Below are 215,521 nucleotides of genomic sequence, written 5' to 3'. Positions count from 1 at the left end.
ATCTGAACCCGTACTGCCATCTCATCATCTGATCCGATAGCACCATCTGATCGAGTACTGCCATCTGATCCAGTACCGCCCTCTGATCCCATACCACCATCTGATCCAGTACAATCATCTGACCCAGTCCCGCCATCTGATCTTGTACCGCCATCTGATCCAGTAATGCCATCTGATCCTGTACATCATCTGATCCTGTACCATCATCTGATCCCGTATCGCCATCTGATCCAGTACTGCCCTCTGATCCCGTACCATCATCCGATCCCGTATCATCATCTAGTCCCGTACTGACATCTGATCCTGTACTGACATCCCATCCAGTACCATCATCTGATCCCGTACCGTCATCTGATACCGTATCGCCATCTGATCCCATACTGCCCTCTGATCCAGTCACGCCATCTGATCGTGTATTGCCATCTGATTCAGTCCCGCCATGTGACCCAGTCCTGCCATCTGATCCCGTCCCATCATCTGATCCCGTCCCATCATCTAAACCCGTATCATCATCTGATCACGTACTGCCCTCTGATCCAGTAATGCCATCTGATCCCGTACCATCATCCGATCCCATACCATCATCTGATCCCGTACCATCACCCGTATGACCGAGCTTTACAAGAGACAAGATTAAATCGTCCTCTAGCGGTCTGGAGCTCAGTCATCACAAGGTTCCCTTGCTGAACGTTTGGTCAAGTAAAGCCACATGGAGTTATCTGCAGGTCAACCAGGAGACACCACAGCTGTTCCCCTATATGTGGTAGATCGTGGCAGAGGTGAAGCCAGAAATAGTCTAGGTGTCATAGTTGACAGGACGGTGATCAGAACACTATAGTTGTGAAGTGAGGTATTCTAAATGGTACCTACTCCAGAAAACTATTTGACATTGCTTGTAGAAACTTCTTAATGAATGAGACATCCGGGCCCTCAGTCATCCGTAGGCACTCGTGGCTGAGTGCTCATATAAAAAATAAGCGCAAGTGCTTAAAAAATATAACATATATATTTAACTAATTTATAAACTTATCCTATCTCACACTATGCATTTCTCTTTCTTCTTCGATTCTGAGTGGAAACGTATCGGAAATGAAAGTTTCCCTTCTAAAGTTAATGAACCCTGTCATACCTCACATCGCCACGGTCACCGCCCAGATCTGGGTCATGCGCGCTATGCATGCTGGTTGACCTTCTTGCACTGATCACGTGTCTAGTCATTCTCTTTCAAATTGCCACGCAGTGGTGACGTGTTGTTATTACAGGAAGCCATTTTGGGTTTTTCTTTTTTCGCTTGCAAGCGATCTTCATATTTTTGTCGTCTAAATGCCAGCAAATTTACTTATATCTCTGTTTGGGACATTCGACGAGTCCTCTCACACGAGTGTGGATGACCGGCTTACGTCAGCCAACGTATCAAACCCGACCGAGGTTCGTACTTTCGACTCGTCGTGTTCTACGACTAACATGGAGCTCGCTCCTGTTTTACCTTCAGAAGGTACACATAGTACTGGTACCTCGGTCAACCCTATAAGTTTGTCCGTCGTTCTTAATCTCCCATAAGACTATCTTCGCAGGATTGATCCTCTCAAGACCAGGAGTCGTATGACGACTCATCGGATCAAGGCTCGTGAACCTCCCATTCCCAAGAGGATTCACAAGACGATAGACATTCGTCCCAGGATCGACTAGCATCAAGAGTCAGTGCACTTTATTCAGTGCAATCATGGGGGGATCGGCATTCAGACTGGGACCAACGGACTTCTCACTCTCGACACCGAGATGATTCACCTAACATCCCACCATCGAAGAGTCCTCGTACTTCCGAACCTCCAACTTCCGAACACCGAACCTCCGAACTTGGACCCCCGAACCTCCGAACCTCCGAACCTCCGAACCTCGAACCTCAAACCTCCGAAACTCATCGAACCTCCGGACCTCATTGAACCTCCGAACATCACCTACGCTCCAAACCTCGTCAAACATCCGAACCTCGTCGAACATTCGAACATCGTTGAACATTCGAACATCGTCGAACCTGCGAACATCGCTGTACTCCCGACGTGCGACAGTCGCGTTCGAATCGTACAACTTCGGACAAACAAATGAGATTCGAGCCTCGTCGAACCTCTGTGGTTCAACGAACATCATCAAACCAAACTTCGAAGGACAAACGGACTCTTAAGTATCGACACACTTCAAAGGAGGTTCAACGGGACACGAGAGATCATAAAACCTCCACAGAACGGAGACATTCGAGAGATTCCCCTAATTTTCGACGTTCACCTACAGATCGTTACTCGTCTTATGACAGGCGAACGGATTATCATTCATCCCCTTATCAGGTCTCACACAGAGACTATACAAACCCATCACGTCTAGGCTCGGTGGATGAACACTACAGCGAGTCTATTAGCCATTCATCCTACATGTCTCGATCTTCTCCTTCACTCATCCATCCGGAGTTTCGACCAAGAGATTACCCTCACACTTTTGATTTTCATCAACGTGGTGATTACCCTTGGAACACTACTTCATATAGTGCCTACGCAAATGAGTTGGAACAATACCCACACTACAGGGATCCCCAACTTCCATGGCATGGGTACCGTTAGTAGATGTCCTTCACCTTAAGATAGAGAGAGTTATATTTCACCTACTCATCGTACCGTCTCCCCATCGCCACCTCCGGTTCGACGTGAGCCTCGTCGCCGAACATCACACTCCCTCCGAGACCAGTCCTACAGGATATGGCCACCAATATAGACAAAGCATTTGGATCCTTTCGCCGTCTTCGGGATTGGCTTCAATTAAGTCTCCTATAAACAGCCTATCCTCTACCTCTATCCTTGCCACCACACCTCCGACGACGTGTAAACCGCCTCAACATCTTCCAGTTCTCATAGACGCCATAAACACGGTAATTGTAAAGAGCGCAATAGAGTGTATGGGCACTCGGCAAATGACAGCAGGATTCTATTCTCCAATTTTTCTGGTTCCCAAGAAAAATAGTCCTCAACTACGTCTCATCTTCAACATGAAAACCTTCAACAAACTATACCTAGAGACTCCTCCACACTTTTGCATGACATCAATCGCTCTACTACGAACGATTATTCATCCCAGCGTCTTCATGATCAGCCTAGATTTACAGGACACATACTTACACGTCCCTATCCTGTCAGAGCACCGCCATTTTCTTTGGTTTGTGTTCCAAGGCCAACACTACCAATTGCGAGTGCTCCCATTTACTCGCCTCACAAAACCCATTGTTAAGTACCTACACACTGGAGGCATTGTCTTCAAAACGTACATCGACGACTGCCTTCAAGCCAACAAGGATTCGAACACTTCATCATATCGATCACCGAAACTATTCCAACACAACGTCTCCAGTTCATCGGAGCCCTCTTCGACACGAGTCTGGGCAAGATGTTTGTATCCCAAGATTGTTGGGAGAAAATCCAACGCCTCGTTCCATTGGCACTCAAACAGCCACTTTCCTTACGTCACTGGCAACAACTTCTCGGTCTCCTAACATCAGCACAAGCCCTCACCAAGGGAGGTCAACTTCACTTATGGTCAATCCAGTGTTTCCTCAAGCCCTTCCCTCAGGACAACCATTGTCAGGTCCTAATCACTCTTCCGAACCATCTACACCCACACCTCAAATGGTGGTTAACTCCATCAAATGTCTGTGAAGGAGTCGCCTTGCAATCATTCACCCCAACCCTCCACCTGTTCGTCGACGCCTCAACAGTCAGATGGGGAGCTCATTGCCAAGACCTACAAGTGGCAGGGCGGTGGTCATTAGAAGAAAGCCAGCTTCACATCTAGAATTCAAAGCAGTGGTTCTGGCAATGTCTCATTGGTCGACACTCCTTCAGTCCTCCACACTAATGATTCAGTCATACAACCTATCGGTCGTGTGGTACATAAACAAGATGGGATCCACCAAGTCAACGTCACTTCTATCTCTAGCACTCGACTTCTTCAAACTGAACGACTCTCTCAGCATTCAAGTTCGAGCAAGACATATTCCCGGCATTGCCAACGTCATAGCCGACTCCCTGTCCCGACCCGACAACCATCTCCCACGGAATGGCGTCTACATCCCGTGATTTTTCAGCTGATTGGCCAGTTACTTCCGTGCCCAGACGTCGACCTCTTTGCAACCCGCTTCAGTACTCAGCTATCCCGGTTTGTATCTCCTATCCCAGACCCCCTAGCCTGGGACCACGATGCGTTAGCAATCCCATGCTACATGCTTACGCCTTTCCCCCAACCGGCACTCTTCGGGTTCTACAGAAGATATCAACGACCAATCGCCTCACTCTACTTTTGGTCGCGCCCTACTGGCTAACACGAAGTTGGTTCATAATGCTCATTCGTCTCGCAGACAGACAATTTTACCATCTACCGCTAAGGGACGATCTTCTGCATCAACCACACTCTCAGCTCCGTCATCCGTCGCCAACAACCCTCAATCTATGCGTTTGGCGCATTTACAGAAATCATTGATAGCTAAAGATTTTTCTGAATGAGTGGTCATCTACGAAAGCACTATATGACAATAAATGGAAGGCATTTGAATCGTATTGTCATTCACATGACATTTCCACAACTGCCACAGCATCCCCGCAACAAATTGCTGAATACCTTCACTATCTTCGATCATCTCGTAAATTAAAAGGTTTGACTAGCTACCTACTCAGCTGCGATCAATTCGCAACTACTGTCATTGCAACTACAATGGGCACTAAGATTTCTACAATCGCCTAATTAGAATCATTGATCAGATCGTACAATTTGGCGGACCAGGGCATCACGTTTTCGGCCACCAACTTGGGATCTAAACATCATACTTCGCCATCTAACTTCGGCCAAATACGAACCTCTCGCCGAGAAAGATTTCGAACACATTTCTTTGAAGACAGTTTTCCTTCTGGCCCTTGCTACGGCGGTTCGAGTGAGTGAAATGCACGCTTTAGACGTCAACAGAGTGCGTTTCGAACGAACTGCACATGGGAAAGTATTTTGGGGACTACGATGGGATTTCATCGCCAAAAATCCAACTCCTTGGTCAACCCGATCGACTATTCAGTATCCCACCATTGAGTGCCCTCTTAAACCCTTACGAAGACATATCGTTGTGTCCGGTACGTGCACTTCGAATCTATCTGGAAGCGGCGAAACGACTTCGTCGATTACGTAAGAGGTTATTCATCCCGCTTTCCGCGGCCGCTACTACGGAAGTATCCCGGGCCCGTACCACAATCTCGTTTTGGATACGCTCAGTGATCCTTCGAGCCTACACCTTCGCTGGTCTACCTGCTCCAGTCGCACGTAATCCTGACGAAACCCGTGCTGTCTCTTCCACCATGGCACTTCATAGTAATTGCTCCTTGACCACAATTATGGAAGGATGTTTTTTGAAATCCGATACCGTGTTCGCATCACATTACCTCCGAGACATCTCAGTGACGGACGTTCAAGGCCTTCACCAGTTTGGACCCTTGGTACTCGCACAACAGATCTCCAAGACACACCTGCGCAGATAGGGAGATGTATAACCAGATTTTCATTACATTACATCCATATCTATTTATAATAAACATTTGTCATGATTATTGGTGCTTATTGTATTCATTCGGGCTTCCCAGACTGAGTATACGGTTGGAGGATATAATCACTCGTCTGTAGAGACCTTGGTCTTCAACTTGAAGTCATTAGACACGGCCGATTTCGGTGTCCCAATCCCTTATTTAAAACAACTCTACTTTAGGTATGTGGGTTGAGTAACGGATCGATGATCCTTTTATGGATATTGTCGATCGTTTCCTCTTCGCGTTTTTTACCTATCGATTCAATCACTGAGATGAATGAGGGTCTGACGAAGCGATAAAAGAGATGCCGAGACGGTCCAACCTATCGTCCTCTGGAGATAGGAATACCCCGTCTTGTAGATTCGACGACTGAATGTATACTCTCTCGAATATAAGTCGTACTCGTTCGTTTTAGACATGCGATTACGCTTCCTTACGTTTAAACATGTTACACATGTTGTACCCGACTTATTGTGTTTCAATTGTTCACGCATCAGGATCTCAACATTCTTTGGGATGTTCTTCTTATCCTGTCTACGAGTTGTTTTTTTTTGTTGTTGTTTTTTTGTTGTTGTTGTTTTTTGTCTTACGGCACTTAACTGTGTTACTGTATTAAGTATTGTACCACTTTTAAGTTCCAGTTTCCTCGTAAACATCCTACGGTTGTGATCTATAGACAAGGTAGTTGCGCCCCACCATCCAACCGTGGGATAAAATGCATAGTGAAAGGATAAGTTTAAAAATGTGAAAGTTTTATTATAAATTGTTTTTTCAGATACGTTTCCACTCAGAATCGAAGAAGAAAGAGAAATGCATAGTGTGAGATAGGATAAGTATATAAATATACAATTTATAATAAAATTTTCAATTTCTTCTTGAAATTGCTCAATTATTTCACGAAATCACCTGAAAAATAAGTCATTTTATGAGATGGCTAACCCTACTAGTTATTTCGCGATATGGATAAAATGTTTAGTAATTTCACAAAAAAACTGATTTCAGTCTTACTGATAAACTGGGAAACATTTAGCTGAAAACCTGTAAAACCTGGTACGAGATTCTGAACGTCATCTGTCGTAACGCTTGTCAGTAACTCTTCACACCCTTCCACACATTCACACAATAACTCCTAATTTCCAAAATCCTCAGATATATTTTTATCCAGTGAACAGAACGAAGTGGGAACACGTTGTAACAGGTCGTGAAGTATGATAGTAGATGTTATGACCGCCAACTATCTTGAAGGACGACAGGAGTATGACAGGAAATCTCAGTTGACGTTTCGGGAAAAGTAGTGCTTAATAAATACCGTCACGGTTTGTCAAACATTCATTCATTCGACAAGGCAAACTGCGCATGAGTCTCCCAGTGGCGATTTTAAGGAGTCTGTCATACACCTTTTGTAGCACCTGGCCAAGTTCTGCCAACGTGGTCGGCGGCCAATGATGTTGAATGACTTATCAAGTAACGGACGTGTTCAATAGGGGAAGACCTGGGCTCATTCCTGACCATGGCATTCTATGGGTGTTGTGCTGCTGGAGGTGAACATTGATGAGCACACCTGACCTACAATCTTCCCTTCTCCATCACAGGATGCAGTGTCCACCATCAACACTAGTTACAGGACACACCTGACCTACAATCTTCCCTTCACCATCACAGGATGCAGTGTCCACCATCAACACTAGTTACAGGACACACCTGACCTACAATCTTCACTTCCACATCACAGGATGCAGTGTCCACCACCAACACTAGTTACAGGACACACCTGACCTTCAATCTTCACTTCCACATCACAGGATGCACTCTCAACCATCTTTACTCTCCACCGTCATCACTAGTTACAGGACACACCTGACCTTCAATCTTCACTTCCACATTACAGGATGCACTCTCAACCATCTTTACTCTCCACCATCAACACTAGTTACAGGACACACCTGACCTTCAATCTTCACTTCCCCATCACAGGATGCACTCTCCACCGTCAACACTAATTACAGTACACACCTGGCCTTCAATCTTCACTTCCCCATCACAGGATGCACTCTCCACCGTCAACACTAGTTACAGGACACACCTGACCTTCAATCTTCACTTCCACATCACAGGATGCACTCTCAACCATCTTTACTCTCCACCGTCAACACTAGTTACAGGACACACCTGACCTTCAATCTTCACTTCCCCATCACAGGATGCACTCTCAACCATCTTTACTCTCCACCGTCAACACTAGTTACAGGACACACCTGACCTTCAATCTTCACTTCCCCATCACAGGATGCACTCTCAACCATCTTTACTCTCCACCGTCATCACTAGTTACAGGACACACCTGACCTTCAATCTTCACTTCCACATCACAGGATGCACTCTCAACCATCTTTACTCTCCACCGTCAACACTAGTTACAGGACACACCTGACCTTCAATCTTCACTTCCACATCACAGGATGCACTCTCAACCATCTTTACTCTCCACCGTCAACACTAGTTACAGGACACACCTGACCTTCAATCTTCACTTCCCCATCACAGGATGCAGTCTCAACCATCTTTACTCTCCACCGTCAACACTAGTTACAGGACACACCTGACCTTCAATCTTCACTTCCACATCACAGGATGCACTCTCAACCATCTTTACTCTCCACCGTCAACACTAGTTACAGGACACACCTGACCTTCAATCTTCACTTCCACATCACAGGATGTACTCTCAACCATCTTTACTCTCCACCGTCAACACTAGTTACAGGACACACCTGACCTTCAATCTTCACTTCCCCATCACAGGATGCACTCTCAACCATCTTTACTCTCCACCGTCAACACTAGTTACAGGACACACCTGACCTTCAATCTTCACTTCCACATCACAGGATGCAGTGTCCACCATCAACACTAGTTACAGGACACACCTGACCTACAATCTTCACTTCCGCATCACAGGATGCACTATCCACCATCAACACTAGTTACAGGACACACCTGACCTACAATCTTCACTTCCGCATCACAGGATGCACTCTCCACCGTCATCACTAGTTACAGGACACACCTGACCTTCAATCTTCACTTCCACATTACAGGATGCACTCTCAACCATCTTTACTCTCCACCATCAACACTAGTTACAGGACACACCTGACCTTCAATCTTCACTTCCCCATCACAGGATGCACTCTCCACCGTCAACACTAATTACAGTACACACCTGGCCTTCAATCTTCACTTCCCCATCACAGGATGCACTCTCCACCGTCAACACTAGTTACAGGACACACCTGACCTTCAATCTTCACTTCCACATCACAGGATGCACTCTCAACCATCTTTACTCTCCACCGTCAACACTAGTTACAGGACACACCTGACCTTCAATCTTCACTTCCCCATCACAGGATGCACTCTCAACCATCTTTACTCTCCACCGTCAACACTAGTTACAGGACACACCTGACCTTCAATCTTCACTTCCCCATCACAGGATGCACTCTCAACCGTCAACACTAGTTACAGGACACCCCTGACCTACAATCTTCACTTCCCCATCACAGGATGCACTCTCAACCGTCAACACTAGTTACAGGACACACCTGACCTTCAATCTTCACTTTACCATCACAGGATGCACTCTCCACCGTCAACACTAATTACAGGACACACCTGACCTACAATCTTCCCTTCCCCATCACAGGATGCACTCTCCACCGTCAACACTAGTTACAGGACACACCTGACCTACAATCTCCACTTCCCCATCACAGGATGCACTCTCCACCATCCTTACTCTCCACCGTCAACACTAATTACAGAACACACCTGTGCTCCCTGTGACGGGAAGAGATGTTACTGTGTTTTCCCCCTCATCTCACATATTTCGAAATAAAGCAAGAAGTTATAAATGCTTTTTTCATTCTTTATTATAGGTGTTTTAACAATTTTGATTCTTACAATATGTCAGTATACTAGTGTTGCTACGTCTGTGAATATATATATTTCACAAGATAGGAGTTTAAGCAATTAGCAAGATTTAAAACGTATGTAACGTGATCCCCAAAACATCTCGTTTTACCGGCTGAGACAAACCAGAAGGATTAATTTCTTCTCCAGATCTCCAAGTCAACGATGTACCTGGTTTTCTCGGAAGAGTTGTCATACAGCTGGCACCAGGTCCCATTCATTGAGAAGTGAGTGCAGTTCTCCAGTTTCAGACACATATTTCCGCATTCGGTGTGAGAGACGTGTCTCTTGGAATACGTTGATGAAAGCTTGAGGCTCCCCAGTTTCCTTGTTATCCTCGAGAAGTACGCCACTTTGCATACAGGCTCTGCACAGATCACATGTGTATTACTAAAAAGAAACTTTTACAAATATGGCGTATGTATCATAACGCAGATATATATACAGTGTATATATATATATATATATGTATATATATATATATATATATATATATATATATATATATATATATATATATATATATATATATATATATATATATATATATATATCACTGATATAAAGAAGATGATGGACTTTATTATTTTATTATATATTACATGTACACCGAGTGAACATTTACCTCATTTATATATATATATATATATAAAGGTGGCCTACCTTTAGTTGCTTGGGGTCAGTCGAATGGTTTTAATTGATAAGACTTTATCTGTTGTACTCTGTTTATAATTTGGCTCTGGTTTGTTGTATTTCTAAAACTGATTTACTTTACTGTTTTACTGTCTTTTGTCAACAGATATACCTCGTTTTCATTGTTATATAGCTGTAATGTTGCTGATGCGATGTGAAATATTAACTCAGAGAGAATATCAAGGCTAAACGTCGTGGAAAACTCTCTGAAGGTGTGTTGTTCCCCCAGGACAATGTATCTGTGTTCACGAATGGTGTTGTCATGGCTGCAAAGCATGAATGTAGCTTTGAACTCATTGAATATCAGATTTCCATCTTTTCACAAACTTGAAAAAAGAACTATCTGTCAGGGATTATGAAAATGACGATGACGTCAGTTCTGCTGTGGAGAAGTGTGTGGACCGCGGAGGGGGTATGTTGAACTATAAGTAGCAGTTTGCTCCATCAACCCAGTCCATCATTGTCAGGCAGGAACAGTTAAGCCAACTCTCCTATCATTTGAAGATTTGGACAGGGACGTCTTTCCTACAACACACCTTTAGAAGAGAAAGGGAACTGGTAACCCCACGATTGGGCGGCGTTGCACAAGCTTGTAATTTTCGTCTGTTCCTAGACAGTTGTATTTGTGGCCAAGTAAAACGTTATTTCTAGATAGTTGTTTTTTGTGGCCAAGTAAAACGTTATTTCTAGATAGTTGTATTTGTGGCCAGGTGAAACGTTATTCCTGGACAGTTGTATTTGTGGTCAAGTGATACGTTATTCCTAGACAGTTGTATTTGTGGCCAAGTGATACTTTATTCCTGGACAGTTGTATTTGTGGCCAAGTGATACGTTATTCCTAGACAGTTGTATTTGTGGCCAAGTGATACGTTATGCTTAGACAGTTGTATTTGTGGCCAAGTGATACGTTACTCCTGGACAGTTGTATTTGTGGCCAAGTGATACGTTATTCCTAGACAGTTGTATTTGTGGCCAGGTGATACGTTATTCCTGGACAGTTGTATTTGTGGCCAAGTGATACGTTATTCCTGGACAGTTGTATTTGTGGCCAAGTGATACGTTATTCCTAGACAGTTGTATTTGTGGCCAAGTGATACGTTATTCCTAGACAGTTGTATTTGTGGCCAGGTGATACGTTATTCCTGGACAGTTGTATTTGTGGCCAAGTGATACGTTATTCCTAGACAGTTGTATTTGTGGCCAAGTGATACGTTGTTCCTGGACAGTTGTATTTGTGGCCAAGTGATACGTTATTCCTGGACAGTTGTATTTGTGGCCAAGTAATACGTTATTCTTAGACAGTTGTATTTGTGGCCAAGAGATACGTTATTCCTGGACAGTTGTATTTGTGGCCAAGTGATACGTTACTCCTGGACAGTTGTATTTGTGGTCAAGTAAAACGTTATTTCTAGATAGTTGTTTTTTGTGGCCAAGTAAAACGTTATTTCTAGATAGTTGTATTTGTGGCCAGGTGAAACGTTATTCCTGGACAGTTGTATTTGTGGTCAAGTGATACGTTATTCCTAGACAGTTGTATTTGTGGCCAAGTGATACGTTATTCCTAGACAGTTGTATTTGTGGCCAAGTGATACGTTATTCCTAGACAGTTGTATTTGTGGCCAGGTGATACGTTATTCCTGGACAGTTGTATTTGTGGCCAAGTGATACGTTATTCCTAGACAGTTGTATTTGTGGCCAAGTGATACGTTGTTCCTGGACAGTTGTATTTGTGGCCAAGTGATACGTTATTCCTGGACAGTTGTATTTGTGGCCAAGTAATACGTTATTCTTAGACAGTTGTATTTGTGGCCAAGAGATACGTTATTCCTGGACAGTTGTATTTGTGGCCAAGTGATACGTTACTCCTGGACAGTTGTATTTGTGGTCAAGTAAAACGTTATTTCTAGATAGTTGTTTTTTGTGGCCAAGTAAAACGTTATTTCTAGATAGTTGTATTTGTGGCCAGGTGAAACGTTATTCCTGGACAGTTGTATTTGTGGTCAAGTGATACGTTATTCCTAGACAGTTGTATTTGTGGCCAAGTGATACGTTACTCCTGGACAGTTGTATTTGTGGCCAAGTGATACGTTATTCCTAGACAGTTGTATTTGTGGCCAAGTGATACGTTATTCCTGGACAGTTGTATTTGTGGCCAAGTGATACGTTATTCCTAGACAGTTGTATTTGTATTTATAGCCATGTTGAACGTTGTTCCTGCACATTCTTGTTTGTATCTTTAGACTGCTTTATTCTTAGATAGTCTTATCTGTATCTTTAGACTGCTTTATTCTTAGATAGTCTTATTTGTATCTTTAGACTGCTTTATTCTTAGATAGTCTTGTTTGTATCTTTAGACTGCTTTATTCTGAGATAGCCTTATTTGTATCTTTAGACTACTTTATTCTTAGATAGTCTGATTTGTATCTTTAGACTGCTTTATTCTGAGATAGCCTTATTTGTATCTTTAGACTGCTTTATTCTGAGATAGCCTTATTTGTATCTTAACAAATATTTGTTTGACTGAGGAGATATTGTTGCAAATAATACCGTTTTTTCCGCACATCGAGGGGTGAGATTCTTCACATTTGCGAGTGTGCAGGGTGAGCCCTCCACTACTGACGGCAACACAACGGTCAGTCTCCAGGTTATTTGGTTCATTGTGTCCCCAGTTCGCGTGAAGCACTGGTTCTCCACCAGGCCAGATGAACGAGGTGCCATTGTAATGTGCGCCCAACCAAACAAGGGACATTCTACAACACGGTACAGAAGTCCATGCGTGAGACATGTTCTGGCCAATTAGTTGGCGTACAGTATAAACACACGGGTATTCTGTGAAAACGTGAAGCTGTTGCTCTGGACTGATGCTATACTCGCACCGATGTTATATGATGTTGCTATGTAATGTTGCTATGTAATGTTGCTATGTACTGTTGCTATATGATGTTGCTATAAACTGTTGTTATATACTGTTGCTGTGTACTGTTGCTATATGATGTTGCTGTGTACTGTTGCTGTGTACTGTTGCTATATGATGTTGCTATAAACTGTTGTTATATACTGTTGCTGTGTACTGTTGCTATATGATGTTGCTATAAACTGTTGTTATATACTGTTGCTGTGTACTGTTGCTATACGATGTTGCTATAAACTGTTGTTATATACTGTTACTGTGTACTGTTGCTATATGATGTTGCTATAAACTGTTGTTATATACTGTTGCTGTGTACTGTTGCTATATGATGTTGATATAAACTGTTGTTATATACTGTTACTGTGTACTGTTGCTATATGATGTTGCTATAAACTGTTGTTATATACTGTTACTGTGTACTGTTGCTATATGATGTTGCTATAAACTGTTGTTATATACTGTTGCTGTGTACTGTTGCTATATGATGTTGCTGTGTACTGTTACTGTGTACTGTTGCTATATGATGTTGATATAAACTGTTGTTATATACTGTTACTGTGTACTGTTGCTATATGATGTTGTTATATGATGTTGCTGTGTACTGTTGCTATATGATGTTGCTGTGTACTGTTGCTATATGATGTTGATATCAACTGTTGTTATATACTGTTGCTGTGTACTGTTGCTATATGATGTTGCTATATGATGTTGTTATATGATGTTGCTGTGTACTGTTGCTATATGATGTTGCTGTGTATTGTTGCTTTATGATGTTGCTGTGTACTGTTGCTATGTGATGTTGCTGTGTACTGTTGCTATATGATGTTGCTGTGTACTGTTGCTATATGATGTTGCTGTGTACTGTTGCTATATGATGTTGCTGTGTACTGTTGCTATATGATGTTGCTATAAACTGTTGTTATATACTGTTACTGTGTACTGTTGCTATATGATGTTGCTATAAACTGTTGTTATATACTGTTGCTGTGTACTGTTGCTATATGATGTTGCTGTGTACTGTTGCTATATGATGTTGCTGTGTAGTGTTGCTATATGATGTTGCTGTGTACTGTTGCTATGTGATGTTGCTGTGTACTGTTGCTATATGATGTTGCTGTGTAGTGTTGCTATATGATGTTGCTGTGTACTGTTGCTATATGATGTTGCTATAAACTGTTGTTATATACTGTTACTGTGTACTGTTGCTATATGATGTTGCTATATGATGTTGCTGTGTACTGTTGCTATATGATGTTGCTGTGTACTGTTGCTATATGATGTTGCTGTGTACTGTTGCTATATGATGTTGCTATAAACTGTTGTTATATACTGTTACTGTGTACTGTTGCTATATGATGTTGCTATAAACTGTTGTTATATACTGTTGCTGTGTACTGTTGCTATATGATGTTGCTGTGTACTGTTGTTATATACTGTTGCTATATGATGTTGCTGTGTACTGTTGCTGTGTACTGTTGCTATGTGATGTTGCTGTGTACTGTTGCTGTGTACTGTTGCTATGTGATGTTGCTGTGTACTGTTACTGTGTACTGTTGCTATATGATGTTGCTATAAACTGTTGTTATATGCTGTTGCTGTGTACTGTTGCTATATGATGTTGCTGTGTACTGTTGTTATATACTGTTGCTATATGATGTTGCTGTGTACTGTTGCTGTGTACTGTTGCTATGTGATGTTGCTGTGTACTGTTGCTGTGTACTGTTGCTTTATGATGTTGCTATAAACTGTTGTTATATACTGTTGCTGTGTACTGTTGCTATATGATGTTGCTATAAACTGTTGTTATATACTGTTGCTATATGATGTTGCTGTGTACTGTTGCTGTGTACTGTTGCTGTGTACTGTTGCTATATGATGTTGCTATAAACTGTTGTTATATACTGTTACTGTGTACTGTTGCTATATGATGTTGATATAAACTGTTGTTATATACTGTTGCTGTGTACTGTTGCTATATGATGTTGCTATATGATGTTGCTGTGTACTGTTGCTATGTGATGTTGCTGTGTACTGTTGCTATATGATGTTGCTGTGTACTGTTGCTATATGATGTTGCTGTGTACTGTTACTGTGTACTGTTGCTATATGATGTTGCTATAAACTGTTGTTATATACTGTTGCTGTGTACTGTTGCTATATGATGTTGCTATAAACTGTTGTTATATGCTGTTGCTGTGTACTGTTGCTATATGATGTTGCTGTGTACTGTTGTTATATACTGTTGCTATATGATGTTGCTGTGTACTGTTGCTGTGTACTGTTGCTATGTGATGTTGCTGTGTACTGTTGCTGTGTACTGTTGCTATATGATGTTGCTATAAACTGTTGTTATATACTGTTGCTGTGTACTGTTGCTATATGATGTTGCTATAAACTGTTGTTATATACTGTTGCTATATGATGTTGCTGTGTACTGTTGCTGTGTACTGTTGCTATGTGATGTTGCTATATGATGTTGCTGTGTACTGTTGCTATATGATGTTGCTGTGTATTGTTGCTTTATGATGTTGCTGTGTACTGTTGCTATATGATGTTGCTATAAACTGTTGTTATATACTGTTACTGTGTACTGTTGCTATATGATGTTGTTATATACTGTTGCTGTGTACTGTTGCTATATGATGTTGCTATAAACTGTTGTTATATACTGTTACTGTGTACTGTTGCTATATGATGTTGTTATATACTGTTGCTGTGTACTGTTGCTATATGATGTTGCTATAAACTGTTGTTATATACTGTTACTGTGTACTGTTGCTATATGATGTTGTTATATACTGTTGCTGTGTATTGTTGCTTTATGATGTTGCTGTGTACTGTTGCTATATGATGTTGCTATAAACTGTTGCTATATGATGTTGCTGTGTACTGTTGCTATATGATGTTGCTGTGTATTGTTGCTTTATGATGTTGCTGTGTACTGTTGCTATATGATGTTGCTGTGTACTGTTGCTATATGATGTTGCTGTGTAGTGTTGCTATATGATGTTGCTGTGTAGTGTTGCTATATGATGTTGCTGTGTAGTGTTGCTATGTGATGTTGCTGTGTATTGTTGCTTTATGATGTTGCTGTGTACTGTTGCTATATGATGTTGCTGTGTACTGTTGCTATATGATGTTGCTGTGTAGTGTTGCTATATGATGTTGCTATAAACTGTTGCTATATGATGTTGCTGTGTACTGTTGCTATATGATGTTGCTGTGTACTGTTGCTATATGATGTTACTGTATACTGTTGCTTTATGATGTTGCTGTGTACTGTTGCTATATGATGTTGCTGTGTACTGTTGCTATATGATGTTGCTGTGTAGTGTTGCTTTATGATGTTGCTGTGTACTGTTGCTATATGATGTTGCTGTGTACTGTTGCTATATGATGTTGCTGTGTAGTGTTGCTTTATGATGTTGCTATAAACTGTTGCTATATGATGTTGCTGTGTACTGTTGCTATATGATGTTGCTGTGTATTGTTGCTTTATGATGTTGCTGTGTACTGTTGCTATATGATGTTGCTATGTACTGTTGCTGTATGATGTTGCTATGTACTGTTGCTATATGATGTTGCTGTGTACTGTTGCTATATGATGTTGCTGTGTACTGTTGCTATATGATGTTGCTGTGTACTGTTGCTATATGATGTTGCTGTGTATTGTTGCTTTATGATGTTGCTGTGTACTGTTGCTATATGATGTTGCTATAAACTGTTGCTATATGATGTTGCTGTGTACTGTTGCTATATGATGTTGCTGTGTATTGTTGCTTTATGATGTTGCTGTGTACTGTTGCTATATGATGTTGCTGTGTATTGTTGCTATATGATGTTGCTGTGTAGTGTTGCTATATGATGTTGCTATAAACTGTTGCTATATGATGTTGCTGTGTACTGTTGCTATATGATGTTGCTGTGTACTGTTGCTATATGATGTTACTGTGTACTGTTGCTTTATGATGTTGCTGTGTACTGTTGCTATATGATGTTGCTGTGTACTTTTGCTATATGATGTTGCTGTGTAGTGTTGCTATATGATGTTGCTATATGATGTTGCTGTGTACTGTTGCTATATGATGTTGCTGTGTACTGTTGCTATATGATGTTGCTGTGTACTGTTGCTATATGATGTTGCTGTGTACTGTTGCTATATGATGTTGCTATATGATGTTGCTGTGTACTGTTGCTATATGATGTTGCTGTGTACTGTTGCTGTGTACTGTTGCTATATGATGTTGCTGTGTACTGTTGCTATATGATGTTGCTGTGTACTGTTACTGTGTACTGTTGCTATATGATGTTGCTATAAACTGTTGTTATATACTGTTACTGTGTACTGTTGCTATATGATGTTGCTATATGATGTTGCTGTGTACTTTTGCTATATGATGTTGCTGTGTACTGTTGCTATATGATGTTGCTGTGTACTGTTGCTATATGATGTTGCTGTGTACTGTTGCTATATGATGTTGCTGTGTACTGTTACTGTGTACTGTTGCTATATGATGTTGCTGTGTACTGTTGCTATATGATGTTGCTGTGTACTGTTGCTATATGATGTTGCTGTGTACTGTTACTGTGTACTGTTGCTATATGATGTTGCTATAAACTGTTGTTATATACTGTTACTGTGTACTGTTGCTATATGATGTTGCTATAAACTGTTGTTATATACTGTTGCTGTGTACTGTTGCTATATGATGTTGCTCTGTACTGTTACTGTGTATTGTTGCTATATGATGTTGCTATAAACTGTTGTTATATACTGTTACTGTGTACTGTTGCTATATGATGTTGCTATAAACTGTTGTTATATACTGTTGCTGTGTACTGTTGCTATATGATGTTGCTGTGTACTGTTACTGTGTACTGTTGCTATATGATGTTGCTATAAACTGTTGTTATATACTGTTACTGTGTACTGTTGCTATATGATGTTGCTATAAACTGTTGTTATATACTGTTGCTGTGTACTGTTGCTATATGATGTTGCTGTGTACTGTTACTGTGTACTGTTGCTATATGATGTTGCTATAAACTGTTGTTATATACTGTTACTGTGTACTGTTGCTATATGATGTTGCTATATGATGTTGCTGTGTACTGTTGCTATATGATGTTGCTGTGTACTGTTGCTATATGATGTTGCTGTGTACTGTTGCTATATGATGTTGCTGTGTACTGTTGCTATATGATGTTGCTATAAACTGTTGTTATATACTGTTACTGTGTACTGTTGCTATATGATGTTGCTATATGATGTTGCTGTGTACTTTTGCTATATGATGTTGCTGTGTACTGTTGCTATATGATGTTGCTGTGTACTGTTGCTATATGATGTTGCTGTGTACTGTTGCTATATGATGTTGCTGTGTACTGTTGCTATATGATGTTGCTATAAACTGTTGTTATATACTGTTACTGTGTACTGTTGCTATATGATGTTGCTTTATGATGTTACTGTGTATTGTTGCTATATGATGTTACTGTGTACTGTTGCTATATGATGTTGCTGTGTACTGTTGCTATATGATGTTGCTGTGTACTGTTGCTATATGATGTTGCTGTGTACTGTTGCTATATGATGTTGCTGTGTACTGTTGCTATATGATGTTGCTGTGTACTGTTACTGTGTACTGTTGCTGTATGATGTTGCTATAAACTGTTGTTATATACTGTTGCTGTGTACTGTTGCTATATGATGTTGCTATAAACTGTTGTTATATACTGTTACTGTGTACTGTTGCTATATGATGTTGCTATAAACTGTTGTTATATACTGTTACTGTTAACTGTTGCTATATGATGTTGCTGTGTACTGTTGCTATATGATGTTGCTGTGTACTGTTGCTATATGATGTTGCTGTGTACTGTTGCTATATGATGTTGCTGTGTACTGTTGATATATGATGTTGCTATATGATGTTGCTGTGTACTGTTACTGTATGATGTTGCTATATGATGTTGCTGTGTACTGTTGCTATATGATGTTGCTATATGATGTTGCTGTGTACTGTTGCTATATGATGTTGCTGTGTACTGTTGCTATATGATGTTGCTGTGTACTGTTGCTATATGATGTTGCTATATGATGTTGCTGTGTACTGTTGCTATATGATGTTGCTGTGTACTGTTGCTATATGATGTTGCTGTGTACTGTTACTGTGTACTGTTGCTATATGATGTTGCTATATGATGTTGCTGTGTACTGTTGCTATATGATGTTGCTATATGATGTTGCTGTGTACTGTTGCTATGTGATGTTGCTATGTAATGTTGCTATGTACTGTTGCTGTATGATGTTGCTATAAACTGTTGTTATATACTGTTGCTGTGTACTGTTGCTATATGATGTTGCTATAAACTGTTGTTATATACTGTTACTGTGTACTGTTGCTATATGATGTTGCTATAAACTGTTGTTATATACTGTTGCTGTGTACTGTTGTTATATACTGTTACTGTGTACTGTTGCTATATGATGTTGCTATAAACTGTTGTTATATGCTGTTGCTGTGTACCGTTGTTGTGTGATGTCGCCCTGAATATGAATCATATGAGGCGGTCTCACTGGTCTCCTTATTTCTAGTTCACTTGGGTAAAACAGTGGAAGAGAATTGGCTATTGGACGGTTATTGAACGATATCAGATCATCGATATACATGAAGCTTAGGTTTAACATCGTGGCAAGATTCCTTTGTTTTGACTTTGCCAATCCGCAGAAGTCGGATTCCTATAGTCACGAAAGATATAACAGCATGGAGAGGAGCACGATGCCTACTTCTGGCTGATTGTCGCCTCCATCTCACATTATAAGAATAATTGCTTACAATTTTAGCAAATATGTATAATTTGATACAGACATAAGTTGACATAAATATTTGACAAAAAGTCAATATGCAGGACAAATGCATTTTGACATTTCCGATCAACTGCTGTAGCTGGATTCGGTTTCACATTCCTGGTTTTGCAAGACTAACTAATGACGCCTGTGCCATTTGGTACCCTGCAGCCATAATATATTCTTAATACATCACTGAACACATTGAACGCGCCACCAGGTTTCAGATTCTTCATTTTTTGCATTATTTATGCTTAGGCAACCACGTTTCGGTATAGATCCTTATATCGTTGTTAAGTAAGACTGTTGTCAGCGGTATAAGGATCTATATCGAAACGTCGCCTTTACAGTAATTAAAGAAGCTGTTATCCATAAATTGTGTCTACTTTGTCATCCCTTAACTTCTAAGTAATGCCTATCAAACAATTCGTTTAACATTTGATAAGAGTTACAGTAATTGACTTGCCTTTGCATGTGTTTCAGACCTACCCTTTTCCCGAACACCTGGAATCATCACTGATTTTCAGTGGTCCATTCATATAATTTTCAAAATTATTTTGCCCAAAGGAATCTGTTTTGGCGGATAATCGAGACTGGTTATTCTCTGGCATTGACGTTTTATACTTTGTGACGGGTACCACCAGAGGGAAATATAGAAAGGGTGTTACGCTTTTATTAACATTTTCTATCGAAAGCATATTTGTAAAGCGGGCTGATGGGAGTGAAATTTAGCTTATGAGGTTTTCATCTTTTAAATGTCAGAATGGAAGATGACTTGATAGAACAAAGAGTTTCTGCTCACCTTGTATGGAAGTACGTGGTTTTAATGTACCTCTTGTCCTGCTTTGACGCCACCGTGGCAAGGTCAAGGGAATAAGCCTGACAGTATTGCTGTCCCTGGGTGTAGTTGCCTTTCTTACTGATGTATCGGTAGGTGTCTCCTGAAAGGGAACATACAGGTGTTCCCAGTGGCTTAAAGAAGATATAAACCTAAACTTTCGTCCATGTTCTCAGAAACAGGAATTGATGGAGTGATATGAGGGCTGGACAAAAAGGTATAAGCCTAACAAACCAAACTAACATTTGTGAAAGTGTTTTTGATTGTATTTGTTTATTAACATAATCTCCCTGCTTTTCAATACACTTGATATCGATAGCGGAGTTTTTTTAATTCCAGTCAGTATGGTGAGGTCATCTTTGTCGTTACAGCGCTTTCTGCGAAACAGGTGGAAATCACTTGGTGCCAGGTCTGCCAAGTATGGATGAAGCTCTTCGAACCAACATTGTCGCACAGCAGCCTTTGCAAGTCGAGAAATGTGAGACGGGGACATTGTCATAAAGGGGTAGAACTCAAGCTGTCAGTATTCCTCGCCGCTTTGCTGATAGAATCTCTCAGGCGACAAAGCTAATCAGCATAGTAGGCACCTGTAAGTCTTTTGACTTTTTACGTAATCAACAAGGACAACACCGTTTGCATCCAAGAATACAGTGGCCATAACTTTCTTCACTGATCTTGAAGACTTGAATTTCTTTGATGCCGGAGAAGTGGAATGGTGTCGTTCTATGTATTGACGTTTTGACTCGGGATCTTAGTGGTAGACCCATGTTTTATCCCCCGTTACCAAACTGTTTTTGAATTTAAAGAAATCATCCTCAATTAGCTCTAAATTTTCTCTGGCAATGTCAGTTTGTTTTTTCCTTAAGATCAGAATTCAGAAACGTTAGCACACAGCGAGCAGATATCTTTTTCATCTGTAAATGGTCATGGATAATGGTTTCAATGGATCCATGGCTTGGACCAGTGTCTTCCTCAGGTTCAGCAATGGTAATACGCCTATCTGACAGTATAAGCCTTTCCTTGGTTGAATCTTTATTGATGGAAGTTGAGGGATGTCCAGACCTCGGGTCATCATCAAGTCTTGTTCCCGGAATAGCTAGGGCACTTTTCCCCATACACTTGTGACAGGCGGTCATGAATTTCTTGGGGAGTACATTTCTCTGAAGTCAAGAACTTGATGACAGCTCGGTACTCGTCCTTTTCCATTTCTGTTTCCATCTGGACCCCTATCACGTTCAACTAGCTGTGGCTAGTATACAAACAGCCCCAACATACCAAATACACATGCAATGAACTACTCAAACAATGTACTGAAAAGATGAACAATCATGCCAGGTCCATGTTGATTTAAAAACGGCACAACGATAGGCAGGATGACCTCGTCACGGTTTCGATGCTCGTTCAAATTGCCATTGATCTCTTGCAAACGTCTTCTCAGTCTCTCGGGGATTACTCCCCACACCATAAGACTGCCTCTTCCCAAACGGTCTTCCCCCACTACACAGTTCTGAGCGTAACGTTCACCGCGACGCCGGGATACTCGCATTCGACCATCGCCATGGGAGAGGTGAAAACGAGACTCGTCGGTGAGCAGAACCTGTCTCCACTAAATTGCCGTCCAACGCAGTCGCTGTCTACACCACTGCAGACGCAATCAGCCGTTATTGTTGGTCAGAACTGGGCGTCTGGCTGGTATCCTCTCAACAATCCCGTAACGCCTAAGACAGTGACGTCACCGTCTGTCCCGATATTCGACAAAGGCCAGGGATGGTTCTCACGGTGATTGTTGGTCAGAACTGGGCGTCTTGCTGGTCTCCTCGCAACACTCCCGCAACGTCAAAGACGGCGATGTATAGTCTGTGGCCAGGGATGGTTCTCACGGTGATTGTTGCAGGCTGGAACCGATTTCGCAGATGAGTGGTCGAATCCAACGATCTTGGCGGACGACGCTGCGATGTTCCTGACTGGAGCATGCCAATGGCTCTCAAGCGTCATTTTCTGATAGACGTGGCATCTCCAAACTTCAAATAATGATTAAAATTTGATGTTTTTCCATGTTACAGTTGTCAAGAGAAGCAGAAACAAAGCATGCCGAATGTCTACCCTGGTTTGTGTCAGGTGCATGGTTGCTGCATGGAAGACACGTTTTGCCATCAACAACCTGCTAAGGTTGCGTTTGTGCTTTATGTTTTCATATTTTCGTATCCGATTTGAACACCATGAAGTTTTTTCTTGTATGCCACCGATTGGAAAGGGTGTCACTTGAACTTTTGTTGCCGAGTATTTATATAACTGGGCTCAAACAAATTGAAAATATGTAAACATTGAAATTCATATCGAATGTTGCTTACCACGTGAATTTCTTGTGAGCTAAACTTTGTATGATTTAAAAAAAAACATTTAAAAAAAGTTGTTTTGAGAGGGTGCAAAATGTGTATCATAATAATTAATTGAGGGAAGGTAGGGTAGCCTAGTGTTTAAAACGTTTGCTCGTCACGCCGAAGGCACGGGTTCGAATCCCCACCGAGGTACAGTGTTGGTGTCCCCCACGTGATATTAGTGCAATATGGCCAAAGACGTGGTAAACCTACACTCACTCACATCACTCATAGTAGTTATATATCAAGTATGTACAGTGTGATCTGGATGCTGTGTTGCCAGTTGTGGAGTCATTACATGTAGAACAACAGTATCTAATATGTATTTTCATAACATTTTCAAGGATGACCACACTTGAGTGCAGAGAGTGACGCCCAAAGAGCACGAAACTGCAGAATCAACATAACAATAAGTGACCAATAAATGACTCACTGTGATAATCGTTTTGTACAACCACTTATAAAATAGTTTACATTTTAATTTCTCATTTGGCTTCACATTATCCTCATAGATAATGTCACCATTTTGTAATTTCTGACAACAGATTTGATGGCTATTTAACGCAATGTATTTGAACGTAACCCTTTCACGGTGCTAGCCATCATCCTGTTATTTCACGTTAATGAAAGCCAAAATACAGAGGGACCGACAATGGACAACGTTCCAATCCATAACCTCCACTGGATCTTCGGTTAAAAACTCTAAACTCAAAAACATGTCTTAACACAAAGATATAGTCAGAATCGTTCAATGGACTCTTATGTTGTGGACATGAGTTTTGTATCTTCTATTTGATTATCCCAACAGGCCAACTGTAAATACAAAACACGGGTACACCTCCAGCACCACGTGGGCCTTACCTGGACCCGCCAGCAGGGCCTGCAGCACGGTCAAACCTAGGATCTGCATACTGAGAGTCTTTCCTGCCAATCGACCGAGGAGTCTCCCCTAATAGCGGCCTCAGTACCGTCTCCGTGTCGTGCTGTACGATAACATCCTCCCATCACCAGTGATTGGATACAGGAGGTTACTGAGAACAGTGACGTCATTAGTCGTTAATGGATATTGTTCGCATACTTCTCTTCGTTAAAAACATTATACTTTGAATAATAAAAGATACGTAATTGAAGAATAATTGTCTCATCAGAATGTGTAGACACAGACACAGGTACAGAGCTATCTTCAAAGGTCCAAGGCAAATTGTCACAACTGAAAGCATCTGAAATCGCCATCTGTAGCTGAATAAGGAAACAATATGTGAAAAATACTGGACGTCCTCATTGATAACATATGTGTAATATTGAGGGTCAGACATTTGGCAACAAGCAGACATCCCCATGGGCACCACTTGTGCCCCCTTCTTGTTGATCTGGTTAACGCTGGTTATTTGTGTGGTATTTGGTTTAACACATTTGTGTGATGTTTTGGATAAGGCCGGTTATGTGAGTGGTGTTATGGATAAGGCCGGTTATATGTGTGGTGTTATGGATAAGGCCGGTTATATGTGTGGTGTTATGGATAAGGCCGGTTATTTGTGTGGTGTTTTGGATAAGGCCGGTTATTTGTGTGGTGTTATGGATAAGGCCGGTTATTTGTGTGGTGTTATGGATAAGGCCGGTTATATGTGTGGTGTTATGGATAAGGCCGGTTATATGTGTGGTGTTATGGATAAGGCCGGTTATTTGTGTGGTGTTATTGATAAGGCCGGTTATTTGTGTAGTGTTATGGATAAGGCCGGTTATTTGTGTAGTGTTATGGATAAGGCCGGTTATTTGAGTGATGTTTTGGATAAGGCCGGTTATTTGTGTGGTGTTATGGATAAGGCCGGTTATTTGTGTAGTGTTATGGATAAGGCCGGTTATGTGAGTGGTGTTATGGATAAGGCCGGTTATATGTGTGGTGTTATGGATAAGGCCGGTTATTTGTGTGGTGTTATGGATAAGGCCGGTTATTTGTGTGGTGTTATGGATAAGGCCGGTTATATGTGTGGTGTTATGGATAAGGCCGGTTATTTGTGTGGTGTTATGGATAAGGCCGGTTATTTGTGTGGTGTTATGGATAAGGCCGGTTATATGTGTGGTGTTATGGATAAGGCCGGTTATTTGTGTGGTGTTATGGATAAGGCCGGTTATTTGAGTGATGTTTTGGATAAGGCCGGTTTTTTGGGTGGTGTTTTGGATAACGCCAGTCATTTGAGACACACATTGGATAACGGTGTTTATTTGAGTGGTATTTTGGATAGCACTGCTTATTTGAATTATATTTTGGAAAATGCTGGTTATTTGAGTGATGTTTTGGATAATGTTGGTTATTGGAATGGTGTTTTGGATAACGCCAGTCAATTGAGCCACCCATTGCATAGCGCCGGTTATTTGGGGGATGTTTTGGACAGCACCGGTTATTTGAGTGATGTTTAGGATAACATCCGTTATTAAACTCACCTTTTGGATGACAACAGTTTTTTAAGTGATGTTTTGGATAAGGTCGTTATTGAAATGATGTTTTGGATAACCCTGTCACTTGAGACACCAATTGGATAACCTTGGTTATTTGAGTGGTATTTTGGATAACAGCAGTTATGTGAGTGATGTTTTGGAAAACGCCACTTGTCTGAGGGATGTTTTGGATAACGCTGGTTATTTGAGTGATGTTTTGGATAACACCGATTATGAAAGTCACCTTTTTGATGACACCGGTTATCTGAGTGATGTTTAGGATCGCTTTTTATCTGAGTGATGTTTAGGATCCCTGGTTATCTGAATGATGTTTAGGATCGCTGGTTATCTGAGTGATGTTTAGGATCGCTGGTTATCTGAGTGATGTTTTGGATAATGTTGGTTATTGGAATGGTGTTTTGGATAACGCCAGTCAATTGAGCCACCCATTGCATAGCGCCGGTTATTTGGGGGATGTTTTGGACAGCACCGGTTATTTGAGTGATGTTTAGGATAACACCCGTTATTAAACTCACCTTTTGGATGACAGCGGTTTTTTTAAGTGATGTTTTGGATAAGGTCGTTATTGAAATGATGTTTTGGATAACCCCTGTCACTTGAGACACCCATTGGATGACCTTGGTTATTTGAGTGGTATTTTGGATAACAGCAGTTATGTGAGTGATGTTTTGGAAAACGCCACTTGTCTGAGGGATGTTTTGGATAACGCTGGTTATTTGAGTGATGTTTTGGATAACACCGATTATGAAAGTCACCTTTTTGATGACACCGGTTATCTGAGTGATGTTTAGGATCGCTGGTTATCTGAGTTATGTTTAGGATCGCTGGTTATCTGAGTGATGTTTAGAACAACGCTGGTCATGTGAACCACCCATTGGATATTGTTGGTTATTTGAGTGGTATTTTGGAAAACACCAGTCATTTGAGTGATGTTTTGGAAAACGCTGGTTATTTGAGTGATGTTTTGGAAAACGCTGGTCATATGAACCACCCATTGGATACTGCTGGTTATTTGAGTGGTATTTTGGAAAACACCAGTCATTTGAGTGATGTTTTGGAAAACACCAGTCATTTGAGTGATGTTTTGGAAAACGCTGGTCATATGAACCACCCATTGGATACTGCTGGTTATTTGAGTGGTATTTTGGAAAACACCAGTCATTTGAGTGATGTTTTGGAAAACGCTGGTTATTTGAGTGATGTTTAGGATCGCTGGTTATCTGAGTGATGTTTTGGATAATGTTGGTTATTGGAATGGTGTTTTGCAAAACGCCACTTGTCTGAGGGATGTTTTGGATAACGCTGGTTATTTGAGTGATGTTTTGGATAACACCGATTATGAAAGTCACCTTTTTGATGACACCGGTTATCTGAGTGATGTTGAGGATCGCTGGTTATCTGAATGATGTTTAGGATCGCTGGTTATTTGAGTGATGTTTAGGATCGCTTTTTATCTGAGTGATGTTTAGGATCGCTTTTTATCTGAGTGATGTTGAGGATCGCTGGTTATCTGAATGATGTTTAGGATCGCTGGTTATTTGAGTGATGTTTAGGATCGCTGGTTATCTGAGTGATGTTTAGGATCGCTGGTTATCTGAGTGATGTTTAGAACAACGCTGGTCATTTGAACCACCCATTGGATATTGTTGGTTATTTGACTGGTATTTTGGAAAACACCAGTCATTTGAGTGCTGTTTTGGATAATGCTGGTTATTTGAGAAATGTTTTGGACAACATCGGTTATTAGAGTCACCTTTGCGGTGACACCAGTTATTTGAATGACATTTTTGATGACATTGGTTGTTGGATTTTTGGATGTTTGCGTGGTGTTTAATAATGACAGGAGTTTTTGTGGGATTCTGTGGATGGGATGGCACCAGGTGTTTGCGTGGTGTTTTATAATGGCAGCAGTTTTTGTGGGATTCTGTGGATGGGATGGCACCAGGTGTTTGCGTGGTGTTTTATAACGGCAGCAGTTTTTGTAGGATTCTGTGGATGGGATGGCACCAGGTGTTTGCGTGGTGTTTTATAATGGCAGCAGTTTTTGTAGGATTCTGTGGATGGGATGACACCAGGTGTTTGCGTGGTGTTTTATAATGGCAGCAGTTTTTGTAGGATTCTGTGGATGGGATGACACCAGGTGTTTGTGTGGTGTTTTATAATGGCAGCAATTTTTGTAGGATCCTGTGGATGGGATGACACCAGGTGTTTGCGTGGTGTTTTATAATGGCAGCAGTTTTTGTAGGATTCTGTGGATGGGATGGCAACAGATGTTTGCGTGGTGTTTTATAATGGCAGCAGTTATTGTATGATTCTGTCGATGGGATGACACCAGGTGTTTGTGTGGTGTTTTATAATGGCAGCAGTTTTTGTAGGATTCTGTGGATGGGATGGCACCAGGTGTTTGCGTGGTGTTTTATAATGGCAGCAGTTTTTGTAGGATTCTGTGGATGGGATGACACCAAGTGTCTGCGTGGTGTTTTATAATGGCAGCAGTTTTTGTAGGATTCTGTGGATGGGATGACACCAGGTGTTTGCGTGGTGTTTTATAATGGCAGCAGTTTTTGTAGGATTCTGTGGATGGGATGACACCAGGTGTTTGCGTGGTGTTTTATAATGGCAGCAGATTTTGTAGGATTCTGTGGATGGGATGACTTCAAGTGTTTGTGCGGTGTTTTATAATGGCAGCAGTTTTTGTAGGATTCTGTGGATGGGATGGCACCAAGTGTTTGCGTGGTGTTTTATAATGGCAGCAGTTTTTGTAGGATTCTGTGGATGGGATGACACCAGGTGTTTGCGTGGTGTTTTATAATGGCAGCAGTTTTTGTAGGATTCTGTGGATGGGATGACACCAGGTGTTTGCGTGGTGTTTTATAATGGCAGCAGTTTTTGTAGGATTCTGTGGATGGGATGACACCAGGTGTTTGCGTGGTGTTTTGGATGACACCAGGTGTTTGTGGTGTTTAGGATGACTGCAGGTTATTGTCGGATGCGATGGGTGACAGTTGTGTGCGTGGTATTGAGGACTGCAGCAGTTGTGCTCAGGATGTCGGAATCCTTTAAGACTGCTGTTTAGCAGAGATTTCTCCTGAGAATGGAACGAGTTTTCTTGATTATGTTTTTATTAAAAAGAGAACAAAAGTAACATCTTGTAGTGCATTTATTGTCCTATTATATATGGGTTGGTATACATGGTGCTGGGTAATACATGGTATTTGGTTTCGTCATGTATCACCATATGAAGACGGTTTCTAGCCAAGCTGATTGCTGACATCGTGTAGATGTTGGTTTAAAGGTGAAGGATTAAAGGAAGTTCTCTACAATAAAACAGAAATACGATAAAGATAAGGTACACGGACATTTTGCCGGATACCAATCCCACGTGTGTGTTCGATATAACTGATAGCATTGCATTGTGAAATATATACACAAAGCTCAAATGAAGAAGAAAAAAATGCATGCCTGATTGGTATGATTTGTATTGGATTTGTATTGATATTTTGGTGAATAAACATCGAAACTATATAATCAATGTAATTCAACAATCAATCAATGAAAACGTCCACAGCGAAAGATTGATCGCATAATCAACAATCCCTTAGATATCTTCATCCCCTAAACAGTTTAAGAACACATTATTATCACCACGGTGTAGTTTCCTGTATTTTTGTGATCTGTTTAAAGTCTGTAGAGCCTGATGGCTATATCTGACGTTGTGTCCCCTGTACGTTAGACTGGGGACAGTCGCTGAGGACATGTATTGAAGTATGGTAGTAAGTACTCACTGTGTTTGAGATAGGCGTACACCTCCCCGACGTACAGACTCCCGTTACCTGGAAGGTAATAACCCGTGTAGCTTACACCAACAACCACCAGGCCAATAGTTACTGAATCACAGTGGTAATACAACTCACACAGTGGCAGTACAACTCACACAGCGCTAATACAACTCACGCAGTGGCAGTACAACTTACACAGCGGTAATACAACTCACAAAGCGGTAATACAACTCACACAGCGCTAATACAACTCACACAGTGGCAGTACAACTTACACAGCGCTAATACAACTCACACAGTGGCAGTACAACTTACACAGCGGTAATACAACTCACAAAGCGGTAATACAACTCACACAGCGCTAATACAACTCACACAGTGGCAGTACAACTTACACAGCGCTAATACAACTCACACAGTGGCAGTACAACTTACACAGCGGTAATACAACTCACAAAGCGGTAATACAACTCACACAGCGCTAATACAACTCATACAGTGGCAGTACAACTCACACAGCGCTAATACAACTCACACAGTGGCAGTACAACTTACACAGCGGTAATACAACTCACAAAGCGGTAATACAACTCACACAGCGCTAATACAAATTACACAGCGGTAATACAACTCGCACGGCGGCAAAACATTTCGCACAATGGCAGTAAAACTAAAACAGTGGCAATACAAGTCTATTGTAACACCACTCACACTCAGACTGAGGTAACATCACTCACATTCCGTCTGAGGTAACATCACTCACACACAGTGTGGTAACATCACTCACACTCAGTCTGTGGTACCATCACTCACACAGAGTCTGTGGTAACATCACTCACACTCAGTCTGTGGTACCATCACTCACACAGAGTCTGTGGTAACATCACTCACACTCAGTCTGTGGTACCATCACTCACACAGAGTCTGAGGTAACATCACTCACACTCCGTCTATGGTAACATAAATCTCACTCAGTCTGAGGTAACATCACTCACACACAGTGTGGTAACATCACTCACACTCAGTCTGAGGTAACATCACTCACACTCAGTCTGAGGTAACATCACTCACACTCAGTCTGAGGTAACATCACTCACACTCAGTCTGAGGTAACATCACTCACACTCAGTCTGAGGTAACATCACTCACACAAAGTGTGGTAACATCCCTCACACTCAGTCTGAGGTAACATCTCTCACACTCAGTCTGAGGTAACATCACTCACACTCAGTCTGAGGTAACACCACTCACACTGAGTCTGAGGTAACATCACTCACACAAAGTGTGGTAACATCACTCACACAAAATGTGGTAACATCACTCACACTCAGTCTGAGGTAACATCTCTCACACACACAGTGTGGTAACATCACTCACACACACAGTGTGGTAACATCACTCACACTCAGTCTCAGGTAATATCACTCACACTCAGTCTGAGGTAACATCACTCACACTCAGTCTGAGGTAACATCACTCACACACAGAGTGATAACATCATTCACACTCAGCCTGAGGTAACACCACTCTCAAACAGTGTGGTAACATCACTCACACTCAGTCTGAGGTAACATCACTCACACTCAGTCTGAGGTAACACCACTCACACTCAGTCTGAGGTAACATCATTCACACTCAGTGTGGTAACATCACTCACACTCAGTCTGAGGTAACATCACTCACACTCAGTGTGGTAACATCACTCACACTCAGTCTGAGGTAACAACACTCAGACACAGTCTGTGGTAACATCACTCACAGACAGTCTATGGTAACATTACTCACAGACAGTCTGTGGTAACATCACTCACAGACAGTCTATGGTAACATTACTCACAGACAGTCTATGGTAACATCACTCACAGACAGTCTATGGTAACATTACTCACAGACAGTCTATGGTAACATCACTCACAGACTGTCTGTGGTATTATCACTAACAGACAGTCGGGCGTAACATCACTCACAGACAGTCGGCGGTAACATCACATATATGTGATTAAATTGGCAGTAACATGGCAGAAACAAGTCCATCTCCGTATTGTGACGTCCCCAACATGTACGACAGAGGACAGGTCCACAGTGATGTCCCCAACATGTACGACAAAGGACAGGTCCACAGTGATGTCCCCAACATGTACGACAGAGGACAGGTCCACAGTGATGTCCCAACATGTACGACAGAGGACAGGTCCACAGTGATGTCCCAACATGTACGACAGAGGACAGGTCCACAGTAACTTCCCCAACATGTACGACAGAGTACAGATCCACAGTGATGTCCCCAACATTTTCGACAGAGGACAGGTCCACAGTGATGTCTCCAACATGTACGACAGAGGACAGGTCCACAGTGATGTCCCCAACATGTACGACAGAGTACAGGTCCACAGTGATGTCCCCAACATGTACGACAGAGGACAGGTCCACAGTGACGTCCCCGACATGTACAACAGAGGACAGGTCCACAGTGATGTCCCCAACATGTACGACAGAGGACAGGTCCACAGTGATGTCCCAACATGTACGACAGAGGACAGGTCCACAGTGATGTCCCCAACATGTACGACAGAGTACAGATCCACAGTGATGTCCCCAACATATACGACAGAGGACAGGTCCACAGTGATGTCCCCAACATGTACGACAGAGGACAGGTCCACAGTGATGTCCCCAACATGTACGACAGAGGACAGGTCCACAGTGATGTCCCTAACATGTACGACAGAGTACAGGTCCACTGTGATGTCCCAATCAAGTACGACAGAGTACAGATCCACAGTGACGTCCCCGACATGTACGACAGAGGACAGGTCCACAGTGACGTCCCCGACATGTACGACAGAGGACAGGTCCACAGATGTTTCAGGTAACACACAATAGCCAAGAACTTACCATTAATATCCATTTTGCTGAAGAGGCCATTAAACTCCTCTGGTGTAACCTTGTCGTCGTTGTCGGCGTCGGCAGCCACCATCAGGGTGTTCAAGTTGAAGCCGCTCATTTCGCCAGCATCCAGAACACCATCGCCTGTTTAAAGAGTGCCATGTGGCTCATTTATCTGAGATTTCCATTCAGGCAGTACATGAGTATATGACATTGATGACGGTATTCGCATCATACAGATGTGTACCATTGACTAGCTGTAGCAATCGCATCATACATATGTGTACCATTGACAAGCTGTAGCAATCGCGTCATACAGATGTGTACCATTGACTAGCGGTAGCAATCGCATCATACAGAGTTGTATCACTGACTAGCTGTAGCAATCGCATCATACAGATGTGTATCACTGACTAGCTGTAGCAATAGCATCATAAAGATGTGTACCATTGACTAGCTGTAGCAATCGCATCATACAGAGGTGTATCACTGGCTAGCTGTAGCAATCACATCATACAGCTGCAGATGTGTATCACTGACTAGCTGTAGCAATCGCATCATACAGAGGTGTACCATTGACTAGCTGTAGCAATCGCATCATACAGATGTGTACCATTGACTAGCTGTAGCAATCGCATCATACAGAGGTGTATCACTGACTAGCTGTAGCAATCGCATCATACAGAGGTGTATCATTGACTAGCTGTAGCAATCACATCATACAGAGGTGTATCACTGACTAGCTGTAGCAATCGCATCATACAGAGGTGTATCATTGACTAGCTGTAGCAATCGCATCTTACAGAGGTGTATCATTGACTAGCTGTAGCAATAGCATCACACTAAGGTGTATCTAGCTTTAGCAATGTTGTGAAATTTTGACCCATTAAAGTAATCTTGATACCAATAACCAAGTCAACTACTTATTAATAAAAACACCACGTACACATTTCATGGGTTTATCATTTCTGAATGAAAGGCAAGACGAAACCCCTGCACATGATGGCGGGGACAATACAAAGCCGTTCGACCCGAGTGTTTAGACAAACGATGGCTATCCCGTCACCTTACACTGAACAACCTACAGCAACATGCACGTGAGGATGACGTCGGTGTTTTGTAGGTCACGACTAAACCACGACACCATCATCAGGAGGTGTGGCACATGCAAGGCATGATGGTCCACGCCGGTTCACCCCGAGGGGACCTGTCTCCGCTATGTAAGGATCACATAAGTAATGTCGCAAATATCTTTCACAAGCAATAAACAATTTGCATCAAAACAGATGTAAATGTGGGAGGAAGTCCCGAAGTGATTCAGGTCTCAGACGTTTACCACATCGGTGAAACATAGGGTATGGGTATGGTGCTGACAAACCTAGCAACATAATCGGGGCGAACCCCCCTGCTATATTAGGATCATATAAGTAATGTCTTCACAATCAATAAACAGATTGCATCAAAACAAATATAAATTGAAAATGTTCCATTAGTGTTACCTCCGAAGTTTTATGCATTCGGAACACAATCATGACGATAGCGAATGGAAACAGGTACTGTACTCACCATTGGCGTCCACTGTGCTGAAGGCGACATTGACCTCCTCATCACTCAAAACGTAGTTCTTGTTAGTGTCAAACTTGGTGAAGAAGGCCAGCTTGGAGATGAGGATCGCACCGCTCAGTTTGCTGTGTGGACAGTCACGTGACAGTAGTGACAGATATGACATAAACACCACCGTATCATCCTCCCCCGACACTGTTGTGGAGTGAGTTAGTGCTAGGGTGGGTGCATGGATGGCTTTTGGGGTGAGTGAGTGAATGGGTGACTATTTAACGCAGCACTCAGCTATATGACGGCGAATCGGGACTAGAGAATCCAGTGATTGATATCATGAGCATTAATCAACGCAATTGGACAACCAGGTGGATCAACCAAGTCAGCGAGACTGACCACCCAATCCCGTTGTTCGCGGCTTACGACAAGCATGGGTTGCTTGACATGAGTGAGTGAGTGAGTGAGTGAGTGAGTGAGTGAGTGAGTGAGTGAGTGAGATTAAACCTATTCCAGTCAAGTCACAGAGGGGAAACATGAATGCCACACTTCCTTGTATAATGAAACTCTACATCAGCGCACCTGCACCACGTGATAGGGAAGCCAGGTTAGAATAGGTCTTCCTTCAGCAGTCCATGCTTGTAGTAGGAGGCGACTGGCGAGATCGGGCGGTGACTTGGTTCATACAGATCAACGATCATGATGTCAGTCACTGGATTGTCTGGTCCAGGCTCTATTACTTACATGCTGCCGTCGTATAGCTAGACTACCACCGAGTGCGGCGGTAAACAACAAACAAACAAACGTTTCATTGGGGGAGTCCATAGTGAAGCAGAACTCGCTAGTTTCACTACTTGTCGTGTACATCACACATCACACATCACGCAACACAATCTGGGGACAGTCTGGACTTGTATCTAAATGTTCTTTGACATCCATGGGTATACAATTCCTAATTTCTCTTACCCATAGAGTTATTTTGTCTTGAATTGAATGAACTATGTAAGGAGTGTTCGAGGTTTACAACGAAATCTTGCACTATCACTACTCCATTGCTGCCGGGGTAAAGAACGTAACGGAATGCGCCGAGTAGACCCGAATACCATGTACTGGTCACACGGACAGCCCCCGTTCGTGACAAACCCATGTTATTCCGGGACAAGCCGAAAAGCAACTCGTGCCTGTCTCCATTCGTGACCAACTCGTGTTATTCCGGGACACGCCGAATAGCGACTCGTGCCTGTCTCCATTCGTGACCAACTCGTGTTATTCCGGGACACGCCGAATAGCGACTCGTACCTGTCTCCATTCGTGACCAACTCGTGTTATTCCGGGACACGCCGAATAGCGACTCGTGCCTGCCTCCATTCGTGACAAACTCGTGTTATTGCGGGACACGCCGAATAGCGACTCGTGCCTATCTCGTGGCCACTGGGTTCCGTCAAAGCGCAAACGGGCATTGCTAAAAGAATTGTCAACTCGTTGCCTCAATGATTCACGTATATTTACCCCATATATCATATATATTCCAGATGCTATTAAAAACACATCGGGACTTACGTTATTATATAGTATAGTTGGACACATTGGAATGCATCTTGGGTATATTTTTAAATGCAAGATATATATAAATTCAAAATTTATTCCTGAGAGATTCTTTGACCTAAGTAATTGAAGTCATACGCGCGTTCTGAATGATTTGTTGTATTTTCGCACATGACATTCATCGTTAGGGGGACGAGTCTTCTTGAGGGTTACGGAAAGGGGCGAGTGGTGACGAATGACGGGCAGCCTCCAAGCGGATATAACTTACAGATACTGATGATGTAACCAAGGTGACGTGAGTCTGTACTTACTACTCGGTGCCGCTGATGGAGATGGGGGCAAAGAAGGGCCGGATGACGGGCTTGGCCTTGTTTCCAAAACCAGGCTTCATCACAGGAGGAGCAAACTTTCCCGGTAGGCCTGGGCAGAAAAAGCAATCTCAAAACAACTAAAACACAAATTGATTGTCATTTTAAAAAATACGGCATTTTTGTCTCGAATGGCATTTCTATGTTCAAGATATTGTTATGACATCTTTAATCGTGTTCTCCTAATTTAGCTGAATATAATACATTATATTTGAAATAAAAAATACCATACCTCGTCGCTTCGCTGTGTGAAATGAATTTCGTAAAATGTCTTCACGTCTTTTCATGTCCTTACATATCTTAACATGTCTTTACATGTCCTTACACTGACCAGAATCAAGTACAACATTCTGACCTGTCTAACCTATATTCACTGCCCAGAGAGGGGCTACTCACACACTGACCACAACCAAGTACAACATTCTGATCTGTCTTACCAATATTCAATGCCCAGAGAGGGGCTACTCACACACTGACCACAACCAAGTACAACATTCTGCTCTGTCTTACCTATATTCACTGCCCAGAGAGGGGCTACACACACACTGACCACAACCAAGTACAACATTCTGATCTGTCTTACCTATATTCACTGCCCAGAGAGGGGCTACTCACACACTGACCACAACCAAGTACAACATTCTGATCTGTCTTACCTATATTCAATGCCCAGGGAGGGGCTACTCACACACTGACCACAACCAAGTAGAACATTCTGATCTGTCTTACCTATATTCACTGCCCAGAGAGGGGCTACTCACACACTGACCACAACCAAGTACAACATTCTGCTCTGTCTTACCTATATTCATTGCCCAGAGAGGGGCTACACACACACTGACCACAACCAGGTACAACATTCTGATCTGTCTTACCTATATTCATTGCCCAGAGAGGGGCTACTCACACACTGACCACAACCAAGTACAACATTCTGATCTGTCTTACCTATATTCACTGCCCAGAGAGGGGCTACACACACACTGACCACAACCAAGTACAACATTCTGATCTGTGTTACCTATATCCAATGCCCAGAGAGGGGCTACACACACACTGACCACAACCAAGTACAACATTCTGCTCTGTCTTACCTATATTCACTGCCCAGAGAGGGGCTACACACACACTGACCACAACCAGGTACAACATTCTGCTCTGTCTTACCTATATCCAATGCCCAGAGAGGGGCTACTCACACACTGACCACAACCAAGTACAACATTCTGATCTGTCTTACCTATATTCACTGCCCAGAGAGGGGCTACACACACACTGACCACAACCAAGTACAACATTCTGATCTGTCTTACCTATATCCAATGCCCAGAGAGGGGCTACACACACACTGACCACAATCAAGTACAACATTCTGCTCTGTCTTACCTATATTCACTGCCCAGAGAGGGGCTACACACACACTGACCACAACCAGGTACAACATTCTGCTCTGTCTTACCTATATCCAATGCCCAGAGAGGGGCTACTCACACACTGACCACAACCAGGTACAACATTCTGCTCTGTCTTACCTATATTCACTGCCCAGAGAGGGGCTACTCACACACTGACCACAACCAAGTACAACATTCTGCTCTGTCTTACCTATATTCATTGCCCAGAGAGGGGCTACACACACACTGACCACAACCAGGTACAACATTCTGATCTGTCTTACCTATATTCATTGCCCAGAGAGGGGCTACTCACACACTGACCACAACCAAGTACAACATTCTGATCTGTCTTACCTATATTCACTGCCCAGAGAGGGGCTACACACACACTGACCACAACCAAGTACAACATTCTGATCTGTCTTACCTATATCCAATGCCCAGAGAGGGGCTACACACACACTGACCACAACCAAGTACAACATTCTGCTCTGTCTTACCTATATTCACTGCCCAGAGAGGGGCTACACACACACTGACCACAACCAGGTAGAACATTCTGATCTGTCTTACCTATATCCAATGCCCAGAGAGGGGCTACTCACACACTGACCACAACCAAGTACAACATTCTGATCTGTCTTACCTATATTCACTGCCCAGAGAGGGGCTACACACACACTGACCACAACCAAGTACATCATTCTGCTCTGTCTTACCTATATCCCATGCCCAGAGAGGGGCTACTCACACACTGACCGCGACCAAGTACAACATTCTGCTCTGTCTTACCTATATTCACTGCCCAGAGAGGGGCTACACACACACTGACCACAACCAGGTACAACATTCTGATCTGTCTTACCTATATTCACTGCCCAGAGAGGGGCTACACACACACTGACCACAACCAGGTACAACATTCTGCTCTGTCTTACCTATATCCAATGCCCAGAGAGGGGCTACACACACACTGACCACAACCAGGTACAACATTCTGCTCTGTCTTACCTATATTCATTGCCCAGAGAGGGGCTACACACACACTGACCACAACCAGGTACAACATTCTGATCTGTCTTACCTATATCCAATGTCCAGAGAGGGGCTACACACACACTGACCACAACCAGGTACAACATTCTGATCTGTCTTACCTATATTCATTGCCCAGAGAGGGGCTACACACACTGACCACAACCAGGTACAACATTCTGATCTGTCTTACCTATATTCATTGCCCAGAGAGGGGCTACACACACACTGACCACAACCAAGCACAACATTCTGATCTGTCTTACCTATATCCAATGCCCAGAGAGGGGCTACTCACACACTGACCACAACCAAGTACAACATTCTGCTCTGTCTTACCTATATTCACTGCCCAGAGAGGGGCTACTCACACACTGACCACAACCAAGTACAACATTCTGCTCTGTCTTACCTATATTCACTGCCCAGAGAGGGGCTACTCACACACTGACCACAACCAAGTACAACATTCTGATCTGTCTTACCTATATTCAATGCCCAGAGAGGGGCTACACACACACTGACCACAACCAGGTACAACATTCTGCTCTGTCTTACCTATATTCACTGCCCAGAGAGGGGCTACACACACACTGACCACAACCAAGTACAACATTCTGATCTGTCTTACCTATATTCACTGCCCAGAGAGGGGCTACTCACACACTGAAAACAACCAGGTACAACATTCTGCTCTGTCTTACCTATATCCAATGCCCAGAGAGGGGCTACACACACACTGACCACAACCAAGTACATCATTCTGATCTGAAATAAGAAATACTATATTATACTGCTTGTCTTTAATCAGAACATTAGTCCATACTAGGACTATGCTGAAACAAAGTACAGTACTAGTGCGAATAGCATATGTCTATCTATATTTATCTCTTGAAAGATACCAGGTTTGTGTTTCTCGGTTTGTCAGCACCATACAGGTTTTCGTGGGTTTCACCAAAATGTTAAACGTCTGAGACATCACTTCGGGCTTTCCTCCCACGTTAAGCTGACACGCTGTGACATAACAGGAATATTGTCCAAATTGGCGTAATGCCCCACTCACTCACGCACTCACTCACTCACTCACTCACTCATAAAATGTATCACAGGTTCGATTTACGTTTACGTGATAACATGCACACAGTAATTGGCCAGCTGAAAACGTTACATCTCATTCCTTCCAAGATTCCCCGCACCTCCACGCACGACCTGTCTGACTGAATCGAAATATCCTAAATGTTTCCAGAATTCATGCAAAGAGTGCTTACTTCGTCAGCTGAAATTAGGTACCATGCAGGTAGCAGAGTAGATCCCCATTGTCCCTAGTGTGGTGATCTACCCTCAGTTGTTGACGACCAGGTTTTATGTTGTAACGTCCAATGATAAGTCCTAACTATTTAATGCACTGATACTAGTTCAAAAACAAAAGTGTGATATGCTAGATGTCATACTGTGGATCGTTGACAGGTTTTAATATGCTATCATATTATATTAACGTATAACGTATTCTAGTCACAATATGGCTGAAACACTGTCGATGTATCTCTAAATTTTAACTCACTCACTCTCTCAACTGAAATTGGGCAAACTGAAAGTTTATATAGCACGTGCAAACCAACGTGTTATTGTGAGAGTAAATGAGTATAAGTTTACGCCGCGTTTTAGTAATATTCCAGTAATATCACACCAGAAATGGGCTTCACATAATGTACCCATGTGGGGAATCGAACCCGGGTATTCGGCGTGACGAGCGAACGCTTTAACACTAGGCTACCCCACCGCCCCCTTATTGTCAGAGAGTTTCAAAACCAGGAGTTTGTACTCACCACGGGTCTTGCCAGTCCAGCAACACGGCGCTCAGTGAGCCGGTCTATATAAGCTCCTGTATAACAGTAGTACCTCTCTATCTCCACGTCGTCTACAGTTACAGCATGAAGCAACAGCCGGACAATTTATCAAAGTATCCTTTTCTACACCAACACGTTGATCAGGGATCAGAGACCAACTGGAATATCATTTTATAGTATTATGTTCATTATTATCGTGACACGACATCGACCAGTATTTGTTTTGTTTTTAACGAAGCCAAAATGCACCCTAAACCCTATCCCATTAATAAATAAACTGGGTCGAAAGAAAGAACTGTTGTTAAATATGATTATGTGTCTATTTAAAGTCATTCATTCCTGCGACAGTTTCTAAAGGGTAATCAGGGTAATATTGGGTCAAAATAAATTGGCCCAATGAAGACTGGGGTAAGAAATGAATTTGCAACCACGTGACTGTACCCTGTTTGAAATGTTATTTTGTGCCGAAAAAAGAGTAGGTTTAATGATTATCAAAGATAGCAAATCTGAGATACCAATCGGCGGTTGTGTATTAAGCGAACTTTTTCTGCTTTAATATAGAACCATAAATGTAATACCACATAGAAGTATTCTTTGTGTTAAAGCTCCCTGGACTATTGCGAACTTAGGATATTTTCAATTGCAAATCAAAATTATGATAAAAATGAAGTGAGAGGTATAGTTTCTTTTGCCCCTCAGTTTATATACTGAACCGCAAAAGAAACGTCTCCATCGATAGATATATTAGAAACTTTATTTGTCCAAATACAGGAAACATATTTTGAGACATATTAAAAAGATGTAACTTGGCAAAACTGATCATAAAGGTTGAAATTTATGTGTCAAATGTTCTTTAAGAGAAACACATCACTAGACTCTGAGAAAATGACATCACAAGTCAGTATCTCGTGTGTCCGAAATGTGCATTGAGGACTGTCGTGCAACGTCGACACATGGAATGGATGAGGCGGTTGATGAAGGCCATAGGCACTTGAGCCCACACTCTGAGGAACGCCTGACGCAGTTCAGCTGCAGTTGTCGGCCTTGGTCGGACATCATTCAGCCGTCTTTGAATCTCGTCCCACAGGTGCTCAATTGGACTTAAATCGGGACTGAGGGCAGGCTATTGCATGGTTCTGATGCCATTCTACTGGGGGAAGTCTCTTGTTGCTCTCGCAGTGTGGGCACGGGCGTTATCATGTTGAAACTTGTGGTTGCGGCGACGTGCCATATGAGGTATGGCGTGTGGTCTCAAGCCTTGATCAATGTACTGAGCTGCTGTGACACCATTGCCTCTCCCTGGACCGATGGCCTGGAAGACCACTGGGCCGACCCTCTGTGCAAGACCATTTCCACCCCAGACCATGATGCTTGGACCTACCCACGAGTCTCTCTCAACAACACAAGCATTCGAGTAACGTTCCCCAAGGCGTCGCCAGACTTGAAGATGCTGTCGCACAATCTGACGATTCTGACGTTGGGTGGTGATCCTTGGTCTTCTACTACGTGGTTGGTCATCAGTAGTGTTGGTGGTCTGTCGTAGTGTTGGTCATCTGTAGTGTTGGTGGTCTGTCGTAATGTTGGTCATCTGTAGTGTTGGTGGTCTGTCGTAGTGTTGGTCATCTGTAGTGTTGGTGGTCTGTCGTAGTGTTGGTCATCTATAGTGTTGGTGGTCTGGTACCGTTGCTGGAGCCTGTATATGGTCCTTAGGTGGACTTGAAATGCATTGGCTACTTTCCGGGCGGTTTGTCCTGCTTGCAATCGTCCAAGGGCTTGTCCCTGATTTCTTATCAATCTTGGCATGTGGTATAACGAATGAATGTTATCCGATCTGGGTGGATTTTTTTAGGTGCAAGAAACGGGGGAACGCATGTGCATTTCAATTTGTACGGAACTCACGTGCATCGGGTTACCATGGCCGTTGCCGTGATGCATTTCGACGATCGGTTTTCTTGTCATCTGCTTTGTTTGTTTTTTTTCATCAAATTTCATTTTTCCGGACAAGGTAATGTTAAATTTTAGAAACTTTGACAAAAATTACCAAGATATTTAAAATGACAACTCTTCATGCAATGTTACTTGGGGTGACGTTTCTTTTGCGGTTCAGCATATAACATTAATAATGACAATGCTAAGTTATATGTTCATGTACATAAATAAGATCACACGTCTTTATGATGACACTAGTGAATAACGGTTTGCAACACAGGTGGTGACGGGACAATGTGGGGATGGAAGGCAGCACACAGAGCTGATATTAACGCATGTTTTGTTTGCCTTCTTTAGGAAACGTAATACTGGAATAAACACTAAACACGAGGTGAAAATAATCAATATAACGATGGTATGCCTCAGGACTCATATGGATAATCTATAAAATGAACCATCGCGTACACGACTTGAAAATGATATTGTGAAATAATAACAAGCCACACCGTCATCTGTGGGCAGACATACGACAAGAGACTCTGTTGCATGTTATACAATAGCGTGTATCCACCCATCTGTGCACTGCTCGCATTGACGGCCAGGTATCAGTTGAGCGTCACTGACGCCCCACACGCGGTGATGGTGTGAGTCGGTGGCCCGCAACCTCAGGGAACACGTGGTTGTCTGTGTACTGAGTGTGGGAAGGGGCGACCATGTTGAAACAAATGGTTTATACACGGACATCGTTCACGGGGCATGCTGCATGGTCTGTACCGTCACGTGTTCGGGTCCAACATAAGTTGTTTTGCTCGACCTTTCGAAGAAAATATCTTGCATGTCTTGTAGCGCTGTCTGAAACAGTCTCAAACAAACTCACCAGCCTTTAGTACAGAATAGAGGTTTTCGGTTTCATTTAAAGTCTAAATTTTTGAATATTATCTCCTCGCTCGTTGCCTAGCCATGCAAAGGGCAATCAATGTTTCAACATCATAATAAATCATCCTTTTGTTTCTTTTCCCCCATAAAGTATTCTCTCCCTCACCTTCCTTTCACACGCAGCCTGCACACGTAAACTGTCCTGCATCATTGACCATTCTAATATCTTCCTTCTGGTGGTGTAGAAGGCTTCCTTCTGGTGGTGTAGAAGGCTTCCTTCTGGTGATGTAGAAGGCTTCCTTCAGGTGGTGTAGAAGGCTTCCTTCTGGTGGTGTAGAAGGCTTCCTTCTAGTGATGTAGAAGGCTTCCTTCTGGTTGTGTAGAAGGCTTCCTTCTGGTGGTGCAGAAGGCTTCCTTCTGGTGGTGTAGAAGGCTTCCCTCTGGTGGCGTAGAAGGCTTCCTTCTAGTGATGTAGAAGGCTTCCTTCTGGTGGTGTAGAAGGCTTCCTTCTGGTGGTGTAGAAGGCTTCCTTCTGGTGGTGTAGAAAGCTTCCTCCTGGTGGTGTAGAAGGCTTCCTTCTGGTGGTATAGAAGGCTTCCTTCAGGTGGTGTAGAAGGCTTCCTCCTAGTGGTTTAGAAGGCTTCCTTCTGGTGGTATAGAAGTTTTCCCTCTGGTGGTTTAGAAGGCTTCCTTCTGGTGGTTTAGAAGTCTTCCCCTGGTGGCGTAGAATGCTTCCTTCTGGTGGTGTAGAAGGCTCCCTTCTGGTGGTGTAGAATGCTTCCTTCAGGTGATGTAGAAGGCTTCCTTCTGGCGATGTAGAAGGCTCCCTTCTGGTGGTGTAGAAGGCTTCCTTCTGGTGGTGTAGAAGGCTTCCTCCTGGTGATGTAGAATGCTTCCTTCTGGCGATGTAGAAGGCTTCCTTCTGGTGGTGTAGAAGGCTTCCTTTAGGTGATGTAGAATGCTTCCTTCTGGCGATGTAGAAGGCTTCCTTCTGGTGGTGTAGAAGGCTTCTTACTATTGGTGTAGAAGGCTTCATTCTGGTGGTGTAGAAGGCTTCTTACTGTTGGTGTAGAAGGCTTCCTTCTGGTGGTGTGGAAGGCTTCCTTCTGGTGGTGTAGAAGGCTTCCTTCAAGTGACGTAGAAGGCTTTCTTCTGGCGATGTAGAAGGCTTGCTTCTGGCGATGTAGAAGGCTTCCTTCTGGTGGTGTAGAAGGCTTCTTACTGTTGGTGTAGAAGGCTTCCTCCTCTTGATGTAGAAGGCTCCCTTCTGGTGGCGTAGAATGCTTCCTTCAGGTGATGTAGAAGGCTTTCTTCTGGCGATGTAGAAGGCTCCCTTCTGGTAGTGTAGAAGGCTTCCTCCTGGTGGCGTAGAATGCTTCCTTCTGGTGGTGTGGAAGGCTTCCTTCAGGTGGTGTAGAAGGCTTCCTCCTAGTGGTTTAGAAGGCTTCCTTCTGGTGGTATAGACATTTTCCCTCTAGTGGTTTAGAAGGCTTCCTTCTGGTGGTTTAGAAGTCTTCCCCTGGTGGTGTAGAATGCTTCCTTCTGGTGGTGTAGAAGGCTCCCTTCTGGTGGTGTAGAATGCTTCCTTCAGGTGATGTAGAAGGCTTCCTTCTGGCGATGTAGAAGGCTCCCTTCTGGTGGTGTAGAAGGCTTCCTTCTGGTGGTGTAGAAGGCTTCCTCCTGGTGATGTAGAAGGCTTCCTTCTGGTGGTGTAGAAGGCTTCCTTCTGGTGGTGTAGTAGGCTTCCTTCTGGTGGTGTAGAAGACTTCTTACTGTTGGTGTAGAAGGCTTCCTTCTGGTGGTGTGGAAGGCTTCCTTCTGGTGGTGTAGAAGGCTTCCTTCACGTGATGTAGAAGGCTTTCTTCTGGCGATGTAGAAGGCTTCCTTCTGGCGATGTAGAAGGCTTCCTTCTGGTGGTGTAGAAGGCTTCTTACTGTTGGTGTAGAAGGCTTCCTCCTCTTGATGTAGAAGGCTCCCTTCTGGTGGTGTAGAATGCTTCCTTCAGGTGATGTAGAAGGCTTCCTTCTGGCGATGTAGAAGGCTCCCTTCTGGTAGTGTAGAAGGCTTCCTCCTGGTGGTGTAGTAGGTTCCCTTCTGGTGATGTAGAAGGCTTCCTTCTGGCGATGTAGAAGGATTCCTTCTGGTGGTGTAGAAGGCTCCCTTCTGGTGATGTAGAAGGCTTCCTTCTGGTGGTGTAGAAGGCTTCCTCCTGGTGGTTTAGAAGGCTTCCTGCTGGTGGTTTAGAAGTCTTCCCCTGGTGGCGTAGAATGCTTCCTTCTGGTGGTGTACAAGGCTCCCTTCTGGTGGTGTAGAAAGCTTCCTCCTGGTTATGTAGAAGGCTTCCTTCTGGCGATGTAGAAGGCTCCCTTCTGGTGGTGTAGAAGGCTTCCTACTGGTAGTGTAGAAGGCTTCCTTCAGGTGGTGTAGAAGGCTCCCCATGGTGGTGTAGAAGGCTTCCTTCTGGTGGTGTAGAAGGCTTCCTTCAGGTGGTGTAGAAGGCTTCCTTCTGGTGGTGTAGAAGGCTCCCCATGGTGGTGTAGAAGGCTTCCTTCTGGTGGTGTAGAAGGCTTCCTTCTGGTGGTGTAGAAGGCTCCCCATGGTGGTGTAGAAGGCTTCCTTCTGGTGGTGTAGAAGGCTCTCCATGGTGGTGTAGAAGGCTTCCTACTGGTAGTGTAGAAGGCTTCCTTCTGGTGGTGTAGAAGGCTCCCCATGGTGGTGTAGAAGGCTTCCTTCTGGTGGTGTAGAAGGCTTCCTTCTGGTGGTGTAGAAGGCTTCCTTCTGGTGGTGTAGAAGGCTCCCCATGGTGGTGTAGCCATCACCTTGCCAACTGATGGAACAAACTGTGCCTTCTTCGAGGAGGAGATATAGATGTTTCCACTGGTGTAGTTTAGTCGGGGGCCGTTAGTTGTGAATCCGAGGCTCAATTGTAGTGACTCTTAACAAAGTCAGTTGAGTCTGCCTCAGACGGCGTTAAGTCTGACGAGATGTGATGAAAATAGAGCGTGTAAAATCTTGGAGCCCAGGTCATCCTACAGAATGTTCTCAACTTGCTCATGGAAGATGCCTGGTGTATTGGCCATGTGATGTGTGGTGAGCCGTCGATCACCCATAATCATATCATGTACTTTGTCAACACGTTCCTCAGTGGCGACAGTTGAAGGTCTTCCTGCTCCTGGATCATGTTCGAGTGTCTCTCTTCCACTCATGACCTCCGCTGCCCACGTCTTAATAGTGGCACAGGAAGGAGCATCAGTCCCACACGTCGACACCATGTCCTCGTGTATGGCTGTTGCAGTTCGCCCTTTCAGTTAGATCAAACCAATGTCATACTATAAGCAACAAGGTTTCTTTTACATGAGGATTCAGTAGGCAGCGCTAGATATTTCTTTTACGAGCGGTTCACTCTCTTTGGTTTGGTCCCTATCACTGTGATATTTAGAGTGTCGAGTTCTATGTAGTTCAGTTTTACTCTGTAGTTTTATTGTTGCTGATAGTCTTCGACGACTAAGCTGAAACTTTCACTTTAAATGTAAGAGGTATTAAGTGCAGCGAAAAACGAAGAGAAATGCTTATGTTCCTTAAAGAACAACGTGGCGATGTTATCCTGCTACAGGACACGCAGAGTATCATTGAGGTCGTACTGTTTTGGAGATCCCAGTGGAAATATGACAATTTATTTTCTCATGGAAAAAGTGACAGCTGTGGACAGCCATCTTCAACACTAAATCTTCAATACATATAACAGACAAGGAAACAGATACTGAAGAACGTTTTATCTACCTCAAGTGCCAAGTATTTAACAAGTTGTATCAGATTATGAAGATGTGTTTATTAAGCAGATTATTAAACCAGTTTTAAAGAAGACTTTAACACTGTTCTGTTCCCACTCAGTGAAAGGTGAAGCAGGTCGAATCGCAGCAGGATGGTTTTACATGAAAATATTGAACAATTTGATATAACAGATATATGGAATTATTACAATCCGGAGAACAGATCCTAATCATGGAAACAAGACAATCAGACCCACTCCCGAACAGACTTCTGGTTAGTTTCACCAGGTGATGAAAGATACAGAAGACCGCAGTGTTACTGCAAGTATCCGAACTGATCCGAACTGATCACAAGGTGGAATCAACCGAAATAAAACCATCAAAGTCTAAAATTATTTAGAATTGCTAAAGAAACAAGTTACGATGATTCAACAAAATGGGACTGAATGAAATTTAACATTATGAACATATGTGTGGAACATTCTAAAGAGAAATATGAAAAATGACAGTAAAAAAAAATAAAGCTATGCTTGAGCGTCGTTTGTAGACTGAAAGAAAGCTGATGATTCATTGCATTCGAGCAATGTAATGAGGAGTTAGAACTTGTATACACTAAAAAGCTGAGGGTGAATTTATCAGGGCAAAGGCGAGTTGAGTGAAACCCACGGAGACAATGTACACGAAAGTGATTTCAAAATTACAGCAGTGTGAAACTTGCGTTCCTCTAACCAATGAAAATGAAGTAATGTACGAGATTTTAACCTTTTTATAAAATTCTTTATCAATCAAAACAGATACTGAAATTCTTTGATAGTTTTACAGAAGAACTTCCTACCATTCAGCATTCCGACATATACAAGCTAAGTATAGACATAGATGAAAGAGAGTTGTTCACTGCTTTAAAGCAGATGAAATGCAATAAATCCCCAGGGAGTGATGGATTGTCAGCAGATTTTTACAAACATTTTTGGAATGATCTCCTGGTTTATGACATTGTTATGTTCGAAATATTCTATAGAATCGTGCAGTTTGACAACGTCCCAGCTAGGGACTGTTATGATTGAAAAGCCCAACAGCAACCCTCTATGCTTCAATAAAACTATCGGCCTATTACGTTTTTGAATCCGGATTATAATGAGCGAGATAATATCGGGGACCATGGGGACATGTAACTGAGCAGCTTCTCTAGGATTCTATACTATTCTATTTTATTCTAAACTATCACCCAGAATCATTTCCCCAGTTTTTTAGTTTGCATACAGTAATATGCAGTGTCTTGAGTGCAGAATCAGCCAACCAGCTTCAGATGCAGAGGGATTAGTGATGTCATTAATTCTGATTGTAAAGTCATGGTAACCGATAAAATCACAATATATCTGCAAATTCATTATACTGATATATAATTAGTTTATGATTACCCTAATATCTCACCTTTATAAACTTCACTTTACAAATTTCACTAAATCATCGAGCATCTTTAAATTACGAGACTTTCTGTGGTTCCACATGTAACTCCTGATGATAACACACCTAAATTTGATATCTTTAACATTGGCGGAAATATACACAATCAAGCCACCTTATGTCATGCCATTGTAACATTGCAACTGCTGTGGGATTCCGACTGTATTGTAACATTGCAACTGCTGTGGAATTCCGATTGTATTATAACAGTTTATGAATCACTATTTAGAGTATCCTGGTATCAGTGATGACACCCGGTGTTCGCGAAAAGATGAATGTCTCCTTCCTCACCAGTGGCACCCGTCACAAGGTAAGTCAATTCTTTGCATGAACAAAACACGCGGACATATTGCACAAGAAAACAACAACGTGACATCAATGTTTGATGTTGATTATGGGTGCACACTGACTTCACAGTTGCCACGTGACAGTTGCCACATCTCAGTTAGCACGTCGAAGTTGCCACATCGAAGTTGCCACGTCCAAGTAGCAAGATGCCGGATTCTATGAACGTTGTAACGTGCAATACCTTCTAACAGAGAAATCATACATCTAGTAACGGCCAGTCAAATGCGAGCAAATGTGGTATTACTCACAGTCCAAAAGGACACAGCATATATCTGCCAACATGCAGACCAATTGCCAATCTATTCTAAATAAATACACTTTAAAACACACGTGCAATCCGTCTGTTAGCATTCTGCTCCACGCCATGATATCAGTTTGCAGCACTTACGTCACTAGGCCGAATGGGAGCATCGCTGAAGCATTGCGAGAACATCCCTCTGACCGCAGTACCTCGCAAAGCTGTCTGGGGAGAGTTGGGAATCATTTTCCTGTAACACATCCACTGTGGCCTTAGAGAGGAGATATTTGACAAACCAAGCTTTACCACTGAGGCAAGCGAGATGAAGGACAGTGTTTCCATTACTGTCCACGGCAGTGAGGTCGCATCTGTTGTCAATGAGTAAATCTACCACCTGTTTGCATCCCTTCCCTGCTGCCATCATCACGGGCGTTCTTCCATATTGGCCCCTGCTCTCCAGGTCCCCGAGTCGGAGAGAGATCAGATGCTCCACTATGTCTGCTCTACCACCTCGACATGCCAGATGAAGGATGTTGTCTCCATATTCATCTTCACCTGTAAGATCACACCCTCTACTTACAAGCAAGAAGTACACTTGGGTAAGCCCCTTCCATGCTGCAAGCATCAGTGGGGTTCTTCCGTGCCGTCCTTTACTGTTTAGGTTAACGATTCCTTGCAGCAGCAGGTACTGGACAATTGCTACGTTGCCACCAAGGCACGCCAAATGGAGGATGCTGTCATGGTTATCATCTAGTTCTGAAAGTTTGCACCCTTTACTTATAAGTAGCTTGAAAACTCCCGAATGACCTTTGGATGCTGCCATCATAACTGGCGTTCTGCCATTTCGTCCCCTTGATGCAAGATCACACACATCAATGGCTAGATGTAGAAGAAGGTTACATACTTCCACACTTCCCCCAAGGCATGCAAGATGAAAGATGTTATTATTGTCATCATCTGTGAGAGACAGCTTCGCCCCTGTTTGTACAAGATGTGTCAACAACTGCTTATGACCACCAATCGCTGAACACATGGCAGGCGTTCTCCCTGTCTGACCTCTGCAGTCCACCTCCAGACTACAGTGTGAGAGGAGGTATTTCACTATAATAACATTACCGCTTGCACATGCCACATGAAGGGTCGTGTTACTTCTTTCATCCAAAAGTTTGTGATCACATCCTTCCTTTACCAGCAGATTGAAGACTTCTACATACCCACGTTCAGCTGCCATCATCAATGGCGTCTTTCCTGATTCACCTCTCGAATTTATGTCAAACATGTTTTGTAACAAAAGCCATTGAACAATCTGAATATGTCCTCCAATGCACGCCGCATGTAGAAGGTTGTTGCCACAATAATCCTTTGTGGATAAGGCACAAGATTGTTTCAAGCAGAGGTTGAACACCCTCTTGTGACCCTTCATCGCCGCCATCATGATCGGTGTCCTCCCCAAATGACCTCGTTGGTTGATGTCAGTATTCCCACTCAAAAAAGCTTTCACAATCCCCTCATTACCTGTACAACACGCAATGTGGAGAAGTGTGTTGCCATTATCGTCTTGTTCTGAAACATCTCCCCCATTATCCAGTAGAAAGACCATCACCTTCACATGCCCGTGTTCTGCAGCGTGCATAGTTGGTGTGCGGCCTTGAGTATCTCGGTGATGCATAAACAGTCTGTTGTGATACAACATATCTGAAACGATGTCAATGTTACCACCCATGCAAGCACAGCAAAAACATGAAAAACCCTTGGTATCTAATTTATCCAAGTCACATCCTCTCCTCTTCAAATCGCTATATATTTCACTATGGCCAGCGTATGCAGCAACCATGGCGGGGGTCCTACCACATTGATTCCTGGAGTCTATGTCAAATCTACCAGATGTCACCAGAAGCTCAACAATATCTATACACCCACCAATGCAGGCGAGATGTAGCAAACTGTTGCCATCATTATCTATGCAAAGGAGATCACATTTGTCTCTTAATAGCTTAAAGGCTTCTAGATGTCCTCCTTCAACTGCATGCATCACTGCACTCTTGTTCGTCTCATCCTTACAATTGACATCAATAGCCTGACATTTCATGATTTTCTCAATAAGAACATGGCCACCTGTCTTGCATGCTAGATGAAGGATACTGCAACCATCCTTGTCTGTCACATCAAGGGAACAACCCTTGCTAACAAAGAGGTCATACACGGCTTGGTGACCAGCCACGACTGCTGTCATGACTGGTGTTCTTCCGATGGAGTTTGTACAATCTAGATTAAATGTATCTTTTGACAGCAGAAATTGCAGAAGTTGATAGTGTCCATTGTTTGCTAACTTGTGCAATATCCCGTGAGCATGCTGATGATCGGCAAGTTTGCTGATGACAGGTCCATCCTTCCATTGGTGCTTTGAGACAGCATTGTCCCTATATTTTGCAATTCCTTGTTCAGTGGGCACTAAACTCACGTCTATGTCTGTCTGACAGCCTGCGTTGATCAGGACATCAAATATATCACCATGCCCTTCACTTGTTGCAATCATCAGTGGTGTTTTCCCATCTTGGCCTCTCTGATTGACATCCACATCAACAGAGGCTAAAATAGATTGAACAATTTCTTTATTCCCAGACAAACAGGCCAAGTGCAGGACATGGTTTCCGTCATGATCGACACATGCTTTGTCGCAACCTTCCATACATGAAAGTATCCCGAAGGTCTCATAGTGTCCATGCAAGGCTGCAATCATCAAAGGCGTCCTTGAGTGTCTGTCTTTCACATTAATGTTGGTGCCTTTGACAGCTACAAGACTTCTTAAGATATCAGATTTACCAAGCCTACATGCCTCATGGAGAGAGTTGCTGCCCATGTTATCTTGCACCATTGGGCTTGCACCTTCCTTCAATATGAACTTGACCATATCATTTTCAGCTGTCCTCACAGAGGAGTACAGTAGGGTCTGACCATTTCCGTCTTGACGATCAATGTCACTTTGGTCAAAGTTTTTTAAATTGTGTTTTAACATGTTCCAGAGATATGAGAATACATGTGTTTTCTGTAAACAAATACAGGTGGAAAGAGCATGTTGTACTATGTCTGATGACATCTCAGAATGACGCAGGAGAAGTTGTGTCATGTAATGATTCCGAGAGTGACCAGTCCAGTAGAGGAGGTTTCCCTTCCTCCTCACATCAACCGAGTTAAGTACTTCTCCTATGTTTGTTCCAATGCAAGCAATGAGAAAATCAACATTCTCTTCTGATGCAAGTAATGGACTTTTCAAAACCATTTCAAACTGTCTTTTCCGTAATCTGTCACCTAAATCATTTATGAAATGGTGTAAGTTCTGCTTTGATATCAGAATATCAGTATTGAGTTCGGTTAGAGGCCAATTTACTTGGGACAAATACTGAATGCTACAATTGTTCCACAAAACCTCTGGATACTGTGAAGCTGTAGCAAATACACACGCATCATATACGACATGGTTCTGGAAGGTTATGAACCCATCACTGGTGGTAAGAAATGATCCTGATAGGAACTGAAGTTCATCAAAGATAGTTTCTTCAGATGAGCCTGGGCATACGGTCTTGATGGCTTCAAGGAGCTCTTCACGAACCTTTGAGTTCCTTCTAATTGCCCCTCCATTGATAATCAGCAATATTAAGGCTGCTGCTACACAAGGCGATTGGTGGAGCAGACAGCAGATCTGACCTCGGATGTATCTATGGGGATAGGAAAAGTAATGAATTGGGTCAGATCTTGTCTCTGTTGGAAAGTCGTTGCTAATAGCAGGGAATCCAGGTGTGTAAGTTTTGATATTGGATATTTTTATCAGCTCAGAGGAAGTAACATTAACACCCATACTTTGCAGGAGCTGGTAGCGTTCAACACATGTGCTTCTGTGGCCGGTGGAATTGATTTCTGTGATGTCAATGGCACAGCCATTCTCGAGCAAGTACGTCTGAAACATTTTCTGTGCCTTCTTAAAGTTGTACAATTGACAAACCATCACTAGAATAACATCATTATCCTCAATATGCTTTTCAAAACTTTTCAGAAAGCTCTGATGTTCAACTGAATTTTCGCTTTTGAACATGTCATCAATTACCAACAGAAATGGTACTTTAACTTCAGATATGATAGTTAAATCAGCTTCTTCAAAGTCTTGGAAGAAGAAGGTTTGATATCCTCGCTGTTGATACAGCCTGCAGAGCATATGGGCTACTGTTGTCTTTCCTTCGCCTGGTCCGCCTGTCACTACAGCATGGCGTTGTTTCTGTAGGACATCAATGGTCATCTCGTAGGCTCGGGTTATGACTGGGCTCATACATGAAGACTCTGCGCATGAAATGAAGATTCAATATTATTTTTAAGAACTAGCAATAATAAATCACTGGCAAGAGTGACTAAAGTTTGTTAAGTGGATGGGAAACAAGTCCTTGGACATTGGTAACTTAGTAAATATCAGACTTTATGTAATCACGTTTGAATGCTGAATAAGTTACAAAATATGTAAATGGTTATCAAATTATTTTCACTATTTCAGAGACAAGCATGACCAGTTGTTCTGAGGCAATGTCATGATCACTGATCAGCCCCACATTAGGGCCCTGGGCTGTTGGCATCACACCTGTGTTTGGGTCGAATCTGGACAGACAATCCGCTGATTGATATTATGATCATCAACCAACGTTATCAGGGTACAATAACACACAACAACCCGATCCATAGGTGATCTCGTACGACAGGCATTGCTATCTGTAATCCCCACCGATTACACTTTGACAACAAGCTGACACACTGTGATATTAACGATACGCAGCCCAGAGCAGCGTCACGCCCACTACCCTCACTCCATACATTCACTGACAATCACATACATACCATCCTCCTCTGGACTCCCAGGTGGACTGCTGCCCACCCTCACAGCTGTGTTGTCTTTGATCATTTCAAGGAACTGCTTGAGTGCAGTAATGCAGTGAGACTGACTGTTGTCCATGGAGTGTGGAATTGCTGTCCTTCTGGCGGCTGACACCAGTTCCTCTATGCTCTGACTGAATGTGTTGCTTGACCGCCATATCTGTGGTGCGACCACGCCATGCACCATCTGGAAGGAGGCCAGACTCCCCCTCCTCAGTGCTGTAGTCATGGCCCTCGCCAGACAGGAAGTGTAGCTGTACACGTCACTAAGTCTGTTGTCCTTGGCAACAAATGTCAACAATGTGACTGGTTTCTCTGGTATGAAAACACAGATGTCACATATGACGCTCTGTGGGACTCGAGTTTTGTCCAAGATCCTCAAATCTTTCATCAACCCAGAACTGACGTATACGAAATTCCCATTACCACGTGCCAGATTTTTAATGTTGTTGAATATCATGGGTTCCAAGTAAAGTTCAGCTCCCCTTGGGTACACATGTACCCAATCTGAAACATAGTAAAGTTGTTTTATGAATATAGTATCCGGTTTTCTGTATAGATGGTGCAAATACTGATGATTACGCATATAGTGATGTATCTATATTCACAGTTCAAGTGGTATGTTCCATACATAACAATGCAATGAACATAATTACCATTGTTTGCAACTGGCCGTCTCCACTATAAAACCGGCATTAGTTTGGACTAGTACAAGTACATGCACGCGAGCGCGCGTGCATGCAAGTCGCTTTACAAGTGCAATAATCATCAACGCGACGTTTAATCAAATTTCACAATTGCCGCCTGCTTGGAACTTTAAAACCAACTGAAGTTTGTGAGGGACATTGACTGGTTGACGTTACCAACTAATGTGAACTTTCATATGTGTTATCATGTCGTGTGGGTTCGAATCCCGGTTCGCCCGAATTTTGTTTCTAGGTTTGTCAGCACCATACCCCTTTCACTTTGATCTTTCCTCCCACATTAAGCTGACACGCAGTGATATAACTGGAATACTGTTAAAAGCGGTGATAAACATAACTGACTCCAACCTTCCGGTTCGTCATTGCCGTGTATCTGGTTGATGATGCAGCTGATGTCCATCTCACTGAAGGAATCTGGGGGCAGGGGGTACCACGCATCCCGGGTATCTGAACCAAATCAACAGTCAATGAACAGAGGGAGCACTGACTTCATATCAAATTACTAAATGGTCCACTTGGTACTGTGCGACGATTATTCTTTTCACTTTTTGAACCAGTTCAAATCAAAAGAAATCACACATGTGAAAGAAAATTGCTAAAATACTAGTTACGAGTACAGAGAACACCAACTGACCTGGGGTGTTCTTCTCGCTGTCCTCGGAACACGTGGAGTCATAACCCTTCGTGAAGCAGCAGGGAATCTCTCCGTCAGACTGATATGGATACTCAGAGCTCTCGGTCGAGGTCGACATCATTGGGCTTGCCTAGTAGCTTTGGGTGGTATCAGTTACTGTAGACTAAACCTGTATCGTTCGTGAATTAAACGTACAGTGAAGTCCTGTCTGTCAATAAGTATTAATAATACACTTTGAGAGAAGCGTAAAAATATAGTTAGAAGAAAGAAGATGTTAAAAATAGCCATTATTTTCAGTGAGAATTCTTCATATGATCCATGGCGGCAGGCGACACCTGACCCTGTGCAGCCACTCCATCCGAGTCATCCTGACGATGTTCCCGTGATCTATGAGGTAGGTCCGGGGTCCCTCTTTGTCATAGAACACAATACCGTCAAAGTGCCTCACTGCGATCTCCAACACAAACTTCCGGGGATGGCTGTCACGAACTTTATGAAACGCAATATTAATCAGATCAGAGGGAGCATCTTCAAACAGTCCATTCAACTGTAAAACTGTAACATGTTCTGCTATTTTCTGTTGTATATGTTCTGTGATGTTCTCATGTGGAAAACTGACATGAAATCCAAGTATTTTAGGTGTCTTTGTTTTGTATGTAGTCCCCTTGTTCTTCTCCTCTGTAATCCCAACGTAGAATGAACCTCCGTGTTCCACCTTCGTCAGAGATGTGAGGTTTTCTCGCAGTTTCAGGTCGAACCAAACATGATCAACAAACTGAACCACGTCCTTTTCAGCTTCTGGGTTCATAAAGGTTTTCAACTCAATTGCTCTGTTCTCGTGCAGACTGTCGACTTCCGCCGGAAGTGGAATACCTCGGATCTGAGGCTGGTGCACTTTTGTATAAAACGTTCGCGACAGAATCGATAGAATATTTAAAACTGACGGATTCTTCTTTTCAAAATCGTTGCAGGTCTTGGTGCAGAAATCGACAGTAGCAACACCTGCTGTCTTGCACACGTTTATATGCACGAAATCATAGAAATCGTCAAATCCGGGAAGAATCGACAGCCAGTTGCGCACGTATGTTTCAACAAAGAGTCTACCATCTTCAAGAAGTTCGGAGAACGGGTTACCAATGAACTCATCAAAGTACTCGAGGTATCTGTCAGTGCGGGCCTGGCCGTGTAGGTGGACAATGACAACTCCTCCGACTGTGTTCCTCAAGGCGGCCACTCTCTTCTCCAGCTGATCCTGCAGCAGTTTCTTCCTCTTCTTCTTCTCCTTGTCAGACTTGGGCGCGGTGATGACGTCACGCTCAGCATGTAGCAGGAAGAAGTTAGGGTCTCCACTCCTCTCCTTGTATTTCTTCTCAACGGAGAAACAGGCTCGGCATGTACCTGAAGCAAGAAAATATAGACATGAAACGTCAACGTCAGAAAGTAACCAGTCTCGATTATCCGACGATACCGTTTCAATGGGGCGTAAAAGGCAAATAGCGGTGAAAAATACATCAATGGGTCACTGAAAGTCTGTAAAAGGCTGAACATGGCCTGCCCTACCGGAAGCGATCGCTTCAATTTGCATAAAAACGTAGGTGTCGCCGCACAGTGCTCCTGCGATACGACGGTGGCCTGTTAACAATCGAGTCTTGGCCAGACAATCAAGTGATGAATCAGACAATCTAGTGACACAATAGTGACACAATAGCGCACTGACGTATCGATATGTTTGTCTCACTGAAGCTTTCAGCAATATTCCAGCCATGTCACGGCTTCTCACGCCTGCACTTATGTGGGACATCGAGTCAAGGTCCTCAGCATGACAAGCCAACGAACAAAGCGACCAAGTCGCCACTTACTATCGCTGTGGAAAATGGATGAAGCGGGAAAGTGAGTGAGTTGGATTTAACGCCGCTTTGAACAGTGTTCCAGTTATACCACGGCGTGTCTGCTTTATGTGAGAGGAAAGCCCTAAATGATGCAGATCTTAGACGTTAGCCAGTTTGGTAAAAAGACACGAACACAGAAATAGTTATGACAAAAGTGGAAACACTATCAGGGCGAATATGGGATTCGAACCCACGGTCTTAGGTGTCTTCATGCCTGAGTGACGCACAGAGAAGTACTCGACTTTATGTCCCACACGTTGTATGGAGGAAACTTCAATAAATGCATCCTTTCGAACTAGTAAATAATTATTTATACAAACTAATATGCCTTTACATAATACCATAAATGTAAACAATAGATCATCTGTGATGAGGCAATTTTAACGATGAAATCACCATGGTGTGTACTACCTGTTATTGGGGTAGCTCCACTCATCGCCGACCTGCCCCACAGAAGATTGTCCTGGGATGCCAGGTGTGTCTACCTGCTTGCCTGGCTGGGACCTAGGAGTCTGTTTGTTGCCATAGTCACTGTATAATGTAATATTGCCTTGGTTACCGGAACATATACTGACCTATTCTAGTAAATGATGGTATTGCAACACATTATTTTCAGCATGTGAAGAACGGTGTAACATTTCCAATGTAACAACAATATGTGCAGAACATATTAACATTGCCATTGTAACAACAATATGTGTAGAACAGTGTAGCATTGCCATTGTAACAACAAAATGTGTAAAACAGTGTAACATTGTCACTGTAACAACAAAATTTGTAGAACAGTGTAACATTGTCATTGTAACAACAACATGTGTAAAACAGTGTAACATTGTCATTGCAACAACAATATGTGAAGAACATATTAGCATTGCCATTGTAACAACAATATGTGTAGAACAGTGTAGCATTGCCATTGTAACAACAAAATGTGTAAAACAGTGTAACGTTGTCACTGTAACAACAAAATTTGTAGAACAGTGTAACATTGTCATTGTAACAACAATATGTGTAGAACAGTGTAACATTGTCATTGGAACAACAAAATGTGTAAAACAGTGTAACATTGTCATTGTAACAACAAAATTTGAAGAACAGTGTAACATTGTCATTGTCACAACAAAATGTGTAGAACAGTGTAACCTTACCATTGTAGCAACAATATGTGTAAAACAGTGTAACATTGTCATTGTAACAACAAAATGTGAAGAACAGTGTAACATTGTCATTGGAACAACAAAATGTGTAAAACAGTGTAACTTTGTCATTGCAACAACAAAATGTGAATAACAGTGTAACATTGTCATTGCAACAACAAAATGTGAAGAACAGTGTAACATTGTCATTGTAACAACAAAATGTGTAGAACAGTGTAACATTGTCATTGTAACAACAATATGTGAAGAACAGTGTAACATTGTCATTGTAACAACAATATGTGTAGAACAGTGTAACATTACCATTGTAACAACAAAATGTGAAGAACAGTGTAACATTACAATTGTAACAACAAAATGTGTAGAACAGTGTAACATTACCATTCTAACAACAAAATGTGTAGAACAGTGTAACATTGCCATTGTAACAACAATATGTGTAGAACAGTGTAACATTGCCATTGCAACAACAATATGTGTAGAACAGTGTAACATTGCCATTTTAACAACAAAATGTGAAGAACAGTGTAACATTACCATTGTTTCACTGTTGTGTAGTGAGTTGGTATGTGACATGTTAACTATAGAGAGATGTTTCACTGTTGGGTAGTGAGTTGGTATGTGGCATGTTAACTACAGAGAGATGGTTCACTGTTGTGTAGTGAGTTGGTATGTGGCATGTTAACTACAGAGAGATGTTTCACTGTTGTGTAGTGAGTTGGTATGTGACATATTAACTATAGAGAGATGGTTCACTGTTGGGTAGTGAGTTGGTATGTGGCATGTTAACTATAGAGAGATGGTTCACTGTTGTGTAGTGAGTTGGTATGTGACATGTTAACTATAGAGAGATGTTTCACTGTTGGGTAGTGAGTTGGTATGTGGCATGTTAACTACAGAGAGATGGTTCACTGTTGTGTAGTGAGTTGGTATGTGGCATGTTAACTACAGAGAGATGTTTCACTGTTGTGTAGTGAGTTGGTATGTGACATATTAACTATAGAGAGATGGTTCACTGTCGTGCAGTGTGTTGGTATGTGGCATGTTAACTACAGAGAGATGTTTCACTGCATTGTAGTGTGTTGGTATGTGACATGTTAACTATAGAGAGATGGTTCACTGTCGTGCAGTGTGTTGGTATGTGGCATGTTAACTATAGAGAGATGTTTCACTGCATTGTAGTGTGTTGGTATGTGGCATGTTAACTATAGAGAGATGTTTCACTGTTGTGAAGTGTGTTGGTATGTGACATGTTAACTATAGAGAGATGTTTCACTGTTGTGTAGTGTGTTGGTATGTGGCATGTTAACTATAGAGAGATGTTTCACTGTTGTGTAGTGTGTTGGTATGTGGCATGTTAACTATAGAGAGATGTTTCACTGTTGTGTAGTGTGTTGGTATGTGGCATGCTAACTATAGAGAGATGTTTCACTGTTGTGTAGTGTGTTGGTATGTGGCATGTTAACTATAGAGAGATGTTTCACTGTTGTGTAGTGTGTTGGTATGTGACATGTTAACTATAGAGAGATGTTTCACTGTTGTGTAGTGTGTTGGTATGTGGCATGTTAACTATAGAGAGATGTTTCACTGTTGTGTAGTGTGTTGGTATGTGACATGTTAACTATAGAGAGATGTTTCACTGTTGTGTAGTGTGTTGGTATGTGGCATGCTAACTATAGAGAGATGTTTCACTGTTGTGTAGTGTGTTGGTATGTGGCATGTTAACTATAGAGAGATGTTTCACTGTTGTGTAGTGTGTTGGTATGTGGCATGCTAACTATAGAGAGATGTTTCACTGTTGTGTAGTGTGTTGGTATGTGACATGTTAACTATAGAGAGATGTTTCACTGTTGTGTAGTGTGTTGGTATGTGGCATGCTAACTATAGAGAGATGTTTCACTGTTGTGTAGTGTGTTGGTATGTGGCATGTTAACTATAGAGAGATGTTTCACTGTCATGTAGTGTGTTGGTATGTGACATGTTAACTATAGAGAGATGTTTCACTGTCGTGCAGTGTGTTGGTATGTGGCATGTTAACTATAGAGAGATGTTTCACTGCATTGTAGTGTGTTGGTATGTGGCATGTTAACTATAGAGAGATGTTTCACTGTCATGTAGTGTGTTGGTATGTGACATGTTAACTATAGAGAGATGTTTCACTGTCGTGAAGTGTGTTGGTATGTGACATGTTAACTATAGAGAGATGTTTCACTGTTGTTTAGTGTGTTGGTATGTGGCATGCTAACTACAGAGAGATGTTTCACTGTTGTGTAGTGTGTTGGTATGTGGCATGCTAACTATAGAGAGATGTTTCACTGTCATGTAGTGTGTTGGTATGTGACATGTTAACTATAGAGAGATGTTTCACTGTTGTGTAGTGTGTTGGTATGTGGCATGCTAACTACAGAGAGATGTTTCACTGTTGTGTAGTGTGTTGGTATGTGGCATGTTAACTATAGAGAGATGTTTCACTGTCGTGAAGTGTGTTGGTATGTGGCATGCTAACTACAGAGAGATGTTTCACTGTCGTGCAGTGTGTTGGTATGTGACATGTTAACTATAGAGAGATGTTTCACTGTCGTGCAGTGTGTTGGTATGTGACATGTTAACTATAGAGAGATGTTTCACTGTTGTGTAGTGTGTTGGTATGTGACATGTTAACTATAGAGAGATGTTTCACTGTTGTGAAGTGTGTTGGTATGTGACATGTTAACTATAGAGAGATGTTTCACTGTCATGTAGTGTGTTGGTATGTGGCATGTTAACTATAGAGAGATGTTTCACTGTTGTGTAGTGTGTTGGTATGTGACATGTTAACTATAGAGAGATGTTTCACTGTTGTGTAGTGAGTTGGTATGTGGCATGTTAACTACAGAGAGATGTTTCACTGTTGTGTAGTGTGTTGGTATGTGACATGTTAACTATAGAGAGATGTTTCACTGTCGTGAAGTGTGTTGGTATGTGACATGTTAACTATAGAGAGATGTTTCACTGTCATGTAGTGTGTTGGTATGTGACATGTTAACTACAGAGAGATGTTTCACTGTTGTGTAGTGTGTTGGTATGTGACATGTTAACTATAGAGAGATGTTTCACTGTTGTGTAGTGTGTTGGTATGTGGCATGCTAACTATAGAGAGATGTTTCACTGTCGTGCAGTGTGTTGGTATGTGACATGTTAACTATAGAGAGATGGTTCACTGTTGTGTAGTGAGTTGGTATGTGACATGTTAACTACAGAGAGATGTTTCACTGTTGTGTAGTGTGTTGGTATGTGACATGTTAACTATAGAGAGATGTTTCACTGTTGTGTAGTGTGTTGGTATGTGACATGTTAACTATAGAGAGATGTTTCACTGTTGTGTAGTGTGTTGGTATGTGACATGTTAACTACAGAGAGATGTTTCACTGTCGTGCAGTGTGTTGGTATGTGACATGTTAACTACAGAGAGATGTTTCACTGTCATGTAGTGTGTTGGTATGTGACATGTTAACTATAGAGAGATGTTTCACTGTCATGTAGTGTGTTGGTATGTGACATGTTAACTATAGAGAGATGTTTCACTGTTGTGTAGTGTGTTGGTATGTGACATGTTAACTATAGAGAGATGTTTCACTGTTGTGTAGTGTGTTGGTATGTGACATGTTAACTATAGAGAGATGTTTCACTGTCATGTAGTGTGTTGGTATGTGACATGTTAACTATAGAGAGATGTTTCACTGTCATGTAGTGTGTTGGTATGTGACATGTTAACTATAGAGAGATGTTTCACTGTCATGCAGTGTGTTGGTATGTGACATGTTAACTATAGAGAGATGTTTCACTGTTGTGTAGTGAGTTGGTATGTGACATGTTAACTATAGAGAGATGTTTCACTGTCATGTAGTGTGTTGGTATGTGACATGTTAACTATAGAGAGATGTTTCACTGTCATGTAGTGTGTTGGTATGTGGCATGTTAACTATAGAGAGATGTTTCACTGTTGTGTAGTGTGTTGGTATGTGACATGTTAACTATAGAGAGATGTTTCACTGTCATGTAGTGTGTTGGTATGTGACATGTTAACTACAGAGAGATGTTTCACTGTCGTGAAGTGTGTTGGTATGTGACATGTTAACTACAGAGAGATGTTTCACTGTTGTGTAGTGTGTTGGTATGTGACATGTTAACTATAGAGAGATGTTTCACTGTCGTGAAGTGTGTTGGTATGTGACATGTTAACTATAGAGAGATGTTTCACTGTCATGTAGTGTGTTGGTATGTGACATGTTAACTATAGAGAGATGTTTCACTGTCGTGTAGTGAGTTGGTATGTGACATGTTAACTATAGAGAGATGTTTCACTGTTGTGTAGTGTGTTGGTATGTGACATGTTAACTATAGAGAGATGTTTCACTGTCGTGCAGTGTGTTGGTATGTGGCATGTTAACTATAGAGAGATGTTTCACTGTTGTGTAGTGTGTTGGTATGTGACATGTTAACTATAGAGAGATGTTTCACTGTTGTGTAGTGTGTTGGTATGTGACATGTTAACTATAGAGAGATGTTTCACTGTTGGGTAGTGAGTTGGTATGTGACATGTTAACTATAGAGAGATGTTTCACTGTCGTGCAGTGTGTTGGTATGTGGCATGTTAACTATAGAGAGATGTTTCACTGTTGTGTAGTGTGTTGGTATGTGGCATGTTAACTATAGAGAGATGTTTCACTGTCGTGAAGTGTGTTGGTATGTGACATGTTAACTATAGAGAGATGTTTCACTGTCATGTAGTGTGTTGGTATGTGACATGTTAACTACAGAGAGATGTTTCACTGTTGTGTAGTGAGTTGGTATGTGACATGTTAACTATAGAGAGATGTTTCACTGTCGTGCAGTGTGTTGGTATGTGGCATGTTAACTATAGAGAGATGTTTCACTGTTGTGTAGTGAGTTGGTATGTGACATGTTAACTATAGAGAGATGTTTCACTGTTGTGTAGTGTGTTGGTATGTGACATGTTAACTATAGAGAGATGTTTCACTGTCGTGCAGTGTGTTGGTATGTGACATGTTAACTATAGAGAGATGTTTCACTGTCATGTAGTGTGTTGGTATGTGACATGTTAACTATAGAGAGATGTTTCACTGTCGTGTAGTGAGTTGGTATGTGACATGTTAACTATAGAGAGATGTTTCACTGTTGTGTAGTGTGTTGGTATGTGACATGTTAACTATAGAGAGATGTTTCACTGTTGTGTAGTGTGTTGGTATGTGACATGTTAACTATAGAGAGATGTTTCACTGTCATGTAGTGTGTTGGTATGTGACATGTTAACTATAGAGAGATGTTTCACTGTTGTGTAGTGTGTTGGTATGTGGCATGCTAACTATAGAGAGATGTTTCACTGTCATGTAGTGTGTTGGTATGTGACATATTAACTATAGAGAGATGTTTCACTGTTGTGTAGTGTGTTGGTATGTGACATGTTAACTATAGAGAGATGTTTCACTGTCGTGCAGTGTGTTGGTATGTGGCATGTTAACTATAGAGAGATGTTTCACTGTTGTGTAGTGTGTTGGTATGTGACATGTTAACTATAGAGAGATGGTTCACTGTTGTGTAGTGAGTTGGTATGTGGCATGTTAACTATAGAGAGATGGTTCACTGTTGTGTAGTGTGTTGGTATGTGACATGTTAACTATAGAGAGATGGTTCACTGTTGTGTAGTGAGTTGGTATGTGGCATGTTAACTATAGAGAGATGGTTCACTGTTGTGTAGTGTGTTGGTATGTGACATGTTAACTATAGAGAGATGTTTCACTGTTGTGTAGTGAGTTGGTATGTGACATGTTAACTATAGAGAGATGTTTCACTGTCGTGTAGTGTGTTGGTATGTGGCATGTTAACTATAGAGAGATGTTTCACTGTCGTGCAGTGTGTTGGTATGTGACATGTTAACTATAGAGAGATGTTTCACTGTTGTGTAGTGTGTTGGTATGTGACATGTTAACTATAGAGAGATGTTTCACTGTTGTGTAGTGTGTTGGTATGTGACATGTTAACTATAGAGAGATGGTTCACTCTTGTGTAGTGTGTTGGTATGTGACATGTTAACTATAGAGAGATGTTTCACTGTTGTGTAGTGTGTTGGTATGTGACATGTTAACTATAGAGAGATGTTTCACTGTTGTGTAGTGTGTTGGTATGTGGCATGTTAACTATAGAGAGATGGTTCACTGTTGTGTAGTGAGTTGGTATGTGACATGTTAACTATAGAGAGATGTTTCACTGTCATGTAGTGTGTTGGTATGTGACATGTTAACTACAGAGAGATGGTTCACTGTTGTGTAGTGAGTTGGTATGTGGCATGTTAACTATAGAGAGATGGTTCACTGTTGTGTAGTGAGTTGGTATGTGGCATGTTAACTATAGAGAGATGGTTCACTGTTGTGTAGTGAGTTGGTATGTGGCATGTTAACTATAGAGAGATGGTTCACTGTTGTGTAGTGAGTTGGTATGTGACATGTTAACTATAGAGAGATGGTTCACTGTTGTGTAGTGAGTTGGTATGTGACATGTTAACTATAGAGAGATGGTTCACTGTTGTGTAGTGTGTTGGTATGTGACATGTTAACTATAGAGAGATGTTTCACTGTTGTGTAGTGTGTTGGTATGTGGCATGTTAACTATAGAGAGATGGTTCACTGTTGTGTAGTGAGTTGGTATGTGACATGTTAACTATAGAGAGATGTTTCACTGTTGTGTAGTGTGTTGGTATGTGACATGTTAACTATAGAGAGATGTTTCACTGTCGTGCAGTGTGTTGGTATGTGGCATGTTAACTATAGAGAGATGTTTCACTGTTGTGTAGTGTGTTGGTATGTGACATGTTAACTATAGAGAGATGGTTCACTGTTGTGTAGTGAGTTGGTATGTGACATGTTAACTACAGAGAGATGTTTCACTGTTGTGTAGTGAGTTGGTATGTGACATGTTAACTATAGAGAGATGGTTCACTGTTGTGTAGTGTGTTGGTATGTGACATGTTAACTACAGAGAGATGGTTCACAGTGTTGTATGTCAGATACTATCGTGTATTATTCTGATGACGTGTGTATATATTAGTGTGTTTATGTGTAAGTGTATGTGTGTATTAGTGTGTGGTTTTTTTTAGGTTTGGTTTGTTGTTTAACGCCACACTCAGCAATATTCCAGCTATATGACGGTGGTCTGTAAATAATCGAGTCTGGACCAGACAATCCAGTGATTAAGATCATGAGCATCGATACACGCAATGGGGGTCGATGACATGCATCAACCAAGTCAGCGAGCCTGATCACCCGATCCTGTTAGTCGTCTTTTACGACAAGCATAGTCACCCTTTTACGACAAGCATGGGTTGCTGAAACCTATTGTACCCCGGAATCTTCACGGGTCGTGTGTGTATGTGTATGTGTTAGTGAGTGTGTGCATGTGTGTGTGTTTTAGTGTGTGTGTATTAGTGTTTTTGTGTGTATGTGAGTGTATTTGTGTGTGTGTGTGTTAATGTGTGGGTGTTAGTGTGTGTGTATGTGTGTATTAGTGTATGTGTGTGTGTTTGTGTTTATTAGTGTGTGTGTGCGTGTGCGTGTGCGTATCTGTGTGTATTAGTGTGTATGTGTGCGCACAGGACCATGTAACTAATAATAATAACAATAAAACTCACAGTTTATTATTACATGGTCCTGTGGTGTATATGTGTGTGATAAGTTGATGAAATTAGCATGACCTAGATTCCTACATCACGGACGTTCGTCCGAGCTTCACAGCTTCCTGCTTCAGTGTGTGTACCTTATCTCTCGTCTGGCAAAATGTCAGATGTTCTTACACACACTGAACTGCGTCACACTGCGACTGTTGTACTCCAGTGGAGTTGTGGGCCCAGCGCTCTGTTTACATTCACCCAAGCGTGACAGAGGAGATCGATATTCGAGGTAACGCTGATCGATCCATGTCTCGATCACATGATTACTGCCCAACTGTAAACAACGTTCAGTATTACATGTACATGTGATGTCCCCCTCTAGCTACACCACACACAAGGACACAGTGTGTCTTGTGAGACTGTGGAAGAGTTACACCTTCTCTGGCGCTTCACAGAAAATATATACCTACCAGCTGGCTGACAGTGTTGCCCCACTACCCTGTTCTACTCGTGACAGCTTATTGACTGACCTTCACCTTGGTATGTTCAACAGATTAAATATTCTATTACATAGAGTCACTCCCCTCATGAATATGTCCATGGTGCAACAGTTCCGGCCGCGGCGCAAGCGTAGTCCTTGACTAGCTGTCATTCGGACATAGACTAGGCTTCGACTTGTTGGAATGTTGTCCACTAAACAGTTACTAATAAAACACAAACATCTATTGGTTGGTTGATCATGAGAATGCTGTCTCTCTGCAAGGTGCTGTTTCCCATATTCTTTACAGAGGGTGTACACACTATTAATAGATTTAAATAAGGGCGTTTGTGTGGACAGTTTAAACGTCGTGAGGCAAGTAGCATGACTGCATCCAACAGAGGTAGACACAAAGAATGAAGTATGCGGGAACATGCCTCTCCTTGAGACTTTTTGCCTTGTGCTTGACGGTCTGGCTCGTGAAAGTCCGGGTTCGAACCCCTACATGGTTACAATCTGCGACATTTCTGTTGTCTCTCAGTCGCAATATGGCTGGAATATTGCTAAAGTCGGATTGAATCACTCACTCACTCACTCCAAGCCGTTCTAGCTGTGACATAATAGGAGACAGACATGTTCAATGTTGGTTACAACTGAATCATCGACTTGCCTCAGGCCGCGGGTATTCGTGATACTATTAACTTTTGATCCAGGGCACCCCAACTCGATGGGCGTAACACTCTTGACGCCCCTACCTGGGTCCTTTGTTTGTTTGTTTTTTAGTTAATTCACGCCGCAGTCAGCAATATTCTAGCTATATGACGGCGGTCTGTACACAATCAAGTCTGAACCAGACAATCCAGTGATTGACATCATGAGCATCTACGCAACTGCATCAACCAAGTCAGCGAGCCTTAACACCCGATCCCGTTAGTCGCCTCTTTGGACAAGCATAGTCGCCTTTAACAGCTAAATGGATTGCTGAAGACCTACCCTAGATCTTTATGGGTCAGTTGCGTCACAGTTGACTGGTGACGTCACAGTCTGTTGAATAGTAATGCCACAGCTGACAAGTGATGCCAGCGTCGGCTGGTATGTCACAGCAGGTTAGTGATATCTAGTTAGTCTTCCAAATTCAGATTGCTCCAAGTGTGGCCTTTTCAAGCTGTGATCAACTATTATTTAAGGCGAGAATGAAATGTCCTTACAGTTGTCCTGTATGAGGTTGTCTACACTCACTCCATGCTACAAGACTCGAAAGAATTATTCCTTTTCACATGACTCTTATTTCAAATATTTTGGACATATTGTCCTAACAGGATTCAAACGTAATTTCCGACCATAATGCATTAGGGACTGGTCACGTGACAACTTTAGGAAACCTACCATGTGGTATACATATTTGGAAGGGTCTTGGAAATTTGTATTCGACGGTATCACAAAACTAAATCAAAACCAACAAAATAATCAATTTATAGTCATTTGAAGTTATGCAAAAATCCTAATTTTGAGTGATGTTTAACTGTATCCATATCCCCTTATACTTCAAGAATAATGTCAGAAACCACTGACAGTATTGTATCTGCAGAAGGGGCAGAGCCGGAGCAGTAATCTTAATACAGAAAAAGAAAGGCCAAGGGCGAGAAATGGGTTAAAGAGAAAAAAAAAGAAAAAAAAAAGTAACAAGTCCACGAACAAACATTTAAGCTGGCCTAAGTGTGCCCAGAATGCTTCCCCAAGCAAATGTATATTTGAAATGCTGAGGGTATTACCTCTGTGTCTGCAGACTAGAACCTAGTCATTTTTCCTATTTCAAGGGATTCATCTGGAACTTCCGATACGACTCTTATTGAAAAAAACAACACATTTTGTAATCCTCGGCTGTTCTTAGGCTACATACTTTTTTAACCAACATAAAATAAACAACGCCCAAAAAACTATTTAAACATTTTTATTGAAAGACTGTATGATGACGTTTATAGTCCTTAGCACTAGACTGGCTATACAGTGTATCTTGTGTGGGGCAACACAGTAAACTCCACACCGGGCCAAGTTACATGTCAGCAAAATATGACAAAATCCATCATAGAAACCTGCCGGTAAGACAGGAAGCAAAACAAGGAGCTAATGGTAGCTTCCATCTAAATACCATCAAACATCTACACGGACCAACATGGAATCTCCATGAAGGTGCCAGAGTTGGGAATCTTTACCCAGCTACATCTCGGTCAACAGGGATGAGAAATGGATGAACCACACTGACACTTTGAAAGTGTAGGATTAAGCGCAAGCTATCAACCATTTACTTGTGATTATTTTCAGGCCGCCATGATAAGCTCTCTGTGTTGACATCCTCACACTAACTTGCTGTGTCACTCGGTAATTCTTCACATATGATTCATCAGTTCTGACGTTACCTGAAATCTTCTCTACCTTTCAAGTACAACAGTCATGGTAGGGCATAGTCCACAGCGATGTTTCCTCTCACCCAGACTGTAAGCCTCACTGTGGTGTGACTGTTAGACTTGCATTCAACACTATAACCTAAGTTTACAAATGCCTCTTGCAGTCCAGAACACAAACATGTACTCTGTCAAAACGGCACCCAGTAGAGTTGTGAAGTATCTCCTAGCCAAGTTCTTCACGAAGTAGAAATGAACTTAACAAAAACACATGCAACAGAAAAACATATTGAAGGAGCAATTGGAGCCTGTGGAATGACCATTACTGGAACTGAGCCTCAAGTGGAATGCCATCCCTGACTAAATAACCTGCATTCACTACCATAGCTTCATTGGGAGTCTGATTCAAACACAACACACACAACACATAGACATGCATAGAGGAGTTAAACTCATGTGGAAACATACTGACAAGTGAGATGGAGATGAGATGGTGACGTCACTTCCCAAACCAAGGTATGGTCGTTATTGGTACTGGTATATCACAATAGAATGGATTTAAATATACCAGCAGAAAAAAGTTTCTGTGGATCACCGACTGTCATGGGAAATAATGAATCAATGCAAACAAGGAAGGATTTTGCAACAGTACACCATGCCGATCTCCCTGAACCATGACTTCATCCTAACAGTGTCAATCCATGTCCTCTGTAACGTCATCTATGGCTGAAAGTGTCGTGGGGTCAGTTGTCAGTTTACAAGTTAGTATAGCTTATGCCCACCATTAGCATTGACACAAGCTGGACAATGCGGCTCATTGACCACACAGGATGGGTGAGGAAGGCTAGTAGGATGTCATTCCAGATCTGGACCAAGGACTGTCACAGCTGGACCAGCATGGGTTGGTTTGGAAGTCGTCATAAACGACACTTCATTTCATCCCATGTTTGATGGCAGACAGATCTGGCGAAACACCAGACCTAGGGAATGTGGGGATGTTCTGTTGTCCAATGCGGTTTGCGACTACACGACAAGTGTGAGGTGAGCACTGTCCTGCTGTACAGTGATGTGACATTCATGGGTTTGAAGGACAAATTACTTTGTCATGTTCCTGTACACTGATCACATTGCCATCAATGACCACTAGAGTCCTGTGATGGGAAGTGATGCCTCCCTTCATCATGATGCTCCCACCACTAAATGCCGATCTTTGAATGAGTGAGTTAACATTCAACGTCACATCGGCATTATAACAGCCATATAGCTGATATGAGTTGATGTATAAGAACTATAAACAACCCATATGTCAGATTAACGTTTCATCAGATGGCAATGAACATGTTGATGGACATGTTATAGTGCACTAGTATAGGATGGTGGAGAGCAGGCTAAACTTACATCAAGATATTCGCATGGATTATCTCCCCTTCTAGACAAGGTCATACGAAGAAATTCACAGGGATTATCTCCCCTTTGTAGACAGATATGTAATGATGTTCACATAGATTATACCCCCCTTCCAAGCTGACAACATTCATAAGGTGACATTACAAGGTTGAAGCTCTTTCTGAGTTTGTCTCTCCTAAAATCATCTAACATTAGACAACTAATATATTCCCTCCTATAACAGCTCAAATAATCAATTCTTTTAACCTTGGAGATGTGAGAATGTGAGAAACCATAAAAGTCTATAAAAGTCCAGTTTCCACCCTTGCCTAACTAGGCTGGTATTATGGAGTTACATTTTGGCTGGACTAACGAGTCTATGCAAAGTCCAATCAAAATCTTGCAACGAAATCAAAATCCGGGTCATAAACTGCTGTGCAGATTTCAGTCGATTGCAGGATTCGCAAAATATGTGCACCGCCAACTCCTTGTCAAAAGATATTTTCCAAATCTTTTCATGTTTTTTTATGCACTTCACGATCTAAGACCCACTTTATCATACTATAGATCTTAATTATCGATTAAATCATCTTGACTGGGCACCGCCATATTGTTTGAAGCAAATGCAAGTGATATGAAAAGTGGAATCTGATTGGTCCATAGGAGAGGAATTGATTTGTTTGTTTGTTTATTTGTTGTTTGGTGCCGCACTCAGCAATATTCCAGCTATATGATGGCCTAGAAGGAACATAACTTGAAATAGCCACTGGTGGCCCTACGATCGAGCCCAGGAATTCCAGCCTAGTTCGGCAAGGGTGGAATCTGGACTTTTAAAGTCAGTCAACTCTCTTGCCTCAGGAAGATGGTGAGATCACTGATCACTTTCTCAACTTACTGGTAAATTCACTTCTATAAATATTCTGAATATGGCAACATGGTACATCGTACAGCTCACAGTAGCAAACCATTATAATCCTATTGCATATACATCTCATCTCGCTGTACGGTACTCAGGGAAACAGACACCATTCCTGCTACCCTAATTATTCTGACAAAATATATTCTCGAAATTATATGGAAACATTAAAGCACCAAGAAAATAGAACCTAATGACAAACTATGAACAACGTGGCCACATGATAATATTTAATTTGTTGTGGCCTGACTGGCACAATTCAACTTGTCCACCAGTCTGTCATGTCACACATCACATGATGTTTCATTGTGCACAGTGGCCATTGGAGACATTTGCTTTGACATGCAAATCGAAACATCTGAATTAAGCCATTGTTTGCCAGCTTGTTGTTTAACACAGCACTCAAAATATTCCAGCTGTGTGATGGCTCTCATGCCATTAAACATATGACGATCATAAGTGCAGAAATCATGCAGGTATTGTCTCCTTTGTCTCCATTACATATTTGTTCCGACATCTATTGACTTCAACAAAGTGAATCTTCCTCACAATAACGTCACGGTGTCATGTGTCTCAGTTCATAAACAATAGACGATTCCTATAGACAAAACATGTAATACAAAATCTACTTAAATATATTCTTATCAAAAGTTTAATTCAAGTAAAAATATGCTGGAAATATGGAAATATGAAAATGTTATGTTCCTAATGTTCAAACAGGCAACATCATGACGCCTCCACAGGTGACTGAAATGTGGCCCTCAACACAAAATGTTTGTCCCTCAGCTGTCGGACCAACAGCTTCTGGAACTTGTCGCGAAGTCGACCGAACTCCATGATGTCCCTCGGCTTCTCCTTGAACCAGAACTGGATGAAGTCGTGAAACAGGCAACCTGTGGAGGATGGAGTCTATGTATATCTGTCTTCTTAACATTAGCAATGTGAAGATAAATAGTCAGGAGTGAGTGAGTGAGTTGGTGGGTGAGTGAGTTGGTGGGTGAGTGAGTTGGTGAGTGAGTTAGTGCGTGCGTGAGTGAGTGAGTGAGTGAGTGAGTGAGTGAGTGAGTTGGGGGGATGGGTGAGCGAGTGAGTGAGTGAGTGAGTGAGTGAGTGAGTGAGTGAGTGAGTGAGTGAGAGTGAGTGAGTGAGTCTGTTATGTGGTTAATGATAAACTCCATACAGACTGGGGAGCATGGTCCCCCTTTAAATTTGCTAATAGTTCCCCACTGCTGACTTACAGTAGATTTCATTGAACTGTTTCATAGTGGCAGCCTCCTCAGTCAGGTTGTAGAAATGTGTCCTCAGTTTGCGAGACTTGAGCAGGTCGTAACACATCCCCGTGAAGTTGATGCCAAGTATTGCAAAGGAGAAGCTGAAACACAAAACACCAATGTTAATCACTAGAGGCAACACATGAAGAAATGCCTACAACCAACATATGGAGAGGGTTGGCTTTCAGTCTGCTTTATGAAAGCCAGAATTGATGCATGTCAAACATTTCAACTACTGACCAGGTGTGGAAAAGAACCACACCCAGTGCTTCTCAAAATAACCTCACAGTCAGTATCTCAATGGTTGCAACAAGTTGATAAAACATTCTTCTTCTCTCCAGTCATGGTGTGCAGCCCGTGGGCACCATTCCAAAAGGCAGTCGCAGAGGTCATGTCTTGCATACAGTATGAGAGTTTCAACTGTCCCAAGTAGTAAGTCAGTGAGTGAATATGGTTTTACGCCGCTTTTAGCAATATTCCAGCAATATCACTGCAGGGGACACCAGAAATGGGCTTCACACATTGTACCCACGTGGGGAATCGAACCCGGGTCATCGGACGCTTTAACCAATAGGCTACCGCCCCCCCTCAACCAAGTAGTAAGACTGCTTTGTGAAATATTGGCCTCTAGTTTTCCGGCTGTGTTTGGAGAGACTGAGAGGGGAGACAACCTACCCATACAGTAGAAGATGGACGGAGAGGGGAGAAAACCTACCTATACTGTGGATGGTGCGACAGAGAGAGGAGACATTCTACCAATACAGAAGACATGGGGAGACAACCTACCTATACTGTGGATGGTGGACAGAGAGGGGAGACAACCTAACCATACAGTAGACATGGACGGAGAGGGGAGACAACCTACCTGTACTGTGGATGGTGGAACAGAGATGGGAGACAACCTACCTATACTGTGGATGGTGGAACAGAGAGGGGAGACAACCTACCTATACTGTGGATGGTGGAACAGAGAGGGGAGACAACCTACCTGTACTGTGGATGGTGGAACAGAGAGGGGAGACAACCTACCTATACTGTGGATAGTGCGACAGAGAGAGGAGACATTCTACCAATACAGAAGACATGGGGAGACAACCTACCTATACTGTGGATGGTGGAACAGAGAGGGGAGACAACCTACCTATACTGTGGATGGTGGAACAGAGAGGGGAGACAACCTACCCATATTGTGGATGGTGAGACTGGGAGAGAAGACTCTGTGCAATGTCAGGATATTCCTTGATGAAATACCTGAAAGTAAAGTACATGATGAGGCATATCAACAAGTAGGTAGAGATCTAGAAAGGGGTGACAACATGCCCAATGCAGATATTCCTATGCCTCATAGCTACCTTAATAACAAAGTTATAAACACTAATGGTATCACTTCGAGTTGAGAAGGATCAATAGTTACAGCCGAACATCACAGCAATGACATTCTTGGGTGATTAGGGCCTTCGTTGTCACAATACATGCTCAGCTGCCACAATAACTGAACCAACTTGATCAGCAGAATGCAGACAATTCAGCTCATAAAATTTAATAAAATAAACTAAAAACATCATGGTGCAATACCTCAAGAACAAATATCTAGTGAAAAGTAAAGCAGATTTCACATTCAACAACATTTTCCAAAGAACAAACTCCAATGTGTCACACAGCATTCTTTGTCAAGTGCTGATGGACCTGACTGCATCTTACGCTGATGGACCTGACTGCATCTTACGCTGATGGACCTGACTGCATCTTACGCTAATGGACCTGACTGCATCTTATGCTGATGGACCTGACTGCATCTTACGCTGATGGACCTGACTGCATCTTACTCTGATGGACCTGACTGCATCTTACGCTGATGAACCTGACTAAATCTTACGCTGATGGACCTGACTAAATCTTACGCTGATAGACCTGACTGCATCTTACTCTGATGGACCTGACTGCATCTTACGCTGATGGACCTGACTGCATCTTACGCTGATGGACCTGACTGCATCTTACCTTGATGGACCTGACTGCATCTAACGCTGATGGACCTGACTAAATCTTACGCTGATGGACCTGACTGCATCTTATGCTGATGGACCTGACTGCATCTTATGCTGATGGACCTGACTGCATCTTATGCTGATGGACCTGAGTGCAAATTACGCTGATGGACCTGACTGCATCTTACGCTGATGGACCTGACTGCATCTTACGCTGATGGACCTGACTGCATCTTACGCTGATGGACCTAACTGCATCTCGCTCTGATGGACCTGACTGCATCTTACGCTGATGGACCTGACTGCATCTTACGCTGATGGACTTGACTGCATCTTACGCTGATGGACCTGACTGCATCTTACCTTGATGGACCTGACTGCATCTTACGCTGATGGACCTGACTGCATCTTAGGCTGCTGGACTTGACTGCATCTTAGGCTGATGGACTTGACTGCATCTTACTCTGATGGACCTGACTGCATCTTATGCTGATGGACCTGACTGCATCTTACTCTGATGGACCTGACTGCATCTTACGCTGATGGACGTGACTGCATTTTACGCTGATGGACCTGACTGCATCTTACGCTGATGGACCTGACTGAATCTTACGCTGATGGACTTGACTGCATCTTATGCTGATGGACCTGACTGCATCTTACTCAAATGGAACTGACTGCATCTTATGCTGATGGACCAGACTGCATCTTACGCTGATGGACCTGACCGCATCTTACGCTGATTGACCTGACTGCATCTTACGCTGATGGACCTGACTGCATCTTACGCTGATGGACTTGACTGCATCTTACTCTGATGGACCTGACTGCATCTTACTCTGATGGACCTGACTGCATCTAACGCTATTGGACCTGACTGCATCTTACGCTGATGGACTTGACTGCATCTTACTCTGATGGACCTGACCGCATCTTACGCTGATGGACCTGACCGCATCTTACGCTGATAGACCTGACTGCATCTTACGCTGATGGACCTGACTGCATCTTACGCTAATGGACCTGACTGCATCTAACGCTGATGGACCTGACTGCATCTTACGCTGATAGACCTGACTGCATCTTACGCTGATGGACCTGACTGCATCTAACGCTGATGGACCTGACTGCATCTTACTCACAGAAGCTGGTCCAGGCCCAGCAGGCCCATCCCCCTGAAGTCCGTGGCGGGATCCTCCCCCTGGAAGCCGATATCAGTCCACTGTTTGCTCACCCGGGACTCCAGCTTGGTGGTCGGCATTAGCGACGTCCACAGCTGTCGGGAGAAGACGTAACTCATTCAACATTTGACACACTCAATATTTCAGCTATATCATGGCAACCTGAAAATATTCAAATCTTGACGGGAAACTCCATGAGCATGATCCACATTCACCAAATCACCAAGTCTGACCACACAAATCACCAAGCCTGACCACACAAATCACCAAGGCTGACCACACACATCACCAAGCCTGACCACACAAATCACCAAGTCTGACCACACAAATCACCAAGCCTGACCACACAAATCACCAAGCCTGACCACACAAATCACCAAGCCTGACCACACAAATCACCAAGTCTGACCACACAAATCACCAAGTCTGACCACACAAATCACCAAGTCTGACCACACAAATCACCAAGTCTGACCACACAAATCACCAAGTCTGACAACACAGTCCACAAAGTCACCTCCTAATGACCAGCATAGGTTGCTATAGACTTCAATAATGTGATGATTACTGAACAAAGATAGTTGCATGTTGCAAAAATTACACAGTGTCCTTTACCTAAAATATCTGTTTTGCTGTTGATAAAGATCATCATTTATCACATGGTTACAATCTGGTCAGGTAACTGCACACACACACAATCAGTGAGTCAGTTACCAGCTTGAGTTTGTCTTCATGCTGTTTGTCTGTGGTGCTGTACTTGGTTTTCCTGTGATGCTCAACCTGCTGCAGCAGCCTCCTGTAGCCACAGATCTGACACACACACACGCTGAAACATCGCTGGAAGCTGAAACACACACAGACAAGCTGTACATAGACACACTATGCAACTTGCTAGGGGTTAGGGTTAGGGTTAGGGTTAGGGTTAGGTGAGGGTGAGGGTGAGGGTTAGGGTGAGGGTTAGGGTGAGGGTTAGGGCTAGTATTAGGGTGAGGGTGAGGGTGAGGGTGAGGGTTAGGGCTAGTATTAGGGTGAGGGTGAGGGTGAGGGTGAGGGTTAGGGGTTACATGTTCTCCTTGTGCCAGGTGTACGATGACCAGTAAAATCATCTGACTGCTTCAAGGGGGATAACTCTTTAAGCTTCATCTACACTTTTTGTCCCATTTCTGTGGCAGTCCTTTGTAAACCTAACCAACTCTGAGGGAATTATAGTGAAACAAAACAATACACATTCAAACAAAAATGTGTGTAGGACTAACGGGATCGGGTGGTCACGCTCGCTGACTTGGTTGATGCATGCGTGGATCGATGCTCATGATGTCAATCACTGGATTATCTGGTCCAGACTCGATTATTTACAGACCGCCGCCTTATAGCTGGAATATTGCTGAGTGCGGCGTTAAACAACAAACAAACAAACAAACAAACAAACAAACAAACCTGGTGGCCCTCCCCATTGCTTTCCAGTTTCCTCTTGTGATGGTCAGACAGAATTAAAACGTAACCCTGGGTACAGAAGCTGGCCTTGCGAGGCGAATCTAAATGTTTGGTCTCAATCCATGGTGCTCACCCAGGAACTTCAACATTGTGTGCCCCTTTTCCCATGCTTAATGTTCTTTTTGCAATGTGAATCCTGATACATGATACTGATGTTTTGCTAATACCAATCCACAGCCCAACTCTCAATACTTCACTACTGTACATGAAGACAGGCCATTGTTCATACTTCACTACTGTACCTAACGACACACACAGCTCATTGTCCATACTTCACTACTGTACCTGAAGACACACACAGCCCATTGTCAATACTTCACTACCGTACCTGAAGACACTGACAGCTCATTGTCCATACTTCACTACTGTACCTGAAGACACACACAGCCCATTGTCAATACTTAACTACTGTACCGGAAGACACACACAGCCCATTGTCAGTACTTCACTACTGTACCTGAAGACACACACAGCCCATTGTCAATACTTCACTACTGTACCTGAAGACACACACAGCCCATTGTCAATACTTCACTACTGTACCGGAAGACACACACAGCCCATTGTCAGTACTTCACTACTGTACCTGAAGACACACACAGCCCATTGTCAATACTTCACTACTGTACCTGAAGACACACACAGCCCATTGTCAATACTTCACTACTGTACCTGAAGACACACACAGCCCATTGTCAGTACTTCACTACTGTACCTGAAGACACACACAGCTCATTGTCAATACTTCACTACTGTACCGGAAGACACATACAGCTCATTGTCAGTACTTCACTACTGTACCTGAAGACACATACAGCTCATTGTCAGTACTTCACTACTGTACCTGAAGACACAAACAGCCCATTGTCAATACTTCACTACTGTACCTGGTGACACACACAACCCATTGTCAATACTTCACCACTGTACCTGAAGACACTGACAGCCCATTGTCAATACTTCACTACTGTACCTGAAGACACACACAGCCCATTGTCAATACTTCACTACTATACCTAAAGACACACACAGCCCATTGTCAGTACTTCACTGCTGTACCTAACGACACACACAGCCCATTGTCAATACTTCACTACTGTACCTGAAGACACACACAGCTCATTGTCAATACTTCACTACTGTACCTGAAGACACACACAGCTCATTGTCAGTACTTCACTACTGTACCTGAAGACACACACAGCCCATTGTCAATACTTCACTACTGTACCTAACGACACACATAGCTCATTGTCAATACTTCACTACTGTACATGAAGACACACACAGCTCATTGTCAGTACTTCACTACTGTACCTGAAGACACACACAGCCCATTGTCAATACTTCACTACTGTACATGAAGACACACACAGCTCATTGTCCATACTTCACTACTGTACCTGAAGACACACACAGCCCATTGTCAGTACTTCACTACTGTACATGAAGACACACACAGCCCATTGTCAATACTTCACTACTGTACCGGAAGACACACACAGCCCATTGTCAATACTTCACTACTGTCCCGGAAGACACACAGAGCCCATTGTCAATACTTCACTACTGTACCGGAAGACACACAGAGCCCATTGTCAATACTCCACCACTGTACATGAAGACACAAACAGCCCATTGTCAATACTTAACTACTGTACCGGAAGACACGCACAGCCCATTATCAATACTTCACTACTGTACCTGAAGACACGCACAGCCCATTGTCAATACTTCACTACTGTACCTGAAGACACACACAGCCCATTGTCAATAATTCACTACTGTACATGAAGACACTGACAGCTCATTGTCAATACTTCACTACTGTACCTAAAGACACACACAGCCCATTGTCAATACTTCACTACTGTACCTGAAGACACACACAGCCCGTTGTCAATACATTTAATCTGGGTGTTCCAAGGGTATATCAGATTTACTTGGGATGTACCTCGGCACAGCCCGTTGTCAATACATTTAATCTGGGTGTTCCAAGGGTATATCAGATTTACTTGGAATGTACCCAACACAGCCCGTTGTCAATATGTTTAATCTGGGTGTTCCAAGGGTATATCAGACTTACTTGGGATGTACCTCGGCACAGCCCGTTGTCAATACGTTTAATCTGGGTGTCCCAAGGGTATATCAGACTTACTTGGGATGTACCCAACACAGCCCGTTGTCAATACGTTTAATCTGGGTGTTCCAAGGGTATATGAGACTTACTTGGGATGTACCTCGGGTACAATGGACTTCAGTCTCAGCACCTCCTTCACGGCTTCAGCGATGTCCAGGCTGCCATCACTCAGGATTTGTTTCAGTGCTGGCTGATGGGATTGCTTGAGTGACTTTTCTGTATCAAATAAAATCACTGTCAGACAGCTATAAACAGCATGTCGTAGAATGGAGGGTATTAACTGCATTTTCTAATCAAAAAGGTAAGTGTCCCTCCATCACCTGTTTTCTGTATGTTCTAATCACAAAGGCAAGTGTCTGTCCATCACCTGTTTTCTGTTTGTTCTAATCATAAAGGCAAGTGTCCCTCCATCACCTGTTTTCTGTATGTTCTAATCATAAAGGCAAGCGTCCGTCCATCACCTGTTTTCGGTATGTTCTAATCATAAAGGCAAGCGTCCGTCCATCACCTGTTTTCTGTATGTTCTAATCATAAAGGCAAGCGTCCATCCATCACCTGTTTTCTGTATGTTCTAATCACAAAGGTAAACGTCTGTCCATCACCTGTTTTCTGTATGTTCTAATCACAAAGGTAAGCGTCCATCAAACACCTGTTTTCTGTATGTTCTAATCACAAAGGCAAGCGTCTGTCCATCACCTGATTTTTATTGTATGTTCTTATCACAAAGACAAGCGTACGTCCATCACCTGTTTTCTGTATGTTCTAATCACAAAGGCAAGTGTCTGTCCATCACCTGTTTTCTGTTTGTTCTAATCATAAAGGCAAGCGTCCGTCCATCACCTGTTTTCTGTATGTTCTAATCACAAAGGTAAGCGTCCGTCCATCATCTGTCCCGTAAGTTCTAATCACAAAGGTAAGCGTCCGTCCATCACCTATTCTTTTGGTTCTCCCTGCTCCTGGGCTCTCGCCATATGTTATTCTTAACAGTTCACATTTCCCTGTCACTTTCCGCAGGATCCACTTGATCATGGGTCTGGCCAGAACATACAAGTGACACCACAAGCTAGTCCATAGTTCAGCCAACATTGGAAGCAGACGACAGGCGCGATGCTGAGCACTGAAAGAGTCAAAGTTGAACTGGATCAGCTGTGTAAGGGTTAATGGAAACTTGAACTGGAAGAGTCAAAGTGTAACTAGATCAGCTGTGTAAGGGTTAATTAGTCACATACAAACTCTGCGATTCCAAGATCAAGGAAAGTTTTGCAGAAAATGTAACTCACTGCAGAATTACAGAAAAATCTTGGAATTTGACTTTTCTTAATCAATCAATACACTAATTTTAACTATTTTCAAGATTTTCGATCAAAATTTTGCTCAAATACTGCCCTAAGAAGAGATTAAATAATACAAACAATGAATCCTGCAATACAATTTGAAATGAATAATTGTCACGTTTAAATGTTCCTGAGGTATTATGACAACACAAACCATCCTTACACCTAACAAGAAATAGATATTGGGGACACTATGCATATTGTATGTCTTTTCCAATGATAACGGTTTATAACGACAGTTTGTGGCATTTCATTTTGAGGTTTTGAAAAATAAGTCCATAGATATTTTTGAGGGCGAAGTAGTTGTTTTACCACAGAATTTACCATAGAAATCTAGTAAAATCCTAGATATTTTTTATATTTGTATCCTTATCCTACATTACAGCTTAATGCATGTTACTGCTTGTTCTTGACAGAGTGAGTGAGTGAGTATGATTTTACGCCGCTTTTAGCAATATTCCAGCAATATCACGGCGGGGGACACCAGAAATGTCTTGACAGAGAAAAGAGCTGTGTGAAGGTGTTTGCTTGAAGAAGTTGCTCCAACCAGCTGAGAGGCCAACCCATCACGCAGTTCCCAAGTGACCAAAAGAAGTGACGTCACAGATCCTCACATTACTCTGGAGTCCAAAACATCGGAAGGCATCGTGGGGAGGTAGATCTGCGATGGGTGGGTCCCTTTAGATGCAGTAATGCAGGATAAGTATACAAATAACTTACTAGATTTTTTACTTTTCCTTAATGCATCTTTATCGGATGGAACCGAAGGAGGGAATACCTTCAGATTTGGACTTTCATCTTTATTTCCAGAGTCTGTTCCCTAACCCATACTAGGCTGTATGGTCAGCTTCCGGTGACCACTCCATGTATGGGAACCTCCAATTCCCTGAGCCTGTCCTCGGCTGTGTGGTCGGCATCAGGAGACCACTCAATGCATGGGAACCTCCCATTCCCTGGATCCTGAATGCACTTAAGGAGAAGCGGAAGCTTGATGTAGAGAAGCAGAAGCTTGACATGGCCAAATTAAACCTAAAGATGAAGGAAGAGGAGCTGGAACTGAAGACTCAGATGGAAATATCCGAGGCCAAGTGTAGAGTTCTTCGGGATTTTAACTATGATCAGTTTGAATTTGGGAGTGATGCCGAGGAACGACAATCCCAACAGCTCAGTGACACTAGCTTACCTCTCATTTCAACAGAAAAGGATCGATCTGCTGGAATGACTGCAAGAAAGTCACAAGATAATAAGCAGCCTGGTAAGAAGATGCAAACCTTTCATAAGCCATCAAACAGCTATATTGATGGTCAAGCTAATGCCAGCTCTGGTGATGCAGGTGTGATATATTCTGTGGTGCAGCAGCTACGTAAACCTCCACCTGACATTCAAAGGTTTTCTGGAGATCCACTTGAGTACCAGAGATTCAAGAGACAATTCCAGATAAAAATTGTTGATAATTCTGATTCAGTTGATGAGAAGATGAGCTATTTAGAACAATTTACCACTGGGGAAGCTCTCAAAATTGTTAAGGGAGCTAGTTACTTGGATGCAAGGAGAGGTTATAGAGCAGCTTGGGCAGAGTTGGAAGAACGGTATGGCAATGATGAGGTTGTGGCTTCTGCTTTAGTGAAACGTGCTCTCAGTTGGCCTCAAATCAAGATAGATAATCCAAGATCTATTGATGAATATGCGATCTTACAGGAATGTTTGAATGCTGTGAGTACAATCACTGCTGTCAAAATCCTTGAATATCCTGATAATCTGAGGAAGTTAGTCATGAAATTGCCCTATTTTTACCATGAAAAGTGGAGAAATCTTGTCCTCCATGTTCGAGATTCTGGAAGATTGGTTGATTTTCAGGACCTTGTCGACTTTGTTAAGCGTGAGGCTAAGAAAGCAGTAGACCCCATGTTTGGAAGAGATGCCTTGAAAACTGAAGAAAAGAGTAAACCATCACCCCGAAGATCACCAACTACATCACTAAAACCATCATTCAGTACCGATGTGGTAGGAGCTGTAAAACCTAAGGATTCTCTGAAGCCACATTCAGTTATGAGAGCCACGGTTCCTGTCAAAGCACAGGCTGAACACATTCCATGTATTTATTGCGATGATCTGTCCCATTCGGTTGGTCACTGCCAAAAGATTATTTTAAGGCCTCACATTGAGAGACTATCTTTCCTGCGATCGAAGGGCCTGTGTTTCAGGTGCTTGAATAACGGACACATCAGCAAGGGTTGTGCCCAGAGGGCTGTCTGCTCACATTGTAGTGGCAATCATCAGTCCATTCTTCATGTTGACCGGAATACAGACATGAAAGTCATCAGTGCCTGTGCTGGACTCTCCAACATTCTTGGTACCGATAAGGAGGCCGGTGACTATGAAACTACTCTTGCTATCATACCTGTTAAAATAGCCTGTAGAAATGGCATTACAGTTGAGTCAACTTATGCCTTTTTGGATCCAGGGAGCACTGTGTCGTTCTGCTCAGAAACCCTGATCAACCGGCTTGGATGTAGTGGGAAGAAGATGGAAATCACCATTGACACAATGGGACAGCCGCACACATCTGTAGTTCAAGCAGTAAATGGCCTCCAAGTATATGATCTTGAGTTGAAGAATACTGTATCCTTACCAACTATATACTCTAGGGAGCACATACCAGTATCCAACAAGTACATACCTACATCCTTGGATGCATCACATTGGCCTCATCTAGCTGACATCAAAGTGCCAGAAATTGATGCCAAGGTCGAGCTTTTGATTGGAGCCAATGTACCAGATGCATATTCTCCAATCGAGATTCGAACTGGTCCTCAAGGTAGTCCACATGCCTCAAGAACTCAATTGGGTTGGGTTCTATGGAATGTCATGCGAACAAAAAGGACCGAAGAAGGAAGTAGTTTCCCATCTATGAGAACTGAGATTGCTTTGATCAAGAATGCAGAAGAAGTGAATGGTCTTGACATGATGGTGAAAGAAAGTATGAACTTTGATTTTCCAGAGAGAAACATTGATGACAAAAAAGAAATGTCACAAGAAGATAAAGAGTTCATCAGTGTGGTATCAAAGTCCATTAACAAGCAAGAAGATCACTATGAAATAAAGTTGCCATTAAAAAAAGATGATGTTGTAATGCCTGACAATTCGAAACAAGCTTTGCAAAGGCTAAATAGTCTGAAAAGGAAGTTAACCAAACACAAGAAATTCCATGAAGATTACAAGGTTTTCATTAAAGATATACTTGACAAAGGGTACGCTGAGAAGGTACCAGTCGGTGAAATTCAAGGTCTCCCAGGCAAGGTGTGGTACATCCCACATCATGGAGTATACCACCCACGTAAACCTGAGAAGATTAGAGTGGTCTTCGATTGCACAGCTAGCTACCAGGGTGTTTCTCTGAATAGTTTGTTACTGCAATGTCCGAACCTCACCAGCAACTTAATTGGAATACTGATGAGATTCCGCCAAGAAATCATTGCTGTGATGGGAGATATACAAGCTATGTATTACCAAGTGAGAGTGCCAAGAAAGGACTGTGACTTTTTGAGATTCTACTGGTGGCCAGATGGTGATTATACACAGGAGCCACAAGTGTACAGAATGCTTGTCCACCTTTTTGGAGCTGTATCGTCTTCAAGCTGTGCTACCTTTGCCCTGCAGCAAGCAGCGAAAGATCATCAGAATGAGTATGATCCTCACATCATAGACATGATAAAGGACAACTTTTATGTGGATGATTGTCTTGCTTCTGTTCCGGATGAAACACAGGCTATTTGTGTTGTCAAAGAAGTCACAGACTTATGCCACAGATGTGGATTTAAACTTACAAAGTGGATAAGCAATAGCCACACTGTGATGAAAGCTATTCCATCAGAAGAAAGGGCGAAAGATGTGAAACAACTGAACCTTGACTGTGAAAGTCTCCCAAGTGAAAGAGCTTTGGGAGTGTTCTGGTTTGTAGAATCTGACACACTTGGATTCCAAATCCAAAGTAAATCTAAACCAAACACGAAACGAGGGATCCTATCGATTGTTAGTAGCATATATGACCCTTTGGGCTTCATAGCCCCATTTGTGCTCCAAGCCAAGCAATTATTGCAATGTCTTCAGATGAAACAATATGGATGGGATCAAGAAATAGATGCTGTTTCACATAGAAAGTGGCAGCAGTGGCAAGAGAACTTACCTAGACTTGAGGAAATTCGGGTTCCACGATCTTACAAGCCAAAGGACTTTGGCAAGGTTGCTTCATGCCAGCTACATCTGTTCTCCGATGCCAGTGATGTTGGTTATGGAGTAGTAGCTTATCTCCGCCTCTTGAATGAACGTAATGAGGTGCATTGCGTCTTGGTTATGGCAAAGTCTAGAGTTGCCCCATTGAAGAAGATAACCATACCTAGAATGGAACTAACAGCAGCTGCACTTGCTGTACGACTGTCTGGAGTGATCACTCAAGAGCTTCAGTACTGCTTAAGTGACACCGTATTTTGGACAGACAGTATGTCTGTCTTGAGATACATTGCAAACACAACATCACGTTTTCAAACATTTGTGGCCAACCGCATTGCTGTAATACGGGAAGCTACAGCTGTACATCAGTGGAGATTTGTTGACACAAAATCAAATCCTGCAGACTATGCATCAAGGGGTGTGAATGTTTGCAATCAAAGGCAGATGAACTTTTGGTTCGAAGGACCAAGCTTTCTTTGGCAGTCTGAAATTCATTGGCCTCAACTGGAAACCATGCCAAGTACTTCTTTGGAGAAAGATCTGGAAGTGAAACAGTCTGTGAACTATGCTACAGTACAGTTAGACAATGACATTTTCGACAGATTAATAAACCACTATTCTAGCTGGAGAAAGCTGAAAAGGGCAGTTGGATGGATCATTCTGATTGTGAGAAAGCTTCGACAGAATATTTCTCATCACAAAGATGAACAAAATGGTGACTTTGAGAATCACCAGATGTCAACTGATGTGCTTCAGCATGCTGAAAAAGTACTTATTCAAAACTGTCAGAATCGACACTTCCAAAAGGACCTTGAAATCTTAAGTGAAAAGGGTTTTTCACTGTCTGATAAGACAGTAAGAAAGGCCAGTGCTTTATACAAGCTTGATCCATTTCTTCAAAATGATGTTATCCGAGTTGGCGGACGCCTTGAGAAATCCAAAATCAACTATGAATCTAAGCATCCAATAGTTTTGCCAAAGAACTGTCAGTTGTCTAATCTTCTAGTGAATGATGCTCATAAGGCAGTTGGACACCTTGGAAAGAATGCCATTTTGGCCCATCTGCGAAAGAAATTCTGGGTAATTGGAGCCAGATCTATTATCAAATCACAGCTTGCTAAATGTGTCATTTGTCGTAGATATCAAGCGCCTGTTGGTCAACAAAAAATGGCAGATCTTCCAGAGGATCGCCTGAAGTCAGATATGCCCCCTTTCTCCAGTGTTGGTATTGACTACTTTGGTCCATTTCAAGTAAAACGTGGAAGAAGCTATGTCAAAAGATATGGTGTACTTTTCACCTGTATGGCTATTCGGGCTATTCATCTTGAAGTAGCTAGCTCTTTGGACACTGACTCATGCATAAATGCCATCAGACGGTTTATTGCCAGGCGTGGTCCACCAAAGATTATCCGATCTGACAATGGCACCAATTTAGTTGGAAGTAAACGAGAGCTTCGTGAAGCACTCTCCACCTTCAATCAATCCAAGTTAAGTTCAACATTGGTAAATGAAGGGATCGAATGGCGCTTCAATCCTCCATCAGCTTCACATTATGGTGGCGTTTGGGAAAGGATGGTACGCACTGTTCGGAAAATCATGTACTCACTTATGCATGAACAGGTTTTGAAGTTGAATGATGAATCTCTCAACACACTCTTCTGTGAAATCGAAGCCATTGTCAATGGAAGGCCTCTTACAGATGTACCTTGTAGTCCAAATGATTTAACACCTCTGACACCAAACCATCTTCTTTATTTGAGATCAGGAGAGATGATGCCGCCCGGGACATTTTCCAAGGATGACGTGTACTGCAAGTGTCGGTGGAGACAGGTACAATATCTAGCAGATGTTTTCTGGAAAAGATGGAGTAGAGAATATCTTCCCTTATTGCAGGAAAGACAGAAGTGGAACACCAGCAAGAAAAACCTTCAAGTTGGAAATATTGTACTTGTCATGGACAATATGCCGCGCAATGCATGGGCACTTGGTCGTGTTATTGAAGTGTTCAGAGACAGAAGAGACTTAGTGAGAACTGTGAAAGTTAAAACCGCTACTTCTGAACTATTGCGACCTATCGACAAACTGTGTGTTATTCTGAGTACTAGTGACTGAAGGTGAACTGTGTAATGTGAAATATTACAAAACAACATCAAAAGAGACTAAAAAACATTAGCTGTATCTGACAGAGACAGTGTTACATTTTAGTTAAAGCAAGGATGTTTGTTTGTATGTTATATTGACAAAGTGATTTATCTTAGTTTAATTCATAAGAAAGATATATTTTGCCCCTAAGGTACCACTTTTAGTAATTATTTCACTTACATTCTACAATTAGGAGGCCGGTGTGTAGTGGTCAAAATTTCATCGTTTTCTTTTAGCTTCTAAAAGGGTAGATTCATTTTTCGTTTCTTTGCAATTTGTAATATTCCTATTCCGTTTTAAGTTCTAAAATTTGTATTAACTGGTCTTAAGCCTCTACCCTTCTAAATATATAACAAGGGGAGGTAAATGCTCTGGAGTCAGTTTTTCAAGCCATGTGGTAGCCAGAAGGCACATGTCCAAGTCACCAAGCAGCAAGTCAAATTTATGGTCTAAAACAATGGTAAGCCAGTTTCACAATGTCACACCAAGCCTCAAACAATTCATGTAAACGCAATGTCACATTACATATATAATAATGCTAAACTTTAAGTAATTCTCTAGTGTTAGGACTGATAATTGTTTCACCTGTGTGTGTTAGTTCTTCTATAGAAGCTCACCTTGCCTTACTTGCCCATGAAGTTCAAATGTGAGCCTAGTCCTCTTGAAGTTAATTATTGTTTAATATGTATAGACATTTAATTGTTTGTTTTGTTAAGCACTGAGACAGCTTCTCATCTGTTTCAGTCAATCTGTATGTGCAAAAGAGCAAAAGAAAAAAGATAAGAAAGAATGAAAGAAACCAAAATAAAGAATTAAGAACACAAGAGGCTTGGTTGTAACAGGACCAGACATGAAGACATAACCTGTCTGGTCCTGGGTGTGGCGGTCTTCTGTGAAGGTGGGTCAGCAGATTTGGCCAATCTGGGAGTGGCAGTGGGTTGGCGTCGGACAGCTCTCTGAGGTCGACGAATCAAGCCCTCACTGGCCACCAGCGCGCAACCAAAGTCAGATTGAGGTTCTGTGTCGATCTGATCTTCTGGACGACTTTGGGAAAGAGTACAGGTGGCGGAAAAGCGTACGCTTTTAGTCCTTCCGAGGGGACACTGAAAGCGTTGACTGCCCAAGCAAGTGGATCAAGGACCGGAGATATATAGGTCAGGATCTGGTAGTTCCGGCTGGTGGCGGATAGGTCTATGTTGGGGAGACCGAGGTCTCGACAAACAAGAGCGAAGGCGTCTGGGTGAAGTTTCCACTCTGTGGAAGCCACATTGCTAGGCTGTTTCGGCAGCCCGGGATGTGTTGGACCTGGAACTGAATCCCCAGATGATCCACCAGGTGAAACAATCGGAACGTCTGTTGAAGGAGCGAAGTTAAATGAGTCGTTCCTTGGTTCCAAAGGCGTGTAAGTCTGAGGGCCTGGTTCCAGTGAGCGATGGCCAAGATAAGTACCTCCAGTTTGAGGTTGTTGATGTGCCATAGACGCTGATCGGTGGACCACAGCCTCGAGACGACCTATCCCTCCAGGTGAGCGCCCCATCCCTATAGGGACGCGTCTACAAATAGGCACAGAGAGGTCGTAAGCCATTCGATTCCATCGTCAACCACCAGAGATGCTGCTTGAGATGATCCGGGAGGACGATGGATACGGAGGGGTCCTGGCACCTGATGTAGTGCGCCAGGAACATCTGAACTGGGTGCAGTTGGAGCCTTCCTCTGCGCTGAGGTTAGGAGACCCAGGAGGACTTGCCATTGGCACGGAGTGTGAGGTAGGGGGAGAGCTGGTACGCCTGCATGCACTCCCACCGTTCTCTGGGTACAGAGATGAGATCGAGATCCGTTTGGAAGAGGCCCCCGATGAACTGAAGGCGCTTGGAGGGTGTCAATTCTGACTTCCTGAGGTTAGTCTTCCACCCCAGCTAGTGTAGGAGCCAGAGGGTGAAGTCCCTGTGGCGGAGTAGAGTGACAGTGTCCCGATGGTCCAGTAGGCAGTCGTCTATGTACGCCTCAAACTGGATGTCCCAGTGATAAAGGCACGAGGCTATCAGCTTGCTAAGCCGTATGAATAGCCACGGGGCTGAAGAAATTCCAAATGGGAGGACCGCCCATTGATAATTGACTCCCATGAGGATGAAGCAGAGGGACATGTAGGTAGGCGTCCTCGATATCAAGGGTGCTGAGCGCCTCCTGTGCCTGGATCCGGGATCGCAGTAGCCTGAGCGTGGTCATCCTGAAATAAGGTGTACACGCTGTCACTCCGATGTCAAGACGTACTTGGGGAAGCCAAGTCCACTGAGTGACGAGAGGTAGAAGGTGTCTGTGAGGTCGGCCGACACGGTGGACATAGACGCGTGGGCGTCTGTATAGGCGCTGTGTAAATAGGCACCAGCTGCAAGGGCGCTTGAGGAGGTGTCTGCAGAGGCGCTATGGGATGCTATAGCATCGACGGCTGTCTGGCCTGTAAGTACTAAATGTACTGGAGGAGAGAGGCGTCCATTATGGGCATCGGTGCCGTAGGCGGGGGCGTCTGTGGGAGACCGAGTGTCTGTCCGGAGGATAGTATAGGCGCCGTCTGGTACGTGTGCGCCACGCCGGGCATCAAGGTGGTCGCTGCTGTACAGATAGACGCTGTTGTGGTCGTCAAAGTGCTCTGGGTGGAGACTGCGACTGTGGGGTCCGACATCAAGGAAGCAGTTGAGGTTGGGGGGTAGTCATCCAAGATAGACAATCTTGTAGGCGAATTCTCGGAGAGGTCCGACATCGTGCGCCCGTGTTTCCTGGCCTGTTCTGCATTTTTTACACACACAGAGGTACTGACTGAAGGCTGTGGGTGAAAGCAGTAAACAGTCTTTACATCCGTGACCCTGGAGGCATTGAGACGTACAATTAAGGCAAAGGGGTTGAGGATCCCACACCGACATATTATGCTGGCACTTTGAGCAGGAGAGCATGATATCTGCAATGAAGCAGTGTAAAATCACATTGCGTCCCCGCCCCATTATGTTTGCTATAATTTGTTTATCCCACTGTGTGGGTTTCAGAAACAAATATTACGACAAATGTAAGACAACATACAAAAAAACAATACTTGCGAGGGGACGCCAATTGTGGGGTACCAAGCAAAAAGAATATAGAACGCAAACCAGTTCATTAACTGCTGGCCACGTAAAATATTCAAGATGGCCACTTGGAACAACAAGACACCTGGCATTATGTTTTCTTTTGTGAAAACGCCAGTAAGTGTCTTATAATGTTATGCGCATGTTTATCAACAATAGAATGTACAAAATACAAACCGTAGGCACAACACAAAGCCAAAAAACATTAATTCAAATAGCAAACACGTGAGGGTTTGAATCAGTTTATGCTACCACAAAATATCAGGTCTTCACTCATCAAGTAATGTGAGGATCCGTGACGTCACTTCCTTTGGTCACGTAGGAGCTGCGTGATGGGTTGGTCTCTCAGCTAGTTGGAGCAACTTCTTTAAGCAAAGACCCTCACACAGCTCTTTTCTCTGTCACAAACAAGCAGTAATATGCATTAAGGACTAATGCAGGATAAGTTAAAAAATGTGTAAGTTAAGCCACATAAAGTTGAAAATTTTACCGCAGAATTTGTCTTGGACTGGTTAATGGGAAACTTATACTGAAAGAGTCACAGAGAAACAAGGTCAGCACTGAAAGGGTTAACCGGAATCCAGGACATGGAAAGTGCAACAGAAACAAGCACTGGGCACACAAACACACAACTGAATTACATTTCAGAATATTATATCACCAATTAATACTTAAAACTTGAAAACAATGAAATTTAATTTGTCTAATACTAAGGGTATCCTGAAGGTGAGAATAATGTGGGGCTTGTAGGCGATGTCCTTCTATGTTATCATTATTTGGGGCCGCATCCCAGACAATTGATACCAAAAGATGCGAGTGATATTCATTTTATTAATTGATATCCTTGTCAAGCATTATGCACAAAAGACCATTTTATGTTAGAGACCAGTTTACATGTAGAGTTTAGTCACCTCGCAACAAAAGATCAAAACACTCTTTTCCTATTTGACAGAAACCCTTGTGGCCAAGTTAATTTATAGAAATCACTGCATAAAAAGTGAATTATGTGCATTTCTAAGTTCAAAACACAAAGTCGAACGGACTGGCAATTTTTTGGGTACAAAATGGAAAACTGAATAAAAGTTGGCAAGACCGAAATGTGTTGAGAAATACCACCAGTCTGTCCAAAGTGATGTCCTAGTTTGGCCTTGCACTCACTCAGTCACACTCTCACCAAGCAAAGAATGCAATGACATGACACTGAGGACATGAAATGAAATAAATGTTTTCGAAGAAAAAGGTTCTTCAAATAGAATGACTAATCTTAAATTTGAACTTTTAAACCCCAATCCAACACTTTGTCATGGGTGGTCAGGAAAGCAGTATGTCCTTAGAGATGTTGTTTACTTTCACACAAGCGGCATCTCCAGTGAGAGCCAGTATGTAATCCTAAACAGGAGAGATTCTCACCTGTGACCCCGGCCTCAAGTTTTACCCGTGTGAGGGCAACCCGACACTAACGCTACCTAAATGTAGCCTGGAGTAAAGATGTTTTTAATTTCCTGGCAGGGGTTACTGGCGAACATTTTTCCCATAACTTTGATTATCTATGCAGACAAATAACTAAATACAAGTGTTTGTGCGTTACATTTGGCTCTCTTGTCAACATTCCCCATGTTTGTTGTAATCAATGTCCATCAGATGCTGCAGGAGGATGGGCACGAGTCGGACTCTCCACTCACACAGAGGAAACTTCCAAATGTACATGACCATATTTTTACAGCTACTTCTTTTTTATTCAAGAAATTGTTACAATAAAGAAAATGTTCGTATTTCAATGAGAAGAGATCTGAAACGTGGGGTCCTCTATCTTCCTTGTACTATGAGGGTAATGTTATTTTTCAGAGCCTTATCATCGGCAGAAGCCTATTAAATGTCTGCTTTTAACTGCCCTTTGAAGGGAACTAATGATTTGAATGAAGATATTGTTGAGGTGTTGAGGTGTACTTTTACAATACAAGCTATCATTGAGGTGTACATTTACAATACAAGCTATCATTGAGGTGTACATTTACAATACAAGCTATCATTGAGGTGTACATTAACAATACAAGCTATCATTGAGGTGTACATTTACAATACAAGCTATCATTGAGGTGTACATTTACAATTCAAGCTATCATTGAGGTGTACATTTACAATACAAGCAATCATTGAGGTGTACATTTACAACACCAAGCTATCGTTGAAGTGTACATGTACAATACCAAGCTATCATTGAAGGTGTACATGTACAATACCAAGCTATCATTGAAGTGTACATGTACAATACCAAGCTATCATTGAAGGTGTACATGTACAATACCAAGCTATCATTGAAGGTGTACATTTACAACACCAAGCTATCATTGAGGTGTACATTTACAACACCAAGCTATCGTTGAAGTGTACATGTACAATACCAAGCTATCATTGAAGGTGTACATGTACAATACCAAGCTATCATTGAAGTGTACATGTACAATACCAAGCTATCATTGAAGGTGTACATTTACAACACCAAGCTATCATTGAGGCGTACATTTACAACACCAAGCTATCATTGAAGGTGTACATTTACAATAACAAGCAATCATTGAGGTGTACATGTACAATAACAAGCTATCATTGAGGTGTACATGTACAATACCTAGCTATCATTGAGGTGTACATTTACAATACCAAGCTATCATTGAGGTGTACATTTACAACACCAAGCTATCATTGAAGGTGTACATGTACAATAACAAGCAATCATTGAAGGTGTACATGTACAATAACAAGCTATCATTGAGGTGTACATGTACAATACCTAGCTATCATTGAGGTGTACATTTACAACACCAAGCTATCATTGAGGTGTACATTTACAACACCAAGCTATCATTGAAGGTGTACATTTACAACACCAAGCTATCGTTGAAGTGTACATGTACAATACCAAGCTATCATTGAAGGTGTACATGTACAATACCAAGCTATCATTGAAGTGTACATGTACAATACCAAGCTATCATTGAAGGTGTACATTTACAACACCAAGCTATCATTGAGGCGTACATTTACAACACCAAGCTATCATTGAAGGTGTACATTTACAATAACAAGCAATCATTGAGGTGTACATGTACAATAACAAGCTATCATTGAGGTGTACATGTACAATACCTAGCTATCATTGAGGTGTACATTTACAACACCAAGCTATCATTGAGGTGTACATTTACAACACCAAGCTATCATTGAAGGTGTACATGTACAATAACAAGCAATCATTGAAGGTGTACATGTACAATAACAAGCTATCATTGAGGTGTACATGTACAATACCAAGCTATCATTGAAGGTGTACATGTACAATAACAAGCTATCATTGAAGGTGTACATTTACAACACCAAGCTATCATTGAAGGTGTACATTTACAATAACAAGCTATCATTGAGGTGTACATTTACAACACCAAGCTATCATTGAGGTGTACATTTACAACACCAAGCTATCATTGAAGGTGTACATTTACAATAACAAGCAATCATTGAGGTGTACATTTACAATACAAGCTATCATTGAGGTGTACATTTACAATACAAGCTATCATTGAAGGTGCACATTTACAATACAAGCTATTGTTGAGGTGTACATTTACAACACCAAGCTATCATTCAGGTGTACATTTACAACACCTAGCTATCATTGAGGTGTACATTAACAATACCAAGCTATCGTTGAGGTGTACATTTACAATAACAAGCTATCATTGAGGTGTACATTTACAATAACAAGCAATCATTGAGGTGTACATTTACAACACCAAGCTATCATTGAGGTGTACATGTACAATAACAAGCTATCATTGAGGTGTACATTTACAATACAAGCTATCATTGAGGTGTACATTTACAATACAAGCTATCATTGAGGTGTACATTTACAACACCAAGCTATCATTGAGGTGTACATGTACAATAACAAGCAATCATTGAGGTGTACATTTACAATACCAAGCTATCATTGAAGGTGTACATTTACAATACAAGCTATCATTGAAGGTGTACATGTACAATAACAAGCTATCATTGAGGTTTACATTTACAACACCAAGCTATCATTGAGGTGTACATTTACAATACAAGCTATCATTGAAGGTGTACATGTACAATAACAAGCTATCATTGAGGTGTACATGTACAATACCAAGCTATTGTTGAGGTGTACATTTACAATACCAAGCTATCATTGAGGTGTACATTTACAATTCAAGCTATCATTGAGGTGTACATTTACAATACCAAGCTATCGTTGAGGTGTACATTTACAATACAAGCTATCGTTGAGGTGTACATTTACAATACCAAGCTATCGTTGAGGTGTACATTTACAATACAAGCTATCGTTGAGGTGTACATTTACAATACCAAGCTATTGTTGAGGTGTACATGTACAATACCAAGCTATTGTTGAGGTGTACATTTACAATACCAAGCTATCATTGAGGCGTACATTTACAATACCAAGCTATTGTTGAGGTGTACATTTACAATACCAAGCTATTGTTGAGGTGTACATGTACAATAACAAGCAATCATTGAGGTGTACATTTACAACACCAAGCTATTGTTGAGGTGTACATGTACAATAACAAGCTATCATTGAGGTGTACATGTACAATACAAGCTATCGTTGAGGTGTACATTTACAATACAAGCTATCATTGAGGTGTACATTTACAATACAAGCTATCATTGAGGTGTACATTTACAACACCAAGCTATCATTGAGGTGTACATGTACAATAACAAGCAATCATTGAGGTGTACATTTACAATACCAAGCTATCATTGAAGGTGTACATTTACAATACAAGCTATCATTGAAGGTGTACATGTACAATAACAAGCTATCATTGAGGTTTACATTTACAACACCAAGCTATCATTGAGGTGTACATTTACAATACAAGCTATCATTGAAGGTGTACATGTACAATAACAAGCTATCATTGAGGTGTACATGTACAATACCAAGCTATTGTTGAGGTGTACATTTACAATACCAAGCTATCATTGAGGTGTACATTTACAATTCAAGCTATCATTGAGGTGTACATTTACAATACCAAGCTATCGTTGAGGTGTACATTTACAATACAAGCTATCGTTGAGGTGTACATTTACAATACCAAGCTATCGTTGAGGTGTACATTTACAATACAAGCTATCGTTGAGGTGTACATTTACAATACCAAGCTATTGTTGAGGTGTACATGTACAATACCAAGCTATTGTTGAGGTGTACATTTACAATACCAAGCTATCATTGAGGCGTACATTTACAATACCAAGCTATTGTTGAGGTGTACATTTACAATACCAAGCTATTGTTGAGGTGTACATGTACAATAACAAGCAATCATTGAGGTGTACATTTACAACACCAAGCTATTGTTGAGGAGTACATGTACAATAACAAGCTATCATTGAGGTGTACATGTACAATACAAGCTATCGTTGAGGTGTACATTTACAATACCAAGCTATCATTGAGGTGTACATTTACAATACAAGCTATCATTGAAGGTGTACATGTACAATAACAAGCTATCATTGAGGTGTACATGTACAATAACAAGCTATTGTTGAGGTGTACATGTACAATACCAAGCAATCATTGAGGTGTACATGTACAATACCAAGCTATTGTTGAGGTGTACATTTACAATACCAAGCTATCATTGAGGTGTACATTTACAATTCAAGCTATCATTGAGGTGTACATTTACAATACCAAGCTATCGTTGAGGTGTACATTTACAATACAAGCTATCGTTGAGGTGTACATTTACAATACCAAGCTATCGTTGAGGTGTACATTTACAATACAAGCTATCGTTGAGGTGTACATTTACAATACCAAGCTATTGTTGAGGTGTACATGTACAATACCAAGCTATTGTTGAGGTGTACATTTACAATACCAAGCTATCGTTGAGGCGTACATTTACAATACCAAGCTATTGTTGAGGTGTACATTTACAATACCAAGCTATTGTTGAGGTGTACATGTACAATAACAAGCAATCATTGAGGTGTACATTTACAACACCAAGCTATTGTTGAGGTGTACATGTACAATAACAAGCTATCATTGAGGTGTACATGTACAATACAAGCTATCGTTGAGGTGTACATTTACAATACCAAGCTATTGTTGAGGTGTACATGTACAATACCAAGCTATTGTTGAGGTGTACATTTACAATACCAAGCTATTGTTGAGGTGTACATGTACAATACCAAGCTATTGTTGAGGTGTACATTTACAACACCAAGCTATCGTTGAAGTGTACATTTACAACACCAAGCTATTGTTGAGGTGTACATGTACAATACCAAGCTATTGTTGAGGTGTACATGTACAATACCAAGCTATGTATTTGGTAATCCAATCAGTGAATTTTTAAAAGATTTATGACTGACCATATTTCCTAGATGAATTTACCTACTTGTTAGTTTGATCAGATTTGTTCGAGGTTGCAGACGAACAAAAAATCAACTATCTTTCCACTTACATTCTTACTATATCAGAAATTCAAATTGACAAACAAAGAAAATCATTTAGCAGGGAGTAGAGTATTCGGAGTCATGGCAGTCATCACTTATTTGTAAACATAACGGTCATGCTTGTAGTGCCTGTTATCACAGTGGGGAGTTCTGACTGGTGGCAGTGATAGTATAGAGAGCTCCGCGAACGGGGTATGGCTGTGAGGAGTTCTGAGTGGTGGCAGCGATAGTATAGAGAGCTCAGCGAACGGGGTATGGCTGTGAGGAGTTCTGAGTGGTGGCAGCGATAGTATAGAGAGCTCCGCGAACGGGGTATGGCTGTGAGGAGTTCTGACTGGTGGCAGCGATAGTATAGAGAGCTCCTTGAATGGGGTATGGCTGTGAGGAGTTCTGACTGGTGGCAGTGAAAGTATAGAGAGCTCCGTGAACGGGGTATGGCTGTGAGGAGTTCTGACTGGTGGCAGCGATAGTATAGAGAGCTCCGTGAACAGGGTATGGCTGTGAGGAGTTCTGACTGGTGGCAGCGATAGTATAGGGAGCTCCGCGAACAGGGTATGGCTGTGAGGAGCATGGAGAAGTAATACCAAAGGGAGGTCACTCTAGTTTGTTAGATGTTGTCATTTTCTTTTCTTCATGACACAGTTGAGCTGTGCAATTCTGCACAAAGTTATCATATTTTGTACATTTATAAATAACATCTTTCATTCACGCAACAGTTTGTTCTTTGTTGTCATTTACAACCCATCCATTGAAACATTGATACATTCCAGTGGATCCTCCAGGGTCCGATCGTGGTAATATGATTGGTTGTTGCTCTGTGTCACATGGTTGGACGTTTCAACTTTCAACCAATGGAGGAAACTGTTGTGCCCATGTCCATGATGCCAAGTACAGCACATTAGAGTATAGAGTACCAGAATATCATGTTCACTGCCATTTCAGCCATTAGAACATAATTCCTCTTTATTGTGAAAAAAACCATGGACAGAATAACACCCCCTGAAAAGTTGCCAGAACACATTTGCATCTACTTCCATACATTAAGTCAAAATGCCCCAAAGCCCTTGGGAAGTTTCCTGTTGTACTTCTAGATACTTTCTATTTCATATATGAGAAAATACACACATACATCCTTACTTCATAACATTTAACTGTTTTAACAAACAGGATGTAAATAATAACAACATCATTTTAAGGAGTAGTGCACTTTATCTGGCGTACTTTTTCGGATTTCCATTAGCATTGCTTAGAGGCTCAAACTCGCGCTGCCACCTTGAAGCTTTAAAGCCGACTAATGAATTAATCTCATTGGTCAACACTTTACACTGGGACAATGAATGCTATCACAAATAGCTAGTGCTCGAGAACCAAGTCATCAGACCTAATTGTTTACACGCATGCAAAGTGACCATTTTCGCTGTTAAAGTCGAAACTTGCTACAAATTGTTTGAAGTTTCCACAAATTAGAGGGGCTTATTTTGTAAAAAGTGATAGCTGACCCATACCCAACCTCACAACTAATTGAGTATCGCAAAAGCGTGCCCAACCCTGAGGATCTTGAAGGGGTGTTTGATTGGAAAGGGGTACCCAATCATAACGACCGTAATAGGGTACTTGATATAAACACTGTGATGATCCGGGATAGAACAGTTCTTCAGCAACCCATGCTTGCCATAAGAGGCAACCATGCTTTTCATAAGGGGCAACTAACAGGATCAGGTGGTCAGGTTGCTATCCATCATGTTTGATGCAAAGTGGGAGAATGAGGAAAACAAGCGGGACTCTTCCTGTTCATACAGTTGGGACCTTTGTTAATTCCAAAATGTTTGCTTCAGTGTTGCTAATATGTGAAAATGACATGGATATGCTCAATTTATTTTGAAAAGAACTGTTTATTCAGTAGTAGTGGATGGATTGATGGATGGAAGGACAGATGAATGGATAGATTGATGGATGGAGGGACAGCTGGATGGATGGATGGATGGATGGATAAAGACAAGTGGCATAATCTGCATAAGCCAACACTGAATTTTGTCAGATCAAAGGTTTTCAGAAGACATGTTTTCAGATGGCCATGTTTATCGCAACGATTACTCACACTATAATGTTGGGTGTAGCAACATGTGGGGCGGAGGTTTTACACTTGTTCATGTGTTTAGAGAGAAAACTACGAAAGTTTCTTGTGTCCGAAAACCAATAACACGGTGTATATCAATATGAGCTGAAAGCCAAAATCTAATTGTTATGTTCCTTATTTGGTAACTTGACTACTTTTTACTTTTCGGGGGAATTAATGAACTTGAACCTAAATATGAAAAAAATGCTACTCAATATTGTCCATGTATATATGTATGTTTGCACGCACTAATCTTGGTCTCATAGATATCATGCACACCCATGTTCCATCATGCGTGGTTCCTGGAAAATGGTAAAGAATATATCAGTTTTCAATGTTTCATTTATGTTTAGCCTTTGAGGTGGTAATTATTCAACACGTACAATAATATTTTATGAGAACATGAAATAGGCAATGTTCTCTACCAGTACTGTCAACAAGGAAATAACTGACTGTACACCGACTGCCAAATGAGCTGAAACCTGAAATCTTACGTATGTATACGTATCGCCATTCACCGGAAGTGACTCAGGTCATGTAACCAAGAGAACGACCAATCATAATACGCCTCACACTTGTTATAATGTGCTATGTATCGCTTAGTTTCGTATCCAGGTAGCTCTGAGGATGACTGTATAACCATAAAACGCAGCGTCGGAGACATTGTATTATGATTGCACAAATATTATTGTGATTTCTAGAGATATCATAATGACATTTGAGGCCCTGTTGGTGTCGTTCTTTGAAAACGTCAGATATTGACATTCGAGAGCTGAGTTAGGCAAGCATGGCGCGGTTGGATATTCACGTTACAGACAAAGTGCTAGATTTTTTACATTTTTTTCTTCTATTACAAACTTTACAACCTTCTTCAACATATGTAGATGCAGTAGAAAGTCACAGCCAAGGTAAGACACAGAATAAAACCCCAAACATTATGTCTGGATGGTGAAAACAGGGTATTAATGCTGTGAGGTTGCGCTTGTGTTTACATGCGGGACTGTCGCGAACACAACAATGTGTTTGTCCCAAAAATGACATTGATTGTGATGACATATGTGAATCATGAATTTGAGTTTATGACCATAATGTGTCAGGTTTCACACTGACTGATCGATGAAGCAAAATCTGTGGTGATATTGCCATATTTTGATGTGTTTATTGTTAATGTGACCATGCCGGAAATAGATTCTACAACGCGTTCGAGCAGAACAGCTTGTCTATAAAGAACGGTCACTTACGCTACTGCAATGACATCTCCTTACACTGACAGTTCACCGTATATTCCAGTGTTCTCATTAGCATTGTCGTTTACATGTATACCCCTTTTGCCATAAATAATGGACTTTTTCTTTCTCCCCAGCGTTCATCCAAACAGACAAACATTTGACCTACATTGTGGGTGATATTAGTGGAATACCTTTAGAAGTGAGTATCACTATAATCTACTGTCATGAGTGTATTTCAACGTTTGGATGCATAATGTTTGAACTTCATATGAAGTCAGTATATTGTGTAGCTAAAAATAGATAGATTCTCATGGAGAGTTTCAGCCTTTTCCTGGTGCAATTGTCTGACCCAATTTTGGATGACAAGAGTACTGTGACTAAAGATAATATTGATAATAAACATGGACACAAGCCATGCTGACAAAATGAATGCCAGATCTCAGTGGATTTTTTGTTTGGAAAGATGTGCGCAAACATTTTGTGTAACAGGCCCAGTCGTCTAAGGCGCCGCAATTCGCTGTGTAGAGTTGCGTCCCTTGGGCATGCCAGAAACCTATGATTGTGGGTTCAAATCCCGGTTCGCCCTGATTATGTTTCTAGGTTTGTCAGCACCAAACCCGTGCTCGTGGGTTTCACAGAAGTGGTGAACGTCTATGATCCCCATCGCTTCGGGCTTTCCTCCCACATTAAGCTGACACGCCGTGATATAACTGGGATACTGTTAACAGCGGCGTTACACACAACTCACTGACGCTATTGCCTTGAACGGAATGTTCTGTATGCACCAAATTTGATAGATCCAGTTGATTTCCCATTCAATTTGGATCTGTTTTTTGTTTTTTTAATTTTGTTCAGTGTTCTGTGTATGTCTGAATCTGGTCTAATTTCACAAAATATGATACTGTTTTGGGGAAAATTATTGCAAGAATATTTTGTAAAGCTTAACAAAGAGTTAATTTGTCTACTGGGAATGTTGGAGAAATACTTCCTTATACGGTTCAAGTGTGTGTCATTCAGTGCCCTTGACTCGTTTGTTTCTATGTCCTGAATTGAAAACAGATAGCTTGTTTGTCACTTAGTGACCTTTCATAGCTGAAACAGATCAAGTAGTTTAAATGGTGTCTTGTGTCTCTGTGCACTAGTGTTCACACGTCTGATTCATTCATAGCTCCTGCTGGTCACTTCTTTTCATTCTTCACTTCCAACATATTCATCTGACATAGATGCTTGCTTTATCTCATGTTGCAGCACTTGCTTTTTGTTGTTAACTTTGAAACAGTTTAAACTTATGGTCTCCAACTATCTTTCATGCCTAGACTATCAATGATTGAACATTTTCAGGAATGTAGAAATGTCATCATAAACACTCAGAACAGTTTAATTTAGCATTGTACATGTGTTGTAAGCTGTGGAATACATTACGAGGATCTCAAGATCCAGTTAAGAGATTTAGGGGTGATTGTACGTGGTAAACCCAGTTTGGGATGTAGACGAGGTGAGATGAGATCACCATGATGAAATCCCCATCAAGTCTTGCAATGGATAACATTATTGAGGTTTATCATGATATCAGTCATACTGACTGAATTTGGAAAGAGAAAATCTTTGGCCTTGATTGTCACTTGCATTCAGGGAGAAATGAGAGGAAGTAGTGTTTCTCTGTTGAAGAATACAGACATTGTGTTCTCCGCCACCACTTGTTGTATAGAGGCTCTTTGTCTGGGCCACAATAGATGACTTACGAAGCAAGACAAGGAGCAGGACGATTCACAATCCAAATCCTGTATGTGTCACTTGACACTTTAAATACTCTCCTAATTCTGTTTACTTCTCGTGTTTATTGCTGCACACTGCTCTAATTTACATGGAAAACAGCTGTATTTTCACAATGCTCATCCAAATGATGAAAATATAAATAAAATAAATAGAAATATCATACTTCCTTTTTCCCTCTAGGATATTTGTAATATAGTGCCATTGAGTTTGGATAGTGGTCAGGGTTTGTTATTTTCCCAGGTATATTAGTCATTTTTCAGGTACTCAAAGGTAGTATTTATCATTATAAATGTCCGTATTTGTACTCGTGCCTTGATGCAATACATACTAGATGGTAACTATGGTAATATTACATTAATCACACAAATCAGGTTGGATTTTTAAATTGTTATTCGCATAAATAAATTTGTATTTGGGAGTATTGCAAGCTCAGTAGAATGACTTTCTCTTTTATGACCATTGAAACTAAAATGTCCCGTTTTTGCAGTGAAGGTGTCAGCATAGTGGCTCTGTGTTAACTCGGGGTCATTACAATAGCACAGTAACAACAACACGATGAACATAACCTGTGTCATTCCAGGGATTTATCCAGGAAAAAAACACAACAAATTAATAGTTAGGGTCATTGTAACCTGTACATGTTTTGAAAGATTTTATTGTTAGAATGGCCATGTTGACCACCACTGTTGTTATGGCCTCTGAGATATTTCTCTTTCCCTATCGGTGTATCAGCCTGCTGTGGTTTCATATCCATGTGGATTCTTTACGTCTGAATTGTAATGTTGAAAGTGAGATCGCCAGATGCTTTCATTTCTATTTCCCCCTCGGCATCTCAGGAAGCAGTGCCCCTAGGCTGATAGTAGTGAGTAGTTATCAGGAAAGTGGTGTTACTCGTAATGCAGTTACATCCTGGTTCTGGGCTACAGGACACACTTTTATCTTTTCATTTGTTTCCTTGTAATTCTAACTTCCCAATACTAGTCTCCATGTATTTGAATCTTAACATTTGCTATTACTGTTAACATTAGTGTCAACTGTAATAGTGGTCTTTTCAATCATGTATAAATGAGACTATTAAGTGTGGTATTTGGAAAGAAAGCCCGCTGTTTCAGGGTTAGAACTAAACTCAGAAGGTTTGCTAGCAAGGGTAAGGATAAAATGCCCTTGTTATATTAAAACAATGGAGAAATTGGGAAATTTGTACTTACCTGCAAGCATTTGTACTAGCCCCAGGCTAGTTGGCTTGTGTTAAATTCTGACACTGCAGTCTAAAAGTAAGAATTTATCATGTTTTGAAAACCTATGTTGCAACAATTTGAAGGAGAACATTGATTGTCTCCAGATGAAAGGAAGACCTTGCCCTCCAGTGTTGTATTGAAAATACTAGGGCTGTAAGTCAGTGTAACAATTCACAGATATCTATGATACACTAGGGCTGTAAGTCAGTGTAACAATTCACAGATATCTACGATACACTAGGACTGTAAGTCAGTGTAACAATTCACAGATATCTACGATACACTAGGACTGTAAGTCAGTGTAACAATTCGCAGATATCTACGATACACTAGGGCTGTAAGTCAGTTTAACAATTCACAGATATCTACGATACACTAGGGCTGTAAGTCAGTGTAACAGTTCACAGATATCTACGATACACTAGGACTGTAAGTCAGTGTAACAATTCACAGATATCTACGATACACTAGGACTGTAAGTCAGTGTAACAATTCACAGATATCTACGATACACTAGGGCTGTAAGTCAGTGTAACAATTCACAGATATCTACGATATCTTCCATACTCAGGTACAGATGATACTTGTGAGATTGCGATACTCTATAAATAGAACAGAAAGCATAGAGTTAGCTCCCATAATGGCAGAAGTAGCACAGCGCCACTAGTAAGCATGGCAGATACTGAGAACATGGTGGCTGAGGACATGCCGAATAATTTTTACACTGAATAACCATCCCTTCATTTAAAACTGTTTAGTTCTTGTGGCTTTCTTTGTTAATGTTTTTGAGATAACAATAAATATATGTATGATGAGAGATGTTTTAGAGCTGTATCTCAGTGATTTAATCATTTCTTACTTTTTGATGTGGTGTATCGTGATACCAGTAGTGTCGCCATTCTGTATCATGATATAAATCGTATCGCAAGATACCATGCAATATTCATCTCTAGAAAATACATGTTGATATACATGTATCTTGTATTAATTATTTTCTATCCAAACATACAAGTGTGTGTATTGACATGATTGACCCAGATGATCAGCCAGCTGTTTCCACCTGGTGATCACCCTCTTAACATGTTGCCTGATCGGTGTCCACCTCACTGATGCTCCTTTGACCCGTATCCACCAGAAATAGCAAAGAAATTGCGAGATTTTTTTCAGTCCATAGTACAAAGACATCCTTGTGTTCATGTAGATGTAGGTTGACATATGCCTTAGGATTCAACCGTGATGAGCAGGATGATCAACAGTATTTTTTCCATTTCAGATAAAACCAGGTCATGGATTTCCAGACCCGCTTTCGTAAGTAGTTTCTCTTATTGATGTTTGTAATATTTGTCCATGAATTGAAACATACATCAGTTGGCTAATATAGATCTGTTAGCAACACATTGGTGCATACAAATGTTGTTGATATGTACTGTATGTAGTGTGCTGAACAATCTCAATACACAGATGAGATGAAACTCTTGTTGCATATATACACAGAACCAATCTCAATACACAGATGGTGTGAAATCCTTGTTGCATATAAACTTAACCAATCTCAATACACAGATGAGCTGAAACCCTTGTTGCATATAAACTTAACCAATCTCAATACACAGATGGTGTGAAATCCTTGTTGCAAACACTGAACCAATCTCAATGCACAGATGGTGTGAAATCCTTGTTGCAAACACTGAACCAATCTCAATACACAGATGGTGTGAAATCCTTGTTGCAAACACTGAACCAATCTCAATACACAGATGAGCTGAAACCCTTGTTGCATATATACACTTAACCAATCTCAATACACAGATGAGATGAAACCCTTGTTGCATATATACACTTAACCAATCTCAATACACAGATAAGATGAAACCTTTGTTGCATATATACACTTAACCAATCTCAATACACAGATGAGCTGAAACCCTTGTTGCATATATACACTTAACCAATCTCAATACACTGATGAGATGAAACCCTTGTTGCATATATACACTTAACCAATCTCAATACACAGATAAGATGAAACCTTTGTTGCAAATATACACTTAACCAATCTCAATACACAGATAAGATGAAACCTTTGTTGCATATATATACTTAACCAATCTCAATACACTGATGAGCTGAAACCCTTGTTGGATATTAAAACTTAAACAATCTCAATACACAGATGAGCTGAAACCCTTGTTGGATATATACACTTAACCAATCTCAATACACTGATGAGCTGAAACTCTTGTTGCAAACACTGAACCAATCTCGATACACAGATGAGCTGAAATCCTTGTTGCATATATACACTGAACCAATCTCAATACACAGATGAGATGAGACCTGATTGGATCCAGGTTATAAATGTTTAAGGTTTCAACTTGTGTCAGTGCTTTTCGTCATATGTTGTTGTTGTCCAGCTGCTCTTGTGTGTCTGTGCCCCAGTGGACTGGCATCACAACTCACCCCAATATTTTCGAGACAATGCTTGTGCCCATCAATGCGTATCACCAATGTGGTCACATGTATTGCTTCCTACATTAAGATGATATGCCTGAAATACTTTTGAGAGCTGTTGACTACTTTCAGGGGAAGTTGTGTTCGTGCAACCCCACGAGCAAATTTATGACCCTGACCTTGTTGATGTGTACCAATATTTGTTTGAGATGGCCTGTATACAGCTGGTGTAGCAAAGTCATGCTTCAGGGAGCTTGTGTAGGAAATATATTGTCTCATCACTCTTGCTTCCACCTACAAACCATCCAGCATATATTGACATCTTCCATGACCAATATGTAATTCAGCAGTGTACAAGGTGTATATAATCCTTGTGCTGCTATTGGCAAGTTCTTTAGCTTCATTGACGTTGAACAAAGTCTGTTCTCTGCCGCTCGATCTCTAAGAACAGATTTAACTTGTGTGTGCTTTTAATAAGAACTCTTCCCCCTTTGTCAAGTGTCTGCAAATACAGTGTATAATATCATTCATCCCCTTCGTCTCAGTTCTGGCAGCCCATTTGAATCCTACTTACAGCCCCAGAACATGATGGCGGTGTCATTCTTTTCTATTTGATTTGTGGACATTGCGCATAAGTTTATCGTAGGGAGTCCGTCTAATTCTGCTGTTCTTGAGATTGAAATTAATAGTAACATGAGGGTTCGTGTGATGGGATTTACTTGTATTAATAGTAACACGAGGGTTCATGTGAATGGATTTACTTGTATTAATAGTAACACGAGGGTTCATGTGAATGGATTTACTTGTATTAATAGTAACACGGGTTCATGTGAATGGATTTACTTGTATTAATAGTAACACGAGGGTTCATGTGATTGGATTTACTTGTATTAATAGTAACACGAGGGTTCATGTGAATGGATTTACTTGTATTAATAGTAACACGAGGGTTCATGTGATGGGATTTACTTGTATTAATAGTAACACGAGGGTTTATGTGATGGGATTTACTTGTATTGATAGTAACACGAGTGTTCATGTGAATGGATTTACTTGTATTAATAGTAACACGAGTGTTCATGTGAATGGATTTACTTGTATAAATAGTAACACGAGGGTTCATGTGATGGGATTTACTTGTATTAATAGTAACACGAGGGTTCATGTGAATGGATTTACTTGTATTAATAGTAACAGGAGGGTTCATGTGAATGGATTTACTTGTATTAATAGTAACAGGAGGGTTCATGTGAATGGATTTACTTGTATTAATAGTAACACGAGGGTTCATGTGATGGGATTTACTTGTATTAATAGTAACACAAGGGTTCATGTGAATGGATTTACTTGTATTAATAGTAACACGAGGGTTCATGTGAATGGATTTACTTGTATTAATAGTAACATGAGGGTTCATGTGATGAGATTTACTTGTATTAATAGTAACACGAGGATTCATGTGATGGGATTTACTTGTATTAATAGTAACACAAGGGTTCATGTGAATGGATTTACTTGTATTAATAGTAACACGAGGGTTCATGTGAATGGATTTACTTGTATTAATAGTAACATGAGGGTTCATGTGATGAGATTTACTTGTATTGATAGTAACACGAGGATTCATGTGATGGGATTTACTTGTATTAATAGTAACATGAGGGTTCATGTGATGGGATTTACTTGTATTGATAGTAACACGAGGGTTCATGTGATGTCGGGCCAAGGCTGAGAGAGTACATAGGTATCTGACAGCTCCATCATAACTGACAGCATGCTGGCTGGCTGGCAGGAATCTGTTTGCTCATCCCAGGAGCTGATGGAGCCTGGCACGCTTCACTGCACAGACGTACTTGCAATTACTGGTCACTGAATGACCTGGGCTTGACCACTATATCCCACCCAGTACTATTTCTCCTGTTACACATGACATGGTGGAAGCACTTATCTCCCACCAACGTTTCAGTTGTGTTGATATCACCTATGTAACAGCAATGAGACTCAGACTAATAAAGTAGTTATTTGACACAACGTTAAACATGACACATGGCACAACATTAAACAGTACACAGCACAACATTGAACAGTACACAGCATGACACATGACACAACATTGAACAATACACAGCATGACAAAACATTGAAAATACACAGCATGACACATGACACAACATTGAACACTACACAGCATGACACATGGCACAAAATGAACAATACACAGCATGACAAAACATTGAAAATACACAGCATGACACATGACACAACATTGAACAGTACACAGCATGACAAAACATTGAAAATACACAGCATGACACATGACACAACATTGAACAGTACACAGCATGACACATGGCACAACATTGAACACTACACAGCATGACACATGGCACAAAATGAACAATACACAGCATGACAAAACATTGAAAATACACAGCATGACACATGACACAACATTGAACAGTACACAGCATGACAAAACATTGAAAATACACAGCATGACACATGACACAACATTGAACACTACACAGCATGACACATGGCACAACAATGAACAATACACAGCATGACAACACATTGAAAATACACAGCATGACACATGACACAACATTGAACAGTACACAGCATGACACATGGCACAACAATGAACAATACACAGCATGACAAAACATTGAAAATACACAGCATGACACATGACACAACACTGAACAGTACACAGCATGACACATGGCACAACAATGAACAATACACAGCATGGCACAGCATATCATTGAACAGTACACAGCATGACACAACATTGATCAATACACAGCGTGACACATGGCACAACATTGAACAATACACAGCATGACATGACACACCATTGAATAATACACATGGCACAACATTGAACAATACACAGCATGACATGACACACCATTGAATTATACACATGGCACAACATTGAACAATACACAGCATGACATGACACACCATTGAATAATACACATGGCACAACATTGAACAATACACAGCATGAAACATGAAACAACATTGAACAATACACAGCATGAAACATGAAACAACATTGAACAATACACAGCATGACACAGCATATCATTGAACAGTACACAGCATGACACAACATTGAACAATACACAGCATGAAACATGAAACAACATTGAACAATACACAGCATGAAACATGAAACAACAAACAATATACAGGAGTAAGTCAACAAGGAACAAGAAACAGGCCACACTGTCACAGAGCAGCAGGACACGGACAGATTGTGGGGAACATATTCATTGCTGTATTGTATGGTAGCTACATTGTGTGTATCAGGGTAGGGAGACTATTGATAACAGTTTTCACTGTTATCAGTGTGACTGGCCGAAGTTTGCCAATAGATTGTGAACTGTGTAAGATATGAGCTATCTGCAGCCCCGGGCTGTTCTGATTGGTCACATGGACACTGATATGATCATTGGGTTTATCATGGGATAGTCAGTTAGTCTCACTCAAGAGGAAAGACTTGTCAGACCTGCTGTTGTAATGTCTAGTGTTGTCAAACAAGAGAAATCCAGCTGCCTTCCTGGAACACCAACACCATGCTAACACTCTCGATACCCAGAACTGCCCCATCACTGAACCGTTCAGTTCATTCATGTATCAGCCATACAGGGCTACAGAACTGCCCCATCACTGAACCATTCAGTCCGATCATGGATCAGCCATACAGGGCTACAGAACTGCCCTATCACTGAACCATTCAGTCCAATCATGGATCAGCCATACAGGGCTACAGAACTGCCCCATCACTGAACCATTCAGTCCAATCATGGATCAGCCATACAGGGCTACAGAACTGCCCCATCACTGAACCATTCAGTCCAATCATGGATCAGCCATACAGGGCTACAGAACTGCCCCATCACTGAACCATTCAGTCCAATCATGGATCAGCCATACAGGGCTACAGAACTGCCCCATCACTGAACCATTCAGTCCAATCATGGATCAGCCATACAGGGCTACAGAACTGCCCCATCACTGAACCATTCAGTCCAATCATGGATCAGCCATACAGGGCTACAGAACTGCCCCATCATTGAACCATTCAGTCCCATCATGTTTTGGCCACACAGGGCCACAGAACTGCCCCATCTTTGAACTGTTCAATCCAAACATGGATCAGCCATACAGGGCTACAGATTTGCCCCATCACTGAAACATTCAGTCCAATCATGTTTTGGCCACACAGGACCACAGAACTGCCCCATCACTGAACCATTCAGTCCGATCATGTTTTGGCCACACAGGGCCACAGAACTGCCCCATCATTGAACCATTCAGTCCAATCATGTTTTGGTCATACAGGACCACAGAACTGTCCTGTCACTGAACCATTCAGTCCAATCATGGATCAGCCATACAGGATTACAGAACTGCCCTATCACTGAACCATTCAGTTCATTCATGTATCAGCCATACAGGGCTACAGAACTGCCCCATCACTGAACCATTCAGTCCGATAATGTTTTGGCCACACAGGGCCACAGAACTGCCCCATCATTGAACCATTCAGTCCAATCATGTTTTGGTCATACAGGACCACAGAACTGTCCTGTCACTGAACCATTCAGTCCAATCATGGATCAGCCATACAGGATTACAGAACTGCCCTATCACTGAACCATTCAGTTCATTCATGTATCAGCCATACAGGGCTACAGAACTGCCCTATCACTGAACCATTCAGTCCAATCATGCATCAGCCATACAGGGCCACAGAACTGCCCCATCACTGAACCATTCAGTCCCGTCATGGATCAGCCGTACAGGGCCACAGAACTGCCCCATCACTGAACCATTCAGTCCGATCATGTTTTGGCCACACAGGGCCACAGAACTGCCCCACCACTGAACCATTCAGTCCGATCATGTTTTGGCCACACAGGGCCACAGAACTGTCCTGTCACTGAACCATTCAGTCCAATCATGGATCAGCCATACAGGATTACAGAACTGCCCTATCACTGAACCATTGAGTCCAGTTATGTTTTGGTCATACAGGGCCACAGAACTGCCCCATCACTGAACCATTGAGTCCAGTCATGTTTTGGCCATACAGGGCCACAGAACTGCCCCATCACTGAACCATTCAGTCCAATCATGCATCAGCCATACAGGATTGCAGAACTGCCCCATCACTGAACCATTCAGTCCAATCATGATTTGGCCATTCAGGGCTACAGAACTGCTCCGTCACTGAACCGTTCAGTCCAATCATGGATACTGTAAACTGTCCATGCTCTGCCCAATCACTGCGACTATCCTGCTTGCTGATATCACAACTGACAGCCTGACAACCCGATACCTGGTAAAGTTCAATGGAACTGGTGCATGCTAGATTGTCTTAATCAATTGAGACCCTTTCATAGTGTAGTGGATAGAGCATCTACGTGGACAGAGAAAGGCCGGTGGTTGGATCCTGGCTGAGTCGAAGCAAAAGACTACTGGAGTACTTTAAAACACCCTACCTGACATGGTATCTCAATGAATATAGCATGCACATTGCTATATAAGTGCACTAATCTTGAACGCGGTGATAATCTATTTCATCAGCAATGATGTGCGTCCTGAGAGCTGACTCGTGAGAATCAGATGGATATCAGCTTTTTGTCACCAGAGAGGATCAGATGGTCATAGAAGGTTTGTCATCGTAACCCCACTCCCAGGAGTCACTACTCATGTTGTCAACCATTAGTTTGCCAGGTCCTGATTGATTGCAAGGCTGCAGGGAGTCTCAGCTACTCAGCTCAACTCATATCAACTGGTAACAGTGGTTTTCCTCATACAAACTTGGTTTCATCATGTTAAGCTATCTCTAAGGGGCTAAAAGGTTAATAACAGCCACATTACCATATCATCCTACCTGGTACCCTTTCGCTGCATGGTGAACAGAGGCACATTTTGAAAAGTCACTTCCCCAAGGAGACACCACATCTGCTACATATGCTTCCGAGTGGTGCATGACCGAAGTCCTAGTAACTCTTAGGAGTCAAGCTGCTGAATGCGGTCACCTGTCCAACTGCTCTCCGAGACCCACATTGCTTAACTTCACCTGATTTGTGACCTGTCTGCTGACCACAGGACCACTAGCTAAATTTCCAACATGCTAAATGTACTTGGGGTGCTTGTATTGTCTGTTCAGGATGCAAACTTTGTCATTCTTTTGTGGAAGTGGATGTTGACTGAGCATACTGCAGACATGCTAATACTTTTGAACAACGTTACTAAGTTTAGAATTGTTTTCATTTGAATCAAATTACATATTATTTCATAATACATTGGTGTTGGTGTTCTCTTCATTGATAGTTTGTTAAACAATGTAAGCATGGTAAGTAGACATTGACCATCTATTATGTACTTTAGCTTGGTCTAGACAGGAAACTGGTGGCAAGTGTCAGCCCAGTTCGCCAGTCATTGTGCGGGGCCAGGGCAGGGAGTGAAAGCAGGGAGTTTCCTGGATTGTACACAGACAATACTTCCGGCTTCACTTTCACATCTTTTTAAATACTCATGTTTTTATCATGTTCATTAATGATCGTTTCAAGTGTTATTAGATATGACTGAAATACTAAGTTGCCATACTTACGATGAAATTCAAGGGAGAACTGTTTATTTGTCTCATCCAGACAATAAAGTGCCAAGCATGGTAGTGTCTACTAGAGGAGTGATCTGTGAACAAGTGAGGAGAGAGGCCCCTTCAACATATACTACCCATCAAAAGTTTAGACTCACTGAAACCACTCACTATATCTTGTAGGAAAATCATATTTGTGAAAGCTAACAATAAAAAATAACAAAATCATTCATTTAGGTCTTCAAATCCATGTTCAGAAGGGCGCGTGCATTGATGATTAGTAAACCAGAATGCCATATTGGCTAGTACCATACAAAACTGAAATTGCAAAAGTTAATAACAGGTATGACCACCCCTGGCTCTAACACAGGCATTTCATCGACGTTGCATACCACGAATGAACAGTCCAATGTGCCGCTGGGGAATGTTTTGCCACTCCTCTAACAATGCATTGCGAAGTTGGCGAAGGTTAGCAGGGGGAGGAACTCTGGCATAAACATGCCGTCCCAGCAGATCCCAAACATGCTCAATTGGGTTCATATCGGGCGATAATGCTGGCCAATCCATTCGATTCACCCCATTTTGTTGTAAACAAGCTGTCACAATGCGAGCTCTGTGAGGCCTGGCATTATCATCTTGGAAAACCGCATGACCTGGCATGGCCGTTAAGAATGGAAGCACAATGGGAATGATGATCTCGTCCCTGTATCTCTGCCCAGTCAGATTTCCTTCCAGTACCAGTAAATCAGTTCTTCCAGTTATGGTGATACCTCCCCAGACCATAACGGATCCACCTCCAAACCGATCGTGCTCCACAACAGCAACGTCAGCGTACCGCTCTACCTGACGTCTGTAGACTGGGATCCAAACCATCGTTGAAATGCAGATTGAACCTTGATTCGTCGGAGAAGAGTACCCTTGCCCATCTGCTGGGACCCCAGCGTAAATGTCCATTTGCCCAATTCAGTCTGTTCTGACGGTGGCGTGGTGTAAGAGGGGGTGTTACAGCTGGACGACGTGCCCACAGTCCGTAGTGACGTAATCGGCGGCATATTGTTGATACAGATACACGTTGTCCTGTAGGAAAGCATTATTGGCTGCTGTGGCTGTAATGTGTCTGCCCCTGAGAACCAGCAAACAGACGTATCGGTCATCTTGCTGTGATGTTACCCTGGGCCTACCCGACCTGGGTCGATCCTGGACGGAGTTGGTCTGTTGAAATCGTACCCAGAGGTTGGAAACTGCCTTTTGGGATACGCCAAGATGTCTGGCAACATACCGTTGTGATCTGCCATCTTGTAGCAGTGCCAAGGCTTGATGTCGGAGACTTCTCCCTCTACCCATGCTTGCATCAAAGAAGAATTTCTCAACTAACTCAGAGGAGCCAACTGCAATCCTTATAAAGATGAATTGCATGAGTAACCCGCGTCAAATTGCTGCTAAAACATGTACATTATCGTGCATGTGAACAGCTGCGTTTTGGTGCGAAGTTTTGTTTAAAAATTTGCGACATTTCACTGAGTTTTATCAATTAATGAACTCAAAACTCTAATCTTTTCACCGTTACAGATTTGGTTTTACGCCACATCAGTTCATGTGTTAACAGTACCTGTAAAAAGTTTAGAATATTTGGCATTATCTGGTTTGGAACAGTTGAGTATAGTGAGTGGCTACATTTACACTGGTGAGTCTAAACTTTTGATTGGTAGTATATAAAGATCGGGTCATTTTCAAAACTTATGAGCCACACTCTGAAAGATCAAAACTGATATGATGTTACCACCACACATTTTGCATGGCTTCTTCCTCTGCAGCAACAATGCTCTACTTCCTATATTCCCACTCAACAGCCTGTGTGGGGTTATGCTAATTGACATGCAGGTTTGAGTTGAAACCGACCAGGACCATGTCCAGGTGTACATTACCATTGTCCGGGATGAATGTACATCACCAGGACTCATGTTGCATGCTGTTATGTGACATTGAAACGCTGTGACCAAGTTGTTCTGGTTTATCTACAGTTACGACTACTTGTAGGTTTATCACACCTCAGACAATGCAGAGTGTTCAAGTGTCACCATTCTGGAGTCCTTTAACTAGTACAAGTTTTGGGATGACTTTAACAAATTAAGTTATCCTGTGCACTGTTATTAACAACTCTCAACTCCGATCATTAGAGTGTCACTTGTCCAGGTTAACACAACAAAGAGCCACTATATAGCTAATTTCTGTATCACTAAAGTTACTTGTGTTCGGTGATTCTGCAATAGTTGTTACAACAAAAAGAAATTTAAGATCAGTCTATCTCTGAACTTTTTCCATCTGTCTGCTCTCAGATTTTCCTATTCAGCCAAGGTCGATTAGTTAACAGTAAGAGCTGATAAAAATCATTCTTTTGACTACTATATTTGCAACAATGTGTTTAATTCCATTTGGACCATGTGAGACTTTTAGCCAATGAAAGATGCTGATAGTAGTAGGCATCGGTTACCTCCCTTTATTGGCTTGCCAACCAGTCACTTGTACGCGAGACGGTATGCGCAGTTTCGAAGAAAGTAAACATGTTTCAACGTGATGGCAAACGTGTGTGTTGGTGTGCTTGAAACATTACATATATTTTGTAACTCTACAAGTACAATAAATAAGCTTTTCAAAAATACTACATGTAAGTTTCTGAAAAATATGTACATAGGAGAACATCACTGTCAAAAACAGAACATTTTGCTCAAATTACGCACATTTTTCTCCCAATTTGACCATTTAATATTTTCCCTGACATTTCATGTCATTCAATAACTGGTAAAATAATCAATAACTGAACTTAATTTTGTTTTATTGATTTCATGAATAATACTTGTAGACATTTTTGTGCTACATGCAGAAATCCATTGCTCACTGACCCATCTCACGTACACAGTATGTCCTCTACTGGAAGAGTGAGACACATAATGCAATGAAAAACGGGAGTTTTTTTTTAAATTACTGAAACATCCATGTGAGTGATGTTAAAAAATGTTTGAGACAGTGACCCCTGTAATGATATAAATAGACCCAGCTACATGAACACATCCATTGACACACTGACAGTAAGTTTTATGTGTCAATCAATAAGTTATAGCGTTAATCTGGTGAAACTCAGCAGAACACGGCCTATGTTGTCTGAACGACTGCTGGCTAGGGACCTCAGGTGATGTAGATGGGAATGTCCGAGTAACTCTCCATTCCTGAAAAATAAGGGAGCGTTTAAACAATGGAATGACATCACAGATGTGTTTTAAGTCTTCAAATTGGCTGTGTTGCCATTCAGCACTTGGACGGTCACAGGAAGTAGCCACTGGCACAACCCCTTGAGGTGTTCCTTCTGTTTGTCTGCTTCCATTAGACAAGGTGATTTCCAACAGAGCAGAAAAGTAATGAACTTATGTGACAAATGTGCATGATTTATTTACTTTACAATATTTAGAGTATCTATTTTATCACATTTTTATGTACACATGATATCACCGTATCAGGATAGGACCTTGTAATCATCATGTCTGATTATCATTGTCTTACATCAGACAGACATGGTATGGGTCATTGCTCACACACAAATGTCCGCTCTGGGGGGCCTGCAACACTGTAGTGTGTCCTGATGGCTTGGGCCATTATCACAATCAGATGTGTGCTGTAGGCCCCACTGTAGTGTGTCCTGATGGCTTGGGCCATTGCTCACAATCAGATGTGTGCTGTAGGCCCCACTGTAGTGTGTCCTGATGGCTTGGGCCATTGCTCACAATCAGATGTGTGCTGTAGGCCCCACTGTAGTGTGTCCTGATGGCTTGGGCCATTGATCACAATCAGATGTGTGCTGTAGGCCACACTGTAGTGTGTCCTGATGGCTTGGGCCATTGCTCACAATCAGATGTGTGCTGTAGGCCCCACTGTAGTGTGTCCTGATGGCTTGGGCCATTGCTCACAATCAGATGTGTGCTGTAGGCCCCACTGTAGTGTGTCCTGATGGCTTGGGTCATTGATCACAATCAGATGTGTGCTGTAGGCCCCACTGTAGTGTGTCCTGATGGCTTGGGCCATTGATCACAATCAGATGTGTGCTGTAGGCCCCACTGTAGTGTGTCCTGATGGCTTGGGCCATTGCTCACAATCAGATGTGTGCTGTAGGCCCCACTGTAGTGTGTCCTGATGGCTTGGGCCATTGCTCACAATCAGATGTGTGCTGTAGGCCCCACTGTAGTGTGTCCTGATGGCTTGGGCCATTGATCACAATCAGATGTGTGCTGTAGGCCCCACTGTAATGTGTCCTGATGGCTTGGGCCATTGCTCACAATCAGATGTGTGCTGTAGGCCCCACTGTAGTGTGTCCTGATGGCTTGGGCCATTGCTCACAATCAGATGTGTGCTGTAGGCCCCACTGTAGTGTGTCCTGATGGCTTGGGCCATTGCTCACAATCAGATGTGTGCTGTAGGCCCCACTGTAGTGTGTCCTGATGGCTTGGGTCATTGATCACAATCAGATGTGTGCTGTAGGCCCCACTGTAGTGTGTCCTGATGGCTTGGGCCATTGCTCACAATCAGATGTGTGCTGTAGGCCCCACTGTAGTGTGTCCTGATGGCTTGGGCCATTGCTCACAATCAGATGTGTGCTGTAGGCCCCACTGTAGTGTGTCCTGATGGCTTGGGCCATTGCTCACAATCAGATGTGTGCTGTAGGCCCCACTGTAGTGTGTCCTGATGGCTTGGGCCATTGATCACAATCAGATGTGTGCTGTAGGCCCCACTGTAATGTGTCCTAATGGCTTGGGCCATTGCTCACAATCAGATGTGTGCTGTAGGCCACACTGTAGTGTGTCCTGATGGCTTGGGCCATTGCTCACAATCAGATGTGTGCTGTAGGCCCCACTGTAGTGTGTCCTGATGGCTTTGGCCATTGATCACAATCAGATGTGTGCTGTAGGCCCCACTGTAGTGTGTCCTGATGGCTTGGGCCATTGATCACAATCAGATGTGTGCTGTAGGCCACACTGTAGTGTGTCCTGATGGTTTGGGCCATTGCTCACAATCAGATGTGTGTTCTAGGCCACACTGTAGTGTTTTTCAATAAGATTTTTTTTTTTTTTTTAAAAGATAGTTTAATAGCAATAATTTTAGTTTTTGCACTATTCACCTTTAGTTTCCAATGATAACAATTTTCAAAGGCTTTTGAACAAAGTTTCAAATCAGAAGGTGTGTCAGACATAAGAAAAATATCATTGACAAAGAGAATTACCAAAATCTTAATAGACCTACGAATTTCTTTTAAAACATTATTGTTTACTTTTTACAGACAAATAATGTCATTATCTGACCTAAATGACTCAAGGTGATTTAGATGAAGGGCAAAGACAAATGGCAGCAAGTTTGGCCTTGCCTTACTTCACTGTCCCTAGGATAAAACTCATTGTCATTATGAAAAATTCATGATATTTTGTGTTTTACATTTTATTGACAGCAGTGAAATATTTACCAGTGATATTACATTGGCTTTTGTATTTTTTCATGAATTTCTTTTAAAAATTAGCTACCTTTGAATATGCATGGGAAATGAAAATTACAACCTGAATGGATATTTGCAGAGGAGGTAACATCTCCCTCTGCCGATCCATGATACCTGCCAGTATGGAGTCCAATGTTAGATGTAGCACAAGTTGAGACTTGTTGAATGTAAGCCATGTGTTTCACCGACTCAAGCGTGAAGTCATACAATTGTTACAGAGAATCTCCTGAGTTAGCTGGGGCAACACCACAGGTACTAGTCCACAACTCATTCAGATACATGGACATGACGACATGGAGAGAGTGGCTTGTCTACATACATTATCTACTTTCACAAGTCTTGGCCATCAGGCTAGTGGCGGTGTAAATACTGTGTTGTCAGTCTTTTTCACTTAATTACAGTGATTTTGACACAAAAAACTGTATATTGGTCAATGACTTGGACCCTAGAAATATAAGTCATTGGCAAAAGTCATCAAGTCAAATCAACAAAAATGGTGGATGAACCATAACAACAAATCAATGCAATACCGTTCGTGATCCAATGAATATATATGATCTGGCCATGAATGTCGTGATGAGATATGCACTTGACTAAGTCACTATTATTACCTGACAGTTCCTGACAGTTTCCCTAGGATATAGAAAGTATCATGCAAAGACACGCTCTGCTCTTTTTGATGGCTGTGCATTGTTTTATTAAATCTGAAAGTAGGACTAATCCTTAATTTACTTTTTAATTATGAAATTGCGAAACATGTGACGCCTTGCTTTGCATTTCCATCTGACAAGAAAAGTCAGACTATTTAAACAAACCATCTGTTGAATTGAAATTTATCAGTCAGTGACTGGTAACCGACAACCATCTGCAGGGATGAGAACTTTCAGTGACTACAAATTTGTTGTGATCTGATGGCTTCCCCCATAAACACCCCCTACTTATGGACCATGCTCCATTGCAAAGATGTTTCAGCTGGAGAGGAAAATTTCCATTCTCATCCCTGCATCTTAAACTCTGTAATTATGACAATATGATCATGTTTTTATGATTATTTACTGGTGCCATTTTCCCTGATCACCATATTGCCTGATCACCATATTGCCTGTGTGTTTTACAGAGCAAACATCAATAGTTTTCAATATTAACAAGTTTCACTTTGGTATCAGTCGACTGATGATCCCCTCCATTAAGGAGATAGTTTTTGTACAGCTGAGTGCCGCTGTGAGTGAGTGAGTGAGGGGGTTGTGAAGCAGCAATGACCACTGCCCATACTGTGTTATACTGTTTCCATTGTTTGTCTTGGGAGACATTGATGTGCAAATTGTTTTGTGTAGATTGATTTACCCTTGCCTTAACAGTGTATTGATTCATTGCCTGGCGTGAGGATAGGCGACCCGACCCATTTTCATTCTGCTATGGTACTGGTCTTATCACTCCTTGACATCAATAAATTGTCGCAGCATGTCAACTGCGCACATTGACACAGTGCAGCAAGTCTATGCTTGATGGGTATCTCTGTAGACCAATCAGATGCCTTGTAGTGGACTGGTTCATTACACGTTCTCTCGTCCTCCTGGTCAGCATCAAGGCCATTAGTTTGAGTGCTATCAGCAGTATTTATAGCCACTGATTGTCTCCCCTGATTGACCACTTGCTGGTGGATACACAGCACCGGTCAAAGTAACTGCTTCAATTAAACCCTGCAGATTCATACAATATGGCTGCAGTGGTAATTCCATTTACAGACGTAACTTGTGATTAGCAGCCAATAGGCCCATCTGTCTACAGATAGTGTTATACACAAGTTCTACCGACTGGTGCTCACACTAGACAAGTGTTTCATATCAGGCTATGATCTGCAATGGGATGGGATGCAGTTTTATCCACTGATCTGATCCTGGTTACTGTTAAACATGGAATGCATCCTAAACCAGTGGTTGCCATTACCGTAGCTGAGATAATATTGGCCTTTGTTTCGTGATGTAGATGGGTGGATGTGATGAACATAGGTCACTACATTCAACAAAGATACACATCACAAATGTGTTTTCTTAGATTTTGACATTCTTCTTTACTTAAGCTGTGGATATCTGTGAAACAGTTATTGACTTTAAGTTGTGACAAATGCATGACAAATGCATGAAACATATCAGTATGTTTTCCACAGCTCTTGAAACCGGGACCGTACCTTATCGCTGTCAGTATGTGTTGTCGTCAGCCTCGTCTCTCCCCCCCCCCCCTCACCCCAAATTGAGGGTTTCACCACAGTATCTATATATGTAAAACTGTCAAAAGTAAACCAGACTCTTTCACTCAATAACTCATTAGACAAGGCGTGACAGCAAGGAGACCACAACTGCAGCATCTAAGTTTGCAACATGAAAAATTAAAAACTCTTAAACATATACTTCATGTATCATGTGTATACAGATTTTTAAAAATGATACTGCTAAGGCTTTCTTTGTATTTTGAGCTATTCATACAGGTTTGACACTCAACACTGTTAAATGTTGTTAGATTTGTTGTGTCTGTTTCACTGCTTTATGTAGCAGTAACTGGAAATGTCCACACTGTTGGCTTCAATGGGGGCACCCAATTTCATCCATGGTTCATTAGTGTACAGTGTTATTACAAAAATGGTATGCACCAGTGATAAGAGGGGTAATAAACTAACCCCTTTGGAAACATAGTAGAACAGCCCATGAAAGATGAGATACAATGCCCAAATATAACATTGTTTAACCAACAAGCAACAAGAATACTACAGTTCTGTACTGATAATAGTAATACACATAACAGTAATAACACTTATACTAGTTCTGTACTGCAGCAGTAGATGAAACACAGTTCAACCAAGTTTCACTGAATGTCCTGCAGCATCTAGGAATTCCAAAGGGGACTTCACACCTCCCTCAAAGTGGGCTTTTTATCTGCAACCTTTGGTCCAGTCCTGTCTCTTGTGAGGAGTAGGTCTTGCACTGTGTAGATTCTGGGCATGTTTTGTTCCTTTCAGCTCTTTCTAAGTTCTGTAGCACTGGTTGTTGGTCCTTGTGGGTTGTGATGAGTCAGGTCAACCTCTGACAAAGACTGTGGTCGGGCAGGTCAACCTCTGACAAAGACTGTGGTCGGGCAGGTCAACCTCTGACAAAGACTGTGGTCGGGCAAGTCAACCTCTGACAAGGACTGTGGTCGGGCAGGTCAACCTCTGACAAGGACTGTGGTCGGGCAGGTCAACCTCTGACAAAGACTGTGGTCGGGCAGGTCAACCTCTGACAAAGACTGTGGTCGGGCAGGTCAACCTCTGACAAAGACTGTGGTCGGGCAGGTCAACCTCTGACAAAGACTGTGGTCGGGCAGGTCAACCTCTGACAAAGACTGTGGTCGGGCAGGTCAACCTCTGACAAAGACTGTGGTCGGGCAGGTCAACCTCTGACAAAGACTGGTCGGGCAGGTGTTGTTTTCCGGTGCCGACGATGCAACATACTGAGGGTTGGCCATTCTTACAGATGGTGCAAATTGTGAATAAATAAAGCACTTATATATCTAATAACAACACATCTGATAGTTTTTCAGAAATCTACCCAAGAGAAGGCGTAGCTAAGCTTCTTAATAATTGATGTTTTAGTCAAGGAGTACTTAGTCTTACAAGCAGGATACTTTAAATTATTCAGCTTTGTTTCAAGTTTTGATCATGTTGATTGTATTAACGATGTTCTCTAGTATTGTTGAGGTTGAACCAGTCCATTATCAAGTGAGGTATGGGATTGTAGTGTAGTGCAATCACCCCACCTTACCACTATTACTGTATCTGAACTGGCTGTAGACAAAATGATTCATAGTCGAAAGAAGGCTGCACTGCTACAATGGGCTGTAGTGTTACTGCAGTTACTGCAGACTGAGGTGTGAGGACAACGATAGCATTGTGTAGGTCTATTTACCAACCAACTGTCAGTGTTGACAAGAGCAGAAGGGGAGATGGGCACAGGACAGGGTGTGTTACAGTGGTAGTCAGACACGGGGCATGGTGTGTTACAGAGGTAGACAGACACAGGACAGGGTGTGTTACAGAGGTAGACAGACACGGGGCAGGGTGTGTTACAGAGGTAGACAGACACAGGGCAGGGTGTGTTACAGAGGGAGACAGACACAGGACAGGGTGTGTTACAGAGGTAGACAGACACAGGACAGGGTGTGTTACAGAGGTAGACAGACACAGGGCAGGGTGTGTTACAGAGGTAGACAGACACAGGGCAGGGTGTGTTACAGAGGGAGACAGACACAGGGCAGGGTGTGTTACAGAGGGAGACAGACACAGGACAGGGTGTGTTACAGAGGTAGACAGACACAGGACAGGGTGTGTTACAGAGGTAGACAGACACAGGGCAGGGTGTGTTACAGAGGTAGACAGACACAGGACAGGGTGTGTTACAGATTGAGACAGACAGCAGGTGCTGTAGTAGGGCTGCCTCAGGTGTCAGGCCATGTGTAGTGAGGTGTGCAGAGTAATGTGTATAGGAAGGACCCAGGCATGTAGCCCCAGCTGCCTCAGGTGGCGGGATCTTGCGGGGAGAAGGTACACAGCATGTACATTCAGCATTTCATTGTTATTAACTTAACTCTGATAGGCTTTCAAAACTGATTTGTGCAACATTTTAATGATATAATTTGGAGATTCTTTACTTTCATTTATCAGGATAATCTCAAATAACTTCAAAATTGTATAGCCTTTGGTGCTTGATAAGAAATATTCCACCCAAATTGAATAAAAATATAGATTTTATCAGAAATGTTCTTTTGAGGCTTGTGAAATTTATGAATTGCTTGGTTTCATTGTATACATTCTTTTCTGACTTATATATCCTGTCTTCTTGCGGGACATTTTCATTGTACACGTTTGTTATCAAGGGGATAGATATATTTAAAATACAAATTAAGTTCAAGACAGAAAGAAAACCTTCTTGAAGGGGTAGCCCAGTGTTTTATGAGGCCCAAAGCAATGGGTTTGAGGAACAGCGTCAACATGGATATACAATGTTATAGCATACAGACAACAACAGGTTCAGGGTACAGTGTCAACATGGATATGCATAGTTATAAAAATTCGGACAACAACAGGTTTAGGGTACAACATCAACAAAGATATACAATGTTATAACATACGGTAACAACAGGTTCAGGGTACAGCATCAACATGGATATACAATGTTATAACATACGGTGAACAACAGGTTCAGGGTACAGCATCAACATGGATATACAAATGTTATAACATACGGACAACAACAAGTTCAGGGTACAGTGTCAACATGGATATACAAATGTTATAACATACGGACAACAACAGGTTCAGGGTACAGTGTCAACATGGATATACAATGTTATAACATACGGACAACAACAAGTTCAGGGTACAGTGTCAACATGGATATACAAATGTTATAACATACGGACAACAACAAGTTCAGGGTACAGTGTCAACATGGATATACAAATGTTATAACATACGGACAACAACAGGTTCAGGGTACAGTGTCAACATGGATATACAAATGTTATAACATACGGACAACAACAAGTTCAGGGTACAGTGTCAACATGGATATACAAATGTTATAACATACGGACAACAACAGGTTCAGGGTACAGTGTCAACATGGATATACAATGTTATAACATACGGACAACAACAAGTTCAGGGTACAGTGTCAACATGGATATACAAATGTTATAGAACCAGGGCCACTTTCTTTATGTTGTCATCTGATGTCACTATGACCTAGGTGCACAGTTTCAACATTATCGGGGGACACTCTTTCACTTTTGCTGTCATACGACAGAAAATACTCACTGCCTATGTGCATTGACATACATACTGTGCAGTCAGCCTATAGGGTACCTCATCCTTCTCCCTGCATCAATAGGACTGACAGGCTTGACAAAACACTTCATAAGCAGGAATACCAGGAACTGAGTTGCTACTTGATGGGGGCATTGGAGTTTCAACAAGGAAGTGAATCCAAGCCATACAAGCAGAGGTATGATGCAATAGCATTTCTTCCTTATAACAAGCTCAAGAAGGACTTCGCTGTATATGTACCAAGTAGTGTTTAACTCAGGTGTACAAGATACACCAGTCAGTGTTTAACTCAGGTGTACAAGATACACCTTTAACTCAGGTGTACAAGATACATCAGTCAGTGTTTAACTCAGGTGTATAAGATATACCAAGTAGTGTTTAACTCAGGTGTACAAGATATACCAAGTAGTGTTTAACTCAGGTGTACAAGATACGCCAGTCAGAGTTTAACTCAGGTGTACAAGATACACCAGTCAGTGTTTAACTCAGGTGTACAAGATACACCAAGTAGTGTTTAACTCAGGTGTACAAGATACACCAGTCAGTGTTTAACACAGGTGTATAAGATATACCAAGTAGTGTTTAACTCAGGTGTACAAGATACGCCAGTCAGTGTTTAACTCAGGTGTACAAGATAATCCAGTCAGTGTTTAACTCAGGTGTACAAGATACGCCAGTCAGTGTTTAACTCAGGTGTACAAGATACACCTAGTAGTGTTTAACTCAGGTGTACAAGATACACCAAGTAGTGTTTAACTCAGGTGTATAAGATATACCATGTAGTGTTTAACTCAGGTGTACAAGATACACCAGTCATATTCAAGGAAACTTCGGATCATAATTTGGGTTGAGGTTGAGGTTTTTCGTGTTGCTCTGTCGGCTGTGGAACTTTGTGAAAACTTGCATTAGATTGCATTTTCGGTGGATGCTGTCACCATTTGTGTGCCATTAAGTGTCTGGTTTCCACCGCCTCTTTCACAATGTTCAATTTTCTCATCATGTTTTCTGTTTTGAAGTCCGAAATGGACACATACATCAAACATACCCTGCACATTGTTGACAACTTTCATAGTCCTCTGACATTTGGTTGGATGTTGCTATGATCACAACTCATGCAATATAGACAGATTGTATGCAGGGAGCTGGTTGAGGATCTTTTCTCTTTCTCTATCACAGGAATCAGGGCCCCGTTCCACAAAGCCATCTTAGCGCTAGGGTGATCATAACTCCCATACTTTAACACTGGCTAATGATGGTCGTAGCGCTAAGATCACTTTGTGGAACAGGGCCCCGTTGATAATTTCTGAATTTCATAATTCGACTTATCACGGTTTGCCAACAAGATGACAATATGCATGATTTTGAAAACGCAATGTACAGGTATTTTCCAAACATAATGTGATGCGTAATCATTAGAATTTCATGTTGTGGTGTACCGATAAAACCATGCTCCATTAGTCATACCCATGATCATCTGTTTCACCATGTTCACCATGTTCACCAAAGTGGTATACATCTGCAGTGTTTACCTGACATGCTGTGATGTAACTGAAGTACTGTGTCAAGTGAAGCCCCTCACGGCCATTCACTCCTCACAGAATACAGAAAAAACAGCTGGCACTTGGCCGGCATTCGATTCCCGACACCCATGTCTGGTTGGTTGGTGGTTGGTGTGTTGTTTAACGCCGCACTCAGCAATATTCCAGCTATATGGCGGCAGTCTGTAAATAATCAAGTCTGGACCAGACAATCCAGTAATTAATATCATGAGCATCGATCCACGCAATTGGGATCAATGACATGCATCAACCAAGTCAGCGAGATTGACCACCCAATCCCTTTTACGACAAGCATAGTCGCCTTTTACGGCCTATTCTACCCCAGAATCTTCACGGGTCCCCATGTCTGGTGTCCCATGCCATGATATTGCTGGTATATTGCCAAAAGCAGTGTCAAACTTCTCTCACTCACTCACTCACTCACTTACTCACTCACTCATGGTTGATTGAGTGTCATCGTGCCACGACATTAACAATCATTGCTTGTTATGACAATCACTGGATTGTCCATGCAGACTCTCTTATAGACTCACATGCTGCCGTCATACAGCTGAAATATGCCTGAGTTGGGCATTAGACATCAAACATCTCTATTTTATGATAGAGATTATTGAAAACTCCTGGGGTGAGTTAGCATGTGCTTGAACAACCATTGAGAGACATTGTTATGGAGAACGGATGACTCAGCTTGAGGACAGTTGTTTTCTGCACACTGTAGCCAGATGTTGCCATGAAGGTTCAGAGGTCAGCCAGAGGTCGTCCTGCATGTTGGGAGTCGGCAACAGATGCTCATCATGGACTTTCCACTCCCTGACATCACAACACCTGGAACACCTGGAACACTCGGAACACTTAGCCTCTGTGAGGCTCACTCCTTGACATCACAACACCTGAAACACCTAGCCTCTGTGAGGCTCACTCACTCACTCACTCACTCACTCACTCACAACCACACTCCCTGACATCACAACACTTGGAACACCTGGAACACCTTGCCTCTGTGAGGCTCACTCCCTGACATCACAAAACCTGGAACACCTAGCCTCTGTGAGGCTCACTCACTGACTCACAACCACACTCCCTGACATCACAACACCTGGAACACCTAGCCTCTGTGAGGCTCACTCACTCACTCACAACCACACTCCCTGACATCACAGCACCTGGAACACCTAGCCTCTGTGAGGCTCACTCACTCACTCACTCACTCACTCACTCACTCACTCACAACCACACTCCCTGACATCACAACACCTGGAACACCTAGCCACTGTGAGGCTCACTCACTCACTCACTCACTCACTCACTCACTCACTCACAACCACACTCCCTGACATCACAACACCTGGAACACCTAGCCTCTGTGAGGCTCACTCACTCACTCACTCACTCACTCACTCACAACAAAAACTCCCTGACATCACAAAACCTGGAACACCTAGAACACCTAGCCTCTGTGAGGCTCACTCCCTGACATCACAACCACACACCCTGACATCACAACACCTGGAATACCCGGAACAACTAGCCTCTGTGAGGCTCACTCACTCACTCACTCGCAACAAAAACTCCCTGACATCACAAAACCTGGAACACCTAGAACACCTAGCCTCTGTGAGGCTCACTCCCTGACATCACAACCACACACCCTGACATCACAACACCTGGAACACCTAGCCTCTGTATGGAACACCTTGCCTCTGTGTGGCCCACTCCCAGTGTTGTGAGTGTGGTTGTGTTATATTTTAAGGCTGCAAGTTACCTTTAATGTGATTCAATGGCAAATAACAAACATGATATGGAAATATAGAGGAATGTGATCTCAGATTATGACAGTTGAGGGTGATGCTGTAAGCGGCTGTACTGATTGTGTAATACTGACAGTGCTGGTGTAGAGCTGTTCTGACAGTGATGTATTTAGAGCTGTACTGATAGTGTAATACTGACAGTGCTGGTGTAGAGCTGTACTGACAGTGCTGGTGTAGAGCTGTACTGACAGTGCTGGTGTAGAGCTGTAATGACAGGGGGATAATGATGCCTGTTAATACAATAAGTAGATTGAAATATTGAAATTTGATCCGACATGGCAAACAGGGCATCATTGATATTTGAGTGATAAGATTTTGTGATACAATTGCTGTCCACTATCTGTCAGGGGAGACTGATAGCACTGTTATTGGAATTAATGAGTGACCTGCATGGTTAGCTCTGAATGTCAGACACTTGCTCTCTAGGGTATCTCCTTATGTACACAGACTGGGCAACATGACTGTGTGTGTGTGTGTGTGTGTACCTCACTGTGCCTAGCAGTGCCTCTCTACAGACACTTGCCTCACAGTTTCTCTGTACAGACACTTGCCTCACAGTTTCTCTGTACAGACACTTGCCTCACAGTTTCTCTGCACAGACACTTGCTCTCTAGGGTATCTCCTAATGTACACCAAAGACTGGGCAACATGACTGGAGGTGTGTGTGTGTGTGCCTCACTGTGCCTAGCAGTGCCTCTGTACAGACACTTGCCTCACAGTTTCTCTGTACAGACACTTGCCTCACAGTTTCTCTGCACAGACACTTGCTCTCTAGGGTATCTCCTAATGTACACCAAAGACTGGGCAACATGACTGGAGGTGTGTGTGTACCTCACTTTGCCTAGCCGTGCCTCTCTACAGACACTTGCCTTCACAGTTTCTCTGTACAGACACTTGCTTCACAGTTTCTCTGCACAGACACTTGCTCTCTAGGGTATCTCCTAATGTACACCAAAGACTGGGCAACATGACTGGAGGTGTGTGTGTGTGTACCTCACTGTACCTAGCAGTGCCTCTGTACAGACACTTGCCTCACAGTTTCTCTGTACAGACACTTGCCTCACAGTTTCTCTGTACAGACACTTGCCTTCACAGTTTCTCTGTACAGACGCTTGCCTCACAGTTTCTCTGTACAGACACTTGCCTCACAGTTTCTCTGTACAGACACTTCCCTCACAGTTTCTCTGTACAGACACTTGCCTCACAGTTTCTCTGTACAGACACTTGCCTCGCAGTTTCTCTGTACAGACACTTGCCTCACAGTTTCTCTGCACAGACACTTGCCTCACAGTTTCTCTGTACAGACACTTGCTCTCTAGGGTATCTCCTAATGTACATCACAGACTGGGCAACATGACTGTGTGTGTGTGTGTGTGTATGTGTACCTCACTATGACTAGCAGTGCCTCTGTACAGACACTTGCCTCACAGTTTCTCTGTACAGACACTTGCCTCACAGTTTCTCTGTACAGACACTTGCCTCACAGTTTCTCTGTACAGACACTTGCTCTCTAGGGTATCTCCTAATGTACATCACAGACTGGGCAACATGACTGTGTGTGTGTGTGTGTGTGTGTGTACCTCACTATGACTAGCAGTGCCTCTGTACAGACACTTGCCTCACAGTTTCTCTGTACAGACACTTGCCTCACAGTTTCTCTGTACAGACACTTGCTCTCTAGGGTATCTCCTAATGTACATCACAGACTGGGCAACATGACTGTGTGTGTGTGTGTGTGTGTGTACCTCACTATGACTAGCAGTGCCTCTGTACAGACACTTGCCTCACAGTTTCTCTGTACAGACGCTTGCCTTGACAGTTTCTCTGTCCAGACACTTGCCTCACAGTTTCTCTGTCCAGACACTTGCCTCACAGTTGTCTGTACAGACACTATTTCACAACCTTGCAATGCCTCTCTAGGTAACTCTGTATATGATGGAAAAATGCTCTTTGTTTGTTAGCTTTCGACAAATGGATGGAAATAGTGATTTTGTATAGGTAATTAATATTTCTTTTCTTGCTGACATTTTGAATTGCAATATTTTAAATGTCAAACAAGGAATGATAATCCCATTAAGAGAATATGTCTCTCTCTACCAGTCCAGTGATCTGTAGACATGTTCAAAAGTGTGCCTTGTCTAGAGTCAGGAAAGAATGTCTGTTTTGTATTTTATGACAAGTCAAGTGGATGTCATATCTCTCTCAGCAGGTGTAGTGCTAATCTGTGGCTGCACAGCTACTCTCTGCGGGATCAAGTGCTGTAAACCTGCAGACAGGGATGTGTAGGCACTTTCGCCATGTTCAATACTGTTTTACACTGCGCAGATGTCGCTGACAGGTAGAGATGGTCGGTGAAAGGAATTACATGTCAATAGTTATTTCTGTCACTGGTTTGTGTGGATTTTTGTCAATATTTATTGTATTGTTTGGTATGTTTTGGGGGCAGGGGTTAAACGTTGTGATGATGTTTCTTGGTGGGACAATGCAGGTCATAAGGTATGATTACCTGAGAAACACAACAGTATTTTAGTTTTTCCCCACCTCAATAATTAGTGTGTAATACATGGAAATATGTACCTGAAAGTACACTAAGATATACCTGAACACTAAGATATACCTGAAGGTACACTAAGATATACCTGAACACTAAGATGTACCATGCATACCTGAAGGTCCACTAAGATGTACCTGAAGGTCCACTAAGATATACCTGAACACTAAGATATACCTGAAGGTACAATAAGATATACCTGAAGGTACACTAAGATATACCTGAACACTAAGATATACCTGAAAGTACACTAAGATGTACCTCAAGGTCCACTTAGATATACCTGAACACTAAGATATACCTGAAGGTACACTAAGATGTACCTGATCACTAAGGTATACCTGAAGGTACACTACGATGTACCTGAACACTGAGATGTACCTGAAGATACACTAAGATATACCTGAACACTAAGATATACCTGAAAGTACACTAAGATATACCTGAACACCCAGATGTACCATGCATACATGAAGATATGCTAAGATATACCTGAACACTGAGATGTACCTGAAGATACACTAAGATATACCTGAAGGTACACTAAGATGTACCTGAACACTAAGATATACCTGAACACTAAGACGTACCTGAAGATACACTAAGATATACCTGAACACTGAAATGTACCTGAAGATACACTGAGATATACCTGAAGGTACACTAAGATATACCTGAACACTAAGATGTATCTGAAAGTACACTAAGATATACGTGGAAGTGCTCATTGGATAAGCAAGGATATACCTACGTAATCTAGTTACATAAATTGCATCATTGTTCGAGTCACAAATAACAAAAATCAAGTACAATTTCCACTAATATACAATTCCAAGACTAGTGCATACATATTATAAAAAGTTATTTGATAAAAGATAATTCTAAATGCTTTTGGCTACCTATAATATTGGCTTGACTTCTTGGTTTTGCCACTGGCTACCTGGAAAGAAATGCCTGTAGCCATCATGGCCATATGGCTACTTGTTAAAAATTTAAACTTTGAGGCTTGACTAAGATATACCATGTATACCTGAAGATATACTAAGACATACCTGAAGATATAATGAGATAAACCTGAAGATGCAATCATTCACTCTCACTCTCCAAGTTTGTGTTTGATGTTGAAATTGTAAAAGTAAATAATTTGTTTTTTTGTTTCAGAATTCAAGATGATAAACTTTTTTCCAGTAGCATTAGATTGGATCCTGCTATGCTGGACTTTCAACAACAGTGAGTTGACTTCCTCACATATTTATACAGTTCTTTCATCAGCTGTTATTTAGGGAGCACCCATTGGATTTCAGGGGGTGTGAGGGTGATTTTTTTTTTATATGAAAATGTTGATCAGAAATATGACCAAAATGAATAGTTTTATGGCAGTGGAGAAAAAAAATGAATGGTTTGTTTAGATTTTGTTTAAAAAAAAGGACCGCTGTGTCTGTGTGAAATGTCAATAGGTGCAAAATAGTTTGTGGAAAATACCCAAATGTCAAAAAGTGTCTGTTATTAGTTTGATTTACAATAAATAGACTGTTTCATGGTGATTACACTGATTAGTGAAGAAATAAGGTTTTGGAAGTAGCTGGGGGAAGAAAGAATGTACTCACTCACTCATTCACTCACTCACTCATAAGACGTCTCTTCTTCTTTCCCTCCCTGCAGGGCTATATATTGTCATGTTTATCATATGGGGCTCTATATGCTGTCATGTATCATACGTATCATATCAGGGTCTATATCTTGTTATATGTATCATATGCTGGGCGATATCTTGTCAAATGTAACATATAGGGGCTATATCTTTTAATTTTTATCATATGGGGTTCTATATCTTGTCATATGTTTCATTTGCTGGGCTATATCCTGTCATATGTATCTTATCAGGGTCTATGTCTTGTCATATGTATCAATACTATCATATGGGGGGCTATGTCTTGTCATATGTATCAATACTATCATATGGGGGGCTATATCTTGTCATATGTATCAATACTATCATATGGGGGGCTATATCTTGTCTTATGTATCAATACTATCATATGGGGAGCTATGTCTTGTCATATGTATCAATACTATCATATGGGGAGCTATATCTTGTCTTATGTATCAATACTATCATATGGGGAGCTATGTCTTGTCATATGTATCGATACTATCATATGGGGAGCTATGTCTTGTCATATGTATCGATACTATCATATGGGGGGGGGGGGGGGGCTATGTCTTGTCATATGTATCAATACTATCATATGGGGGGCTATATCTTGTCATATGTATCAATACTATCATATGGGGACCTTTGTCTTGTCATATTTATCGATACTATCATATGGGGGGGGGGCTATGTCTTGTCATATGTATCAATACTATCATATGGGGTGCTATCGCATCCTGGGTTGGGTATGAGTATTATTTATTATGTATCATAGAATGGACAGATATCATGTTTTGAGTTCAATTGTTTTGACACCATGATAAACATTGTAGCATGTGCCCTATGTCCTGTATTGTTTCCCCATCACGGGCCAGACTTGCTGATGTATTGTATGCTAACCCTCTTGACAACATGACATCGCTCTACAGGCTGATGTTCTATTTTTTTCAGGCCAGTTGGAATGCCGCGTATGGAAAGAGTCATAGTTCAAAATAATGACCCTAAAAATAGTTTACACTTACTGTCAATATCAGGCAGTACAGTGCATTTTCATTGCTCATTTTTTCAAGATAAAGTAAGTGTGTTTCCTTCACTTTATTTCATGATTATTTGTTTGAAAGCAAGTTACGCTCCTACTGATAGGAGTCTGATATTGCCTTGTTTTTGATACAAGTTTATAGGAACTACCAACCAGAACTATAGCAGTCTTAAAACAGCTGTATGGTTTTAGTCAATGGTTAACCTATGACACGTTATGTAATGTCAGGTGTATGTTATATCCAGTGTGTTTAATGTCAGGTGTATGTTATATCCAGTGTGTTTAATGTCAAGTGTGTGTACAGCATTAGAAATTGGCACTAGTCCTATAGTTCTTGCCAAACTGCCCAATAGTCAAGGTATCATACAGACTAGTAGCATTTTGCCATTACTGAGGGTTTTGCTATATGTTGTCATTATAAGAACTAGTAGACCAAAGCAGTAAGTTTCTACTGGTGTTATGTCAGGTGTGTGTAATGTCACAAGTGTTGTTTTCAGATTGTTCCCCCTGGGGGAAACACTACATTTGATGTAGTATTTTTGGCCAGACAGGAAGGGAATGTGGAGAATACCTTATATATCCACACCTCCATAGGCTCGTTAAAATACCAGGTGAGAATACTTTATATATCCACACCTCCATAGGCTCGTTAAAATACCAGGTGAGAACACTTTATATATCCACACCTCCATGGGCTCATTAAAATACCAGGTGAGAACACTTTATATATCCACACCTCTATTGGCTCATTAAAATACCAGGTGAGAACACTTTATGTATCCACACCTCCATAGGCTCATTAAGATACCAGGTGAGAACACTTTATACATCGACACCTCCATGGGCTCATTAAAATACCAGGTGAGAACACTTTATATATCCACACCTCTATGGGCTCATTAAAATACCAGGTGAGAACACTTTATATATCCACACCTCCATGGGCTCATTAAAATACCAGGTGAGAACACTTTATGTATCCACACCTCCATAGGCTCATTAAGATACCAGGTGAGAACACTTTATACATCGACACCTCCATAGGCTCATTAAAATACCAGGTGAGAACACTTTATATATCCACACCTCCATGGGCTCATTAAAATACCAGGTGAGAACACTTTATATATCCACACCTCTATGGGCTCATTAAAATACCAGGTGAGAACACTTTATATATCCACACCTCCATGGGCTCATTAAAATACAAGGTGAGAACACTTTACATATCCACACCTCTATGGGCTTGTTAAAATACCAGGTGAGAACACTTTATGTATCCACACCTCTATGGGCTTGTTAAAATACCAGGTGAGAACACTTTATATATCCACACCTCCATGGGCTCATTAAAATACCAGGTGAGAACACTTTATGTATCCACACCTCCATGGGCTCATTGAAATACCAGGTGAGAACACTTTATATATCCACACCTCCATGGGCTCATTAAAATACCAGGTGAGAACACTTTATGTATCCACACCTCCATAGGCTCATTAAAATACCAGGTGAGAACACTTTATGTATCCACACCTCTATTGGCTTGTTAAAATACCAGGTGAGAACACTTTATGTATCCACACCTCTATGGGCTCATTAAAATACAAGGTGAGAACACTTTACATATCCACACCTCTATGGGCTCATTAAAATACAAGGTGAGAACACTTTGTGTATCCACTCCTCTATGGGCTTGTTAAAATACCAGGTGAGAACACTTTATGTATCCACACCTCTATGGGCTTGTTAAAATACCAGGTGAGAACACTTTATATATCCACACCTCCATGGGCTCATTAAAATACCAGGTGAGAACACTTTATGTATCCACACCTCCATAGGCTCATTAAAATACCAGGTGAGAACACTTTATATATCCACACCTCCGTGGGCTTGTTAAAATACCAGCTGAGAACACTTTATATATCCACACCTCTATTGGCTTGTTAAAATACCAGGTGAGAGCCCACTACCCTGGCGCTAGTACAAATTTCCCCATTGTTCTAACTTTTCCAAGGCATTTTATCTTTGTACAGGTTAGTTATACTTTTGAATTTCGTTTTAACCCAGATATCCCCACCCTGATATCAGTCCATAATATCTAACTGTCTAACCTCCATAGGCTTGTTGAAGTACAGGTTGAAGGTGACAATATATCCACACCTCCATAGGTTCAATAAGATACATTCATACACACCGAACATATCAGATGGGTATATTTGACATATCCACACCTCAAAAGCTTATAAATAATACGTCCTCAGCCGTACACTTGGTACTCCAGATTGACCCATGTTCTGACATTGATCTCACACTTGGTACTCCAGATTGACCCATGTTCTGACATTGATCTCACACTTGTTACTCCAGGTTGCCCCAAGTTCTGACATTGATCTCACACTTGTTACTCCAGGTTGCCCCATGTTCTGACATTGATCTCACACTTGTTACTCCAGGTTGACCCAAGTTCTGACATTGATCTCACACTTGTTACTCCAGGTTGACCCATGTTCTGACACTGATCTCACACTTGTTACTCCAGGTTGACCCAAGTTCTCGCATTGATCTCACACTTGTTACTCCAGGTTGACCCATGTTCTGACACTGATCTCACACTTGTTACTCCAGGTTGACCCAAGTTCTCGCATTGATCTCACACTTGGTACTCCAGGTTGACCCAAGATCTGACATTGATCTCACACTTGTTACTCCAGGTTGACCCATGTTCTGACACTGATCTCACACTTGTTACTCCAGGTTGACCCAAGTTCTCGCATTGATCTCACACTTGGTACTCCAGGTTGACCCAAGATCTGACATTGATCTCACACTTGTTACTCCAGGTTGACCCAAGTTCTCGCATTGATCTCACACTTGTTACTCCAGGTTGACCCAAGATCTGACATTGATCTCACACTTGGTACTCCAGGTTGACCCAAGATCTGACATTGATCTCACACTTGTTACTCCAGGTTGATCCAAGTTCTGACATTGATCTCACACTTGGTACTCCAGGTTGACCCAAGATCTGACATTGATCTCACACTTGTTACTCCAGGTTGACCCAAGATCTGACATTGATCTCACACTTGGTACTCCAGGTTGACCCAAGATCTGACATTGATCTCACACTTGGTACTCCAGGTTGACCCAAGATCTGACATTGATCTCACACTTGTTACTCCAGGTTGACCCAAGATCTGACATTGATCTCACACTTGATACTCCAGGTGGACCCATGTTCTCGCATTGATCTCACACTTTTTACTCCAGGTTGACCCATGTTCTCGCATTGATCTCACACTTGTTACTCCAGATTGACCCATGTTCTGACACTGATCTCACACTTGTTACTCCAGGTTGACCCATGTTCTGACATTGATCTCACACTTGTTACTCCAGATTGACCCATGTTCTCGCATTGATCTCACACTTGTTACTCCAGATTGACCCATGTTCTGACACTGATCTCACACTTGTTACTCCAGACTGACCAATGTTCTGACACTGATCTCACACTATGTTTCAGGTTTTTGGTGTTGGTATTCCCAACCCGTATCGCCTGAGGCCGTACCTCGGAGCCAGAGTACCCATCAACAGTAGTTTTTCTCCTTTAATTCAAATGCATAATCCTCATAATAGAAGGCTACAGGTGAGTGGTACATCGTTTTGTTGCCAATGCCACATTATCTATACTTTCATGCAGCATGGGGAGTCAGGGCGCCCTATCGTATAAGGCAACGCATTTTCGCTGTGCAGAGTTGCTCGTTGGTTTCACCAAAGTATTGAACATCTGAATCATGCATCACTTCAGGTTTTCCTCGCACGTTAAACTGACACGCTGTGATATGATTGAATAATGTTCAAATCTAAATCCATCCCTAACTTTGATATTTAAACGTAGCAATAGATGGAAATAATAGACTTGGCGCCTATTTTAGACGATAGATAACCTTGATAGTTTACGAAGTGCCTCAGTTGTCTAATACGCGCAACTAGCTGCGCAGCTTGGGCATGACAGAAACCTAGGTTATGTTTCAAGGTTTTGTCAGCAAAATGTTTGGTTCCTACATGGCCAATGCCAAGTAGGACCTATTGTCAGTGGCACCTGGTCTTGGCACCTGGTCTGGGCACCTGCTCATCGTCGCCATCTCTCTCTGTCCCCAGGTGCTGGAGATGTTTTCTAGTGAAGGAGACTTACATCTAGAACTCCCGTCAGGAGCAAAAGAGGCATCAAAAGAATTATGGGTAAAAAAAATTTAATTTAAAAGTGTGTTTAAAAATGAATTTTCGCCATTTGACCTTGATTGTTTTCTTCCTTGATTAATTTGACAGAAATTACATCCATTTGACCTTGATAGTTCTATCCCTTGATTGTCATGACAGGAATTTTAGCCATTTGACCTTGATAGTTCTCTCCCTTATTTACCTTGACAGGAATTACATCCATTTGACCTTGATAGTTCTATCCCTTGGTTGTCATGACAGGAATTTTAGCCATTTGACCTTGATAGTTCTCTCCCTTATTTACCTTGACAGGAATTACATCCATTTGACCTTGATAGTTCTATCCCTTGATTGTCCTGACAGGAATTTTAGCCATTTGACCTTGATAGTTCTCTCCCTTATTTACCTTGACAGGAATTACATCCATTTGACCTTGATAGTTCTATCCCTTGATTGTCCTGACAGGAATTTTAGCCATTTGACCTTGATAGTTCTCTCCCTTATTTACCTTGACAGGAATTACATCCATTTGACCTTGATAGTTCTATCCCTTGATTGTCCTGACAGGAATTTTAGCCATTTGACCTTGATAGTTCTCTCCCTTATTTACCTTGACAGGAATTACATCAATTTGACCTTGATAGTTCTATCCCTTGATTGTCCTGACAGGAATTTAGCCATTTGACCTTGATAGTTCTCTCCCTTATTTTCCTTGACAGGAATTACATCCATTTGACCTTGATAGTTCTCTCCCTTATTTACCTTGACAGGAATTTTAGCCATTTGACCTTGATAGTTCTCTCCCTTATTTACCTTGACAGGAATTACATCCATTTGACCTTGATAGTTCTCTCCCTTATTTACCTTGACAGGAATTTTAGCCATTTGACCTTGATAGTTCTCTCCCTTATTTACCTTGACAGAAATTACAGCCATTAGACCTTGATAGTTCTCTCCTTTGATAACCTTGACAGGAATTTTAGCCATTTGACCTTGATGGTTCTCTCCCTTATTTACCTTGACAGAAATTACAGCCACTAGACCTTGATAGTTCTCTCCTTTGATAACCTTGACAGGAATTACAGCCATTTGACCTTGCTAGTTCTCTCCTTTGATAACCTTGACGGAACGTACAGCCATTTGACCTTGATAGTTCTCTCGTTTGATAACCTTGACAGGAATTACAGCCATTTGAGACTAAGCCTGTGATGCGGGCCAACTTTGTGGGTCGTGTAGAAAACAACCACACAGCATTTATCAGGATAAAAACAAACCAGGAGAGTGACTCCGAGATGCTGATACTGCCGGTGGAGGTGGAGGTGTCTTCAGGTAAGTCCGCTGTCAAGTCTGCAACACAGAGTGTCAATTTGAAAGTAAACTTATATACATATAAACATGTTGATACAGCAATATTATCATAAATGGAATGATACAGAAACTAGAGCCCTGATGCATTCATTGTCCGATATTAATATGTGTTGTCAGATATGAAGTAGAGCCTCAAAATGAGTTTTTGACGTCTTGGTATGGTGTCCTACAATTTATGGTGTTTCCTCACCATAAATGAGACATTCAATTCATTTGACCATGTTTATTTACTATTATTGCCCCAAATTGTCGTTTACCATCTTTGTGAGCAGATGGAGTAAATTCACTAGACATTGGCTTAAGACAAGTAGCAACAGTCACAAAAGGACTAAATTACCGTATTCGACGTAATAAGCGTCTCGCTCTAATAAGCGCCCACCGCGATATTTGCTAATATATTGGCACGTGAACGATCCCAATTAGCACCCCATCGGATTGAACAATGTAATCAAGACTTATTCATTCGCGCATAATACGCACTCCTGTGTTATATGCACCATTAATTATGGGCAATTAAATTCTGGAAAAATATATCTGCCGTACATAAACATTTCAGGCTGTCAGCATAAACCACTAAATTTATCTTTCAACACTGTTTTTTTTTCACTAAAATAATATTCTAATAAGAGCCTCCTATTTCTAATTTTGAGAGCGCCCTGGGCGCTTATTACGTCGAGTAGGGTATTTTGCTTTTTAACTGCATGAGGTTTAGAAAATATGATAAACAAGGATGATATATTGTAATCATTAGAATCATTAACTATTTCACAAGCCTTAAATGTATTGTGTTCTTTGAACAACTGTCTGTAGTTCTATCTATGGTAAGTGTAATTGATACAGACGTATATGCTTTTGTTGAAAGATCCATACTGTCATTTCAATCAATAACATCTTAAATTACAAAAAGCAGAATTTATACATCATCACTCCAGTCATGTTCAACTCTGAATTCCGTGTCTAGAAACAGTGGCAATTTGAATCTTGTTAAAAGTGAGATAAAGGGGAGTTAATCAAGTGATGGCTTGTCATGTATATGTATCTCTGTGTCGCCCTGATGGCACATACTGTTGCTCATACTGTAGCACATTAAATTTACGACATGGGTACAATGTGTTTAGACCATTTCTGATATCCCCTGCCATTATATTGCTGAAATATTGCTAAAAGCAACGTAAAACTAAACTCACTTACTCATACTGTTGTTCATACTGTTCCTCATACTGTTCCTCATACTCTCATGGGACTGACTGGACCACGCCCAGATCTTTATAGGCCAAGATCAGTATGTGACTGGAAAATTGCTGACTGCAGTGTTCAACAATATTCACTCACTCATTCTCATGGACAACAGTTCTCATGTCACACATGAATCACAAGTTATACAGTACATCTTGAGTTATGACATTATGTTTGTCCTTCCAGAGCCAGGGATATACTCACCGATAGAGATGATAGATTTTGGTATTTTGAGGACGCTTGACAAACCTAAAGTTGTGAAGTTGAACCTCATCAATACAGGAGCAAAACCTATACATATCTCCGTGAGTACCTGTAGTAGAACTCCCCATGTCTCTGTGAGTACCTGTAGTAGAAGTCCCCATATCTCTGTGAGTACCTGTAGTAGAGGTCCCCATATCTCTGTGAATACCTGTAGTAGAACTCCCCATGTCTCTGTGAGTACCTGTAGTAGAAGTCCCCATATCTCCATGAGTACCTCCAGTAGAACTCCCCATATCTCCATGAGTACCTGTAGTAGAAGTCCCCATATCTCCATGAGTACCTGTAGTAGAAGTCCCCATATCTCCATGAGTACCTGTAGTAGAGGTCCCCATATCTCTGTGAATACCTGTAGTAGAGGTCCCCATGTCTCTGTGAGTACCTGTAGTAGAGGTCCCCATATCTCTGTGAGTACCTATAGTAGAAGTCCCCGTATCTCCATGAGTACCCGTAGTAGAGGTCCCCATATCTCCGTGAGTACCTCCACTAGAACTCCCCATATTTCCGTGAGTACCTGTAGTAGAAGTCCCCATATCTCCATGAGTACCTCCAGTAGAACTCCCCATATCTCCATGAGTACCTGTAGTAGAAGTCCCCATATCTCCATGAGTACCTGTAGTAGAAGTCCCCATATCTCCATGAGTACCTGTAGTAGAGGTCCCCATATCTCCGTGAGTACCTGTAGTAGAAGTGCCCATATCTCCATGAGTAACTGTAGTAGAAGTGCCCATATCTCCGTGAGTACCTGTAGTAGAAGTGCCCATGTCTCCATGAGTACCTGTAGTAGAAGTCCCCATATCTCCATGAGTACCTGTAGTAGAACTCCCCATATCTCCATGAGTACCTGTAGTAGTAGTCCCCATATCTCCATGAGTACCTGTAGTAGTAGTCCCCATATCTCCATGAGTACCTGTAGTAGAAGTCCCCATATCTCCATGAGTACCTGTAGTAGAGGTCCCCATATCTCCGTGAGTACCTGTAGTAGAAGTGCCCATATCTCCATGAGTAACTGTAGTAGAAGTGCCCATATCTCCGTGAGTACCTGTAGTAGAAGTGCCCATATCTCTGTGAGTACCTGTAGTAGAAGTGCCCATGTCTCTGTGAGTACCTGTAGTAGAAGTGCCCCTATCTCCATGAGTACCTGTAGTAGAGGTCCCCATATCTCTGTGAGTACCTGTAGTAGAAGTCCCCATATCTCCATGAGTACCTGTTGTAGAAGTGCCCATGTCTCTGTGAGTACCTGTAGTAGAGGTCCCCATATCTCTGTGAGTACCTCCAGTAGAAGTTGGATCACTGAACTGAAGCAGTTAAGACATAAGGACATTAGTATGCTCTGTACGCCTTAGCCCAAGGTAAATACTTATAAACAAAGAATGGTTGAGATTTCCCATGTTGCGTCACAGTTTGGATGAATCATCTATTTATGACTCATTCTATTGGGAGAGCTTGTGTACCCTCCTTCACCTGTTCTCTCAATGTCTTCTCTCCCACAGAGTGTGAATGTGTCGCCTAGCAACGATGCTGTTAGCATAGACTTCCGACCTATAAAGTTGCAGCCAGACCCAGGGAGGCAGGTCACAGTTGCACATATCACATACAACGGTGAGTTGTCACACAAGTAGCACATATCACATACAACGGTGAGTTGTCACACATTTAGCACTTGTCACATACAACGGTGAGTTGTCACACATTTAGCACTTGTCACATACAACGGTGAGTTGTCTCACAAGTAGCACATGTCACATACAATGGGGAGTTGTCACACAAGTAGCACATATCACATACAACGGTGAGTTGTCACACAAGTAGCACATGTCACATACAACGGTGAGTTGTCACACAAGTAGCACATATCACATACAACGGTGAATTGTCACACAAGTAGCACATATCACATACAACGATGAGTTGTCACACAAGTATCACATGTCACATACAGTGGGGAGTTGTCACACAGGTATCACGTCACATACAACGGTGAGTTGTCAGACAAGTAGCACATGTCACATACCACGATGAGTTGTCACACAAGTAGCACATATCACATACAACGGTGAGTTGTCACACAAGTAGCACATGTCACATACCACGATGAGTTGTCACACAAGTAGCACATGTCACATACAACGATGAGTTGTCACACATATAGCACTTGTCACATACAATGGGGAGTTGTCACACAGGTAGCACATGTCCTTGAGCGATAAGTTGTCACACATATAACACATGTCACATACCACGATGAGTTGTCACACAAGTAGCACATGTCACATACAATGGGGAGTTGTCACACAAGTAGCCCATGTCACATACAACGGTGAGTTGTCACACAAGTAGCATATGTCACATACAATGGGGAGTTGTTACACAAGTAGCACATGTCACATACAATGGGGAGTTGTCACACAAGTAGAACATGTCACATACAATGGGAAGTTGTCACACAAGTAGCACATGTCACATACAATGGGGAGTTGTCACACAAGTACCATGGTTACCTACGTGGAACCCTCCTGCCAGTGTCGGCTCCCAACTGGGATCTGGGTGCTCATCAGCGACAGGGCAGTCGGGTAGCCTAGTGGTTCAAGCGTTTGCTCGTCACGCCGAAGAACCCGGGTTCAATTCCTGACGTGGGTACAATGTGTGAAGCTCATTTCTGGCGTCCACTGCCGTGATATTGCTGGAATATTGCTAAAAACGGCGTAAAACCATACTCACTCACTCACTCATCAGCGACAGAAATTGGCACTAGTCCTAAAGTCCTTGCCAAACTGCCCAACAGTTAGGTTTCATATAGGACTAGAAGAAATTTGCAATTTTTAAGGGTTTTGTTATGTGATATCATTATGAGGACTTGTGGACTCCCAACTGTTTGCGTCGCCGCTGACTGTCTTCATGGTCATGGCCCTTGTATTCCAACTGAAGCTTCTCCTGAACAAGAGCTAAGATCATGTTGACAGGGTATGTTGTCAGAACTTCCAGCAATAATGTTGAATATATTCGGTTACAGCTTGTACAAGTTTTGCATCCATGCTAACATGTGTGCCACAATCCATGGGATCATTGTCTCATCTGTTTAAGTGACTGTGGGGTGTAACTAGTAAACCCAAACAATCGGAATCGTAACATCATCGATTGGATGGAACTTGTACTATCATAGCAATGCCGGCAAACAAACAACTCCACATGCATCGTGATCCTGTAATACTATTACAACCATTTCAGTTTTATATAACTTAGTTTTCTATCATTAGTAACATGGGTGTATATATCTTTGTAAAAGAAATCTCATTTTTATCAAGTTTGCAAAATATTTCATTTGATAAACTTTCTGACATTGGCCTGTTGTTGACAAGCCGACCAACATAAGAAACATGTTTGGCCGTGGCCTAACTCATGACTTGTTCAGTTGAACAAAGTCAACAAACACTGCAAATAATTACAAATATTTTATGATATGCAAAATCTGAACTTATATTCATTATAGGAAAACCATTCAGTAGAGAAATAATGCAAAAATACTCACAATTTAACAGTCGTTGCTGAAACCGGAAGCACATACCGCATCTCACTCATTGAGGCAAAATATGCAAAATTTTATCAAACTACCATCGATATTTTCCCGAAAAAGATTCATCAGAAATTACATAATTTAATATCTATCATCAACTGTTTACAATGATTGACCTGGGTAGCAGTCTCCACTCTGATGTTGTATATTTCTTCATGATTGCTGCCAATGCTTAACATCAATTGTTCGTATTTCTGCAAAGTTTGTGTTCACTTTGGTCTTAACCTTGGTATGATTGAAAACATCAGGATATTTTTATATAGTAATGTGTAGTTTTCTATTAGGAACAAATGTGTAAAGTAATTCTTCAATTGGCCTTTGTCTTATGAAGCAACGACTGTTTGAAATCACCCACCCTCTTTAGAGCGCCTTATGCTAAACTTAATGCAGCAGGCAGGCGTAAGAAGTGTGAAAACAATTATATACTATATAATCTATATACTGCAGTGAACCTCTCACAAGGGCTTGCTTTAAAGCATAAGTAGTCGCCTCTCTACTGAAGTGATCCTTATGTCAGTAGAGGTGCCTGACATTGAACATGATGGTCCTAATACATCAATCTGGTCTTGTTATGGCTTATGATAAACAGCTGTATTATGAATAAACATTTTTCTTTCCAGCTGTCAAAGCATTTCACCCGAAGCAGTGGTCTGGGAAACTTGTCATCAGAACAAAGAACAACTTCCACAAACTGATAATCCCCTTCCGGGCAAATGTCCTGCATGGGTAGGAACGTTTCCAGTCTCTTCTTGTAACATGAAACTGTGTTTGTCCATTATACATGAAACTGTCTTTGTCTACTATACATGAAACAGCTGTGTTTGTCTACTATACATGAAACAGCTGTGTTGGTCTACTATACGTGAAACAGCTGTGTTGGTCTACTTTACATGAAACAGCTGTGTTGGTCTACCATGTATGTGAAACAGCTGTGTTGATCAACTATACATGAAACAGCTGTGTTGGTCTACTATGTATGTGAAACAGCTGTGTTGGTCTACTTTACATGAAACAGCTGTGTTGGTCTACTATACATTAAACATCTGTGTTGGTCTACTATGTATGTGAAACAGCTGTGTTGGTCTACTATACATGAAACAGCTGTGTTGGTCTACTTTACATGGAACAGCTGTGTTGGTCTACTATGTATGTGAAACAGCTGTGTTAATCAACTATACATGAAACAGCTGTGTTGGTCTACTATGTATGTGAAACAGCTGTGTTGGTCTACTTTACATGAAACAGCTGTGTTGGTCTACTATACATTAAACATCTGTGTTGGTCTACTATGTATGTGAAACAGCTGTGTTGGTCTACTATGTATGTGAAACAGCTGTGTTGGTCTACTATACATGAAACAGCTGTGTTGGTCTACTATGTATGTAAAACAGCTGTGTTGGTCTACTATGTATGTGAAACAGCTGTGTTGGTCTACTATACATGAAACAGCTGTGTTGGTCTACTATGTAGGTGAAACAGCTGTGTTGGTCTACTGTACATGAAACAGCTGTGTTGGTCTACTATGTATGTGAAACAGCTGTGTTGGTCTACTATACATAAAAAAGCTGTGTTGGTCTACTATGTATGTGAAACAGCTGTGTTGGTCTACTATACATGAAACAGCTGTGTTGGTCTACTATGTATGTGAAACAGCTGTGTTGGTCTACCCTGTATGTGAAACAGCTGTGTTGGTCTACTAAGTACATGAAACAGCTGTGGTTCATACATGCGAGACCTACATATGTGGACTATGTGTGAGTAATATAGAAATAGTAGAAATTGGCACTAGTCCTGTTGTCCTACCCAAATTGCCCATTAGTTAAGGTACATAAGGACGAGTTGAAATTTGCCTTTTTTAAGGTTTTTGCTATATGTTATCTTTATAAGGACTATTGGAGTAAAAATTGTAGTTTCTATCGCTGAATATGTGTGAGACCTATGTGTGACTACTACATGTGGGACCTGTGTGTGAGTACTACATGTGAGACCTATGTGTGAGTACTACATGTGGGACCTGTGTGTGAGTACTACATGTGAGACCTATGTGTGACAACTACATGTGAGACCTATGTGTGACTACTACACGTGAGACCTATGTGTGAGTACTACACGTGAGACCTATGTGTGAGTACTACATGTGAGACCTATGTGTGACAACTACATGTGAGACCTGTGTGTGACAACTACATGTGAGACCTGTGTGTGAGTACTACATGTGGGACCTGTGTGTGAGTACTACATGTGGGACCTGTGTGTGAGTACTACATGTGAGACCTATGTGTGAGTACTACATGTGAGACCTGTGTGTGACAACTACATGTGAGACCTATGTGTGACTACTACACGTGAGACCTGTGTGTGAGTACTACACGTGAGACCTATGTGTGAGTACTACATGTGAGACCTATGTGTGACAACTACATGTGAGACCTATGTGTGACAACTACATGTGAGACCTGTGTGTGAGTACTACATGTGGGACCTGTGTGTGAGTACTACATGTGGGACCTGTGTGTGAGTACTACATGTGGGACCTGTGTGTGAGTACTACATGTGAGACCTATGTGTGACAACTACATGTGAGACCTATGTGTGACTACTACACGTGAGACCTATGTGTGACAACTACATGTGAGACCTATGTGTGACTACTACATGTGAGACCTATGTGTGACAACTACACGTGAGACCTATGTGTGAGTACTACATGTGAGACCTGTGTGTGAGTACTACACGTGAGACCTATGTGTGACAACTACATGTGAGACCTATGTGTGACAACTACATGTGAGACCTATGTGTGACAACTACACGTGAGACCTATGTGTGAGTACTACATGTGAGACCTGTGTGTGAGTACTACACGTGAGACTTATGTGTGACAACTACATGTGAGACCTATGTGTGACTACTACACGTGAGACCTATGTGTGAGTACTACACGTGAGACCTATGTGTGAGTACTACATGTGAGACCTATGTGTGAGTACTACACGTGAGACCTATGTGTGACTACTACACGTGAGACCTATGTGTGAGTACTACATGTGAGACCTATGTGTGAGTACTACATGTGAGACCTGTGTGTGACTACTACACGTGAGACCTATGTGTGAGTACTACATGTGAGACCTATGTGTGAGTACTACACGTGAGAGCTATGTGTGAGTACTACATGTGAGACCTATGTGTGAGTACTACATGTGAGACCTATGTGTGAGTACTACATGTGAGACCTATGTGTGAGTACTACATGTGAGACCTATGTGTGACAACTACATGTGAGACCTATGTGTGAGTACTACATGTGGGACCTGTGTGTGAGTACTACATGTGGGACCTGTGTGTGAGTACTACATGTGAGTACTGTGTGTGAGTACTATGTGAGACCTGTGTGTGAGTACTACGTGAGACCTATGTGTAGTACTACATGAGAACTGTGTGTGAGTACTACATGTGAGACCTATGTGTGAGAACTGTGTGTGAGTACTACATGTGAGACCTACGTGTGAGTACTACATGAGAACTACGTGTGAGTACTACATGTGAAACCTACGTGTGAGACCTATGTGAGTACTAAATGTGAAACCTACGTATGAGAAATATGTGTGAGTACTACATGTCAGTACTACATGTGAGACCTACGTGTGAGTACTACGTGAGACCTATGTGTGAGTACTACATGTGAGACCTCCGGGAGACCTATGTGTTAGTACTACATGTGAGGCCTACGTGTGAGTACTACGTATGAGTACTACATGTGAGGCCTATGGGAGACCCATGTGTGAGTATTGCATGTGAGTACTACGTGAGACCTAAATGAGACCTAAGTGTGAGTACTACTTGTGAGGCCTACGTGTGAGTACTACGTGTGAGTACTACGTGTGAGACCTACATGTGAGTACTACATGTGAGACCTACGTGTGAGTACTACGTGAGACCTTTGTGTTTGTACTACATGTGAGACCTCTGGGAGACCTATGTGTTAGTACTACATGTGAGGCCTACGTGTGAGTACTACGTATAAGTACTACATGTGAGGCCTACATGTGAGGCCTATGGGAGACCCATGTGTGAGTATTGCATGTGAGTACTACGTGAGACCTAAATGAGACCCAAGTGTGAGTACTACTTGTGAGGCCTACGTGTGAGTACTACGTGTGAAACCTACGTGTGAGGCCTACATGTGAGCCCTACATGTGAGTACTACATGTGAGACCTGTGTGTGAGTCCTTCATGTGATTCCTGTATGTGAGTCTAAAGTCCGCCTGACTGATGTGTCAGTCCTGTGCATGAGTCTGACATGGGTGGTTGTGTTGTGTTGCAGGTCACTGGTATACAATGTCAACACCACCTACTACTTTAGTGCAAAAGCCCTGAAGAACGTCACACGGCCGATGATGTTCACAAACACCTTCAATTTCTCCATAGTCATCTTCAACGTCACACTTCCTGCTGACGTAGCCCAGTTCTTTTCTGTAAGTGCATACATGTCATACAGGTGAATCTAGTTGGGATGTAGTGCTTGATCAGACTTTCATACTTGTTCATCATGCTCTTTCTCGCCACAAGAATTGTATGGTATTGTGACATCACTTTGTAATATTATTGTGTGCCCCCTTTGTAACATTACCTGCACAGATGTTTTGTATGCAGCACAACTCTATAGCTGTGTTGTACCCACTGATATTATCTTTTTGTTCTCTTGTTTTGTATATAGGCCGGAGGCCTTTAGTACATAAAACATCTTAACTCTTGACTCACTCTTGACTATCATACATTGCAGTTATCTATGGGCCGATCACAATACTTCATTTAGAATTTGAAATATTATTGGTTAACATTGAGAATACACTTGATTATCTGAAGTTATGATGAAGAAATCAAAAGCATGTGTATTAGTAGATTTTCAATGCATGACAATGCACGACAATGCACAACAATGCATGACAATGCACAACAATACAGGACAATACATGACAACACTTGGTGTGTTTGTTGCAGATCTTCAACTTTACTCAGCCTGTGTTGCTGCAACCCCAGCAAATGGCCACGCCCTTCCTGGTCAAGTTCCATCCCAACGAGACGCAGCTGCACTTCAACACAGTGCTCACTATACACTCAAATGCATCCACCTTCCAGATTCCTATCATCGTCTATAACGGGCTGTTCAAGGTAGTGGCACATTAAACCGGAATATTACATGTGATATAACATCAGTTTATGCGAGGATATTACATGTGTTATAACATTGCTATATACAGGATGTTACATGTAACACTACATCATGATGTACCAGGTTCTTACATTTTATACAGCATCGATATATATATGTATATATATATGTATATATACCAGTATGTTATGGTGGGTATAACATGTTTGTTTGTTGTTTAACACCGCACTCAGCAATAATCCAGCTATATGAAGGTGGTCATGAGCATCGATCCACTCAATTTGAATTGATGACAGTATAACTTAGAGGGTGTTTGTCTTACTGTATGCTTGTAGGATTGTCTTACTGTATGCTTGTAGGATTGTCTTACGGTACCCTGGGGGGTGTTGTCTTACGGTACCCTGGGGGGTGTTGTCTTACGGTACCCTGGGGGGGGGGGGGGGGGGGTCTTAGTGTATGCTGGGGGGGGGGGGGGGGTGTCTTAGTGTGTGCTGGGGGGTTTGTCTTAGTGTCTGCTGGGAGGTTTGCCTGACTGTATGCAGGAATGTTTATGTGTTTTTGCCGTTGATGTTTACTGCATGTGATGTCCTTTTCAGGTTATACATCATCGGCCAGAGAAGTTCAAAGGGCAACTTGATTTCGGTACTATGGGAGTAGGAGAAAGTAGAAGTATGATTTTTACTGTGCGCAACGACAACCCAGTGGATGTGAGTATAGAAATTAGCAGGGTAATAAATATAGAGATGTCTGGGAAATGTAGACTGTTGTCTTTCTGTATGCAGGGAAATGAAAACTGTCGGGAGATGTCAGGGAAATGAAAACTGTCGGGAGATGTCAGGGAAATGTAGACTGTCGGGAGATGTCAGGGAAATGAAAACTGTCGGGAGTTGTCAGGGAAATGAAAACTGTCAGGAGATATCAGGGAAATGAAAACTGTCGGGAGATATCAGGGAAATGTAGACTGTTGGCAGATGTCAGGGAAATGAAAACTGTCGGGAGATGTCAGGGAAATGAAAACTGTCGGGAGATGTCAGGGAAATGTAGACTGTCGGGGGATGTCAGGGAAATGAAAACTGTCGGGAGATGTCAGGGAAATGTAGACTGTCGGGAGATGTCGGGAAATGTAGACTGTCGGGAAATGTAGACTGTCGGGAGATGTCAGGGAAATGTAGACTGTCGGGAGATGTCAGGGAAATGTAGACTGTCGGGGGATGTCAGGGAAATGTAGACTGTCGGGAGATGTCAGGGAAATGTAGACTGTCGGGAGATGTCAGGGAAATGTAGACTGTCGGGAGATGTCAGGGAAATGTAGACTGTCGGGAGATGTCAGGGAAATGTAGACTGTCGGGAGATGTCAGGGAAATGTAGACTGTCGGGGGATGTCAGGGAAATGTAGACTGTCGGGAGATGTCAGGGAAATGTAGACTGTCGGGGGATGTCAGGGAAATGTAGACTGTCGGGGGATGTCAGGGAACTATAAATGCAGAGTTGGCCTCATTAGACTGTCAGTGACCTACATTTCCTTGAGTTGTGGTACAAACATTACAATGTTGGGCTGCTGATCAAGCTGCCAGCATCACCTGGGTTATCTGTGTCACGCAGTGTGAAATGCAAGTAAACATCTGCATGGTTGGGAAACATTTAGCTGTACAGAGTATGTAGTGTGTAGTTTGTTCACCCGTTGTGTTTGTGTGCAGGTTGTGGTGGGTGAGTTTAGTTCCAATATGAACCGTACCACAGTCGAGATCCTTGGTATGGAGCGAGGGAACGGGACGACCCTCACCCGGGTACACAACAAGTCAGAGATAGACACAGATCCGGTGAGTCACAAGGCGCATCCACACTGACTGTACAGAAATCTGTCACATCTTCCAACAAGATGTCCACTATTTCTGTTCCTAACTGATGTTTTCAAAATGAACACAACACAATCACGCTGTTTTGAGTAATTATGGTTGAATATTTAAAACTGCCACTCAGAGGGTGTCATACCAAAAGATGATTGTATTTGTTACATCTCCTTGCGCAAGGAATAGGGGATAAGAAGCGGACTGACTGAGTGGGAAAGCCATGTAAAACTGCAGCATGGATCTTTATGTGCTAGCACTATAAAACATGCACACATGCACACACACACACACACTCACAATACTCATGAATGTTACATTACATCCCTATCATCTCACCTGTATTGAGCCTGAGTAACTTTGCTCTTGGTCCGGTAAGCTTGCTTACACTAGAGGATGTCAAGACTAGTCAAACTGGAATCATGTTTGTCTGTTGCAGCTGGTGATCAAGCCCTACCACTTTGCTGTGTTCAGTGTTAATGTTGTTGCGCCCAACGAGGAGGGGGCGTATGCAGCCGAGGTGTTGATAGTCACACAATTTCAGGTAGGAACATGCTCTCATCAAGACATCTCTTTGAGGCAGTGTTGTCATCACTGAGTTGGTGTAAGGTAGTGTTGTCATCACTGAGTTGGTGTCAGGCAGTGTTGTCATCACTGAGTTGGTGTAAGGCAGTGTTGTCATCACTTAGTTGGTGTAAGGCAATGTTTTCATCACTTAGCTGGTGAAAGGCAGTGTTTTCATCACTGAGTTGGTGTATGGTAGTGTTGTCATCACTGAGTTGGTGTAAGGTAGTGTTGTCATCACTGAGTTGGTGTAAGGCAATGTTGTCATCACTGAGTTGGTTCAAGGCAATGTTTTCATCACTGAGTTGGTGTAAGGCAATGTTGTCATCACTTAGTTGGTGTAAGGCAATGTTGTCATCACTGTGCTGGTGTAAGGCAGTGTTGTCATCACTAAGTTGGTGTAAGGCAGTGTTGTCATCACTTAGTTGGTGTAAGGCAGTGTTGTCATGGCTGTGTGCCCTGTTTGTGAAAGGCAGTGTTGTCATCACTGAGTTGGTGAAAGGCAGTGTTGTCATCACTTAGTTGGTGAAAGGCAGTGTTGTCATCACTGAGTTGGTGTAAGGCAGTGTTGTCATCACTGAGTTGGTGTAAGGCAGTGTTGTCATCACTGTGTGCCCTGTTGGTGTAAGGTAGTGTTGTCATCACTGAGTTGGTGTAAGGCAGTGTTGTCATCATTTAGTTGGTGTAAGGTAGTGTTGTCATCACTGAGTTGGTGTAAGGTAGTGTTGTCATCACTGAGTTGGTGTAAGGCAGTGTTGTCATCACTTAGTTGGTGTAAGGTAGTGTTGTCATCACTGAGTTGGTGTAAGGTAGTGTTGTCATCACTGAGTTGGTGTAAGGCAGTGTTGTCATCACTTAGTTGGTGTAAGGCAATGTTGTCATCACTGTGCTGGTGTAAGGCAATGTTTTCATCACTGAGTTGGTGTAAGGCAATGTTGTCATCACTTAGTTGGTGTAAGGCAATGTTTTCAACACTGAGCTGGTGAAAGGCAGTGTTGTCATCACTTAGTTGGTGTAAGGCAGTGTTGTCATCACTTAGTTGGTGTAAGGCAATGTTGTCATGGCTGTGTGCCCTGTTGGTGAAAGGCAGTGTTGTCATCACTTAGTTGGTGAAAGGCAGTGTTGTCATCACTGAGTTGGTGTAAGGCAGTGTTGTCATCACTGAGTTGGTGTAAGGCAGTGTTGTCATCACTGTGTGCCCTGTTGGTGTAAGGTAGTGTTGTCATCACTGAGTTGGTGTAAGGCAGTGTTGTCATCATTTAGTTGGTGTAAGGTAGTGTTGTCATCACTGAGTTGGTGTAAGGTAGTGTTGTCATCACTTAGTTGGTGTAAGGTAGTGTTGTCATCACTGAGTTGGTGTAAGGTAGTGTTGTCATCACTGAGTTGGTGTAAGGCAGTGTTGTCATCACTGTGTACTGTGGGTGTAAGTCACTATTCATGAACTACTTGTGGTTTTTTTCAGGATATTTTTATACCAGTGACTCTGCGTACAGCTGAGGGGAGCCTTCATGCCATTCCAGACAAATTTGTTTTTGATAAGGTTTACCCTGTAAGTAGAAAGTCTTTCAGTCTTTGATTAAATCCAAGTATTCCTAAGTTTAAGATTATCTTCTCATTCAGTTAGAATATTGCAGACTGCAGTTCAACAACAAACAAACTGAACGTGGATGTAATTCTCCTCACCCTCGACGACATATAATGAGGAGGAATTGAGGAAGGAATATGGTCATTGTCTAGCTGTGTATTCATTTCTTGAGTATAGCTTGAAAACTACATAAAATAACTTTTTGTTCTTGTTGGGGCTGGGAGGATTTGCCATCATCTGATGTGTGTTTTTGTTGCAGGGTAAAATTCCCTACAAAGTGCTACAGATACACAGTACATTCAGCGAGTACATGGAGGTGACCCAGGTGATGTTCCAGCCTGCAGACAGGAGGTTCTACTTTGTCCCCCAGAACCACAACACAGTTCTACTTCAGCCCCACGAGCATAATGTTGTGAGTAGTCTTGTCCCCTAGAACCACAACACAGTTCTACTTCAGCTCCACGAGCATAATGTTGTTAGTAGTCTTGTTCCCCAGAACCACAACACAGTTCTACTTCAGCTCCACTAGCATAATGTTGTGAGTAGTCTTGTCCCCCAGAACCACAACACAGTTCTACTTCAGTTCCACGAGCAAAATGTTGTGAGTAGTCTTGTTCCCCAGAACCACAACACAGTTCTACCTCAGCTCCACGACCATAATGTTGTGAGTAGTCTTGTTCCCTAGAACCACAAAACGGTTCTACTTCAGCTCCACAAGCATAATGTTGTGAGTAGTCTTGTTCCCCAGAACCACAACACAGTTCTACTTCAGCTCCACTAGCATAATGTTGTGAGTAGTCTTGTTCCTCAGAACCACAACACAGTTCTACTTCAGCTCCACGAGCATAATGTTGTGTGTAGTCTTGTCCCCCAGAACCACAACACAGTTCTACTTCAGCTCCACGAGCATAATGTTTTTGAGTAGTCTTGTTCCCCAGAACCACAACACAGTTCTACTTCAGCTCCACGAGCATAATGTTGTGAGTGCCATTAGTCTCCCTCATTCATATCCTGGAAATTTCCCTGTTGGAAGGAATTTGTCCCTGAAATGTAAATTCCTCTTGAGTCCTGTTTTTCTGTAGTGTTCAATAGTTTATGAAAAGTTGATATGTCACTGTGATTTTGTGCTTTGTATCTTTTCAGGTTGGAAAAATTTATTTTGACCCTAAAAGGGGTTGCCAAGAAGATTGTTACGTTGGTTTACCAACATACGTACCTGGTAAGTAGGAAGTTGCTGCAAGGTGTCGCGTGTTGTCGAGAGTTTGAGCTTCACCAGTGTTTGCATTGGTCTCCTGTTGATTGTACGGTCCAGCAGTCTTTCAGAACCTGGGTCAAACCAGGTCTCCTGATGATCGTACGGTCCAGCAGTCTTTCAGAACCTGGATCAAACCAGGTCTCATGTTGATTGTACGGTCCAGCAATCTTACAGAACCTGGATCAAACCAGGTCTCCTGTTGATTGTACGGTCCAGCAGTCTTACAGAACCTGGATCAAACCAGGTCTCATGTTGATTGTATGGTCCAGCAATCTTACAGAACCTGGATCAAACCAGGTCTCCTGTTGATTGTACGGTCCAGCAGTCTTACAGAACCTGGATCAAACCAGGTCTCATGTTGATTGTACGGTCCAGCAGTCTTACAGAACCTGGATCAAACCAGGTCCCCTGTTGATTGTATGGTCCAGCAGTATTTGAGTGAGTGGGAGGAAAGCCCAAAGTGATGCAGGTCTCAGACATTTGCCACTTGGTGAAACCCATGAGCATGGGTATTATGCTGACAAACCTAGAAACATAATCGGGGCGAACTGGGATTCAAACCCACAATCATAGGTTTCTTGTGTGCCCAAGGGATGCAACTCTGCACAGCGAATTGCTGGCGTCTTAGACGACTGGTCCAGCCTGGGTCACACCAGGTCCCCAGCACTCCATTGCTTGTTGTACCAGACACTATAATGGGTTAGGTGGTCAGGGGACTTGGTTGTAGGAGTGTTATTGTTCCTTTTATGCAGGCTGGTCTGCAGAGTGGACTCCTGTTTAGACTAGATCCCTGGAGACCTATGCTTGTAGTAGGAGTCAATTTAATAAAATGAGTGATCAGATTCATTGACTTGGTGTCATTCTACCATGACATTGTTGAATGCTTGATTCTGATTGGTTAAAAAGATGTTTCCTTTTTGCTACGGAAACCCCCTTTAAATAGATTAAGCCTTTTCACACAAAAATCGTGCATATGTATACATCGATATCGATAGCCTACATATCAATCCATAAAAGATGGCAGCCGATAACCCATCATTCGATCTCGGATTGCTTATGGATGTTTTTGGTGATGATTTTGACTTGCAAGAGGTTAATCCTGACTGGTTTGACGATGAGATGTCAATGGATGGATGTCAAAACCACGCATATATGCCACTGGTACCCTTTCCTGTCCCGTTGCTTCATTTAAACAGTATGTTTCAAAATTACATCCAGAAAACACTGCTCTCTTCCAAAGACCACGAAAACTCAAAAACACTCACTGGTACACCGCACAGGCACTTGGCCACAACAGTTTGTCCAAAATGATGAAATCAGTTTCAGAAGAGGCGAAGTTAGCAAAACACACACTAATCACTGTGTCAGGGCCACAACGTGAAATAATGAAATTGACAGGGCACAGAAACGAACAGTCCCTCGTGTCATATAATTGTCACTTCAGTCATAATTGACTCTTCTTCAGCTCAAAAAAGGCGGTATTCAGCCCTTCTCCAAGGTAGTAGCAACATCACACCAGCAGGGGTTGTTAGTCAACATGTTAATATTGAACAGCATCACACTCACAGTACTGGGTTGTCTTATGGTTTCCTGCCATACTTTAACAGCACTGTTACTGTTAACAATTTCTTTGGCAGCCATAACTGAGAGTGCAGTGTAGTGACAACCGGGACACGTTAGGACGGTTCTCAGTTCAGGGTGGGGAGGTATAATTCAAAGATTCACGCATTCAAAATAAGTGAAAGAGTGATATCTAATAAAGTTTGTTGAGAGAAAAATAATCGTTCATTTTTTTGTGTGACTTTTTCTGTAACCCATGAACAGGTAATTTCATTATTGAAACAACCGACAATGAAAGTAAAATATAACATATAATAAAATGTGTTTGAAGATATTTTATTCATGATAACATGGTGTTAACAAACCTTTTTGTGATCGATATCCATTGACATCTCCGTCAACCACCACCGTTAGAATTTGGCAGGAGGGGATTTGAAAGTCCATCAGAAAACACTCCCCTTCGAAAGTCCACGAAAACAATGTCCCAACTGAAGTGACAGCTTATCAAACTTGATGAAATTCATTTCAAAACACGCACAATTCAGAAAATCATACACAACGTACTATTTCTGGGCCACAAATGTCTAAGTTTGGTCACTATCTGGCTTTGGATCCGTGAAATCTTGAAATTGACAGGTCACACCATGCAGATTCCTCGTTTCAAAATATCCAGCTCGTCTGCAGCCTAAAAAGCGACTGTTCAGTCATATTCAGTTCCATTGGTAATCATATTGTGCCAGCAGGCTCGATCAGTGCCTGTAAATCTACAGGTTAATGTTGAACCACATCATAGATCGGGATTGTCATCTTGCTTCATTTAACTAGATCTAGTTACGGATAGTGTAAATACTGTCAGCCATTGACATCTATGAGGTGTGAGTAACCGTGATGTAGGTCAAGTTCTGCCACTTCCAAGTTCGGGGTGGAGAGGCATTTATTTTGATTTTATTATTGTTTACTGGGGGTAATTGCTAACTAGCTAATAACACTTACACATGTTAAATAAATAATAGAATGTTAATTCATAAAGTTTGTTGTAGAAATATATTCGTTGAGCATTTTAAAACCTTTTTCTACAACCTGTCACCCCTATAATAGAAATGATGGCATGTTCGATTTCCAAGAAATAACCTCTCTCGCTAAATTCTGAGAAAAGACAGGGTCAGCCGAAACAGTGTACCATAGGTTGGTAGAAATTAAAACATCTGCCTTTGGACTAAGTTTGGAGTGTTCTTTGTCAACTTTTGAAAAACTATGTGTTTTGAACACTTATTTTGAACTAAAGAGGTATCTACTCTACAGTAGGACTTCATCAATTCAAAACACAGTAGATTTATCTCCTAATTGTACCCAAACAGTGTGGATTGTTGCTCAGAATGTCAATCACTGGTTTGTCTGGTCCAGACCTGATTATTTACAGGCAACTATCATATAGCTGTAATATGATCGATTGTGGCATTAAACTTGACTGACGTACCACAGTAAGCATGTAAAAGTTGACAGAGATGCTTCAGGTGGTTAGGCTTGGTGACTGTCACTCTGTTGCTGCACAATACGTCCATATGACTAGACACACCTGACTGTTGTGTTACAGCTGGACACCAGTGGCTGCTGGGCCTGTCGCTGGACAAGGAGGTCGCGGACACGGACCAGTATCTATACACACGACTGCAGCAGAAGTGGGAGGAACTGGAACTCTCAGAAGAAAATACGTGAGTAGAGACTTGGAGAAACTTGGAAATGCAGAAGTTAAAGTGTTTCTTGTACTGATTCAGCAACTGATTGTCTTCAGCAACCCATGCTTGAGGGGACTAACAGGATCAGGTGGTCAGACTCGCTGACTTGGTTGATGTCTACCAGATCCTCATCTTGTTGAAAAGTTTGATGCACTAATGTGATAACGATGTTTTGTTTCTCTTTCAGAGCAAATGTTACAATAGAGTTAGACACAAACCAAGTTCGGGGTTTTTTATTCTCGGCTCAGGCACATCTGCACTGGCCATCCCTAGTGCGGAAATGCAAGATCAAGTTTCCCTTGACGCAGATAGGCAACATATCAGTAAGTAGCACCGATAGGCAACCCAGTTACCCATGACAGTTACCCAGTTAGGTAACATGATAGATACACAGTTAGGCAGCATGACAGTTACCCAGTTAGGCAACATGATAGATACACAGTTAGACAGCATGATAGATACACAGTTAGGCAGCTTGATAGATACACAGTTAGGCAGCATGAGATTTAAACAGTTAAGCAACATGATAGATACACAGTTAGGCAGCATGACAGTTACACAGTTAGGCAACATGATAGATACACAGTTAGACAGCATGACAGTTACACAGTTAGGCAACATGATAGATACACAGTTAGGCAGCGTGATAGATACAGTTAGGCAGCATGATAGATACACAGTTAGGCAGCTTGATAGATACACAGTTAGACAGCATGATAGATACACAGTTAGGCAGCATGATAGATACACAGTTAGGCAGCATGACAGTTACACAGTTAGGCAACATGATAGATACACAGTTAGGCAGCATGAGATTTAAACAGTTAGGCAACATGATAGATACACAGTTAGGCAGCATGATAGATTCACAGTTAGGCAGCATGATAGATTCACAGTTAGGCAGCATGACAGTTACACAGTTAGGCAACATGATAGATGGACAGTTAAGCAACATGATGGATACACAGTTAGGCAGCATGAGATTTAAACAGTTAAGCAGCATGATGGATACACAGCTAGGCAGCATGATAGATACAGTTAGGCAGCATGATAGATACAGTTAGGCAGCATGATAGATACACAGTTAGACAGCATGATAGATACAGTTAGGCAGCATGAGATTTAAATAGTTAAGCAACATGATGGATACACAGTTAGACAGCATGATAGATACACAGTTAGGCAGCATGACAGTTACCCAGTTAGGCAGCATGATAGATACACAGTTAGACAGCATGATAGATACACAGTTAGGCAGCATGATAGATACACAGTTAGACAGCATGATAGATACACAGTTAGACAGCATGATAGATACACAGTTAGACAGCATGATAGATACACAGTTAGGCAGCATGATAGATACACAGTTAGACAGCATGATAGATACACAGTTAGGCAGCATGATAGATACACAGTTAGACAGCATGATAGATACACAGTTAGGCAGCTTGATAGATACACAGTTAGGCAGCATGAGATTTAAACAGTTAGCAACATGATAGATACACAGTAAGGCAGCATGATAGATACAGTTAGGCAGCATGACAGTTACCCAGTTAGGCAACGTGATAGATACACAGTTAGACAGCATGATAGATACACAGTTAGGCAGCTTGATAGATACAGTTAGGCAGCATGATAGATACACAGTTAGGCAGCTTGATAGATACAGTTAGGCAGCTTGATAGATACACAGTTAGGCAGCATGAGATTTAAACAGTTAAGCAACATGATAGATACACAGTTAGGCAGCTTGATAGATACAGTTAGGCAGCATGATAGATGGACAGTTAAGCAACATGATGGATACACAGTTAGGCAGCATGAGATTTAAACAGTTAAGCAGCATGATGGATACACAGTTAGGCAGCATGATAGATACAGTTAGGCAGCATGATAGATACACAGTTAGACAGCATGATAGATACAGTTAGGCAGCATGAGATTTAAATAGTTAAGCAACATGATGGATACACAGTTAGACAGCATGATAGATACACAGTTAGGCAGCATGACAGTTACCCAGTTAGGCAGCATGATAGATACACAGTTAGACAGCATGATAGATACACAGTTAGGCAGCTTGATAGATACACAGTTAGACAGCATGATAGATACACAGTTAGGCAGCATGATAGATACACAGTTAGACAGCATGATAGATACACAGTTAGACAGCTTGATAGATACACAGTTAGACAGCATGATAGATACACAGTTAGGCAGCATGATAGATACACAGTTAGACAGCATGATAGATACAGTTAGGCAGCATGATAGATACAGTTAGGCAGCATGATAGATACAGTTAGGCAGCATGATAGATACACAGTTAGACAGCATGATAGATACAGTTAGGCAGCATGAGATTTAAATAGTTAAGTAACATGATGGATACACAGTTAGGCAGCATGATAGATACACAGTTAGGCAGCATGATAGATACACAGTTAGGCAGCATGATAGATACACAGTTAGGCAGCATGATAGATGGACAGTTAAGCAGCATGATAGATACACAGTTAGGCAGCATGATAGATTCAGAGTTAGGCAGCATGATAGATACACAGTTAGGCAGCATGATAGATGGACAGTTAAGCAGCATGATAGATACACAGTTAGGCAGCATGATAGATTCAGAGTTAGGCAGCATGATAGATACACAGTTAAGCAGCTTGATAGATACAGTTAGGCAGCATGAGATTTAAACAGTTAAGCAACATGAAAGATACACAGTTAGGCAGCTTGATAGATACAGTTAGGCAGCATGAGATTTAAACAGTTAAGCAACATGAAAGATACACAGTTAGGCAGCATGATAGATTCACAGTTAGGCAGCATGATAGATACAGTGATTCCTCACTATTGTGCTCTTCGATAAAGTGCTACCTCGGTTACTACGCAAGGTAACGCATGGCTCCCAAAATTTATGTACACTTTTTATACTGAGAGTTTTACACAGACATGATTGTATTGTTGTTCGTTGTTCATTTGCACATAACGCTTCTCATTGCATAATCAACTGTTTATCGCTGAATGGAGTTCTAATAATCGGTTTGAAAACATCCGCGGCAAGTCCCGGAAATACGATTGTTCTGCTAGTTAACTTTTCACACTATACATCCTTTGATCTTAGAAGCGCATGCATGCAATAAAAGTGAACCACAAGTGAAGTTTATATTCTAAATTAGTGGGCAATCCAATTTGAGGCAACACTGTCAACTCACATGTAGTTGCTGTCACAACACGACGGTCATTCCTTTTGATTCGGATCAAGTAACCATATCAAACCAATTAATCTGGCTTTAATGTGTATCTATATTTATATGAATGTGTATGAATGCGCACATGTAATACATTCTAGTGCTGGTAAAAACTCTCGTTTTCCGTATTTTAAGCAACATGACCAATCAATGCCACTGAAACACTCTGTACTCTTGCGTAATGATTTGTGATTGGCTCTTCACTTTTAACGTCTGATACTACCATTATTGACCATAGAGTACTTTCACATTGTAAATAATAACAAACGGCGAAAACATAATGGATATATTTTTTACACTATGAACCGTAAACAACTTGTATCATTGCAATGAGCGAGACAAGGCGAAGATCGTGAGATTGGCCGAGCGTGCTCCACCGCCTCTGCCTCGGTTAAACGGCTCATCGTCTATAACGCCCACCAATTATTTGGACCCCATTGGTAGCGTTTTAGCGAGGGACCACTGTACAAGGTTAGGCAGCATGAGATTTAAACAGTTAGGCAACATGATAGATACACAGTTAGGCAGCATGATAGATTCACAGTTAGGCAGCGTGATAGATACACAGTTAGGCAGCATGATAGATACACAGTTAGGCAGCATGAGATTTAAACAGTTAGGCAACATGATAGATACACAGTTAGGCAGCATGATAGATACAAGGTTAGGCAGCATGAGATTTAAACAGTTAAGCAACACTGCAGTGTCCTAGGGCATTACATTGGAGTCGTTTTAAAGATCAAGTTTATCATCATTTGATCCGTGTCTTTTTCTTGCCAATATCTCAAGAACAGCCTGGAATCAGCAGACATATTTTTGTTGAATTATCATCATGTCATCATAGACTTTTATGATTAATTTTATCATTGAGTTTACAAAGGGTCATCTTCAATATGGAAAGAATAGACTGACCTACCCTGAATGACATTATCCTTTACTTGTGAGCTGTTTAATGACTGAAATTCACGATTTGCTGCAACTTACAGAGATGTTTTGTCTTGCAGGTATCAGATTTTATAGTGGAGAACACGGGAGACCTGCCCGTTTTAATGCAGATCCTGCCCCTTCCTCTGTACCCAAACCCCCACACCATCCTGGATCTACTCAACTACAAGTAAGTCTCACCATGTGGAGCCAGCAACATCTCAGTCACAGTAATTGGGTTATTACTTTTGTTGCTTACTGCTCCAACTTTCTTGGAAACTCTTTTTAAATGTTACCTTATATTGATCTGAAGTGATCACTCAATGCAGTATCAGTAGGATAGACTGATGAAGGTAACAGTGTACCAGCAATGTTTCACACTGACATCAGTTGTGTGCCCAGTAAGTTACACTTAAGTGAACAATTTTTTTTTTGTACAAAATGCCTGCAATATATGACCTTTTCTTTTTTGTTTGATAGGCATTACTTAGAAGTTGACGGATGACAAGATAGACACAATTTTTATGGATAACAACTTCTTTAATACTGTGAATGAGGGACATTCTGCACTATGTCCCTCATTCAGTCTAGCTTGACAACGGTATAAGGATCTATACTGAAACGTCGCTTTTCACAGTATTAAAGAAGTTGTTATCCATAAAAATTGTGTCTATCTGGTCATGACCTTTTCTGCTGTGTAACTATAGTAACCGTTTCTGTGACATGTAACTATGGTAACCATGACTATTTCAGATTATCAGCTGACCTTACAGACTTTATAGAAACAGAAGACTTAGACACCTTCACTCTCCAGGACTTGGAGGAGTATAATGTAAGTTATCCTGTACAGATGTAACTCGTATCACAATCCTTGCCTCACAATCCTTGCCTCACAGTCCTTGCCTCACAGTCCTTGCCTCACAGTCCTTGCCTCACAGTCCTTGCCTCACTATCCTTGCCTCACTATCCTTGCCTCAGTCCTTGCCTCACTATCCTTGCCTCACTATCCTTGCCTCACAGTCCTTGCCTCACAGTCCTTGCCTCACAGTCCTTGCCTCACAGTCCTTGCCTCACTATCCTTGCCTCACAGTCCTTGCCTCACAGTCCTTGCCTCACAGTCCTTGCCTCACAGTCCTTGCCTCACTATCCTTGCCTCACTATCCTTGCCTCACAGTCCTTGCCTCACAGTCCTTGCCTCACAATCCTTGCCTCAGTCCTTGCCTCACAGTCCTTGCCTCACAGTCCTTGCCTCACAGCCCTTGCCTCACAATCCTTGCCTCACAGTCCTTGCCTCACAGTCCTTGCCTCACTATCCTTGCCTCACTATCCTTGCATCACAGTCCTTGCCTCACTATCCTTGCCTCACTATCCTTGCATCACAGTCCTTGCCTCACTATCCTTGCCTCACAGTCCTTGCCTCACTATCCTTGCCTCACAATACCCCTGGGTTGGTTGTGGGGCCCAGGTAACCTGAGTTTGTCATAAGTCGACAAAAATGTATCAGGTTGTCAGACTGGTTTGTGGTTACTGTGGCTGATAGTGTGTCATCATGTCATATAGTGTGGAGATACCTTTTGCTATTTATGATTCCTTCAAATTTTACTTTTATTTTATATAAATTTTATTAATTTGGATTTCGTCTCTGAAATGAATGAAAGCATTGGGTTTCATTTCCAGACCAGGACTGGAAAATTATTTTTTGAGATATATTTATGAAACTTGGTCAACACATTCACCATATGGTGTAGATGTGCCTTTTACTATTTATGATTCCCCAAATCAATTTGTTTTGATATATATTCTATAAATCTAGACTTGAATTGAAGCAATCTTAACAATTTTACTTCAGTTCTGTTATTTACTTCTCCTTGGAACTTTGTGCAATATCAGTCTATGGCTGTTGTACAGTCTTTGTTCTAAAGATGTTAAAACTGTGTCTTGTTTTCCTATTTCAATTAAATGACACACAAGTAGACACTGTCACAAACAAGGCTATAAAAGGATTCATGTGTTAAAAATTCGCCAGGTTTTAGGGGTCAGCATGCTCAAAACTTGAGTACCTTATCTGTACCGTGTATCTTACTCTGGTAACTACCTGTAAAGGGTAAGGCTGCATACCAAGGCTCTACAATACAAACTTGAGTACCTTATCTGTACCGTGTATCTTACTCTGGTGGCTACCTGTAAAGGGTAAGGCTGCATAACAAGGCTCTACAATACAAACTTGAGTACCTTATCTGTACCGTGTATCTTACTCTGGTGACTACCTGTAAGGGGTAAGGCTGCATAACAAGGCTCTACAATACAAACTTGAGTACCTTATCTGTGCCGTGTATCTTACTCTGGTAACTACCTGTAAAGGGTAAGGCTGCATAACAAGGCTCTACAATACAAACTTGAGTACCTTATCTGTACCGTGTATCTTACTCTGGTAACTACCTGTAAAGGGTAAGGCTGCATACCAAGGCTCTACAATACAAACTTGAGTACCTTATCTGTACCGTGTATCTTACTCTGGTGGCTACCTGTAAAGGGTAAGGCTGCATAACAAGGCTCTACAATACAAACTTGAGTACCTTATCTGTGCCGTGTATCTTACTCTGGTAACTACCTGTAAAGGGTAAGGCTGCATAACAAGGCTCTACAATACAAACTTGAGTACCTTATCTGTACCGTGTATCTTACTCTGGTAACTACCTGTAAAGGGTAAGGCTGCATACCAAGGCTCTACAATACAAACTTGAGTACCTTATCTGTACCGTGTATCTTACTCTGGTGACTACCTGTAAAGGGTAAGGCTGCATAACAAGGCTCTACAATACAAACTTGAGTACCTTATCTGTACCGTGTATCTTACTCTGGTGACTACCTGTAAAGGGTAAGGCTGCATAACAAGGCTCTACAATACAAACTTGAGTACCTTATCTGTACCGTGTATCTTACTCTGGTGGCTACCTGTAAAGGGTAAGGCTGCATAACAAGGCTCTACAATACAAACTTGAGTACCTTATCTGTGCCGTGTATCTTACTCTGGTAACTACCTGTAAAGGGTAAGGCTGCATACCAAGGCTCTACAATACAAACTTGAGTACCTTATCTGTGCCGTGTATCTTACTCTGGTAACTACCTGTAAAGGGTAAGGCTGCATAACAAGGCTCTACAATACAAACTTGAGTACCTTATCTGTACCGTGTATCTTACTCTGGTAACTACCTGTAAAGGGTAAGGCTGCATACCAAGGCTCTACAATACAAACTTGAGTACCTTATCTGTGCCGTGTATCTTACTCTGGTGGCTACCTGTAAAGGGTAAGGCTGCATAACAAGGCTCTACAATACAAACTTCAGTACCTTATCTGTGCCGTGTATCTTACTCTGGTAACTACCTGTAAAGGGTAAGGCTGCATAACAAGGCTCTACAATACAAACTTGAGTACCTTATCTGTGCCGTGTATCTTACTCTGGTAACTACCTGTAAAGGGTAAGGCTGCATACCAAGGCTCTACAATACAAACTTGAGTACCTTATCTGTACCGTGTATCTTACTCTGGTGGCTACCTGTAAAGGGTAAGGCTGCATAACAAGGCTCTACAATACAAACTTGAGTACCTTATCTGTGCCGTGTATCTTACTCTGGTAACTACCTGTAAAGGGTAAGGCTGCATACCAAGGCTCTACAATACAAACTTGAGTACCTTATCTGTACCGTGTATCTTACTCTGGTAACTACCTGTAAAGGGTAAGGCTGCATAACAAGGCTCTACAATACAAACTTGAGTACCTTATCTGTACCGTGTATCTTACTCTGGTGACTACCTGTAAGGGGTAAGGCTGCATACCAAGGCTCTACAATACAAACTTGAGTACCTTATCTGTACCGTGTATCTTACTCTGGTGACTACCTGTAAAGGGTAAGGCTGCATAACAAGGCTCTACAATACAAACTTGAGTACCTTATCTGTACCGTGTATCTTACTCTGGTGACTACCTGTAAGGGGTAAGGCTGCATACCAAGGCTCTACAATACAAACTTGAGTACCTTATCTGTACCGTGTATCTTACTCTGGTGACTACCTGTAAGGGGTAAGGCTGCATACCAAGGCTCTACAATACAAACTTGAGTACCTTATCTGTACCGTGTATCTTACTCTGGTGACTACCTGTAAAGGGTAAGGCTGCATACCAAGGCTCTACAATACAAACTTGAGTACCTTATCTGTACCGTGTATCTTACTCTGGTGACTACCTGTAAGGGGTAAGGCTGCATACCAAGGCTCTACAATACAAACTTGAGTACCTTATCTGTACCGTGTATCTTACTCTGGTAACTACCTGTAAAGGGTAAGGCTGCATAACAAGGTTCTACAATACAAACTTGAGTACCTTATCTGTGCCGTGTATCTTACTCTGGTAACTACCTGTAAAGGGTAAGGCTGCATACCAAGGCTCTACAATACAAACTTGAGTACCTTATCTGTGCCGTGTATCTTACTCTGGTAACTACCTGTAAAGGGTAAGGCTGCATACCAAGGCTCTACAATACAAACTTGAGTACCTTATCTGTACCGTGTATCTTACTCTGGTAACTACCTGTAAAGGGTAAGGCTGCATAACAAGGCTCTACAATACAAACTTGAGTACCTTATCTGTACCGTGTATCTTACTCTGGTAACTACCTGTAAAGGGTAAGGCTGCATAACAAGGCTCTACAATACAAACTTGAGTACCTTATCTGTACCGTGTATCTTACTCTGGTGGCTACCTGTAAAGGGTAAGGCTGCATAACAAGGCTCTACAATACAAACTTGAGTACCTTATCTGTACCGTGTATTTTACTCTGGTGACTACCTGTAAGGGGTAAGGCTGCATACCAAGGCTCTACAATACAAACTTGAGTACCTTATCTGTACCGTGTATCTTACTCTGGTGACAACCTGTAAGGGGTAAGGCTGCATACCAAGGCTCTACAATACAAACTTGAGTACCTTATCTGTACCGTTTATCTTACTCTGGTGACTACCTGTAAGGGGTAAGGCTGCATACCAAGGCTCTACAATACAAACTTGAGTACCTTATCTGTACCGTGTATCTTACTCTGGTGACTACCTGTAAAGGGTAAGGCTGCATACCAAGGCTCTACAATACAAACTTGAGTACCTTATCTGTACCGTTTATCTTACTCTGGTGACTACCTGTAAAGGGTAAGGCTGCATAACAAGGCTCTACAATACAAACTTGAGTACCTTATCTGTGCCGTGTATCTTACTCTGGTAACTACCTGTAAAGGGTAAGGCTGCATACCAAGGCTTTACAATACAAACTTGAGTACCTTATCTGTACCGTGTATCTTACTCTGGTAACTACCTGTAAAGGGTAAGGCTGCATACCAAGGCTTTACAATACAAACTTGAGTACCTTATCTGTACCGTGTATCTTACTCTGGTGACTACCTGTAAAGGGTAAGGCTGCATAACAAGGCTCTACAATACAAACTTGAGTACCTTATCTGTGCCGTGTATCTTACTCTGGTAACTACCTGTAAAGGGTAAGGCTGCATAACAAGGCTCTACAATACAAACTTGAGTACCTTATCTGTACCGTTTATCTTACTCTGGTGACTACCTGTAAAGGGTAAGGCTGCATAACAAGGCTTTACAATACAATGCATGATATCTAAATGAGTGAATTGTGCAGTGATCAAGGATGCAAAATATTTTTAACTTTCACATACTGGAAGATGATTATGACCTTTGTTTATCATTACAGTCTTACTAAAGCAGATATTTGTACCAAGTGTTAGGGAGGTGTTATACAGTAGCTCCTGTATTCAGCCTCTTCCACAAGCAGGCAGACAAACTGATAATTCACACATTTGATTGCGCATATCATGGTCTTTAAGACTGGACAGTGAGTGGGCAATATAAACAACTTCGTCTTCTTGTTGTATTGATGAGACATGAACAATGAGACGTTTGTCTTTATGGAGATACCTACATGTCTATGTTGTCCACCAGAATACCCTTCATAATGTACTAGTAGGCTGGACACATCATTGCTCAATGCTCATTTACTCTTACTGCAAGTGTGAGGCTTTGTCCCTTTCCAGGATAATGCTCAGAATCCAATCCCTGGACTACGCAAGTCAGTGGAGAACTTGTTGGGAGTGAAGGCACACAAACACTCCATAGCCTCTGTACTCCAACCGGGGGCCAAGTTGAAGGTCAGAGTGGGTTTCCAGCCCAAGGATGACTACTCCAGAACATCCATCATACTAATAAGGTAAGTACTGTTAATGTCAGTACTATGTTGCAGTAATACTCATCCTCCATTAGTAAACTGGCGACCTTGGACAGATCTTTACTGTAAGGCTTGGTGTCAGACACATAACATGAAGCCACAGCTAAAGTGAAATCCTTTTGTAAATGATTCAAAGACCGTGTTGTAAAATATTCACAACACTACAGCTGTTATTGTTCTCCTTTCAGAACTGCCTTTTCACATTCAGATTTTTAGCAGAAAACAAATATGCTTCTCTGAACACATGTTGAATGGTATAGAGCATCCACATGATCACCTGATTAGAATACGTTGTGTTGAGTTGTCTCCTATACATGTACGTTGTGTTGTCTCCTATACATGTACGTTGTGTTGAGTTGTGTCTCCTATACATGTACGTTGTGTTGAGTTGTGTCTCCTATCCATGTACGTTGTGTTGAGTTGTGTCTCCTATACATGTACGTTGTGTTGAGTTGTGTCTCCTATACATGTACGTTGTGTTGAGTTTTGCTCCTTTACATGTACGTTGTGTCTCCTATACATTCACGTGTTGAGTTGTCTCCTATACATGTACGTTGTGTTGAGTTGTGTCTCCTATACATTCACGTGTTGAGTTGTCTCCTATACATGTACGTTGTGTTGAGTTGTGTCTTTTATACATTCACGTGTTGAGTTGTCTCCTATACATGTACGTTGTGTTGAGTTGTGTCCTACATTGTGTTACAGAAACAACCTGACCATCATTGACACAGTAGTGGTGCAGGGCCAGGGGTGTCGGGGGGAGATGAGATTCAGCAACAGGAAGCCGGGCTCGCACTCGCCCCTCATGTTCGACATGAATGAAAAACATTTGAAAAACTGTGATAGTAAGTGTGATACAAGCATAAACATAGTAGTTGGACTCAAGTCCTCAGCATGCAGAATATTTCAAACTTTTTGTTCTTCAGAAAAAAAATGGTGAACTGGTTTTTTTAATAAAAAGTTCTGTAGTTGATTTTAGAGTTCCAAGATTAAGTTGTTTTTCTGTGGCATATGAATTAATTTTCTTCTTTACCATCTGACCATGGTTCTTGCAGTTTCAGAGAAAAAGCCCAGCAAGAGTATGGTGCCACATTTTACAGTGCGGCGGACATTCACGTTGCGGAACACAGGAGAACTGCCATTCTACGTCCAGGGATTCAGCATCAATGGTTCACCCTGTGAAGGCTATGGCTTCAAAATTCTAGACTGTGAAGGATTTGAAATGCCTCCAAATACTAGCAGAAAAATAGATATTGCGTAAGTACAACATAATGCTGAAGATCCTGTGTAGCATGCAGGACAAATGTCATCCTCCATGTCGGTCCACAAGGTCGATGTTTGACCTGCGAGCACAGGGGTTTCTTTTGTGTTTGGAGTGATAGATTCCAAATGTCAATCTTTCTCTCCTTTGCAGAGAGGCATCCCTCCGGTATGCTATGTTTCAGCGTCCCAATGATTGTGATCCTTGATTGGTCAACACCATACCCATGCTCATGGGCTTTTCCAAATAGTAAACATCTAAGACCTGCATCACTTGTGGCTGCTACCAAAGTTGTATGACATGTAATTGTAATTCACTCACTCACTCACTTACTGTCAACACAAAGAGTTTCGTCACGATATGGCTGAAATATTGCCGATGTGACGTAAAGCATTCACTCACTCACTCAACATAAAGAGTTTCGTCACGATATGGCTGAAATATTGCCGATGTGACGTAAAACATTCACTCACTCACTCAACATAAAGAGTTTCGTCACGATATGGCTGAAATATTGCCGATGTGACGTAAAGCATTCACTCACTCAACATAAAGAGTTTCGTCACGATATGGCTGAAATATTGCCGATGTGACGTAAAGCATTCACTCACTCACTCACTCACTCACTCAACATAAAGAGTTTCGTCACGATATGGCTGAAATATTGCCGATGTGACGTAAAACATTCACTCACTCACTCAACATAAAGAGTTTCGTCACGATATGGCTGAAATATTGCCGATGTGACGTAAAGCATTCACTCACTCACTCAACATAAAGAGTTTCGTCACGATATGGCTGAAATATTGCCGATGTGACGTAAAGCATTCACTCACTCACTCAACGTAAAGAGTGGGAAAAAATTGTACGGTATGAAAAATGCACAAGGTTGTTATGGTGTAGTTCCCTGTACTTTGTCATGAGACATGTGTTTAATCTTAGTGTTAGCACTGTATACATAACAGACATTGTTCTCACTGCTGTAGTTTGTTATTTGCAGCTTCACCCCGGATTTTACCATGTCACGAATCCGGAGGTCCCTGACAGTTCACACAAGTTTAGGTCCCCCTGCTAACTATACGCTTCAGGCAACAGTACCCCCCCACCTCCTGTCCAAGTGTTCTGCAGCGCTGCCCCGCCCCAACTGGGAGCCAGTGCTGTACTACTCCATCGTGTGCGTCATGAACTTCCTTCTTGTCTGCATCCTTGTGGCAGCATACTTTGAAGCAGATCGGATCATTGTGGCAGACATACTCAAACGTAAGCTCCGGGTTAACACGGCGCAGTCATTTGACAAAGGGAAGGTTTTTGATTTACGCAACGTAGCTGGCTTGTCGATCTCTCCCAAGCCACCCCCACCTCACTTAACGGCGGACATGAGAGGACGGCAGATGATCGAGATCAACGGCCACTTGGAGTACAAGCAGGCACGGCGAGAACCTTTCATCGGCAGCATTCTCAGTGTTCTCAGAAATCTCATTCCACGAAAAATATCACTCTTTTCACGGCGATCTCATGTTGAGAGACAGAGTTCACGTGAGCGAGAGGCAAAGTCTGTGTCAGTAATTACCAGTGCGAAGCCACAGACCATTGATAAAGACAAACCACCAACCCCAACCCCAACCCCAGCCCCAACCCCAACCCCACCACAGGAACCTGTGGCCCCAGAGAAATCCATACCACCACACAGAATGAAAAAATCCAGATCTACATCCAGACGGAATCAGGATTCGAACTCGGCCGATGGGCACCTGCCGACTAGATCCGGAGACCGCAATAAAGATTTGACCATTCCAGAACAGAAACGTACCGATATCGACCTTAGTGACCCCCCGAGTGCGGAAATCCGTCAAGGGTCATACCGATGGGACCGGTCGTCCAGCACTGACCAAGGAGAACGTGCTGTTGATGACATCACAGAAATAAAAGAGGATGTGAGCCAGCTGAAGCTGGGTAAGATGAAGAATAAGAAGAAGAACAGGACTCGCCTAGAGCGGGACCTTCTCAAGGACAAAGTCCTGCTGCCCCAGCGGGAGAACTCCCTGACAGACGACCGGGATGAGATCTCCTCCACCACCACCGACTCCTCCGCTGGAGATGTTGAGGAGAAGGTAGGAGCACAACCCTGTTGCCCTTGTAGAAATGTTTTCTGGCCCAAAGAGTGATAACATATAAGGACAAACCCCGGTCATCTGTGCGTCAGAATACTGTTCACAGTGTACACCACAGATAGAGGTCGACTTGACACATTCACCATTAGTGATAACACATGAACACCCCCTGTAGCCTGTTGGTACAGAAACCTGGCCATCAGATAGTCAGCTTGATTGTCTGGAGTGAGTGAGTGAGTACGGTTTTGTGCCGCTTTATGTAATATTCCAGCAATGTCATTGCGGAGGACACTAGAAATGGGCTTCACACATATTACTCATGTGGGGAATTGAACCTGGATCTTCTGCTTGACAAGCAAAGGTTTAACCACTTGTAAAATATATTTATACCAGTAATTTTTTTTCTGTTCAGTGCTTTGACCAAAGTTACCATAATTATGTGTGTATCATGTACAAAGAATTTCAACAGCAGATACTACTTCAGTTTGATAGCAATGATCAAGAACGTCCCAACACAGGATATCCACATGAGAGTTTGTAGTGTCGGCTGTTTTCATGTTCATGGTATTTCTTCCTTAATTTCCAGAATTCCAGTGCTCGAGACTCCACGCCCGAGCCCCTTGTACCACTAGTGAAAAGATCCAAGACTAAACTCCGACCCATGGATCGGGCAGTTCCTGCTATCCTTGACGATGACTATAATGATGAGGAGGAGTTTGAGTTGACCTCCAAATCAAGAGGTCATCGAAAGATTCGTGTCAACCCAAAAGAGACTTTTGGGGGAAACATCCTGAGACCAAGGTAAGTGGTCTAGCCTAGAGGTGTAGCCTTGTGGTCTAGCCTTGTGGTCTACCCTTGTGGTCTATTCTTGTGATTTAGTGTGAGCCTTGTGGTCTACCCTTGTGGCCGGGCCTTGTGGTCTAGCCTTGTAGTCTAGCCTTGTGGTCTACCCTTGTGGCCGAGCCTTGTGGTGTAGCCTAGTGGTCTAGCCTTGTGGTCTAGCCTTGTGGTGTAGCCTAGTGGTCTAGCCTTGTGGTCTAGCCTTGTGGTGTTGCCGTGTGGTCATTTGTAACCTTGTAGTCTAGCCTTGTGGTCTAACCTTGTGGTCTAGCCTAGTGGTCCAGTGTAGTCTTGTGGTTTAGCCTAGTGGTCTAGCCTTGTAGTCTAGCCTTGTGGTCTAACCTTGTGGTCTAGCCTAGTGGTCCAGTGTAGTCTTGTGGTCTAGCCTTGTGGTCTAGCCTTGTGGTCTAACCTTGTGGTCTAGCCTAGTGGTCCAGTGTAGTTTTGTGGTCTAACCTTGTGGTCTAGCCAAGTGGTCTAGCAAGTGGGTAAATCATGGGGGTTGTGATGCAGAAAACCCTGGTACTAGTTTGCATGGTTGTGATTAGTGAAGCCTCTTCCTGATGTCCCTTCACTTCACTCATTCACTATGACTCAAATACTGCTGCTATTATAAAAAAATAACCTTTCAGGAGTATATTATCTTCTTCATGTTATCTTCTTCTTTGCTGAAAGATTGTTTGACTTTACCATTACAGTCCTGCAATTTTATATTTGTACAATAAAGAGACTCCATTAAACAGAACATATCAACATCTCGTCATGTAGGGAGTGTGTAGATTTGGGAGGGACCCCTGTCTAAGCAATCTCCCTCTGTCTCCCACAGCACCCTGGAGCTGCCCTACAGTCTGGAGACCCGCAAGACGAAGGACTCGACTGCATCAGCTGACTCCGCCGGCAAGAACAAGCGGCCAGCCAAGACAACACGAAGCAGCTCGAAGGGTAGGAACTGCCATCTCACTAACACTGTCAGTGTTGTCCGCTTCTTGTCTCACCTCAGTACTTGGAACAAACCGTGTGTTCAGTGACTGTAAGACTTCAGTTAACACATTGTCACCCGGACATCATGTTTCACTGGGCTTATTTATGGGGAGTAAAATGACTGGGCTGATTTTGAGAAATAAAGTGACTGGGCTTATGTATGGGAAATAGAGTGACTGGGCTTATGTTTGGGAAATTAGTGACACATATTATCTGTCAACAGTACACAGTACAATATTGTCTACTGTTTATCTGATATGGTTAGGTTAGGAGATGCACTCACTATTGTCTACTGCCTAGGAGATACACACACTTTTGTCTACTGTCTAGGTAATACACACACTTTTGTCTACTGTCTAGGAGATACGTACACTATTGTCTACTGTCTAGGAGATACACTATTGGCTACTGTCTAGATAATACACATATGATTGCCTACTTTCTTGATGATTCATACACTATTGTCTACTGTCTAGGGGATACACACACTGTTGTCTACTGTCTAGGAGTTGCACACACTACTGTCTACAGTCTAGGTGATACACACACTATTGTCTGCTATCTGGGAGTTGCACACACTACTGTCTACTGTCTAGGTGATACACTACTGTCTAGGAGATACACACACTATTGTCTACTATGTAGGAGATACACACACTACAGTCTACTGTCTAGGTGATACACACACTATTGTCTGCTATCTGGGAGTTGCACACACTACTGTCTACTGTCTAGGTGATATACACACTACTGTCTACTGTCTAGGTGATACACACACTACTGCCTAGGTGATACACACACTATTGTCTACTAACTAGGAGTTGCACACACTACTGTCTACTGTCTAAGTGATTCACACACTATTGTCTAGGTGATACACACACTACTGTCTACTGTCTAGGAGTTGCACACACTACTGTCTAGGAGATACATACACTACTTTCTACTGTCTAGGTGATACACACACTACTGTCTACTGTCTAGGTGATACACTACTGTCTAGGTGATACACACACTACTGTCTACTGTCTAGGAGTTGCACACACTACTGTCTACTGTCTAGGAGATACACACACTACTGTCTAGGTGATACACACACTACTGTCTACTGTCTAGGAGTTGCACACACTACTGTCTACTGTCTAGGAGATACACACACTACTGTCTAGGTGATACACACACTATTGTCTACTGTCTAGGAGATACACACACTATTGTCTACTGTCTAGGTGTTCCACTCTGTCCAGTCAGTCCACCAGTGCATGTCTAGATTCAGGTCATGAGTTTCTCTGTACTGAGATATGGCTGGATGATGATAGTGAGGAGATGTACCTGCTTAGGTCAACAGTATTCTGGATCTGCTCAGGACTGGCACAATGTCTTCCAAACATTTGTTTTTACTTTCAAAATGAATTATTGCATTTATTCTCTTCATTAAAGCAGACATAATCCCATTGAAAAGGCCAGTTTTCAAAATTAAGCATGATTCCTGGGTTGCTTGTCTGAACACTGTCAACCCTTTCTATTTGGTTTGCTTTGCCACCTCTTTTGTGAAATGGCTCTAATATTGTTCATGTGGCCCTTTGAACCCTGACCAGTTCATAGAATAGCCTTGACCTTGTTTCTGTAGTGGCTAACTGATGAATCGCGTTGACAGCGTGTGTTGTTACTGTCACTTGCTCCGTGTTGTGCATGCTTTATACCGATCTAGTTTTGTGTACTGCTCTGCATGTTGATTGGTTGCTATGTTGTTACCTAGGTGACACTTTGTTGCACACAACGGCCAGCGACAGCAGTGACCCTGACAAAGATTTCCCTGCGCCTCCGTCGTGGGACTTCCCCAGTGCCACACTCACGCCTGGTTAGATAACTACACTTTGTAGACCTGTTACAACTACATTCAGATATATACTCCAGAGAACAATTTTTGAAATCCCTTCCTGTGGCCGGTTTATAGCACATGTTGAATGAAAACGTTTAAGATATGGAGCTAAATTAGTCTTTCAATTTTGAATGTACTTTAAAAGTAATGTATTATTTTAAAATCTTAAAAATGTTATTTTGAATTTCTTCCTCTCAAAAAAGACCTTCTAAAGCCCACCATTTTACAATCCCTCTTCCCCAAACCCACACAACAGCCTGATACCCACAGAACCCCAATACCCACCACACAACACCACTACAACACTCACATCATACCTGCACCACCATTCCCACACCCAGTTACCTACCACACCCACACCCACACCCACACCCACGCCCACACCCATACCACACCCCGTTACCCACCATGCCCACGCCCACACAACACCACTACAACACTCACATCATACCTGCACCACCATCCCCACACCCAGTGACCTATCACACCCACACCCACACCCATACCACATCCCGTTACCCACCATGCCCACGCCCACACAACACCACTACAACACTCACATCATACCTGCACCACCATTCCCACACCCACACCCACACCCACGCCCACACCCATACCACATCCCGTTACCCACCATGCCCACGCCCACACAACACCACTACAACACTCACATCATACCTGCACCACCATTCCCACACCCAGTGACCTATCACACCCACACCCACACCCACGCCCACACCCATACCACATCCCGTTACCCACCATGCCCACGCCCACACAACACCACTACAACACTCACATCATACCTGCACCACCATCCCCACACCCAGTTACCTACAACACCCACGCCCACACCCATACCACACCCCGTTACCCACCATGCCCACGCCCACACAACACTACTACAACACTCACATCATACCTGCACCACCACGCCCACACCCACACAACACCCCATAACCTACCACGCCCACACCCATACCACACCCCGTTACCCACCATGCCCACTCAACACCACTACGCCTACTCATATATCTGTACCTCGATACCCACCACCCACGCTCATGTCCACAAAACACTACAACACTCACACCATACCTGCACCACATCCCCACCACACCCACACAACACCCCAATACCCCCCACACCAACACAACACCCTGATACCCCCCACATCCACACAACACCCCAATACCCCCCACACCAACACAACACCCCGATACCCCCCCACACCAACACAACACCCCGATACCCCCCACATCCACACAACACCCCGATACCCCCCACATCCACCAACACAACACCCTGATACCCCCCACATCCACACAACACCCCAATACCCCCACGCCAACACAACACCCCGATACCCCCCACGCCAACACAACACCCCGATACCCCCACACCAACACAACACCCCAATACCCCCCACATCCACACAACACCCCAATACCCCCCACACGAACACAACACCCCGATACCCCCCACATCCACACAACACCCCAATACCCCCCACACGAACACAACACCCCGATACCCCCCACATCCACACAGCACCCCAATACTCCCCACACGTACACAACACGCTGATACCCCCCACATCCACACAACACCCCGATACCCCCCGCATCCACACAGCACCCCGATACCCCCCACACCAACACAACACCCCGATACCCCCCACGCCAACACAACACCCCGATACCCCCCACATCCACACAACACCCCGATACCCCCCGCATCCACACAGCACCCCGATACCCCCCACGCCAACACAACACCCCGATACCCCCCACACCAACACAACACCCTGATACCCCCCACATCCACACAACACCCCAATACCCCCCACATCCACACAACACCCCAATACCCCCACGCCAACACAACACCCCGATACCCCCCATGCCAACACAACACCCCGATACCCCCACACCAACACAACACCCCAATACCTCCACATCCACACAATACCCCGATACCCCCCACATCCACACAACACCCCAATACCCCCCACACGAACACAACACCCCGATACCCCCCACATCCACACAGCACCCCAATACTCCCCACACCAACACAACACCCCGATACCCCCCACGCCAACACAACACCCCTATACCCCCCACACCAACACAGCACCCCAATACCCCCCACGCCAACACAACACCCCGATACCCCCACGCCAACACAACACCCCAATACCCCCCACACCAACACAACACCCTGATACCCCCCACATCCACACAACACCCCAATACCCCCCACATCCACACAACACCCCAATACCCCACACACGAACACAACACCCCGATACCCCCCACATCCACACAGCACCCCAATACTCCCCACACGTACACAACACGCTGATACCCCCCGCATCCACACAGCACCCCGATACCCCCCGCACGCACGCACACACACATGCACGCACACACACACACACACGTACACACACACACACTCACGCACAGAGAGAGGACCCTCCCACAACACCTCACCACACCTCGACCCACAAAATACTTCATCCCCACCAACTGTTGATTGTCAAGCTGTGATGTCAGGGAGTGACAGATTCTATGAACATTGACATTTTTAATCATTAGCTGTACTAACACATTGAGTTGAATAACTTTATCCTCACCCCTTTCTGTTTTGGCTGACAGCCTCTACCAATCCTGTTGTGTCATTGTTCCATGGCGCCCCAAGCACAGTACTCTGTCCCTCTCTGTGTCACTCACACATTTGTATATGTTGTAATTCTGCAGATTCTTTTCCGAATCACCTGTATCTTATTATTGGCATTAAGTTTAAACCCTTTATTACTGTTTTCCCTTAACCACCACCATTATGAACGTTATCATTTATGATTACACAGTGGTACCAGTAACCATGGTAACACATTTCTTGATAATCTGTAGGTGACCTCACAGAGCTGTCCATACAGACCGAGAACTTTGCCCAGAAGCACATCAAGAGTCTGGGTAGTAATGGTAGCGCCAGTAACGGTGGTACCAGCAGCCAACTAAACGGCTTCTCCCCCGAGGCACTCACCAGCTCCAGTCGCTCAAGCAGCTACAGCAGCATCGTCAGCAACAGCAGTAGTGACTCCAACACCAACAAGGCCAAGGGCAAACAATCCACTGCTGGTGACAAGCGAGCTACAGGGTTCTCACCGTTTGGTGAGAATGGCCTCCCAGGTGTGTATCTGTCTTGTGCGTCATTATCCAGGTGAATTCACTGCCAGACTACCATTGATTGTCACTCTACAATTTTGATGTATTTTCTAATTTGTGTGAGGAGTTGATCAATAGTGGCGTTTAATAGGAGTATTATTGTAATAATATGATATTGATGGAAACATGCCTTCCAAAGGCCTGTGTGTGTCAGATGAAGTGGGCCAATTCCTTCTGGTCATGTAAGCCATAGTGACTGTCAGCCCTGACTTGACTGACTGGATTTGGACTGTTTCAGGACCTATTGCTTCAGGACCTATTGGGATCAAGAACGGAGCTTCCAAGTCTCCGACCAACAAGACCAGGAACCCCTGGAGCGGTGGTCCCCCATCCCCGGACACCATGTAAGCCCTAAATATCTCCATCTCTTCACATCTCGTCATAGTATTTCTTGCTGAGTTATGCTGTAACTGTGTATAGTTGCAAAGCGAGGCTCATTCTCAGTCTGTCGCTGTCACTCACTCTGTGGTTGTTGTTCTGCAATACTGCTTTCATTCAAAGCAGAAACATCTTCTGCATTATCAGATGATAGTTTTTAGGCTGTGCTGACAATGAAAAGAACTTTAAAATTGAATTTTTTTTCTCTGAACAATTTTCCGTGTCTGCTCTCAGATTTTGCTGTTCGGCCATGTTTTATTAGTTACGGTAAAGAACACTTGAACACCATCCATAGACTTCTTTATTTTCACAAAATAAAGACCCGCACCTGGAAACAACAAACAATACAAATATATCTATTGCCAATCTCTTTTCATGTAAAAAATTACTATGTAATATGTCAAACCGATGAAATCTTAAAAGTTATTGACAAGTGGGAAGAGGAACTTTTAATGGATATGAACTGGCCTAGCTTATTTATCACAGCACACAAAACTACTCCAGACCCTAAACTTAGATGGTTTCAGATTAGATTGCTCCACAGAATTCTACCTGTTAATACTTATTTACTCAAGATGCATATTATTGACAACTGTCTATGTACTTTCTGTAATGCTGAGCCAGAATCTATCCAACATCTGTTTTGGGACTGTAGGGTAAGCAAAAACATCTGGAAAACTTTTTCACAATGGATTGAATCCAAGTGTCCACATACTGGCAAGATAAATCTTACTTCAGACCTAATTCTTTATGGCTTTTCAAAACATTTCCATACCGATGTTATTTTTGATCTGATACTCTTATTGGCCAAATTTCACGTTTATAGATGCAAAATGAAAAATAACCAACCAACCATTACAGATTTCCAAAATGAGGTTAAATATTATTACCAAATAGAAAAATATAGACACTTTGATAAAGCCAAACAGACTGAATTCTATACGAAATGGGCTCCTTATGAAAACCTTTTGAAAACATAAACATTTGCTATTCCAAAACTTTACTAAACATATATCCTGCTTTCTGTCTTCATAAATGCTAAAGCTTCTAGTGAGTGTGAATGTGTGTATGGATGTGTGTAAATGATACGTACTTTCTTAAAAAAACCTGGTCATGTATTTTGACTCTTAGCAAAACATGATGTACTTCTGCCAGGAACAATAAAAAAAAAATTAACAATTTTAAAAATATTTTCACAAATGTGTATGCTTGATTCTAATTGGACCATTTGAGACTTTTAGCCAATGAATGGCGCAGGCAGCAAAATGAAACATTTTGCATTCAATAATTGAAACATCTGTGATGTAAAATATGTTTTGACACAGTCAGTGGCCCCCATTATTATATAAAATATACCTAGCTACATGAATCATATAAAATAAACCTAGCAACATGAATCATATAAAATATACCTAGCTACATGAATCATATAAAATAAACCTAGCTACATGAATCATATAAAATAAACCTAGCAACATGAATCATATAAAATATACCTAGCTACATGAATCATATAAAATAAACCTCACTACATGAATCGCCCAATGTCCCACTGAGTGGAAATATTATGCGCCAATCAAAACATTATTGTTATACCAAGGTTCCGTCCGTCCGAAAACTTTGTCCGCACGATTTCTCTTAAACTATTCAGTGGATTCATCTCAAACTTAGTACATATAATCTGTGTCATATGGAGGGATGCAGTCAAAAGAAAAAAATTGTTTTTATTAATTTTCCATTTTTTTATGAAAAAAAGATTTTCAAACCCTAACCCCGTCCATTATTTAATTACAAACTACTGACACGCTAGGCGGGTCGGGGGTATTAGTGAGCCACGTGGTTTTAAACAAATAGGTGGTGACAGAGAGAGCAAAATGTCATGAACAGTGTGTATTTATATTGTGAATATGATATATTTCTGTCGATGTAATATGAATCGGTCATTTCTTGTTTGATGTGTGGAAAATTTGGTATGGAGTCGGAAATGTTTGATTTGAATATATTTTGCTTTGTTACACTTATAACATGGTTTAATGCATCATTTCACTTTTGTTGATATCCTAATAAAACTGTCAATTTTGAAAATTCTAGTTCTATTCCAGTTTTGTCTTTGATCCATTTTGTAAGATTGTTCCAGATATGTTTTACAATTTTGCACTCAAAGAACATGTTCACTAAGGTTTGTTTTTCTTGTTTACAAAAATTGCAAAGAAATGATTCTTTATATCCCATTTTGTACAGTAACTTGTTTGTTGGTATAATTCTATGAATAATACTGTATTGGAACCTTTTTTGTTTTGAGGACAAATTACATCTGTGGGGGCTACGATTAATCTTTTTCCGTCATGTTAAGGCCAAGATCTAGTTCCTATCTCTGAATGTATTTTTGGGGATATCATATTGTTGGATACTTTATTTAATATATCATAAAATACCCTACATCCCCCCCCTCTCCACTAAGTTTTCAAGGTAACATGGTACTAAGGGCAGATGTAACTTAGATGTTAGGGCTATACTCTTACAATTTAGATATTGTTTTAGTGCTTGGATAAGACTAGAATATTCCAGAAAATGTGTTTTACAGTTGTATACATGTTTTAGGTCTAAAAGATATAGAAAATTTCCCTTCTCGTCTGTCAACTCATTTACAAGATTAATGCCTTTTCCCGAGTAATGTTTATAGTATACCGGAGTGTTCCCGATTCTTATATTCGTATTTTGCCATAAAGGTTGTGATAATATATCTTTTTAATCTTTGAAAGAGTTTCCTTTTTTTCTATTAAGTGTCCCCATGCATACAGAACATCTTTCCAGAAAGCATTGGTCCTATCATTGATAACCTTTTCCAAAATATAGAATTGGCATTTTTGCAGAAAATCAATTTGAGTTGGAGTTATAGTATTAATCAAAAGAGTGGTAAGTTTAGAGAGTGCATGTGAACTGAACAAACATTTAATCCAAGATATCTTTTGAGCATTGATTGTATTTCTAATATCAGGCACTCTTAAACCTCCCTCTTCATAAGGTTTCATCATGGTATTTCTACTGATTTTGTCTGGTTTATTTTACCATATAAAACGAAAAACACAGTGTTTCTAGTTCTTTTATAAACCTTTCACTTGGATTAGGTAGGGTTTAGAAAAGGTGGGTTAGTTTAGGTAAAATGAGACTTTTTGTACAGTAATTCTACCTTATGGGGGCATAATTGTGAGGCCACAGCCTCGGCAGAAGAGTGACGTAGCAATAATGCAAAAATGTCCTCAGTTTCCAGACCTTGTAAAGTATGGATGTACTAGTATGATCACCATTGTTATGTCTTATGTTTTGTTCCCCTTGATGTGTGATGTGCGATGGTAACTGATCCTCTCCTGTAGGTGTGTGATGTGTGATGGTAACTGATCCTCTCCTGTAGGTGTGTGATGTGTGATGGTAACTGATCCTCTCCTGTAGGTGTGTGATGTGTGATGGTAACTGATCCTCTCCTGTAGGTGTGTGATGTGTTATGGTAACTGATCCTCTCCTGTAGATGTGTGATGTGTTATGGTAACTGATCCTCTCCTGTAGGTGTGTGATGTGTGATGGTAACTGATCCTCTCCTGTAGGTGTGTGATGTGTTATGGTAACTGATCCTCTCCTGTAGATGTGTGATGTGTTATGGTAACTGATCCTCTCCTGTAGGTGTGTGATGTGTTATGGTAACTGATCCTCTCCTGTAGGTGTGTGATGTGTGATGGTAACTGATCCTCTCCTGTAGGTGTGTGATGGTAACCGATCCTCTCCTGTAGGTGTGTGATGTGTTATGGTAACTGATCCTCTCCTGTAGGTGTGTGATGGTAACTGATCCTCTCCTGTAGGTGTGTGATGTGTGATGGTAACTGATCCTCTCCTGTAGGTGTGTGATGGTAACCGATCCTCTCCTGTAGGTGTGTGATGTGTTATGGTAACTGATCCTCTCCTGTAGGTGTGTGATGGTAACTGATCCTCTCCTGTAGATGTGTGATGGTAACTGATCCTCTCCTGTAGGTGTGTGATGTGTTATGGTAACTGATCCTCTCCTGTAGATGTGTGATGGTAACTGATCCTCTCCTGTAGGAGTGTGATGTGTTATGGTAACTGATCCTCTCCTGTAGGCGTGTGATGGTAACTGATCCTCTCCTGTAGGTGTGTGATGGTAACTGATCCTCTCCTGTAGGTGTGTGATGTGTTATGGTAACTGATCCTCTCCTGTAGGCGTGTGATGGTAACTGATCCTCTCCTGTAGGTGTGTGATGGTAACTGATCCTCTCCTGTAGATGTGTGATGGTAACTGATCCTCTCCTGTAGGAGTGTGATGTGTTATGGTAACTGATCCTCTCCTGTAGGCGTGTGATGGTAACTGATCCTCTCCTGTAGGTGTGTGATGGTAACTGATCCTCTCCTGTAGGTGTGTGATGGTAACTGATCCTCTCCTGTAGGTGTGTGATGTGCGATGGTAACTGATCCTCTCCTGTAGGTGTGTGATGTGCGATGGTAACTGATCCTCTCCTGTAGGTGTGTGATGTGTGATGGTAACTGATCCTCTCCTGTAGGCGTGTGATGTGCGATGGTAACTGATCCTCTCCTGTAGGTGTGTGATGTGTGATGGTAACTGATCCTCTCCTGTAGGTGTGTGATGGTAACCGATCCTCTCCTGTAGGAATGTGATGTGTTATGATAACTGATCCTCGCCTGTAGGTGTGTGATGGTAACCGATCCTCTCCTGTAGGTGTGTGATGTGTTATGGTAACTGATCCTCTCCTGTAGGTGTGTGATGATAACTGATCCTCTCCTGTAGGTGTGTGATGTGTTATGATAACTGATCCTCGCCTGTAGGAATGTGATGTGTTATGATAACTGATCCTCGCCTGTAGGTGTGTGATGGTAACCGATCCTCTCCTGTAGGTTTGTGATGTGTTATGGTAACTGATCCTCTCCTGTAGGTGTGTGATGGTAACCGATCCTCTCCTGTAGGAGTGTGATGTGTTATGATAACTGATCCTCGCCTGTAGGTGTGTGATGGTAACCGATCCTCTCCTGTAGATGTGTGATGTGTGATGGTAACCGATCCTCTCCTGTAGGAGTGTGATGTGTGATGATAACTGATCCTCTCCTGTAGATGTGTTATGGTATCTGATCCTCTCCTGTAGGCGTGTGATGTGTGATGGTAACTGATCCCCTCCTGTAGATGGGTGATGTGTGATGGTAACTGATCCTCTCCTGTAGATGTGTGATGTGTGATGGTAACTGATCCCCTCCTGTAGATGGGTGATGTGTGATGGTAACCGATCCTCTCCTGTAGGAGTGTGATGTGGTATGATAACTGATCCTCTCCTGTAGAAGTGTGATGTGTGATGGTAACTGATCCTCTCCTGTAGATGTGTGATGTGTGATGGTAACTGATCCCCTCCTGTAGATGGGTGATGTGTGATGGTAACTGATCCTCTCCTGTAGATGTGTGATGTGTGATGGTAACTGATCCCCTCCTGTAGATGGGTGATGTGTGATGGTAACCGATCCTCTCCTGTAGGAATGTGATGTGGTATGATAACTGATCCTCTCCTGTAGAAGTGTGATGTGTGATGGTAACTGATCCTCTCCTGTAGAAGTGTGATGTGTGATGGTAACTGATCCTCTCCTGTAGAAGTGTGATGTGTGATGGTAACCGATCCTCTCCTGTAGAAGTGTGATGTGTGATGGTAACTGATCCTCTCCTGTAGAAGTGTGATGTGTGATGGTAACCGATCCTCTCCTGTAGAAGTGTGATGTGTGATGGTAACTGATCCTCTCCTGTAGAAGTGTGATGTGTGATGGTATCTGATCCTCTCCTGTAGATGTGTGATGTGTGATGGTATCTGATCCTCTCCTGTAGATGTGTGATGTGTGATGGTAACTGATCCCCTCCTGTAGATGGGTGATGTGTGATGGTAACTGATCCTCTCCCCTTGATGTGTGATGTTGACTGGGGTCCTCTCCTCTAGATGTGTTGTCATGTCGTCCCCTCGTGTTACAGTGGCAGTTTTGGCCTGACCACCATTGAGGAGAACTCCTCAGCACCCTTCACATCCCAGTCGGCCAGCATCGACTCCTTTGGCCAGCAAGAGTACGGCTTCACAGGGAATGGTAAGACTTGAGAATGCAATGTGGGAGGCTGCATCCTATGTGCTTTCATAGAATAACAACTGGACTGGACTGGACTTGTATCAGCTAAACTTGTACAACTGAAATATGGGTTACCAGTCTCTTGCTTTTAGTGTCTAAGTAGCAGACTGCTGTGTTGTTTACAAGCCAGGACAGGGTATGTAGTATGTTGCCCTCACTAGGCCTTGATCTACTTGAGCAAAGTTAAACATAGTGTATGGGGTAAAGATGAGTTTGTCACAAGGTTTGTTTGTGAGAAGGTGACGAGCTTTGTTGTGTGGTTGCAGGCTACACAAACCCGATGGAGCAGATTCCCAAGCAGCCATCCATGATGCAACAGCTGATGGCAGAACGTCGTCGCCGATACAGAGAACATCAGCTCAAGATGCTCAACAAGGGTAAGTCTCTTACTGCTTGGCCAAGTTGTTGGATTTCCGTTACCTCACTCAGCCATGCAGGGAGCCACTGGATGTCTTAACCGTGCAGGGAGCCTCTTTTTGCCTTAACCGTGCAGGGAGCCTCTGATTGTCTTAGCCATACAGGGAGCCACTGGTTGTCTTAGCCATGCAGGGATCCACTGGTTGTCTTAGCCATGCAGGGAGCCACTTTTTGCCTTAACCGTGCAGGGAGCCTCTGGTTGTCTTAGCCATACAGGGAGCCACTGGTTGTCTTAGCCATGCAGGGAGCCACTGGATGTCTTAGCCATGCAGGGAGCCACTGGTTGTCTTAGCCATGCAGGGAGCCACTGGTTGTCTTAGCCATGCAGGGAGCCTCTGGTTGCCTTAACCATGCAGGGAGCCTCTGGTTGCCTTAACCATGCAGGGAGCCTCTGGTTGCCTTAACCATGCAGGGAGCCACTGGATGTCTTAACCGTGCAGGGAGCCACTGGTTGCCTTAACCATGCAGGGAGCCACTGGTTGTCTTAGCCATGCAGGGAGCCACTGGTTGTCTTAGCCATGCAGGGAGCCACTGGTTGTCTTACCCATGCAGGGAGCCACTGGATGTCTTAACCGTGCAGGGAGCCTCTGGTTGTCTTAGCCATGCAGGGAGCCACTGGTTGTCTTAGCCATGCAGGGAGCCTCTGGTTGTCTTAGCCATGCAGGGAGCCACTGGATGTCTTAACCGTGCAGGGAGCCTCTTTTTGCCTTAACCGTGCAGGGAGCCTCTGGTTGTCTTAGCCATGCAGGGAGCCACTGGTTGCCTTAACCATGCAGGGAGCCACTGGTTGTCTTAGCCATGCAGGGAGCCACTGGTTGCCTTAACCATGCAGGGAGCCTCTGGTTGTCTTAACCGTGCAGGGAGCCTCCGGTTGTCTTAGCCATGCAGGGAGCCTCTGGTTGTCTTAACCGTGCAGGGAGCCTCCGGTTGTCTTAGCCATGCAGGGAGCCTCTGGTTGTCTTAGCCATGCAGGGAGCCTCTGGTTGTCTTAACCGTGCAGGGAGCCTCTTTTTGCCTTAGCCATGCAGGGAGCCTCTGGATGTCTTAACCGTGCAGGGAGCCTCTTTTTGCCTTAACCGTGCAGGGAGCCTCTGGTTGTCTTAGCCATGCAGGGAGCCTCTGGTTGTCTTAGCCATGCAGGGAGCCACTGGATGTCTTAACCGTGCAGGGAGCCACTGGTTGCCTTAACCGTGCAGGGAGCCTCTGGTTGTCTTAGCCATGCAGGGAGCCTCTGGTTGTCTTAGCCATGCAGGGAGCCTCTGGTTGTCTTAGCCATGCAGGGAGCCTCTGGTTGTCTTAGCCATGCAGGGAGCCACTGGATGTCTTAACCGTGCAGGGAGCCTCTGGTTGTGGGTTTGAATTTCAGATTTTCCGCAATTCGCTGCAATAGGCTCAAGTGTCGGCACCTGTCTCTGGTCTCACTCAAGTGTCGGCACCTGTCTCTGGTTTCACACAAGTATCGGCACCTGTCTCTGGTCTCACTCAAGTGTCGGCACCTGTCTCTGGTTTCACACGAGTGTCGGCACCTGTCTCTGGTTTCACTCAAGTGTCGGCACCTGTCTCTGGTCTCACTCAAGTGTCGGCACCTGTCTCTGGTCTCACTCAAGTGTCGGCACCTGTCTCTGGTTTCACACGAGTGTCGGCACCTGTCTCTGGTTTCACTCAAGTGTCGGCACCTGTCTCTGGTCTCACTCAAGTGTCGGCACCTGTCTCTGGTTTCACACAAGTGTCGGCACCTGTCTCTGGTCTCACTCAAGTGTCGGCACCTGTCTCTGGTTTCACACAAGTGTCGGCACCTGTCTCTGGTTTCACTCAAGTGTCGGCACCTGTCTCTGGTCTCACTCAAGTGTCGGCACCTGTCTCTGGTTTCACACAAGTGTCGGCACCTGTCTCTGGTTTCACTCAAGTGTCGGCACCTGTCTCTGGTTTCACTCAAGTGTCGGCACCTGTCTCTGGTTTCACTCAAGTGTCGGCACCTGTCTCTGGTTTCACACAAGTGTCGGCACCTGTCTCTGGTCTCACTCAAGTGTCGGCACCTGTCTCTGGTCTCACTCGAGTGTCGGCACCTGTCTCTGCTTTCACACAAGTGTCGGCACCTGTCTCTGCTTTCACACAAGTGTCGGCACCTGTCTTTGGTTTCACACAAGTGGCGGCACCTGTCTCTGGTCTCACTCAAGTGGCGGCACCTGTCTCTGGTCTCACTCGAGTGTCGGCACCTGTCTCTGGTTTCACTCGAGTGTCGGCACCTGTCTCTGGTTTCACACAAGTGTCGGCACCTGTCTCTGGTCTCACTCGAATGTCGGCACCTGTCTCTGGTCTCACTCAAGTGTCGGCACCTGTCTCTGGTTTCACTCAAGTGTCGGCACCTGTCTCTGGTCTCACTCGAGTGTCGGCACCTGTCTCTGGTTTCACTTAAGTCTAGCACCTATCTCTCGTTTCACTCAAGTCTAGCACCTATCGCTGGTTTCACTCAAGTGTCGGCACCTGTCTCTGGTTTCACTCAAGTCTAGCCAGTGTTTTTGCTCCCAACATTAGTCTGACAATATTTGATATAACCATGAAAAGTAAGACACTGGTCAAAGCAGTGTCAGTGCAGCCACTCACCTGTGTCACCATGTTTGAGAACTGTTTATTAAGCCTTAACTGCATCTGTGAAACCTATTTGCATTATGTCTATCACATGTTTAGCCTGTGTCGAGAAACAGTGTGGTTACAGCAACACTCATGTCCATCTTACGGTGTAATGTAGGTGAAGACTGGCCTGGCTTTGATGTTCCCCCTGTCAGGAGTGACAGCTTGTGGGACTCCGAGTACAACCCGCTGGAGAACGCCTGGTCCGTGGCCACTGACTCTCCTCCCAGTGCCAATGTAAGTACTAGAGCACCCCCTCCCAGTGCCAATGTAAGTACTAAAGCACCCCCTCCCAGTGACGATGTAAGTACCAGAACACCTCCCTCCCACTACCATTGTAAGGACTAGAACACCTCCCTCCCAGTACCAATGTGAGTACTAGAGCACCCCCTCCCAGTGACAATGTAAGTACCAGAACACCTCCCTCCCACTACCATTGTAAGGACTAGAACACCTCCCTCCCAGTACCAATGTGAGTACTAGAGCACCCCCTCCCAGTGACGATGTAAGTACCAGAACACCTCCCTCCCACTACCATTGTAAAGACTAGAACACCTCCCTCCCAGTACCAATGTGAGTACTAGAGCACCCCCTCCCAGTGACAATGTAAGTACTAGAGCGTCCCCTCCCAGTAACAATGTAAGTACTAGAGCACCCCCTCCCAGTGACAATGTAAGTACCAGAACACCTCCCCCCCACTACCAATGTAAGGACCAGAACACCTCCCTCCCAGTACCAATGTGAGTACTAGAGCACCCCCTCCCAGTGACAATGTAAGTACTAGAACACCTCCCTCCCAGTGACAATGTAAGTACTAGAGCATCCCCTCCCAGTGACAATGTAAGTACTAGAGCATCCCCTCCCACTGACAATGTAAGTACTAGAGCGCCCCCTCCCAGTACCAATGTAAGTACTAGAGCACCCCCTCCCAGTGACAATGTAAGTACTAGAACACCTCCCTCCCAGTACCAATGTAAGTACTAGAGCATCCCCTCCCAGTGACAATGTAAGTACTAGAACACCTCCCTCCCAGTACCAATGTAAGTACTAGAGCACCCCCTCCCAGTGACAATGTAAGTACTAGAACACCTCCCTCCCAGTACCAATGTAAGTACTAGAGCATCCCCTCCCAGTACCAATGTAAGTACTAGACCACCCCCTCCCAGTACCAATTTAAGTACTAGAACACCTCCCTCCCAGTACCAATGTGAGTACTAGAACACCTCCCTCCCAGTACCAATGTAAGTACTAGAGCACCCCCTCCCAGTGACAATGTCAGTACTAGAACACCTCCCTCCCAGTACCAATGTAAGTACTAGAACACATCCCTCCCAATGACAATGTAAGTACTAGAGCACCCCCTCCCAGTGACAATGTAAGTACTAGAACACCTCCATCCCAGTACCAATGTAAGGACTAGAGCACCCCCTCCCAGTGACAATGTAAGTACTAGAACACCCCCTCCCAGTTACAATGTAAGTACTAGAGCACCCCTCCCAGTGCTAATGTAAGTACTAGAGCACCCCCTCCCAGTTACAATGTAAGTACTAGAGCACCCCCTCCCAGTGACAATGTAAGTACTAGAGCACCCCCTCAAAGTGACAATGTAAGTACTAGAGCACCCCCTCCCAGTGACAATGTAAGTACTAGAGCACCCCCTCCCAGTTACAATGTAAGTACTAGAGCACCCCTCCCAGTGCTAATGTAAGTACTAGAGCACCCCCTCCCAGTTACAATGTAAGTACTAGAACACCCCCTCCCAGTGCTAATGTAAGTACTAGAACACCTCCCTCCCAGTACCAATGTAAGTACTAGACCACCCCCTCCCAGTACCAATGTAAGTACTAGAGCACCCCCTCCCAGTGACAATGTAAGTACTAGAACACCTCCATCCCAGTACCAATGTAAGGACTAGAGCACCCCCTCCCAGTGACAATGTAAGTACTAGAACACCCCCTCAAAGTGACAATGTAAGTACTAGAGCACCCCCTCCCAGTGACAATGTAAGTACTAGAACACCTCCATCCCAGTACCAATGTAAGGACTAGAGCACCCCCTCCCAGTGACAATGTAAGTACTAGAACACCCCCTCAAAGTGACAATGTAAGTACTAGAGCACCCCCTCCCAGTGACAATGTAAGTACTAGAACACCTCCATCCCAGTACCAATGTAAGGACTAGAGCACCCCCTCCCAGTGACAATGTAAGTACTAGAACACCCCCTCCCAGTGACAATGTAAGTACTAGAACACCCCCTCCCAGTGCTAATGTAAGTACTAGAACACTTCCCTCCCAGTACCAATGTAAGTACTAGACCACCCCCTCCCAGTACCAATGTAAGGACTAGAGCACCCCCTCCCAGTGACAATGTAAGTACTAGAACACCCCCTCCCAGTGACAATGTAAGTACTAGAACACCCCCTCCCAGTGCTAATGTAAGTACTAGAACACCTCCCTCCCAGTACCAATGTAAGTACTAGACCACCCCCTCCCAGTACCAATGTAAGTACTAGAGCACCCCCTCCCAGTGACAATGTAAGTACTAGAACACCTCCATCCCAGTACCAGTGTAAGGACTAGAGCACCCCCTCCCAGTGACAATGTAAGTACTAGAACACCCCCTCAAAGTGACAATGTAAGTACTAGAGCACCCCCTCCCAGTGACAATGTAAGTACTAGAGCACCCCCTCCCAGTGACAATGTCAGTACTAGAACACCCCCTCAAAGTGACAATGTAAGGACTAGAGCACCCCCTCCCAGTGACAATGTAAGTACTAGAGCACCCCCTCCCAGTGACAATGTAAGTACTAGAGCACCCCCTCCCAGTGACAATGTAAGTACTAGAACACCTCCCTCCCAGTGACAATGTAAGTACTAGAACACCTCCCTCCAAGTACCAATGTAAGTACTAGAACACCTCCCTCCCAGTGACAATGTAAGTACTAGAGCACCCCCTCCCAGTGACAATGTCAGTACTAGAACACCTCCCTCCCAGTACCAATGTAAGTACTAGACAACCCCCTCCCAGTACCAATTTAAGTACTAGAACACCTCCCTCCCAGTGACAATGTAAGTACTAGACCACCCCCTCCCAGTACCAATTTAAGTACTAGAACACCTCCATCCCAGTGACAATGTCAGTACTAGAACACCTCCCTCCAAGTACCAATGTAAGTACTAGAGCACCCCCTCCGACTGACAATGTAAGTACTAGAGCGTCCCCTCCCAGTGACAATGTAAGTACTAGAACACCTCCCTCCCAGTGACAATGTAAGTACCTTAACACCCCCTCCCAGTACAAATGTAAGTACCAGAACACCTCCCCAGTCCCAATGTAAGTACTAGAACACCTACCTCCCAGACTTGCTAAAAGTCATATTTGAGGCAGTTTGACTAATAAATGTCAACATAATGTATCGAAATATATGTAGCGTGGGAAGTCCCTATGGTGACTGGTCAAAATCATTCCATACATCAAAAAATATCCTGCATACCATCTGTACCAAAGTGCTACGCTTGTGGTTCTTATAATTTTAAGTATATATGGTGGAAGCTGCAACTAAAATAACACGATATTGGAATATATTATTCCTGATAAAATAATAATTTCAGATATAATTTCTTCCGATCATTGGATCAAAGTTCTTTGAAGTTGTATCATTGGGTACATTTTAACTGAATCACCAGTAGATTGGGAGAGACGTGTGCACAGCTGATTGCTATTTCCGGCATAGTTTACGAGAAAATACAGCCATAACTTATGGCTATGCAAGTGTAATGAAACATGCATAATGGGAGCAATGTTAACAAAACAAACACAGCGGCATTTTGTCAATTTAGAAGATGCACATCTAGAAGTTTCTCAATATGATTTTTGTGTGTGGATTAAATGTTTTATGAAGACTACATCATTATCATTGTAACGGAGTCAAGTGCGCATATTTCTATAGTCCGTTTCAGACTGCCATCATTGGACTTGAATAAATGTAAACTTCCTGTTTTCATTCAAATTTTTCTCCTGTAAACTTGTGAATAGGACTCCTTATGACTGAAATACTTCAAACCACAGGTAGGTCGATTGGTAGTTACTCGATATTTCAACACCCCCTCAATATGGCCACAACAACAGATTAGTGGGTGTACTGTGTTACAATCATCCCTCCTGCTGTTTCAGGCCGGTGGTTTCTGGAATGCGCTGACCAGTTCGGCCACCAGCGGCTGGAACAACCTGACCTCCATCTGGTCCAACAATCCCAGCACATCCTCCCCGTCTGCCATGGAGAACGAGGTGGTGTACCCAGAGCCGACATACTCAGGAAACTCCAGCCCACAGGTAAGACTAGTCTGTCAGCCTGAACCACACCCTCTTCAGCCAGCAGGACCCCTGGTGTTAGGATAGATCCTCAGCACTATGTAGCTTGTCGTAAGAGACAACTAAAATGCATAGGGTTGTCAGGCTCCATGATTGCATGTCATCATGACCCAACACGTGATGTAACTCATATCAACCACTGGTTTGTCTGGACAATATCTTTTGCTTGCCATAATGATAGGAATACTGCTGATGCAGTATAAAACACTCACTTTCTCTTCCTTATACCCTAACCTTGGACCTTGACCCAAACCACACCCTTGACCTTGCTGGTCTCCCTGTGGGATTCCCGGTTAGAATAGTTCCCCAGCAACCTATGCTGGTCTCCCTGTGGGATTCCAGGTTAGAATAGGTCTCCAGCAACTGATGCTGGTCTCCCTGTGGGATTCTAGGTTAGAATAGGTCTCCAGCAACTGATGCTGGTCTCCCTGTGGGATTCTAGGTTAGAATAGTTCCCCAGCAACCTATGCTGGTCTCCTTGTGGGATTCCAGGTAAGAATAGTTCCCCAGCAACCTATGCTGGTCTCCCTGTGGGATTCCAGGTTAGAATCATCTTCCCGAGGCAAGAGAGTTAACTGACTATAAAAGTCCTGTTTCCACCCTTGCCGAACTAGGCTGGTATTATGGAGTTATATTTTGGCTGGGCTAACGAGTCTATGCATAGTCCAATCAAATTCGCGCACCGAAATCGAAATCTGGTTCGTAAACTGTCATGCAGATTTCGGTCAATTGCAGGATTTGCAAAGCATGTGCACCGTCAACTCGTTGTCAGCAGATATTTTCCAAATCTTTTCACGTTTTTAATCAAGGACCCGTTATATCACAATATAGATCTTGATTATTGATCAGATCGTTTTGACTGGGCACCACCATTTTGTGTGAAGCAAATGGAAGTGATGCGGGAGGAGGAATCTGATTGGTCCATAGGAGAGGCTTAGAAGGGACATACCTGCTAATAGCCACTGGTGGCGCTATGATAGAGCTCAGTAATTCCAGCCTAGTTCAGCAAGGGTGGAAACTGGACTTTTATAGTCAGTTAACTCTCTTGCCATGGAAAGATGGGTTAGAATAGGTCTCAAGCAATGGATGGTGGTCTTCCTGTGGGATTCCAGGTTAGAATAGGTCTCCAGCAACCGATGGTGGTCTTCCTGTGGGATTCCAGGTTAGAATAGGTCTCCAGCAACCGATGGTGGTCTCCCTGTGGGATTCCAGGTTAGAATAGGTCTCCAGCAACCGATGGTGGTCTCCCTGTGGGATTCCAGGTTAGAATAGGTCTCCAGCAACCGATGGTGGTCTTCCTGTGGGATTCCAGGTTAGAATAGGTCTCCAGCTACCGATGGTGGTCTTCCTGTGGGATTCCAGGTTAGAATAGGTCTCCAGCAACCGATGGTGTATGGTCCAGATGCAATTATATATAGGTCACTGTCATATAGCTGGAATTTTGCTGAGTGTGATGATCAAACAATTGTCAAAGTTTGCCAGTGCTATGTGTTTGAAAATAATATAACCACTTCAGTTTAATATGAACAGCTGAGTTGAGTTTGTTCTCCATTACTGATTTTATCTGAACCTTTTCAAATTCCACATGCTGACTTGAAATGTCTTAAATACTGTATGCTTACTTGATAACTCAATTAATGGCGTACTTACACATATGAACTGATGCACCTTATTGTTCAGATCTCCAACGCTGGAACATTCAGTCCGTTCAGCCCGACTGTTGACATGGCCATCTGGAGCCCCAAGGCCACCACAGCCACCACAGCCGGCACAGGTTGGGGCCAGTTCCTCCCCCCAGAGGGAGACAACCCTAAGAACACTGACAACTAAATTGTAACACAACTTAGAGTGACCTCCCTTTATAGCATTCACAGCTCCTCGGAGAGTTACACTGCTCCGTTTGCTGCTCTCTGTACCATTGCTGCCAACACTTACTTAGCCCAGTGTAGATCTCACCCAATAATTTTATTTCAACATTTATGGTAGTAAGTTAGGAGAGATAAAAACTAATGTGTAGATCTGTTGCCACGTTATATATGTTCTATAACTTTGTCTAGGCTTAATTGATGGAACCAGACAAATATACCTTGACCATTATCAAATTATAAGTGATTTCAAATTTGTGACATTAGCTTAAATCTCACTGGTGGAAAACTAGACAAAATTTCAGTACTTTGGAATACTTTACAGTAAAGTTTAATTTGAGCCATGGAGCCAACATTTCCTTGTCCACCCTGGCGGCAGCAGTGATACGGAGCAGTGCATCACCAAGAGTAAGCTACCTTTGTCTTCAGAACTAGACTTGAACTCCCCCACCACGTGTTTGCTGTTTGTTGGTTTGTTTTGTTGCTTTCTTATCATGTGTATTATCCTACCACCTAGATACAGATATTGTAACATGTGGTGTAGTGTATGATATACCTCCTTTAAAACCCACCTTGAAGTTCATTTGAACTACTCAAATGATTAGCAATCGTTCAGTGTTAAGGACTCAGTAGTTTTCTTTATGTGTGCTACTTGTATCTAGGTTATTGCATAGTTATCTCATGTCCACACAAGGAAGTGTGGACTGTAGCTCGCTGATGTTGAGTGAAGAGACATGTCTCTAGCTGTAGTGAAATGTGGACTGTGTAGGTGGCTTTGGCTTTAAGTGAATAGAAGTGTATCTATCAGTAGCAGGTGTCATAACTGTAGCTCCCTCAGTGTCTTTTCAGAGTCAGAATGTCTCCAGATACTGCTTGTTCAACTATACTAGTGCTGTTTGTATATATATTTAATTTTCAAGGGAGGTCACTCTATGTTAGCATCTGTGATGGATTGTTCACAGGAGGAGTGGTCATGATAATCAAGTATATCTAAGGTGTTCCTTAGATATAGTTATTTTTTTATTATACTGCTCAAACATTTGACCGACCTTTCACTGATGCAGTCCTGATGAATTCCAGTTAATGTGTGCACAGGTGGATCAGCAGTCATCGCTGTCTTGTGGTGCAGTCTGGTTTGAAAGCAGTCCAAAAGGTTGATATCAGTTAATTTGAAATTGAAGAGATGCATGCACTCAGGCACACACATCTCCATGAATGTGTTGATGTGCTCCAAGTAAATATCAGAGAGAGAAAACACCCAAATCCTAGTGTCTGGGTCTCTGGAAGCACGGCACAACGTGTCATAACGCTATTCACTGACAGAGAGAGAATAGGACAAATAGAGCAGTTATATTTATTGACTTGATCTTTGAGAGCCCTGCAAGGTTCATTTGCTGTGATTGGAAATATATCTTTCTCCCCCACTCACCCCTCCAGTGCGAGCACGCATGCACGCATGCACCCTGAGGAATTAAGGTTGAAATCTGATGTCATACTTTTGGACTGCTTTCCAGAATGATTTGTGTGGAAGGGCTCAACATACTGCTACTGTGTTACAATTATGTAATAATTTATCATGTGTGATGTTTTAGAAGATTATCAGTGCCTGAGAGACACACTGTAACGGGTGGCCTTGATCAGAATACACACACACATGCAGAACATTGAAATCCTTATGTGTTTTACAGAATAATAAGACATAATTTGTTGGTGATCATGCCCTATGTGAGTGTGATGTGTCAACATGATTTCAGAGAAAGATAATTGTGATGAAACTGATCCAGGCTACCCAATGTGAAATATATGTGTGACATGTATGAAACTCCCGCTGGAGTTACAATCTGTATATCCAGTCAGGCTCTCAACTGTGGCCCTGGATCTTGACACCCAACTATGAAGACAAGTCATGTGACTTGTAGCGACACTCACCATCACTTGGACTATCACCTGATACAGGAGTTGCCTCCCCTGGTTGTCCCCATCTCGTTTGGGTTGATGACGGAGCCTCCTTGACCTTGACATTCACCCCCCACACCAGACAGGCAGGTTATGTGAAGAGCAGTTTGTTCTGTGTCGTAACTGTCAGTCGCACAAACTACACGATTATACAATTCCAGGAAGTTCTTGAATTTGTATATTCTTATGCACTGGATGCAACACAGTTACTCCTGTCTACCTGGTGAGGAGGAGGAGACAAGACTTGAACTATTGACATGCGTGTGTGGGATCAGAGCTCCACTTCTGAACAGTTGAGGCAGCAACAGAAGTCACACCCTTTATTGCAGCTTCTCCAAGTCTCTTGCAAAGACATTTTTCTGTAATTTCATCAACTCTGTTACAACACAAGAATGTACAATGACCTGTCTTCATAGGCTTGAATGGAGCTCTCTTTAGAAGTAGGAATGCAGCTGTCTTTACAAGAGTACAACTCTCTCACTGGAAGTGTGTCACTTCCATCAGCAGACAGTGTGAGCTCTGACCCATACACGTCCCTACAGAGACCGATGCTTGTTGTATGTACATTGTAGCCTCTCTGATACTCAAGTTACCCTGTTAAACCAGCATGGTATGTCCTCAGTCCATGGGTGTGTTGTAATACCAGGACAGTTGATATGTCCTACTTCTTTAACAATATGTGAACTGTTCTTAGAGTTGGACACAACTGATAAGTTTTAATATGATGCTATTTTACTGACACTGATGAATACTTTGTTATTGACTAGAGAACTAGATTGTAAGGCCTGGTGTGGCATTGAGTAACATATCAGTACCCAGCTCGGGTCACGTAGTTGGCTTCATTTTGTGATTGAGTATAGCTATAGATCGTGCTCTCCTCAAATAAGCTTTGTATAGTCTCCCACTTGCTTATTATTAAGAAAAGCTTTCTTTTTAAGCCATTTAAAAAACATTTAGTTACATTTCAGTCAAAAAGGAAAAATATTTATTTCCATTTATGTGTGTGATCAGCACAGTGTGTGTTTAGTGTGTTTAGGCAAAGTTAAGAAGTACAACTTGACATAAATTTTCTTTACAACTAATTACAGACAAGTTCAGGCTTCAAGTGACATTAATGGTCGGTCTGGTTACCGGGAACATATACATTTTATTGTTTGGCCTCAGCACCTCTCCTGTTGGTGTTGTAGTTGGTGTTGTTAGCACAAGTTTGCAGGCAGATGGCCGCCGGACGAACGGACGGACGGACGGACAAACAGACACTCAACAGTCCACAGCACAGTGCTTGTGGTGAAGGAGGAAGCTTTAGATTGGAATATTTTCCTAAGTAATTGTTGTGTTTTTACCTTTTTTTAATATTGTTAAGATGCTTTTTGGTGAATCATTATAAATGTTTGTGTCTGTGATAATTTAAGTATCAGAGAGGTTAGGCTGATTTGTAAGTCTCCCAGAGTTGGTCACCTGATTATGTGAACATCAGCTCTACTGTATCGAGGCAGTGGTCTGCTGGCCTCGGAGCTGATCACCTGATTGTGTGAACATCAGCTCTACTGTATCGAGGCAGTGGTCTGCTGGCCTTTACCTGGAATGGTCATATATGTTACTTTTACATTTTCAAGGCTTAGATGTGAAGAAAACATTAGCCATAGGTTTCCCTGGCCGTGCCCACTCTCCGTGGTCAGACTGACCCGGGGAGAGGTCAGGGGGGCCCTCTGTTTGTCTTTATCACTGGTCTGTGGTAAGAAAGAAGTGCTCTAACAAGAAACTTCTGCTGCGGATCGTGTGTCCGTTTTACTTTAAAAAATAATAAAATAATTTCGTTTTTATTGCATTTTGTCTTCTTTGTTGTGTGTAAAGGACTTGTTGTAACTCAAGAAGGATACTGCTTTGAACTAAATCTTCTGTGAACAGGGTAAAGAAAAAGACGATTTGAGTGTTTTCCCATTTTTGTTTGACTGGTATGAGAGGTAGTGATTTGTGATGTCATCTTACAAAAAACAGGTTGAATTTCTAAAGAATGTGATGCATCGATAGATTAATAGATTTGTTTCTACTACTTTACCATAAGTGCAAATTGAGTGAAGACAACCCCGTAAATCAAAACATAACTCCCTGGAAACAAGTTACAACTTTTAAGGTATCACTATTTACTATTTTAACATCTTTTCTCAGCAATTGCGGTTTAAGGTCACTTTTATATATGAACATATATTTCTGATTAACTAAGTTGTTTTAACACAGGTCTGTTCTAAATTCCCGTTTTGGGACAAAACATCAGCACAAGATGCCCCCTGATGATTATACCACACAACTTACTCACAATCAGTCGAATCACACTTACGTTCAGCCTGAACTTAATCAATATTTTCATGTTTATATCAAAATTGGTTTAGGTGCGTTTTGGCACACTGTTTTTCTGCTGCATTTGCTCAAACAGTCCTGTCCAGCAGATGAAACCGCCTTTTCCCACTGCCAGTTCTTCAAATGCTCTCTTTCGTGCAAGTTGAGCATGAGCAGTATGGGGGCAATCACTGCAGAGTGTCTGTCTGGGGGGGGGGGGGGTTATAAGCGTAGTTTAGTGTATTTCTAAATGAGATAACGTTATTTCTCATTAAATGTCCGACTCTGTGACTACCCATTGCTGTCCTCTGCCCGACAGCCTCGACAATTATTTACAGACCGCTGCGTTCTGGCTGTTGAAACAACATTAAGTACCCAATCGTGGATAACAAAACAACATTCTAACACCATGCAAAGCTCAACAGGGGGCTGCTTCCAACATAGAAGTGTTTTGCGGCAGTAGCTTTCTTCTCCGCCCTGTTCTTACAGCTTAAAACACTGTTTCCCCAGTTGTTGATTGTTCAGAGACCACCTGATGGAGAAAGAATGTTTTTGTTTTCTACCATTTAAGTTGATAAAGGGATGAAGAATTGTCAACAACGCGATTCGAACCCGCCAAGTCCGTTCCGAGACTAACATTGTGTCCTCTTTCTGCAACATCGAATTTGAAAAATTGTGCGGAATTAGCATTAAATATTCATTGACATCAAGTTACGAATAATGATGAATTATCATGTAAATGCTGTCTCAACGAAGATTTCAAAGAGCTTCATACGACTCTTGTTCAAAAGTTTGATAAAGGATACAACACCCAAGGCCTTAGTAAAGCTGTCAAAACGTTTTATGTCCAAGTATGACGCACAAGTGACAAAAATGATGTCCGAGGCAACTCCCAATGTTCACCTGTACTACATGTTCCCTTGTTTTAATATGTGATCGGTTGACCAGCTTTTGCGTGTGTATGTGACGGGTGCCACCATTAGGGCAGGATACGCCCACCTTCATCAACACCTGGTATCATGATAGTCATTCATAAATACATGCTCATGATATAGTCGGAATCTTACTATCATGTCTTAGGAATATGGAAAGGCTTATTTTAGTTTTTAGGCCATTTGCTGCAGGTAATGTCATTCATTGGTTGATGACGTCAGTGACGTGATGCCATTGTTCCTTAAGAAGTAGCGATGTTACGTGGCAGATTTATAAGGTGTTCATTTCACTGACATCTAGGCGACCTGACACAGAAAAATATACTAGGCTTTCACACCGTCAAGTGTACCGCAAACATGTGCAAGGATAAGATATTGCACAGGTTGTCTATGGCGGTGGATGTGTTTGTCATGAACTTCAAGCTACATCGGACAAGTAGCTGAAAACGGTTAGCAGCAGTATGGGGACACGATGAGAGCCACTCAGCCAAGTCCCAGAATCGGAGCACCTGAACCCAGTGTAGTTGACACTACAATGAATTTTGTTATGAAAATGACAATCACCCTCCTTATCAAGCCACGACACAGTTTTATTAAAAACTTTATTTGGCCGCAAAAAGTACATGTTATTTCAACAAAAGTTCCTGTGACATTGAAAAAAGATTTAATGCAATGTTATGTTTATGAAACAATTTCGGTTTGCAACAGATAAAATACTCCTGTAAGTGTTCAAATGGTTTAATTTGCCATACTGACTTCGGAAAATGCGTGATCTCATTAAAAAACATAAACATGACAAAATGTCAATTTACAAATCAATAGCGTGTGTGCCAGCAACACGTCTTCGTCTCATGGAATGGACCAGTCCTGTGGGATATCTGTCAATATCAGCTGGAGCATGTTTCGAAGTTCCTGGAGTGTCTGTGGAACACGTGGTTGACGTCGAAGGCGCCGATCCATCTCATCCCTCATGTGCTCGATTGGTGAGAGATCAGGGGAGCCAGCCGGCCAGGGGATGACATTCACGTTGTTTTGTTGAAGAGAATCCTGAACAAGTCGAGCAATATGAGGCCGGGCGTTGTCATGTTGAAAGGTAATACCTGGGCCATGACGACGCAAAAACGGTAGAACAACAGGGCCAATGATCTCGTCGCGGTAGCGTTGTCCATTCAGATTTCCCTCTACCACTATCAAACGGGTCCTCTGTCTTGCTGTAATCCCACCCCATACCCTAACGCTGCCGCCCCCGTACCGATCTTCTTCCATGACACAATGATTGACGTAACGTTCACCTCGACGTCGGTGCACTCGAATCCGTCCATCGCTGTGGCTGAGGTGCATGGCCGTCCAGCGTAGACGCTGTCTGCACCACTGTAGACGTGCGTGACGGTGGTTTCCCGTCAAAATGGCACGTCTGGTGGCTATTCTGGCGACAATTCCTGCACATCTGAGGCGACGACGTACGGTTTGTGAAGATATTCGTCGGAGGCCAGGGATGCTTCTTGCAGTCACTGTTGCTGGCTGGAATCGATGTCGTAGGTGTGTTGTTCGAATCCAATTGTCTTGTCGATTATTGGTTACGCGTGGCCTGCCACTCCGAGGATGGTCTCTGACTGAATTCGTCTGTTTCCAACGTTGCCATAAACACCAAATGGTGTTTCTGTGGACGTTAAATTGTCTTGCAACATCACGTTGACTCGATCCTGCTTCAAGCATACCAATGGCTGGCAGACGCTCATTTTCGGAGAGGCGTGGCATTTCGTAATGTTGAATAATTGCGTAATTTTGTTGTTTTTCTGAGTGGTTGATGCTAAACGATGCATATGGAATCCCGTTAACGCACGTCTTTATACCCATTCTTGGCTAGTGAAATGCATTGGGCTTGCAATAAAGTCAACTTTCGCATGGAATGCAGGCTTTTCTGTAGCAGTTGCGTTTTTGTGACTTGATTCCATACATGTACTACAATATTGAAAACCAAACTTTACTTGTTTGAAAAATACACTAAAATATAGGTGTCGCTTTTGTTGTTGAGTATATACTCTTATTTAAGTGTCCATAGTTGTTTGTTTTATTCGCGATTTGTAAACATGGCCAAGTACACCAAAATGTGATAATGATATATTTAAAAAAGCAGGGCAACCATGCCATTTTGAAAATATCAAAATTATGAGAAGCATCTTTTTTGGCGGTATTACACACAAAAAGATTCAGTGATATATGCCAGATAAAGGACTCTTCGACCCTTAATGTAAAATCATCCTTGGATGCAAAACAAAAACCCAATAAAGGTAAAAATATAACCCTACTATATGTAAAACTGTAGTGATTTTATTTTTGGATCGTACATTGCTAGCCTCGCAGCCACATAGTAGTTCTTCACCCTATAGCCTCGCAGCCACATAGTAGTTCTTCACCCTATAGCCTCGCAGCCTAAGAGTAGTTCTTCCCCCTAAAGCCTCGCAACCACATAGTAGTTCTTCACCCTATAGCCTCGCAGCCACATAGTAGTTCTTCACCCTATAGCCTCGCAGCCTAAGAGTAGTTCTTCCCCCTAAAGCCTCGCAACCACATAGTAGTTCTTCACCCTATAGCCTCGCAGCCACAGAGTAGTTCTTCACCTATAGCCTCGCAGCCACATAGTAGTTCTTCACCTATAGCCTCGCAGCCACAGAGTTGTACTTCACCCTATAGCCTCGCAGCCATAGAGTAAATCTTCACCCTGTAGCCTCACCACAAGTCATCTCGGTACGGAGCGCCATTTACCCATCGGGATTCGACCCCGAAACGTTCAGGTTCGAAATCGAACTCCCTCACAACTGTGCTATTCAGTCCCGTCTGAGCAATTTGGAGGACCGACTTGATCGAGCAATTTGGAAATGTGAGCTAACAGGGGACGGTAGGCTTTAATTTGGTTGGTACGGGTTGGGGGAGGGTGTTGACTGTATTCGCCGATATTTGGAGCGATTACCACCCAATACATGTCCACCCAAAGCTTATGTGCAAGTCCCTGAAGAGGGGCGCCCATTTATCTCTAACGAGGTGTGCAGACGGTTCAAACATGATGGCCTTCTTCTCAGTTTCTGACCGTCACCACGGTGTACAGACGGTTCAAATATAATGACCTTCCTCTGTGTTTCTGACCTTCACCACAGTGTAAAGACTGTTCAAATATGATGACCTTCCTCTGTGTTTCTGACCTTCACCACGGTGTAGAGACCGTTCAAACATGATGACCTTCCTCTTTGTTTCTGACCTTCACCACAGTGTAAAGACCGTTCAAACATGATGACCTTCCTCTTTGTTTCTGACTTTCACCGCGGTGTAGAGACCGTTCAAACATGATGACCTTCCTCTGTGTTTCTGACCTTCACCACGGTGTAGAGACCGTTCAAACATGATGACCTTCCTCTTTGTTTCTGACTTTCACCACGGTGTAGAGACCGTTCAAACATGATGACCTTCCTCTTTGTTTCTGACCTTCACCACAGTGTAAAGACCGTTCAAACATGATGACCTTCCTCTTTGTTTCTGACTTTCACCACGGTGTAGAGACCGTTCAAACATGATGACCTTCCTCTTTGTTTCTGACTTTCACCACGGTGTAGAGACCGTTCAAACATGATGACCTTCCTCTTTGTTTCTGACTTTCACCACGGTGTAGAGACCGTTCAAACATGATGACCTTCCTCTTTGTTTCTGACCTTCACCACAGTGTAAAGACCGTTCAAACATGATGACCTTCCTCTTTGTTTCTGACTTTCACCACGGTGTAGAGACCGTTCAAACATGATGACCTTCCTCTTTGTTTCTGACTTTCACCACGGTGTAGAGACCGTTCAAACATGATGACCTTCCTCTTTGTTTCTGACCTTCACCACAGTGTAAAGACCGTTCAAACATGATGACCTTCCTCTTTGTTTCTGACTTTCACCACGGTGTAGAGACCGTTCAAACATGATGACCTTCCTCTTTGTTTCTGACTTTCACCACGGTGTAGAGACCGTTCAAACATGATGACCTTCCTCTTTGTTTCTGACCTTCACCACAGTGTAAAGACCGTTCAAACATGATGACCTTCCTCTTTGTTTCTGACTTTCACCACGGTGTAGAGACCGTTCAAACATGATGACCTTCCTCTTTGTTTCTGACTTTCACCACGGTGTAGAGACCGTTCAAACATGATGACCTTCCTCTTTGTTTCTGACTTTCACCACGGTGTAGAGACCGTTCAAACATGATGACCTTCCTCTTTGTTTCTGACCTTCACCACGGTGTAGAGACCGTTCAAACATGATGACCTTCCTCTTTGTTTCTGACTTTCACCACAGTGTAAAGACTGTTCAAATATGATGACCTTCCTCTGTGTTTCTGACCTTCACCACGGTGTAGAGACCGTTCAAACATGATGACCTTCCTCTTTGTTTCTGACCTTCACCACAGTGTAAAGACCGTTCAAACATGATGACCTTCCTCTTTGTTTCTGACTTTCACCGCGGTGTAGAGACCGTTCAAACATGATGACCTTCCTCTGTGTTTCTGACCTTCACCACGGTGTAGAGACCGTTCAAACATGATGACCTTCCTCTTTGTTTCTGACTTTCACCACGGTGTAGAGACCGTTCAAACATGATGACCTTCCTCTTTGTTTCTGACCTTCACCACAGTGTAAAGACCGTTCAAACATGATGACCTTCCTCTTTGTTTCTGACTTTCACCACGGTGTAGAGACCGTTCAAACATGATGACCTTCCTCTTTGTTTCTGACTTTCACCACGGTGTAGAGACCGTTCAAACATGATGACCTTCCTCTTTGTTTCTGACTTTCACCACGGTGTAGAGACCGTTCAAACATGATGACCTTCCTCTGTGTTTCTGACCTTCACCACGGTGTAGAGACCGTTCAAACATGATGACCTTCCTCTTTGTTTCTGACCTTCACCACAGTGTAAAGACCGTTCAAACATGATGACCTTCCTCTTTGTTTCTGACTTTCACCACGGTGTAGAGACCGTTCAAACATGATGACCTTCCTCTGTGTTTCTGACCTTCACCACGGTGTAGAGACCGTTCAAACATGATGACCTTCCTCTTTGTTTCTGACTTTCACCACGGTGTAGAGACCGTTCAAACATGATGACCTTCCTCTTTGTTTCTGACCTTCACCACAGTGTAAAGACCGTTCAAACATGATGACCTTCCTCTTTGTTTCTGACTTTCACCACGGTGTAGAGACCGTTCAAACATGATGACCTTCCTCTTTGTTTCTGACTTTCACCACGGTGTAGAGACCGTTCAAACATGATGACCTTCCTCTTTGTTTCTGACCTTCACCACAGTGTAAAGACCGTTCAAACATGATGACCTTCCTCTTTGTTTCTGACTTTCACCACGGTGTAGAGACCGTTCAAACATGATGACCTTCCTCTTTGTTTCTGACTTTCACCACGGTGTAGAGACCGTTCAAACATGATGACCTTCCTCTTTGTTTCTGACCTTCACCACAGTGTAAAGACCGTTCAAACATGATGACCTTCCTCTTTGTTTCTGACTTTCACCACGGTGTAGAGACCGTTCAAACATGATGACCTTCCTCTTTGTTTCTGACCTTCACCACGGTGTAGAGACCGTTCAAACATGATGACCTTCCTCTTTGTTTCTGACTTTCACCACGGTGTAGAGACCGTTCAAACATGATGACCTTCCTCTTTGTTTCTGACTTTCACCACGGTGTAGAGACCGTTCAAACATGATGACCTTCCTCTTTGTTTCTGACCTTCGACACAGTGCAAAGACCGTTCAAACATGATAACCTTCTTCTCTGTTTCTGACCCCAACCACAGTGTAGAGACCGTTCAAACATGATGACCTTCTTCTCTGTTTCTGACCTTCACCACGGTGTAGAGACCGTTCAAACACAATAACCTTCTTCTCTGTTTCTGACCCCTACCACGGTGTAGAGACCGTTCAAACATGATGAACTTTCTCTCTTTTTCATCAGTGTAAAAACTGTTCAAACATGATGACCTTCCTCTTTGTTTCTGACCTTCGACACAGTGTAAAGACTGTTCCAATATAATGACCTTCCTCTGTGTTTCTGACCTTCACCACGGTGTAGAAACCGTTCACACGTGATAACCTTCCTCTCTGTTTCTGACCTCAACCACAGTGTAGAAACCGTTCAAACATGATGACCGTCTTCTCTGTTTCTGACTTTCACAATGTTGTGCAGGCTGTTCAAACATGATGACCTCTCTCTGTGTCTCTACACTGCTACACATATGCAGAAGACATATGTGATAAGTTTACACACCTTTCTCATTATTGTTGAGTAAAATAGATATAAGACATGAGGTTATACGTAGCAGATCTGGCCTTGTCATCATGACTACATCAGTCATTGATGCAGTGAACTCCCATCTGTCAGTGATTGCCCCTTTTCACCCATGCTGGTGTCTTTCACCAAAGTGGTAACCCGCATCAATTCAGGCTTTCCTCCATTTGAGACGCCGTGATATAACTGGAATTGTTCAAAGTGGCGTTACACCCAGCTACTCACTTACACATGAACATTTAGCTGTACCCTGGAGAACACATCTGAGTGCTGTTGTCGACAACATATGACGGGTACATGTTCTCATAGAAACAACTAGTTCTCACATGAGCTCATTGTCAAGACGCTAGCTGCACTTGTAGGACAACTGATCGAAAGGCATCTCAATCTGTAGAAATGGGCCCGTTAACATGTCCATCTGATCCAGAAAGAGTCGTCAGAATAAAACGCCTTCCCATCTGTCACTCTTCCTATTTGTGTAATATTTAAAAAATTCACGTTCACACGTGTCCGTAAGTCACAGGTTTCTCCCTTAAAATATAATCTGTTCGAAATAGCCTCCTCCCACACAATCTCCTCTTTCAGTAATACTCTTCTCCCACACTATCTCGTCTGTCAGTTTTAAACTCCTCCCATACAAATGTGTCTAACCGTTATAAACTCCTCCCATAAAAATGTGTCTAACCGTTATAAACTCCTCCCATACAAATGTGTCTAACCGTTATAAACTCCTCCCATACAAATGTGTCTAACCGTTATAAACTCCTCCCATACAAATGTGTCTAACCGTTATAAACTCCTCCCATACAAATGTGTCTAACCGTTACAAACTCCTCCCACACAAATGTGTCTAACCGTTATAAACTCCCCCCATTCAAATGTGTCTAGCCGTTATGGGCTTCTCCCATACAAATGTGTCTAGCCGTTATGAGCTTCTCCCATACAAATGTGTCTAACCGTTATAAGCTCCTCCCACACAAATGTGTCTAACCGTTAAGAGCTTCTCCCATACAAATGTGTCTAACCGTTAAGAGCTCCTCCCATACAAATGTGTCTAGCCGTTATGAGCTTCTCCCATACAAATGTGTCTAACCGTTATAAGCTCCCCCCACACAAATGTGTCTAACCGTTAAGAGCTCCTCCCATACAAATGTGTCTAGCCGTTAAGAGCTCCTCCCATACAAATGTGTCTAACCGTTATGAGCTTCTCCCATACAAATGTGTCTAACCGTTATAAGCTCCCCCCACACAAATGTGTCTAGCCGTTAAGAGCTTCTCCCATACAAATATGTCTAACCGTTATAAGCTCCTCCAATACAAATGTGTCTAACCGTTATAAGCTCCTCCCATACAAATGTGTCTAACCGTTATAAACTCCTCCCATACAAATGTGTCTAACCGTTATAAACTCCTCCCATACAAATGTGTCTAGCCGTTATGAGCTTCTCCAATACAAATGTGTCTAACCGTTATAAACTCCTCCCATACAAATGTGTCTAACCGTTATTAGCTCCTCCCAAACAAAAGGGTCTCACTGTTTTAGCTCCTGCAATTCATCTCCATGTCTATCAGCTTTTCTAAAAAGGTCTTTGTCTTGACGTCTGTCAGCTGAAACGCAGTAGTGTAAAGTTAGTGACTTAATTGTTGCTCCCATCTCACGGCGCCTGTGGGCATGTTTTGTTGCCCCGCCACTAACACCGCGCGCCACAACAGGTGTGTCTGTACACTGCTTCTGTGTTAAGTCGAAAATAGACAAAAGGAAGGCACTAACGCCAGCAATGAATTCAGTGGCGCTGAATGCATTTTTCTCGAAATATATTCGGATTTCTGTATTCAAAGATCCTTTCAAAGAGCTGTTATCGATCGCTCGTCAATGTGAGGGCTAGCACGTATTCACGCACGCAAACAGATTGAGTCCATATATTGTCCATTGCACAACAAAATACACTCTGAATTAAGACTCGATAAAAGAGCCTCCACAAACCTTCCACATATTGCGACAGACCGACGTCTACGTAATAGATATCTACTGATTTAACGACGGAGAGAGCCCTACCCCTCAAGTGTTACGTGGATGAGCCCGTCATGATGGCTGCCGACCCACCAGGAATCCTTGACTGACCCTCTAAAGTCGACAGTGAGCGGGTGTAAGGCTGGAGCTGCGTGGGTGAGTGCTGCATCTGAGGGGGTAGGGGACGGGGGGTCAAGTCGCACAGCTTCACCCCCGAGGTCGATCACTATCAGCCCCTCAGCGCTATGCCAACGCGCTACAGCTGGGGATGCTTGGGTTAGTCTAAAATTAGTTTCAGGGGTAACAGGTTTAGTTTGATTACATCACAGTTGGGCAATAACGCTCGCCATCAACTTGTTCCTGCGACGCTCCGGTCGTCATGGCGTCGTGGTCAGTACAATCGGTACATGCTTCAACATGCAGTGCTACTGTGTCTTGTGTACCTGGTGCACTGGGATTACACTGGAGACGTTGTCATATGTACCCGATGCACGGTGATTACACTGGAGACGTTGTCATATGTACCCGATGCACGGTGATTACACTGGAGACGTTGTCATATGTACCTGATGCACGGTGATTACAGCAGAGACGTTGTCATAAGTACCTCATACATGGTGAATACAGCAGACACGTTGTCATATGTACCTGATGCACGGTGATTACACTGGAGACGTTGTCATATGTACCTGATGCACGGTGATTACAGCAGAGACGTTGTCCTCTGTACCTGATGCACGGTGATTACAGCAGTGACGTTGTCATATGTATCTGATGCACGGTGATTACACTGGAGACGTTGTCATATGTACCTGATGCACGGTGATTACACTGGAGACGTTGTCCTCTGTACCTGATGCACGGTGATTACAGCAGAGACGTTGTCATATGTACCTGATGTACGGTGATTACACAGGAGACGTTGTCATATGTACCTGATGCACGGTGATTACACTGGAGACGTTGTCCTCTGTACCTGATGCACGGTGATTACAACAGAGACGTTGTCCTCTGTACCTGATGCACGGTGATTACACTGGAGACGGTGTCCTCTGTACCTGATGCACGGTGATTACACTGGAGACGTTGTCATATGTACCCGATGCACGGTGATTACACTGGAGACGTTGTCATATGTACCTGATGCACGGTGATTACACTGGAGACGTTGTCCTCTGTACCTGATGCACGGTGATTACAGCAGAGACGTTGTCATATGTATCTGATGCACGGTGATTACACTGGAGACGTTGTCATATGTACCCGATGCACGGTGATTACACTGGAGACGTTGTCATATGTACCTGATGCACGGTGATTACACTGGAGACGTTGTCCTCTGTACCTGATGCACGGTGATTACAGCAGAGACGTTGTCATATGTACCTGATGTACGGTGATTACACTGGAGACGTTGTCATATGTACCTGATGCACGGTGATTACACTGGAGACGTTGTCCTCTGTACCTGATGCACGGTGATTACAACAGAGACGTTGTCCTCTGTACCTGATGCACGGTGATTACAGCAGAGACGTTGTCCTCTGTACCTGATGCACGGTGATTACACTGGAGACGTTGTCATATGTACCTGATTCACGGTGATTACAGCAGAGACGTTGTCCTCTGTACCTGATGCACGGTGATTACAGCAGTGACGTTGTCATATGTACCCGATGCACGGTGATTACACTGGAGACGTTGTCATATGTACCTGATGCACGGTGATTACACTGGAGACGTTGTCCTCTGTACCTGATGCACGGTGATTACAGCAGAGACGTTGTCATATGTATCTGATGCACGGTGATTACACTGGAGACGTTGTCATATGTACCCGATGCACGGTGATTACACTGGAGACGTTGTCATATGTACCTGATGCACGGTGATTACACTGGAGACGTTGTCATAAGTACCTCATACATGGTGAATACAGCAGACACGTTGTCATATGTATCTGATGCACGGTGATTACACTGGAGACGTTGTCATATGTACCTGGTGCACGGTGATTACACTGGAGACGTTGTCATATGTACCCGATGCACGGTGATTACACTGGAGACGTTGTCATATGTACCTGATGCACGGTGATAACAGCAGAGACGTTGTCCTCTGTACCTGATGCACGGTGATTACAGCAGAGACGTTGTCATATGTACCTGATGCACGGTGATTATAGCAGAGACGTTTTCATATGTACCTGGTGCACGGTGATTACACTGGAGACGTTGTCCTCTGTACCTGATGCACGGTAATTACACTGGAGACGTTGTCATATGTACCTGGTGCATGGAGATTACACCGGAGACAGGTTGTGTCTGATGATATGATGAAAACATAAATACCGTGATTTAGTGACTGTGTGTGCGTGCGTGTGGGTGGGTGTTGTTGTTTTTGTTGTTGTTGTTTTACGCCGCACTCACACTTGGTGTACAACCAACTTGTGTACAACAAACATGTGTACAACTAACTCGTGTACAACCAACTTGTGTAAACCCAACACGTGTACATCCAACATGTGTACAACCAACTCGTGCATAACCAACTCGTGTACAACCACCTCGTGTACAACCAACTCATATACAATCAACACGTGTACAATCAAAAGGTGTAAACCAACATGTGTACAACCAACTCGTGTACAATCAACACGTGTACAAAAAACACTTGTACAACCAACACTTGTACAATCAAAAGGTGTACAACCAACATGTGTACAACCAACTCGTGTACAACCAACTCGTGTACACCCAACTCGTGTACAATCAACACGTGTACAAAAAACACTTGTACAACCAACACTTGTACAATCAAAAGGTGTACAACCAACATGTGTACAACCAACTCGTGTACAACCAACTCGTGTACACCCAACTCGTGTACAATCAACACGTGTATAACCAACTCGTGTATAACCAACACGTGTACAACCAACTCGTGTACAACCAACTCGTCTACAACCAACATTGTATAACCAACTCGTGTACAATCAACACATGTTCAACCAACATGTGTACAACCAACTGGTACAACCAACATGTGTACAACCAACTCGTGTACATCCAACATGTGTACACACAACTCGTGTACAACCAACTCGTGTACAACCAACATGTGTACAAACAACTCGTGTACAGCCAACATGTGTACAACCAACTGGTACAACCAACATGTGTACAACCAACTCATGTACAACCAACATGTGTACAACCAACATGTGTACAACCAACTCGTGTACAACCAACTCGTGTACACCCAACTCGTGTACAATCAACACGTGTATAACCAACTCGTGTATAACCAGCACGTGTACAACCAACTCGTGTACAACCAACTCGTCTACAACCAACATTGTACAACCAACTCGTGTACAATCAACACATGTTCAACCAACATGTGTACAACCAACTGGTACAACCAACATGTGTACAACCAACTCGTGTACAACCAACATGTGTACAAACAACTCGTGTACAACCAACTCGTGTACAACCAACATGTGTACAAACAACTCGTGTACAGCCAACATGTGTACAACCAACTGGTACAACCAACATGTGTACAACCAACTCGTGTACAACCAACATGTGTACAACCAACATGTGTACAAACAACTCGTGTACAACCAACTCGTGCACAACCAACATGTGTACAGAGAACTCGTATACAACCAAATCGTCTACAAACAACTTTGTACAACCGACTCGTGTACAATCAACACGTGTTCACCCAACATGTGTACAACCAACTCGTGTACAATCGACACGTGTACAGCCAACTCGTGTACAACCAACTCATGTACAACCAACTCGTGTACAACCAACACGTGTACAACCAATATGTGTACATCCAACTCATGTACAACCAGCTCGTGTACAACCAACATGTGTACTAACAACTCGTGTACAACCAACACGTGTACAACCAACTCGTGTACAGCCAACATGTGTACAACCAACTCGTGTACAACCAAACGTGTACAACCAACATGTGTACAACCAACTCGTGTATAACCAACTGGTGTACAACCAACTCGTGTATAACCAACTGGTGTACAACCAACTCGTGAATAACCAACTTGTGTACAACCAACTCGTGTACAACCAACTCGTGTACAACCAACTCGTGTACAACCAACTCGTGTACAACCAACTCCTTACAATCAGCACGTGTACAAGTAACTCGTGAATAACCAACTCGTTGTATAACCAACTCGTGAACAACCAACTCGTGTACAACCAACTCGTGTACAATCAATTCCTTACAATCAGCACGTGTACAAGTAACTCGTGTACAACCAACACGTGTATAACCAACTTGTGTACAACCAACTCCTTACAATCAGTAACTCGTGTACAACCATTTCGTGTATAACCAACTCGTGTACAACCAACACGTGTATAACCAACTCGTGTACAACCAACATTATACATCCAACTCGTGTACAATCAACACGTGTACAACCAACACGTGTACAACTAACTGGTGTACAACCAACTGGTGTACAACCGTCCTCACTAAGTTACTGTAGTCCGCTCTAAGTTTCTGTATTTCCTCACTAAGTTATTGTACATCCTCACTAAGTTACTGTACATCCTCACTAAGTTACTATACATCCTCACTAAGTTACTGTACATCCTCACTAAGTTACTATACATCCTCACTAAGTATCTGTACATCCTCACTAAGTTACCATACATCCTCACTAAGTTACTATACATCCTCACTAAGTTACTGTACGTCTTCACTAAGTTACTATACATCCTCACTAAGTATTTGTACATCCTCACTAAGTTACTATACATCCTCACTAAGTATCTGTACATCCTCACTAAGTTACTATACATCCTCACTAAGTTACTATACATCCTCACTAAGTTACTATACATCCTCACTAAGTTACTATACATCCTCACTAAGTATATGTACATCCTCACTAAGTTACTGTACATCCTCACTAAGTTATTGTACATCCTCACTAAGTTACTATACATCCTCACTAAGTTACTGTACATCCTCACTAAGTTATTGTACATCCTCACTAAGTTACTATACATCCTCACTAAGTATATGTACATCCTCACTAAGTTACTGTACATCCTCACTAAGTTATTGTACATCCTCACTAAGTTACTGTACATCCTCACTAAGTTACTGTACATCCTCACTAAGTTATTGTACATCCTCACTAAGTTACTATACATCCTCACTAAGTATCTGTACATCCTCACTAAGTTACTATACATCCTCACTAAGTTACTATACATCCTCACTAAGTTACTGTACGTCCTCACTAAGTTATTGTACATCCTCACTAAGTATCTGTACATCCTCACTAAGTTACTGTACATCCTCACTAAGTATCTGTACATCCTCACTAAGTTACTATACATCCTCACTAAGTTACTGTACATCCTCACTAAGTTACTGTACGTCCTCACTAAGTTACTATACATCCTCACTAAGTTACTGTACATCCTCACTAAGTTACTATACATCCTCACTAAGTTACTATATATCCTCACTAAGTTACTGTACATCCTCACTAAGTTACTGTACGTCCTCACTACGTTATTATACATCCTCACTAAGTATCTGTACATCCTCACTAAGTTACTATACATCCTCACTAAGTTACTGTACGTCCTCACTAAGTTACTGTATGTCCTCACTAAGTTACTGTACATCCTCACTAAGTTACTGTACGTCCTCACTAAGTTATTATACATCCTCACTAAGTTACTATACATCCTCACTAAGTTACTGTACGTCCTCACTAAGTTACTGTACATCCTCACTAAGTTACTGTACATCCTCACTAAGTTACTATACATCCTCACTAAGTTACTGTACATCCTCACTAAGTTACTGTACGTCCTCACTAAGTTACTGTATGTCCTCACTAAGTTACTGTACGTCCTCACTAAGTTACTGTATGTCCTCACTAAGTTACCGTACGTCCTCACTTAGTTACTGTACGTCCTCACTATGTTACTGTACATCCTCACTATGTTACTGTACATCCTCACTATGTTACTGTACGTCCTCACTAAGTTACTGTACGTCCTCACTAAGTTACTGTACGTCCTCACTAAGTTACTGTACGTGTGCTGCACATTTTTCCAGGCGCACCATGTTAGGACATCCTTCTGATCGCCGTGGACGACCTTGCCAGTGATGGACGTCCCCGTGCCGCCATATTCCACTGTCCAGCACAGTCGCCCCTCCTACCTCGACCCTCCACCGTCTTACGATGAAGCCGTGTACGGTTTCACGGCCACGCCAATCACCACGGCCCCCATAACTCCGTCAGCGATCTCACCGGCCAGGGAAGGCGTTCACAGGTCTACAGGAGATGCGAGGCGCATGCGCAATACGCCTTCTACTGCCATTGAAGACGCCGCTCGGGTCCCGATAATGTCGGAAGTGACGTCACAGCAGATTCGGAACTCAACTCATCTCAGCAATCACCCAGAAGGCGTGTTAATGATATACCCCGGTCACGTGGAACAAACTCGCGTGAGTAAAGGGGTCTGATTTGGGGCAATCTAGAGTTTGGTAGTTTTTTTGTCAGTTATGAAATGGAATGGGTACATGTGTTAAATTCAGACCTCAGTAGGCCCCTCCATAGTATTTACAACAAATAAGTATAATTATCAAAATAAAAGAATTTAGGGAATAAAAGATTGCTACGGGCACCTGTCGTGGTGTATTGAGATGCGGCGACGCCAATCTGTGATACATTTGTTTGATAAATAACATTGCTACGGGCACCTGTCGTGATGTATTGAGATGCGGCGACGCCAATCTGTGATACATTTGTTTGATAAATAACATTGCTACGGGCGCCTGTCGTGATGTATTGAGATGCGGCGACGCCAATCTGTGATACATTTAGTTGATAAATAACATTTCTACGGGCACCTGTCGTGGTGTATTGAGATGCGGCGACGCCAATCTGTGATCCACTTAGATACATATAAGACTCGATGGACGTCTCCAATAAGTAACAATATCTGTAAAATGCATTCAAAACAAAGTTACAAAATGTCATTGTAAACACGCATTGCTCTCTCTCTCTCTCTCTCTCTCTCTCTCTCTCTCTCGCATGAACTCTCAAATGTCACTACCATAAGTTAAACTTAGCGCTATGTTCTCTTTGTTTTCTTATCATAGACTCAGTAGACATAAGTGTTCTGCTTACCTCTTCCGTTAGATATTATCCTCTGTGTGTATACAACGTTTAATGGTGTCTTCTACTTATGTCAACAGAATAACAACAGTCGCAGACATCGCTCCGGCCCTGGGCAACCCACCTCCCGTGCCATGACGAGGCTGCTGATCGTGGGAGCAGTGCTGACAGTGTTGATGGTGTTGGCGGGGTTTGTGGTGGGCATCGTCACCAGGGACCCTATTCACGACAAATCGGATGATGATACCGAGTGGAGGTCAACAACACGACCTTGATCTCTGTAGTATACATAATGACCTTGACCGATGCTTCTCGTTCGGAAGTGGCTAGCCGGAGGAGACAAGAGACGTTAGTGCGTTGACCTTGATATTCAACCTTTACCTTGCACCAGAAACAACCTTACACCTGCTGGTGTACGCGACCTCTCGTCTGGCATTGATGACCTCTCGTGCACATCAACAGACCGCCACATATCCGTCCACTTCTTCTTCTTCAGCTGGTTGACAGTTCGGACTGCGCATCGGCAACTTGTGATATGAAGAGATGGAGCCTAGCTTAATCTATTCTTCCGCGTGTTGTCTGGACATGACTGATCGCACAGGTCTTCCAACAACCGCAGCAATCGCGAGATGGCCATGCAGACCCCAGCATGATTCTGATATGTTCCTGGTTATCAATAGATGATCTTGGTGATCCACTGTTCTAGATGATGTTCTGGCGGAATCCGTTATGTCCGATCTTCCCGTAGCAAGGGAGTTAAATGACTAGGCTGGAATTTCGTTGCTCGATCGTAGCGTCACCAGTGGCTATTACGAGTTATTGACCAATCAGATTCCACCTCGCATATCACTTGCCTTTGCATCAAACAAGATGGCGGCGCCCAGTTAAGACGATCTAACCAATAGTCAGGAACTCTTTTGTATTTGGAAAATATCTGGCGACGTCCATTAACGGTACACACCCTTTGCAAATCCTGCAGTCGACGGAAATCTACACGTTGAAATTAGTGCTGTTTACGAACCGGGTGTCTAGTTTGTTACGCGATTTTAATTGAACTATGCACAAACTCGTTAGTCCAGCCAAAACTCCGAAATTCTAGCCTTGTTCAGCAAGTGTGGATGGAAACTGGATTACTATAGTCAGTTAACTCCCTTGCATCCATTCCCCGGCGTTCCCAACATCCGTTCCCAAGTGTTCCCCCACATCCGTTCCCCACATCCATTCCCCAGTGTTTCACACAATCATTCACCATTGTTCCCCCACATACGTTCCTCAATGTTCCCCACATCCGTTCCCCACATCCGTTCCCCAGTCTTCCCCACATCCATTCCCCACATCCATGCCCCACATCCGTTCCCCAGTGTCCCCCACATCCATTCCCCACATCCGTTCCCCACATTCACATCCGTTCCTCACATCCACATCCGTTCCTCACTGTTCCCCACATCCGTTCCCCAGTGTTCCCAACATCCGTTCCTCACTGTTCCCCACATCCATTCCCCACATCCGTTCCCAAGTGTTCCCCACATCCGTTCCTCACTGTTCCCCACATCCGTTCCTCACTGTTCGCCACATCCGTTCCTCACTGTTGCCCACATCTGTTCCTCACTGTTCCCCACATCCGTTCCTCACTGTTCGCCACATCCGTTCCCCACATCCATTCCCCGGCGTTCCACACAACCATTCCCCAGTGTTCCCCACATCCGTTCCTCACTGTTCCCCACATCCATTCCCCAATGTTCCCCACATCCGTTCCCAAGTGTTCCCCACATCCGTTCCTCACTGTTCGCCACATCCGTTCCCCAGTGTTCCCAACATCCGTTCCTCACTGTTCCCCACATCCGTTCCTCACTGTTCCCCACATCTGTTCCCCAAATCCATTCCCCGGCGTTCCACACAACCGTTTGTCACTGTTCCCCACATCCGTTCCTCACTGTTCCCCACATCCATTTCCCGGCGTTCCACACAACCGTT

The 215,521-nt window shown here is 42.6% G+C and overlaps 6 protein-coding genes across 7 annotated transcripts; 2 read left to right on the top strand and 4 right to left on the bottom strand.

Moving 5' to 3' along the window:
• Positions 1-28,878: 28,878 nt before the first annotated feature.
• Positions 28,879-36,914, bottom strand: LOC139450785 (uncharacterized). The gene is made up of 6 exons (XM_071232619.1): positions 36,856-36,914; positions 35,778-35,886; positions 33,934-34,055; positions 32,377-32,511; positions 29,488-29,535; positions 28,879-29,019 (listed from the first exon to the last, which is right to left on the bottom strand). The coding sequence occupies exons 1-6, from the start codon at positions 36,911-36,913 to the stop codon at positions 29,006-29,008; spliced, it is 486 nt and encodes a 161-aa protein (XP_071088720.1). The 5' UTR covers position 36,914; the 3' UTR covers positions 28,879-29,005.
• Positions 36,915-46,698: 9,784 nt separating this feature from the next.
• On the bottom strand, positions 46,699-55,116 carry LOC139449565 (serine/threonine-protein phosphatase 6 regulatory ankyrin repeat subunit B-like). Its single transcript, XM_071231017.1, has 4 exons — positions 54,991-55,116; positions 54,705-54,803; positions 53,617-54,159; positions 46,699-53,070 (listed from the first exon to the last, which is right to left on the bottom strand). The coding sequence occupies exons 1-4, from the start codon at positions 55,109-55,111 to the stop codon at positions 48,893-48,895; spliced, it is 4,941 nt and encodes a 1,646-aa protein (XP_071087118.1). The 5' UTR covers positions 55,112-55,116; the 3' UTR covers positions 46,699-48,892.
• Positions 55,117-55,289: 173 nt separating this feature from the next.
• On the bottom strand, positions 55,290-66,229 carry LOC139449566 (uncharacterized). The gene is made up of 3 exons (XM_071231018.1): positions 66,170-66,229; positions 57,291-57,410; positions 55,290-56,388 (listed from the first exon to the last, which is right to left on the bottom strand). The coding sequence occupies exons 2-3, from the start codon at positions 57,313-57,315 to the stop codon at positions 55,298-55,300; spliced, it is 1,116 nt and encodes a 371-aa protein (XP_071087119.1). The 5' UTR covers positions 57,316-57,410; positions 66,170-66,229; the 3' UTR covers positions 55,290-55,297.
• Positions 66,230-68,149: 1,920 nt separating this feature from the next.
• On the bottom strand, positions 68,150-99,001 carry LOC139450230 (ELMO domain-containing protein 2-like). Its single transcript, XM_071231905.1, has 8 exons — positions 98,928-99,001; positions 79,888-80,072; positions 79,045-79,171; positions 76,036-76,165; positions 75,283-75,416; positions 73,335-73,403; positions 72,120-72,253; positions 68,150-71,774 (listed from the first exon to the last, which is right to left on the bottom strand). Exons 1-8 carry the CDS (start codon positions 98,945-98,947, stop codon positions 71,608-71,610), a joined length of 966 nt encoding a protein of 321 aa, XP_071088006.1. The 5' UTR covers positions 98,948-99,001; the 3' UTR covers positions 68,150-71,607.
• Positions 99,002-99,076: 75 nt separating this feature from the next.
• Positions 99,077-196,543, top strand: LOC139450556 (transmembrane protein 131-like). 2 transcript variants are annotated; one of them, XM_071232309.1, is made up of 38 exons: positions 99,077-99,341; positions 99,797-99,861; positions 103,950-103,984; positions 130,222-130,290; positions 131,666-131,789; positions 132,251-132,364; positions 135,286-135,408; positions 135,924-136,004; positions 137,162-137,312; positions 138,774-138,892; positions 140,342-140,450; positions 143,043-143,148; positions 146,750-146,900; positions 147,427-147,597; positions 148,195-148,305; positions 149,296-149,418; positions 149,885-149,989; positions 151,472-151,558; positions 151,854-152,006; positions 152,738-152,813; positions 156,004-156,121; positions 156,333-156,468; positions 160,416-160,525; positions 161,089-161,167; positions 166,441-166,613; positions 167,337-167,476; positions 167,687-167,888; positions 168,893-170,003; positions 170,590-170,804; positions 171,670-171,785; positions 173,584-173,685; positions 176,625-176,903; positions 177,178-177,283; positions 183,346-183,455; positions 183,761-183,871; positions 186,661-186,779; positions 190,717-190,875; positions 192,595-196,543. In XM_071232309.1, exons 1-38 carry the CDS (start codon positions 99,221-99,223, stop codon positions 192,742-192,744), a joined length of 5,730 nt encoding a protein of 1,909 aa, XP_071088410.1. In that variant the 5' UTR covers positions 99,077-99,220; the 3' UTR covers positions 192,745-196,543. The 2 variants fall into 2 exon arrangements, with proteins under 2 accessions (XP_071088410.1, XP_071088411.1); XM_071232310.1 differs by lacking the exon at positions 173,584-173,685.
• Positions 196,544-206,414: 9,871 nt separating this feature from the next.
• Positions 206,415-214,839, top strand: LOC139450135 (uncharacterized). The gene is made up of 3 exons (XM_071231798.1): positions 206,415-206,505; positions 212,482-212,874; positions 213,628-214,839. Exons 2-3 carry the CDS (start codon positions 212,533-212,535, stop codon positions 213,820-213,822), a joined length of 537 nt encoding a protein of 178 aa, XP_071087899.1. The 5' UTR covers positions 206,415-206,505; positions 212,482-212,532; the 3' UTR covers positions 213,823-214,839.
• Positions 214,840-215,521: the final 682 nt, after the last annotated feature.

The sequence above is a fragment of the Haliotis cracherodii genome, unplaced genomic scaffold, assembly GCF_022045235.1.
Source record: "Haliotis cracherodii isolate W230 unplaced genomic scaffold, xgHalCrac1.p SCAF_8, whole genome shotgun sequence".
In the NCBI taxonomy this organism is placed as follows: domain Eukaryota; kingdom Metazoa; phylum Mollusca; class Gastropoda; order Lepetellida; family Haliotidae; genus Haliotis; species Haliotis cracherodii.
Note: the sequence above shows the minus strand (reverse complement) of the source record. Positions and strands in the feature narration are given on the sequence as shown.

Coding starts and splice junctions, on each gene's coding strand:
- LOC139450785 (XM_071232619.1), bottom strand. CDS start 36,913: ATGTTGTACTTGGTTGTGGTCAGTGTGTGTGTAGCCCCTCTCTGGGCA. Junction 35,887..36,855: donor TCTCTGGGCATTGGATATAG/GTAACACAGATC, acceptor TTTTCTGCCCAG/GCCTACCGGGAAAGTTTGCT. Junction 34,056..35,777: donor TCCATCAGCGGCACCGAGTA/GTAAGTACAGAC, acceptor CTGTCCACACAG/CAAACTGAGCGGTGCGATCC.
- LOC139449565 (XM_071231017.1), bottom strand. CDS start 55,111: ATGATGTCGACCTCGACCGAGAGCTCTGAGTATCCATATCAGTCTGAC. Junction 54,160..54,704: donor CGGCAATGACGAACCGGAAG/GTTGGAGTCAGT, acceptor ACTATGTTTCAG/ATTGGGTACATGTGTACCCA. Junction 53,071..53,616: donor TGGGAGTCCAGAGGAGGATG/GTATGTATGTGA, acceptor TTTCATGCGCAG/AGTCTTCATGTATGAGCCCA.
- LOC139449566 (XM_071231018.1), bottom strand. CDS start 57,315: ATGAGTGGAGCTACCCCAATAACAG. Junction 56,389..57,290: donor TGGAGCTACCCCAATAACAG/GTAGTACACACC, acceptor TTCTTGCTTCAG/GTACATGCCGAGCCTGTTTC.
- LOC139450230 (XM_071231905.1), bottom strand. CDS start 98,947: ATGGCGATACGTATACATAC. Junction 76,166..79,044: donor GTACCCGAGGTACATCCCAA/GTAAGTCTCATA, acceptor TGTGTGTTTCAG/CTTCCAGCGATGTTTCAGCG. Junction 75,417..76,035: donor ATGAAGACAAACTCAAGCTG/GTAACTGACTCA, acceptor TTCTCCCGACAG/CTGTGGACGTCGCTAATGCC.
- LOC139450556 (XM_071232309.1), top strand. CDS start 99,221: ATGGCGCGGTTGGATATTCACGTTACAGACAAAGTGCTAGATTTTTTA. Junction 183,456..183,760: donor GTACGGCTTCACAGGGAATG/GTAAGACTTGAG, acceptor GTGTGGTTGCAG/GCTACACAAACCCGATGGAG. Junction 190,876..192,594: donor CAGGAAACTCCAGCCCACAG/GTAAGACTAGTC, acceptor CTTATTGTTCAG/ATCTCCAACGCTGGAACATT.
- LOC139450135 (XM_071231798.1), top strand. CDS start 212,533: ATGGACGTCCCCGTGCCGCCATATTCCACTGTCCAGCACAGTCGCCCC. Junction 212,875..213,627: donor GTCACGTGGAACAAACTCGC/GTGAGTAAAGGG, acceptor TTATGTCAACAG/AATAACAACAGTCGCAGACA.